Consider the following 244239-nt stretch of genomic DNA (forward strand, 5'->3'; position numbering starts at 1 on the left):
TAAGAACACTCGTTAACAAGACCCTTAAAATAATAAGAAATTAAAGGTATAAAGATTTTTTTTTTTTTTTTTAATTCTCAAGGGGATAAAGAATTTAATCTATAGCGTAATTGTCATAGAAATTAGTTGAAAGTAACAAATTCATCATGAAGAGCGAAAATTTAAAATTGCACACACATATCCGTTATTCTTTTCCCTTAAAGTATAGAGGAATTAAAGGATAAAAAAAATTAAAAAAATTAAAAAAAAAAACCTAGGAATATTGTAGTTTAAATAATTTATTCCATATTATTGATGTTTATTAAGTTGTGTAATAAGTTGTTTGTTCGGTTATTAATGATATTTATAGTTTTTGTTTCTTTATTGCATTGGAGCTAGCATAAGATATTTATGATATTATATTAATGTTTAGTTGGCTTATGGAAATATCATAGATTTTTTATGATATTATGTTTATGCTATTAGAGTACGATATTGGTGGGTTAAATGAAATATTCTTCTAATAAAATTTTAATATGTTATTAACATTTTTTGCAATGAAATATGCATATTTTATTGTTCATGTGTATTTTGAAAAATTAAAATATTTTTATTAAAAAAAATACAGTTCTCAACTTAGGATTATGTATGAAAGTATGTTGAATACATCCAGGGGTTCGTTTGGAATCCGCTTATTTTGCTAAAATTGAAAACTTTTTGCTGAAAGTACTATAGATAAAGGTAAAAGTTAGCTGAAATAGTACAATGTTGAATGTTCAAATAGTGTGTAAAACACCTATGAATGTTTAGACCCCCAATTTACAAATTACCAACACAAGCTTATAATGAAACAATGTATGTGCGGAATATGAAAATAAGCTAAAACAGAATTGGTAAAACAATCTAAACCAAAATTAATCACAACCACAGTAGTAATTAAAAGGCAAAGATTAAGAGAAGAGAGATGCAAACACAAAGATAATACAGCGATGTGTTATCAAAGAGGAAACCAAAGTCCTTAGCAAAAAATCTCTCCGCCGCCCTCCAAACGGTCAATAATCCACTAGAGAATAAAGTTGGGATACATAAATAGCAGAAGACCTTCCAAGCCTAATCTACCCAGTGCACCTAAGCCCTCCAAGCTTCTTGCTCTAACTGGGTTACGCCGAACCTTGTCTTCTCTAGCTTACCGGATCTCGCAATAGCCCATTACATCAACCAAAATGAATTGGTCCCTTCCGAACTGCTTCCTAAGTACCAAAATACCTCCTCACAGATATGGGTATGGTAAGATAAGGATTTGGCTAACGTACCTCTCAATGATGTATCAATGAAAAGGGTGAGAGTAGAGGAATTTGGAGAATCAAATGGTGAAAATTGTGGATGAGTTAATCTTGTTTTTCTTTAGGGTTTCTCTCTCAAAATTCTCTCTGAAAGCTCTCTACATTTCGTGGGTATAAGAGTATTTATAGCAGGGTATGTATGGAATGTGAAGAATCAATTATAACTAAACAGGGTGTTCTGGCAACTCGAGCTCGCGACTAGAACGAGTCGTGAGTTTGAGTCGCGAGCTAACTGCATGGCTAGACTAGAGGTTTTGTCCTGTAGTGCAATAGCTGGCGTGACCCTTCAGCTCTCGTGCATACTTCACACGTGTACCACCTTTGGCGACTCGCCAGTCGTGAGATCCAGTCGCGAGGCCCTTCTTGAGTGCACACTCTTGAGCTTTTCTTCACACTATTTCACACACTACCCTTACATGATTCTCACCTAAATACAGGGTTTCTAAATGCTGAATTACAAGCAAATTTGGCATGGAATAAAGCCAACAAAATGATTGAATAAATTCAACCTTACAATCTCCCCCTTTGGCTATTCCATGACAAAACTCTAAAATAAACTCTAGACTTAACATGTGAGTTGGGAACAGTTGAACAAAACTCACTCACACCTAACTCTAGAATCTGTAAAGCTCTTGAACCATACGGACAAGTATTTCCTGAAAATAACAACACAATACAATCATTGTAAGCAGAAAACTTGAAATGCATATGGAGCAAGCACAATGTGATCAAGCAAAAAGGAATGAAGCAATAAAGTATGGCTTGACCAAAAACGAACAATCACTATAAATAGTGACCACAATGATCATTCACATAAGGAATGAACATCCGGACATACAAGCTAATAAGTTCAATGCAAAGTATCATTTGCATGTCTAACACTCAATCGATACAACAACACAAGGTAATTGCTTCAAGGATATAAAATCCAACAAAGGGCACAAGAGTGATGTACTTAAAGAAATGCATAACATTAACAACAAGTACTAAGCTACAAAAGCATGGGTACAAAACACAATACTTAAAAGACAACATAAACCCTGATATATGATAATATTAAGCAACATAGGCCTTTTCTATCCCTTGCTCTTCAACATCAATACTCCCCCTTTGATCAAGCTCTTCCTCCCCCTATCAACATCATCTCTTCCTTTTTGTCATGGAATAGCTAGTCCTTATTTTCTTCTAGCTTTCTTTGAATTTGATCCAATTGAGTTTGGAAAGAAGTGAACTTCATATCACAACGGATGTTGTGATGGTGCAGGAAAGAGGCAAGTCCGGACATCTTAGTGCTTATGTCATGGATGAATGCTATAATGTTGTCTAACTAATCATCATAGGAGGATGAGCTAGAGCGTGAATCACTATGAGTAGCTGGAGTCCCTGTTTTGATTCCCTTCCGACTATGACCAATGCTAGCGTTGAGTGTATGAATGTTGATTGGACTTAGCTTTGGATAAGGAGACTCATCTTCCGATGGATGAATGCCTTTGAGTTTCAATATCCTTGAAATGAGGCAGCAAAAAAGGAATGCAAGTCCTTGAGTCAGTTCTTGCAACAGTCTTGCACAAAATATGAAAGATATAAGAGCAAATATCGATCTCATGAACAAAGCTCTCTCGAGATTCATGTACCCGGTGCTGGATAAAGGATATAGATTGTGGAACGTGATTATTGTAAGCACTCTTAGTTCCAGAAATAGTGAGGAAACACTGATTGAGTTCTCATTTGTTGAGAATTCCAAGTTTCTTCCAAGAGCATCCCGAAGTAAATCCTCATCCGGATTCAAATCATCATAAACCGGTGGATTAGTAAACATCAGCCAGTTGATGTATAGGATTTCTGCCAAATAGATGGGAGTTACTGAAAAAAAAATCTTTCCTCTAGCTCAGCATTTGAGCTCCTCTCCCTAAACAATGGCATTAGCATAGAACTCTTTCACCAAATTCTCGTATGCATCATCAAGGTTGGAGAGAAGGAAGTTCCAATCCTTGGTGGTAAACCATTTAGGGATGTTGGTGTCCAAGAGAGACAGCTAGTCAACAACCCTTTCAACTAGCAATGAAGGTTCTCTAAAGTATTTCTCATAGGTCTAAAAAGCAGCATAAGATCTGAACTTGTTAGGGTCATACACTCCCGTTGGTGATCAGGTCCTCTTTGACTTAGAAGAAAGATCATCAACATCAATCACTGGTTCTTTCCCTTTACTGCTGCCTCCTTTCACAGCTGCCTCCTTTCACAGCTGATCTTTTGAACGGAGACATTTTCAAACTACATCATGTTACACCAAAGAGCAACAGAAATCACACAAGACAATGAACTCTATTAGCACTCAGTTAGTCCCAAAACAGGAATATTGAAGAAAACCCTAAAATCATGAGATTAATGTCTCAAACATGTCACTAAATGTGTGTGTTCCACAAATAACACAATGTGCGACCAAAAGCAAAGTGTAAGAACACATAACCAACAAAACCCATACCACAATCTCACCAAAGCATCAAATACCCATATTCAAGCATCATATTCACATATATCATCAAAAACACTCAATTCAAGAAATCTTAGGCAAGACATGTGAAATACATTGTGAAAGAACCAAAACCCATACCTTTTCTTGAAGATTGGTGAAGAAGTGAGGAAGAATATGGAGAGATTTTGTGTGAACACGGTGATTGTGAAAGAGGGAAAGATGGACAAGAAGATGAATAGTCACAAGATGCGAAGGAAAAATGAAAAAAATTTTAAACCAGTTCTGAAAAAGACCCTCATTGTGCAAAACACGCAATTTTCGCGACTGAAATGAGTCACAAACAAGTCGCCAGACCGAGTCGCCAAAAACCCCTGAGACAAAAATTGAAAAATTTGTCTAATTGTTTTTCGCTACTAGAAGGTCCACCCATGAGAAAGTTGCGAAGGGAGTCGCGAAACTATCTGAGTAACCTCGCGACTGGAGCTTCCACTCGCGAACAAGTCGCCAAACTAAGTCGCAAGAAATCTAAAACCCAAATTTTTTGAAAAAATTCTAAGTCTTTTTTTTTTTAGACTGAGACTTTGACTTGCCAGTGAGTCGCGAAACCCTTCTGTGTAAGCTCGTGACTGGGGCATGCAACTGGCTTGACCCGTTAGGCAAGTCACCAGAACAGGGTTGCACAATTTTTTGAAATTTTTGAAAATTTTCAAAATAAAAACACTTTCCAAAAATAGCTAAAACACTAAAAAATCTTTTTGTGCTTGATCAACATATAATTGAGCATGTGCAACATATTTAATCAAGTACAATCACACAAATGAATAAGGCATTGAACATAGACATGTGTGATGTGTGTGGGTACCAATGATGAGATAGTCCTTTGATCTGAGAATGTGCAAGCAAGGAGGTGCCATCCTTTGACAATACCGGAATCTAACAATTATTTGATCATTTATATATTGTTCTTTAGTGTCTTGGAGTGTTGTTTTGTACACAAACTGGTTCACAAGGCTCATTTAGTGGAGAGAACCACAGTGGCGGGCCATCACAAGGACTGAAGGGGGCCTTGGCCCCCCCAAATTTTTGAAAAAAATGAATGAATATTTTTGTTTGAATTATCCTAAATAATTTGAAAATTTTTAAAAGAACCTTCTCATTTTGGCCTCCATACCCAATAATGTACATATATATTTAAGAAAGTCTAAAAATAAACATAACTCTCATTTAAATAGAAAAATAATGCTAGAGATACAAATTATTTTACAAAAAATATTACAAATGGCTGATGTGATGAGTAGTAATTGGTAAATGAAAAAGTGATATTAATGCTACTACAGTTTTGTGTTTACAACATAAAAGTAAAAGTTCAGTGTGACTAAACTAGACAAGAAAGAGTGAAAGACAAGTTTGAAGCTTTCATAGGCCCCTCACTCATGTATAATGCTCTTGTACGTGTTACTTTACTTTTCATTTGCTTTCTTTTAATTTCTTTACTTTACTTTTTATTTGCTTTCTTTTTTATATTCCTTATAATACATTATTTGTTATTATAATAATCAATATATTATATACCGTATGGCATTATAATTTATAAATGTACTGGATTAGTTTGATTAAAATATAAAGTATACACTACTATATTAACATGTATTTAGCACTTCAAAAAAAAATTAACATGTATTTAATTGTTGTTTATAGCACATATTGAGTTATGAAGTATTGTACATTACTATTTTAGATTTCATACACATACAAAATTTTTTATAGATAGCCCCCCAAATATAAATTCCTGGCTCTGCCACTGGAGAACCAGCCCGAACTCCCACAAACTTAAACAGCCTTAGCCCAAGTATGAAGATAGCACAGAAAAGTTCCCTACACTTAGCTATATGCTTTTTTGCATTGCTTTGTTCGTCCCTATGTGTTTCCTTTGTTATCCCAAAACAAAAAAAGCCTATGTAGGTTTTTCTTTATCATCTGTTTGGAAAGGTAGTTTACTATTAAAAATAGATAATAATAATAAAAACCTGCAATGGGGAGCCGTTTAATTTAATAAAAAAAAAATTATCAATGATTTTGTTGGTCAAGCTTGGCAAGGACCAATTACAGGCCGTATATAATGTATATATTTCCATTAAGAGTTGTCGACTTATTTGGTACATTGTGCTTATCTTGATTAGGTGGCAAATTAGTCTTTTTATTTGTGAGATTCTTTTTCTCATGTGACGTTGCTTGGAAAGGACCAATTACATGGTATACAATGCCAAAAAGGATGTATATAGTTTACTGGTTTGGTGGGTCGTGCTTTTCATGGTTAGGTAACATATTAATTAAGTTTATTCTTATTGATTAACAGAGCTTTTACTTGTTCCCATAGGACGTTGCGTGAGGAAGAGAAACATTAATTGTACATAATGCCAAAAGGATATATATCCAAACAGACCCATAGTTTACTGGTTTGGTGGGTTGTGCTTTTCATGGTTAGGTAACAAATTAATTAAGCTCTTCTTGTTGATTAATTTACTTGTTCCCCTATGACATTGCATGGGAAAGACAAAACTAGAATGTATAAAAAAAGGTCGTAGAGTCCAGCTGTTGGTAAAGTTTCTCTTTAACAATAGCCACCTGCTTTCTTTTTTTATTTGAGAAACAAGCCACCTGCAATCAAGGTTATAACTTTTGGTGTAGTAGGTAAGCACTTGATCCTATCAGACTGGATCCTTGGTTTATGCCAACAATCAAGGTTAACAACTTTCTATCCTTATCCTTTACATTTGACTTTTTTAATGCTTGGTTTATATCGAGATCATCACAACTCAAATAAAGACACTATAAAAATGTTGTAAGATTTTTTTTTGGAATTGACTTTTTCCTATACTAAATTCTACTTGATGGTTTTCTAAAATATAAAAAGTAAGAAGTTCCACTTGATGGGTCCTATAAATAAGATGGTTGTCCCTAAGTATATATTTATTATCCTCTACTGATCTTTACTTTCTTTTTATTTTTATTTTTTAGGAACTGTAACATGTCTTAATTTAAGTATTGAATTTCTTATATTTTCTATCGAACAAAAAAAAAAAAAAAAAAAAAAAAAAAAAAAAAAGAAACCAAAGAAACGAAAACATGTTCACTGAGGAAGCTACAAGGACTATGGTGGAACTGAATTTTAGTGTCCATCTTGGCATAAATCCTATTCCTATTTATTTTTGTAAAAAATGAAGCTAGAAGGACTAGGATTTAAAATGTAATGTCACTTTTAGTTTTTATTTAAGTATATATTGAACCACATTATTGGGGCATGCGCCTATTACCGTATCACAACCTCATCGTCGTTAACTATTTTATAAGAAAAGTTAAATAAATATAGGACATATTATAATTTGTGGAATATAAATTGGAACATAAAAAAATGTATTGGAAGTTTGGAACACAAAAGATAGTACAAAGTATTTGTATTCATCAAGTGCTGGTAATTTAAAATGTTCCAACATGTTACCACTTGACCACTTAGCAGCTTAGAAAAGATTTTGTGAGTTTCAAGCAGCTCAACTGGTAAAATCTCTAATAATTACATGGATCTACAGCTAATTGACTTAAAAAATATTGACAAATAAATTAAATGAGAGTTGATCATATAAGATGGCTTTAAGAGAAGAGTTCTCAAAAGACCATAACAAAATGTTATAGCATTTTTATAGCAAGTGAAGTGTCAATCTACCATATATCAACATAAAATAAAATTATATTGATATACAATATTTAAAAATTACAATGAGATTTGGTTATATTACTAGGAGTCCGTTTGGTATGTTTATTTAAACAACAGTTTTTAATATTTTTAAAAACACGGTAAAAAAATGTGTTAAAATGTATATAATATTGTTTAAAAATTAAAAAATATATATTTAAAAACGCGTAATAAACAGCTTAGATTTCTTCTTGAACTACCGTTCTTGAGGTCTTGTTTCACTCGTTGGTTATTTATTTATTTATTTATTTTTTTTATGAACACTCATTGGTTAGTTAGGTGAGTAGGTGGGAACCAAAAAAAGAAAAGAAAAAAAAGGCATCGGGCTGTCAATCGATTAAAGCCAACGTGCAACTCGTTGCGTTGGAATTTGGAAACAGCTAGGCACGGCAAATTTCCTCTACATAAATATAATGACCTTCAATTATAAATATAATGACCACTGTAAAATATAAATTCTAATTAAAATTGATATGGATATTACAATCACATTGGAATATTTTATGTCCCACATATTCTTAAGATTTTGTTAACAGATATTCTTAGCACATTTTTTAGTAAACTATTTTAGTAAAATTTTTAATTACCAAAAAAGAAAAAAAAATCAAGTGCAATACTTTTTTTTTTTTTTTGAGAAACTTAATAACCAATAATAATAACATTTAAGATGACGTACCATGTTACCGATACCCTATATCATATCCTTAGTAAAGACAGAAATTAATTATCTTAATAAATAAATATTAAATATTTTAATTATTCACTGAGACTGCTAGTTCGTTATAAAAGCCGAATAATAGGAGTGAAGCAGCACAAGCACACCTGCTATTGCGTAATCTATTTTTCACTTTGCTCCTTATTTTTGTCATTCGCTTTCTGTTTCTTTATTGTATTCTCAACTTATAACTTTCAATCTCCATTAACTATGGATCGTGTACTACCGTCACTCGTTACTGATCTCTTGAAGCACTTGGGTTCATTCGCAGCCCAGGAGCTACAGTTGCTTGTTGGAGTTGATGATGAACTCCAAAATCTTCAATACAATTTGAAAATGGTCCAGGCGATGCTCAACAAGTTCGAGGAAAGACGACTGAGGGCTGACGCTGTGAAGCTTTGGTATGATAAGCTCGAAGATGCATACTACATGATGGATGACGTGTTGGACACCTGGAAAACTGCAAAGATCAAATTACAAATTCAGAAAGAAGAAGAAGAAGAAGAAAAAGCTGCTCATAGTAACGCTCCTACCCCCCTTGAGAAAAAAATGAAGAAGGTATGGTCCTTCTTCCCCTCTCCATCATGTTGCTTTCGTCAAGTTGACAATGTTTCTGTTCGTCATGAGGTTGGTCACAAGATAAAAAAACTGAATGAAACATTAGCTAATATTCTCAAAGGCAAACAGGAGTTTGGGATTGACTTGAATAGTCAACCTGAAAGAGTTGAAAGACTAGAAATTACGTCCATTGTGGATGTTTCTAAAATAGTTGGCCGTAACGAGTACAAGGATGATCCACTGAACAACCTATTAGGCGTGGGTAGTCAACAAGAAAGCAATCCTCTTGTCATCTCCTTGGTGGGTATAGGCGGTATAGGAAAATCAACTCTTGCCAAACTCGCCTATAATCATCCAAAAGTAATAGCTCATTTTGATAAAATAATGTGGGTTAGTGTTTCTGACCCTTTCAATGAGTGCAACGTTGCCAAAGCACTCATCCAAGAGCTTGACCCTAAACATGAATCCCTCAAAAATACCACTACTATATTGCAACCTCTATTGCGTATAGTTTGTGATTTGATTAAGGACAAAAAGTTCTTTCTTGTCTTTGATGATGTGTGGGCTAAAGACATCCCCAAAGAGTCTGAAAAGTGGGAGCCTTTCAAAAATGCTCTCACACATGGTGTCCAAGGTAGTAGAATTCTAGTCACCACACGTAATGAGGAAGTTGCGCACATGATGGGGAGCACCAAAACCCACATAATCAACTTAGGGAATTTAACTATTGATGATTGTTGGTTGATTATTAGGAAAATAGCATTTTTTGATGAAAATATAGATCAACATAAGGATCTTGAACCCCTAGGTAGACAACTAGCAGGTAAATGCCAAGGCTTGCCGCTTGCTGCAAAGCTTATAGGGGGTTACATGTGCAACAAGAGAAGAAAAGAACAGTGGGCAGAAGTTTTGGAAAGTAGTTTGTGGGATTTAGAAAATGTTCAAGAAGGTCTTTTGGTACCATTGTTGTTGAGTTATCATGAATTGTCCTCAGCAGAAAAACAATGCTTCTTATTTTGTGTTGTCTTCCCAAAAGATCATGTCATTGATAGATTTGAGTTAGTCATTCATTGGATAGCACAAGGATATATTGACTCAAAACGAAATATGGAGATGGAAGATATAGCGGAAAAGTACTTTAAAAAATTAGCCATGCGCTCTTTTTTCCAAGATTTTGAGGAGGATAAAATTGATGGTAGAATTAAAAGTTGTAAAATGCATGATATTGTGCATGACTTTGCACAAAAAATGACAGAAGATGTATGCTTCACAATTAAAGGTGATGAAGAGGTTGAGGAAGACTTTAAGAGGGCTCGCCAGTTGTCATTAATGGTTGAAGAAACATTTCTTGAGTTTGTTTATGAAGCAAAAAATCTACGCTTTCTCTATTTATATTTTATGTCTTCTCAAATTGTCCAATCCAAGTTATTCAACCATTTGACATGCCTACGTACATTACATTTGAAAGGTCGGTACATTTTGGAACTTTCAAATGAGGTGGAAAAATTGATACATTTAAGATACCTCAAGTTATCTGACTTAACGATAGAAAAATTGCCTGAAAGTATATGTAATTTATGTAATTTACAAAGTTTGGATGTTAGTGAGTGTTGGGGTCTTAAGAAATTACCCCAAGGGATAGGTAAACTAATTAATTTAAGACACCTCCTGCTGGAGTATGAATGGTATGATGAAATTAGAATAAAATCATTTCCAAAGGGAATTGGGAGATTAACTTATCTTAAAACATTACAATACTTTCCTGTAGGTAAGGGTGAAGAAATATGTAAACTGGGAGAATTAGAACATTTGAACCACATTCAAGGGAAACTTAAAATAGTAGGATTGAGTAATGTGGTAGATTTTGGTGCGATTGAGAATACATTGAAGAAGAAGAAGGAACTCCGTTACTTGGGTATATTTTTTAACACATTAGAGGAAATGAAAGATGAAATTGAGAAGGAAGAGGAAGAGGAGACAGAGGAAGAAAGAAGAAGAAGAAAAATGGAGAAAGATGTAGCCATTCTAAATGCCTTAGAGCCACCTCCCCGCTTGGAATCTTTAGAAATTGATTTTTATAAGGGCACCACAATGTATCCTAATTGGATGATGTCCAAATTGACCTATTTGAAAAGGCTTATTATCAGAGAGTGCCCAAACCTAGAGCAGTTGCCTCCTTTGGGGAAGCTGTCGTTGCTCGAAGAAATGGTAATAGGGAATGCTCCAATGATTCGAAAGGTGGGAGATGAATTTTTGGGAATAGACATAGAAGAAGAAGAATTATCAGAATCATCCAAAAACAATAACAACAAAGAGGAAGACATCATCATATTATTCCCGAACCTTAAATCTCTCAGATTTGACTTTTTCGATGAGTGGGAAGAATGGAGTGGGATGGGAGGAACAATAGAAGAAGAAGAAGAAAAAGATAATAGTGATAATGCTTTTGTTACTAATAATACTCCAAAAATTAAAATAATGCCACTTCTTCATTCCTTGGAAATTGGGATGTGCGGCAATCTAAAGTCTCTGCCAGACTACTTGCGTAATACTCCATTGAAGGAATTAGAGATCTGGGGATGTCCAATTCTCGAGCAGCGTTGCGAAAGATGGATAAGAGATTACTGGCCCAACATTTCTCACATTCCAAACATCAAAATTGATTATGAATATGTGCAAAAAGACGGTCAACTTCCAGAGAGCATTGATTTAGAGGTAACTCTTCTTTTCTTGCAAAACTATCCTATCAAATATATAAATACACGTGGATTTGTGAAAATAGACGCAATTAACTTAACTTCTATATTTATCCCATCAAAAACAATTAATTATAATACCAACCACGTCCCTTGATAAATTTTCCCAATATCACAAACACACTACCGCCACCAAATCATTCTATTTGTTTGGGTTCTGATCCTTGTTCTATTATATTTTATTTTTCTTGTTCATTTTTTTGTTTAATATTATTATATGGGTCATTGTGGGTTTTGTTCATTTTGGGTTATTTAAACTACTGAGAAGTAGATGGTTTCTACTTCTCAGTAGTGTTTGATGAAAAAGAAGATGTGATTTTGCCTGTATCTGATGAGAAGTATGCAGAAGAGTTGCAGTTCCAAGAGGTTCTTATGGGCTCTGTGATCACTTCCAAATTGGCCAACAATGAAGCCTTAACCTTATTGCCATTACTGTCATCGCCAAAGCCAACAATACAAGCAATTCTTCCAACCCTGGAACCAGAGCCAGCAAAAGAAGCTGGAGAATCATCATATAGCTTCTGTGAGATTTGTGTGGAAAGGAAAGATAGCTACCAGATGTTCAAAACTGAGAGTTGTGTTCACTCATTTTGCTCTGATTGCATTGGCAAACATGTTGCCGCAAAGATCCAAGAAAGCATAACCGTTGTTACTTGCCCTGGATTGGACTGCAAGGGTGTCATAGAACTCGATGCTTGCAGGGCAGTGCTTCCGAAAGACGAGTTGGACAGGTGGGACGAGGCTCTATGCTTCCGAAACACTGATGATGTGGTTGAGGTGGACAAGATTGAGGACAGTAATCACGAGGAAGACGATGGGGCTGGGTTTGAGGCGGATGAACAAGTGGAAGTAAACATTGATGAAGGGAATTTTTAAATCTGGACAGTACAGGGCAGTTGACATGCACAGAAGAAGACAGATACATTATGATGAGACTGGGTAGCAAGAGCATTGTGTTGAAGAAGACAATGAATGAGGAGGTCAGATTCCCTTTTAAATTGCTCAAATCATTACCTTTAAATCTATGTTTACATTGCTACTTTATGCCTCTTATTTCTAGTTACCTTTAATATTTCTATCTTTGATTAATTGCTTGAATTCCATTGTGTTTAGATTAGTGATTATACTAGATAAAACCATTTTAACTTTTTATTGATTGATTGATTTCAATAAATTTTTGTTTTTAGCTACAAGTAGAGTTTTTTTCGAATGATGATGGCGAGAGCAAAGAGAGATATAAAGGCTCTGTTTATGAAACTCTCTCCAAGTTTTTTCCTAATATAAGATGTTCTTCTTGTAATATTTTTTTGTTCTTGATTTCAATTCCATGTTTTTATTGGCTTGCTTGTTATTTGAGCTATTTATTATCTGTTATATTTTCTTTGATTTATTACTAATTCATGTGATTAATCTTAACCATCTTGATAAAAATATGTTTTTGCATTTGCCATTTTGGTGAAAAAAAAAAAAAATTTAAACCCTAAATACATTCCTACTATTCCATGTCAATGTCTTTATTGTCTCCCTTATTCAGGTGATGCAGGTTGAACCTGTTCCACTTTTCTCCTTGCTATTCTTTACTTTTATCTCAAACAAACTTAAGCGTCTTTAAATGATCCATCATTATTCAAATGCTGGCTGGGGCACATCCATCAAGTAATTATGCTGCCCAGGTCAATTCTGTTCTCATTGACTTTATTCATTTTGAAGTGTTTCCCTGCATTAATTCTTCTTGATCAAATCTGCCAATTTTAAAGAGAATCAATCTTTCTTGAATTAGCTTCACCAAATTCTTGTAGGTTAGAAAATTTAATGAAAGATTCATAGCAATGTACGTTTCCCTTGTTAGCTGAGATGTGGAGTGTTGCTTGATTGTGGAGTCATCATTTTATCTTGAAGGAGCTAGTGGACTGTTTGAATTTATTGTGAAAAGACAAAGAAAACGGGCACATGGTTATAGTAATTGTTGAAGTTACGAAACTTCTTCTTGAAATAATGCAGACAAAAGACTAGCTGGACATGAGTATGTGGATATCTTAGGGGTTTTAGGTATGGATGCTAGGATGTAAGTCTTGCTTTGGAGTTAACTGTGTTGTTTGCCATGCCTGGAAATTGTGAACATCTCAGTTTTGAAATATAGTAAAGAAAGAACTTGGAGAGGATTATTTGTGTAGCGACTAATTCTAACTTTAAGGGCTGCCTATTATTTCCTTCATTTTGCTTTTTGACATGGTGCTAGAGATGTTAATGTAATTTCAACTGCTTGAATTGCCTCTTTTCAGTTTAGCAAATGGTAAACGTAACTGTCAGTCTCTATACAAGATGCAGACTTAAGAACCATTGATTTGGTTATAGGTAAATCATGTGGCACTTTACATGTGTTTTTTTTTTTTTTTTTCAGTGAAACCTTTAAGTTCCCTGACACTTGTTTTAGTTGTGTAGCAGATTGAGTTATTTTTTGCTTTCTTGATTTGATAAATAACGATTTTGGTGCATTATGACAAACATGGTCAGAGCAGGGGTTACGCAATGATATAAAAGTTATTTTTGGGTGCTAAGATTTAAAAAAAAAAAAAAAAAAAAGATTTAATTGAAAATATCTACACCCATAATCCTGGGCTAAAAATAATATAACAGCACAACATTGAGTAGCAGATTGAGTTATTTTATTCTTTCTTGGTTTGATAAATAATGATTATGGTGCATTGGGGAGAACATGGTCAGAGCAGAGATTACGCTATGACATAAAAGTTGTTTTTGGGTGCTAAGATTTAAAAAAAGTTAATGGAGAATCCCCCCGCACATTATCCTGAGCTGAAAATAATATAAAAGCAAGGTGTTGAGAGTAGTTTCTAAAAAATTAGTATATCATTTATTGTAATATGATTTATTTAGCAAGTTCGTTTGGTTGGGTGCCTATCAGGAAAGGTGTTCAACATGAAGTAAAGGGGGAACCACCTGTAACTTGAGCAATTAATTTTGTATTGGTCTTTGTGGAGTTTCTTTATTTTGGATATTTTGAATAATGTGACATAAATCTTACGCTTTTCTTTTAGGCATGCATGTGGATTGATGATGATCAAGACAATGAATCCGGGCAAGAAATCAATGACAAAGATTTTGAGGTTGAGGTATACAAGATTGAGGCCAATAGTGATGAAGAAGATGGGACTAAGCATGAGGACTTATCAAAAAAGAAGATTGGACTAAGTATAATGTGGATGGAGAAGTGGAAGTAGACAAGATTTAGCGAGTTGACCAGTACAGAACGATTGACATACACAAAAGTAGACAGATACATATTATGAGCTTGGGTAGTAAGGGCAAGGTGTTGAAGAGGACAGAGGCTTTAAAAATGAAGGATGAGGTGAAATTCCTTGATTACTTGCATGATCATCATTTTCAATCTGTGATTATTGCTACTTTGTGCCACCTATTATTTCCGATTACCGTTAATATTTCTATCTTGGATCAATTTTCTGAATCCCATTGTGTTTAGATTAATGATTATAGTTGTTAAAACTATATTATAATTTTATTGATTGGTTTTATTGAATTATTGCATGTTTGTGTGTAAGTGATCATGAAGTTTAGTTACAAGTAGAGTTTTTATAAATGATGATAGTGAGAGATATAAAGCCTCTGTTATTGAAGTTTGGGGTGACTTTAACTAGCCCTTTTTTGAGGATTTATTTGACTCTCACCTTAGAACCAGAACGATCAATCCCTCCCTGCTGCCTTCCTTGCCACTCTTTGGGTTTGTGTTCTTTCCTTGAGAGAGATATGATCATTATAAAATAGAGATGAAAATGATTTCCAGTCATGATTTTTTTAACACCCTGTTTGATGCAGGAAATTAAGAGGTGTAGGCTTGCAGTTGCAGCGGTAGGAATACTGAAGACAATTGACAATGACATTCCAGTACTCCTCAAGGCATACACAACTCTAAAATCTGATGCTCATGCATATCTCCTGATACAGAACCATGATTTGATATTGAGCCTCTTATATTGGATGTCATCCTCTTCCTAGTGTGAGATATAAATTATCCTTTGGTTGCAACACTACTGTTCGAAGTCTCAAGAAATACAACATGCTACCCATGTTCAAACATAATGTATTAAGAATGGTACCTGTGTTGTCAAGTTAATGGGCTACTACAGTGGTAAGCTTCATTCATCTAAATTGTGATTTTAACTTAACAAAGAGTTAACACTTGAGAAATTATTGGATTGATCTGATCATGTACTTCCTGTTGAAAAGAAAGTTCCTGATGGTTGGATTGTAATCTTGTATTGATTGTGAATCTTAAGCAATTAATTATGAGTCAAAGCATTGGTTCTCTATGTTGTGGTCATGTGGAGTTAAGATTTGAGTTTTTTGATATCTCTAAGTTCAAGTGGATTGGGCTAAGTGATATTAATAAGTTTCTACACAATGATAATTTGTGTAGAAGATTACTCTTCTCTATAGGAAATATGGAGGACTACCCCCAAAGTTGTTTTGGCTGGACTTCTAAAATCATTGACAACGTCACTTTAATTGGAACTCTGGTGCTCTCTATGCTTCAAATGATTGTGAACTAAGTCACATCTAGTTCATCTTAAGATACTCTCAATGTAGTTGTTACTTATGATTCAGATCAAAGACAAGTCCTCTGGATTTTACAAATAGCAAAAGACTAGGAGATTAACACAAACCGCTTGCAATGGATGAGGAAGAAAGATCAAGATCAATCTCAAAGAGAAACCCATCTGGGGGGTCACAGTCACAGATTAACACTACTAGTCATGGTACATGATCTACTTTTCCCTAAACAACTTGTGTTTTGTTCATTCAATTGACAAATACATCCTTATTTTCTATTCATTTTGATATTTGTTAATGTAGATCATTTGGAATAATATTAGGTAAATGCATTCTGCATAAATTTGATTTCGCTTATTAATTTATGTTTTAATATTACATCAATTTGGGCCTTGTGGATTTTCTTGATTTTGTGTACTTAGGCCAATCTGACATAACTCATTATGTGCTATTCTTTAAGGATTTTGGGTATCAATAAGATGAGAACCAGAGTTTTTAATAACAACGGTGATAGAAGAGAAATTTAAAAGCCTCTATTCTTGTGGATGTTTAAGGTGGTTTGGCTCTCTCTTTTTTGCTTCATTTCTCCACCCTTGTCTCAGAATCAAAACAATTAAACCCCCCTGCCATATACATCTCCAAACTCTTCGGGTTTGTGTTTTTTCTTATTCCAAATCTTCTTATTTTAATTGATCTGTTTCTGCTTTCAAGTTCATGTTTTCATCATACCCTGCATATTACTTGATCAGTGGAGAACTTAAATGGTGGAAGACCTCTGGAATGGGTTAATTCATTGCACTGTTTCTGTTGCAGTTGAATAATATTTAAGTTGTTGGATCTCAAAGCCCATTCAAAATTTAAATTTATATATTCTAATTTCACTATATAGTTATTCTAAACTATATATAGTATTTCTGTTAGAATAATCACAATCAATCTTTTAATCTTATTAGTTGTCACTTCAATTTTTTAAAATGAAAATTATAATGTTCAAATGGAGTGAATGCTGATTCTTTTTTTAATTTCTCTTATTTTTGTGATATCGTTTTAATAGTATTGATGAAATTGCTTTGTTTGGTTGATGAATGGATTGTTTTTTCACATATGAATTAACTGAATGATTATCCCAAACCTGCTTGGTAAAATAATCCTGTCAAATGAACTTCATTATTTGTTTTGTTAAATGTGAACTGAAATTTTTTTTGAAATTGGAAATCTATTTCCTCTCACTTTCCCTTCTATTCAATAATGTTGATGCACGATGTATATATAAATTAATCTCAGAGACTGTTGCAAAGTATAATCTGTTAGTCAAGGAATCATGAATAAAGTTTATTGGAGGATTTTCATTATATGCATGTCCTGATTCTTTAATGACCCACCTAAGTTTACATTTTTACTAAAAAAAAAATCATATTTGCACATCACCTACCAACTAAAGCAATTGTATATTGTTGTCAGAAATCTCCTTATTTGACTTTTCATTTTTGAGCGTACGGTTAAGACTTGAAGGCTTCAGCATATAATATGAGTGACATATTAACTTTGGTGTAATTGAGAGCCCCACCCCCTAAAGAAATCTTTAGTGGTACAGAAAACCACAATAGAGAGATTCTGATAACTTTCAAAATTATATTAGTGACTTCCAAGCTCGCACCACAATTTCTCTGTGCCCAGCTGCAATGAAATTATGAGATTGTCTATAACACCTTGCAAATACTCACTACTCAAATTCTATAACACTTAAAGCCTTCTAGTATTTAAATTCTTTAACACTACATGGGAAAATTTGTAGGGAAGGTTTTGGTGTTTGGGAGTGGCATTTTCTGGGTGGTGATTTGACATTTACAAGCCAGCCTACTATAAAGCAGCAAGCAGATTGTTCGAAACTAGTCCAAAAGTATTGAGAAAAGATGTGTTGGCCAAGGATGAAGCAGAAAGTCAGAAACCTCGTTGACTATTAATGGTGCTATAAAGTTTTTCCTTTAATATTTAAATCTTTCATTTGTAACTTTTTTCACTAGTTCTTTTTGGTCTTGTTCTCTTTAATATTTTGAAAATTAAGGCTCCAAATTATTATTATTATTATTATTTATTATTTTTTTTCCTAATCATCTAGTTTGAAAGTTGTTGAGTTATATACTTGCTCGGAGGTGACCACTAGGAGAGAAGAAGAAATCACAAATACCTTGGATACTCTTCTATAGTAAGGTATATTCTGATATTTCATTTTAATCTTCTGTCTATTTTCCTTTCTATTTTCTCCATCCATGATATTTAATTTTCTTTTGGAATGAAATGGACATACCTGAAATAGAAGTGAATATATAGAAAAAATTGAGGCATTAAAGTCATATTCTGCTCTTCAATTGTAATTCACCTATAAGTATCTTTATATTCTTTTTCTTCTTGTGATGCTGTTATATTTTCTTTATAATCCAAGGTCAGTAACTTCTATTTCCAACCTTTATGGTCCTAGGAATGTTTTGGTCTCATTCCAGAACATCATGCAATAATGTTCCAATCTAATTCAGCCACATTTAATCTAAACATACAGAAGGCTGTGTGTACTAAAAGGCTGTTAACCCTTCCAAGATGCAGAAAGAAGTTTAACCTGGAATGCTGGTTCTTTAGCGGTCCATCTAGTTTGATAACTACAAAAGGCAACTAGGTAATTTTTCAGTGACAGCTTTATTTAGCCTTCCATCTAAAATTTGAATGCTTAACACCTTGGGTGTTTTTATTTTTTAAATAAATTATTTAGAAGAATTCGGGGAAGCCCTCATAGCTCAAATCTATTCTTGTTAATCATCTAGTCAAAATGTTATAGGATTAGGTACCTGCTATGTATCAAGTTTCTAAATCTATTTAATGCTTGTTCTTTGTCTTAGAGCAGAACGTATTTCTCGATATGGAAGAGTGCAAAGCATTGGAGGCAACTGCCATTAGGGATGAAGATATCATGAATACTTGGCTTCTTTAATTGGATTAGGTAACCATCACACAACATGTACATCCAGAACAACATTCTTGGAAGTGAACTGAATTTCTTATTGGTTTATTGTGACTTCATTGCTGTCTAATGTCAATCATGTCTCACTCAAAGAGTTCCCTCCATTGTTTATTTCCTTCAAGAAGTACTTTATCTCTCTTCCTCCATCCTCCTATGTCTTAGAAAAAGTTTGTTTTTCCATACTCTTCCTGCCTTTTCCTTCTCAATGTGGTGGTGGTATTGCTTCTAATTGATGCTTGTTACCATTAATAACCCCTATCCAGCACAAGAAACAATTCCCACTTTACAAGGGAGCTCTGAGGGCCAGCACTTGGATTTATGAGCAAGGATTCTGAACTGCCAAGGAAGTATGTGTTCCCTTTGTACATTTTAATGTTGCCCAAATTTGTCCTTCAGGTATCTATCTGATGCTTTATTAGGTTTCCATTTGGCATGCTGTTACTCAGTTTCTTCTATCTTCCTCTCCATTTATCTGTTGGTATGGATGTCACTCATGATTCAGATCACTTACAAGGCTCACTAAGCTAGTAGCAGAACCAGTGTTCAAAGTAATATGCATGAAGAATGGTGTTGAATGCAACAGTGAAGAGTATTATAGTGATGATGATTTGAAAGATGGCTTCCAATTTCATTCTTAATAGCCTTATGTTTACATTGAAGGTTTGCATTTTTTTTCTTTGGACTTGAAGTGTCTTGATCATGTATTTATGGTGACTGTTCATAAAGACCTTTGTTGTTTAGATATCACATCTTTCTTTTGCAGCCCAAGTGTCCATACTATTTCTGGAGTTTGTGCACCGTCTGCTATAACCTCTGGGTGCTAATACTGCATACTTAATGTAGCATAGGTAACTATATATTCTTCTTCTTTTCTCATGAGGTGCTTTTCTGTTAGCTTTTTAAGTCATCCTACCAAGCAGTCATCTATGTTTAAAATCATTTTGGATTGTGGGTAAAGTGTAGATTAATAGATTTCATAATCAACTTTAGCATCTTTCTTAACTGCACAATCCCTTCTGGAAAAGTGGCTATGCATAATCGGTTGATCTTTTATTTCACAGGACACCACAGTGATGTCCTGCCAAAGTCAACAATATCAGTTGGAGCATCTAATTCATTTTTTGGCCTATTGGGAACCATGCTTTCTGAGCTTCTGACTGGACAATCTATGCAAATAAGGTAACATATTCTTTTTGCCCTTATGTCTTGGGCTGGTAAAAGTCACAGTCTGAGACTCAAAGCTAAGGTTTTATCTAATTAGCCTAAACTTATATGCTCTTAGTTTGTGAGAATAGGTCTTGACTCCTGAATATTCAGTGTGCAGCACTTGTAAGTTGTAACTCTCAAGCTCATTATTGCCATAAATTTGTCCCTTGGATTTCTTCCTCGTGTGGTCAATTCTGCTCATATTGGAGGATTCCTGTCAGGATTTCTCCTTGGCTTCATTCTTTAAGTCTACAAATCTTCATGCATCATCATAAGAAATAAAGCAGAAATCCAGGCACAAGTGCTATCTATACCTATTATAGGATTACAACTTTAGACCTTCAGTGTCTTAATTCAAGGGTAATTAACTTGAACTTTCTCTGAATTCTCAACTTCTAGTTTAAGTATGTACTATGGAAAAATGATCCAAAATTGGCTAACCTTTTTCTTTTCTTTTATTTTATCTACCCCCAAAAATTGGCAGATATGCATAAGAATGCATTGAGCTTATTAACAGTCAGAAGCCGTATAGCCATGCAGTCTGCCTTTCTAGAGCATCAAGCACCTGAATGATTGTGTCAGTCTATTTGCCTACCTTCAAGCTTTGCAAGTATAACAAAATGACTTTTTTTGGATGCACATACCACTGTTTTCAAGTGTAAGGCAAGCAAGGACTTGCTTACTGTGATGAAGGATCTTGGTAGTATACACCTCCCATCGCCAACTTTTAAAGCTGGCCAGCTTGCAGATTGTGCAGCCACTTCTTTCACACTCGTGGCCTGGATACCTTACCATCAGTATTGCACAACTGCATTGTACAAACACTAGGGGTTGTACATTTTTATTTACATTATTATGCCATTCTCATAATACTTTTAAAGTATTTTTCATGTGTATTATTATAAATCAATCCAACAATCCCTCATATTTAATTCTCCCAAATGGGGAATTTGGAGAGGTAGGGGAGGGGATGGGAGCCATTTGTATTGAAAAAATTTTAATTGTCAATCTCGCTCTTATGATATTAGTTTATATTTATTTCTTTGAATTTCATTTTTCTCATCCATCCTCTCCCTACTTAATTTTTAAAACATTTAAATAAAGGGAAGAGGAAGAGGTGCTTTTTTCCCTTACCTGTACTTAATTTTTAAAGCTTCCAAATCCATTCCCCTTCCCTCTTCTCTCCTTTCTCTTCTTACCCTCTTCTCCCTTCTCCCTACAAGCTTCCAAACACATTGTAAATGGCTAAAGCAAATAAAATTCAAATGTTGCTGGTCCTACTTCAGTGTTGTTGTGTGGACGGTGGGCCTTCTATTTCCATTAGTTCATGAAAAAATGGTGCCCTTGAACTTTAATTTGTGTAATGTTATATTTATGATGAATTAAAGGAAATTACATATGTAGGATTATTTATTTATTTATTTTATGAGTGTATATGTAGGTTTGTGAGTTGGTTAAATAGTGGAACTCATCACTTTTTGGATCTTGATTCATTACTTGCAGGCCAATTACTTATGATCAATTATACAATTTTTTAAAGAGCGTTCCATTCTTCTTAGTTTGATACTTTTATTTGCAATGTTTAATTTCCACAAGAAGAATTTTAACTAAGGTCATTGCCCATCTGTATGGGCAAAACATCAACTCTTTTTTGGCTGAATAAATACTTTATTGATCTACACCCAAGGCACAATATATATATATATATATATATTTTTTTTTTTTTTTTTGTGGAGAATGCACAAGGCACAAGTTTAATCTTGAATTTTCTTTATATATATATATTTTTTGGGAAACGATAACTAAATGAGTTATTATAACATAATTTTAGAATTCTTTTCTAACTAAATGAATGATTATTATAATATAACATGCATAATTTTGTATATTTGTCCTTATATATAATATCTGTAATTAAGATTATCAATAAAAACCTTTCTAATTTTATTTATTTATTTTATATAACCCCTTATTTATTAGCGAATGAGATGATTCGAACTCAAGCAATTAAATCTTTTATAATACTTGCATATTATTGTTACTTGCATATGTGTAAGTTGCAACTAAAAAAATACAATAAACAAAAATGTGGGGTGCAAGAGAGATTCTATGGCACAAAGTGAAGCACAAGTGGGTTAAGAGTACGTTTGGATTGGGCTGAAAACCCAGCGTGTTTGCGTTTTTTTTTTTTTTGCACCCGTTTGTGAGACTTACGGCTACTGTTCATGAACAGTAGCCACAAAGTTGGACTTTTCTCACTCTTTGCAGCTAATCAGGGCACATCGTGTACTGTTCACGGACCTACAAATTTCACTTTTCAGTAATTTTTTAATAAAAATGAGTTCCACGGTAATATTCACACATTTAAAAATTATTTTATTACAGTGTTTTTCAGTTTTCAGTTGTATCCAAACGAACCTTAAGTGTCAAAAATGAAACCACTTGTATGTAAGTTAAATTTGAGACAAACCATAGATGGGTAAAATGTAATTTCCACCAAAAAAAGAAATGAGTTGGTTCAAAGGACTAAAAAACCAATCTATTAGTTCTACTAAGGTGAGTTTGGTTCAGCTTTTTCAACCAGTACTTTTGGAAAAAAGTGGAAGTTTTAAAAAGAACAGTATGAAATTGACTTTTTTTTTTTTTTTATAAAATAGTGTATTTGGTAAAAACTATCAAAAAAATGTTTTTTGAAAAAACTGAGTGTTTGGCTAATACTTATAAAAATGGCGATTTGAGTTGTATATATATATATATATATATGAAAAAAGAATTTATTGTTTTAATTATCTCTCTTAATGCAAGTTATGGACAAGATATTTTCACAAAAATTTCACAATAAATTTTATATGACAAATTGTTAATGGTAGGAAAAAAAAAAAAATGTCACTAGTAGGTGCAGATGAAAACTAATAACAATTTACTATGTAAACTTTATAACAAAATTGTTATAAAAATATTTTGTCAATAGCATTATTTTTTTAAAAGAAAAACAGCACTAATTAAAAAAATTTAGGGATAAAATAAAATGTGACAATATTTTCATAAGACTCATTATTTTTAGTTGTGATAAATTCTAGTCTAATATTTTATTAATTTACTTAATTTTATTCTGACGTATAGAAGATTTAACACTTCAACTGTTATGTAAATTTATTGTGGTTTAAATTGTAATTTTCATTTTGTAAATTTTCGGACACATATCCCACTCAAAATACTTTTTTATATTTTTTTTCCTTTCACTTTTTTTCCATCAAATATTTTTCTTTTCCTTCGCACGCCAACTTGTCTCTTCTTCGGCTATTCTATTCTTCTTCACCCACCCAAAAGACAGTTCTTCCTCGCCCAAAAGACAAGAAGAAATATATATATATATATATTAAAAAAAAAAAATTTGAGAGAAGAAGAAGCCCGCAGCAGCAGTGGAGAAGGAGAAGCACTTAAAACTCCTTCTCAATCTCAAGTATTTGCTCATATCCGAGTCCTCAAAGTCTGCACCCATCTCCATCATCACCCAGAAACGTGACTCCCTCCAAATCCCATTCCGCTCCGTTGATTTCATCCGCAAATACCCTTCTGTTTTTGATGAGTTCCTTCCTGGCGGAGTCGGAGTTTTGCCCCACGTCCGCCTCACTGGTGAGGCATTAAACCTCGACGCCGAACAATGCTTGGTTTATCAGAGCGATACTTATAAGAAGCAGACTGCTGATCGCCTTTTGAAGCTCTTGATGATATCAAAAACCAACAAAATCCCACTTAGCATCATTGATTGCTTGAAATGGGATTTGGGTCTTCCTCATAATTATTAAAAAAAACCATAGTTACGGAGTTGCCTGACTATTTTCGAGTCGTAGGTGGCGGAAACAGAGATGAAGATGGTGTTTTGGAGTTGGTTTGTTGGAGTGATGAGCTTGCAGTTTCGGTTATGGAAAAGAAGGGTTCTATTGCATTCCCTATGAAATTCACGAGAGGTTTTGAGATGGATAAGAAGTCGAAGAAGTGGGAAGACGAGTGTCAGAAGTTGCCTTTCATTTCTCCATATGAAGATGCTTCTCATCTTCTGCCAAATAGTGATGAATCGGATAAGTGGACGGTTGCTGTTTTGCATGAGTTGCTTCATATTCTTGTGCCAAAGAAGACAGAGAGGGATAATTTGCTGTTGCTTGGAGAGTATCTGGGGCTTCGGTCGAGGTTTAAGAGAGCATTGCTTCAGCATCCAGGTATATTTTATATGTCCACTAAGATTGGAACCTACACTGTGGTTTTGAAGGAGGGTTACAAGAGGGGTTTGCTAGTTGAGGATCATCCATGGATGCAAATGATGAATCGGTATATTCACCTCATGAACATGGTGAAGGAAGATGGTAAACCGGTTAGTGTGCTAGGTGGAAGTAATGAAAAGAAAGAGCAGACAGTTGTTGATGAAAAAGAGAAAGGAGAGGAAGATGAAAGTGGGGAAGAATATGAAGGGGCGTTGTCTGATTCATATGATGCTGAGGTTGAGAATGCTAGTGACGATGAGTATGATGATGACAAAGATGAAAACAAGAGTCAGAGAGATGTTCGAAAAAATGTTGCAGGGAATGGAGGAAGAAAAGCTAGGAAAATGAATTTGGATGTGAAGGGGATTTCTAGAAAATCGGAGTACGATGATGATGAAGATGGAAACAAGAGTCAGAGAGGCATTCCAGTACTCCTTGAGGCATACACAGCTCTAAAATCTGATGGACCGATGGTCATGTATGTCTCCTGATACAAAACCATGATTTGATATTGAGACTCTTATATTGGATATCATCCTCTTCCTAATGTACGTTATAAATTATCCTTTGGTTGCAACACTACTGTCCAGAGGCTCAAAAAATAATTCATGCAACCCATGTTCAATCGTAATGTATTAATAATGGTACCTATGTTGTCAAGTTAATAGGCTGCTACAGTGGTAAGCTTCATTCATCTAAAAAGCTATTTTAACATAACAAAGAGTAAACACTTGAAAAATTATTGGATTGATCTGAACATGTATTTTACATTGAAAAGAAAGTTCCTGATGGTTGAGTTGTAATCTTGTATTGATTGTGTATCTTAAGCAATTAATTATGACTCAGAGAATTGTATACTCTCAAAATCTGCAGAGTATAAAGGGTAATGAGAACCGATCCATGGCCAACATATATTGTTAGTTATTTTTTATGGGCACAGTGATCCTAGAGGTTGCAGTAGAGTTCAGGTTTAATACTACAAAATAATTTTACCAGTAAATCTTAACAAAATGGTCTTGTGCTATTTGTTTTTTTTTTTCTTGTGTACCTACATTTTGTTTATTATTGCAAGCTGAACTCAAAACTATATTCCTTATGGGTAAGCATATCTTGCTTAAGAGGGAGTGGTCATATGGCACATATGAGACTGACTAAAGCACACAGGATCACATCCTATAGTAAATATGTTTTCATTGACATTAATAAGTTTTAAGATTTAGCCTATGTAGTTGTCTTCACCTTGTGAACAGCTCCAATTTATTTCTTTGATAATTATTTGTTTGTGCATCTCAAGAGTTTATTCATTCAGAGTAGCAGGAGCTCAAGGACTTCAGTGGTTTGTAAGGGAATGTAATTTGATTTTACATTATTTTTGGTTTTCTATGTTATGGTCTCATGGAGTTAAAATTTGAGATTTTTGAGATCCCTAATTTAAAGTGAACTGGGCTATGTGATATTTATAAGTTTCTACACAATGATAATTTGTGGATTTGAAATTTGTGTGAAAGATTACTCTTCTATATAGGAAATTTGGAGGACTACCCCCAGAGTTTTTTTGGCCGGACTTCCTAAAATCATTGACAATTGTCACATTAATTGGAACTCCGGTACTCTCTATGCTTCAAATGATTGTCAACTAGGTCACATCTAGCTCATCTCAAGATAATCTTAATCTGTTTGGCACTTATGATTCAGATCAAAGACAGGTCCTCTTGATTTTAGAAATAGCATAAGCCTAGCAGATTAGCACAAAAAACTTGCAATGGATGATGAAGAAAGATCAAGATCAATCTCAAAGAGAAAACCCCATCTAGGTGGTCACAGATTAACACTACTAGTCATGGTACTTGATATAATTTTCCCTTTACTTGTGTTTTGTTTGTTCAATTGACAAATGAATCCTTATTTTTGCTCCTTATTGTAAATAAATTTCTGTTTATCTATTCGTTTTTTTAATGTAGATCAATTTGGAATAAGATTAGGTAATTGATTCCAGTTGTTGATTGATGGTGTTTGGTTTGGATTTGTATTGCTATTCCTAAGCATTCCTTCTTTTGTTGGCTATCGTTCATGGATAGAATTCTCCCTCATGACAGGGTTGCTAAATGGGGATACAATTGTTATCTCATTTGTGTGTACTGCAAGAGAAAGCTGGTGTCAATTATGGGCTGCATAAGATGGGTATCTATCTCAAATATAACCATTAGTTTATTAAAAATTGATTGTTCATACAATGTCCTATAATCTGATGTGGAGAAACATGTTGGACTGTGTAAAACGCCCAAAACTCATGTTGGAGATATAAAGTTTCCTAGAACATAGTGATAAAAATTAATGTTGTTTGTAGTTTCCATGCATTTTAAACTTCTTTTTTTGGTCATTTTCTTGAATGTTATTGTGTCAGGCTGTCATTTATGTCTAAAGAGATATTCATGTATTTGGAGAAGTCTAAAATCGATATAGGAGGAAAATTTACAGTTCCTTCCCCTGTCCCTTGTCCTACAAATTGATGGGCAAAGGATAAGCCTTTGTTTGCTTGTTTGTGGATCCCAATTACATGATCTGTGTTGTTCTGAGCAATGCATTTGAAAAGTGTATTCAACCTTCCTTGCACACAGGGCTATTCATGGTGTAGTAGCAGGGTATATGGATTCACAGTTGAGCCTATTAATGGGAGACATGCTTATATACTATTCCATGTAAGTTTCTTCTTGGTTGGAAATTTTTTATCTTCCTCATTCATGTCTAGCTGTCTCTATGAGCTTTATGTATGTGTTTGTGGGTTTGCACATGTATATACCCTTTGTGTGAGATTATGCTTCTTGCTAGTTGCTACATTATACATGTCCATAATGGCCAATTGAACAAATGTCCATTCATTCTACCTTTATATATCTAGCCTGCTTTACACATAGCTTGTTGCACCTATTGATCTGGAAACCTGATCAATGAACCTGTAAGCAAGTTTATATTCAAAATTTTATTAGATGATAGATGAGTTCATTCAACTGGGGCAGGAACATATTGGTTTTATGATTGGCAACTAGCCATTAATATAATATGGACTTGTTGCTCATTTTGTGTGTGCAGTGTGCAATTGAGAAATAGTGAGAAACAAAGCAAGGTCATGATAAGTGACATGATGTGGGCAAAACGAAAGTCTTCAACCAATCAGTCGAGTTTCTTGAAGACTTGGACCATATAGATGTCCTTGATCAGGGATAGAAAGAAGGGATGTACCACAAATTTTATCAATAAATAGGCAGAACCATTTGGAAGCAACATGACCTAAGCATATATGAGTTCCTGAAGATGTCACAAGGAAATAGTGAGGAAGAGCCACCAACTATTAGATTGGAACAACCATATCAGAAGAAAAAATGGCTGAATAAAGTGCCTAGCAGCACTATCTAGTTAGAGTAGCTGTTAATTTGATGTTTTCTGTGTTATTGTATCCCTTTGTTTTTTCCTGTATGTTGATAGTTGACACTAATTATGTCAAGTATGTCCTCTGAAATCTTGCTATTTGCTCTAGCACTGCTGATTCGTAACATTTTTGTGTGAAATTGTCCTATATAGATGGGGCCTACTTGAGCTTCTTGACACAATACTTTTGAAAAGAACCACAGTATATTATTTTGAATATATAAAGAAATCTCAGTTAGCATGCTTATCTTTTGAAAAAGGTCTTGGGCATCTGTATATACCTGTGCTTTCTCTATTAAGCCTTTTCTTTTAATTATTGACTGTTTTCTCGTTATCAAATATACGTGCCACTTCCACGAGAAAGCCACATTCCTTTGCTTTGAAGGCTACAAAAGCAATTCCATCTGTTAAGACTCCGATAAATAATGATACAAGTCAACCTCCTATCTTTAGAGTTTAGAGTCATTCCCAATATGTATATTGTCACAAAGCAGATATTTTACCCCCAAATTTTATGCCTTTTTTCTTTCAGAATGAAACAGGGAGACTTTCAGAATATGGATCACATGCTTATGTTGTGATGAAACCTCTTCCAATGTCACTCACAGCTTTAGCCTTTAGGTGATACTCTAGTCTTGTATCAATGATCTTTTGTCATTTAACCCTTAAATTTTCAATAGATTGCTAACAAACAATGAGATTCTATAGCTGATTATGTGGCGCATTCTAAATGGACTGTTCCTTCTTTCCTTTCTGGGATATATTCAAAACAGGTGGCTTTTAACAAGTAGGAATGTTGTTTTAGCAAGGAGTTTTGTGACTCGGTAAAATCATCTCCACAAACCTTTTTCCACTATTCCTTGTAATGACGTTTAATCCAACCTCCAAAATCGATGGAGCTTGTTGCTTTTATTGTAAATGAGGATGCCGGTCCATCTAGATCTTGGCCTCCAAGGTGTACTCCCATTACCAAATTTTAGTTTATTTAGTCAATTTAATATTGGCTCATTTTAGTTTTTTTTTTTCTTTTAAAAAGATAAAACTTTTTCTCCCTCATATACTCTTGGGTTGGACTATGCATCAATAAAAGGTACAAAAGTTTTAGTTTGTTTACACACATGTCAACTCTAATCAAGCTCTTCAGGATTTATAGCCACCCCAACATTTTGACTTTTTGAGACCAAAGCTTTTGTTGTTGATGATGATTAGTGTTCTAGGGATACAATAAATGTGAGCTCCATTTTCTTACCTGATAGTAATTAAATTTATGGTAAGACTTATTATTCTTGTGGAATAACCTAAATGCATGCTCCCTTCTCTTATCTGATAGTGATTAAATTTATGGTGGGGCCTACTATTCACGAGTGATGGGAAGTTTCAAGAGTACTAAATATGATAAATTGTAAATTACACCCTTAAAATTTGAGAGTGTTTGAATTTTACAACATAAAATTTCAAAATTTAGGGGGATAAAATTCAAACACTTCTATACTTTAGGGGGTAAAATTCAAATTCTGAAATGTCAGGCTGTAAAATCCAAACTCCCCCAAATTTCAGGGGATAAAATCCAAATTCTGAAACTTCAATATGTAAAATCTAAACACCTCCAAACTTTTGGAGATATAATTTGCAATTTACCCTACTAAATAATTACACAAATTTGACTTTTACTTGTATGGAAAGTACTATCACTGGAGTTTTTGTTTTTGCTTCTAGAAGATTGTTCATTTCGAACATAAGAGCATTCACATCCAGCTTCTACAAAAAATTCCATTTTACCATCTCAAAACCTACTTTATCATTTATACCATATCATTTTACAGCACAACCAACATCCCAACTTTTATTTTCCTATTCAACTTATTAAAATAATATATACTACCCAATAAAATAATATAATCCAATCTCTCTTACTCCCTTCTCCACCATTAGTTTGTTTGTGTTTTCCTCCCTATCTCCCTTTCAACCATCCATCACTACCACCTTTGCCACAAGAAACTCACCACTACCACTGCTAAAAAACCCATCACCACCACCTCTGCCACAAGAAACCCACAAAAACACAAAAAATCAAAGAAATCAAATAATCCACCACCACCACAGCAACGCAAAAAACATCCACAGCAACACAAATAATCCACCACCACCACAACAACAATACAAAAAATCAAATAAACCACCACGGCCACAACACACACAAAAAAAAATAAAAATAAAAATAAAAGAAAAATCCACCACCACCACCACGGCAACAACACACCCACCACCACCATGGATAGAAACTCACAAAAATCAAAGAAAAATTCAAATCAAAACCCACTGGAAATCAAACCCATTACCACCGTGAGGCACACGATGCTAGTCTTACCACGCCATGCCATGCCCATGCTAATCTCCACGCCATGCCACACCGATCTCCACATCGTGCCACACCAACCTCTAATGCTGTGCCATGCCAACCTCCAACCCAGCTCCGATGGCATGCTTAAAAGAAGAAGACAGAGGGAGTGAGGATGAAGATAAAGATAGAATCAGAGGAAAAAAAGAGAGAGAGAAAACTGAGTGGCTAAGAGAGAGAACTAATAAGAACTAATAATATAATATTTATCCAAGATGCTACAGTATCATCATAAAAGTAAGACGATACTGTAGCAGTATTGTAAAAATTTTTACAATTAAAAGATAGGGTAACAGAGGATTTTGGGACTTTGATGCTAAATATTACCAACATATAGCATTTACAACACCCAATGTGAATGCTCTAAAGAGGATCATGTTGGGAATGGGAAGCCAGATTGGGCTGTTACTTAGTATAGATGAATTGGGTAAGCATCGTAGGTCATTTTTGTAAAGTTGTAATTTACATCTATATGTTTTGTTGGCTTTAATTTCGTACCAAATTTGATTGCAATTCTATTCAATTTTTTGTACCTTGTATTTATTGTAGGATTTAATTGTAAGGGTTGTGTGATAGAGAGAGAGTGTGTGAAGACTCAAGCAATTGAAGACAGAAGAGTTTTCGCGTGTAGCTCGTGACTAAGCATCCTGCGAAATGATGCATGTGCCCTGCACATGATTGGAATGCGAAGAGTCAGGACAGATGGAGACAGCTGTGTTTCGCGAGTAGCTCGTAGGTAAGGCCTTCCCGCGAGACACTCGCGAAACATTCTGTTTTGCCAGACTGTGCTATCTGATACACACTTTCTGTATCCATACTATATATACCCACATTCCCTACAAAAGTTGAGGAGTGCTTCAGAGTGAAAACCCTAGCTACAAACCTTGAAATTTAGAGATTGTTATACCCATATTTCTCTACACAATTGCTTGTGAATTTTCCTCAACTCCTACCTCTCTATTTCCATACCATTGAGAGGTTGATAGCTCAAACACTTATCACACCCTTTCAGAGTGTTTAGTGAGGTTTTGGTGTTACTGGGAAGCATTGGAAGAAGCCAAGGATGGCAGATGCAACATGGAGCTTGTTACGGAATTCGGAGAGCTAAACAAGACATGGTTTTGAGAAGCCTTGTTGGAGTAGGAGCTTGGAGGGCTTAGGTACATCGGGTAGATTAGGCTTGGAGGGTCTCTTGCTATCCCATGTATCCTAACTAACCGTCTAGTCGATCAATTACCGCTTGGAGGGCGGTGAAGAGGTTTTTCGCCGAGTTCTTCGGTTTCCTATTCGATAACACATCAGCGTGTTATCTTGTGTATACATTCTTCTTCCCTACTCTTTTACCTTTCTTTTTACTGCTGTGTTATAATGTTTATGGGTTAGAGTAGCTTGTTTGTTTATCCGCTTGCATTTACTCTATTCTGCACTTAGTATTAAGTTAGAGTAAAATCAATCAAGCCGTAACTTTAATTTGGGGGTCTAAATAGCTCTTATATTTTCACACATTTTCGAGCATTCAATTGGTATCAGAGTAGGTACACTCGATGTGGTTTAATTACCTGAGTGTGATCCTTGACCCTTTGTGATGGACCGGTCACAATCTTTCAATGCCCCACCATTCTTTGATGGGGGCAATTATGCCTTTTGGAAGGTCCGAATGAGGGCTTTCTTATGTGCTGTAGATGAGTCCATATGGGATTCCGTTGAGAATGGATATATTAAACCCACAATAGCCAAGTCCGAATGGGACAAGGCAGCTCTTGCATTAGCTAATATGAATAGTAAGGCCATTAATGCTATATTCTATGGTGTGTCCCCTGATGAGTTTCACAAAATATCGCATGTGGAGACAGCCAAAGAAGCTTGGACGATTCTTAAGACTACCTATGAGGGTACCAAGAAAGTCAAGGACACAAAACTCCAAATGCTTACCACCAGATTTGAAGAGCTTAAGATGGGAGATGATGAGACTTTCGATTCTTTCTATGGAAAGCTCAATGAAATTTTAATTGCTAAGCTCAATCTCGGAGAGAAGATTGAAGATTCTAAGGTGGTGAGAAAGATTTTGAGGTCTTTACCAGAGAGTTTTCGAGCAAAAGTCACAGCTATAGAAGAGAGTAAAGACTTGGATGAGATCAAAATCCAAGAGATAATTGGATCTCGCCAAACATATGAGCTGGGACTACCTTCTCATAAATCGAGCAAATCTCTTCGCTCTTAAAACCATCACCAAGAGAATGGACTCCTCCTCCGAAAAGTATGATGTGGAGAAGGAAGTAGCATTCCTTGCAAAGAACTTCCAAAAATTTCTGAAGATGAAAAATAGTAGGAAGCCTTTCAGCAAAGGAAAGTTTTCATCCTCCAAGGGTAATAGGAAGGAGTTTAAGAAGAAAGATGGGAAGGAGTTTCAATCCCCTCAAGGAATTGTGTGTTATGAATGCAATGGCCATGGGCATCTCAAGAAGGAGTGTCCTAATTACCTGAGAGGGAAGGGTAAAGTGTTTGCCACTACCCTTAGTGATTTTGACAGCTTAAACTCAGATACTAAAGGAGAATGTGACAGTGAAGGAAATTATAGGGCTTTTATGGCTATTGCCTTAGTTGAGTCAAAAGATGATTTGACCAATTTGGTTGATGAACTTGGTAATATTTCTGAGGATGAGGAAATTGAAGAATCCGAAGATGAAGATGTATGCCAAAATGAAGGGGAGAACAACCTTCAAGAAGCCTATGATTCTCTGCTGGAAGATTGTGGCAAATACGCCAAAGTTGCTAAACTTGCTGTGAAAAAGATGAGAAAGGTTGAAGAAGAACATAAGGGTATACTTGTGCAACTTAAGGAAGTTATTACCCAAAAATCAAAGGGGGCCTCAAGTAAAGCATTTGTGTCATCATTGTGGTGCACAAGGACACACAAGGCCGAATTGTTTCAAGCTTCATGCACTCAAAAAGGCTGATTCGATGCATGGTCAAGAAACTTGAAGGAGAAGACCAAGGGAGCACAAGCTAAGGGAAAAGTGAAGGACATCTCATTGGCGATGTGATGGAAATGCTGAAAAACATATCCTTATGCCTTGCTAGCTTCACTCCGAGGTTTGAAAGTTATGTTGGTTGTACCTTGCCATCTAAGGCTCTAACCTAAAACACTCGTAAAGTGTGGGTGCAGAAGGGTACTTATGCATGATCTCTTCCTATGTCCATGCATTAATACTTCCAATGTTTAGGATCATAGGTTCATGTATCATGTCATGCATTGCTTCCGATTTATAGCATGTTTCTTTTACAAGTTTTGTTTTATACTTGTCTTTGTTGATCTTACTTTACTTGTTCTATTTTTGAGTGTGTTCAAAAAATTCAAAAACCCATAAAAATTGAAAAGTCTTCAAAAAGTTTGATCACTTGTGCTGTTTATATCATATGTGAGTTTGGCCTAGTACCTTCGTACTAATGATGTAGTGCATTTATGAGCTTAGCTTGTTATGTATGCACATATATCTTTGTGGGAAAAATCTTAAAAACTATGGGTGATTGTTGTAAATAGATCTTCAAGCTTATCATGTATGATTGGTCAATAGTCTTGATGGTCTTGATACTTGCATAGACTTGTACCCATATATCTTCCCACCTTTATTTTTATGTTTTTGCAATAGAGCTCACCAAATGTAAATCTCAAAATGAAAAGAGATAATGAGCTGCAAAAGCCTGTCGCACATACTAGTATTTGACTAGGAAAAAGGGAAAGCGGCTCTTGTATTGAAATGTATGGTACTCAAAAAGCTAAAGTCTAACTCTCAATGTTGAAATATCAAAAATTTCAAGCACTGATCTCAAAAAGAGATGTATTATCCAAAAAAGGATCAAATGTTTTGATTTATACAGAAGCCAAATGAAAAGCTTCTAAGTTTTGTAATCATTCTCTTATAAGAGGTCATATATGTTCATTTTTATAATTGAGATAGATCTCTTGACTTAGTACCAGTTGTGTATCACTTGATTGAATTGATCATTGAAACTTCACCCTGGTCTAAGGACTATTCCACATTTGGTACTCACCCACAACACACAAGACTTTGATTCAATTAATGCTTATCTCATATGTGTGATTGTATATGTTCAAATGTGATGTGTATGCTTAATCACATGTCGATCAAACCCAAAAAGATTTTTGAGTGTTTTATATGTTTTTGAAAGTGATTTTATACTTTCGTGCTTTTAGTTTTTGTTCAAAATGCATTTTTGTGTTTTTCTTCAAAAATTAGTTCAAAGGCTGTTTCGCAAGAAGCTCACGACTTATAGCTTCCCGCGAAATGTGCTTAAGGGAAATTAAAAAGTCACATTTTCATACAGAGAGTCTCACTTCTGCCTCGCGAGTATTTCACGACTAAACTCTTCTTACGAAATGTTTTTAGGCAAAAACTGGAAATTTTTCAATTTCATACCGAGGCTATCACGACTGTGTCGCGAATAAAAGCTTCTCGCGAAAGCTTCAGTGTGTCTCGCAACTGCCTAACCTACAAAAAACGCATGCTTTTAGTTTTTATGTAGCAGACGTGATAGTTTTTCAAACACTTTGTTTTTCCCTCACACTGCCTTTCTTGAACCCCTCTAAACCCAAAATCAAATTTCACTCAAACCCTATCATTTTCAAGCAAAAATCTCTGCAAAATCACTTCAAGGTATGTTTTCCTAAACATTGTTTTCATTTTTGTCTTAGATTATGCAGATTTTAGCTTAGGGTTTTGAAAATTGGGGATTTTCAAAAACTGGGTTGGGGTTCTTATTTTTGTGCAAATTTATTCAAAATTTTGATTGGGCTGAGTCCCATTTGCTGTGTTTGTATCTGTGTTGGCCCCATGAGGCATTCTAAACATGTATTAAGGCAGATTTCATCAGGTTCATGCATTTTTTATAGGTGTTGTGTACTGTTGCATGTTAGGTGTTTGATAGAATGTCCTAGTGACATTCTTATGTTGAATTGGACTCAAGTGAGTCCCTTTGCTTAGGTTTACTCTTGTTTGCCCATGTTTAACATGTTTTGGTCAATGAATGTCTGTTCTACACACTTTGCCCAAGTTTGTGCCTCAATGCCATGCCATGCACACATTAGGCATCCTCTAGGCACACCTCATGCACCTCCTGCTACACTCACTTGTATCAGCACATGCATAGCACATGCACACACATGCACAGTCACTTAAATTCATGCATTGTGTTTATGTTTACATGTTTTAACACTTATAGCATGTTTTTTTTAAGTTTGTTTGCTCTATTTTGAGTTGGTTATACTTGTTTCACGCTGTTTTACTTTTAGTTTGGAACTAACTTGAATCTAATCAAGTTTTGTGTTCTGTTTCTGTGTTTTTGCACTTGTTCCTTTTTGTTGTAAATCTATTTCTATAGATGTCTCGCTGTTCCTCTCGAGGTAAAGAACCTGTTATTGACCTTACATCATCACCAGTTTCAAAAAGGACACGGCATTCATCTGAAGTCTCCAACAGCGAGAGATTCAAGACTCCACTGGACTCTTAGAGTTTCTCTAGCACTTTTCAGGACGCTCCCACTGTGGTGGAGCAGATTGTCTGTTTTGACAACTTGGGATCCACATTCATCCTTAGGATTTTTGCTGACAAAGATAGGGCGAGTCTATTCGAAAACTTCGAGGATCCGATTGATGAATTGGTTTTGGAGTTTTACTTAAATGCTAGATTCACTGGAGTAGAACTAAGGTGTTGGGTTCGAGGAAAGAAGTTCATCATTACTCCGGGCTACCTTGCAAAGATCCTTCGCATCACTCGACCCAAAAATGTGGACAGTTCTCCATATGATGACTGACTTCCCCAAGTGTTAGATATTCTTAAAATTCTTGGAGATGAACATGAGATCTCAACCAAAGGCACATCCATTGGAACAGTGAAGTTCAAACCTGATCTAAAAACTCTCACGTTCATCATGTTCTCTAATCTATATCCACTCTTCAACACGAGATTCATTAGTCTTGGAAGAGCACAATTCTTGTGTGATCTCATCATTGGAACTCCAATTGACATTTGTGCTCATATCTTCCAAACTATTGGAAAAACAGCAGCACGAACAGCAACATGAATGTGCCTTCCCTTCGGTAGTCTTCTCATGAAAATCATGATACATAAAGGTGTTCGTCCACCAAAATATGGAAAGTTCATAGTTTGTCATCACCCAATCTCCATAACCTCTCTTCAAAAGAGCAAAAGTCATTCTTCTGCTGAGCAAAAAAAGAAAAATTTGTCCACAACACGAAAGAGTGAATCTGGTCAACATGTCAATCACTCAGGTCATGACTCAGCTGCTCACTCTACCCCTAGACATACCGAGACTACATCTCCTCACATTCCTGAGCCTCAGATAGCTAGCACTCAGCCAGCATAATCTAGTTCTCACACCGACCGGTTCACTATTCTAGTTGAAAATTTACATGAGCGTGTTTTCGGACTTGCAAATGCCATCTACTCCACAAACAACCAGGTTCAAATGCGTCTCACTGCCATTGAGACACAGCTAGATGAGATTCAACGCAAGTTAGAGGAGAGCCTTTAGCTATTCGTGCCAAAAAGGGGGAGCAATCTCTATGTATAGACTATATAGATTGGACGATAGCGTACAGTAAGGGAGAGAGCATCACTAGAAGGAAAGTGTGTATAGAGAAAGGGTGAGTTTTGTGAGCTCAAGAGGATAGGAAAAAGCTGACACAAACCAATTTTTTTTTGGTCATATACTCTTGGATAGTTGTTTTTACTGCTTTTATTTAAAGCTTTAGTACTCTACTTTTAATTTCAGTTTATATTTAGTAGTTGTGTTTATCTCAATGCTTTGTAGCATTTTTTTTTTTTTTTGTGCTTTTAAGATATTGCTAATATGTCTTAAGTACCTCACACTTGTACCCTAGTAGGATCTTGTATCCTAAATGCATATACTTCGTGTATTTTGCATTGGTTGTGTGTTGGACATGCAATTGATAATTGTGGTTGGTCTTCATTGCATTGCATGTCCGAATGAGCATTTACTAGTTAAATATTCATTGTAGTCATTCCTTAATGATTGTTCTTGTATGATCAAGATATGCTTACATGTTTTATAGTGTTTAGAAACTTGATTGCATTTTACTTGCTCATGTACATACCATGTATTCAACTTGTCATAAGCTTAATGAAAGTTTTGTATATGTGCAAGTGTTTCAGGTTACAGGTATATACGTGCAAGTGCTTCACAGCTTTTAGATTAGGTGTAAGCGAGTTTTGCCACTGTTCCCAAACTCATGTTTAAGTCTAGAGTCTATTTTAGGAGTTTTGTCACGGAATAGCCAAGGGGAGATTGTAAAGTTGTAATTTATAACTAAATGTTTTGTTGGCTTTAATTCCGTGCCAAATTTGATTGTTATTTTATTCAATCTTTTGTACTCTATATTTATTGTGGGATTTAATTGTAAGGGTTGTGTGATGGAAAGAGAGAGTGTGAAGACTCAAGTAACTAAAGACAAAAGAGTTTTCGCAGTAGCTCGCGACTAAGCATCCCACGAAATGATGCATGTGCCTTGCACATGACTGGAATGTGAAGAGTTAGGACAGATGGAGACAACTGTGTTTCGCGAGTAGCTCACAGGTAATGCCTTCCCGCGAGACACTCATGAAACACTCTGTTTTACTAGATTGTGCTATCTGATACACACTTTTTGTACCCACACTATATATACCCATATCACCCACAAAAGTTGAGGAGTGCTTCAGAGAGAAAACCCTAACTACAAACCTTGAAAGTTAGAGATTGTTATACCCACATTTCTTCACACAATAGCTTATGAATTTTCCTCAACTCCTACCTCTCCATTTCCATACCATTGAGAGGTTGATGGCCCAAACACTTATCACACCCTTTCAGAGTGTTCGGTGAGGTTTTGGTGCTGCTGGGAAGCATTGGAAGAAGTCAAGGATGGCAGATGCAACATGGAGCTTGTTGTAGGATCTGGAGAGCTAAACAAGACACGGTTTTGAGAAGCCTTATTGGAGTAGGAGCTTGGAGGGCTTAGGTACATCGGGTAGATTTGGCTTGGAGGGTCTCTTGCTAACCCATGTATCTCAACTGATTGTCTAGTGGATCGATTACTACTTGGAGGGCAACAGAGAGGTTTTTTGCCGAGTTCTTTGGTTTTCTCTTCGATAACACATTGGCGTGTTATCTTGTGTTTGCATTCTTCTTCCCTACTCTTTTACCTTTCGTTTTACTGTTGTGTTACAATGTTTATGGGTTAGAGTAGCTTATTTGTTTATTCGCTTGCATTTACTCTATTCCGCACTTAGTATTAAGTTAAAGTAAAATCAATCGAGCCGTAACTTTAATTTGGGGGTCTAAATAGCTCTTGTGTTTTCATACATTTTTTAGCATTCAATTTTCATTTAAGCTTGGGAATAATGGAGAGGAGACTGATCTGTCATGGGTTCAGTCACCTACCAAAGAATCTCCTACTGATACTAAAGAAAAGGTAGCAACACTTGTTTCTATTGCTGCATCATCTAGTGAGGGTTCAAATATGAACTCCTAAATTGAATTGGTTGGTCATGCTGTGTCGGGCGCATGGCTCAAATAGATGTAGCTTGATCATCTTGTGGCTCAGCTGAATTGAAATCATTTTCACTAAGCCCAAGGTAATTAACAATAAAAAGGTTTTGGTAAATAACCTTATTAAGAAATGGGGAGAACCATTTGGAAGCAACAAGAGCTAAGGGACCCCAAAGATAATAGAAGGAGAAGAGAGAGAAAGAACCACAAACTCCGATAGTAAATGCCAGCATGGGAACAACCATATTAGAAGCAACAATTGGAAAGTAAAATGAGTAGCAGGGATAGTCCATGAAATTTCTAGTTTAGATTCCTATATTAACTATGCAGTGAAATTATCAATTTATTTCAATTAAGTGATCCACAAAATAATTATACTTTACCACAGAATATATATACCAAATCATAAAACAAGGCAATGGAAATACAACAATTAAAATACATTGGAAATACAATTAGAACAATTAAAAGACACCGAAAATGCATTGATACTCAATGACATTAGCCTCGCCTTATAAAGTAATCTACAACTGCAAGTGATCCTTACACTAAAATGACGATGATTTATGGTGTTTTCGATGCTAAAAAAAAAAAAAAAAACCTAGTCCCATATTTTATTTGTTGCCATTTTCAACTACTTTCATGGAAGCCATGAAACGAGTGGAAACTGCTCGCCCATGCATTATGGACGAACCCAAGATATGTTATGCATTTATGGCAAGCATTTATGCTAAAGAGTTACAGACACAGTAACGGAAAAGAAGACGTTACACAAATCAAAGTGTAAAGGGGTGGGTTGTGCTAGTGGTGTTGGGCTGCCTCCTACTGCACTAAGCCCAAGTTTTCTGGATAAGAGAGTCGGGACCGGCTTAGCTTCAACTTAAGTTGGTCCGGCTTGTGCGCAAACTAGGCCAAATCTGCCAGGGATGTGTTCACGGCAGACGAAACTGTTTCAAACAAATCGTGATAGGCAGACATAATAATAACAATACTATTTGTTTTCTTTTTTTACAGAAGAGAAAAAGGCATAACTAAGGACATCAAATATTTATAAGCATGGGTTAGTCAGAATATTAGAGGAAATCAACTGGAAATTCAATCCGTAGGAGCAGAACCACAAAGGGGAGAACGTTCCTCCTCAAAGCAGTCAATCTCTCAGGAAAGAGTCCTGCCGTAGAGGTTAACCGCCCTGAGGGAAACGGGTCTAAGTGGTTTTTCGCGTAGGTATTCTCGAGATTTCTTATAGAGGGCGGATTTCATGAGGGAGAGAAGGGACTAATCTACCGGTGCATGCCCACCTTTCTAATTCGCGCTATTTCTGACTTTCTTCTCACTTCGTTTTTCTTTTGCTATTTCTTTTAAGTTTTCTATTTTTTCAATCAAAGTTTCGTTGTTCCTTCGCCCTGTTCACGGCAAGACCCTCCTTTTATAGTGCTTGCCATGACCCGATTTTACTGTTTTAACCCTTAACTCACTTTGTCTGGTTTGGGTGTATTGGCCGACCATCACTGTTTCGTTTGTGTGTCGTCCTCCCATCGCCAGACAAGGAAGTGTATTTTGTTTGCTAGTCTATCGTGGCACCTTTTCTTGCTACAGTCTGGGTTATTTCTCTCTCCCTATCCCTTATGGCATGCACCTAATGGTTCCAACTCAGCTTGCCTCTTTTGGGTAGTAAGCCATCCCAGCAGGACACCTCCCCGAAAAAGCCTGAGCTGGAACCATAAAAATAGATTTTTCCCCTCTCCCCACCACCAAACCATGCCCTCTGATCCTCTGACCCCTCGACCTCACCATGCTCTGTATTGGCTGGGTACAGGTTGGTGGTGCCTAGGCCTTGCGCGTGCCTTCATTCCATATGTGTCCAAAACTTGCCTGCTGCCCATTCGTCTGCCATGGTCTGGAGGCTTGCTGTCTGTGTTTTTTGACCTCTTATATGGGCTGCTCTTTGTTTTCTCGCTCTTTTTAGGAGCTGGGCTTTATTTGATGATGGGTCTTACATTTCTTTGGCCCATTCCTTGATTTCCTTTATTTCTTGCAATGTCGTTCTGTTATTCCTACTGTAATAACTTAATTCTACTGGGCCTCTTTTAGGCCAGCCGTTTATTCCTCCTCTCAGTGGCTTGGCATGGCCATTGGTTTGCCTTTATTTGTGGGCTCCTATGTCCCTTTTGGCTTTCCTTTGGGCATCCTTGGCCCGTTTGCTTTCTCTGGGCTTTCTCGGCCCTTTTGCTAATTCTACATTCTCATGGGGGTTTTACTAACTTCATTGGGCTTCCCTGGCCCAATAACCTTATTCTCATTCTTAGGGTTTATGGGCTTGCTATAAACCCCTTACTTTCTTAGTTTGCATTACTTTGGGCCTGCGGCGGCCCTTTCTTGCTTTTCTACTTCATACACTGCCCATGGAATGCTATTTCTCTCTTTCCGGGCTTCTTTGAGCCCACTTGCCTCTTCAAGACCCATTTGTTTATTTCTTGGGCCAGTGATCCATTATTCCTGCCTCTTGGGCTTAATGGTTTTGTTGTCTGCTTTGTCAATTCTTTGTTGCCCTTGTCATTGGGCTTTCTTTCTTTCCACTTGGATTCTCACAAATGGTCCTCAACATAAAGCATCAGTTTGTAATGTATTAACCGTTACAAATGAGAATGAATGCAAAGAGTCATTGTTCATTAAAGACAAGAAGGCTATAAAGCCAAAGAAGGATAGAGCCAAAGGATACACAATTCTAATCCCAAAAATACTTCCATCTGACTTTATCATTAGAGGGTTTTTTGGCACACACCACATCGGTGTATTTTTTTTTCTTTGTTTCATATCTTATTGTATCTTATTGTAAGTTTGTTTCTAGACGAAAATATTGTCATCGTCCATCCATGTAGACGAAGAACTCAACTGACGATTTTTGGCATCAACAGTTGTCACTTCAATTTTTTGAAATGAAAATTATAACATACAAGTAGAGTGAACGTTGATTCTTTTTTAATTTCTCTTATTTTTGTGATACCGTTTTACTAGTATTGATGAAATTGCTTAGTTTGATTATTGATAAATGGAGTGTTTTTTCACATATGAATGAACTCAATCAATGATTATATCCCAAATCTGTTCAGTAAAATAATCCTACCAATTGAACTTCATTATTTGTATTCTTGAATTGAATGTGAATGGCAAACAGTTTTGAAATTGGAACTATTTCCTCTCACTGCTTCGGCTTATGCCTAGGCTAAGAGAAAAATGTAGAGTAAATAGCCTGCTGCAAACTACATTTTAATAAGGTAATAAAATGGGGCCCGAGAATGGCCCAACCTACCTTGAATGGGGAATGAAACTGAAAGGTAACCCCTAGAAGGGGCATCTTGCAAGAAGAGTAATTGTGGGCCTAATACAACCCAAAATAGCACAGAAAAGGAGAAAAGCCCAAAATAGATCTGCTGCATAACAACTTGGGCAAATCTGATGCAGAACAACTTGGGAAAACCGAAAATAATTAGTAGAGCCTTAGACCATTCCATTTTTCTATAACCCAATAGAGAAAAATGGATCCGTAAAGGCCTAAACCCTTTTGTAAAAAGGAATAGCAAACTTGTCATCCTCATTAGAGAGAACAAGCACGAAAGATAGAATAGACAAAGAAGGCAAAGAACGAGAGGAGCATGACAAAAGGAAAAGCAAGGAGGTGCCATTGTTATTTGCCATCCTTTGACAATACCGGAATCTAACAATTATTTGATCATTTATATATTGTTCTTTAGTGTCTTGGAGTGTTGTTTTGTACCCAAACTGGTTCACGAGGCTCATTATTAGAGAGAACCAGGCCGATCGAACTCCCACAAACTTTAACAGCCTTAGCCCAAGTATGAAGATAGCACAAAAAAGGCCCTGCACTTATTGTTGAATATTAGCATTGATACACCATGTTGAATATGCTAGTATGGATGCGGATGTGAAAACATAAAGTATAGAACACAATAACACACGAGGGTTACGTTTAGCCTAACGGCCTATATCCACAGAGGAAACCCTAAAGGACTACATCAATAATATATTATAGTGTAGTATAAATCTTGTATTACAATGAATCATAACATGTGTAAATATAATAAACTAAACCCTAGACTAATAGACTTCTAGTACAAGTAGGAGACTTGGCTTGCACACAAAGTAGAATTGGGCTTGGGCCTATGCTAATGGGCTAATATATCTCTAACACCCTCTCTCAAACTCAAGATAGAAGCTTGATGAAATTTTGAGATTTGATAAGGTTGAGAAGATCCCTTGAATGAAGATTGGCTCTGTAATGGTAGTTTAAGGAAGGCAATGGTCTTGTAGTGTTGATGTGACTTCTAATAGTGGCATGACTATACCAGAGAGTTTTGACGGCAACAGTAAGAAGCCAAAGAAGATGAACACAGTGAAAAAAAACACTAAAGAAGACAAAGATTGCTCTTAAATATACCACAATGACAGAAAACCATGGCCACAAGAAGGTGGCTCTGATACCATGTTAAATATTAGCATTAATACACCATGTTGAATTTGCTAGTATGGATGCGGAAGCGAAAGCAATAAAGTATAGAACACAATAACACACGAGGTTTACATGGTTCAGCCTAACCGCTTACATCCATGGAGGAAACCCTAAAGGGCTACATCAATAATATATTATAGTATAGTACAAATCCTGTGTTACAATGAATCATAACATGTGTATATATAATAGACTAAACCCTAGACTAATAGACTTCTAGTACAAATAAGAGACTTGACTTGTACACAAAGTAGAATTAGGTTTGAGTCTATGCTAATGGGCTAATATATCACTAACACTTACATAATATAATTATATATATTTCCATTAAGAGTTGTTGACTTATTTGGTACATTGTGCTTATCTTGATTAGGTGGCAAATAAGTCTTTTTATTTGTAAGATTCTTTTTCTCATGTGACGTTGCTTGGGAAAGACCAATTACATGGTATATAATGCCAAAAAGGATGTATATAGTTTTCTGGTTTGGTGGGTCGTGCTTTTCATGGTTAGGTAACATATTAATTAAGCTTATTCTTACTGATTAACAAAGCTTTTACTTGTTCCCATATGACGTTGCATGAGGAAGAGAAACATTAATTGTACATAATGCCAAAAGGATGTATATAGTTTACTGGTTTGGTGGGTTGTGCTTTTCATGGTTAGGTAACAAATTAATTAAGCTCTTCTTGTTGATTAATTTACTTGTTCCCATATGACTTTGCATGGGAAAGACAAACTAGATTTTATAAAAAAATGTACGTAGTAGAGTCCACTTGTTGGTATATTTTTCTCTTTTAACAATAGCCACTTGCATTTCGTTGTTAATAAACAAGTTGCTTATCACCTAACCAAGAAAAGCACAACTTACCTAAAGGAGTGGATTATTTAGAGGTAGGGCACTCAAATTAGTCAATGCATAATAATATAAATAACAAGTAGATTTTGCATATCTATCCCTAACACTGTGTTTGGTTGGGTGGAATTTAGGAAGGATGGAAAATATAGGAAGGAAAATAAGGGTATAACAATGTTTTCCACTGTTTGGGAATAGAAAGAAAACAGGAAGGGCAAAAAACCCGGGAGAAAATTTCCTCTCCTGGGCCCACAAATTTTTTCCTCCCAAATCGGGAGGAAAACTCATGAGAGAAAAGTGCCTCATAGCGTTATCACCATAATGCCCTCCCACCTACCCTCATTCATAACCTTTTCACCTACCCCACCTGATGACTTTTGCCCACAAATCCTTATCACTTTTTCTCATGTTCTCATCTTACCTTCTCATGGCACATCGTCCAGTGGTCCAGTCCAGGTTCTCCTCTCTTTTCTTTTTTCTTTTTTTTTTCAACGTGATCTATTGTTTCCTGTCCTCATTGTACTCCTCATTTTCTTGTTGACTTTTTGTAGCATATGTATTCCAACTCTAGACCTTTGTGCACATTAAAATTAATGAATCATTATAATGCAATAAATGAACAATAAATTAAGAAGGTTGCCATCGTATAATCTTTTGCCCACAAAAGTTTGTTAACTTCCTCTTTGCTGACCACGTTTTTGTGGGCTGAATGTAGTGTAAATTTGCTAACCACCTTTTTGCTGGTTACAAAATCCTTTGCTCAATTAAATTTATATGTACACTATTGTAATTTTTACTTTATAATAATAAAAATAATAATATAAATTTATATATATGATATGGTAAATTTTATATTATTTAATGAGTACAAATAAATCTATTTCTTACATATTATGTAACAAGGGTATAATAGTCAATTTATATACATTACTTTTTCCATCCTTCCCTTTTTCTCTCCAACCAAATAAAAGAGTTTTCCACCCTCCCACTTTTCCACCCCTCCAACCAAACACACAAGAGGAAAAACTAAATATTCTCCATCCTCCCACTTTTCCATCCTCTCACAATTTTCCATCCTCCCACTTTTCCACACCTCCAACCAAACGAACCCTAAAAGAATAAAAATCACTCATATAATTAGTTCAATAGGGGCAAGAGCATATTGGTTTTATTATTTGCAACTAGCCAGTAATTAATATATAATATGGATTTGATTTCTCATGTTGTGTGTGCAGCCAGTGGCCACCAACTACGCATCAACAGCTCTAACCTAATGCAAAAGGAAAGCAAAGGCTAGTAAACGGCTCAGTCATCAATGTAAACGCACATATGTATGGATTTGTCAATATAAAACTTGTAACAAGGAATAAAAAAACAACATAAATAAAATAAACCGTGGATGTACACACTTCGGCCGAACCACGTTAAAAATCTTGCCCTCTTCTTCTTTGCGTTCGTATTTTTAGTTTTTTACATGGTTCAAACTTCAAAGCAAATCAATCTACATTGATCCCCTGCTTATCCCTTTCAAGCTCTTCTAAAACAGTGCAGACGAGAAAGCTACAAAAAGTTTCACAATTTTTGCCATAATTCATCATGTGATGAGGTCTGAGTGATGGAGATGTGGACCACATGAATCTACTAATTTGTCTGCCACACTCATAATTCGTCATGTGACGAGTTGTGACAAAAATTGTGAAATTTTTTGTTAACACTAACATTTCTCATTATATACATAGGGAGATCACACATCTTTTTATTGTCTTCTTCCCTTGTTTGTTCCCACATTCACATAATTTATTCGGTGGCAAATGTTTTCCAAAAAGTTGTCCCTGCATAATACTTTCAAGTGGTCCTTACTCCTTAAAGTCTTCTAGTGCAGGGTGTCTTGATGTTTTGTTTGCTCCTGATGTTGTAAATATTATCAGGGAGGAATAGCTCCTCGATTGAGGGATTGCTTCCTTTTCTGTTTTGTTTGTACTTCTACTTGTGGTTTTAATAAAATTTTATCTCTATCAAAAAAAAGAAAAAGAAAAAAAGAAGAAGAAGATAGGGACCTGTCAGCTAAATTGTTTCATGAGAAATTGATACCCTTCAATTTTTAATTTGTCATTCATGAGAAATCACACTCACCTAATCTAACTAGTTAATTATGTTGAGTGGCCGTGTTGAATTCTTTGTAGCAGATAACAGCAGAGCCCGACAATTGATGCTTATTTGATGCCATTAAGATTCAGGGGCTACTCATCCCTTAAAAGGCTTCCAATTGAAAGAAGACTCTTATTATCTTGTTTTAAATGATGTAAACTATGGATTTGTGTGTGGGTCATTGGTTCCAAAGAAAATCATGTCTAATTTTAGGAATGACAATTTTGCTTTGATTTGCCGGACTTACACCACCTTATAGAAATGGTGAAGTCGGGATGAGGTGAGATTTTTGCCTTGCAACCTAGGGTGGGGCAAAGATGGATTTAGGCTTGTCCTGCCCTGCATATCTTTACATCAATGTCCATTTTTATTTCTAGTTCAAAAATACCCTTTGAATACCTACTAGTTTATATTATTAAGTATCAAAATGCTTGAATATCAAGACTCTTTTTGTTGTACATGATGCCAGCATAGGGTGTAAGGTTGAATTTATTCAACCATCTAATTGGCTTTATTCCGTGCCAAATTTGCTTGTAATTCAGCATTTAGTAACCCTGTATTTAGGTGGGTTTGATGTAAGGATAGTGAGTGAGATAGAGTGAAGATTGCTCAAGAGTGTACAAGAAAACAGAGACTCGCGGCTGGGACTCGCGGGTGACTCGCGGCTGCAAGCCGCCAGACGCAGCACACGTGCCAAGCATGTTGGAAGATGAACAGTCATGCTAGCTGGAGCACTACAGGACAAAACAGGACAACTGGCCATACGGTTATCTCGCGACTGGATCTCGCGACTTAGTCAAGCCGCGAGGTCAAGCCGCGAGCCACCCCTATTTTGTAAAACCTGACGTTTCACATTCCTCTCCCACTTCAGTATAAATACCCCTTTTACCCACGATTGTAAGAGAGCTTCCAGAGAGAATTTTGAGAGAGAAACCCTAAAGGAAAACCAGATTGATTCACCCACAATCTATACATTAGAGTCTCTTCAAATTCCTCAACTCTCTTCCTCTCCATTGTCAAATCCTTGAGAGGCATTATACCAAACCTGGTTCTCACCATCATCATCAATGTGAGACAGCTGTTTGGATTTCTGGGAAGCAGTTAGGAAGGAACCAATCTTCATTGGTTGATGCTACGGTCTAGTAGCGGAATCCGGGAAGCTAGAAAAGAAAAAGGTTCGGCGCAACCTCGTTGGAGCAAGAAGCTTGGAGGGCTTAGGTGCACTGGGTAGATTAGGCTTGGAGGGTCTATTGCTGTCCTTGTATCCCAACTGTATTTTCTAGTGGATTGTTTACCGCTTGGAGGGCGGCGGAGAGGTTTTACGCCGAGGGCTTCGGTTTCCTCTTCGATAACACATCGCGTGTTGTCTTTGTGTTTGCATCTTCTTTCCTCTCTATCTTTGCCTTTTTATTATTTGCTGTGGATTATATTTTGTTTTGGCTTAGATAGTTTTACCAATTCCATATTATAGCATATGTTAAGTTTCCGCACACTAGTTGTTTGACATATTGCTTGAATTGGTTAAGTTGTAATTTGGGGGTCTAAACGTTCAAAGGTGTTTTGTACACGTTTTTTTGAACTTTCAATTGGTATCAGAGCGGGTACACTTGTTGTGGTTTTATTACCTAAGTGTAATCCTAGACCCCTGTGTTGTGGTTGTTGTTTTGGAATATACCATGCTGAATTGTAGCTTAAGTGTTTGTGAAAATGACTCTATGCATATGTCTGAAAGGTGTGTTACTGATGATCTTGTAGAGTTGTTAAAAACTAAGAAACATGCTAGAGTATTTGTTCACATGCTGGAATATCTTGAAAATCAGAATCAAGTCTTACACAGTAGCATATCTAAATCTAAATCATTGATTAAGAAATATAAAAGAAAGAATAGAATGTTGTGTGAGATGATTGAGAATCTGAAAATGAAAAATCAATATGAAAGAAGCATGAAAACTGATGATGAGTTTGTGTTTGAAGGTCAAGAATGTCTGTCACATGTGAACCTATTTGTGCATACCTCATTGAAGGTGTTTAATGCGTGTTTGTGGTATCTTGACAGTGGGTGTTCTCGCCATATGACAGGGGATAAGTCACTGTTTAAGACACTCAAAGAAAAGGTTGGTGACTATGTGACCTTTGGTGATGGAAGTCATGCTCAAGGCCTAGGCAAAGGAACCATTGAGATACCTGGTTTGCCGCTGTTGAAAGATGTGCTGTACATAAAAGGGCTGAAGGCGAATTTGCTGAGCATCACTCAAATTTGTGATGATGATTTCTTGGTACAATTCTCTAAGAAGGGATGTTTGATCATCAACGAAGAGGGGATTCAAGTTTTGGAAGGAAATCGGACTACAGATAACTGTTATGGAATAGTTCCCACGGCACCCATATCGTGTAGAAGTGCTCGTGTGGATATGTTGGAGCTGTGGCATCACAGATTTGGGCATGCCAACTTCAAACAAGTAGCAAAAGTCTCCAAACTTGAAGTAGTCGAGGGACTTCCTAAATTTGGAAAAGTGAAGAAGACCGTTTGTGGTGCGTGTCAAATGGGGAAGCAAACTAAGGCAAGTCATCACAAGGTGAATGTGATAGCCACCTCTCGGTGCTTGGAGTTACTTCATGTTGATCTAATGGGGCCTACCAGAACTGAAAGCCTAGGGGGGAAGAGATACATTATGGTCATTGTGGACGACTACTCAAGATACACTTGGGTTGAATTCCTTAGAGAAAAATCAGAAGCTTGTGAGAGGTTGGAGATTCTGTGCAAGAAACTACAAAACGAAAAAGGGATTCCGATAGCCAAAGTTAGAAGTGATCGTGGGAGGGAATTTGAGAATGCAAGATTCGAGTCCTTCTGTGAGAAGAATGGAATTAAAAGAGAATTTTCAGCTCCCAAAACTCCACAACAAAATGGAGTGGTAGAGAGAAAAAATCGTGTGATTCAGGAGATGGCAAGAGTCATGTTTCTTAACAAGCAAATACCTCAAAAATTTTGGGGAGAAGCTGTCAACACCTCGTGTCACATTGGCAATAGGATTTTCTTTCGAGTTGGTACAAAGAAGATTGCCTATGAGATATGGAATGGGAAGAAGCCTAAAGTGAAGTATTTCCGAGTGTTTGGAAGTAAATGCTATATCTTAAATGATCGGGAGAATCTTGGGAAGTTTGATGCGAGAAGTGATGAGGGTATTTTTCTTGGCTACTCTACTACAAGTCGAGCGTATAGAGTGTTTAACAAAAGAACAAAGACTGTGATGGAGTCCATAAATGTCAAGATTGATGATGCCTTACCTAAGGTGGAAATGATTGATGATGTAGAAGGGCCGAGCACCAAAGAGCCCGATGTTGAGGTAGAAGCTTTGGATATAGAAGGTGAAGAACCTATACCAGAAGTAGAATCGACTCCCATCAACCCAAGAATGGAAACGAGATCGATGTCTAGAACATCAAGTCCTCTTACTCCTCTGGAAGTTCATCCTCCTGTCTCTCGTAGTGATGAAGTTTCCACTTCAAAAAGGCCATCTTCAAGAGTTATCAAGAATCATCCGGAAAGTAATATCATAGGATCTCTTGATGACGGTCTTCGCCTCAGGAAAGGAAACATTCTGCTAGCCAATCATGTAACATATCACTGTTATCTTGCACAGTTTGAACCAAAAAGGGTTGAAGAGGCTCTTCAAGATGAGAATTGGGTTGAGTCAATGCATGAAGAGCTGAATCAGTTTATGAGGAATGATGTGTGCGAACTTGCTCCACGGCCTGAGAACGTTCATGTTATAGGCACAAAATGGATTTTTAAAAACAAAACTGATGAAGATGGAGAGATAATTCGAAACAAATCTCGGTTAGTAGCTCAAGGATACACTCAAGTAGAAGGAGTGGATTTTGATGAATCTTTTGCTCCGGTGGCAAGACTCGAATCCATTCGAATCCTCATGTCCATTGCGTGCACTTTGAATTTCAAACTTTATCAAATGGATGTAAAGTGCGCATTTCTGAATGGATATCTAAATGAAGAAGTATTTGTTGAGCAACCAAAAGGATTTGAGGATCCTCATTTTCCAGATCATGTATTAAGATTGAAGAAAGCCCTTTATGGCTTAAAACAAGCGCCTAGAGCCTGGTACGATCGTCTTACACATTATCTTCTAGATAGAGGTTTCAAGAGAGGGTATGCCGATCGAACTCTGTTTGTCAAAAATGATGAAGATTATCTCCTTGTGGCACAAGTCTATGTTGATGACATAGTGTTTGGGGCAACCATCGAAGATCGTGCTACTGAATTTTCTGAGGAGATGAAGAAGGAGTTTGAGATGAGTATGGTGGGGGAGCTCACATTTTTCTTGGGTCTTCAAGTCAAACAACAGAAGGAGGGTATATTTGTATCTCAAGAGAAGTATGCCAGAAACATTGTCAAGAAGTTTGGACTAGACTCCAAAAAACATGCCTCCACTCCCATGAGCTCATCCACTAAACTGAATGTCGATTCGTCTGGAGTCGAAGTAAGTCCTACATTGTATAGGAGCATCATAGGGAGTTTGCTCTATCTTACAGCCAGTAGACCGGACATTGCTTTCAGTGTTGGCGTTTGTGCCAGGTACCAAGCTAATCCGAAGGAATCTCATCTCACTGCTGCTAAACGAATCATTCGATATGTGAATGGCACTGCAAACTATGGTCTGTGGTATTCAAAAGACTCAAATGCTTGTCTTGCTGGGTATTCAGATGCTAACTGGGCTGGTAGTGTAGACGATCGGAAAAGTACTTCAGGCGGCTGTTTCTACCTTGGTAACAATCTTGTCTCGTGGATGAGCAAGAAGCAGAATTCAGTGTCTCTATCTACTGCAGAAGCAGAATACATCGCTGTTGGAAGTTGCTGCACTCAGCTTCTTTGGATGAAGAAATTACTTCATGACTATGGAATTCCTCAAGAAACGATGTGTGTCTACTGTGACAACACCAGTGCCATCAAGCTTTCCAAGAATCCTGTCCAACATTCAAAATCCAAACACATAGAGATACGATACCATTTCATTCGGGATTCGGTAGAGGAAAGAGTTGTGTGTCTTGAGTTCATACACACCGACAATCAAAAGGCGGACATCTTCACCAAGCCTCTCGATGGTCCACAGTTTGAATCACTCCGTAAGACCATTGGTGTTGGTACAATTCCTTGACTCTCTTGTGTGTTATGTGCTTCACATATTTATAATATGATAAGTCTGTTTGTGTTGAGGCACACACTTCTTTGATTAGCTCTTTGTGCTACATGTTTATTGTTTGTTTGTCCATTTGTGAATACTGTTGCTTCTTTCTATGTTTGTTCAATCATTTTCTTATTTTGTGTCAAAAATCCAAAAATCACATAAAAAATTAGAAAATCAAAAAGCTTGATTGACATTGTTGAGTTTTGTCTCAAAACTTGTTTTGCCTTGTACCTTTGTGCTAATGGCTTTGTGCATTTTCGAGCATTGCTTGTTTCTTTGCACTCATATCTATGTGGGAGAAATCTTGAAATCTTTGTGATTGTTGTAAATAGATCTTCAAACTTGTCATGAATGATTAGTGAATGGTTTTGTCGATCTTGAGACATGCATAGACTTGTGTCTATATATCTTCCCACTCTTTATTTTTGTTTTGCTAAAAAGAGCTCACCAAATGTAAATCTCCAAATGAAAAGAGATATTGAGCTGCAAAAGCCTGTCGCACATTCTAGTATTTGACTAGGAAAAAGGGTAAACGACCTTATATTAAAGTGAATGTTTATTCAAAAAGCCAAAGGCTTGTTCTTTAAAGTGAATTGTCATATATCACTCTCACAATGAGAAATGATTGCCTCAAAAGATCAAAAAGATCAAATGTTATGATTGAAAGTGGAGTCAAATGTTAAGCTCCAAGTTATGTTATCAAGTTGTGTGGGAGGTCATATATACATATTTCTATAATTGAGATGGGTCACATGATCTAGTGCTAATTGTGTATGCCTTGGTTGAATTGATCATTGAAGCTTCACATTAGACGAAGGACTATCTGATTGTTGATATCCACACACAACACACAAGTTTATGTTCAATAAATGCCATGTTCATTTGTGTGATTGTACTTGATGAAATGTGTTTTCACATGCTCAATCTTTGTTAATTCAAGCACAAAAAGATTTTTGAAGTGTTTTAGGTGTTTTTGGAAAGTATTTTGTTTAAAAAATCTGAAAATTTCAAAAATCCAGTTTTGCCCTGTTTTGGCAGCTCAGTCGCGGGTATGTCAAGTCGCGTGCCTCAGTCGCGTCTTCGCGGGTCATTTTTGGCGACTTGTTCGCGAGTGGAAGGTCCAGTCGCGCGGTTTACTCAGAGATTTTCGTGGCTCAGCTCGCGACTCACTCGCAGGTAGACCTTCCAGTCACGAAAAACACTTAGAAAAATTTTTCAAATTTTTGTCCTTGAGTGTTTTGGCGGCTTGATCTAGCGAATTTTTGGCGACTCGTTTCAGTCGCGAAAATCGCGTGTTTTGGAAATACAGGGGCAGGTTTTTAAACTTTTTGTTTTTCCCTCGATCTTTTTGTGACTGTTCATTGTCTTTCTCATCTGCTCTTACCCATTCACACCGTGCCTCCATTTTCGATCTCCATTGTTTGCCACTTTTCAGCTCAAATTCATCGAGTAACAGGTATGGTTTTCTGCTTTGAACTCTATTCTACTTGGTGTTATGGTTTTCCCTCTGGATTATTCGCATTTGATTGTGATTTTGAAATGGGTTTTTAGCTCAGCTACTACTCTTTGTCCATGCTTAGCTTATGGAAACTTTTGTTTCTGTTTTGAGCTATTTTAAATTGCTGATTTTGTTCTTCATCATGTGCTTAGCTAGGGTTAGCTATTTTTGTCTGATCTGCTGTTGTTGTGGTGTTTCGAAATGATCCTGTGTGGTATCCTGCTGATGTGTTGTTGAATGTGGGTTCTTTTTCAGCTGATTGTGTGGTTTATTTTGTCTACCTCTACTGTGTAGTTCAATTTGGGCCATTTGTGTCCCTCATTGCTATTTTCGGGCCATTTTCATCCAGCTATTAGGGTTTCTTCATTGTCCCTAAATTTCCACTAACCCACTGCTAATAAAGTCTGTTGGATTGTGTTCTGTCATTTCTCTTGTTCATAATACAGACTAGTCATGTCACCATTCAAGAAAGCTGCTGTGAAAGGAGGTAGTTCCAAAGGGAAGGAACCAGTAATTGATGTTGATGATTACCCTCCTCAAACAAAAGGGACTCGCTCTTCATCAAAGAGTTTCGATCCCAACAAGTTCAGATCATATGCAGCCTATCAGTCTTATGAGAATTTCTTTCTACATGCCAAACCATTACTAGAAAGAGCTTTGGATCAGTCCTCACTTCATGACACTGACATTCCGAAATGGTTTGCTCACAAGGATTGGAATTACCTTCTCTCTGATCCGAATGACGCGTATGAGGAGTTGGTAAAAGAATTTTATGCTAACGCAATTGTGGAAGGAGATGAACTTAAGTGCTGGGTTTGGAAAAAGAGCTTTTCTGTCTCTCCTACATATCTGGCAGAAATTCTTCACATCAACAGACCAATTTTCCGACATTCACCGGTTTATGATGATCTCTGTCCTGATGAGGAGCTTCTCAAAGAAAGTCTCGGTCAAGACTTGGAGTTCTCACCCAATGGAAAATCCATCAGTGTTTCCTCTCTTTCTCCAAAACTGAGAGTGCTTACAATTGTGATGTTTCACAATTTGTACCCTTTATCAAGCACTGGGTATATGAACCTCGGACGTGCTTTGTTTCTTCATGATCTAATCTCTGATGTGGAAATAGACATCTGTGCTCATATCTTTCATGTTTTGCGCAAAACGGTTCTTCGAACTGAGTCTCGAATATGCGTTCCTTTCTGCAGTCTCATTTCACGGATCTTGAAGCTCAAGGGTATTTATCCAACGGCAGATGAATCTCCTATCTCAAAACCAAGTCCAATCAACATGCGTACATTCAATGCAAGCATTGGACATAGTCGGAAGAGAGCCAAACCAGAAACTTCTACATCTCACAGTGGCTCTCATTTCAGCACTCTCTCCCTAGATGAGAAACTTGATCGCATTGTATCCTCTGTCCACGAGTTGAATACAAAGATGTCTGGACTCACAGCTTCTCTACACCATCAAAGCACTCGATAGGATATGAAGTTTACTTCTCTTCAAACTCAATTGGATCAAATTCAGAGAAAGCTGGAAGAGGATGAATAGCCTATTCCATGACAAAAAGGGGGAGTGATAGGCATGATCAGAGGGGGAGAATATTACCTAAGGGGGAGTGTCTTTACATTCTTCTTCAGTTTAAGTTTTCACTTTAAGTTGATATATTGTGTTTTGTAAACTGTTATTCAGGATGTTTTGTATTTGTACCCATGTGCTTTTGTAAGCTTTTAGGGTTAATGTGTTATGCATGTGTTATGCATAGTTTGTAGGCTTTATGGTATGTACCTTGCTTAATGCAGCCTTTATGCTATGTTGAAATCAGTACTTTAATCTAAATGTTCTGCATTTTGGTTTATGTACTGTCACTCTTGTGCCCTTGTAGGATTGTTCCTAGATGCATATACCTTGTGTGTTATGCATTGGTTGAGTGTTGAGCATACAAGTGACTTGCCTTGTGCTTGTTAACTTGTATGTCCGTGTGTTCATTCCAAGTGTGAATGAGCACTGTGATCACTACCTTGTGGTGTTCACTTGGTTGATCAAGTCATGGTTTGTTTCTTAACTCCATCTTTGCTTGATCACATATTGCCTGTTTCATATGCATTTATAATTTTCTGCTTACAATGATCATGGTGTATTGTTGTGTTTCAGGAGTATTATGTTCATATGATTCAAGTGCTTCACAGCTTCTAGAGTTAGGTGTGAGTGAGTTTTGTTCAACTGTTCCCAACTCACATGTTAAGTCTAGAGTCTGTTTTAGGGTTTTGTCACGGAATAGCCAAAGGGGGAGATTGTAAGGTTGAATTTATTCAACCATCTAATTGGCTTTATTCCGTGCCAAATTTGCTTGTAATTCAGCATTTAGTAACCCTGTATTTAGGTGGGTTTGATGTAAGGGCAGTGAGTGAGATAGAGTGAAGATTGCTCAAGAGTGTGCAAGAAAACAGAGACTCGCGACTGGGACTCGCGGGTGACTCGCGGCTGCAAGCTGCCAGACGCAGCACACGTGCCAAGCATGTTGGAAGATGAACAGTCATGCTAGCTGGAGCACTACAGGACAAAACAGGACAACTGGCCATATGGTTATCTCGCGACTGGATCTCGCGACTTAGTCAAGCCGCGAGGTCAAGCCGCGAGCCACCCCTATTTTGTAAAACCTGACGTTTCACATTCCTCTCCCACTCCAGTATAAATACCCCTTTTACCCACGATTGTAAGAGAGCTTCCAGAGAGAATTTTGAGAGAGAAACCCTAAAGGAAAACCATATTGATTCACCCACAATCTATACATTAGAGTCTCTTCAAATTCCTCAACTCTCTTCCTCTCCATTGTCAAATCCTTGAGAGGCATTATACCAAACCTGGTTCTCACCATCATCATCACTGTGAGACAGCTGTTTGGATTTCTGGGAAGCAGTTAGGAAGGAACCAATCTTCATTGGTTGATGCTACGGTCTAGTAGCGGAATCCGGGAAGCTAGAAAAGAAAAAGGTTCGGCGCAACCTCGTTGGAGCAAGAAGCTTGGAGGGCTTAGGTGCACTGGGTAGATTAGGTTTGGAGGGTCTATTGCTGTCCTTGTATCCCAACTGTATTTTCTAGTGGATTGTTTACCGCTTGGAGGGCGGCGGAGAGGTTTTACGCCGAGGGCTTCGGTTTCCTCTTCGATAACACATCGCGTGTTGTCTTTGTGTTTGCATCTTCTTTCCTCTCTATCTTTGCCTTTTTATTATCTGCTGTGGATTATATTTTGTTTTGGCTTAGATAGTTTTACCAATTCCATATTATAGCATATGTTAAGTTTCCGCACACTAGTTGTTTGACATATTGCTTGAATTGGTTAAGTTGTAATTTGGGGGTCTAAACGTTCAAAGGTGTTTTGTACACGTTTTTTTGAACTTTCATAGGGCATCACCAAGAACAGCATGTATGTAACATGTACAAACTAATGTTGTACGAATAATAATTGCTTCCACTGTTTAGAAAGGAAAACAAGAATATAAGAAATCAGACTCAAGGTAATGGGTGCAATACTGAGTATTTCTTCTTTATGATCATTTGAATTGGCAATAAAGATTATGATGCTCCATTTGTATGTTGTAGAACACCCATGTGGCCATACGTGAACCTTGCTTATTTCAAAAGAGCAAATAACGTGTGCAACAAATTTAACCCATTATAGTATTGTTTATGCTTTGAGGAACTTTCTGACCAAACATTGACCCAAAAAAGATAATTTTTTTTTTTTTTTTTTTTTTTATATATATCTCAATTCTTAAGTGGGGAAGGAATATTCAAACTCTAAAACTCTCAATTGATATTCTAAAAAGCATAAATTGACATAAATTTTTTTGACAAATGAATTAAATTTAGAGTTGATCATATAAGACCGCTTTAAAGCATTAGCATCCGGGAATGCAAAAAAAAAAAAAACCGATTTTGCATCATCAAATACTACTTTATCTATTTTATAAACTCATTTTACAACTCACCCTACATCCCAGTTTTTATTTTTACATACAACCCAATAAAATAATAGAAACTACCTAATAAAATGATATAAAGTACTATTCTCTCTTTTTTTCCTCCCACTGACTTTTTCTCTTCACACACAATCACAAGATTAAACTAATATATATATATATATATATATATATACAACCTATGAATTGTAAGGTTGCATATATGAAACCTTACTATTTATAGGTTGCAAATTTTTTTAAGTTTACAAACTTAGATGGAGTGAGTTTTGGGTGGTTTGGGTTGTAAAATAGCAATTAGGGGATGTTTACACCCCCCAATGCTAGTGCTCTAAGAGAAGAGTTCTTAAACAACAATAACAAAATGTTACAAGTTACAACTTTTTCATAGCAAATTTAGTGTCAATCTACCATAGATCAACATAAAATAAAATAAGATTATATTGGGATACACCACAATTCAAAACAAAGGTATTTTAAAAATATAATGAGATTTTGTTGTTTTACTAGATTTCCCCTTGCACTACTGTCCTATGGTACATTTGAAGATTTCCCCCTGCACTACCGTCCTATGGTACATTTGAAGACTTGTTTCACTCATTTGTTAGTTACTTAGTTAGGTGAGTAGCGAGGAACCAAAAATAAATATATAAAAATGGAAACGTGCAACTTGTTGGCTTGGAATTTGGAAACAACCAGCCACGACAAATTTCCTCTAGATAAGCTGCCTTCAATTATTTTAGAGAAGTGCTACGTCTATAACATTTTCACAACAAATCATAGGTGGTAAGTTGCTATTAATTCTAATTTGAATCTACAACTTAAAATACTTTTTTACCCAACCATAATTTCTCATCCACTCTATGGATATTATTATTACCAGTAACACAGACAACGGGAAGGATCTTTCGTTTTAATTTAAAAAATAATAATAATAATAATAAATAATAATCAGCCAGGGACCAACTCTGCCCTTGTAATTTGTTCAGTTTAAAATTTAATTGTGAATAAAATTTTACTTAAGCATTCAATATAAATAAATAAATAAAGAGTAAGTAGCATTAAGATACTCTAAGGTCTGGGCTAATGCCAACTGGGTTCAAGATTTTTTAAAATTTACCAATTTAGTCCCTAAAACCAACTTAATCCCTCAAAATTGTTAGGCCAGTTAGTCATTCTTTTCAACTGCTGCAAGGACTAAGTTAGTTTTAGGGACAAAATTAGTCAATTTTGAAAATTTTTGAATCTGATTGACATTAGCATAAAACTCTGGATATATGAATGAAATTTACCCAAAAATAAAATATAGTACTTTTTGCTGAGAAAAGATTTTCCAAATCCTAACCATCATTGGTACTTTTGTTTTTGGCTCTACTTTTTGCATGACTTAATTATTATGAGGCCCTCTATAGATTACCCATAGACTTTAGTAGCACAACCAATCTGTATTTTCTATAATGTATGTATGTATTTTTTTTTTTTATAGAAGATTCTAGTCTGTATGTGGCTCCTCCTTTCATTGATGAATCACATCTTCCTATGGTTTTAAAAACTTTGAAAAAAAAAAATGTTTGGTATTCAATTTTTACCAATTGAACTAATGGTTTTTACAGTTAAATCATTGGGTTTTATGGTTTTATCAGATCAATTGCAAGTTCGGTTCCTATTTCCTCTTTTGCAGTTTGCTTTTGATTTTGGTCATGCCCATCATTATAAAATCTATAATTGTTTGTAATTATAGGTGATGAATTTCAGTAATTAATTAAATTATAATCTTTTTTTGGGACCACAATATGACTTCCTACAACCACTCTAAAAATAGGTATGTGGGGCACAATGTCAAATGTCATAAAAGATTTGAGTATGTCATCCTCATCACCAATTGGTTTTGAGGTGAAATGACACAACTCACAGTCTGACAAATAATATCAGAGCCAAGGTTATGGGTTCGAGTTGTGGGAGTGGTATTGTGAGGTAGGGATTGTTGAAGGGACCATAATTTAACTCCCTACAACTACTCTAAAAATAGGCTCGTACGATGTTGAATAATATAAAAGATTTGAGTGTGTCTTCCTCATTACCAATTGGTTTTGAGGTGGAATGGCACAGCTCACAGTCCGACAATCTTAATAAAGAAGTTCTTGTTTACAAGATTTGTGATTTCTTGTCTTTAGAGAATTTTTTTACTAAAAAAAATCAAACCCACAAGATCTTAAACACCAAGACTGCTTTAGTTTAGTTCCCCTATATTTGATACTTTTTCTTTGCAATGTTTAACTTCCATAAGAAGAATTTTAACTTAAGGTCACAGCCCGTCTGTATGGGCAATGCATCAATCTTTCAAAAAGGTAAGCTGTCATGTGTAGGCTCTTTTATAAACTAACACTAAAACTAGAAGCATAAATATTCTATAAAAATGTACAAATTTTAAGAGCAATGGCAAACTTTCAACTCTTAATAGCATCCAACAAATTAGCCTTGAGCCTCTCTCTGTGTGCACGCATGGCTGTGCTTTTCTTTGTATAGACAAAGCATTAAGCTTAATTTATTATTTACTTAGGCATTCAAAATATCCAACAGTTTTTGCACCAAATCCTTATTAAATTTAAAATGTCATAGTAAAATCATGTTAAAGTACGATTATAAACTTTTAATTTAAGTTGTGATTATGTGAAAGAGCAAGCTATGTTTGTGGTAGAGTTGATTTTTATTTTTTATTTTATATAAATTTGGAAGGGAAGGGGATGAGTGTGGGTCTAAGGTAGGGTAGCGAATACAATACCATTGGAGTAGAGTATAGAGTTTAGAGTTGGTATATAATATATCTTACAGAATACCGTTGTTCCCACTTGTGTAAACGTTCATTACATAAAACCATTGACTACATAAAATGTTGTGACTTGTTACCCTCATGACTTTGTCTTGAAATGGTCAAAATAGATTTTTTTTTTTTAAATATAAAAAAATATGATATAGAGAATTATCAAAAAGTAACCAATAGAATATGTTTATTCTCAATTTTCTATGTAAATGTTCCTTACATAAAGACCAATGAATATATACAATGTTGCGATCATGTTACCCTCATGATTTTGCCTTGAAATGGTAAATAAAATGAATGATATGATAGCAAGAATTATTAAAGAGTAGCCAATAGAATATATTAATCCTCAATGTTCTATGTAAAAATGTTCCTTAATTTTTTATTGAGCAAGACTTAAATACAGTACTTAGGTGTTGTTTTTTAGGCTCCCTTCTTAAGATTCTGCCATGTGGATTTTTTCTCAAGGGATAGAAGTATATTTCTTAGTTAAATAGTTACATGACTGAATCTTAAAAGGGGAACCTAAGAAACAACACCTAAAATATTGTATCTAAGTTTTGTCCATTTTTATTTATTTGAACTTAACATATAGCTTGCTGTGCTTTTATTGGTTCAGAAACATGATGAATGAGGTTTGTAAGTGGGGCTACAAGGAATAAGTTTATAATCAAAAGTTCATTAAATGAGTTATTTAAACTGAGGCAGGAGCATATTGGTTTTATTAATGGCAACTAGCCAGTAATTAATATATAATATGGATTTGTTTTCTCATTTTGTGTGTGCAGCCGGTGATATATTGAGAAACAAGAATCCTCCATCATCTACGCATCAACAGCTCCACCCAATGCAAAACGAAAACAATGGCTATGGATTTGTTTTCTCATTTTGTGTGTGCAGCCGGTGATATATTGAGAAACAAGAATCCTCCATCATCTACGCATCAACAGCTCCACCCAATGCAAAACGAAAACAATGGCTAGTAAACGGCTCGGTCGTCAATGTATGTAGGGAATGGATTTGTCAATATAAAACTTGTATCAAAGGCAGAAAAACAACATAAAATAAACCGTGGATGCACGCATTTCAGCCGAACCACGTTAAAAATCTTGTCTTCTTCTGCTTCTTTGCGTTCATATTTTTACATGCTTACAATGCAAATCGATCTCCATTGGCCCCTTTGACCATCCCTTTCAAGCTCTTTCAAAACAGTGCAGAGCTTGGCTCTGTTTTCTATGTAAACGTTCTTTGCATAAGACCAATGACTATACAAAATGCTGTGACATGTTACCCTTGCCTTAAAATGGCAAATAAAAATTAGTATATGATATTGCAAATTATAAAAGAGTTGCCAATAGAATAAGTTTTTTTTTTATTATTTATTTTTATGGAACCAATAGAATAAATTAATAATCCTCAATGTTCTATGTAAAAACGTTGCTTACAAAAGACCAGTGACTATATATATATATAAGGACAAACCTTAGGTACAGTACTTTAGGTGCAGTTCCTTATGTTCTTCTCTTAAGATTCAGCCATGTGATTACTTAATTAAAAAATACATTGGATCCCATGAGAAAAAATTCACATGACAAAATCTTAAAAGAGGAACCTAAGGAACAACACCTAAGTACTGTATTTAAGTCTTACCCTATATATAAAATGTTGTGACATGTTATCACGTGACTTTGCCTTGGAATGGTCAATAGAATAGTATATAATAAAGATAAAGTTTAGTCTCAAACGTCCATTTAGTTTTTTTTGATAAAATATCTTGTTGTCAAATAAGAAATTTGAGGTTTAATATCTGCTTATAAAAATATATATATTCAGGACTTTAAATTCATTTGCTCCAATGCTTCTGACTCGGCCAAGAAATTGGGATTTTTTTTTTCAAAATGACATCAATTTTCGAACAATTTCGTTAATTAGCACTGTTTTTAAACTATTTAGGACTGTTTTCATTAGTTAGCACCATTTTCAAACTAAGTTCATGGACCTTCACGAATTTGCACTACAAGAAAAGAATCTACTAGCTAGGGTAAAATGCCCTCACAAAATTCAAATATCGTTGCAAAAGGTTATTAGCGAGGGCATATGGCCCTCTAAGGCCGTCGTATTTGCTCTTATTGCTAAAAGAGATTTTGCGACCATATCTTCACAAATAGATAATTTACGAGGGCAATCCATCATCGTTACTAAACAAATCCACCTTCACAAATATATTACCAAACGGGGAGAAAAGTCGACAACTTATTTTTAACGAGGAGAAGCAGTTGTCATTAACAACTATTTGTGATGACCTTTATACCCTCGCAATTAGTTATTTGCGAATTCCAAATTGACGACATACTTTTTAGCGACAAATAATGGCATCGCTAAAATTTATTTGTGAGGGCTTTTAACCCCTCTTAACTTATTTTTAGCAAGGGGAAGCAGTCGTCATTAATAACTATTTGTGAGGATCTTTATACCCTCGCAATTAGTTATTTGCAAATTTCAAATTAACGACGAGACAAATAATATCATCGCTAAAATTTATTTGTGAGGGATTTTAACCTCGCAACTAGTTAGGAATAATAGTGACGACATTAAGCTGTCACATAATATGTTTTTGCAAGGGGTTAAGAGGCGTCACTATTCTATAAATTGCGAAGGACTGTTGTCAATATAAAGTTATTTATGACCAAATTTTTATGTCATCAGTGATAATATTGTATATAATTTTTGAAATATTTTATTATTTATTTATTTTTAATTTATTTTATATCATTTTTGTTTAACTATCATATTTGCTAAAAATTGATCCATACGATAAAAATTCATCTAAGTTCAAACTTTAAAATATAGAATATACAAAGAAATCCTGAAATTAAACCTTGTTTTAAACTTAAATAACTAGAATTATGACAAGATCTATATTAGTCTTCCTCTAAGTCACCCTCCAAGCTGTTTTCGACCTCCTTGTTATTGTTTGAGTTGTCCTCTTCATCTCTGCTAGTACCATCCTTAAAATAAATAAATAAATAAATAAGCATTAAACATGAGTTAAAATGAAACAATTAAAGTGAATTTGTATTTGTATCAATGCTTCAATAAATAAGTACACATATTACTATATCAAATCTAATCATATAATAATATATCATAAACAACAGTAATAACTTTTTTTTTTTTAAATTTAACAACGATAATAACTTAATTTGATTACTTAAACCAGGGGCGGAGGGAGGGGGGGTCGAGAGGGGGCACTTGCCCCCCCAAGCCTTCTCAAAATTTCTCAAGCTTTAGTGATGTAAAATGCAGTAAAAGTCCCCACTTGACAGTTGACACAAAAGACAATCTATTTTTTCTTGTTATTTATATATATTAGCTTGTCAACAATTGTCAGACAATTTTACATTCACATGGCAACACTTTTTTTACATAATGGGTCCCATTTAATAGTACTCTTTTTTTGCACACTACTTTGCCAACTACGACTGAAAAAAAAAAAAAATACTGAATTGGACTTTGAAAGAAAAAATCTATGTTTATGTGTAATGTGCCTACTTTAGCGCCTCACCATTTGGTTTCCAGTTTACAATTTTTTCTCTAGTTATCAACCTTTTCAATATCAAACTTGAGTTTTTGTTATAAACTCAAATTTTAACGACAAAAAAAGGTAAAAATGTCTATATGAAATTTTAGAAGCATTCATGGCATTGAGTTGCATATAGCCGAATAGAACTTCATAAGCATATTGTTATATTCTTAATATTTTTACATTGTTTTATTTTTCCAATTTATTTTAAAGATCCAAATTACATATTTAAATTGTGTGTATTTAGTATCGATTAATTTATCTTAGATTAATTCTACCTTCAATCTTGTCTTTTAATCTTGCCCCCCCTAACTTGAAATTCTAGCTCCGCCACTGACTTAAACCACTATCAAAATTAAATATAAATTAAAATAATATAACAATTTCGAATTTATGTGCAACAGCCAATAAGGCCCTCTACACAATCCAAAGCTTGAAGTCAGGAAAAATATATCTTGGCCCTTGAAGTTAACAAAAGTGAAACTTCAAGTCCAAACCTAGCCACTAGTTACAACAGGTTCACCCAATGCAAACCTTGGCCAATACGATTAATTATTGTTACCAGTAATTTCGTCCTAAAACTAAAAGATAGGATAGGCCAAACCATCAAACAAGGATGCTTCTATGATGATCTTGCAAGAGAAAAAAAACACCAAGGCACTTCATAAACATCAAGGAGAGACCCTTAACAGTGCATGAAGACAAGGCTTCAGAGCTGTGGTTTTACTAGTAGAAACAAAACAAGAAGCAATCAATATCAGAAGTGAGAATGCTAACATGAGTAACGAGAAATCCTGTGAAAAACACGATTGCCTGCCAGTGGAAGGCTTTCTGCGTTCAGTCAATCTACGCAGAGTGAATCGGTCCCTAAGGAACCCCCGAAAGGGCTACAATCAATGTAAACATATATCGTCCAGGCAAAACATGAGCTTCAATGATACCATACATCACAAAGTTTTGTTTGGTTCTTATAAATCTTAACTGTTTTGTACCCAGAAAACAAAAACAATTATTAGTACTGCACACATAATTTTTCCTAAACAGTAACCCATATACTTACAATAAGACTCAACCCCTAAATAAAAAAGACAATACGGTTTGCATGTTCCCAGAAATGTGACTATGGTTTTGTACCCAAAAAAACAAGAAGTACTTAAAGCAATAAAGCCAATAAACATGTATGGACTAGTTTAGCAATAATAATAACTTAGTTTGATTACTTAAACCATTATCAAAATTAAATATAAATTAAAATAATATAACAATTGTGAAAATTGTAAACCACAAAACACATACGATATACAAAATTAAATACAAAACTTATACACGGCTGTCAAAACAGTAGATAGTATCATAGTCCTATTATCATTTATCAAAACTAAATATAAAATAATATAATATTATAATAGATGCAAGTTGTAAACCACAACAAACCAATGGAAAGTTGTAGAAGATCCAAGAGGCAAAAGCATAAGTTTGAGATTGTACCGTGGTAGCTGGATCTATGTTAGATTGTCGTGGTATGCCCATCGACTGCAACTTTTGTGCACACTTCTCCTCAAGCTTCTCCACAAGTTTTGCAAGTTTGGAATCCATTTCTTCTCTAAGACATGCCTCAAAATCTTCTTTTTCTTTTGTAAAATCTTCTCTACAGCATTTGCTACAACCTTTACCAAATGAAGTTAAGCCATACACATCCTTAGCCTTAATACCTATTCCCTTGCCAAGAATACGACCATGACTTGGTTCACCAATCACTTCACGAAAGATTTGATAATCATTTGTCTTAGTACCTTCAGAAACAGCTTTGGCCTTCATGGCATCCATTTTTTCCTACACACAAATAAAAACCACGTGGAAAATCAAAAAAAAAAAAAAAACTAAAGTTGATAACAAAAATTAAAAATTTGGTATAAGTTGCATACATATAATGTCTTAGCCTTATCAGTTGCCCATTCTTTGCCATCCTTCTTTGTGTGAAATTTCTTAAAGCAATCAATGGGCCTAGGCTCAGAGCCTGTCTTAAGATACTGCAATATTTATAAATAAAAAAATAAAAAAAACATTGGTAAAGTTATTAAACTATGTAAATACACAATAAAATTTAAAACTATTTGATGATAATATAATATACTATTTCATATCTCTACTTGGCCATTGGTACAAAACCTGTAGTGGAGAAAATTTCAGACTTATTTCTATTTCCTTTATTTATCAAACTTATGTCCTGCACACATAATTCACACACTAGAACATTAGTTTCTATGAAAATATTAACAAATAATGGTTAGAGAGAGAGTGAGAGAATTTATGACATGTATTTCATTTATACTCACCCCTCAATCTCCCTCCATCCATTTATCCACCATCTCTTTCCAAAAAGGTGTAGGAATGAAGGAATGACCATTCTTGTATCGATCTTCTTTCTTTTTGTACTTCTAAAAAATAGGATTTCTAATGCAAAACATCGAATCAAAATAGCGGTATTTATTCTACAAATGCCTTCTTCACTTCCTCATCTGGCTGCTTATGCTTAATGCGTTGAGCTATGTATCGAGCATATAAAGTCTCTAGCTCAGAATTTGGGTATTTTGTAAAAGTGTTCCAAGCTCCATCAAGTTTTTGGGAAAAAAGAATGGTAATCTCTCGAGTGGCTTTTGGTGTAATAATTCAATGATCTCTACTAATTTTATGCAGTGAAATTCAAGGACTTAACCTCACTGGGTGGATTGGAGGCTAGCTTAATAACCTGCATCATTTGAAACACCTATAATTGAAACTGCCTTGTTATATTTAGCTCTTATTGAAATAGTACCTGTACTATTTATTTAATTCCTTTTTTTGGTGTCTTCTTTATGGATGACAGCTACAATAACATTCAGGGTGAAATTCCATATAGCTTACCCCCCAATGCCACAAATATGTAAGATTCCTGTTTTGTAAATTGTGATTCTTATATGCTTAATTTTTTTTTCAAGTTTTTGGTGATTCTTCTACTTTTTCTTGAATGCAAAAATATGGCATTCAACTATTGAGCCAAAATATTCCGCACTCCTAACCGACCTTGAAATATCTCCGACATCTGTGAGTTACTTCTCCCCCCCCCCCCCCCCAGTGCCTATTTATTGAATTGCTTTTTTCTTTTCTTTTTTTTGATTATTTAGTCAGAAACTCTTGATTTTTTTTCTTGTAGAAATCTCAACCACAATTTGTTGTCGGGACCATGAAACACAAGGAACGAAGAACAGACACGTCCTTCTTAGCCGCCCAATGACGCAGAAAAGAACCAGAAGGCTTGCAAAGTAGCAATTCATGAACAAGGGGCAACCCAGAAAGAAGAACTATGAAGGGAAGTAACAGGGAAAACCGTCAACATGGCAGGAATGGATTCGGTTCACCTAGGAAAAATGACAAAAAGAAGAACAGCTGAGTCTGAAAAGGTAACGTTTAAAAAATCTTGAAGGAAGAGAAATTGGAAGTCAGCTCTCTAAAGGACACCCCAAAATAGAAAGTCAGCAAGAGGCTTTTAGGGAAACAGCACTAAAAGAAGTAAACTATGAGAAACGAGGAAAGGACCAGTTATCAAAGCAACTGGAACAACAGGGGCTCTGGTACTCAGGGGAGCAAAGGAGGGAGTGAGTGGTACCCTGAAACCCTAAAATGACACTATAAAAGGGCAAAGTAGCCAACATTCAAGGACATTCAACAAGAGCGAATTAGAACAGAATCATTGAGAAAGCTCTATCAAAAAAACTCAAAGAAAGTAGTAAAAGAAAGAGGAATATCACCCGGTATCCCAAAACAACCACTATAGAGTATACTTGGATTCAAAGGGATTCAAACTTTACAAATATTAGAGGCTTAGATAAGCCATCTAAGTCTATAATTTTTGAGCTTATTTGGACCTTGTGATACGCCTCAATGAGTACATTGTAATTTACAACTAATAAAAGTAATGAAACATTTCACAATGATTTAAGGATCCCGAACAATTATTTCGTCTCTCTCTTTATTACATTGTTCCTTTACTGTTCTTGTTGTTCAATACATATATATTCTGCCTGCTAGTATGTACATATTGTAGGATTCTTACTCTGTGCACCACTTGGATCGTAAACAGCCCATTTAGCTATGGTGAACCAAGCCCAATTCCTTTAAATAAACAACTCCAGGCCCAGGGTCCTTGCTTCAATTTGGGCCTGGACATTGTCAAGAAAGGACCCTCACATAGTCTTTCCTTCCATACAAAGGAAACCCAAATTAAATTTTCATTTTCAACTAGGAAACCTAATTAACTTTCCAAGTCACAATTGGAATTTGAGGCAATTTCTAACAAAAAAAAATCTATAATTGTTTGTTATTACTTATTACAAGTGATGAATTTCGGTAATCAATTTAATTGGAATCTTAATAAGAAATTCTTATTTACAAGATTTGTGATTTATTGTCTTCAAATAATTTTTATATAATATACATATAAAAAAAAAAAAAAAAAAACTCAAACCCACAAGATTATAAACACCAAGACTACTTCAGTTTAGTTCCTCTATATTTGATAGCTAAAATTATGAATATGTACAATCCTTTTATGAAGGACATTTTATATTACCCTTTACTCATAATAAGTAATAGCAGTGTATCGTATATGTTAAAGTGATTTCAAAAGTACGTAAATTGCTTGGGTTAGAGGAAAAATTATGTAGAAGCAGATGACTTATAAGATAACATTTCCGAAATGTTAATAATTATTAATCTTCTCCAGGTAACTGTATGTAAAGCTTGCTTAATATCTACTAGCCTTATCACACGCGCTTTGGCGCGCGATAAGAATTTTTTTTTTTTTTTTTAGTGGTCGGAGCAAAAAAAAAGAAATTTGTGTTTTTTTATTTTAATGCCCTTCAACTTTGTACAATTGTGTCTGTTTCTATAGCCTAAAAGCACGGTCCCGTCGCCCATGCACGTTTTTGTAGGGAAACACTTTTTTTGGAAGAGAAGGCACATTAGCCATGGCCAATGACTTCTTTACTTGCAAAGGTGCATAATTCATAGGCATTTTGCCTAGTACTGCATTGATATAAAAAATAATAATGATATTGCTCGTTTTATATTTAACAAATTAACAACATCAAATGCTATGCTTCCATTTTTATATAATAAATATATAAATTGTGCATGATCATAATAAATAATGGATTAATGGTTTCATTATTGGTCCATCACTATCAGTTGGTGGCTGCAATACAACAACAGGCAACATCCCCACCGAGGACCCTACTCACTAGTAGGTAGAAATCACACACATCTAACTAGTCAATCAGTAACTCTACTTTTGTGCAGATCAATTAATATTATATATATATATAAGTGAGACCCCCCCCCCCCCTCCCCCTCATCTTTTGATTGTCCTCTTCCCTAGTTTGTTCTTACATGATCATTTATTTGGTATCAAAGATTTTCAACAAAGTTGTTTGTTGTCGCTACAAAATTTCATAATTTTCCTTCAATCATGCTTAGTCGAATTGTAACGACTCTAACTAGTCAATTAGTAACTTTGTGCAGATCAATTGTTATCATATGTATAGGAGACCCCGGGACCCCCATCTTTTGATTGTCTTCTTCCCTTGTTTGTTCTCACATGATCATTTATTTTTTATAAGAATGTGATCATTTATTTTCAAACAAGTTGTTTGTTGTCCCTACACAATTTTCCTTCAATCATGCTTAGTGGAATTATAAGGACCCTTACATAATTTTCCTTCAATCATGCTTAGTAGAATTATAACAACCCCACCCAATTGTGTAAATACTTTATTTTCAAACAAGTTGTGTTATGTATAGGAAACCCTAAGACCCCCATCTTTTGATTGTCTTCCTCCTTTGTTTGTTCTCACATGATCATTATTTTCAAACAAGTTGTTTGTTGTCCCTACACAATTTTCCTTCAATTCATGCTTAGTGGAATTTACACAATTTTCCTTCAATCATGCTTAGTGAAATTATAACAACCCCACACAATTGTGTAAATATTGATATTGTCTACTTTGGTGAAATGTTTTCAATTTTTGCAATTGTGGACTTCTGTCACATACTTTTGAAGGTGGTGTACCTTGGTGAAATGTTTTCAATTTTTGCAATTGTGGACTTCTGTCACATACTTTTGAAGTTTGGTCACACCACCTGTCTTTTTTTAAATTTTTTTTAGGGAATTTTTTTTTTTTAAATTATTCATTCTTGTGGAAAGTAGAAGATAAATTTTTAATTTTAATTTTTTTTATATATCTTAATTCTTAAGTGGGGAAGGAATATTCAAACTCTAAGACTCTCAATTGATATATTAAAAAGCATGAATTGACTTAAAAATTATTGACAAATAAATTAATTTAGAGTTGATCATAAAAGACCACTTTAAGAGAAGAGTTCTCATACTGTCATAACAAAATTTTATAGCATTTTTATAGCATGTGAAGTGTCAATCTACCATAGATGAATATAAAATAAAATAAGATTATATTGAGATACACCACAACTCAATTAAGATTATATTGAATAAGAAATATGTGTTTGTTTTTGTTTAAGAAATACAGTAAATAAATTCAATTAAGAATTCAACTTCCATTAAAAAATAGATAAAGTTTAGCTATAAAATTGATTTTAGTCTAAGATCACAACTTTATTCAATATTTTTTTATTGGAGGTAAATTTTGACAAATCCACTATTGGATTACATTTTATTCTTATATCCTCCATGCTTGCAAAATTTCTAGAAAATTAAAGTACAATAGCCATATCATCAGTGAATTGTTTAAATTACAAGTTTTTGTAATTTAAAATTATGCATGAAATATAAGCTTATAGATCACATAGTAAATAATATTTGATTGACACGAAATTTGACATGTGTAAAGGACATACATAAATATGTAGTGAAGAACATGCAATTTAACAGTTTGATTTTTAAAATATGTAGTGACGTTTATTTTATTGAGTAAAATGGTACTATAACTAATTTTGAAACTAAATTTTGTCCTTAATAAATGCATAGTGTGGAGTCTTTTGTATTTTCCTAGTAATAAAATATATTAAAGCCGTTCCATGTGCCTTGTTCCCATGTAAACGTTAATAATATCCATGATATTTAAAAATGCTCTAAGCCTCTAAGACATTACCACGTGTCATAATTTTAATTAATCACGTTGATGCATTGACGTCGCCAGTTGGTTATAAAAAGCTGAGTAGGAGATATGAAGAAACACAACCGCATTTGCTAATTGAGCTCTTTCAGTTGTAGCAAATATAAATCACTTTCTGTTTCTTCATCTTGTGTAGTCCATTAATCCAACTTAAGTACTTTCAGTCTCCAACTATGAATGAGTTAATTACTGATCTACTTCCCGATATCTTGAAGAAGTTGGCTTCAGTGGCTGTAGAAGAGATAAAGTTGCTAGTTGGCGTTGATGAAGAAGTCGAAAATCTTCAAAAGAAACTCGCAAAGGTCCAGGCAATGCTCAACAAGGCTGAGGAAAGACAACAGACGGACGAAATTGTGAAGATTTGGTATGATGAGCTGAAAGACGCGTCCTACATGGTGGATGACGTGGTGGACAGCTGGAATACTGCAAAGATCAAATTAAAAATTCAGGAAAAAGAAGAAAATGCGGAAGCTGATTCTACTCCCCTAATGGAGAAGGTATGCTCATTCTTCCCCTGTCTATCATGTTTCCATCACGTTGATAATCTTCCACTGCGTCATGATGTTGGTAACAAGATAAAAGAACTGAATCAGACATTAGATGAGATTCTCAATGATAGACAGACACTAGGGATTGACTTTAATACTCATACTGAAGTACTTGAGCAATCAACAACTACCTCACTAGATGTTGATGTGTCCAGTATAATTGGTCGTGATGACTATAGTAATAAACTACTGGAAAGCCTTTTACCAGGGGGTGTGGGTAGTCAAGAAGAAGAAAGAAATCTCCGTGTCATCTCCTTAGTTGGCATGGGAGGTATTGGGAAATCAACTCTTGCCCAACTAGCCTACAATCATGAGAATGTGAAATCCCATTTTCCGATAAGAATGTGGGTTTGTGTTTCTAAGCCTTTCAATAAGTGCAAGGTTGCCAAAGCAATCATTCAAGAGGTTGATTCTAAACATGAATCCCTCAATAAAGTTACTGAATTTCAAACTCTACTTAATGAAATTCGCAGACTCATAAATGAAAAGAAGTTCTTTCTTGTCTTAGATGATGTCTGGGAGTCCAAAAAGTGGGAGCCTTTCAAAAATGCACTGAATTGTGGTGCTCAGGGTAGTAGAATTCTAGTCACAACACGTAACGAAGAAGTTGCGCGTATGATGTTTGATGGTGCCAAACCGGACATAATCAATTTGGGAAAATTGTCTGATGATAACTGTTGGTTGGTGATTAGTAAAATAGCTTTTTATGATGTGGATAAATTGCCACATGAGGATCTAAAAATATTGGGCAAAAAACTAGCAAGTAAGTGTAAAGGCTTGCCACTTGCTGCAAAGACTCTAGGGAGTCACATGCGTGGCAATTTAAGTATAAAAAAATGGGAGGAGGTTTTGCATAGTAAGTGGTGGGAATTAGAAGATATTGAAGAAGGTACTTTGGCACCGTTGTTGTTGAGTTATCATGAATTGCCCCCAGTGGAGAAACAATGTTTTTTATATTGTGCTGTTTTTCCGAAAGATTATTCCTTCAATAGATTTGAGTTAGTCATTCATTGGATGGCACAAGGATATATTAACTCAAAAGATGATAGGGAAATAGAAGCCAAAGGAGAAAAATACTTTGACAATTTAGCCATGCTCTCTTTTTTCCAAGATTTTGTGAAAGATGAGAGTGATGGTAGAATTGTAAGTTGTAAAATGCATGATATTGTGCATGCCTTTGCCCAATCAATGACAAAAGATGTATGCTTCACAATTGAAGGTGATGAAGAGGTTAAGATAGACTTTAAAAGGGCTCGACTGTTGTCATTAATGGTTAAAGAAACATTTCCTAAGTCTGTCTATGAAGCGAAAAATTTACGCTTTCTCAATTTAGATTTTATGTCTTCTCAGATTTTCCAACTCAAGTTATTCGACAATTTGACATGTCTACGTACACTACATTTGGAAGGTCAATCCATTCTCGGGCTTCCAAATGAGGTGGAAAAATTGAAACATTTAAGATTACTAAAGTTATCTTGTGAAAAGATAGAAGAATTGCCTGAAAGTATATGCAATTTATGTAATTTACAAAGTTTGGATGTTAGTCGCTGTAGGAGACTTGGGAAATTACCACAGGGGATAGGTAAACTAATTAATTTAAGACACCTCCTTCTTGGTGAATATCATAGTCATATAAGAATAAAATCGTTTCCAAAGGGAATTGGGAGATTAACTTGTCTTAAAACATTAGGATACTTTCCTGTAGGTAAGGGTGAAGAAATATGTAAACTGGGAGAATTAGAACATTTGAACCACATTCAAGGGAAACTTCAAATATGCAGGTTGAGTAATGTGGTAGATTTTGGTGCGATCGAGAATACATTGAAGAAGAAGAACCACCTCCGTGATTTGTGGCTACGTTTTAACACATTAGAGGAAGAGACAGAGGAAGAGGAAGAGACAGAGGAAGAAGGAAGAAGAAAAATGGAGAAAGATGTAGCCATTCTAAATGCCTTAGAGCCACCTCCCTACTTGAAAGCTTTAGAAATTTGTTTTTATAAGGGCACCACAATGTATCCTAATTGGATGATGTCCAAATTGACCTATTTGAAAAGCCTTATTCTCGACCATTGCCCAAACCTAGAGCAGTTGCCTCCTTTGGGGAAGCTGCTATTGCTCGAAAAATTTGAAATATGGAACGCTCCAATGATTCGAAAGGGAGATGAATTTTTGGGAATAGACATAAAAGAAGAAGAATTATCAGAATCATCCAAAAACAATAACAACAAAGACATCATCATATTCCCAAACCTTAAATCTCTCTTTTTCTATAGATTGGATGAGTGGGAAGAATGGAGTGGGATGGGAGGAACAATAGAAGAAGAAGAAGAAGAAAAAGATAATAGTGCTAATGCTTTTGTTACTAATAATACTCCAAAAATAATGCCACGTCTTCATTCCTTGCAAATTTGGGACTGCGGCAATCTAAGGTCTCTGCCAGACTACCTGCGTAATACTCCATTACTACAGGAATTGTATATCTCTGGATGTCCAATTCTCGCGCAGCGTTGCGAAAGAGGGATAGGAGATTACTGGCCCAACATTTCTCACATTCCAAACATCCAAATTGATGGTGATTACGTGCAAAGAGACGGTCAACTTCCAGACAGCATTGATTGATTCAGAGGTAACTCTTCTTTTCTTGCAAAACTATCCTATCATTCTATATGTTTGGGTTGTGATCCTTGTTTCTCTAATCTCTCAGTGGTATGGTATGGGTTCTATTATATTTTATTTTTCTTGTTTAATATTATTATAATATGGGTCATTGTGGGTTTTGTTCATTTTGGGTTATTTTAACTAATCTGACATAGCTGCTATGCTTTTCATTGGGACACGATTGAGGACAGTAATGATTCTGACTCCGACGACGATTCCGACTAGGAAGCCCCCAAAGCCGCAAACGCCGAAGACTCATCCATTCGCACCTTCACCACAGCTCGCCTCGACGCCGCCAACGCGGGTGGAGGCTCCGGTTCGGCTCGGCTCGGCTCGCAACACGAAGATCAAGACGGAGAATCTGAGCTCCTCCTCCACGGTTAAGATCGAGGATTCGGATGGCACGAAGGACGGTGGGGCCCAGGGGACCGGTCCGGCGGATCCCACAGCTCCGGCCGGGAGCTCGGTGCCTGCAATCGTTGTTAAAGAAGACGCCACGAAGATCTTCACTGAGAACATTCAGATCAGTTGAGCTTATAGCGCCAGAGAAGAAAGTTTGAAGAGAGAGGTAAGTCTCTCTCTCTCTCTGTCTGTGTCAAATTTTGAATCTTTGTATGGGTTCTATTATATTTTATTTTTCTTGTTCATTTTTTTGTTTAATATTATTATATGGGTCATTGTGGGTTTTGTTCATTTTGGGTTATTTAAACTAATCTGACATGGCTGGTATGCTTTTCTTTTGGACATGCATGTAGATGCATGATGATGCTGTTGAGGTGGACAAGATTGAGGACAGTAATCATGAGGAAGATGATGAGGCTTGGTTTGAGGCGGAAGAACAATTGGAAGTAAACATTGATGAAGGGGATTTTAAATCTGGGCAGTTGACACGCACAGAAGAAGACAGATACATTATGATGAGACTGGGTAGTAAGAGCGTGGTGTTGAAGAAGACAATGAAGAGGAGGTCAGAATCCCTTTTAAATTGCTCAATCATTACCTTTAAATCTATGTTTATATTGCTACTTTATGCCTCTTACTTCTAGTTACCTTTAATATTTCTATCTTGGATTAATTGCTCGAATTCCATTGTGTGTTTAGATTAGTGATTATACTAGATAAAACTATGTTAACTTTTTATTGATTGATTTCAATAAATTTTTGTGTGTGCATGTGTGGGATCATTAATTTTTAGCTACAAGTAGAGTTTTTTCAAATGATGATGGCGAGAGCAGAGAGAGATATAAAGCCTCTGTTTATGAAAATCTCTCCAAGTTTTTTCCTAATATAAGATGTTCTTCTTGTGATATCTTTTTGTTCTTGATTTCAATTCCGTGTTTTTATTGGCTTTCTTGTTATTTGAGCTATATATTATTTGTTATTTTTTCTTTGATTTATTACTAATTCATGTGATTAATCTTAACCATCTTGATAAAAATATGTTTTTGCATTTGCCATTTTGGTGAAATAAAAAAATTAAACCCTAAATACATTCCTACTATTCCATGTCAATGTCAATATTGTCTCCCTTATTCAGGTGATTCAGGTTGAACCCGTACCACTTTTCTCCTTGCTATTCTTTACTTTTATCTCAAACAAACTTAAGCGTCTTTAAATGATCATCATTGTTCAATCCAGGATGCTGGCTGGGGTACACCCATTAAGTAATTATGCTGCCCAGGTCAATTATGTTCTCACTGACTTTATTCTTTTTGAAGTGTTTCTCTGTGCATTAATTCTTCTTGGTCAAATCTGCCAATTTTAAAGAGAATCAATCTTTCTTGAATTAGCTTCATCAAATTTTTGTAGGTTAGAAAATTTCATGAAAGATTCATAGCAATGTACATTTCCCTTGTTAGCTGAGATGTGGAGTGTTGCTTGATTGTGGAGTCACCATTTTATCTTGAAGGAGCTCGTGGACTGTTTGAATTTATTGTGAAAAGACAAAGAAAATGGGCACATGGCTATAGTAATTGTTGAAGTTACGAAACTTCTTCTTGAAATAATGCAGTCAAAAGACTAGCTGGACATCAGTATGTGGATATCTCAGGGGTTTTAGGTATGGATGCTAGGATGTAAGTCTTGCTTTGGAGTTAACTGTGTTGTTTGCCATGCCTGGAAATTGTGAACATCTCAGTTTTGAAATATAGTAAAGAAAGAACTTGGAGAGGATTATTTGTGGAGCGACTAATTCTAACTTTAAGGGCTGCCTATTATTTCCTTCATTTTGCTTTCTGACATGGTGCTAGAGATGTTAATGTAATTTCAACTGCTTGAGCTGCCCCTTTTCAGTTTAGCAAATGGTAAACGTAGCACTAGAACATGAAAGTTCCTTCATTTAGGAACTGTCAGTCTCTATACAATTTACATTTTTTTTTTCTCCAATGAAACCTTTAAGGTCCCTAACACTTGTTTTAGTTGTGTAGCAGATTGAGTTATTTTTTGCTTTCTTGATTTGATAAATAACGATTTTGGTGCATTATGACAAACATGGTCAGAGCAGGGGTTACGCAATGATATAAAAGTTATTTTTGGGTGCTAAGATTTAAAAAAAAAAAAAAAAAGCTAAAAATAATATAACAGCACAACATTGTGTAGCAGATTGAGTTATTTTATTATTTCTTGATTTGATAAATAATGATTTTGGTGCATTGGGGAGAACATGGTCAGAGCAGAGATTACGCTATGATATAAAAGTTGTTTTTGGGTGTTAAGATTTAAAAAAAGAAAAAGAAAAAAAGTTAATGGAAAATCCCCACACATTATCGTGAGCTGAAAATAATATAAAAGCAAGGTGTTGAGAGTAGTTTGTAAAAAATTAGTATATCATTTATTGTAATATGATTTATTTAGCAAGTTGGTTTGGTGGGGTGCCTATCGGGAAAGGTGTTCAACATGAAGTAAAGGGGGAACCACCTGTAACCTGAGCAATTAATTTTGTATTGGTCTTTGTGGAGTTTCTTTATTTTGGATATTTTGAATAATGTGACATATAAATCTTATGCTTTTCTTTTAGGCATGCACGTGGATTGATGATGATCAAGACAATGAATCTGGGCAAGAAATCAATGACAAAGATTTTGAGGTTGAGGTATACAAGATTGAGGCTAGTAGTGATGAAGAAGATGGGACTAAGCATGAGGACTTATCAAAAAAGAAGATTGGACTAAGTATAAGGCGGATGTAGAAGTGGAAGTAGACAAGATTTAGCGAGTTGACCAGTACAGAACGATTGACATACACAAAAGTAGACAGATACATATTATGAGCTTGGGTAGTAAGGGCAAGGTGTTGAAGAGGACAGAGGCTTTAAAGATGAAGGATGAGGTGAAATTCCTTGATTACTTGCATGATCATCATTTTCAATCTGTGATTATTGCTACTTTGTGCCACCTATTATTTCCGGTTACCTTTAATATTTCTATCTTGGATCAATTTTCTGAATCCCATTGTGTTTAGATTAATGATTATAGTTGTTAAAACTATATTATAATTTTATTGATTGGTTTTATTGAATTATTGCACGTTTGTGTGTAAGTGATCATGAAGTTTAGTTACAAGTAGAGTTTTTATAAATGATGATAGTGAGAGATATAAAGCCTCTGTTTTTGAAGTTTGGGGTGACTTTAACTATCCCTTTTTTGAGGATTTATTTGACTCTCACCTTAGAACCAGAACGATCAATCCCTCCCTGCTGCCTTCCTTGCCACTCTTTGGGTTTGTGTTCTTTCCTTGATAGAGATATGATCATTATAAAATAGAGATGAAAATGATTTCCAGTCATGATTTTTTTAACGCCCTGTTTGATGCAGGAAATTAGGAGGTGTAGGCTTGCAGTTGCAACGGTAGGAATACTGAAGACAACTGACAATGACATTCCAATACTCCTCAAGGCATACACAACTCTAAAATCTGATGCTCATGCATATCTCCTGATACAAAACCATGATTTGATATTGAGCCTCTTATATTGGATGTCGTCCTCTTCCTAGTGTGAGATATAAATTATCCTTTGGTTGCAACACTACTATTCGAAGTCTCAAGAAATACAACATGCAACCCATGTTCAATCATAATGTATTAAGAATGGTACCTGTGTTGTCAAGTTAATGGGCTACTACAGTGGTAAGCTTCATTCATCTAAATTGCTATTTTAACTTAACAAAGAGTTAACACTTGAGAAATTATTGGATTGATCTGAACATGTACTTCCTGTTGAAAAGAAAGTTCCTGATGGTTGGATTGTAATCTTGTATTGATTGTGAATCTTAAGCAATTAATTATGAGTCAGAGCATTGGTTCTCTATGTTGTGGTCATGTGGAGTTAAGATTTGAGTTTTTTGATATCTCTAAGTTCAAGTGGACTGGGCTAAGTGATATTAATAAGTTTCTACACAATGATAATTTGTGTAGAAGATTACTCTTCTCTGTAGGAAATATGGAGGACTACCCCCAAAGTTGTTTTGGCTGGACTTCTAAAATCATTGACAATGTCACTTCAATTGGAACTCTGGTGCTCTCTATGCTTCAAATGATTGTGAACTAAGTCATATCTAGTTCATCTTAAGATACTCTCAATCTAGTTGTCACTTATGATTCAGATCAAAGACAAGTCCTCTGGATTTTACAAATAGCAAAAGATTAACACAAACCGCTTGCAATGGATGAGGAAGAAAGATCAAGATCAATCTCAAAGAGAAACCCATCTGGGGGATCACAGTCACAGATTAACACTACCAGTCATGGTACATGATCTACTTTTCCCTAAACAACTTGTGTTTTGTTCATTCAATTGACAAATGCATCCTTATTTTCTATTCATTTTGATATTTGTTAATGTAGATCATTCGGAATAATATTAGGTAAATGCATTCTGCATAAATTTGACTTCGCTTATTAATTTATGTTTTAACATTACATCAATATGGGCCTTGTGGATTTTCTTGATTTTTTGTATTTAGGCCAATCTGACATAACTCATTATTTGCTATTCTTTAAGGATTTTGGGTATCAATAAGATGAGAACCAGAGTTTTTAATAACAATGTTGATAGAAGAGAAATTTAAAAGCCTCTATTCTTGTGGATGTTTAAGGTGGTTTGGCTCTCTCTTTTTTGCTTCATTTCTCCACCCTTGTCTCAGAATCAAAACAATTAAACCCCCCTGCCATATACATCTCCAAACTCTTCAGGTATGTGTTTTTTCTTATTCCAAATCTTCTTATTTTTATTGATCTGTTTCTGCTTTCAAGTTCATGTTTTCATCATACCCTGCATTTTACTTGATCAGTGGAGAACTTAAATGGTGGAAGCCCTCTGGAATGGGTTAATTCATTGCACTGTTTCTGTTGCAGTTGAATAATATTTAAGTTGTTGGATCTCAAAGCCCATTCAAATTTTAAATTTATATATTCTAATTTCACTGTATAGTTATTGTTAACTATATATAGTATTTCTGTTAGAATAATCACAATCAATCTTTTAATCTTATTAGTTGTCACTTCAATTTTTTAAAATGAAAATTATAATGTTCAAATGGAGTGAACGCTGATTCTTTTTTAATTTCTCTTATTTTTGTGATATCGTTTTAATAGTATTGATGAAATTGCTTTGTTTGGTTGTTGATGAATGGGTTGTTTTTTCACATATGAATTAACTGAATGATTATCCCAAACCTGCTTGGTAAAATAATCCTGTCAAATGAACTTCATTATTTGTATTGTTAAATGTGAACTGAAATTTTTTTTGAAATTGGAAATCTATTTCCTCTCACTTTCCCTTCTATTCAATAATGTTGATGCATGATGTATATATAAACTAATCTCAGAGACTGTTGCAAAGTATAATCTGTTAGTCAAGGAATCATGAATAAAGTTTATTGGAGGATTTTCATTATATGCATGTCCTGATTCTTTAATGACCCACCTAAGTTTACATTTTTACTAAAAAAAAAATCATATTTGCACATCACCTACCAACTAAAGCAATTGTATATTGTTGTCAGAAATCTCCTTATTTGACTTTTCATTTTTGAGCATACGGTTAAGACTTGATGGCTTCAGCATATAATATGAGTGACATATTAACTTTGGTGTAATTGAGAGCCCCACCCCCTAAAGAAATCTTTAGTGGTACAGAAAACCACAATAGAGAGATTCTGATAACTTTCAAAATTATATTAGTGACTTCCAAGCTCGCACCACAATTTCTTTGTGCCCAGGTGCAATGAAATTGTGAGATTGTCTATAACACCTTGCTAGTACTCACTACTCAAAATCTATAACACTTAAAGCCTTCTAGTATTTAAATTCTTTAACACTACATGGGAAAATTTGTAGGGAAGGTTTTGGTGTTTGGGAGTGGCATTTTCTAGGTGGTGATTTGACCTTTACAAGCCAGCCTACTATAAAGCAGCAAGCAGATTGTTCGAAACTAGTCCAAAAGTATTGAGAAAAGATGTGTTGGCCAAGGATGAAGCAGAAAGTCAGAAACCTCATTGGCTATTAATGGTGCTATAAAGTTTTTCCTTTAATATTTAAATCTTTCATTTGTAACTTTTTTCACTAGTTCTTTTTGGTCTTGTTCTCTTTAATATTTTGAAAATTAAGGCTCCAATTTTTTTTTTTTTAATCATCTAGTTTGAAAGTTATTGTGTTATATACTTGCTCGTAGGTGACCACTAGGAGAGAAGAAGAAATCACAAATACCTTGGATACTCTTCTATAGTAAGGTATATTCTAATATTTCATTTTAATCTTCTGTCTATTTTCCTTTCTATTTTCTCCATCCATAATATTTAATTTTCTTTTGGAATGAAATGGACATACCTGAAATAGAAGTGAATATATAGAAAAAATTGAGGCATTAAAGTCATATTCTGCTCTTCAATTGTAATTCACCTATAAGTATCTTTATATTCTTTTTCTTCTTGTGATGCTGTTTTATTTGCTTTATAATCCAAGGTCAGTAACTTCTATTTCCAACCTTTATGGGCCTAGAAATGTTTTGGTCTCATTCCAGAACATCATGCAATAATGTTCCAATCTAATTCAGCCACATTTAATCTAAACATACAGAAGGTTGTGTGTACTAAAAGCCTGTTAACCCTTCCAAGATGCAGAAAGAAGTTTAACCTGGAATGCTGGTTCTTTAGCAGTCCATCTAGTTTGATAACTACAAAAGGCAACTAGTTAATTTTTCAGTAACACCTTTATTTAGCCTTCCATCTAAAATTTGAATTCTTAACACCTTGGGTGTTTTTATTATTATTTTTTTTTAAAATAAATTATTTAGAAGACCTTGGGTGTTTTTATTATTATTTTTTTTAAAATAAATTATTTAGAAGAATTCGGGGAAGCCCTCATAGCTCAAATCTATACTTGTTAATCATCTAGTCAAAATGTTATAGGATTAGGTAGTTGCTATGTATCTAATTTCTAAATCTATCTAATGCTTGTTCTTTGTCTTAGAGCATAACGTATTTCTCGATATGGAAGAGTGCAAAGCATGGGAGGCAGCTGCCATTAGGGAAAAAGCTTGTTTTTCCATACTTTTCCTGCCTTTTCCTTCTCAATGTGGTGGTGGTATTACTTCTAATTGATACTTGTTACCATTAATAACCCCTATCCAGCACAAGAAACAATTCCCACTTTACAAGGGAGCTCTGAGGGCTAGCACTTGGACATATGAGCAAGGATTCTGAACTGCCAAGGAAGTATGTGTTCCCTTTGTACATTTTAATGTTGCCCATATTTGTCCTTTAGTTATCTATCTGATGCTTTATTAGGTTTCCATTTGGCATGCTGTTATTCAGTTTCTTCTATCTTCCTCTCCATTTATCTGTTAGTATGGATGTCACTCATGATTCAGATCACTTACAAGGCTCACTAAGCTAGTAGCAGAACCAGTGTTCGAAGTAATATGCATGAAGAATGGTGTTGAATGCAACAGTGAAGAGTATTATAGTGATGATGATCTGAAAGATGGCTTCCAATTTTATTCTTAATAGCCTTATGTTTACATTGAAGGTTTGCATTTTTTTTTTCTTTGGACTTGAAGTGAAGAGTATTTATGGTGACTGTTCATAAAGACCTTTGTTGTTTAGATATCACATCTTTCTTTTGCAGCCCAAGTGTCCATACTATTTCTGGAGTTTGTGCACCGTCTGCTATAACCTCTGGGTGCTAATACTGCGTACTTAATGTAGCATAGGTAACTATATATTCTTCTTCTTTTCTCATGAGGTGCTTTTCTGTTAGCTTTTTAAGTCATCCTACCAAGCGGTCATCTATGTTTAAAATCATTTTGGATTGTGGGTAAAGTGTAGATTAATAGATTTCATGATCAACTTTAGCATCTTTCTTAACTGCTCAATCCCTTCTGGAAAAGTGGCTATGCATAATCGGTTGATCTTTTATATCACAGGACACCACAGTGATGTCCTGCCAAAGTCAACAATATCAGTTGGAGCATCTAATTCATTTTTTGGCCTATTGGGAACCATGCTTTCTGAGCTTCTAACTGGACAATCTATGCAAATAAGGTAACATATTCTTTTTGCCCTTATGTCTTGGGCTGGTAAAAGTCACAAATTTGTCCTGGCAAATAGGTTTTGACTCCTGAATATTCAGTGTGCAGCACTTATAAGTTGTAACTCTGAAGCTCATTATTGCCATAAATTTGTCCCTTGGATTTCTTCCTCGTGTGGTCGATTCTGCTCATATTGGAGGATTCCTGTCAGGATTTCTCCTTGGCTTCGTTCTTTAGGTCTGCAAATCTTCATGCTTCATCATAAGAAATAAAGCAGAAATCCTGGCACAAGTGCTATCGATACCTGTTATAGGATTACAGCTTTAGACCTTTAGTGTCTTAATTCGAGGGTAATTAACTTGAACTTTCTCTGAATTCTCAACTTCTAGTTTAAGTATGTACTGTGGAAAAATGATCCAGCCTTGGCTAACCTTTTTCTTTTCTTTTATTTTATCTACCCCCAAAAATTGGCAGATATGCATAAGGATGTATTGAGCTTATTAACGGTCAGAAGCCGTATAGCCATGCAATCTGCCTTTCTGGAGCATCAAGCACCTGAATGATTGTGTCAGTCTATTTGCCTACCTTCAAGCTTTGCAAGTATAACAAAATGACTTTTTTATGGATGCACATACCACTGTTTTCAAGTGTAAGGCAAGCAGGGACTTGCGTACTGTGATAAAGGATCTTGGTAGTATACACCTCCCATTGCCAACTTTTAAAGCTGGCCAGCTTGCAGATTGTGCAGCCACTTCTTTCATACTCATGGCCTGGATACCTTACCATCAGTATTGCACAACTGCATTGTACAAACACTAGGGGTTGTACATTTTTATTTACATTATTATGCCATTCTCATAATACTTTTAAAGTATTTTTCATGTGTATTATTATAAATCAATCCAACAATCCCTCATATTTAATTCTCCCAAATGGGGAATTTGAAGAGGTAGGGGAGGGGATGGAAGCCATTTGTATTGAAAAATTTTTAATTGTCAATCTCACTCTTATGATATTAGTTTATATTTATTTCTTTGAATTTCATTTTCCTCATCCATCCTCTCCCTACTTAATTTTTAAAACATTTAAATAAAGGGAAGAGGAAGAGGTGCTTTTTTCCCTTCCCTATACTTAATTTTTAAGGCTTCCAAATCTGTTCCCCTTCCCTCCTCTCCTTTCTCTCCTTGCTCTCCACTCCCTTCTCCCGTCAAGCTTCCAAACACATTGTAAATGGCTATTGCAAATACAATTCAAATGTTGCTGGTCCTACTTCAGTGTTGTTGTGTGGACGGTGGACCTTCTGTTTCCATTAGTTCATGAAAAAATGGTGCCCTTGAACTTTAGTTTGTGTAATGTTATATTTATGATGAATTAAAGGAAATTGCATATGTAGGATTTTATATTTATTTATTTTATGAGTATATATGTAGGTTTGTGAGTTGGTTAAATGGTGGAACTCATCACTTTTTGGATCTTGATTCATTACTTGCAGGCCAATTACTTATGATCAATTATACAATTTTTTAAATTCCGTTCTTCTTAGTTTGATACTTTTTATTTGCAATGTTTAATTTCCACAAAGAAGAATTTTAACTAAGGTCATTGCCCGTCTGTATGGGCAAAACATCAACTCTTTTTTGGCTGAATAAATACTTTATTGATCAACCCCCAAGGCACATTTTTTTTTTTGGTGGAGAATGTACAAGGCACAAATTTAATCCTGAATTTTCTTTATATATATATTTTTTTTTGAGAAACTATAACTAAATGAGTTATTATTACATAATTTTAGAATTCTTTTCTAACTAAATGAATGATTATTATAATACAACATGCATAATTTTGTATATTTGTCCTTATATATAATATCTGTAATTAAGATTATCAATAAAAACCTTTCTAATTTTTTTATTTATTTTTTATAACCCCTTATTTATTAGCGAATGAGATGATTTGAACTCAAGCAATTAAGTCTTTTATAATACTTGCATATTATTGTTACTTGCATATGTGTAAGTTGCAACTAAAAAAAAAACAATAAACAAAAATGTGGGGTGCAAGAGAGATTCTATAGCACGAAGTGAAGCACAAGTGGGTTAAGTGTCAAAAATGATACCACGAGTAGGTAAGTTAAATTTGAGACCAACCATAGGTGGGTAAAATGTAATTTCCACCAAAAAAAGAAATGAGTGGGTTCAAAGGACTAAAAAACCACAGTCTATTAGTTCTATAAAGGTAAGTTTGGTTTAACTTCTTGAACCAGTACTTTTGGAAAAAGTGGAAGTTTAATTTTAAAAAGAGCAATATGAAATTGATTTTTTTTTTTTTTTTTTAAGCAGTGTATTTGGTAAAAACTATAAAAAAAAAAATGTTTTTTTTGAAAAAACTGAGTATTTGGCTAATACTTATAAAAGTGGCGGTTTGAGTTGTATATATATATATATATATATATATATATGTATATATATATATGAAAAGAGAATTTATTGTTTTAATTACCTCTCTTAATGCAAGTTATGGACACAATATTTTCACAAAAATTTCACAATAAATTCTATGTGACAAGTTGTTAATGGTAGGAAAAAAAAAAATGTCACTAGTAAGTGCAGATGAAAACTAATAACAATTTACTATGTAAACTTTATAACAAAATTGTTATAAAAATATTTTGTCAATAGCACTTTTTTTTTAAAAAGAAAAATAGCACTAATTAAAAAAGTTTAGGGATAAAATAAAATGTGACAATATTTTCATAAGACTCTTTGTTTTTAGTTGTGATCAATTCTAGTCTAATATTTTATTAATTTATTTAATTTTATTTTGATATATAGAAGATTTGACACTTCAATTGTTGTGAAAATTTGCTCCGTTTTAAATTGTAATTTTTATTTTTTAAATTTTCGGACACGTATCCCACTCAAAATACTTTTTTATATTTTTTTTCCTTTCACTTTTTTTCCATCAAATATTTTTCTTTTCCTCCGCACGCCACTTGTCTCTTCTTCGGCTATTCTATTCTTCTTCACCCACCCAAAAGACAGTTCTTCCTCGGGTTTTTTTAGAAAATAACTATAAAATCCAAACAATATCATTAGTTAGGAAACGTTTCAAACTAATTTGGTTTCTAACAATTCAAGTTCAGAGGACTCGATTTTTGTGTTATAAAATCGAGTATGTTGTACTCGAGTTTCCTATTTTGCCAGTAGCCAGACTGTCCACGTAGGCCAGAAATCGAGTTCATTAGACTCGTTTTGTAAGCATAGAAACCGAGTTCATTGGACTTAGTTTCTAGGCCAAGAAATCGAGTTCAATGAACTCGATTTTTATACATATAAATCGAGTTCAATGAACTCGGTTTGCAAGACCAGAAACTGAGTTCATTGGACTCGGTTTTGATTTAAAGGAAACCGAGTCCATTCTACTCGGTTTCCTTTCAGGCACGTGTCCATCATCGCAGCACTCAAAAAAATAGTTCAAGCACACCAAAAAACCAAGTTCAAAACACAAAAACAGTTCAGCACACAAAAAAACTTTCAAAACAGACAATTCTCACTCTCATTCCCTCTCACTCTCAATCTCTCTCTCGTCTCTCTCTCACGAGAAATCTCTCTCTCACTCTCACACTCTCACACTCTCATTCCCTCTCGCCTCTCGCTCCGTCGCCGTCACTGCCTCTCGCTCCCATCGTCGTCGCTGCCTCTCACTCCCGTCGCTCCGTCTCCGCCTCGCTCAGTCTTTCTCCCTCAATGGTTGGCTCTAACTACCTCACAAAAGTAAGGACTCTCTCTTTTTTCTGGGTTTATTGGTAATGGAGGCATGCATTGTACTTGATATTTGGGGGGTGCAGAGTTTGCTGCCATATCTGCTGTGAGGCAAATGATTTATTCAATTCAAGGAAAATGTAGGATTTTGATTATGGTCATCTAGCTGGCCTTTAATAAAATGTGCTCAATGGATTTTGATTTTGTAGAGCTTTTTTAATAAAATGTGTTCTTGCTAGCTGGCCTATAAAGCAAAATTTATTGTGAAGACTATGATGGTGTTTGCATGTAGAAAGTTAATTTTATGTTTATCTCAGCGTGTAACTTTTTAAGGAAAAAAAGTGTGATCTGAGCATGTAAAACTGTAGCATTTTTGAATTTGAATGCAAATACTGCATATGGGGCTAGTATTTGGACTGAATTATTGAAATAGGAAATCTGGGGAATTGAAATGAAGGGTGTTCTGATAATAAAAGATTCAAAGTCATAAAAGGGGAATGTAGAAGTTAGAAAGAGTTTACCATAATTAATAGAAATGTTAAGATATGCTACTACTTTCAGATCCAGAAAACCACTGTTTATTTCTTTTTATAAAAGAAGTGCTAAATATGAAGTATATTCTAGTACCAAAATGCAATTTAATAAGATTTTAAAGACATGTTCATGTCAGGAACAAGCTTGCATATAATTATCACCATAGTCTGTCCAAAATGTTAATAGCAACCACGAGGTATTAACTGTATACAAATTGGGATCATAGAGAAAGTTGATGTGTTCATCATTTTTTAAGGTGTAATTATCGATTAATTCAATTTTGTGGAATTGCATTTATGTAAGGGCTGTACCTGCTTTTGTAATTTTTTGATAAGTGACAAAAAATTCAAAATTTCATCACCTTTGTGCATTTATGTAAGGGCCATACATGCATGGGCCCTCACCTCAGTGCTGCTTCTGCTCTGCTCTTAGGTTTCCATTCAGAACTGTTCAAATGATAATAGTAATATAGAATTTTATGCTTGAGAAAGAACTTTTAGACATGATTATTAGGATTCTACAAAATTTCTAATGCATTTCATATGCAATTTAGTTTGTTCTTTTACATTTTGTAGTTGCAAATTTTCAAAACTATTTATGTCATATTATATATTTATTTAATCATTTTTTTTCAGAATTCATTATAAAGCTTGTTTAGTGATTTTGCAATGGTAGTTGTTCTTTTAGTTTCTTGAACTCCGTGCTAGGTTGGTATTAGAATTTTAGAACTGCACAATTATTACTTATCAAAAAAAGAAAAAGAACTGCACAATTATTGGAAATTTGGGGCTGTTACATGCACTGTGATAATCTCTTGAGACTCTATCTCCAATTTTCATTTCTTGATTTAAGCAACCACTTCAAGACATTTGCCACTGGGTCTATTAACAACTGGGATGCATAAGTATTTTTTGGATTGAAGTGTGCCTGTGTGTAGTAATTTATAGTAATTTTGGTGATTTGAAACCAAAATTGAAACTTCTCCGTCCATCTTCCATTGAATATGTGATGGGAGAAAAGCATCATAGTTTTAACTGTTATGATTTTAATGATTTGTGATTGTTGTTGTTGAACTAGAATTAATAGTAATTAACAGCAATTTGTTGTTGAAGAAATTAGGCTATACATTGAGATCATTGCCAATTTATCTTCAACATGTGCTTATATTACTCTTGACTCCCTAAACTTCGTGCAGTATGGCTGCTGTTCCTGCTTAGATCCCTGATGAGTGCGGTCCTGGTCCCATTGAGGATTCGGTGTTAATGTTTCTAAAAGATCATTGATCGTGTGCTGTTTGGGAAGGCAAGGTAAAATTAAACCGACCACCTATTGAATATTCTCTTCTTATCCTTTTACATTATGTTGATTTTTTTTTCTTTCCATTTCTAAAATTCTAATTTTGTCAATGGTATTACTAGCTTTGAATGCATAGTCATGCCCATTAGTTAGGTTAAGTTAGATTGGCAGACTGTTGCACACCCTTATATAAAGGTTACACCCTTATGGCATATTGCATCTCACCACCATGGTTCTATCATGTGCCGGATCTGGGGGCACTGAAATGCCGTGGTCGTAATGACGAGTTGCAAAAACGACGCCCGATAGTAGTGGATGATCGCGTCCTTGACTTTGTCAAGAGAGTTGGATTGGAGGGGCTGTGTAAGACCCCATGACCCCATGTAGAGAGATTGATAATAACTTGATAATGGCATTCGTTGAGCGATGGCGGCCTGAAAGCCACACCTTCCACCTGCCACATGGTGAGACAACGATCACATTACAAGATGTGGAGGTTCTTTTGGGGATTCCAATCGATGGTGAGGCAATTGTTGGAAAAATTGACTTGACATGGGCTGCTGAATGTCAGAGTCTGCTTGGAATTGCTACTAATGCTGTGGTGCTTAAAGGACAAAGGGTCCTAATTAACAAGCTACTAGAAAAAATTGACCAAGGGTTGCCCGATGGTGCAGCAGAGGTGGTTGTGCATCAATATGCACGGTGTTATATTCTAGCACTACTGGCAGACACAATTTTCGCTGACAAGTCTGGCGATAGGGTGCATACAATGTGGTTGCAGATGTTGAGGAACCTTCTCAATCCACCTTAATACAATTGGGGGAGCGCTTGCCTTGCATAGTTGTACAGAGAGTTATGCAGGGCAACCGACAGAGGTGCCAGTCAGACTGGTAGGGCTTTGCTACTGGTTCAATATTGGGCATGGTTCAGATTCCCTTTTTTGTGCCCAAGGAAAGACCTCCCACCAGATGATGCATATGGCCTACCATTTGCACCTTCTCCACTGTCCATTAAGTAAGTCTCTTCCTTGACCGATTGTCTCTATTGGAAATAGATTTATAATTTTAAAACACATGACACATTGTTAGACATAGAGAATAAATTTTAACCTTGATATTTCTCAAATTTTGAAAATTAATAGGATTTTTTATTATTTTTATATATCGTTTTACAACCATTGAGATCATATGTTATGATTGATGTAATACAAGTATTATTAATTTCTAGCTCCACCACTAATCATATGTTTAGATAATCATTTATTGGTATAAACTTAGTCGTATGTAATGTTAAATTTACGATTGCCCATCATTTATTGTTGTTGATTATCGTTAGCTTTTAGATTCTATGCATCCCAAGTAGGTACCCAAATTGTGTTTCTTCTATTGTTTATGACTATTGTATTTATAACTGTAAAATAGCTCATAGTAAAAAATAATGGAATATTGCATAATGTGCTGCCTTTTATTTGGCTACTTCAGGTGGTGTGGCAACCATATGAAGCTGAATTAGCTCACCTGCCTGCGTTCTGTGTCGCAGGAAGGGACGTATGGACAGCGAGGGTGCCGCTTGTATGTTTATGGCTAGTAGAGAAACATACACCGGACCATGTTCTTCGTCAGTTTGGGATGGTACAAGAAATCCCCTCATATGTTGATACTGACGACGCCCTTCATGACATAGACCTGAGAGGGAAGATTGCGGTGAACTAGAGGGACAAACATTATAGCCATATCCAAGTGTAGAATAGTCGAGCACAATCTCTATGTCATGGAGTACGACTAGAGGGTGCTATGTCGCCTACTCATCCATACTTCGATTGGTACGATAGGGTGACTTGGAGGTTCGTCGACCACATTTCCACGTCACTTCTTATTATGGTAATTGCTTCGACCTTTCTTTTCAAATTTTGTTGCGTATCACCATTTTAGTGTTAGATGTACTAATTGTATTTATTTACTTGCAGGTTGTCAGTCACAAGCAGTTGTTGATGCGTCATGCAGTAGGTAGTCCTGAGTACAAACAGATTACAGCTGTACTTAAGGTAGTGGAACGCCTTCGCCGTATAATTGCCCAACTTCCCTTGGAAGAGACCGATGGGGCAAATCAAGAAGCGCCAGAAGATACTAGACAATCAAGCATGAGCTCAACTCGTGCCAGCCATAGCCATGGTCAGCGTGCTGCACCCCATCAAGTTGTCAGTAGGCCGGGTCCCCCTCCACCCCCACATGCACTAGAGTTCCCTCCACCCCCACATGCATCTCCTGTCCCAGAGATCCCTCCACGTACTGCTCATGCAGTTCCTGACCTAGAGATCCCTCTACCTATTGCTCATGCATCTTTTCACCCCGAGATCCCTTCACACACCCCACATACATTTTTTGACCACGCTCATCTTTCATTTACCTCACCATCCTTTGATCTCGGCTATGATTTCAGTCAGACCCCTCCTGTCATGCACACTCAATCCCCCTCATACAGCATTGGTCATATAGACCATGTACCACCCCATAGTCAGTCCATGTCATTCATGCCCACTTCTGGACTGCATACAGATCCCATGACTACGGGCCGCACTCACATTTCATCTGCTACACCATCCTCCCCCGCAATTGTAGGATCTTCAGTTGTTGGGAGTCAAGCAAAAACAGCAAGATGTGCATGTTGAGAATGAGCAGGTAGTTGGGTTACAGTCACCCCCACAAGGTCGACCTAAACGCACAACAAAAGCACCTCCTTGTGGGACAGGTGGTCACAAAGCAGGACACAAGGCTGGCCCCACGGTATGACAAGTCATTTAATGGCATGGAGCATATTGAGTAACTGCTGTTATGGTTGGTATTAGAATTCATGTAATCCATTGTTTGGTTGTAACTCCATCTTTGCAGCAACGCGAGGAGCCTCACCAAGGAGATGCAGTACCCCCTCCCCCACATACCAGACACTATACGAGACAGCATAAGCGTAAAATGCATTAGGATCAGCACCCCATCTAAATGTAGGTACTAGTAATGTTTTGTCGTTATTGCTTCATATCTGTTGATAATTTATGAGGTAGCTTTATAGGAATACATAAATAAATATTTATCTTTGTGACTTGTGATATTCACATTACCTGGACTTATTTGATTTATCTGTTGACTTAACTTTATTATTATTATTATTATTATTATTATTCTTATTCTTATTCTTATTCTTATTCTTTTTTTTTTTTTTTTTTTTTATAGATTTACCATTAACCTGTTGGTTAATATGATTATTATTTTTGTTAGCATGCTGCGTTCCCTGATCTTGATCCATCCACTTCATTCTTTGCTGTTTATGATGACCATGGAGGTAAGAATTGGCAAGTTCAAGTACTTGAATCTATGATAGATGGCTGATTCTACTAATGTAATAGGGACTTGTATGTTTGGCATCATAGTCAATTTATCTTTGTGTTACTTTCCAGTTATTAGTTATGCTGTTATTAGGAATAGTATAATTTGATTAATTAATCCAGAAGTGGTTGATTACATTACAATTTGAAGGGGATTTCATCAGATCTGATCTGCCTTTCTTCAGTTTCCTTTTTGGAATTCTAAATTGTATTTTTTAATTGGAGGATTGACTAAACTTTTGTTGTATGCATTAATCATGCAGATTGGTTGCTATGATGCAAATTTATGTATTTATAAAATTATAATATAATTTCAAACATAATATATTTGGTTTTTTGGTGCTATTCTCAACTGGTTGCTACTGGTTTCATTATGTGTGGTTAGTTATGGTTTGTTGTTTCTAGTTTCAATCTCAAATCTTAGAACTGTGAAAATTTGAGCTCTGTTTTTTCTCTTTTTATTAACTTTAATTTAGCTTCAAATATATGTGCATGCTTTTGCTTTTCCAGTGAAGGGCAAGAAATTGTTTATTTAGCAGTTCATTTGTATGTAGGATTTCTTGCAGTATCCATCTTTAGGCTTTGTCCATTATAAGTATATTTTCTGAAGCTGTTTGAGAGCTCATATCTGGGTCAGCAAAGCTAAGGAACTAACACTGCTAGTTTGTCTGTATGTAATTTATATAATCATTTTGAGTCTATAGGTGAAAATGAAAAGATGTGTGGTGCTTAGAATAGAGTCTCATCCCAGTGTCCAGAGCAGCAGGGCTTGATTCTACCAAATGGCATGGATTTTAGGTCTTCTCAAGGTTCAACACGTAATAAATATAATTCTTATATCTAGAAGAATTATATGGAAATAATTATATTAATTTATTACATGGAAATAATTTTCCTAAAATCCTAGATTTAAATTTCTATTCACAAGTTACCTTTGCTAGTGTTATGTTAATGCAAATTCTTTATGTTATCTTGTAGGTACTAGTAATGACACCCCAAATATTTTTGGACGTCTTAAGAAAGGTATTCTTGAGTCCAGAAGCAGTATGCTTAATGATAATTGATGAATGTCATCGTGCTACTAGTAACAATCCATATACAAAAATAATAAAGGTGAATATCTATTATTTTCCATTTTCGTTGTTGTACACCATCTTAAGCTGATTTTTCATTCTTATTTTTGTTGTGTACTGCTATGTCATTGGCTAAGATAGGTTGGTCCAGTTTTTTAATTTTTTTATTTGCCATTATTTGTGTACTCTGTACTTTACATGTCTTAGAAACTTGTAGATTTTATGACCAAGCACAGTTTCCCAGTTTTAGTGATTTAGTCTTTAAAGCTTTAAATTGGCTACCAGTAGACAAGTATTGATAAGAGAGGATCGTGCATTTCTTTAATAGTACCTATCTATCTCTCTTGGGTCAAGGAGGAAGGGTAAGGTTTGAGGCTGTAGTTTGGATTAGAAGCTTAAATTAGATTGAATGCTGGTTGAAGGAGGGGTTTATTTTTTATGATCTTGCTCGGATTGGGATTTAGTCTATGGTTGTCATCCTGGAACCAATGGTTAGAAGGGCCTACTATGTATCAAATCTGTTATCCACTACAGGGATGGGCTATGCCCTTGCGTATTATGGAATGTGCAAGGTACTCAATTTAGTTTACTAAACACATTTATAGTGTATGATACTATGATTGTATCCTATATGTTCAAGGTCATCTTGAATTTGGATGTTCTTTGCTGTATCGAAGGTAGGGAGTGTTCTTAAGACAGTATTGTCAGCTGTTGTGTTCATCTCATTTATGTGTTATCCTTGGGGTTAATACATATATGTGAGCTTTTACCTTAAAAGAAAAAGAGTAAGTTATTTATTTATTTTTTTTTACCATCTTTTCTCTGATGTGGGTTTTCTGGGGGGATATGAGGAGGAACTCAGCGTAATTTTGAAAATGTGGAAGTTTTGGAAATGCAATTAAAATTTTATTTTCTTTGTTTACTTTGCGGATGGTTATTTGTCCTAGGTATAGTGACAATGATACGATTTCAGAGTTTGCTAATTTGGTTTATTTAAATGAAGGCAAGATTACAGTTCAAATGAAGCAAGTATGACGGTTTATTTAATTTTTTTCCTAATGATGAATCATTTAGAGTCTTTTTCTCATGTAGAGTCTTTAATTCAGGTTTGGAATTGGTTCCAAAATAGGCAATATGCTATAAGGGAAAACTAAGTAAAGCTCCTGGGAAGTTAAATGTGTCTCCTATGCCTTGGGATGATTCAACTCCAGTGAGAAATGTGCCTCAGTCAATTTCTGCCCCTATACCTGCTCCTTCAGGTAGGATGCATCCCGCTCTATGTTCAAAATTTAAAAGTTTGTCCAGAATTTTGGGCTTGGCTTGCATGCTTTTTGTGATACTTGTTTGACATTGAGCTTGGTAGCAGTTTGAAGTTGCTCCCTACTCATATTTTTTTTCTACAACTACCATATGTGACTGTATTGTTTAAAATGCTTTACATGTTTAAATGCTAGTTTGGTGATTCTGGTGTGCCAGTAGTCACTGTATAGCTCAATCTAAGAAATATTGGCTTCCATGTTCTTTATGTGTTTTAACGTCTGTGCTTATTTCCTATTGTCATCAATCGCAAGGTGTACCAATATATATCTGTGTGTGTGTGTGTGACTGGTAAGCATTGCCCCTCCTATCCTAATTTTGATTCTGCAAGTTCTTTAGAAAACTACATATATATATATATATATATATAAAGTTCTTTAGAAAAGTAGTGCTTCCATTCTTCATAAGGGAAATCACATGCTGTCATTGATATCAGCTTCATGAAGCAGAGATCACTAGTTCAAATATCCCCTTTTCTGTTGTCTTACCACTTGGCCACACCCCTTTTCTTGCCCTTGGGTCAAATACTCACTTATAAAAAAATTTCATTGATCTCAGCCCATTGAATTGGATTTAAATTTGGGTGAAGTTTTGAGGTTTAACCTTGGCCCTAGTATAACTAGTTTAGAACCTTTCCTGAATTAAATCAAGTTCCATTTATCACGCTGCTCTTGATATACTGCAATTCTTACTCTTCTGTAATCTCTCTGGTAATTAGAGACTGGCAACATTTAGTTTGCTGGATGGTTCAACTTTCCAAGGCTAGGTCCTTATTAAGACTTATCTATAATCTAGCTTTTTCTGCTGCTTTCTATGCTATTTGGAGCAAGGGATTTGATACTGTACCGTACCAGCTGGTTTGGCTGGTATTTTCCATTCCAGCGAGTAAACAGGTACCGAATCACCTCTAAAATGTACCACTCTAAATACCGCTTGATACTGGACTGTATTGGACTCACTGGAGGATACCACCATCATCACCGGAAGCAGTCACGTTGCCAGTGGCCTGTCACTCTTCTTTTTCTCTTGCTCTTTCTCTCTTCTCAATCTGTCCATCACACTGTAGTCCAAGAGCCAAAGTGACCCACTTTTTCTCATTTTTCCCCCTCACACTTCCTCATTTTTTTTTTTTTTTTTTTTTTTTTTTTTTTCTTGACATGTTGAAATTTTTGAGCCAAAAATAAATAGCTTTGAAATTTTTAAACTCCAATGCAAGCTGAAAGACATCTATTTTCCATACATTCAGGTTCGTTTGCCTTGAATAAAATGCTTAATGGTTATTGCTAACTTTTAGTTTCATTGGTGAACAGAAGTAGAGATATTTGTTACACTTTGCAATGCAAAAACCTTAGGAATACCCATAGCCTTGAGGTGATCCCAAGTAATTTTCATAAGGATGTTGTGCTTGTTTCTGCCATGCTGAGATGTGCTTCATTGTGACAGCTTTGACAATGCTGATTTCCATGTGATCTTTTTTGCTTATTTCTTTGAGTTGCACCTAATTTGAATAATGGCTGGGTTGGAGTCACATGTTGCTGTTTTGATAGTACTCTGCATCAAGGCACTGATGCTAATTATTTCTTTTCTTTAGGGTCTTCAACGAATTTTACATTTGAGGCAATACAATGGGCGTGTTTCTTTTGTGCCTGCACCTGGCTTTGAAACCTATGGAGAGCCAACTAGTTACCCCAACAAATCTACTGGCAAGCCTAATGGCTGTAGTACAAGTGAAGAGGAGTCTATTAAGGTTCAGCATCATGGTTACCAGGGACCTAATATTGACTTGGAGAATGCATATGGTGCTAAAGAAGGCCCACTATGTAGTTATAATGAATGACAAGGTCCTTTCTCTTATCGAAGAGGCAGAGGCACATTACCAGGAGCTTGAGAAAGACCGTCTGGTACGTCTGATGCCTTCCCAAAGTGGAAGGACATCAAATGTACCAGACGGTATTTCTAAAGCTCTTGGTAATGTGCCTCTGACTCTTCGATAAGAGAAAGGACCTTGTCATTCATTATAACTTCATAGTGGGCCTTCTTTAGCACAAGTATAAGTTAAAATATAAACAGTTGCAGAGACAACATTATATGAATGTGATTAAGTTTTTAACCACAATGAGCACAAGTGTGCACCGAATGTGAGGTTAAGGGAGGAGGACGAGGAACTCTTTGAAATGAATTATGTTGAGGCTAGTTCGGAGGGATATTGAGGGTAGTGATCTTGATACTAGGAGGAGAATTGTGTGTGAGCTTCTTAAAGGCATTGTGACCAATTATAAGCAACAGGTCACCAAGATAGTTTCTGCACAGATTCAGCATTTGTTAACTTCGTTTGCTGCAAACCCAGTTACAAATTGGAAGGATAAGGACTGTGCCATATACTTAGTTGTCTCCCTTGCTACTAAGAAGGCTGGGGGTAGTTTGGTCTCGACACATCTTGTTGATGTTTAGAGATTTTTTGCTTCAGTTATTGTGCCGGAGTTGAAGGGTCAGGATGTGAATGGGTTTCCGATGCTTAAGGCAGGTGCACTGAAATTCTTTACAATGTTCAGGAATCAAATATCAAAGGATGTTATAGTTCAGATTTTCCAAGATTTGGTTTGGTTCCTTGTTGCGGAATCAAATTTAGTTCATTCTTATGCTGCAAGTTGTATTGAGAAACTGTTGCTAGTCAAGGATGAGGGGGGAAGATCTAGGTATACTGCAAATGACGTTGCTCCATTTTTTGTTGAGCTGATGACCAACCTATTTAATGCCTTCAAATTTCCAGAGTCCGAGGAGAATCAATATATAATGAAGTGTATCATGCGGGTTCTTGGGGTAGCAGAAATACACCTATTGTGATGCGTGTTATTCTTGCATCAATCTGTGGGACTGTGATGGAGCTTGGAAAACACCTATTGTGACTTCTGGGCTAGTGATGCAACTCTTGGCTGGGTCCAAGTTCATTGAAGTGGACAACAGTTTCTGCGAGGAAGAGTCAGGGTTTTGAATAAGGTGGTTTAAGTATGGAAGAGTCAGGGTTCTTTTGAGTCCCTTTGTACTAGTCTATTTATGCAATAGCTGGACTTGCCTGTATTAATATTTAGTATTTATTTCTGGACAGATACCTCTGAATCTGCTGAAAGACTGCAACGTTCTGCAGAATATCTCCTTGCATGGCAATCCTATTTCAACGGATCAATTTCAGCAGGTATGTCATAGTCCCCGCATGTAGTGTTATTAATTTATTTATTTTATATTTCAGCAAAAACCCAATATGTATTTTCAACCCAACTGAACCCTAAATGCTTTTAGATGGAAGGATTTCAAGATTTTGAAGCAAGAAGAAAGAAGAAGTTTGACAAGCAAATTGATTCAAATGTGATGATTGGGTCAAAAGGCCTCGATGAGGGTGTTGATCTATGAATGTCTTACATCAGTGCTCCCTAAAAGAGTAAGTTGTTACACCACAATCTCAATGAATTACTTTAGTGTCTTGCACCAGGAGAGTCAATTTAGATACATGCCTATACGGACAAGATTAGTTCTGAATGCTACCAATCTGATTATTTTTATTGCTTAGCCTAAATTCCTGAAGTATCTAATGATTTAATAGGTTTAAGAAGCATCCAGCAGAGGGGAGAAAAAACAGGCTTTTAGAAGAAATTTTGTTGAGGAATCTTGAATATATCAGGCTTTTATATTCTCGATTTAGTGGCTTGTAAAATCACCAAGAACTTTATATTTTGGTCTCTCCATTTTATTTGCAATAAAGCTACAAGCATAACATTTTCACAGCAAAGCCTAGGTGGCAAGCTGTTTTACCTTTAACAACTTGCCACCCAGGCTTTGTTGTGAAAATGTTGGCACTACTCTTTTATTTATTTTCACACACTTTATTGAGTATATATCGTTAGTTATGATTCATCTGGGTTTGTTACCATGAGGCTTTCCAGTAAGGGCTAAAAGCAATAGCCTTAGTGAATATCATGTGCTTGGACAGGAATCAATTTTGTCAATAAGAGATACTTGGCAGTTTTCACTCAAATTATAAATTTTTTTTTTAAGCCGTGTTATATTTGGTATATGGTCTCATAGTAAAGGATAAGGAATGTAATCTTTGGTGAGGATGCTTGAATTTAACAAACAATGAGATACCTTTGGTCCATCTTATACCATGCATGTGATGCATCTAAAATGTGGCCGATGGAGTGCAAAAAATACCTCTAACAAAACAAATTGGCACTATGGAGTCGATGTACAATTGTACATAAGCACATTGCACATTCTTCACTCCAAAAGTTTCCAAACCTGAAACAGTTCTGTTTGTAGGACCTACTTGATGATGGTTTTATGTCTTGCATATTTACCACAGTTGCAACTGTGTGTGGTAATTAAGTTATACAATATCTATCTTGCTTTCTTTGATTGTTTTTTGCTTTTTATGAATGCTCTTAACTCTTGATTCCCTTTTAACAGACTAGAGGGCAGGGTTTGATCAGCTGGGGCCATTTGAACGCGAAGGGCAGCCATAAATTCAAAAACAGCTTTCATTGTAGCTTGGGATAGACAAATTTGGTATATACTTTTTTTAGGTCACATGTGAAATAATGTCTCCAAACTCAGTTTTATCATATTTGTAAATGAAGGCTTGGCTTTGTATATGCCTGTCATTTTGCAGGCTTGTATATGTAACAGGAACTTAGTATTTAAAGATCCTCCTTAGGCTGTTGTGGTTCCTGGAACTATTTAGATTACATTTATACATGGAATGAAATATGTTTGACACAGATAATATTTAGTTCTTGAATCTAAAAAAACCAAACTGAATGCATGTTGAATTCTATGATTGTATAATGACAGACAGTAACCTTAACAACAACCTATACCTTTTCTTTTTCTTTTTCTTTTTTTGTCCAAAGATAATCTAACCATATTACAAACAGAAAAATTTTCTGGTATTTCAAAATTAAAAAGAAACAAGCTAATAACATGTGGACAAGGTCAAGACTATTAGTTGAACTCATTTTTGGCTTTTAAAATTTATTCCATTTTCCAATTTGGTGCGTGAATTTTCAAAGGTAACACTCCAATCCTTTGTAAAATGATCTGATTAGGTCCTTGGGGTTTATGCCATTTCCAATTTAGTCCCGAGTTTCAAAATTTTGTAAAATATTGTCCCAAATATCTCTCTCTCTCTCTCTCTCTCTCTATATATATATATATATATATACACTATAATATAACAGGTTGCTCTCTATATTTTGTCACACTTTATAATATTTTCTTTATATGAAATAAGTTTGAAACGTTGCCTTGTTCTATGATATAGTTTGAATTTTATAGTTATTTTTTTAAAAAAAAACCCTGTCAATGCCTTCAGGAAAGCACCTAACATCATTACCAAAAAAAAAAAAAAAAAAAAAAAAAGGTCAATGCCTCTCAATTTTTGATAAAAGTTGCTCTTGTAGTTGTAAGTAACAATTAGGCCTTGGTATTGCTGTTGAGATATTTACGTGTGATAATTTTAGTTTCTACCAACGTTTATTCTTTAATGTTTTGCAATTTGCAGTCACCATGAATAAATTAGTGGATGCAGTGCAATTTTGGCTCACAGCTAATAATGAAAAATTTTGCTTCATTAATTTCTTTTAGATTATTTATATGCAAATTTTCCACCGACCTTTTTAGAGCTGCATCCAAGTCATGCTCTTCCTTATAATTGAAAGCCTCATCGAATCCAAACTTGCTCTTTAGTATATCAACCTTGTTCAGATAAAAGCAGGACAAGTGTTGTAATTTCATGATTAAAAGGTGTGTGCATGTTTCTATATCCCCTGCTTTAAAACAGAGATTAAGCATGCATAGCAGCTTAAAATTTTGGTCCAAATAATAAAATCATACAACAGGGTGAGGACTAGGAGAATTTGAATAAGATTTCAGAATATTATGCAAATTTCTGTTAAAATACTTTAAATGTCTAACTAGAGACAAATAAATAACAACTCATTGAAGGAGGAAAACAAAAAAGATCAAACCTGCAAAATTAGTTCGAATTAAGAACAAAATATATACTATTGTTTCAAATTCATTCAAAATGGACGTTAGTAAAAGGTGATGATATAATCAGAAGATCAACTTATGTGTACTTTATTGTTGTGACAAATATCTAATTGAATTATTGAATAAAAATGATATTCTTGGTAGCACCTGTCAGAACAATGCATACCTAGTACTTTTCTTCTTCAAATATTTTAAAGAAGATTCCAATTAAGGTTGATGTACCTTTTATTTGCTTCCAGCACTTCCAACAACATAACAACGCATCAATTTGGCCAATTGCCCAACTAGTTGGCCAACTGCACCAAATGCTGATGAGACAAAAACATATTCTCCTTTCTTTGGTGAGCAAAGTTCATAAAAACCAGCATAAGCAGTCATACCAGGCATACCTATGTTATGCAAGAGAAAGACAGTGAGTCAGTGAGCTATGCGCATGAGCTTACTGAATGGGGAGCAAAGGAATAAAAAAGGCGATCTGGGATTTTGGCCTTAATGCCTCGCATGTAAGGATCACAAGATAAGTAAAGGTTCTTCACCAACACTTCTTTTGAACCCTCTGGCACCTTCAAGCTTAAGCTACTTGTATTAAAGTACATGTCCATTTCTTTGGGATTGCCATCTATCTAGTCTCTAGCTAGAATGGAAATAATTAACAACTAATTGAACATTCATAATATCACAATCTAGAAACAGGTACATTGGATATAGAATACTTCGATTACAAGTTCATTCAGTGATAAACAAAATAAAGGTCAATACCGATACAACCCAATAGTAAGTTCAAATACACAATAAAGAGAACCCAATTTACATCTACAATGCCATTCCAAAATCAAGTATCTGCATGCCTGACAAAAATTCAAATATTGTCGTTAAATACCAAAAGCCAAAACATATGTACTAATCTACGCAACTTGGCTAATTGATACAATCATGGCATTTTATATAAAAGCATCACTTACCTAGTTTGGATCATTACTGCTTGTCGAATCCCCACGGGAAAGTGGACATCTTCTACGGTTATGCCCATGTTGATGACATAGTTCACAGCTTTGCTTTTGTTGAATCTCCCTCAAGTCAGAATCTGGCCTCCGGCTTTCTGGTTCTCACCGGACCCCATCCATCTCATTCCGTATCCTAGACGCCACACGTCGACCTTTGCCCCGCAATAGGTTTGGGTCAGGCACCCACTTTGGACCGTCCACATCCCTCCACAATGACTCTGACTTTGGCACCACAAATGCAAATGAGTAGGTGCGAATGGCATTGTTCAAACTATAACATGGGTCAATATATGTAGTCGCATCTTGCCCCAAGTGCTGAAGAGCTTTAATTGCATGTGAACAAGGGATCTTTCGATTTTGCCACTTTCGACAATGACATGTTTTGTCCATTAGGTTTACTTCATGACTATGGTGTCCCCCTTTAGAGCTATGGATGTTGTATGCAGTAATTACTTGATATATACCATTCACATAATTAAACACATTTATATGGTGGCCAAGAGATTTTTGTAGGTTTTGTCCATAGATTTTTAAGGCATATTTACTCCATACCTTGCCTTGTGAGAAATCATGAGTAATTTCTTTGTGTCCATCATGGAAATATGCAACAAGTTTGCAATTAGTGAATTCAACCATTGCAGCAATGGGTAGGCCACGGGCACCTTTCAGTACTCCATTGAAGCATTCCGAGACATTGGTTGTCATAGCCCCATAACGGTATCCACCATCATGTAGCTGGGTCCACATGTCTAGATCCTCTTTCATTAGATATGTGTATGGCATGATGGATGAGTCGGGTTCACTTTCCTGCCACTCGGTTCTCCATTTCCTAAGGGACTCAATCTCGGCTTCCTTGATAGGTTGCATGCACAACTCAAACTTAGTTTCCTGAGTAGCATACCCCGCTTTCAAGGCCAATGACTTTAAAGTGGCATCTTGAAAATACGTGTTAAAGTTGCTAGCAACATGTCGAAGGCAATATCTGTGAACTACTTGTAGTCGTCCATCATCATCTCTAGGCCAGTTTGCAATTGTGTTTTGAATACCCTTATGTCGGTCAGAAATTATGCAAATGTCCTTATCTGCTATCACATCTTCCAGTGAGATCCTGAGGCGTTCTAAAAACCACCTCCAACTAGGCCCTGACTCTTTGTCCACAACGGCAAAGGAAAGAGAGGCAAAACCTTGTTGTTGGCATCGGTGGCCATTGCAATCAACAACACCCCTCGATATTTACCATACAAATGAGTCCCATCAATACTGATCACTGGCTTACAATATCTGAATCCTTCAATGCATGGAGCAAAAGCCCAAAATACATAGCGTAATATTGTATCACCGAACTCGTCCCTGGGTATGGTGTGCCACCAATACTGGGTGCCAGTTTCTTGATCCAAGTATGCCAATAATAACTTTCTCAACTTTTGGTAAGACTCTTCCCAATCCCCGAATATCCTTGCAATAGCTCGTTGTTTCGCATCCCATATCTTATAGTAAGAAAGCTTATGCCCATAATACTTCCCTTTAATGAAATCTCTGAGATGATAAATTGTTGCCGTGTGTTTTTCTTGCAACAATGGAACAAATTCTGCTGCAAGAAAATTACAATCCGTCATTCTACCATCAAGGGTCATGGCAAGGGGTATACAATTGTGAGGACCCCTATAAGATGTGACCATCCATAGTCCATGTTCAGGCTTCTCGACTGCCCCAACGTACCACATGCATGACTCATTGACGCATTTCACAGACAATCTACTTCTAGTCGACCTACTAGTCACAATGTTTCTGTTATGCTTTGTGGCGTAAATTATTAGTGCACGTTTCATTGCCTCTTTATTCGCAAAAATCAACCCTTTCGTAAAATTCATGTCCGCATTCCAAGAAGAACCAAATGCTTGCTAAGCAACTTCAGGATCAACCATATTTTCCCAAGTATTTTCATAAAATGATGAGACAGGAGGTTCATAAACGGGGGTCACATTTGTAACATGCTGAACTCTAACAGTAGCATCCGCATCATCTTCATCACATTCAGCCATATCATTAACATGAGGAATGAGATTAATTTCATGGTCATAAACACCCCTGTCAAAGTCGTCTCTCTCAATTCTCTCTTCGTACTCATCTCTATCGTCAAGATCTTCCCCAATACAGTCTTCATCTTCATCTTCAACTACTGGAACTATAGAGAATTCGCCTCGATGTGTACAAAAATTTATCTTCATATCTATTTCCAGGTTCACTCTCAATTGTTGTTGGCGTCTCTTGAAAAGAGGGTGTATAGTCTCACAATGTGATGCATCGATCATCTAGGACTGCAAACTGTAGAGATGTAGTTGTTTGTACAATTTCCTTTACGCCGACTTCTGCACGCAGCTGCAAACTGACGTACAACTCAAAATCTGCTACCTTTTCCCATTTTTCCATCTTACTAAACATGAATTTCACATGTTTGTCCTCTGTTATCACCATATATCTGTAATTAATGCATTGATTGAGAACTTCATGTGGAGAACGGAAAGTAATATGTATGTCATGCAAAGCAGGGTTCACTTGCAACTCTTCCATAATTTTTACTTTCAAATCATCCAAAGTCTTTAGCTTACAACATATCATCATATAGTAGCATTGGATACCCGGACCTTGAAACATCAATCCGTCATAAGGGTTGGCATTGGTAAGGGGTCCACTGTAGTATATATATATATGGATCATTGTCAACCTATAGATCATCAAGTGCAATAGTGTTAGTGTCAAATTTATACCGCTCAATCAACATCAATCACAAAACTTTGCGTATGAAATGCCAACAATACTAATCTCAACCAAATTTGCATACACTCACCTTAGGTCACATACAAAAATAGTCATTACCAATTTCATATTCTTTTAAAATTCCAAATCATTCTAGGGGCATGACTTTTCAAATAAGTTCTCATGAACAAAAATATTATATACCAACCTTGAAATCTCTGTTACAAATCTTAAATAAATATATCTTGAAATAATTTATGGTAACAAGACTACAAATATCTTAGGTATCAAACTCATAATCCATTTCATATCCATGATAAAGACCTAAATTACTAAATATTCCTAACAATTGATCACAATATTTAGCACTAAATGTTCCCATCATATCCACAAGGGCCTCACAATATCCATTATATATATTTTTTCTTAAGTAGATTCATGATCTTATATAAATGTGTCCAAATATTTAGACATTAGTTTGGCGGTAAGTAATCAAGTTCATCATTCAATTGAGCACTAATGTCAAAACTCAAATAGCTTCACTTGTCATGATTAAATGCAAGCTATCAAAATAAAAGGACTGAACAAAACCAATTTCAAGATATGACTAGTTTTTTGGACATAACATGAGTCATACTATGAACGTGATTACACTTTTTATAATAAATCATAATATTAATTTCAAAAAAAAAAAACTAGCAAATAATCACAATATACTAACAAATAAACTAATCACAATATACTAACAAATAAATTAATCACTAACAAATACATTAATCACAATACACTAACAAATAAACTAATCACAATATCTAACAAATAAATTAGTCACGATACTAACAAATAAATTAATCACTACAACAAATATACTAACAAATAAACTAATCACCCTCTCAAAAAAAATAAAACTAATCACAATATACTACCAAATAAATTAATCACTACAACAAATAGATTAATCACAATATTTACACTAAAAAAAAAAAAAAAAAAAAACATAACTTTTCCTAATATTTTGTCAATTTTTCTTAAATAAAAAAACTAGCAAATAATCATAATTGTATAACTAAGATGTTGTGAGCTTGTGTGAGATGAGTGTGAGTGAGCTTACTGAGAAACTGGAGTGAAGAACTGAGAGGTGTATGAGTCTGAGAGTGTAGTGAGACGGACAAAAAGGGAAAATAGGTCCCAGCTGGGACCCACGGCAACATGTGGAGTGCAGGGGACTATTTATAGAAATCGAGTCCAGTAGGCTCAATTTCTAGCTCAGACTACACGTGAACGTCAGAGGAGATGGGACATAGAAATCGAGTTCAATGAACTCGGTTTCTATACATGGAAACCGAGTTCATTGAACTCGATTTCTATGTATAGAAACCGAGTTCAATAAACTCGGTTTTCTACTTTGTCCAGATCAAATTTCTGGGTAAATCGAGTTCATTGGACTCGAATTATTAGATATGAAATAAGTTTGAAACGTTGCCTAACTTATAATATAGAATAGTTTTATAGTTATTTTTTAAATAAGTCCTTCCTCGCCCAAAAGACAAGAAGAAATATATATATTAAAAAAAAAATTGACAGAAGAAGAAGCCCGCAACAACAGTGGAGAAGGAGAAGCACTCAAAACCCCTTCTCAATCTCAAGAATTTGCTCATATCCGTGCCCTCAAAGTCTGCACCCATCTCCATCATCACCCAGAAACGTGACTCCCTCCAAATCCCATTCCGCTCCATTGATTTCATCCGCAAATACCCTTTTGTTTTCGATGAGTTCCTTCCCGGTGGAATCAGAGTTTTGGCCCACGTCCGCCTCACTGGTGAGGCATTAAACCTCGACTCCGAACAACGCTTGGTTTATCAGAGTGATACTTATAAGAAGCAGACTACGGATCGCCTTTTGAAGCTCTTGATGATATCAAAAACGAATAAAATCCCACTTAGCATCATTGATTGCTTGAAATGGGATTTGGGTCTTCCTCATAATTATGAAAAAAACCATAGTTCTGGAGTTCCCTGACTATTTTCGAGTCGTAGGTGGCGGAAAAAGAGATGAAGATGGTGTTTTGGAGTTGGTTTGTTGGAGTGATGAGCTTGCAGTTTCGGTTATGGAAAAGAAGGGTTCTATTGCATTCCCTATGCAATTCTCGAGAGGTTTTGAGATGGATAAGAAGTCGAAGAAGTGGGAAGATGAGTGGCAGAAGTTGCCTTACATTTCTCCATATGTAGATGCTTCTCATCTTCTGCCAAATAGTGATGAATCGAGTAAGTGGACGGTTGCAGTTTTGCATGAGTTGCTTTATATTCTTGTGCCAAAGAAGACTCAGGGATAATTTGCTGTAGCTTGGAGAGTATTTGGGGCATCAGTTGAGGTTTAAGAGCGCATTGCTTCAGCATCCGGGTATATTTTATACGTCCACTAAGATTGGAACCTACACTGTGGTTTTGAAGGAGGGTTACAAGAGGGGTTTGCTAGTTGAGGATCATCCATGGATGCAAATGAGGAATTGGTATATTCACCTCATGAACATGGAAAAGGAAGATGGTAAACCGGTTAGTGTGCTGGGTGGAAGTAATGAAAAGAAAAGGCAGATAGTTATTGATGAAAAAGAGAAAGGAGAGGAAGATGAAAGTGGGGAAGAATATGAAGGGGCGTTGTCTGATTCATATGATGCTGAGGTTGAGGATGCTAGTAACGATGAGTATGATGAGGACGAAGATGAAAACAAGAGTAAGAGAGGTGTTCGAAAAAATGTTGTAGGGAATAGAGGAAGAAAAGCTAGGAAAATGAATTTGGATGTGAAGGGGCTTTCTAGAAAATCTGAGTATGATGATGATGAAGATGGAAACAAGAGTCAGAGCAGCATTCCAATACTCCTTGAGGCATACACAACTCTAAAATCTGATGGACCGATGGTCATGTATATTGAGACTCTTATATTGGATATCATCCTCTTCCTAATGTAAGTTATAAATTATCCTTTGGTTGCAACACTACTGTCTGGAGGCTCAAGAAATAATTCATGCAACCCATGTTCAATCGTAATGAATTAAGAATGGTACCTGTTTTGTCAAGTTAATGGGCTGCTACAGTGGTAAGCTTCATTCATCTAAAAAGCTATTTTAACAGAACAAAGAGTTAACACTTGAAAAATTATTGGATTGATCTGAACATGTATTTTATGTTGAAAAGAAAGTTCCTGATGGTTGAGTTGTAATCTTGTATTGATTGTGTACCTTAAGCAATTAATTATGAGTTAGAGAATTGTATACTCTCAAAATCTGCAGAGTATAAATGTTAATGAGAACTGATCCATGGCCAACATATATTGTTAGATATTTTTTATGGGCACAGTGATTCTAGAAGTTACAGTAGAGTTCAGGTTTAATACTACAAAATAATTATACTAGTAAATCTTAACAAAATGGTCTTGTGCTATTTGTTTTTTTTCTCATGTACCTACATTTTGTTTATTATTGCAAGCTGAACTCAAAACTATATTCCTTATGGGTAAGCATATCTTGCTTAAGAGGGAGTGGTCATATGGCACATATAAGACTATCTAAAGCACACTGGATCACATCCTATAATAAATTTGTTTTCATTGCCATTAATAAGTTTTAAGATTTAGCCTATGTAGTTGTCTTCACCTTGCGAACAGCTCCAATTTATTTCTTTGATAATTATTTGTTTGTGCGTCTCAAGAGTTTATTCATTCAGAGTAGCAGGAGCTCAAGGATTTCAGTGGTTTGTACGGGAATGCAATTTAGTTTAGCATTATTTTTGGTTTTCTATGTTATGGTCACACGGAATAAAAATTTGAGATTTTTGAGATCCTTAATTTAAAGTGGACTGGGCTATGTGATATTAATAAGTTTCTACACAATGATAATTTGTGGATTTGAAATTTGTGTGAAAGATTACTCTTCTCTGTAGGAAATTTGGAGGACTACCCCCAGAGTTTTTTTGGCTGGACTTCCTAAAATTATTGACAATTGTCACATTAATTGGAACTCCGGTACTCTCTATGCTTCAAATGATTGTCAACTAGGTCACATCTCGCTCATCTCAAGATAATCTTAATCTGTTTGGCACTTATGATTCAGATCAAAGACAGGTCCTCTGGATTTTACAAATAGCATAAGCCTAGCAGATTAACACAAAAAACTTGCAATGGATGATGAAGAAAGATCAAGATCAATCTCAAAGAGAAAACCCCATCTAGGTGGTCACAGATTAACACTACTAGTCATGGTACTTGATATAATTTTCCCTTAACTTGTGTTTTGTTTGTTCAATTGACAAATGAGTCCTTATTTTCGCTCCTTATTGTAAATAAATTGCTGTTTTTCTATTCATTTTGTTAATGTAGATCAATTTGGAATAAGATTAGGTAAAAGATTCCAGTTGTTGATTGATGGTGTTTGGTTCGGATTTGTATTGCTATTCCTAAGCATTCCTTCATTTGTTGGCTAACGTTCATGGATAGAATTCTCCCTCATGACAGGGTTGCTAAATGGGGATACAATTGTGATCTTGTTTGTATGTTGTTTGTAGTTTCCATGCATTTTAAACTTACTTTTTTTTTGGGTCATTTTCTTGAATGTTATCGTGTCAGGCTGTCATTTATGTCTAAAGAGATATTCATGTATTTGGAGAAGTCTAAAATCGATATAAGAGGAAAATTTATAGTTCCTTCCTCTGTCCCTTGTCCTACAAATTGATGGGCAAAGGATAAGCCTTTGTTTGCTTGTTTTGCAGATCCCAATTACATGATCTGTGTTGTTTTGAGCAATGCATCTGAAAAGTGTATTCAACCTTCCTTGCACACAGGGCTATTCATGGTTCAGTGGCAAGGTATATGGATTCACAGTTGAGCCTATCAATGGGAGACATGCTTATATTCCATTCCATGTAAGTTTCTTCTTGGTTGGAAATTTTTTGTCTTCCTCACTCATGTCTAGCTGTCTCTGTGAGCTATATGTATGTGTTTGTGGGTTTGCAAATGTATATACCCTTTGTGTACCCTTTGTGTGAGATTATGCTTCTTGCTACATTATACATGTCCATAATGACCAATTGAACAAATGTCCATTCATTCAACCTTTAAATATCTAGCCTGCTTTACACAGCTTGTTGCACCTATTGATCTGAAAACATGATCAATGAACCTGTAAGCAAGTTTATATTCAAAATTTCATTATATGATAGATGAGTTCATTCAACTAGGGCAGGAGCATATTGGTTTTATGATTGGCAACTAGCCATTAATATAATATGGACTTGTTTGCTCATTTTGTGTGTGCAGTGTGCAATTGAGAAATAGTGAGAAACAAAGCAAGGTCATGATAAGTGACATGATGTGGGCAAAACTACAGTCGTCAACCAATCAGTTGAGTTTCTTGAAGACTTGGACCATACAGATGTCCTTGATCGGGGATAGAAAAGAAGGGATGTACCACAAATTTTATTAATAAATAGGTAGAACCATTTGGAAGCAACAAGACCTAAGCATATATGAGTTCCTAAAGATGTCACGAGGAAATAGTGAGGAAGAGCCACCAACTCTTAGATTGGAACAACCATATTAGAAGAAAAAATGGCTGAATAAAGTGACTAGCAGCACTGTCCAATTAGAGTAGCTGTTAATTTGATGTTTTTTGTGTTATTGTATCCCTTTTTTTTTTATTTTTTTGTATGTTGATAGTTGACACTAATTATGTAAAGTATGTCCTCTTAAATCTTGCGGTTTGCTCTAGCATTGCTGATTCGTAACATTTTTGTGTGAAATTGTCTGATGTAGATGGGGCCCACTTGTGCTTCTTGACACGATACTTTTGAAAAGAACCACAGTATATTACTTTGAATATATAAATAATCTAAGTCTGCATGCTTATCTTTTGAAAAAGGCCTTGAGCATCCGTATATACCTTGGAAAATTTTGTCATTTTCTAGTGCCTCCTCTATAAAACCTTTTCTTTTAATTATTGACTGTTTCCCGTTGTCAAATATGCCTCTTCCAAGAGAAAGCCCCACTGAAGGCTACAAAAGCAATTCCATCTGTTAAGACTCTGATAAATAATGATACAAGTCAACCTCCTTATCCCTAGAGCCATTCCCAATATGTATATTGTCACAAAGGAGATATTTACCCCAAAATTTCAGAATATGGATCACTTGCTTAAGTTGTGATGAAACCTCTTCCAATGTCACTCATAGCTTTAGCCTTTAGGTGATACTCTAGTCTACTATCAATGGTCTTTTGTCATTTAACCCTTAAATTTTCAACAGATTGCTGACAAACAATGAGATTCTCTAGTTGATTATGTGGCGCTTTCTGAATGGGCTGTTCCTTCTTTCCTTTCTGGGATTTATTCAAAACAGGTGGCTTTTAACAAGTAGGAATGTTGTTTTAGCAAGGAGTTTTGTGACTTGGTAAAATCGTCTCCACAATCCTTTTTCCACTATTCCTTCTTGTTGTAATGACGTTTAAATCAATCTCCGAAATCGATGGAGCTTGCTGCTTTGATTGTGAATGAGGATGCCGGTCCATCTAGATCTTGGCCTCCAAGGTGTCCCATTACCAAATTTTAGTTTATTTAGTCAATTTAATATTGGCTCATTTTAGTTTTTTTCTTTTGAAAAGAAAAAAACTTTTTTCTCCCTCATATACTCTTGGGTTGGACTATGCATCAGTAAAAGATGCAAAAATTTTAGTTTGTTTACACACATGTCAACTCTAATCAATCTCTTCAGGATTTATAGCCACCTTAACATTTTGACTCTTTGAGACCAAAGCTTTTGTTTTTGATGATGATAAGTGTTCTAGGAGTACAATAATAAATGTAAGCTCCATTTTCTTACCTGATAGTAATTAAATTTATGGTAGGACTTATTATTCTTGTGGAATACTATAAATGCATGCTCACTTCTTTTATCTGATAGTGATTAAATTTATGGTGGGGCCTACTATTCACGAGTGATGGGAAGTTCCAAGAGTACTAAATAGGGTAAATTGCAAATTATAGCTCTAAAGTTTGAGAGTGTTTGGATTTTACACCATAAAATTTCAGAATTTAGGGAGATAAAATTCAAACACCTCAATAATTTAGGGGGGTAAAATTCAAATTCTGAAATGTCAGGCTGTAAAATCCAAACACTTTCAAATTTCTGGGGGTAAAATCTAAATTCTGAAATTTCAATGTGTAAAATCTAAACACCTCCAAACTTTAGGGGATATAATTTGCAATTTACCCTACTAAATAATTACACGAATTTGACTTTCACTTGTATGGAAAGTACTATTACTAGAGTATTTGTTTTTGTTTTTTAGAAGATTTTTTATTCTGAACATAAAGAGGATCACGTTGGGAATGGGAAGCCAAATTGGGCTGTTACTTAGTATAGATGAATTGGGTAAGCACCGTACGTAGGTCATCTTCATTTGAGCTTGGGAACAACGGAGAGGAGCCTGATCTGTTATGGGTTCAGTCACTTGACAAAGAATCTCCTATTGATACTAAAGAAAAGGTAGCAACACCTATTTCTATTGCTGCATCATCCAGTGAGGGTTTAAATATGAACTCCCAAATTGAATTGGTTGGTCATGCTGTGTCGGGAGCATGGCTCGAATAAATGCAGCTTGATAGTCTTGTGGCTCAGCTGAATTGAAATCATTTTCACTGAGCCCAAGGTAATTAACAACAAAAAGGTTTTGGTAATAACCTTATTAAGAAATGGGGAGAACCATTTGGAAGCAATAAGAGTTAAGGAACCCTAGAGATAACAGGAGGAGAAGAGAGAGAAAGAACCATAAACTCCGATAGTAAATGCTAGCATGGGAACAACCATATTAGAAGCAACAATTGGAAAGTAAAATGAATAGCAGGGATTGTCCATGAAATTTCTAGTTTAGATTCCTATATTAACTATGCAGTGAAATTATCAATTTATTTCAATTAAGTGATCCACAAAATAATTATACTTTACCACACTTTAGAATATATATACCAAATCATAAAACAAGGCAATAGAAATACACCAATTAAAATACATTGGAAATATTGTCAGAACAATTAAAAGACACTGGGAATGCATTGATACTCAATGGCATTAGCCTCACCTTATAAAGTATTCCACAACTACAAGTGGTCCTTACACCAAAATGATGATGATTCAAGGTGTTTTCGATGCTTAAAAAAAAAAAAAAAACCTAGTCCAATATTTTATTTTGTTGCCATTTTCAACTACTTTCATGGAAGCCATGAAATGAGTGGAAACTGCTCGCTCATGCATTATGGACAAACCCAAGATATGTTACGTATTTATGGTGAGCATTTATGGTAAAGAGTAACAGACGCAGTAACAAAAAAGAAGACGTCACACAAATTAAAGCATCAGTTTGTAATGTATTAATCGTTACAAATGAGAATGAATGCAAAGATTCGTTGCTCATTAAGGACAAGAAGGCTATAAAGCCAAAGAAGAATAACCAAAGGGTACACAATTCTAATCCCAAAAATACTCCCAAAGTTGAATTCCATTGTGATATTGCAATTGAATTCCATCTGACTTTATCATTAGAGGGTTTTTTGGCACACACCACACCGGTGTATTTTTTTTTTTTTTCTTTATGTCACATCTTATTGCAAGTTTGTCTCTAGACAAATCAATTGTCATCATCCATCCATGTAGACGAAGAACTCAACTGACGATTTTTTGCATCAACAGTTGTCACTTCAATTTTTTAAAATTAAAATTATAACATACAAGTAGAGTAAAAGTTGATTCTTTTTTAATTTCTCTTATTTTTGTGATACGTTTTACTAGTATTGATGAAATTTCTCAATTTGATTATTGATAAATGGAGTGTTTTTCACATATGAATGAACTCAATCAATGATTATATCCCAAATCTGTTCAATAAAATAATCCTACCAATTGAACTTCATTATTTGTATTCTTGAATTGAATGTGAATGGAAAACAATTTTGAAATTGGAACTATTTCCTCTCACTGCTTCAGCTTATGCGTAGGCTAAGGGTCCGTTTGGTTGAAAGAGTGGAAAAGTGGGAGGATGGAAAATTATGGGAGGATGGAAAAGTGAGAGGATAGAAAATATTTAGTTTTCCCTCGTGTGTGTTTGGTTGGAGGGATGGAAAAGTGGAAGGATGAAAAACTCTTTTGTTTGGTTGAAAAAAAAAGTGGGAGGATAGAAAAAGTAGTTTATATAAATTGACTATTATACCCTTGTTACATAATATGTAAGAAATAGATTTATTTGTACTCATTAAATTATATAAAATTTACCAACAATTATATTTTTCAATAAGAAATGTTACATCCACAACATTTTTCGCAATACTTTCACAACAAAATTTATGTGAAAAGTTGTTACTAGTTATAATTTGAACCCACCACTGAAATTATTTTTTTACTCACCAATATGAACTAATAACAATCTGTTACTTAAAATTTATTGTCAAAATATTATAGTAATATTTCTCAATTAGGATTTTTTATTCTTTATATTATTTCTCTTTTCAATCTTTTCATTTCATCCATACGTTTTTGTTTTTGTTTTTGTTTTTTTTCTTCTTCTTCTATGTTGTATCCTCCACACACGTTGTTATCTCTATCCCCAACCCTTCTTTTTCTTTTTCTCCACACACGTTCTAGCAAATCATCTAGCACTCTCATTCTCTCTTTCTTTTCTCCAGCTCGCTTTCTCTGTGTTTTTTTTTTTTTTCCTCCATACACGTTGTCTTTATCTCTTTATCTCCCCCTTCTTTTCTTTCTTTATCTCCCTCATTCAAGAAGTGCTTTCTCTCTTTTTTTTCTCCAGCTCTCGGTCTCTGTTTTTTTTTTTTTTTTTTTTACTTGATTCCAGAACAGCCGTTGTGTTTGTGAGGAGGGTAGGTGGGAGAGGGCATTTGTGTAATTCCACGGTAAGAGCAGTTCTCTCTCCACAGTTTTCCTCCCGATTTGGGAGGAAAAAAATTGGTGGGCTCGGGAGGAAAATTTTCTCCTGGTTTTCCATCCTCTCTTTTTTCCTTTGCTTCTCAAATAGTGGAAAACACTGTTTTCCACACCATTTTCCACCCATTGTTTTCTATCCTCCCTATAATCCCTCCAACCAAACATAGTGTAAGAGAAAAATGTAGAGTAAATGGCCTGCTGCAAACTACATTTGAATAAGGTAATAAAAAGGGGTCCAAGAATGGCCCAGCCTACCTTAAATGGGGAATGAAACTGAAAGGTAACCCCCAGAAGGGGCATCTTTCAAAAAGAGTAATTGTGGGCCTAATATAACCCAAAATAGCACAGATAAGGGGAAAAGCCCAAAACAGATCTGCTGCAGAACAACCTGGGCAAATCTGATGCGGAATAGCTTGGGCAAATCGAAAAAAATTAATAGAGCCTTAGACCCTTCCATTCTTTTATAACCCAACAGAGAAAAATGGGCCCGTAAAGGCCTAACCCCTTTTGTAAAAAGGGATAAGAGCAAACTTGTCATCCTTATTAGAGAGAACACGCACAAAAGACAGAATAGACAAAGAAGGCAGAGAATGTGAGGAGCATGACCAAAGGAAAAGCCAAGATCTGAGAATGTGCAAGCAAGGAGGTGCCATTATTATTCACCGTCCTTTGACAATACCGGAATCTAACGATTATTTGATCATTTATATATTGTTCATTTGTTCTTTAGTGTCTTGGAGTATTGTTTTGTGCACAAACTGGTTCACAAGGCTCATTAAGTGAAGAGAACCAAGCCGAACTCCCACAAACTTAAACAGCCTTAGCCCAAGTGGTCCTTACTCCTTAAGGTCTTCTAGTGCAGGGTGTCTTGATGTTTTGTTTGCTACTGATGTTGTAACTATTATCAAGGAGGAATAGCTCCTTGATTGAGGGATTGCTTCCTTTTCTGTTTTGTTTGTCCTTCTGTTTGTGGTTTTAATAAAATTTTATCTCTATCAAAAAAAAAAAAAAAAAGATAGGGACCTGTCAGCTAAATTGTTTAGTAAGAAATTGATACCCTTCAAGTTTTAATTTGTCATTCATGAGAAATCACACTCACCTAATCTAACTAGTTAATTATGTTGAGTGGCCGTGTTGAATTCTTTGTAGCAGATAACAGCGGAGCCCAACAATTGATGCTTATTTGATTCCATTAAGATTCAGGGGCTGCTCATCCCTAAAAAGGCTTCCAAATGAAAGAAGACTCTTATTATCTTGTTTTAAACAATGTCACCTGTGGATTTTTGTGTGGGTCATTGGTTCCAAAGAAAATCATGTCTAATTTTAGGGATCACAATTTTGCTTTGATTTGCTGGACCTACACTACCTTATAGGAATGGTGAAGTCGAGATGGGTGAGATTTTTGCCTTGCAACCTAAGGTGGGGCAAAGATGGATTTAGGCTTGTCCTACCCTGCATATATTTACAACAATGTCCATTTTTATTTCAAACAAGTCGACTATATCCAAATGCCAGCTAACGTTTTTGAAATAAATATTATATACGGACCAAGTCTACTTGTCGACTTTTATTTCAAACAAGTCGACTTTTCCTTGCATATATATACACACGTAGCTAGGGAATGGACTTTTCAAACAAATCATTTATTTTTTTAGTTTTATTTTATTTTGATAAGACCGTGATCATTTATTTGCAAACAAGTCAGTTTGTTGTCCCTACACAATTTTCCTTCAATCATGCTTAATGGAATTATAACAACTCCACCCAATTGTGTAAATATTTTATTTTCAAACAAGTTGTGTTATGTATAGGAAGCTCTAAGACCCCATCTTTTGATTGTCTTCCTCCTTTGTTTGTTCTCATATGATCATTTATTTTCAAACAAGTTGTTTGTTCACCCTACACAATTTTCCTTCAATCATGCTTAGTCAAATTTACACAAATTTCCTTCAATCAGGCTTAGTGGAATTTATCCGTCCTACCTCTGATATTTTATCTTTCCAAATTCCAACTAATAATATTGCGGAAGCATGGAGTGACGGGATGCCTTTGAAGCCAAGATTTTCAAGGTAGTTGAAAATGAAAATCATGCATAACCATTCAATTAGTGACACGTGGAACGTTATCATTGACTGATGTCAATGATGATCAGTTCTATTTTATTGGGCAATTTTATGCAGAAAGCAATTAATTAATTAGCATGTTCTTACACTAGTTTACACTGCTTTAATTAACTAAAAAGTTCCTAATTAATTATAGTAATTTAGTAAGTGTCATGAGTTTTAGAGGTTTTTCTTTTAGTTTTTTTTTTTTCTTTTTAATATTTTTAATAGTTTAGAGGTATCTTTCTCCAAAAAAAAAAAAGAAATAGTAGCAATTATCTTAATAAATAAATATTAAATGTTTTCATTATTCACTGAGACTGCTAGTTCGTTATAAAAGTCGAATAGTAGGAGTAGGGGTGTGCAGAAAACCCACCGACCCGCCAAACCCGACCCGTCGGGTTGGGTCGGTTTTTAAGGCTTGGTGGGTTGGGTTGGGTTACAAAATTTTTTTTAATGGCGGGTCGGGTTGGGTTTGGGTCATAAAATTACAAACCCGCCAAACCCGACCCGACCCACCGACCCACCCATATTTAATATATATTTAAAATATATTTTATATTTAATAATTTTTTTTAAATCAATTGTAGGGCACTTATATATATATATATATATATATATATATATATATATATATATTATATTTAATAATTAAAAAAAAAAGTTGTAGAGCAGCATTTCCTCAATTCCTCCTACTAATACTAATTTAATATATATAAAAAATATATTATATAAATAATAAATTTTTTCAAATAGTCAGTTCTTCCTATCTTATATAAAAGTCAATTAGTTCACACAAATCCTAATAAATTACTATTGTTGTTTTGTTATTAGTATTGTTTGCCTTTAAAGAGTTACATTGATACTAATATTAAGGTTTTTTTTAATATATTAATATTTTTTTTTTCTACTCAATTTAATAATAATACTAAAAAAATTTGTCAAACCCATGGGTTCAACCCGACCCAACCCGACCCATGTGGGTTGGGTTGAACTTATATGATGGATTGGGTCGGGTTGAATTTTTTTTGACCCACCACGGTGGGTTGGGTCAAAAAATCCCCTCAACCCGACCCAACCCGACCCATGCACACCCCTAAGTAGGAGAGAAGAAGCACAAGCACACCTGCTATTGCGTAATCTATTTCTCACTTTGCTCCTTATTTTTGTCATTCGCATTCTGTTTCTTTATTGTATTCTCAACTTATAACTTTCAGTCTCCATTAACTATATATGGCTGATGCACTACTGTTACTAGCTACTGATCTCTTGAAGCAATTGGGTTCAATCGCTGTTCAGCAGGCTCAACAAGAGATAAACTTGATTGTTGGCATTGATGAAGAAATCGAAAAGCTTTCTAACAGTTTCAAAATCGTCCAGGCAATGCTCAATGATGCTGAGGAGAGACAGTGGACGGAAGCAGCTGTGAAGCTTTGGTTAGATCAGCTCAGAGACATGTACTACATGATGGATGACGTGTTGGACAAGTGGAACACTGCAAGGATCAAATCAGAAATTAAAACAGAAGAAGAAAGAGCTGTTCCTAATAACAATCCTGCTGCCCTGAAGAAGAAGGTACCATGTTCATTCTTCCCCTCTCTATCATGCTGTTTTCGTCAAGTAGATAACCTTTCTCTGGGTCATGAGATTGGTCACAAGATAGAAAACCTTTCTCTGCGTCATGAGATTGGTCACAAGATAGAAAACCTGAAACAAACATTAGATAAGATTCTCAAAGATAAAGTGACCTATGGGTTTGACTTGACTAGGCATTCACATGTAGAAGTTGAGCGACCAACAACCACGTCCTTTGTGGATGTGTCCGATATAATTGGTCGTGATGACTATAGGGATGAACTGTTGAGCAACCTGTTAGGCGTGGGTAGTCAGGAAGAAAGAAATCCTCGTGTGATCTCCTTAGTGGGCATGGGAGGTATTGGTAAAACAACTCTTTCCCAACTAGCCTACAATCATCTTGAAGTGAAAGCCAAATTTCAAAAAAGAATGTGGGTTTGTGTTTCTGATCCTTTCGATCAGTGCACGGTGGCCAAAGCTATCATTCAAGAGGCTAGCCTTGGACATGAATCCCTCAATAATATTACTGAATTTGAAACTCTTTTGGGTCAAATTCATGCTTTAATTGATGGAAAAAAATTTCTTCTTGTATTAGATGATGTGTGGACTGAAGACTCAACAAAGTGGGAATCATTCAAAAATACTCTCAAATGTGGTGCTCAAGCTAGTAGAATTTTAGTTACCACTCGTAATAAAAAAGTTGCAATGATAATGGAGAGTGCCCATATTATTAATTTGAGGGTATTGTCTAACGAGGATTGTTGGTTGTTGTTTAGTAAAATAGCATTTTTTTATAAGAATGTAGAACAACGTATCGAATTGGAAGACCTTGGCAAACAAATAGCAAATAGGTGTAAAGGCTTGCCACTTGCTGCAAAGACTCTAGGGAGTCTTATGCGTTTCAAAAGCAGTAGAGAACAGTGGGAGGGAATTTTGCATAGTAATTTGTGGAAAATAGAATATGTTAAAAAAGGTCTTTTTGCACCATTATTATTGAGTTTCTATGATTTGCCCTTGCCAATGAAACTTTGTTTTTTATATTGTGGTGTCTTTCCAAAAGATTATGTCTTTAACAAAGATCAATTGGTCTTCCTATGGATGGCACAAGGATATATAGAGACAAGGGAAAGTAAAGAAATGGAAATTACGGGAGAAGAATACTTCGAAAATTTGGTCATACACTCTTTCTTCGAAGATGTTAAGATTGATAATGGGGTAATAATAAGGTGCAAAATGCATGATATAGTGTATGACTTCGCCCAATCAATTAGGATAAATGAATATTTCGAAATCAATGGTGATAAGAATTTGGAGATAGATTGTAAAAGTCTTTGCCATTTAAGTTTAGAAATTTCAAAAGAAATGCAAATTCTTGAACTCGTTTACCGTGCAATAAATCTACGCACTCTCTTTCTTCATTTTTGTGGAAGGTGATGGAACACAAATTCGTCAGTAAGAGTGGGCAGATGGAATCCCCTGTGGAATGTGAAGGTGTGCTCGATGAGGGCCATCGGTGTGGTGCCTGCCACAAAGTCTCCGATGCCAAAGTTAGGATAATAATCAAACACTGTAAAGAAACAGAATGTACTTTCAGAGTATTTTTGCATATATATCACCTTCCGTTGATTGTATGAAAGCTTTATACCTGAGGCCTTAGAGGCTAGCCGTTGGGGCTGTTAATGCTCTCTGAAGTAACGCCCCTGGTCCAGTAATGAGACTTTTAAGAGGCTCCCAACGGTCTGCTTGGTCGATTTAGTAACTGCTCAGGTCATTGATTGACTGCATTGAATGACTCCCTGCCTTCGTCAGTGATGATGGCTTTCTTCGTTGTTTCTGATGACCTCGTCATGGATGATTCCTTCGTCATTAATATTATCTTCGTCAGTGGGATGTAGAATCGTCATTCCTGTCAGTTGCCCCCCAGGTTCTGGGGTCGTCGGTGACACGTCATGACGATCACAGAAGATGAAAAGTTTCTCTTGTGACTCTTGGGGTTCTGTTCCGCTTTTAATGCTTAGTGGCGGCACTACACGCGATCATGGCCACGTGGCGTGTGATGATCTGTGGAATTAATGGCATGACCCTTGGGTTTCCCGCTGGTTTTTCAATCGTTTTTGGCCCACATTTAAAACTTCTCTTCTTTAATTTTTCTTCCACTTCTCAGAGAGCAAAGGCAGACAAATTCTTCAGTGATACTCTGAGCATTTTCTTGGGACTTCCTTTCTTCTCCAAATTACCTTGCGTTGTGCTTCTGCTGTTCCGCCATTAGAGGTACGTTTCTCTTTCCTTTTTCTTTCTTCTTTTTTCTTTTACTGTAGTATAATTTCTGATTTGCTATTCCCTTTTATTTTTCTTCTGTTGTTGGTCCTTGTTTTTCTTTTGGGGTTTTAGTTTTGTACCGTATTTTTCTTCCCTTCGATTTCTGCATTTTCCATGGTTGATAGCTTGGAGGTTAGGATAGCTTGCCCGTTGATCTCCTTCCTTTTTGCGCATCTAGGGGGGTCTTTGGGTACTTACCCGTTTTTAGAAAATTTTGTGTATGAGGGCAATAGTCTGAGCGTGGTTTTGGGCGAATTGTTGCCCTTGCTCCGTCAATCGCTCAATTGGTTCGAGGGTTTAGGAGGGAGAGGATTAATGTCTGAGGTTAGGTCTAGTGACCTTGAGACTGGGCTATCATCCAGTGGTGACCCGGCTGAAGGAGATACAGCCGTCTCTGGCCCTCGAGAGGTTAGGGCTTTTTATGCCCTCAATGAGATTTGTGGTCTGGATGCCGAGACCGTAAATAGATTCAAGGATAGGTTTCAGTTTCCGTCTAGGGTTCGTGTTCGTCTACCTAGGGAAGAAGATAGGGCCTGCCACTTTTTTTCCAGGCGAAATATGCTTTTACGAGTCAACTTTCACCTGCAGGCTTAGGCTCCCCGTCCACCCGTTCCTGATGGAACTTTTAGATCACTTTGGTATAGCTCCCGGGCAGCTCATGCCTAACTCGTGGAGGATCGTCATCAACTGTATGAAAATATGGTTGGCCTCCAACGGGGATATGATCAGGATAGGCGAGCTCACCTACTTGTATCGTTTGAAAGAGTCTAAGGAATGGGGGTATTATGAATTAATCCCTTGGGAGAGAAAGACTAGGATCGTCAAGGGATTGCCCTCGTCATTCACGTATTGGAAGTTGCGCTTTTTCTTTGTGTCTGGGGACGACTTCGAGACTCAATCCAGCAGTGATTAGGGTGATATCCCGAGGTTGCTCCGTCAGTGGGGAACCCCGACCTTAGGTGCGTCAGTATTTCTCCCCGTCGTTTTAATTTTGCCAACTTTGAGGCTCTGGCCTTGCTAACTTCTTTGTTTCTTTGTTTGGTATAGTTAAGAGACGGCCTGGACTGAAGAGCCGGTATAAGGAACGTATCGAGACTGCGATCGGGTACGCTGAGACGATTGAGAGCTGGGAAGAACTGGTTGACCCCCGGTCTCTTGCATTTTACAATCTCGGTCCTGACCCGTCTCCTTTCGTTCTTCGTCAACTTGGCATTGAAGGCAAAAGGAGTAAGTTTTAACTTCGTCAATGCTGATTCTTCTTATGTACACTTAAGCAATCTTTGACAGGCATTTTCTTCTTACAGAGATGACGACAAAATTCAACAAGGATATGTACGCAAAGATGAGATCGAAGAAGGACGAACCACTGTCCAATCTGGGGAAGAAGGCTGTGCGGGTTACCGAGAAGGGTCCTGCCTCCATGCCCCTTAGTATCGTTCCTTCCATAGCTTCTGAAATGACGAGGACTGCCTCCCCGACCGCTTCAATAGAGGAGATTCCTACTCCCGGCTCCAAAAGGCCGCGTGTGGCTAGCAAAGGGAAGGAGAAGACTGATACTCGTTCATCCACAATATGGGATGACGAGACATTGGCCGTAGAAAGAGCTCACGAGGTCGTCACTCCAGCGGACTTGAAGGCTCTTTCTGACATGTCCTTAAACGATGTGGCTTCTCGTCATGTTCACAAACTCGTCCAGGTATGGAGTTCTTCCTTCTACATTTCATCATTTTTTTTTTCTTTTTACAGACGACTTCATAATTCCCTCCAGGTGTTGGGAGAGAGCCTTCATATTACCGCTGAATACCTCACTCAAGGGGCCAAGGTGGCGTCTCTGACAACCCGGATGGAGGCCTTGGAGAAAGAGAACTCTGATCTGAGGACGAACCTGATCACCTCCATAGACGAGGCAACGACTTTGAAGGAGAAGGTCAAAGTGCTGGAGGACGACCTCAGAGTTGAGCGCGGGTTGACTCACGAGAAGGACGAGCAGCTTCTTGCAGCCAAGGAGAAACTTGTGACCATCGCTGCTCGATCCGTGGAGGCTTTCCAGACCACTGACGAGTACAATACTGTGCTCTTCAGTTGGTATTTCAAAGGTTTCGAGCTTCTCCGGAGGTATATGATCAAGCATCCTTCTGGAGTCAACCTGGAGAGTCTGGACTTGGAAGAGGTTGACAAGGAAATGGCTCTGGATGAGGCGGCTTCATCTTCTGCCCCTGGTGATGACGCGCTTGAGCCTGTTACTGACGTACCGGCCAGTGAAGGCACAGCTGATGCCTGATTTGAATACTTAGAAATTTTTTGTTTTATGGTGGGTGCCCGTCTTGTTTTGGGCCTTTTCTTTTTGTAAATCTAATTTCAAAATAGCTAATTTTATTTTGAAAACAATGATAGTGGCCCAGTGGTTATGGGCTGGAATGAAGCGTACTTACTTTTCCTCTAGATGTTTTGGCTGATTTACATCCGTCTACAGTTTTGTGCTTTGTTAATTAGTTGTTGCATCCTGTTTTGATTTGATGTACTGCACTCTTTTCTCCGTCAGCTAGACTCCTGCCACTTGCGACTGCCAGGGGGTGCTGCCTGAGTGGCTTATGTCCGTCCAGGTGGACTTTTGTCACTTATTTTTTTATTTTTTATTTTTTTATATCGCCAGTAACTTACATCCATCAAGGCGGAATCTTGTTACTTAGTCTTTTAACCATCCTACGATGGTCGTCAGTAACTTACATCCGTCAAGGCGGAATCTTGTTACTTAGTCTTTTAACCATCCTACGATGGTCGTCAGTAACTTACATCCGTCAAGGCGGAATCTTGTTACTTAGTCTTTTAACCATCCTACGATGGTCGTCAGTAACTTACATCCGTCAAGGCGGAATCTTGTTACTTAGTCTTTTAACCATCCTACGATGGTCGTCAGTAACTTACATCCGTCAAAGCGGAATCTTGTTACTTAGTGATTTATAGGCCTCATGGTTGACCAGTACTGCCTGTGCAAAAACATCAGAGGAATAATACTTTTATTAACTTCGAGAACGAATGCATTCGTGTATTACATTTACTCATGGTATTTCTTTAAATGCTCAATGTTCCAAGGACGAGGGAGCTTTTGTCCGTCCATAGTTTCAAGATGGTAACTTCCTTGTCTAGAGTAGTGAATGACGCGGTAAGGCCCTTCCCACGTTGGGCCCAGCTTCCCTTGAGTAGGGTCTTTAGTTGCTATAGTGACTTTGCGAAGGACGAGGTCCCCTATGTCCAGACGCCTGAGTTTAACCCTCTTGTTGTAGTACTCGGCCATCTTTTTTTGATACTTTGTCATTCTACCGGACGCATTGTCTCTTACTTCATCTAGGCAATCCAGGTTGAACCGCAGTTCCTCGTCATTGAGTCCATCTCTGAAAGTTCCTCGTCTGATGCTTGTTACTCCAACTTCTACTGGGATTACAGCCTCTGTGCCATAGGTAAGTCTGAAGGGTGTCTCTCCTGTTGGGGTTCTGGCTGTAGTCCTGTATGCCCACAGGACACTAGGTAGTTCTTCTGGCCAGGCACCTTTTGCTTCGTCCAGCTTGGTTTTGATTATCTTGAGCAGCGTCCTGTTCGTTACTTCCGTCTGTCCGTTTGCCTGGGGATGTCCCGGGGATGAGAACTGATTCTTGATCCCGAGGTCCGAGCAGAAGTCTCTGAAGCCTTGGCTGTCGAACTGCCTCCCATTATCAGATATGATCGTCAAGGGAATCCCGAACCTGCAGACTATGTTCTTCCACACGAAGCTCCGGATCCGAGCCTCAGTGATGGTTGCTAGGGCCTGCTTCAACCCATTTTGTGAAATAGTCAATAGCAACTAGAAGGAATTTTACCTGACCTTTACCTTGGGGCAGAGGACCGACGATATCGATTCCCCATTGTGCGAATGGCCATGGGGAGGCTATGCTCGTCATTTTCTCCGCTGGAAGCCGTTGCACATTCCCGTACCGCTGGCATCTGTCGCACCTTCTGACGATATCAGCAGCATCCCCCTGCATGGTTGGCCAAAAATATCCTGCTCTTATCACCTTGTTGACTAGGGATCTGGAGCCGGCATGGTCGCCACAGATTCCTCCATGTACTTCTTCCAGGATGTATTTGGCCTCATCCTCGTCGACGCACTTTAGATAAGGCATAGAGAAGCCTCTCTTGTACAAGACGTCATTCAGGATCGTGAACCTGGCTGCTCTCTTCTTGACCTTTCTGGCTTCGTCAGTATTCTGAGGTAGGTGCCCGTCCTGGAGGAAGGATATTATGGGCGTCATCCAGGTGTCTGTGCTCTGGATGGAGAACACCGCCACCTCTTCAATACTCGGGTGTTTCTGGATCTCTATTGCCATGTCTGTGCTTGTCCTCCCTTCTTCTGATGACGCTAGTTTTGATACTTCGTCGGCCCCAATATTCTGGCTTCTTGGTATCTGGACGAACTCCACTGTGTCGAACTCCTGAGTTAGTTGCCTTGTCAGTTTGAGGTATTTCTGCATCCTTTCTTCCTTTGCCTCGTACTCTCCACTGATCTGTCCGATTACCAGCTTTGAATCACTCTGGATCAGCAAGTTTTTGGCACCAAGAGCTTTCCCAAGCCTCAAGCCCGTCAATATTCCTTCATACTCGGCTTCGTTATTGGTGGCTGGGAACTTTAGTTGAACCCCATATTTCATCACTTCTCCGTCGGGGGTGGTTATGACGACCCCTACTCCCCCCCTCTTTTGGGCTGACGAACCATCTGTCTGTATTGTCCATTTATCAACTTCGTCTGTAATTCCATCTTCGTCTGGAAGAGTGAATTCAGCGATGAAGTCAGCCAGAGCTTGTGCCTTGATAGCTGTTCTTGGATGGTACTCGATGTCAAATTGGCTGAGTTCGATTGCCCATTGGACCATTCTCCCTGCTGCTTCTGGTTTGTTCATTGATTTCTTAATTGGTTGATCCGTCATCACAAGGATAGGACTTGACTGGAAATACGGCCTGAGTTTGCACGAGGCTACTATAAGTGCAAACGCAATCTTTTTGATCTTTGGGTACCTGAACTCAGCTCCTTGAAAGGCTTGGCTGACATAGTACACAGGGAGTTACTTCTTGCCTTCTTCTCTAATCAAGGCTGACACCGCCAGGTACAAGTATAGGTTCTCCCCTCCTTTGGACGGGCTCAGGAGTGGTGGACTGCTCAGGTATTGCTTCAGCTCTTGGAACGCTGCTTCGCATTCGTCGGTCCAAGCAAAAGTCTGCTTCAGGGTTTTGAAGAAGGGCAGGCATTTGTCTGTGGCCCTAGAGACGAACCTATTTAGAGCTGCTATCCTTCCTGTAAGTTTTTGTACATCCTTGACGGTCTTGGGTGAGGCCATGTCAATGATAGCTCGTACTTTCTCTGGAATTGCTTCTATTCCTCTCTAGGACACCATGAATCCCAAGAACTTTCCCGAGGCTACCCCAAAAACACATTTGCTTGGATTCAACTTCATCTGGTGTTTTTTCAGGGTTGCAAAAGTCTCCTCCAGGTCATCCAGATGAGCGAGCTCTTCCTTACTCTTGACGAGCATATCGTCCACGTATACTTCCATGTTCCTGCCAATCTTTTGGCTGAACATTTTGTTTACCATTCTCTGGTACGTAGCTCCAGCATTTTTCAACCCAAAAGGCATCACCTTGTAACAATAGAGTCCTTGGCTTGTGATGAAGGCGGTCTTCTCCTGGTCTTCTTCAGCCATCTTTATCTGGTTGTACCCTGAGAAGGCGTCCATGAACATCAGTAGCTTGTGTCCGGCAGTGGAGTCCACGAGCTGGTCTATCCTTGGTAGAGGGAAGTTGTCCTTTGGGCATGCTTTGTTCAGGTCGGTGAATTCTACACACATTCTCCACTTTCCGTTCGCTTTCTTTACCAGGACGACGTTGGTGAGCCATTCTGGATAATATACTTCCCGGATGAATCCAGCCATCAAGAGTTTGGTCACTTCCTCTGCTACTACCTGATCTCATTCTGGAGCGAAGGTTCTTCGTCGTTGCTGAACGGCCTTCCTGCTGGGGTCCGCATTCAGCCTATGCTGGATTATTTCTGGAGATATGCCTGGCATGTCCTCGTGGCTCCATGCAAAGACATCTAGATTCCCTTTAAGGAACTTTATGAGTCTCGTTCTCATCTCGGGGCTTAGCGTCATCCCTATCCTGGTCGTCTTGTCCGCATTCCCTTCTATTAACTCCAATGCTTCCAGGGTCTCCATCCTGTCTTCCTCTTTTTCTTCAATCGTCCACGTATGGTTTTCCTTTCTTGCCAGTACGGCCTGATAGCACTCCCTTGCCAGGACTTGATCACCCTTCACTTCACCCATGCTGTTGTCTGTTGGGAATTTCACCTTCAAACAATAGGTTGACGTTGCCGCCTTCCATTTGTTTAGGGTGGGCCTCCCAATAATGACATTGTAGGACGAGGGGCAATCTACCACCAGGAAGTCTACTTGTTTGGTCAACTGCAATGGGTAGGTCCCTACCGTCACCGTCAGAGTCATTATACCCCTGGGGTAGACCCTGTCTCCACTGAAGCTGACAAGCGGAGAGTTAAAAGGGCGAAGCCTTTTTGGATCTAATCTCAACAGCTGGAAGGCTGGGAGGTAGATGATATCCGCTGAGCTCCCGTTATCAACAAGGATCCTTCTGGTATTGAGCCTTTCTATATTCAGCACTATGACCAGGGGATCGTTGTGAGGCTGCTTTACTCCCCTGGCGTCTCCTTCATTAAAGGACATGTCTTGGTATGTTCGTCGGTGCTTGGACGAAGGCATGGTGTGGACGCTGTTCACCTGTCTATGGCATGCTTTTTTGAGTGATCTAAATGATCCTCCTGAGAATGGTCCTCCTGTGATCGTGTTTATCTCCCCGATCACTTTGCGTGGAGGCTGGGACGGATGGTCGTCATCCCGAGTGAAGGATTCATGTTGGGTCCTGTTGTCGTCTCTGAACTTGCTATATTCTCCTTTCTTTACATATTTCTGTAACTTTCCTTTCCGTATTAATTCCTCTATTTGTTCCTTTAGGTCTCTGCAATCTTCTGTGTTATGGCCGTGGTCTCTATGGAACCGGCAATACTTGTTCTTGTCACGTACGTTGGGGGACGAGTGTAATGGCCTGGGCCATTTGAGATAATGCTTGTCCTTGATCTGCGTGAAAATCTTGTCAACAGGCATAACCAAAGGAGTAAATTTTACCTGACGAGGATTTTTGTCGTCTTTCCTTCTATTCCCGTCATTGTTCCGACGTTTTGGTCTGTCTCTCTTTTGCCCTCTGCGGTCGTCTTCCCTTTTGGACTTGTCTCCTAGCCTCTCAGTATCTTTTATGGCAGCTAGAGTATCTTCCGCGTTCATGTACTTCTGTGCCTTCAGGAGCATCTCAGCCATCGTCTTTGGTGGGTTTTTTTGCAAGAGAGGCCACGAGGTCTCTGGATCTCAACCCTGCTTTGAAGGTCGTCAGCTGCACCTTGTCATCAGCTTCGTCTACTTCCAGAGTTTCCCGGGTGAATCGCTTGACATATGACCTCAGAGTCTCCTTCTCTCCCTGTCTTATGGTGAGTAAGTAATCTACTGGTCTCCTTGGGCGTTGTCCCCCTATGAAGTGGCGCAAGAAAGCACTACTCAGCTGATCGAAATTGTCTATGGACGAGTTTGGCAACTTAGTAAACCACTCTCTTGCAGCTCCTTTGAGAGTCGTAGGGAAGGAACGACACAATATCTCGTCAGGTGGTTGCTGAAGACCCAGAGTCGTCTTAAAGGTATTAAGATGATCCTGAGGGTCCTTGAGTCCGTCGAATGGCTCTAATTGAGGCAAGCGAAACTTTGACGGCACGGGGCAATCAAGTACCGCTGCAATGAAAGGCGAATCCGTAGCCCTTATCATTTTGTCTACGCTCCGGTCTGTCTTTTCTTTGATAGCGCTCCGTAGTTCGTCCATCTCTTTCCTCATTTCCCGGAGAAGATCTGAGTTCTGTTCGTCCGGAGTAGTTGGTCTCCGGGGGGTTTCCCTCCGGTGACTATCCCCTTCTTCCTCCGTGTTACCCTTGGACCGGTTTTCTTCCTGTTGAGCTTGTTGAACCTGCTGGAGCCGCAGCTTCATTTCCTGGTTCTGTCTGGTGAGTTCCTCAATGGTGGCTGCAAGGGCTTGAACTTGCTGGGCCAAGGTTGCTGAATCTGGGTTGGATTCCATCTGGATATGGAGAATTGATGGAAACTACGTTTTCGAGTATGAATCTGAAAACTCGTTCCCACAGACGGCGCCAAACTGATGGAACACAAATTCGTCAGTAAGAGTGGGCAGATGGAATCCCCTGTGGAATGTGAAGGTGTGCTCGATGAGGGCCACCGGTGTGGTGCCTGCCACAAAGTCTCCGATGCCAAAGTTAGGATAATAATCAAACACTGTAAAGAAACAGAATGTACTTTCAGAGTATTTTTGCATATATATCACCTTCCGTTGATTGTATGAAAGCTTTATACCTGAGGCCTTAGAGGCTAGCCGTTGGGGCTGTTAATGCTCTCTGAAGTAACGCCCCTGGTCTAGTAATGAGACTTTTAAGAGGCTCCCAACGGTCTGCTTGGTCGATTTAGTAACTGCTCAGGTCATTGATTGACTGCATTGAATGACTCCCTGCCTTCGTCAGTGATGATGGCTTTCTTCGTTGTTTCTGATGACCTCGTCATGGATGATTCCTTCGTCATTAATATTATCTTCGTCAATGGGATGTAGAATCGTCATTCCTGTCAGAAGGTACTATGAGTTTAACATGCACCTATCCGACTTATGCATCATTTTAGATGTTTACAAACATTAATTTTGGATTGCCCATGTACGAAACTTCCAGATGCGGTGGAAAATTTGATACATTTAAGGTGTCTCCATATGTATGAGAATGTTGAAATAGAAGAATTGCCTGAAACCTTATGTAATCTTTGTAATTTGCAAACTTTGAATATTGATAATGGTAAATATTTCAAGAAATTACCACGGGGTATGGGTAAACTAATTAATTTAAGACAGCTTAGATTTAATACAAATGATAGCTGGTTCAAACTAAAATTTCCAAATGGGATTGGGAAATTGACTTGTCTTAGGACATTAAGTGATTTCAACAGAGGTGGTAAGGATGATAAAGAAGGATGTAAACTTGGAGAATTAAAAAATTTGAACCAACTTGGAGGGAGCTTTAAAATGCATGGGTTGGGAAATGTGGTAGATGTAGGGGAGACCCAGAATGCACAGTTGAAGAAGAAGATACATCTCCACGATTTGGAACTAGATTTTATCGATGAAGGTCAATTCGAAGAGAAAGGGGAAGAGAGTAGAAGAAGAATGAAGAGTGATTTAGCAGTTTTGAATGCCTTAGAACCACCTCCACACTTGAAAAAATTATCAATTAAGTGGGTCATGGGCACCGCAGTGTATACTAATTGGATGACGTCCTTGACCAATTTGAAAAGTCTTGATATCAATTGGTGCATTCAGCTAGAGTGTTTGCCACCTTTGGGGAAGTTGCCGTTACTCAAAGAATTAAATATACGGCGTGTAGAAAATGTGAAAAAGTTGGGAGATGAATTTTTAGGAATAGAATCCGAAAACAAAAGCAAGAAAGACGACTGCCACATCATAAATATATTCCCAAACCTGAGAGTTCTCGAAATTATTTATTTGCCGAGCTGGGAAGAATGGATTGGGATGGGTGGAAAGAGGTTAGAAGTGGAAGAAGAAAAAGATAGTGGTTTGGTTTCAGATCCAATGATAAAAATAATGCCACGGCTTGAAAGCCTGACAATTCAGGGCTGCCACAAATTAAAGTGTCTGCCAGACTACTTGCGTACTACTCCATTACAGAAATTATTCATTCATTACTGTCCAATTCTCAAGCAACGTTGCGAAAGAGAGATAGGAGATTACTGGCCCATTATTTCTCACATCCCAACAATCGACATACGGTAAAGTAACGATCAACCCCAGTTTGATTCAAACAATCTGTCAGAGGTAACTCTCCTTCTTTTCTTCCCTCGTCTTCTTCTTTTAGTTTTAATTTTGCAACTCTCATCCATTTAAAGTTGATATATTTTATCAGATTACTCAAATTCACAAACCCACTGCCACCAAATCATTCAATCTCGTATGCCCATTAATTATTTCCAAATCTAACGTACTTATTTTTTCTTTCTGGGCATTCGTAATGTTCTTTATATCTATAATTCCCATAAGCTGAAAATTCGTTTTGCTTAAATTTGATAAATTTTTTTTTTATGGTTTTGGTCCTTGTTGGCCCAATCTTTTATTAGTATGGGTTTTGATTAAAATTTATTTTTCTTGTTCATTTTTGGTTTAATATCATAATATATGGGTCTTGCAAGTTTTGTTGATTTTTCGAATTTAGATTAATCTGACACAACTCATGTGCTTTTCTTTTGGGCATTAGCCATTAGTATGAGGATGATGGGGCTGGTATGAGGCGGATGAACAAGTGGAAGTAGACATTGATGAGGGGGATTCGTGAAGTGGACAGATACATATTATGAGATTGGGTAGTAAGAGCAGGCAAGGTGAGATTCCCTTTTTACCAGCATGAACATTATGAACATTACATTTAAATCTGTGTCCACATTGCTACATTGTGCCTCTTATTCCTGCTTACCGCTAATATTCCTATGTTGGATTGACTGTTTCAATCCCATTGTGTGTTCAGGTTAACAATTATAGTTATCAAAACTACTTTAGCTGTTTATTGATTGGTTTCATTGAATTTTTGTGTGTTTGTGCGTCAGGGGTCATGAATTTTAGCTACAAGTAGAGTTTTTTTTTGAATGATGGTACTGATAGAGAAGAGGAATATAAAATTGAAGCTTGGGGTGGCCTTAAATCTCCCTTTTGCAACATTATATTTACTCTAACGTTAGAGCCAAAAGGGTCAATTCCTCCCTAGCCTCACAGTGCAGGTTTGTGTGCTTTATTGTTTTTGTATCTACTCTTCTTATTGTAATATTTTACTGGTCCTGATTTCAATTCCATGTTTTGATCATATTACTTGATCGTGGCAATGAAATCAATTTAAATGGTGGAAAAGCTTGATGCAAAGATGATCTTCACATCATAGCGACTACATCCAGTACCTGCAACGCTGTTCATGTTGAGCTGAAAATTATGTAAGTGTTGTTGGATCTTAAATCCCATTCTAACATGGTGAATCTTTTAATCGTACCTGTTACCAAATCAATTTTTTAAAATGAAATATATACATACATGTGGGTTGAGTCCTGATTTTTTATTTTTTAATTCATATCTTATAATTGTCATATCACTTTTTTTGGTGTTGGAGAAATTGCTCAATTTGTTTGTTGATAAAGCAGGTTTTTTTCTTTTCTTTTCTTTTCTTTTTTTCACTTTTGAATGAACAAAATACCTTTTTTTTTTAATTTTTTAATTTATTTTGCTTTCCAAACTTGCACCATCCAAAATTTCAATTTATTTTGTTTTTTTTTGTTGTTGTTGTTGTCGTTGTTGTTTTTTTTTTTTTTTTTTAAATTAATGTAGAATGATATGCAATTTACAAAATACTATACAATCTCCAGAAATCTGACCTGGTTATGAATTATGACATCCAAAAAGAGACTAAAAATTTGATTTTACAGATCAACTTTCGGATTTGTGCTTTAATGATGATATTGTTTGACACAAATTTGAAATTTGATGTCGAAAGAATACATGATCCAAATGGTGTTGACTAAAGAGGCCTTTGTGCTCACATGAGGAGGATATGGAACTTTTATGCTTGAAATACATTTTCTCTGACACCAAAGGTAGTGAATTACATCCATAAACAAGCTGATATCATTCTTGGCGCATCATGAGGGGTCCATAGTAATTTTTTATGACATTCAAGATTGGGGCATTAATCAGATCAACTTGTCTATTCATTCGTAAATCCAGATCTAATTGTACACTATTGTGTCTTCTTTTGCCCATATCTGGAATTGAAAATTATTACCATCTCATGTTCACTCAGGTCTGTGTAATTAAAGGAGGCAGAACCCAGGAAATGGCTTCTATGATTTTTGAGGTAATTTAGTTTAATTTGGCATTGACACTGATCTGTACTGCAGTAAATGCAAACATTCTTTTATAACCCAAATTTGGAGAGTAATGGGATATGTGGATATTTATGCAAAAATCATTATTATAAAATTGAGATGGAATGATTGCCAATCATGTTATGCGATTTTTTATAAAGCCCTGTTTCATGCAGGAAATTAGGAGGGGTGGGCTTACGGTTGAGGTAGAAATACCAAAGACAATTGATAATGGCATTCTAGTACTCCTCAAGGCATGCTCAACTTTTGAGCTTTGATGGTCTTATATACCCATCTACCAGTGCAAAACCTTGATTAGGTTATTAATTATCCTTTTGGTTTTGACATAACTTTCAGGTGGTTCAATGAACTATTCATGCAGCCAATGTTCAATCATAAAGATTTAGAGTGGTTTCAGTGACATCAAGTTAATGGGCCACTACAGTGGTAAGCTACATCCATATGAATAGCTATCTTAACAGAACACTTGAGAAATTTTTGTATTGATCTGAACCTGTACTTAATTGTTGAAAAGAAAGTTCTTCAAAATTGGGCTATAATCTTGTATTGATTTTGTATCCTAAGCAATTAATTACTAGTTAGAGCATTTTATACTCTCTAAATAGAGAACAAATTTAGAAAAAAAGACAATTGGGCTTCATTTTTTTTTTTTTTTTTTTGTTACAAAATCTGCAGAGGAAAAGGGGTAATGAGAAACAATTCAGGGCCAACAAACATCGTAGATGTCTTTTAGGTTACAGTGATCCTAGAAGTTGTAAAAGAGTGTTGTTTTGATTATTATTGCATGCTGAACTCAAAACTATATTCCTTATGGGAAACCATAACTTGCATAAGAGGAAGTGGTCATGTGGCAACCTAATGAGAACTATAGGAGGTGTTAGTGGCACGTTGGAGACTGTCTAAAGCATCTAGGATCATTTCCTATGCTAAATATGTCTACTTTGCCATAAAAAAATTTAAGATTTAGCTTACTTGTTTGTCTCAACCTTACAAACAGCTCCAATCTATTTCTTTAATAATTATTCATTTGTGCATCTCATAAGTTTACTCATTAGGAGTAGCAGAAGGGCAGGAAGGACTTCAGTGGTTTGTAAGGTGAACCAATTTGATTTAGCATTATTGTTGGTTTTTTTTTTTTTTTTGGTTGTGGTCCCGAGGAGTTAAAATTTTATTTTTTTTGAGATCCCTAGTTTTGAGTGGACTGTGCTATGTGATATTTTGGAGTTTGAAATTTGTTAAAAGATTACTCTTCTCTGTAGGAATTTTGCAGGACGACCCTCAAAGTTGTTGCGGCTGGACTTCCTAAAATCATTGACCATTTCACAATAATTGGGACTCTGGTACTGTCTATGCTTCAAATGATTTGTCAACTACAGTTCACATCTAGCTTATCTCAAGATAATCTCAATTGAGTTGTCACTTGTGATTCAGATCAAAGACCAGTCCTACGGTCTTTACAAATAGCATAAGACTAACAAATGAACACAAACCACTTACAATGGATGAGAAAGGAAGATCAAGATCAATCTCAAAGAGAAAACCCCATCTAGGTGGTCACAGATTTTGCTGTAGAAAGAAATAAGCATGAACCTGAAACTACAAGTCATAAAGGAAAGTGGGGATAGCAAGGCTGACCAGTTATCAGACAATGACCCTCAAAATATGGTACACACTATACTTTCTCCTTAACTCCTGTTTTGTTTGTTCAATTGACAAAAGAAAACTTATTTTTGCTTATCCTATGCGTGAATGTCTTTGATAGCTCTGTTTTGTGATATTGATTAGTGCTATAATGCTGGGTTACTTTTATGGTCCTCATCGTGCTTAGGAAGTAATAAGTTGATTATTTTCTATTGATTTTGAAGTTTGTTAATGTAGATCAACTTGGAATAAGATTAGGGAAAAGCATTCAATTGTTGATTGGAGGGCTTTGGTTTGGTTTTTGTTTCGGCTGCTATTTGCAAGCAATGCCTTCATTTCTTGTCTAACTGTCACGGATAAACTTCCCAATCCTGACATGGCTGGTAAATGAGGATACAATTCTGATCTCATTTGTGTGTTCTGTACGAGATATCTAGAGTCCAGGCAAGCAGTTGAATGACTGGAATTCTCTCTTATGCTGAAATATTCATTCCTTGAAAGTCATTACTATTGTTTGCAAGCTAGCTTGGGCTGCCTTCATTTTTCAGATATGACTTCAAGGAAATGCTAGAGTTTGCAAGGTGTGCAAAATGGTAATTTTTGGTTGATGGGGTATATCAGTTACTGTTTTAGAGTAAAAGTGTTATTGTTTGTGTGTTTTGCAGCGGTTTGCTGTTTGTGTTGTGTTCTTGTTTAGAGTAGCCATGTTGGTTGTTTCTATGTTCTGTAGTAATTTGTTGTTTGTGTTGTGTCAAGGTTGAACTATTTTGTGATATCTTTGCTTGATTTGTCTTGAATTTATCTCATTCTTAAAAAAAAAAAAAATTGTTTGTTCTACCAGTCGCCCAAAAAAATTTATTCTGACTATTCTTTGGATTGCTTAGATGATATGTCTCATCCATCCCTTCTTTAATGGTTATAATTTTAAATTCCTTTTTGCATGTTATATCTCCTTGAAATAAAGATTTGACTTTTAAGATTGATATCTATTTTGGAGCATTTTGATTGTTGTCCATTGCAATTTAAGTATTTTATAAATATGCCATCATTAATCTTCTTTCTTTGAAGTTCTAAATTTCTAATTGATGCTTGTAACCTTGAATAATCCCTATGTGGAAGATGTTGGGCTTCTTATCCCTTACCTTGCAAATCTGCCTCCAAGAAATAATGTGTGTGCAAAGCCCCACTCAAACTTTATGCAAGATTGATAGAAAGAGCCCATAGAAACTGGTAATGGCAAACAGAATGGCGAGGCCAATGAAGTTAAAGATCAGATCATCGGGGCTTCTTTATTTCTCCCAGCTAGAAGAAACAATCCCCACATTACAAGGAATTTTGGAAAGAACTTGGGGATATGAACAAAGATTCTAAACTGCCAATGAAGTTAGTCTTTCCTTTTTGCATATTGATATAGCCATTGACTAAATCTTATCTAATTGTCCTTCAAGAATCAATTTGTTGCTTTATTTTGTTCTATATTTGGCACGTAATTGTTTAAAATTTCTTCTGTCTTTCACGGCATTTATATCTTAATTGTGGTTGTCATTCTCAACCCAAATCACAGATGAGGATCATTAAGTTAGTCGCACAAAGTTATAAGCATGGAAAATGGTGTTGTGCACTATGGTGGTGAGTTTTATAGTGATGATGACTTGCAAAGTTGGGCTTTAGTTTCATCATTTGTAGCCTTAATGTTTGCATTTCCTCCTCATCATCAGGCAAACATTAAAGGTTTTCCGTTTTCTGATTTGAACATCTATTTGTGGTGACTATGTGCACAAAACATATGTTCTTAGCTATCCAATCTTTCTTTTGCAGTTCATTGCCCATTGTGTTTTTTGAGATTGACCTCAGGCAACCACTTATTTGCAAAGTACCTGAAATTGAACCACATGAAACTTTGGGGTTTTGGTACTGCATATCTCATCAAACACAGGTAGCTATTGTTATTTTCTGTTAGCCTTTTCATATTATCTATAGTAGAACGATATAAATATGGCAGCACAGGCTAGTTCATACAAAATGGCTTTGAAGATATTCCCTCTCAATGACTACACTTCCCAATACAATAGTATTTCTTTACAACAACTCGAGTGCTTATTAATCAAACCCAAAAAACAACACAGAGTTTCATCTTTGTATCCTCACCTGATTAATATGTCAAGCATTGGTCATAAGTATGTTTTCCTATTTTTTATGCTTTGTCCTGGATCATTGACCTTGTTTGTAAAAATTAATGCAGTTAAAACCTATTGGAGAAGCACAGTTTTATATTGGTGAAAATTGTTAAGCAAGGATGCACCTCAGATAGCCATGTCTTACATTCTGGTGCAAGATATATTTGATAAGCTCCATTGGTTGCAAAGCTTCATATGTTAGAATAACAAAGCTCCCTACCTATCTGCCCTACATCATTTACCCCATCTACAAATTTTTATGCCAAGTTCATAGATGCAACTATGCTGAGCGATGAGGATCCACTCAGCATTGTGAATGTAGCTTGTTATCGATGTCAAGATGAAATAAGGTCAATGAGTTATACACATGAATTGGAAACTAGGCAATTGATGTTATGCATATCTGTAATTACAACTTTCCCTATCTTTTTTGTATGAATGTTAATGGCTGGTTATTAGGTTTATCATTCACTATAGAGGCAGGTGGTGGTTTTCTAAAGTAACAGAAAAAATTGTTTGTACAAGTGCATGATTTTGTTAAATTTCATTTTTTTGATCATTAATGACCTAAGATAATATTGCAGGTGAGACAAGTGCTAGTGAGTTAATAATGTATATGAATGCTTTGGTTCATCATTCCTGGGTGATTCTCCAAACAATTTGGGAGGCACTTAGCTATCTGATGACACAGGGCATTCAGTCAGCCATTATTCTTACCAGTACTTGAGCTGTTGGCACCTTATTAGAGTCGGGTCAGTGTAAGGCAGAGGCAAGCAGGGACTCGTGTGCTGTGACAAAGGATCTTGGCAGTTTACACCTCCCCTTCAAAGTTCTCACATATTTTTCTGGTTCATCACCGAGCTTTGAAACTAGTCAGTTTGCCAATTATGCAGCCACATCTTTTATACTCATGGCCCGAAGTAGTAAAGCATCACATCAAAATATATGAAGGAAAATCTAATTAGGGATTGGACTTTGTATTTACATTTTTTATGCCATTCTCATACTATTTTTAAAATATTTTTCATGGTTATCATTTTCATAACTAAGATACATTATATTTATACAAAATTTATCGCAACATGAAGAGTGATATTGATCTACAGCTTCATTTAAGCACACCCTGAACGTGTGTTGATAATCTCTTTCAGATTTCTACAGCCCTATAGTTGTTTCATTTTGTCACACCCTGAACATGAGTTAATTGTCTCTTTTAGATTTCTTTATCCTATAGCTTCCATGCTTTGGAAACCATGAGATACTAAAGTATTTCTAGCTAATTACTGAATAGGGAACAATACACATTTTATCACAGGCTGAATTAATTCAGTAATCTTCTATTCGAAAGTAAGAATTGATATCAGAACAGAACCATTAGTAGAGAAAGTTAATTACAAGTGAAACCAACAGTATACAAAAAGTGATGTATGTTTAGAACATTATGAAATGAAGTCCAACAAGATGCACGGCTAAAATTAACACTGAACTGTCTATTTGCACATGGGAGCAAGAAGTTCGAAGCACAAGCTGAAATTATTGAAGAGAACTGACTCGTGGGTAGTGACATTTATAGTCAACCACAGTCCAAAATATAGCAACGCAGGATTTGTTTGCTGGATTAAATAAGAAGGCATCGTATTTGTATGGAAATTGTATTTGTATCTCAAAGAAAAAGGATTAAAAAAATATAAAAAAATAAAAACTAATTTTTCTGGTTGATAAATTTACTTCAAAGGAAGTTTTACTTATAGTGGTTGGTGTACATCTCATAACAAGAAGACAAGCACATGGTTGTCTTACATGTTCCTGTGCCATGTACACACCTGAAGATGAATAGAACATTAATCAGTAGTCTTCAATTTCTTGAAGCAATGATCATGCAAAAAGAATGGAATTACATTTTGTGACTTGTGATATTACAATTGCACTAGCAACAACATTTTGGGCTCTGGACAAACCTGGACCCATGTATCATAATATATGTCACGAGTCACAACCAGGGCCGACCCAAGCGTTTTGGAGGCCTAAGGCGAAATCTTCAAATAGGGTCTTTATGTTATCACTTAAATAATATTTAACTAGTATTTTATATAATACTTTTTTTAAAATCCATTCTTTTTACTTTTTAATATGATTTTTTTTTTTTGAGAAAATGCTAAAATTATAACAAATTTTACTACAAACTGGTGTTATAATGAATGTGATCAATGACATGAGGCTTACAAAAATACTAGAAATATTCTAAATTTTACAACATGAGAATTACAAAGATATATCACCAATCACAAATATTCATTCAAAAATGCATTCAATAGTTTGTTGAAATCCACTTATCATATTCATTGCCACATCAAATTATAAAAGTTATGGAGACCACCACGCACCCTTGGTGCAGTGATCACAATACAAGTATGAGTTCTTATGGGGTGTGGCACAATGGCCGAGATTTAAGTCTCTAGAAGAGAGTTTCGCACACATATACACTTAGATTAGGCTAGAGTAGAATTTTTATCTTGTATAAAAATAATTAAATCAATAAAAGTTATGTAGTAAAATTTATATTATTTTTAACATTTTCCTATTTGAATTACTTGTGATTATGAACACATCTATTTGTAAGACCTATTTATTTAAATTTGTCCTATATCTAGCTCTAGCATTACTTAATTCTTTGAACCTTCTTAATAGTAAAAAAAGATGTAAACTAAAATGTTTAAATATCTCCCAAAAATATTTATATATAAAAATTTCCCCCCAAATTTGGGGCCTTCTCTAGTAAGGGGGCCCTAGGCAATGGCCTAATTGGCCTAAGCCTAGGGCCAGCCTTGGTCATGACCCATTGGCTCCACTTGAAGCCCAGGGGTTCAAATGAACCCCTAAACTGGCAATAAAAAATATTAAATATTTTTTTTGACCCCTTAAAATAAATATTAAAGAACTTTATCATAATTGTTTTTAAAGCCCATCTGAAATAAGCTTAAATATGATCCTTTCAATAATATTTAGGACTTTTAAAACGAAAAAAAAATAATAATAATAACAAAAACCAAATAAGAAACCAATTTGATCTAAAATCTAGAAAAATAAAAAATAAAAAACCTAACAAAAAAAGTAGGAATTTGTTAATTTTAAAATTTAGAAAAATGGTAGATCTTAAAAAATTTGAAATAAATCAATCAAATGAGAGATAAGTGAATGAATGATTGATTGGCTATGCATATTAAAGAAATGTAGCTTGTAGGATTGATAATGAAGATATAATGCAATGATTTCAAAATAAGAAATCTCATAGAAAGTAATGGTAAAACTTTATATATTGGGTTTCTGTTTCTTTTTTTTTTTTTTTTTTTTTTTTTTTGTGATGTAAATATATTCAAGTTATATTTTGTTTTATTTTGTTTATTTGTTTTTGTTTTTGTTTTTGTGGAGAGAGTTTCAATTTATGGCATCTACTTTTGATGATAGATTTTTATCATCAGACCAAAATACCAATCAGTTTTGGTATAGGTAGGAATTGAACCCCAAATCTCTTATTCAAACTATACCGTCTACTCCTGATGATAGCTTTTTATATTTTGTTTTAGATTTTATATAATATATGTTTTTATTGACCCCCCTAGAAAATAATCCTAGAGCTGCCACTGCGACCCAAACCATAAGATACATATTTTGAGCATTCTGAAATTTAATCTTTTCCTACTTTAAATAGTTATACATGAGTTTCTCAAGAAAAAAAAATTATACATACCAAGAGTTTTGTAGTTTAATTGATTGACACTTCTTGATGTTTCCAAGCGACAAGGTTCAAATCCCTCACCCAAATATTTAATTATATAAAAAGTCATTACACAAGTTAATGACTAATTTAATCTTTTCCTACTTTAAATAGTTATACATGAGTTTCTCAAGAAAAAAAAATTATACATACCAAGAGTTTTGTAGTTTAATTGATTGACACTTCTTGATGTTTCCAAGCGACAAGGTTCAAATCCCTCACCCAAATATTTAATTATATAAAAAGTCATTACACAAGTTAATGACTAATTTAAAACTATAAATAATATAGTTTCCCGGCATTGATGATTAAAATACTTTTGATTCTATTTGAAGAATTTATCTTGGCAATTACATGTTATCAACTTCAAACAGGAAAAACATAGACGCAATTTTGTTTGGGCTGGGCTCATTTTAGAGTTACATCTTTTACTTAGCTCTCACTCAAAATTGTCACATGAACGGACAAGCTACGCAAATTTCATTTCTTGGAGAAAAAAAAAATTTAATCCAATTGCATGGTTACGCTTTATGTTTGGCCGCACTCATGAAATGGTTAAAAGCGTAAGTATAGTTTCATTTTTAAGCTTGCACCAACATAGAGCGTACTAGACTCCAACAATATTAAATAAATTTTCCTGACACACTATGTTTTCTATTTCCTTTTTTTTTGTTTTAGAACACATAAGACTTGTTGGGGGGAGGGAGTTGATAACAATTGCTGTCCGAATTGGACCCACATTTGATTTCCATAGTACTTGGATTATTGTGGTGGTCCATATGGAAATAAATTACAAAAAAAAAAAAGAATGGATATAATGTAAGAAAATCTTTTAGTAGGTAGAATGATAAGGTATTCAACTATCATTAATAAATGAAAATTTCTTGGTACATTGTGACACTCGCACAAGGCTTGTGTCCATTGCATCCATGCACTAGAAATGTTGGTATCTTATGTACCGAAAATATGGAGCACACCTCTGAAATGTGCGAGTCCCACAGTCTTGTGAGGGGTGCACTCCATACATCAGGTGCATAGGATAATTTTCTAATTCAATGGTACTCTACAAATTAAATTCATGTAGGATCTACTATTCATTTAAGGGCAAGGAGTACCGCATACCTGACTCCACCAATATTGAATAAATTTTTATGACACATGTTTTTTATTTCCCCTTTTTTTTAAGAACACATATAAGAGTTGTTGGGGGGAGGGAGTTGATAACAGTTGCCATCCGAATTGGAGCCACATTTAATTTCCCTAATACTTGGATTATTGTGGTGGTCCATACGGAAATAAATTACAAAGAAGGTTATCCCGTAAACACAACCATTACACGTGAATAGTAGGATATTGTTCATGCATAACTACTTGACATCCATGACGTGCTACATTCATCATGTTGAATGGAGCATCATCCATCAGTTTTTGTTGCATCCATGAACTGAGCATAGAGTTTTATAAACAAGGTCAATGATTCAGGACGAATAAAAAAGGGAGCTTTGTTATTGAGCTTTGCCTGTGGAGCTTCATCAATTAGCTATCTTGTGCCAAATTGTAAGACAAGGCTTTTTGGGGAGCAGCCTTGCTTAACAATTTTTACCAGTATAAAGTGTACTTCTCCAATAGGTTTAGACTGCAAAATTTTAAAAACAAGATTAGGATTCTAAACAAAAGAAGTGGAGAAAAAACAATATTTATGAGCAATTTGATTATGTTAATTGTTGCAACTCCAATGGAAACTTTTAGTTTGAAACCAAAATGATTCTATCAATTGACAATGCATGCAAACTACACTTCTATTGTTATTACTGCTGCTGCAATACATACAAAAAAATTGGGCAAATCAAAAACAAAAAACAAAAAAAAATGTGGCCCCTACTCCTTTTGGACAAATGTGAAATAATTTAAAAATAGACCGGTGATGTGACCGGACTGCAAATAGTATGTAACAAAAGTCCACAACTTGACAAAAGGTCTTCCCCACAGGATGTTACCTGTTGTTGTATTGTAATTTGTAATTCATTGATGGTGATGGACCAATAATGAACCCAATAGTATCCTTATCGCCTCGAGCTCAACTATAGTAATGGATAACCTTACTATTGGGTGAATAGGAGTACCACATACTTGACTCCACCAACAATGAACCCAATAGTACTCTTATCGCCTCGATCGAGCTCAGCTATAGTAATGGATAACCTTACTATAGCTGAGCTCGAGGCGATAAGAATACTATTGGGTTCATTATTGGGCCATCACCATCAGTAAGTTACTATAGTAATGTCAGTAATTAGGCAATAAGGGTTGCCCATTACTAAAAGCAAAACATCCAGCAGGACCAGCACTATAACTAAGCTCTAAGCGATAAGAATATTGGTCCATCAGCATCAGTGAGTGGCTGCAATACAACAACAGGTAACATCCCGTTGGGAAGACCTTTTATCACATACTTTTGCAGTCTGGTCACATTACAGGTCTATTTTTAAATTATTTCACATTTGTCCAAAGGAGTAGGAGCCACATTTTTTTTTTTGTATTGCAGAGATAATCAGTCAGCAGCAATAATATCAAATTCATCCGGGTCCTGAGTATCTTGAAAGTGAGTTTTCTTGGACACTGTTACACTCATTTTCACCCTTTGATAGCTATCAAGCATAACTTTTGCCTTTTTTTTTTTTTTTTTTTTAATCTGTACTTTTGCCTTTTGACTCTACTTTTCTCACTCAATTATTTAGAGCTAAGAGCTCCTCTATAGAGAGGTAGCACGGCCAATTTGTATTTTCTTGTAATAAGTAGTTTCAACCTCTATTGTTTTTGGTCATGCCAATCCATTATAAAATCTGTAGTTGTTTGTTATCATATATAGGTGATGAATTTTGGTAGTAAATTTATTTAGAATCTTAATAAGATGTACTTATTTTTAAGATTTGTGATTTCTGGTGTAGTTCCCCCACATATATTTGTATATTTGTATATTACATTACTGCCCTTTGCTCATATTATTACGGTGTACAGTATATGTGAAGTAGCCTCAAAAGTATGCAAATTGCTTGGGTTAGTGGCAAATTTAGACAGGGACCTGTCAGCTTTGTTCATGAGAAATTGATGTCCTTCAATTTTAATTTGTCATTCATGAGAAGCCACACTCATCTAACTAGTTAATCATGATTTTCATTTTTTAAATACCACGAAACAACCTGAACACTTGTTTTTTAAATACCATTTTACACATGAACAAGAAACTAAGCAATTGCCTTTATGTGTTTGTGGCAAAATTGATTTGTATAAGCATGATGCTTTTGTTAAATTTCACTTTTCTCATCATTAATATCCTAAGATAGTATTGCAGTTGGAATAAGTGTTGGTATTAATAATCTTCAATAAGTGTTGGAATATTTTCATAAAATATGCTGACGGATGCCCTTAGGGGCATTGGTTAACAATCTATATAAAGAAATGTATTATGGGAAAGGAAAAAAAAATAATTAATGTTTTGACAGTTTTTTTTTATTTCCCATAAAAATTGAGTCAAAACTTTCCTAAAATGAATTGTTATCCATTACCCTGAGGGTACTCATTAGCATTACCCAATTATTATATATGTACTTTCAAATGGTCTTTTAAAGGAAAGAATATAATCGTTTACAATTAATAGCCACATTAACTGACCTTATTAGCTGTTGAAAAACGCATAATGCATAGTTTATGCCAAATAGTAATTGTCACCAATATTAGCTACATAATTATTAGGCCAGTATGTACGGCCAAAAACGATAGTGATAGTAAGAGGAAAAAGGGCCGGTTTTATCTTTTCACCATTGCATGCATCAACAAATATTTGCATTATATTATCCTCTTCTTTTATGAAAATAATATATATTCTTACTATATTATATTTTAAGTAAAGAAAGTATTATAGACAGTTTCTTATCCTACAAGTTTATATAGGACATAATTTTCAAATTAATTTCTATAATTCAGTATATTTGGTATTTTTATGTAATTTTTGTTATTTTAGGTTGAGGGCATTTATCTCCTTATTTTTAGGTACTTTTAATATGATTTTTAGGTCAAATTTGGTTCTTGTTATAGATAGGTATTAATTAGGAGTTATTTTAGAATATATTTTCTTATTTGTCAAGTTTTAAAGCACCCCTTAAATAGGGCCCTAAGTATTTTTAAAAATTATTCAATTAATAAAATTTAGACTTTTTGTCTCTCTATTTCCTAGTGGATCCCAGACCCTTTCTCCTTCTGGATTCAAGGGCCCTTATGGATTAAAAGAACTTTCGTTGATTTGAGGTTATTTTTAGAAGAAAACATTTTTTTTTTCTTTTGTTTTCTAGAAATATATGTGTTTTGTTTCTTGACGCTTCCATATCCTGTATCACAAGTGGTGTAGGCTTGTAAGGATAATCGGCAATTTTGCTGGACTATTGTATGTTGGGGGCAAGCACGCATAATTGCTAGTCTACTATACCAGAATTTTTGTTGACGGCATGCATCATCTCAAGAGAGCGACCTAGTCCATGCCTCAACTTCCCATCTAAAAACTCATGGAATTAACAATACTAATTTGTATATAATGTTACGAGATATGTTGAAGTACCAACAAGGTAATCTCTCAACTCTGTTCTCTAATTTTAAGGTGAACTCTAATTTCGGTGAAATATTATTATTTAAATGACAATTTAAGGATCATATAAATTTAATTTACTCATTAGTCATTGTTCTTAGGCAATAAGGATTGTCCATTACTAAAAGCAAAACATCCCGCAGAGCCGCACTATAAGAACATTGGCCTATCACCATCAGTGAGTGGCTACAATACGATAACAAGTAACATCCCCAACATGGACCCTACTCACTAGCAAGTAGAAATCACACACATCTATCTGTGCAGATGATCAGTGATATATATAGGGAGATCCCAGGTCTTTTATTCGATGGCAAAGATTTTCCAAAAAAGTTGCCCCTATATAATACCTATTAGATAGGGACCAGTCATCTTAATTGATTTGTAAGAAATTGATGCCCTTCAAGTCATAATTTGTCATTCATGAGAAATCACACTCATCTAATCTAACTAGTTAATCATATTGAGTGGCCGAGTTGAATTATTCTTTGGAAGGAATATTCAAACTCTAAAACTCTCACTTGATATACTAAAAAGCATAAATTGACTTAAAAATTATTGACAAATAAATTAAATTTAGAGTTGATCATATAAGACTGCTTTAAGAGAAGAGTTCTTAAATGACCATAACAAAATGTCACCGGCATTTTTATAGCAAGTGAAGTGTCAATCTACCATATATCAACATAAAATAAAATAAGATTATATTGAGATACACCATAACTCAAAACAAAAATGTTTTAAAAATATAATGAGATTTTGTTGTATTACTAGTTTTCCTCGTGAACTCCCGTTCTATGGTACATTTGAAGACTTGTTTCACTCATTGGTTAGTTAAGTAAGTGGCAAGGAACCAAAAATAAAATAAAATAAAATATGGCGTAGAGCTTTCAATCAATTAAAGCCAACGTGTGCATTTCAATTAGCTCAATTGGTAAAGTCTCTAATAATTAAATAAGAAACCTGGAGTTCAATTCCCCTTTATACCAAAAACCGATTGGTGTTTTGGTTTGATGATAAAAAGCTATCATCAGAAGCGGACGCTATAGGTTAAAACTCTCTAAAAAATAATAATAATAATAATAAAGCTAGCGTGCAACTTGTTGGCTTGAAATTTGAACTCCAGTCCTTACTCCTCACCTCACAATCTTATATTTCCAAAGTGACCATCACGCTAATGATATACGATTGATGAACCTTGCCATTATTGATACCAAAAGGAACCTTCGGCCTAAAGAAAAGTTTGGCTAAAAGCCTAAAATATAAATTTGGTCTCTCAATTTTACCAAAAAATCGTGTTTCTTTGCTACGAGGAAAAAGACTTTAAAGAGATTAGAAAAAAAAAATTTAATAAAGTTTAGAGACTTTAGCCGGTACTTTTGCTTTTTGACGCTAGGTTTTTTACTCAATTATTTTGAGCCCCTCTACAGCCTTTATTAGCACTAGCACAGCCACTACTTTTAATAAAGGAATCCAAAGCTGTCCTTATAATGGAACTCATCAAAAAAAATTGTTGGATAAACACCAATTTTCAGCCAACTACTTTTACTAACGGAATCCAAAGCTGTCCTAATAAATTAATAATGGAACCCATCAATATTATAAAAAATTTGGTGGTCATAGTAGTACTCTTAAAAGAATATTAAAGGGGCAAAGTGCATGACTCAATTAATACGAGGCCCTCAGTAGCACAGCAATCTGTATTTTCTAGTATATATGTATGTGGTTTCTCCTTTCATCAAATAATTACATCAACTTCCTTTGGTTTTAAGAACTAAAATGGCTAAAACAATCTAAAAAGGTTTGATATTTAGTTTTTATCGGTTGAACTGACGATTTCTCTGGTTAAACCATTGGGTCTTATGGTTTTTGTTGGACCAATTGAAAGTCCGGTTCCTGTTTCCTCTTTGGCAGTCTGCTACTGATTTTGGTCATGCTCTTCATTATAAATTATCTAATTGTTTGTTATTATAGGTGATGAATTTTGGTAATTAATTTAATTAGAATCCTAATAAGATTCTAATTAGATTGTACACACCAAGACTACTTCAGTTTAGTTCCCTTATATTTGATAGCTAAAATTATGAATATGCACGATCCTTTTATGAAGGACATGATTTGTATATTTTATATACCCTTTGCTCATAATAAGTAATAACGGTGTATCGTATATGTTAAAGTGGTTTCAAAAGTATGTAAATTGCTTGGATTAGAGGGAAAATTATGTATAAGCAGATGACTTATAAGATAATATTTCCCGAGGATTATCAAAATAATATTTCCCGAGTGTTAATAATCTTCTCCCAGTAACTCTAAGCTTGCTTAATATATATAGTATCATAATATCAATAAGTTCACTTTGAGAAGTAGTTATTAATTCAAGTCTCATGTTTGTCAGTCTTTTGTCCGAACCTGTAACCAAATCATCATATAGCTTAAACTAAATGACTAGTGCAACTAAAATTGAAGTGTTGTTTGTTGGTCCAGCTTCATTCCCTGTTCCTGTGTGGACGGAGGACCTGCTGCTTTCATGACAATTAATGCCCTTCAACTTTGTACAATTGTGTCTATTTCTGTAGCCTAGAAGCATGGTCCCATCATCCACGCACATTTTGGTAGGGAAACACTTTTCTGGAGGAGAAGGCACATATTAGCCATGGCCCATGGCTTCTTTTCCTGCAGAGGTGCATAATTCATAAATAGGCATTTGTCCAGTACCGCATTGATTTTAAAAATAATAATGATATTGCCCAGTATAAATATAACAAATTAGCAACGTTAAATACTATACTTCTAATTTTATGTAATAAATATATAAATTGTGCAAGATCATACTATCAAACTAGGGTTGTCAATTCGGGTTAGCGTGTCGGGTTCGTGTCGTGTCAAGGTAGGGGTATTCGACTAAATGGCTCAACCCTAATCCAACCCATTTAATAATCGTGTCATGATCCTTCAACCCTAACCCGACCTGTTAATAAAGTGGGTTGACCTGACCCAATCCATTTGACACGTTTAATAAACAAGTCGTGTTGGGTTGACACGAATGTAATACAACTTATTTCAACCTACATAATATTAAATATAACATCCATCTATAAATAATTTTTTTTAGATCCCAAAAAGTAGTGCATACACTTCAAGTCTTCAACCCACATTCAAAATAATATAGTTCAACAAAAATATAACATTCATCTAGAAATAAGTTTTTTACACTCCAAAAGAAGTGCATACACTTCAACCCAAATTCAAAATAACAAAATTTAACAAAAATAAAATAACATAGCTCAACAAAAATATAATATCCTTGGAACTCGCCAAATGCTAAGTATCAATATTGAAAGAATTTGAGCAAACAGTAGACTAATCCTAACTATGACCATAATTACCATCCATAGATTCTTTGTTAATGTCCAAATTCATAACATCTTACACAAGCTCATCCAATTTCATTTGTGGAAGTTTTATGCCAAAAAAAAAAAAAGTATTAGTAGTTCTAGGGTCTGCAAAGTTTCAATTTCCAATTATATCCCTTGTAAATTTTTATAATTACTCACTTTTCTTTTTAAATTTAAAATATATGTTGGATATAAAAGGTATTTGACAAATCTAAAATAAAATAAATATTTATTTGTTATACGAGTTAAACGGGTTGTGTTAAATGGGTCATTTTGGGTTGACACAAATAAATTGGCGTGTCAAACGTGTCTATTGTGGGTTACGCGGGTTGACCCGCTTATGACACTTTTCATATCGTGTCGCTTTCGGGTCAACCCGTTTATGACCCAAACCCATTAAGGCCTAACCCTAACCCGAAAAAACCCGTGTTGGGTTCATGTCGTGTTCGCGGATTGGGTCGAACATTGACACCCCTATATCAAACATTAAACATAATTGGAACAACTAAGCTATTTGGTTTAATGTTCGAACATGTTACCATGCAAACACTTTTCCTAGAATAAGGTTAAAGAAAGAAAAATAATTGACTGTGTTCGAACAAGTCTCAGTCAATCCACTGACGCTCGGTTGCAACTCTTTAAGGGAATAAATTTGCACCATTACCAATTTACCATCAACCATAACTTTTGGTGTAGTGGATAAGTGCTTGCCTTATCAATTGGTATTAGAGCTAAGTTGGGCTAAGTCTCAATCAGTGGCAACTCTAGATGTAAGTTAGATGGTCACAGGATCACCCTAACTAGCAAAAAAAATGTACATATACACTTGCAAAAAAAATATTATATGTTAAACCAACCTATTGTGACTATCCTAACAAAAATTTTGAACACTTTAACTTGAGAATAACAAAAATTTGGGTCCAACAAAAACAAGAGTAATGCTACTACATTCACAACATTTTCACAATAATTTCACAAGTTGGTATTGATTCTAATTAAGCCAAGTATTAATATTATTTTTTTATCCACTAATAACAATTTTTTGCGTAAGATTTATTGTAACAACCCCAGCTCAATTATGCGGTATTGTCCGCTTTGGCTTCATTAGGCCTCATGGCTTTGCTTCTCCCCTTTAGCACAAAGGAAGGGAAAACACCTTGTTACAATGAAGAGTGGCATCCCTCCTTACGGACCAAGTTTAGGACATTCACTTAAGCGATATGGAACTCAGCTTTTGTTAGGCCTCCAGACAATATCTACACAATTAGGTTGTAGTCATTACAAATGGTATCAAAGCTATGCTCTAACCAGAAGTGTGGGTCTCATACGCAAGGACTTGTATGCCCAGAAGAGCATTAGCATTGAAGAATGCTAATGCCATATGTAAGGTGTATTAAACATTTTAAGCTTCAAAACCCACTGCATCAGAGAATGCTAAAGGCAAGTATTGCAAATTTTTTTGCAATACTGCTACAGTGCAATTCTATCTTTAGAATTGCACTGTAGCAATATTGTAAAAATAATAATAATATTTTAAGTCCCTGAAATTTCTCTCTCTTCCCTCATATTTCTGTTATCTTCTTTCTCTTCCTTTTCTCTTTCTCATCTGCTCTCTCCTCTCTTCAGACCCAAAAATCCTCCTCCTCCCAACATCAACATCACACATCACAGTGGAGGAAACATTGGTCTGGGTTTTGATCTAGCGGCGGCAGTGGCGGCGATGTCTGGGTTTTGATCGGGGTTGATATGGGTTTTTTTTTTTCCCCTTATTGTGATTGGGGTTGATTGGCGATGTCTGGGTTTTTGTTCCAGTGGGATTTGGGTGGTTCATCTAGGTTGATCAACGATGGAGGAAACATTGATCTAGTGGCGGTGGCGTCTGGGTTTTGATCGAGGTTGATCTGGTTTTTTTTTTTTTTTTTTGCTGTGACCGGTTTTTTTTTTGTCTGGGTTTTGATCGGCGGTGTCTGGGTTGCTGTGACCGGTGTCTGGTTTTTTGCTATGATCGGGGTTGATCTAGGTTGTGACTGAAGTGGGTTGTTGGTCGTCGAAGATCGCCAGTGTTTGGGTCCGATGAGGTCATGGCGAGATCGGCGTGGGTCACGGTGATGGGTTTGGTGGAGATCGCGTGGGTCACCTCATGGTTGGCTGGTTCTTCTGGGTTTCCGATGGTTTATATATATATATATATATATATATATAATATGGGCTTTGTTCCGGTGGGATTTTGGTGAGCAGTGGGCAGTGGTGGCTTGAGTTTTTCTGGGTTGATCATCGGCATTTTCTGGGTATTTTTGACAACTGGGTTTTTTTGGGTTGATGGATTGTGTGTGTGTGTGTGGATCTGTTTAAGGTTTGATGGTTTGTGTTTGTGTGTGTGTGTGGCTGTGTGTGTGTGTGGTGATGGGTTTGGAAAGCCCAGGAAAACCAAAATTACGTTTAGAAAAAAATAATAAAGAAAGATTAAAAAATAATATTTTAATAAAAATAGAGTTTTGGGATGTGGGAGGTATTGTAAAATGGTATGGTATAAGTAATAAAGTGACTTTTTGAGATGGTAAAATAGAATAGGATAACATTCTTTGATGCTGATACTCTAAGGGGGGCGAATTGTGAATGACCAAAGGGAGAGGCAATCTTGCTAAGTCCCACATCCCTTAGAAAAGCACATCGGGATGTGCTAGGGAGCAATTTCCCTTTTAATTTGTAAAGGTCTTTTCTCTACTCTATGGTGTAGCTTGAAATTTTGAAACTTTGATTTTCATTTTCTAGTGGTTTTTTTTTAGCATTTCTCTCTCAATTTCAAATTTCTATCAAGCTGAGCAATTGAATAATTGAATATCCAGTAAGTGAATATCAAATTTTCAAATATCCTAACCGTTGAAGCAATTGAATATCCAGTAAAAAAATAATTTCAATGCAGATTTAAAATATCAATAAGAGCAAGCCCTTATTGAAGATTCACTTATATTTCACCTGTACTGATAAGGAAAGATTTACAAATTTTAGAATTTGAAAGGGATTACGAATTGGAAGAACATGAAGGACTACGAATAGGAAATTCATTTGGTCACATTTGCATTCTTGGTGAATCACTTTTTTACAACTGTTTTTGTCTTTTTGTATCGGCAGAATCATGTTTGTCAAATTTACCTTAGTGAAATGTTTTCTTTTTGTCAGCTGTGGACTACTGTCACATACTTTTGAAGTTTGGTCATTGGTTAGTTAGGTGAGTCCGTGAGTGGCGAGGAACCAAAGATAAAAATAAAATAAAAAAATGGCATAGAGCTTTCAATCAATTAAAGCCAACGTGCAACTCGATGGCTTGGAATTTGGAAGCAGCCAGCCACGACAAATTTCCACTACATAATGGTCTTCAATTATTGTGAATAAAATTTTTACCTTAGCGTTCAAAAAAAACATAAAATATGATACTTTTTAGTGAGAAAAGATTTTCCAAAACCAAACCATCATGAGTTCTTTCGTTTTTTACTCTACTTTTTGCATGACTGATTATTACGAGGCCCTCTTTAGATTACTCATAGACTTTAGTAGCACAGCCAATCTGCATTTTCCAGTATGTATGTCAGTATGTGGTTTCTCCTTACTTTTTTTTTCTTTTTTTTTTGGTTAACAGACGTTATATTCAACAAAAGAAGAAATTTACATACTGGCCACAGAGGTCAAAGTATTGGCTACCTGCCTATAATAGTACTGACCATTTCTATCAAATACAAGATATCTATCTAATTCATCCGAGGGGGCAACATCAAAGACAACAAAATCCTCCCTCATATAACATCCATTTTTAGCCAAAAAATCAGCAGTGGTTTCTCCTTTCATCAATAAGTTAGATGGTTTTAAAAACTTAAATGATTAAAATATTGAAAAAAAGTTTGATATTTATTTTTGAAAAATGCTAACGAGTGCTCTTAGAGCACTGATTAATAATCTATTTAACGAAAGTTTTTATTGGAAATGAAAAAAAAGTAATTAATATTTTGACAGCTTTTTTCATTTTCCATAAAAATTATATAAAAAATTTCCTAAAATGGATTATTTAGCATAACCCTTTATTTTTTACTGTTAAAACACTGGGTTTTATGGTTTTTATAGAACTAGTTGAAGGTCGAGTTCCTGTTTCCTCTTTGATAGTCTGCTTCTGATTTTGGTCATGCCTTTCATTAAAAAATCTATAATTGTTTGTTATTACAGGTGATGAATTTGAGTAATTAATTTTATTGGAATCTTAATAAGAAGTTCTTATTTACAAGATTTGTGATTTATTCTCTGTAAATAATTTTTATATAATATATATTAAAAAAAAAAAAAAAAAAACTCAAACCCACGAGATTATAAACACCAAGACTACTACAGTTTAATTCCCCTAAATTTGATAGCTAAAATTGTGAATATGCACAATCCTTTTATGAAGGATATGGTTTGTATATTTTATATTACCCTTTGCTCATAATAAGTAATATATAACGGTGTATCGTATATGTTAAAGTGATTTCAAAAGTACGTAAATTACTTGGGTTAGAAGAAAAATTCTGTATAAACAGATGACTTATAAGATAATATTTCCGATGTGTTAATAATTATTAATCTTCTCCAGCTAACTGTACGTAAAGCTTGCTTAATATATATCATAATATCAATAAGTTCACTTTGAGAAGCAGTTGTTAATTCAAGTCTCATGTTTGTCAGTCTTTTGTCCGGACCTCTAACAAATCATCATAGCTTAAATTAAATGACTAGTGCAACTAAAATTGAAGTGCTGTTTGTTGGTCCGGCTTCATTCCCTGTTCTTGTGTGGACCTGCTGCTTTCTCTATGTTCATGAAAATTAATGCCCTTCAACTTTGTACAATTGTATATGTTTCTGTTGCCTAGAAGCATGTTGCACGTTTTTGTGGGGAAACACTTTTTTAGAAGAGAAGGCACATTAGCCATGGCCCATGACATCTTTTTTTGCAGCGGAGCCAGGAATCTTGAGTTGGAGGGGCCGAATTATATATTCTGTCAAGATAAAATCAAATAAAAAATAGATACTCTCCTAAAAAATCCGCATAATATATGTGTATGTGTGTAAATATAAAATATATAAATTATTTGCAAAACTTCATCCCTGTTTGACAAATCAATATCATAATGTTATAATTGAAGTATTATATGAGCTTTTTTATTTCTTGATAAAATCTTGAGAATAAGAAATTTCAACTAAATTGTATTTATTATCAATGTTGAATGATTTGAACGTATCAATTGGAATTGAAATTGAGCTAAAAATTAGGGGTTCCACACTTCCATTATTTACTCACAAAACTTACTACCTAACTATTTCATTCTATTGCAATTGTATATCAACTCTAAACTCTCTTTTTTAGGAAAAATTACTAAATTATTTGATCAATGCTTTCTTTTGGGGGGCAACTCCTATGTTTTTTCATATAACCTTTAAATATTTATAAAATATACATAAGTTGTAAAAAAAAATTAAAAATTTTGGAGGGGCCAAGGCCCCCCCAAGGGTACATGTGGCTCCGCCACTGCCTGCAAAGGTGCATAATTCATAAATAGGTATTTGTCCAGTGCTGCATTGATATAAAAAAATAATAATGATATTGCTCATTATAAATATAACAAATTAGCAAAATCAAATGCTACACTTCCATTTTTATATAATAAATATATAGATTGTGCATGATCATACTATCAAACCTCGAACATAATTGGAACAATTAAGCTATTTGGTTTAATGTTCGAACATGTTACCATGCAATAAAAATTGATTGTGTTCGAACAAGTCTTAGTCAATCATTGATGCTAGATTGCCATTGTTTAAGGGAATAAATTTGCATCCTTACCATCAACCATAACTTTTGGTATAATTGATAAGTGATTGGTCCTATCAATTGGTATTAGAGCCAGGTCACAAGTTTGACTCCCTTGTTATGCATGTGTAGTGATGGGGGTAGGATTGTTGGGCGGAGACCTAATGGATCAAGTCCAACATCTTGCAAAGGCAAAGGCTAGGTTGGGACAAGTCCCAGTCAATCCGTTGACGCTGGGCTGCCACCCCTTAAGGGAATAAAATTGCACCCTTACCATTAGCTATAGCTTTTGGTGTAGTAGGTAAGCACTTGATCCTATCAGACTGGATCCTTGGGATTATGCCAACAATCAAGGTTAACGACTTTCTATCCTTATCCTTTACATTTGATTTTTTTTAATGCTTGATTTATATCGAGACCATCACAACTCAAATAAAGACATTATGAAAATGTTGTAAGATTTTTTTTTTTTTTTTTTGGAATTGACTTTTTCCTATACTAAATTCTACTTGATGGTTTTCTAAAATATAAAAAGTAAGAAGTTCCACTTGATGGGTCCTATAAATAAGATGGTTGTCCCTAAGTGCATATTTATTATCCTCTACTGATCTTTACTTTCTTTTTATTTTTATCTTTTAAGAACTGTAACATGTCTTAATTTAAGTATTGAATTTCTTATATTTTCTATCCAAAAAAAAAAAAAAAAAAGAGGAAAGAAACGAAAGAAACGAAAACATGTTCACTGAGGAAGCTACAAGGACTATGGTGGAACTGAATTTTAGTGTCCATCTTGGCATAAATCGTATTCCTATTTATTTTTGTAAAAAATGAAGCTAGAAGGACTAGGATTCAAAATGTAATTCCACTTTTATTTTTTATTTAAGTATATATTGAACCACATTATTGGGGGCATGCGCCTATTACCATATTGCAACCTGTTGCTTAGCTATTTTATAAGAAAAGTCAAACAAAAATAAGAAATATTATAATTTGTGGAATATAAAAAAAAAAATGTATTGGAAGTTTGGAATACAAAAGATAGTACAAAATATTTGTATTCATTAAGTGCCAGTAATTTAAAATGTTCCAACATGTTACCACTTGACCGCTTAATTGCTTAGAAAAGATTTTGTGGGTCCCAACTTTCTAAGCAGCTCAACTAATAAAATCTTTAATAATTGTATGGATATAAGACTAATTAATTTAAAAATGATTGACAAATAAATTAAACTAGAGATGATCATATAAGACTGGCTTTAAGAGAAGAGTTCCATAACAAAATGTTATAGCATTTTTATAACAAGTGTCAATCTACCATAGATCAACATAAAATAAAATAAAATTATATTGATATACACTACAATTCAAATAAAAAATATTTTAAAATTATAATGAGATTTAGTTGTATTACTAGATTTCTTCTTGACCTTCTTCTCAAAAAAAAAAAAAAGATTTCTTCTTGACCTACCGTTCTTGAAGAGTTGTTTCACTCGTTGGTTTTTTTTTTTTTTTTTTTTTTTTTTTTTTTAATTATGAACACTCATTGGTTAATTAGGTGAGTGGGGAGGAACCAAAAAAAATAAAATAAAAAAATGGCATAGAGCTTTCAATCAATCAAAGCCAACGTGCAACTCGTTGGGTTGGAATTTGGAAACAGCCAGGCATGACAAATTTCCTCTACAAAAATATAATGACCTTCAATAATTTTAAGGCCCACTCTATGGCATTATTATTACCATACCACAGACAATATCAAGGACCTGTCGCGCGTTTTACTTTTTTTTTTTTAAATAAAGTAGTGGCTGGCAGGTGCTTTCAATTAATATCAGCCAACGTTATGTGGACCAACTCTGCCCTTGTAATTTGTAGGGTTTTAAATTTTATTGTGAATCAAATTTTTACCTTAGTGTTAAAAAAAACTAAAGGGTAAATTTCTTTTTTAAATCTTGAGGTTTAGATTAATGCTAATTAAGTTCAAGATTTTTCAAAATTTATTAATTTAGTTCTTAAAGCTAATTTATTCCCTTAAAATTGTTAGGCCAATTAGTTATTTTTCTCAACTATTTTAGGAACTAAGTTAACTTTAAGAACTCCTTCTCAAAAAAAAGAAGAAGTTAACTTTAAGAACTAAATTAATTATACAAAATGCTGTGACCTGTTATCCTCGTGACTTTGCCTTAAAATGGCAAATAAAAAATAGTATATGATATCGTGAATTATAAAAGAGTAGCCAATAGAATAAGTTTTTTTTTTTTTTTTTTTTAATGGAACCAATAGAATAAGTTAATAATCCTCAATGTTCTATGTAAAAACATTCCTTACAAAAGACCCGTGACTATATATATAAAATGCTGTGACCTGTTATCATGTGACTTTGCCTTGGAGTGGTCAATAGAATAGTATATGATAACCATAAAGATTAGTCTCAAAGATGGTTTCCATTTAGTTTTATTGATAAAATATGTTATTGTTGAATAAGAAATTTAGGGTTCAATCTTCATATATACAAAAAAAAAAAAAAAAACCAAAAATCTAGATAACAGGCGCCCTCAAGTCATTCGTTTGTTAATGGACTATTTTAATCTTCTTATACTACTTTTATGAAAAATATAAAAACTTGTAAACAAAAACAGTTTCTTGTTTCTCTTTTTATATATATAAAAAGTTTCTAATACTATTGTATCTTTAAAAACATGAACACTATAGGTTTGAAATACTATTTTATCTAGTATTAAAAAAAAAAAAAATAGTTCAAAATTATAATTAGCTTTTCCCTCCTAGACTCCTAAGTACTTTGTACCATAGGCAAATCCATTTAGAGCTGAACTTCCCCCCCCCCCCCCCCCAAAAAAAAAACTATATATATAATTTTTTTTTTTTTGACACCCTTAAAATATATAAAAAGTTGAACACCATGACCTTAAATTTTTTTTAAGCCTAGCTAAAATAAGTTTGAATATAATCCTCTTAACAATATTCTAACATTTTTAAACACAAATAAAAAAACCTCAATAACAAACCAATTTGATATAAAATCTTAGAAAACAAATTAATAAGATCAACAACAAAAGTAGAAATTTGCTAATCTTAAAACTTAAAAAATCCCATTTAGATCTTAAATTTTTTAAAATAAATCAATCAAATAGGAGATCAATGGATAATTATTGCTACACTGTGTACATTGAAAGAAATATAACTTGTAAAACTGATAATGAAGATATCATGCAATGATTTCAAAACATGAAACATCGTATAAAGTAATTATAAAAGTTTATATATTATCGTTGTTGTTGTTGTTGCTGTTTTTTTTTTGTTTGTTTGTTTGTGGTATCGATATCTTCAACTTCTCTTTTATTTTAAATTTTTTATAATTTATATTTCTTATTATCCCCCTAAAAAATAAACCTAGAACCGTAACTGCTTTGTGCATGGAAAGGTACCCATTCAACTAGAAAGCCCTTAGCACCAATGTTTTATAGCTCTAAACATAACCTACTGTTCCTTGGAACAGTTAAAAAATAGTATATGATTTCGAGAATTATTAAAGAGTACTGGCGAATAGAATATTTTAGTTATTCACTTATTCCTTAATCTTAATGATCCGCATGATTCACCCATGAATAAAAGTAATTAAATATAAGACCCTAGACATCCTTGGGTTTATGCCAACAATCAAGGTTAACAACTTTCTATCTTTATCCTTTACATTTGTTTTTTTTTTTTTTCCTTTTCTAATTCTTGATTGATTATTTCCACTTTGTATTAGTCTTTACAAACATAATAAATAATTAAAAAAACTCGTCTGGTAGAGGATTTCTTTTAGGACTAGTTGAGTTATGTTTCTTATTTTAAGGTGTTTAAACACTGAATTTAGAAAACTCCTCATACCAGTTCACAATTTTCAAATAATAGTATTCAATGAAACTTTTATAAGTATGTTAAAAATTGTAGGTCCCACCTGATTATACATGAGGGAACTTTCTCTCTCTTCAAATAAAATAATAATGATACATTTCCTGTACTTTTCAGCTTAAAAAAAAAAAAAATACAGATACATACCAAAGTAACCAAACACACATTACATATTTTAAAATGTCAAAGATGCCGCAACTTGGTCTTTTAAGTAATTTAAAATGTTCCAACATGTACGTACCACTTAGCCACTTCCTTATAAAAAGCTGAATATGAGAAATGAAGAAGCACAAACTCAACCGCACTATTGCTAATTTCCTACTTTCTGTTCATTTCTTGCTGTGTTATCAATCCAAACTTAACTTTCAGTCTCCATTAACTATGGCAGCTGATGCACTACTTACTGATCTCTTTAAGCAGTTGGCTTCAACCATTTTTCAGCTGGCTAAAGAAGAGATCAAGTTGCTTGGTGGCGTTGATGATGAAGTCCAAAAGCTTCAAGACAAGCTCGGATTCATCAAGGCAATAATGGACGATGCCGAGGAAAGACATGCAGTGAAGCAGCGTACTGAGAAGCTTTGGTTAGGGAAGCTCCAAGACAAATACTACGAGATGGACGACGTTTTGGACACCTGGAGCACTGCAAGGATCAAAGCAAAGATAGAGAAAGAAGAAGGAAAACCAGAGATAGAGGAAGAAGGAGGAAAACCAGCTGATATTACCACTCCAGCTGTTGTGAAGAAGAAGGTAAGCTCCTTCTTCCCATCTCCATCATGTTGTTTTAACCTTCCACTGCGTCATGATCTTGGTCACAAGATTAAAACACTGAATGAAAAATTAGATGGGATTTTCAATGACAGAGAGAAGTATGGGATTAACTTTAACAGGCAACCTGAAGTAGTTGAGCGACCGATAACTACATCCTTTGTGGATGAGTCTAATATAATTGGTCGTGATAACTATAGGGAGGAGCTGTTGAGCAACCTCTTGGGCGTGGGTAGTCCAAAGGAAAGAAAACCCCGTGTCATATCTTTGGTGGGCATGGGAGGTCTTGGAAAAACCACTCTTGCCCAAATAGCCTACAATCATAGTGAGGTGAAGGCCCATTTTGATCAAAGGATGTGGGTTTGTGTTTCTGATCCTTTTGATCAATGCAAGGTTGCCAAAGCAATCATTCAGGAGCTTGTCCCTACACATGAATCCCTTAATAATACTACTTCTACATTGCAAGCTCTATTGCGTATAGTTTGTGATTTGATTAGGGACAAGAAGTACTTTCTTGTTTTTGATGATGTGTGGGCTAAAGACTCCATAAAAGAGTCTGAAAAGTGGGAGCCTTTCAAAAATGCTCTCACATGTGGTGCCGGTAGTAAAATTTTAGTCACCACACGTAATGAGGAAGTAGCGCACATGATGGGGAGCGCCAAAACCGACATTATCAATTTAGGGAATTTGTCAGTCGAGCATTGCTGGTTGATTATCAATAAAATGGCATTTTCTGATGACTATGGAGAGCAAAGTAGGGATTTAGAAGAGTTGGGTAAACAACTAGCAAATAAGTGTAAAGGTTTGCCACTTGCTGCAAAGATTCTAGGGAGTTACCTACGTGGCAAGATGAGTAAAAAAGAGTGGGAAAAGGTTTTGCACGATGATTTATGGAAATTAGAAGATCTTGAAAATGGTCTTTTGGGGCCATTTTTTTTGAGTTATTATGAATTGTCCTCATCAGAGAAACAATGTTTCTTATTTTGTGCTGTCTTTCCAAAAGATTATCAATTCAATAAATTTGAGTTAATCATCAATTGGATGGCACAAGGATATATCAACTCAAAAGGAAATATGGAGATGGAAGTCAGAGCAGAGCACTACTTTGAAAATTTAGCCATGCGCTCTTTTTTTCAAGACTTTAAGAAAGATGATAATGATGGTGAAATTGTAAGTTGCAAAATGCACGATATAGTGCATGACTTTGCGGAATCAATGGCTAAAGATGTGTGCTTCAAAATCAATTATAGGGGTGACAAGGTTGAGAAAGACTTTAAGAGGGCTCGCCATTTGTCTTTAATATTCAGAGGAACATTTCCTGAGTTTGTCTATGAAGCGAAAAATCTACGCTTTCTAAATTTGGATTTTATTTCTTCTCGGATTGTCCAACCCAAGTTATTCGACCATTTGACATGTCTACGTACATTACATTTGGAAGGTGAGTCCATTTTGGAACTTCCAAATGAGGTGGAAAAATTGATGCATTTAAGATTACTCAAGTTATCTTGTGAAGAGATAGAAGAATTGCCAGAAAGTATATGTAATTTATGTAATTTACAAAGTTTGGATGTTAGTAATTGTTTGGAACTAGAGAAATTACCCAAGGGGATAGGTAAACTAATTAATTTAAGACACCTCCTCCTCCCGGATGAACGTTGTGAATCTTTTGATGATGGCATTATTGGGCATAAAATAATGTCGTTTCCGAAGGGATTTGGGAGATTAACTTGTCTTAAAGCATTAGGATACTTTCCTGTAGGTAAGGGCGAAGAAATATGTAAACTGGGAGAATTAGAACATTTGAACCACATTCAAGGGAAACTTCAAATATACGGGTTGAGTGATGTGGTAGATTCTGGTGCGATCAAGAATACATTGAAGAACAAGAACCACCTCCGTGTTTTGTATCTAAATTTTTACACATTAGATAAAATGGAAGGGGAAGAGGAAGAGACAGAGGAAGAAAGAAGAAGAAAAATGGAGAAAGATGTAGCCATTCTAAATGCCTTAGAGCCACCTCCCCGCTTGGAATCTTTAAAAATTTATTTTTATAAGGGCACCACAATGTATCCTAATTGGATGATGTCCAAATTGACCTATTTGAAAAGCCTTATGATCAAATTTTGCCCAAACCTAGAGCAGTTGCCTCCTTTGGGGAAGCTGCCGTTGCTCGAAGAATTATGGATAGAGTTCGCTCGAATGATTCGAAAGGTGGGAGATGAATTTTTGGGAATAGACATAGAAGAAGAAGAATTATCAGAATCATCCAAAGACATCATCATATTCCCAAACCTTAAATCTCTCGAATTTATTGGATTGCATAAGTGGGAAGAATGGAGTGGGATGGGAGGAACAATAGAAGAAGAAGAAGAAGAAGATAATAGTGCTAATGCTTTTGTTACTAATAATACTCCAAAAATTAAAATAATGCCACTTCTTCATTCCTTGGGAATTCGGAATTGCGGCAAGCTAAAGTCTCTGCCAGACTACCTGCGTAATACTCCATTACTACAGGAATTGTATATCTCTGGATGTCCAATTCTCAAGCAGCGTTGCGAAAGAGGGAGAGGAGATTACTGGCCCAACATTTCTCACATTCCAAACATCAAAATTCATTATAATATGTTTGGGTTGCAAAGAGACGGTCAACTTCCAGAGAGCATTGATTCAGAGGTAACTCTTCTTTTCTTGCAAAACTATCCTATCATTCTATATGTTTGGGTTGTGATCCTTGTTGCTCTAATCTCTCAGTGGTATGGTATGGGTTCTATTATACTTTATTTTTCTTGTTTAATATTATTATTATATGGGTCATTGTGGGTTTTGTTCATTTTGGGTTATTTTAACTAATCTGACATACCTGCTGTGCTTTTCATTGGGACACGATTGAGGACAGTAATGATTCTGACTCCGACGACGATTCCGACGAGGAAGCCCCCGAAGCCGCAAACGTCGAAGACTCATCCATTCGCACCTTCACCACAGCTTGCCTCGACGCCGCCAACGCGGGTGGAGGCTCCGGTTCGGCTCGGCTCGGCTCGCAACACGAAGATCAAGACGGAGAATCTGAGCTCCTCCTCCACGGTTAAGATCGAGGATTCGGATGGCACGAAGGACGGTGGGGCCCAAGGGACCGGCCCGGCGGATCCCACAGCTCCGGCCGGGAGCTCGGTGCCTGCAATCGTTGTTAAAGAAGACGCCACGAAGATCTTCACTGAGAACATTTAGACCAGTTGAGCTTATAGCGCCAGAGAAGAAAGTTTGAAGAGAGAGGTAAGTCTCTCTCTCTCTCTCTCTGTCTGTGTTAAATTTTGAATCTTTGTATGGGTTCTATTATATTTTATTTTTCTTGTTCATTTTTTTGTTTAATATTATTATATGGGTTATTGTGGGTTTTGTTCATTTTTTTTTTTTTTACTTTGGTAACTCAAAGTGGTTTGGCCTTTATCACGCCTATAGGGGTACTTCTTACAACCAGATTTTATATGGGACCACATGGTAGAGGTTCCATTTCTTTTTGGGTGACAACTATAACTCTTTTTACAATAGTTACACTGGGACTTAGGGTAAAGGGGGTCACATCCCTCTATTCTAGAGAAATGGTCTCATATCTTAGAAGGCTATTTACCACCATTAATAGTAGCTTGTTGAGTTTTTGTTTGTGTTTGAGGGGGTGCAGCACCTAATGGTGGAATAGGAGATTGTGTATTCGGTTGATTAGCCTCAGCACATGAACTAGGAGTAGGCTCAGTAGAGGGGGTGGAAGAAGAAGTACAAGCAACCATGATCTAATTACATCAATATAAATAACAATCACATATACATAGTAATTAAGGAATTAACAACAAATAAATCATGCTAGCAACCTTTAACTTAAACACACATTCATACTCATACACTAATTTCAATAAAATATTAGTAAACAAAAACTATACAAGCAGCTTTCTCAGTGCTAAAATCACAACAAGATAATCAACTAAAATCACAACATATTAACATGATATAATAAACTAAATCACAACAGTATAATCAATCAATAGGATGATCAACAAATAAATTTACAATCTTTGAACCCTAGAAACAAAATCAAACAAAAAACAACATGAGTGAACCTTGAAAAGAAATATTATATATGTATATAAATAAAATTAGAACAGTATGATTAATCAATAGGATGATCAAAAAATAAATTTACAGTCTTTGAACCCTAGAAACAAAACCATACAGCAAACAACATGAGTGAACCTTTAAAAAAAAAAAAACACTAAAACTAAAAGTAAAATCAAACACAAACATGTAAGTTTGACACAACATGGTGAACTAAAAACAAAATAAAAAATAATCCTTAAAAGAAAATAAAACAAAAAAGAAAAAAAATTGTGAACTCAAAACAAAATATAAATAGTATGAGAAAATACCCAGGAACTATTCAAGCCTTCGAGATTTATTCCTTTACTAGGCTGAAGCTGAATCTTTTAAATTATTCCTGAAATTACAAGAAAATAACCACAAAAAAGGTAAAAAAATAGAATCAACAAGAAACATTTAGTGACCATAAAATAAAACTAAAACAAAATAGGGGTTAGGGTTACCAAAGATAGAACTACATAGTGGCAAAGCCGCCACGGTGGAGAACGGAGATGAAAAGGAGATTGACTGTCTTAGGTATTAGGAATTTCGTGAGAACTTGAAAGGGAAGCCTTTCTTTGTGAGAGAGTGAGACTGAGAATCAGAGATGAGTCTTGACAGTGAGACTGAGAGCTTGTGTTCTTAAATAGGGGAAGGTTAGGTCGGAGCTTAAGACTGAGAATTTAAGAGGGAAAAACTACTATTTGTTCAGTGGGATTAAGGTATGGAAAAAAAATTATGTGCCTGAATGCAAAAGAGAAGAGAAAAATTATGTGCCTGAAAATCTGAGATTGAGAGAGAAACATTACTAATTTTTCGGCGAGATTAGGGTTTGGAAGAAACATTATGTGGCTGACTGAGAGCAAAAAAAGAAGAGAAAAATGGTTAGGTGAGAGTGAGAGCCTGAGATTGAGAGGGAAAAACTATTCTTTGTTTGGCGGGATTAGGGTTTAGAAGAAAAATGGAGGTAGTTGTCTAGCACTCTAGCTGATGAATGATGACTGAGTTGTGAGTTTTGTTTGAGAGGCAAGAGTGTGGGACTTGAGAAATGCAGAAATCTAAGGAGTAAAGTGGAGAAATGAGAGTTGGAGTAGGAGAGGAGAAGAAAAGACGTGTGTGGCTGAGATCAAAACAGGAAAAAAAAAAAAAAATATATATATATATATATATATATCTTGTATAGTGACTAGCTTCATCAATCACTCAAACAGTAACAGGTATTTTTTTAATTTTTTTTTTTTTCAAAAAATTGACGTTAATACAATAACCCATACGGCCACAATTTTTTTTTTTTTTTTTTCAAAAAACTGACAATAACACATTAACCTATACGGCCACATCATTTTTTTTATTAATATTTTTTTAAAAAAATTGACGATAACACCTTAACCCATACTACCACAGCTTTTTTTTTTTTAATATATTTTTTTCAAAAAATGAAAGTGGGAGACAAGACCACTCAAAGTCTGATACTGATCCTCGTTCCTGGCGTTCCCTCTTTTTTTTTATTTTTTTATTTTTTTTATTTATTTAATTCTGACACTAAAACGACGCCGTTTTGAACCTGATAGTAAAATTTTAAAATGGTTCCAAAACGGTGTCGTTTTGAATCAGATTTATAAAATAAAATAAATAAATGAAACAGGGTCGTTCTAACTAACTTCCTTCTTCTTCCTTTGGTTCTCTCAGTTTCACACCAAACTGGTACTCTCTCTCTCTCCCTCTCAATTTCTTTTATTTTAAAACTGATGAATGATTATATATATTATATATATGTATAAGTTAAATATATATATATATATATATATATATCGGTTCGGTTCGGTTTCTCTTTGGTTTGCAGATCTTGCTATCAACCACCGCACTAGCTGACTTCGGTAACGGAAAAAGCCTACCAATCATAGCGCCAGGAACCTTCAGTGTAGCTTTCGGCGGTCAGATCGGCACGGTTTCAGGCAGTTTTGTCGACGTTGGTGAATTGTTGAACAGGCCTAGTGACTGTCAAGCTGTGGCCTCACTCCACTGCCAACCTCATGCCTAATGTAGGCAGAATGTGGCGCACACAGCCTTTTGCACATGCTAATGCGTCAGTTGTTGGAAACTCTTACAAATCAATAAAAAAAATTTCCATAAAGCACACTTCACCTTCGTACACAAAACTGAGATTTACAACTAAAGTCATGAACTAGGTTGGTTTTAAACTCTATAAGTCAGATCAAATTTTCACTTTCTTTTCTGTGGTGTAATGTTTACAGTTTAGAAATCAGGCAAATAATTTGATCAGACAACTATATATAGACCCCATTTTTTTTAATAACTCAATAGCAAGTTCCTCCCGCGCCAGTTTCAATTTTATGAAAAGTTATATATACATATATCCATAAAGTATATAAAAAAATGAATGATCATAAAAATCATATAAGCTAGAGGTTATTGAAAGCTCGATATTACAAATGCTAGAGCTTGTTTAGACCCCCAATTTTAATTACGGCTTAATTAATTTTATGTTCAATGCACTTAATGCAAAATATACGTGATTAACAAATTAATATATGAAGCATTCAACAATTGCATAGATGAATAAATAAGTGCAATGCTAAAATGGAAAGGGCACTGGGTAAAGGATAGCAAACCCAAGATAACACGACGATGTGTTATCGAAGACGAAATCAAAGAATTTAGCAAAAAACCTCTCCATAGCCCTCCAGGCCGAAATGATCCACTAGTGAATAAGTTAGAGTACAAGGATACCAAAAAGACCATCCAAGCCTAATCTACTTAAAGTAATTGAGCCTTTCAAGCTCCAACTACTTTTGGAGTCTTGTCTTGACTAGCTTCCCGGATCTTGCAATATCACCTAATTGCATCCACCAAGCCTCTCTGGCTTATTTTGGCAAATACCTAAGTTTCCCAAGCTCCAAAACACTCTCTACACTCTAAATAGGTGTGAATTGTGTTTGGGTACAAACCTCTTCTCAAGGTATAACAATGAGAGAGGGGAGGAGAAGAGATAACAAGGATTTCTTTCTTGAGGATGTGTAGCTCTCTCTAACAAGGTGGGTGTGTTGTAGAAACCTCTCTCTAGGGTTTTCTTCTGAATAGTCTCTTTACAATTTTGTGGGTAATGAGAGTATATATAGTATGTATTAGGTTCTAAAAATTTAGGATTAAATGTTTAGAATATCAACTTGTATTTGTTTGCAAACCGAGTCCAAAACTAGTCTACTAGGTTTAGGCATTGCTTAAAGTGTGTACTTCAAGTTTAAGAATCAAGTTGTATGCAGGAAAAAGAAGTGACATACTGCCAAGCTTGACCAATCGAAAGAAAGGCTCGATCAATTGAACTTTCGCAGAAAAGGAATTCTGCAGAAGATTTAAAACAAAGCCTAAGCCCATGAAACATTTAGGATTAAGTCTAATTCTTTCTCATATATAAGGAAAACCCTATCTACATTTCAGAGACCTTTGGAAGCCTTGTGTGTTACTCTATTGTGAGATTTGAGAGGTGCTTACCTACTAACACTAAAAGACCCTACCAAAGCTAGATCTGCAATCAAGATTTGGTAGATACACAGTTGCTGCATAAAGATCAATCCAAGGTGATCATAAACCATTGAGTGGAGTCTTAAAGTCACAAGTGGGTGTGCTTGTGTTGCAGCAAAGGCCAAGGAGAAAAGTAGTCCATGCATTCGGAGTTAGCATGTAGTCGTGATAGTAAGTTTTTACATATTGTATCTGTAAGGTTGAATTTATTCAATCATGTGTTGGCTTTATTCCGTGCCAAATTTGCTTGTAATTTAGCAATTAGATACCCTGTATTTAGGTGAGATTTATGTAAGGGTAGTGTGTGAGAATGTGTAAATAAAACTCAAGATGTGTGCAATTCAAAAGAGTCTCGCGACTGGCAAGTCGCCAGAATGGCACACGTGTGAAGCATGCAGGAAAGTTGAAGGGTCACAACAGCTGGAGCAATATAGGACAAAACTTCCAGTCTGGCCAGGTAGTTAGCTCACGTCTCAGACTCGCGACTTGTTCCAGTCGCGAGGTTGAGTTGCTAGAATGCCCTGTTTGATGAAAACTGACTTTTCGCATACCTCATACACTCTACTATAAATACCCTTATATTTACAAAATGTTGAGAGCTTCCAGAGAGAATTTTAAGAGAGAAACCCTAGAGAAAAACAAGATTGAATCATCCACAATCTTCATCACTTAATTCTCCAAATTCCTCTACTTTCACCCTCTCTATTGACATATCCTTAAGAGGTAGATTTGCCAAATCCTTATCTCACCATACCCATATCAGTGCGGAGGTGTTTTGGTGCTTGGGAAGCAGTTCAGAGAGGACCAATTTATTTGGTTGATGCAATAGGCTTATTGCGGGATTTGGTAAGTTAGAGAAGACAAGGTTCAGCGTAACTCTGTTGGAGCAAGAAGCTTGCAGGGCTTAAGTGCACTAGGTAGATTAGGCTTAGAGGGTCTTCTGCCATTCATGTATCCCAACTTCATTCTCTAGTGGATTATTGACCGTTTGGAGGGCGACGGAGAGGTTTTTCGCTGAGTACTTCGATTTCCTCTTCAATAACACATCGTCGTGTTATCTTTGTGTTTGCATCTCTCTTTCCTTTCTCTTTACCTTTTAATTGCTGCTGTGTTTGTAATTAATTATGGTTTAGAGTGTGTTACCAATTTGGATATAGCTTACATTTCATATTCCGCACATATATTGTTTGATTATAAGCTTGTGTTGGTAATTTTGTATTTGGGAGTCTAAACGTTCATTGGTGTTTTATACGCTATTTGAACTTTCAGTATCAATAGGATGTTATTGGTCTAAGTCTTATTGTAAAATTTCAATTTTCTCTAATGGATTTGCTTTACCTCGAGAATAGTTAGGTTAAATCCTCCCCATGTTTTTTTTTTACCTTGAAACGAGTTATTTCATTGGTTTTTCTAGGTCATCTTATCGTGATCTTATTTACTTTTCCGCATCTTTGCTTGGTATGATTGTTTTGTTTTAACCTATATCTGAATAATAAACCTACGTATTCACTTGGTTAAACAACTAGGTTAATCTATTTGTTAAGTGGTCTAAACACATAACTAACATTATAAATGAAGGGTATAAGAGTCACACTTAAAATCATCCAGACAGAGAGTTTCGTAGGCCATCCTCGACTTGGCCAAGTCATGAAATGACTTGCGAAATACAGCCTGACAAAAGACTTTTCAACATCTAGCATGTGCTTCTCATGTGACCTTTCATGGGTTGTCCACTCGCGAGCAAGTCGCAAGATCAACTGTCTTGAGCAATCCTCACCCACTTAATACTAAATCTATTACAATTAAATCCCACAAAATATAAGGAAACAAATTAATGAAATTACAACACTTTTGTCATTGAATAAAACCAACATAAACGTTATGTAAAAAACCATAACTTAACAGTTGTGACCATGAACATAATTGCAAGTTTATGATATGTGCTATTCCAAATCTGATGTACTTCACAATTATTTGGCTACCAAGAAAATATGGGTGCAAGTACAAAAGAACATTCTTTTATTGGTAATCACACATGCCATTTGAGCTGAGATCATTGACAATGCAATGCAAGGACAATAGGACATCAATATTCTAAAATTATGACAAAGGCAACTTTTGAAAATTCTTCAAGCTGATGAAACACAAATGAGTAGTGCCCTAGCATCTAAAGTATTTATCTTGAAGCTTGTACATATACCAACAGACCTAGGTACCTGCATGCACATGCACACACTTCCACAACAACCCCCCCCCCCCCCCCCCCCCAAACGCAGGAAAGGAAAGAACCTTCCTATCCAAATAGGAAACAAAATACACAAATGGTGAGATTCCTTGAACACAAAATGAACAACCAGACATTGTTTGAAGCTGATGAAACACAAAAGAGTAGTGCCCTAGCATCTAAAGTATTTATCTTGAAGCTTGTACATATACCAACAGACCTAGGTACCTGCATGCACATGCACACACTTCCACAACAACCCCCCCCCCCCCCCCCCCCCAAACGCAGGAAAGGAAAGAACCTTCCTATCCAAATAGGAAACAAAATACACAAATGGTGAGATTCCTTGAACACAAAATGAACAACCAGACATTGTTTGCACATTGAACAATTAATCCATATACAAGGACAAATTACAGCATTTACTAAGTAGCAGTTTTTGACACGCCAGCTTCTTCACATTATCTATTTCAACCTTCAACAGTATGGTATGAATGATTAGCGGAGATCAAGTTGACTTCAATTTATCAAATTAATCTAGGCCCTCTAAGCATCAGAGACTTTGCTGAAGCATCAATGGAGACTCTTTGAAAATAGCATCTTCTCATAGTTTCAAATATGGCAATTGTATAGCATTACAATGGTGATTAACAGGGAAAAGCTTTGGCATGTCATTTAAGTCCTGGAGCAAGCAAATAAAGTTCTTGGGTTTTTTTTTAATTGTTAAAATCTTTTAATCAAAATATATACAAATTAAGCTTATTATTTCCTTTCCATGCATGGACAAATTTCATGTGGTTATATGGCCGGTGTCTAATTGTTAGTTTCATCCTTTATGTACCAGACATAAACAGTAAATTGATACGCAAAAAGGTATCAAGGTCTGTAGCTCAATTAAAAATACCACATAATGACTTTCTAATTCAAGTTGTAGGGATTAAATTTTGATTATTAAGGCCATTTGATAGTTCTCACTCTTATTACAGAATTTTAATAAATTAATCTATCTAATGAGTCAAGCCATCAATGTTTACGCCATTGTGAATTTGAGATCCAATTAATTTATCTATTTTATTATTCAAGCCATCATTATTTATGTCGAATTTGATTTGGTGGGTAGCAGAATTTGAGGATTGATAAAAAATAAAGATATCCATGAATGGTACCAAAAAGTGCAATGGGACCCATGAATAGTAGTAAAAATAAACTGAATAATAAAATAAATTGGCAAAAATATTTTTTACCAAACGCACACTAAAGTTTTTTTTTTTGAGTTGTGTACGAGTTTTTTTTGCGGGTGGGGTGATTTAAAGCTTGTTGTTTGTACAGGTTTGTGTAGAGGTTTCAGGGTTATTTTTTTTTTTTTTTTTAAATTCCCCTTCATAATGTACTGGATCCTTATTGAAATGAAATACTCGTTTATCTTTTTTTTTTGTTAATAAAAAAACAATTTGCCGCTTTTACAAGAATTAAGTATCTCTTTTGAAATAATTTATTTAGCTTTTTCCGTGCTAAAGAAAAAAAAAAAAAAAAAAGATTTTAAAAAATTGTACATAAAAACTAAAGCTAAGCTTATAAACCCTTTTTTTTTTTTTTCTTTTTTTGAGAAACTAAGCTTATAAGATCTAGTCAAACATACACTAAGGGTTTGGTCCAGACTTTCTTTTTTTCATATATTGTTTAGAACTCTTATATATTTTCAGTAAAAATGATAATTTTTCTGAATCTTGCCCCCATCTTGTTAAAATTTCCCAAATATTAACAAGGATAGAGAACAACCTAATGTTCGTGTGAGGACCATTTTTTTATTTTATTTTTTTGCATATGGAGTGTGACGAGGGGTTTGGGTTAGGCCCGATTACTCTAGATCCTATGCACTTGGGTCATCAATTTGGCCCAAAATTCTATATAGCCAATTCTCCAATAACCAGCCCCATTTTATGGTTGGCTATCGATATTTCAGTCCAAGCAACAAGAATCCACAAAGCTTGAGCCTAGTGCAACTAAAATGAAGTGTTGTTAGCTTAAGTTGTGAAATTTTTTATTGTCAAATAAGATATTTAGAATTTGATTCAAACTTACATAAAAAACTAATTAGTGTTTTGGTCTAATGATAAAGAACAATTATCAGGAGCGGACGTTATAACTTGCAATTCTCTTAACATAAAAATAATAATAATAAAAAAATTCAAGTGTTGTTGGTCTTGCTTCCCCACACTACAGGTTGTATTTTGAATTGTTTGATCACGTGGTTATAGAAGTTCATGTTCAACCGTGATAAAAAGAAATCCATTAAAAAACATCTGATTATAAAACAAGGGATAAAAATGGCAGGTGTTTTTTAAGAAACATACATAGTAGTGTACTTGCCTCTCATCATTGTCCATATAGTCTCCTAGTGTACCTGTTGGAGGTATTATTCAATACTTGCAGGCCCATCACCTATGATCAATTAATTATACTATTTTTTAAAACAAAGTTTCAATCTTACTAGTTTGATATATATATATATATATTTATTTATTTGGAGAGATTTAATTTATGACGTCCACTTTTGATAATATTTTTTATTTGCAATTAATGTTTGATTTCCAAGAGAAGAATTTTAATAATAAGATCACAGCCCATCTGTATTGGCAATGCATCGATCAAGCTTTCAAAAAAGTAAGCTATGATCATATAGTCTCTATTTGAAACTAACACTAAAACTAGAAAGCATAAATATATTCTATTATAAAACAGGAGGCAATGCTTATAATAACCCTTGCGTAAATGTTCATTATATAAGAGCATGGCTTGAGCACATGGTAATTAAGGTCGTACTCGTCCCTTGGATTTCACTTATTCTTTTCTTCTTTGTCTTCTTTCTGTGGTTGTACTTTTCTTTGTATAGACAAAGCATCAAACTTTTTTAAAGTACAAAAAATAATTCTATAGCCTCTTTTCCAAGTTAACACTAAAACTAGAAACGTATATATTCTATCAAGACAAGAAGCAAGGCTGCTTATAATCTTTCTTGTGTAAATGTTCCTCTCTTAAGTCTTAACAACACCCACCAGAAGTTCCATTGATTTGTTTCTTCTTATTTCTTTGCATTCTCTCTCATTGTTTGTGCTTTACTTCATTCAGTGTCAAAGATATCGTTTGACACTTTATGCCAATATGCCAAGTTGTCCCTACAATTAATCAATGTTGAGTGCCCGAGTGATATTCGTTGGGCTTTCGAATTCATTATAAAGGCTGGATATGAATGAATATTGACAACACCTCTAATTAATTTACCTTCACCTCTTTCAGCGCACTTGCAAATCACTTTCTGTTGTATTCTATTGTCAACCCAACTTAACTTTCAGTCTCCATTAACTATGGCTGATGCACTACAGTCACTACTTATTGATCTCTATAAGCAGTTGGGTTCAATCGCTATTCAGCTGGCTAAACAAGAGATCAAGTTGCTTGTTGGCGTTGATGAAGAAGTCCAAAAGCTTCAAGACAAGCTCGGATTCATCAGGGCAATGATGGACGATGCCGAGGAAAGACATGCAGTGAAGCAGCGTACTGAGAAGCTTTGGTTAGAGCAGCTCCAAGACAAATACTACGAGATGGACGACGTTTTGGACACCTGGAGCACTGCAAGGATCAAAGCAGAGATAGAGAAAGAAGAAGGAAAACCAGCTTATATTACCGCTCTAGCTGTTGTGAAGAAGGTATGCTCCTTCTTCCCATCTCCATCATGTTGTTTTAACCTTCCACTGCGTCATGATCTTGGTCACAAGATTAAAAAACTGAATGAAAAATTAGATGAGATTTTCAATGACACAGAGAAGTATGGGATTGACTTTAACAGGCAACCTGAAGTAGTTGAGCGACCGATAACTACATCCTTTGTGGATGAGTCCAATATAATTGGTCGTGATAACAATAGGGAGGAGCTGTTGAGGAACCTCTTAGGCGTGGGTAGTCCAAAGGAAAGAAAACCCCGTGTCATATCTTTGGTGGGCATGGGAGGTCTTGGAAAAACCACCCTTGCCCAAATAGCCTACAATCGTAGTGAGGTGAAGGCCCATTTTGATAAAAGAATGTGGGTTTGTGTTTCTGATCCTTTTGATCAGTGCAAGGTTGCCAAAGCAATCATTGAATCTCTTGAGGGTCAATCTCCCAATGCTACTGAATTACAAAGTTTGTTAGATAAACTTTGTAGTTTGATTGGGGAAAATAGGTTCTTTCTTGTCCTAGATGATGTGTGGACTGAAGACTCCACAAAATGGGAGCCTTTCAAAAATGCACTCAAATGTGGTGCCGAAGGTAGTAGAATTCTAGTGACCACACGTAAAACTGGGGTTGCAAACATGATGGAGAGTTCCCTCATAATCAATTTGGGGGTATTGTCCTCCAATGATTGTTGGTTAATTATTAAGAAAATAGCATTTTCTGATGATTATGGAGAGCAATGTAGGGATTTAGAAGACTTGGGCAAACAATTAGCAAATAAGTGTAAAGGTTTGCCACTTGCTGCAAAGATTTTAGGGGGTTACATACGTGGCAAGATAAGTAAAAAAGAGTTGGAGACGGTTTTGCACAATGATTTATGGGAATTAGAAGATATTGAAAATGGACTTTTGGGGCCATTTTTTTTGAGTTATTATGAATTGTCCTCATCAGAGAAACAATGTTTCTTATTTTGTGCTATCTTTCCAAAAGATTATCAATTCAATAAATTTGAGTTAATCATCAACTGGATGGCACAAGGATATATCAACTCAAAAGGAAATATGGAGATGGAAGTCAGAGCAGAGCACTACTTTGAAAATTTAGCCATGCGCTCTTTTTTTCAAGACTTTGAGAAAGATGAGAATGATGGTAAAATTGTAAGTTGCAAAATGCATGATATTGTGCATGACTTTGCGGAATCAATGGCAAAAGATGTGTGCTTCACAATCAATTATAGTGGTAACAAGGTTGAGAAAGACTTTAAGAGGGCTCGCCATTTGTCATTAATAGTTGAAGAAACATTTCCTGAGTTTGTCTATGAAGCGAAAAATCTACGCTTTTTAAATTTGGATTTAATTTCTTCTCCGATTGTCCAACCCAAGTTATTCGACCATTTGACATGTCTACGTACATTACATTTGAAGGGTGATTCCATTTTGGAACTTCCAAATGAGATGGAAAAATTGATACATTTGAGATTACTCAAGTTATCTTGTTCAGAGATAAAAGAATTGCCTGAAAGTATATGTAATTTATGTAATTTACAAACTTTGGATGTTAGTGAGTGTGAGGAACTTGAGAAATTACCCCAGGGGATAGGTAAACTAATTAATTTAAGACACCTCCTATTTGATGATGAATTTGAAGATCTTTTAATAAAATCGTTTCCGAAGGGAATTGGGAGATTAACTTGTCTTAAAACATTAAGATACTTTCCTGTAGGTAAAGGCAAAAAAATATGTAAACTGGGAGAATTAGAACATTTGAACCATATTCAAGGGAAACTTCAAATATACGGGTTGAGTAATGTGGTAGATTTTGGTGCGATCGAGAATACATTGAAGAAGAAGAACCACCTCCGTGATTTGGAGCTATATTACGAGAAAGAGACAAAGAAAGAAAGAAGAAAAATGGAGAAAGAGGTAGCCATTCTAAATGCCTTAGAGCCACCTCCCTACTTGAAAGCTTTAGTAATTGGTTATTATAAGGGCACCACAATGTATCCTAATTGGATGATGTCCAAATTGACCTATTTGAAAACACTTACTCTCGATTGTTGCCCAAACCTAGAGCAGTTGCCTCCTTTGGGGAAGCTGCCGTTGCTCGAAGAATTATGTATATGGTACGCTGAAATGATTGGAAAGGTGGGAGATGAATTTTTGGGAATAGACATAGAAGAAGAAGAATTATCAGAATCATCCAAAGACATCATCATATTCCCAAACCTTAAATCTCTCATATTTGAAGGTTTATGGGAGTGGGAAGAATGGAGTGGGATGGGAGGAACAATAGAAGAAGAAGAAGAAAAAGATAATAGTGCTAATGCTTTTGTTACTATTAATAATACTCCAAAAATTAAAATAATGCCACGTCTTCATTCCTTGCATTTTTTTTTCTGCGGCAAGCTAAAGTCTCTGCCAGACTACCTGCGTAATACTCCATTGAAGGAATTAAACATCAGGGATTGTCCAATTCTCGAGCAGCGTTGCAAAAGAGGGATAGGAGATTACTGGCCCAACATTTCTCACATTCCAAACATCCGAATTGATTATAAATATGTGCAAAAAGACGGTCAACCTCCAGACAGCATTTATTGATTCAGAGGTAACTCTTATTTTCTTGCAAAACTATCCTATCAAATATGTATTATGGATTTGTGCAAATAGACGCAGCTAATTAACTTGGGTTTTTGTTCATTTTGGGTTATTTAAACTAATCTGACATAGCTGCTATGCTTTTCTTTTGGACAAGATTGAGGGCAGTAATGATGAGGAAGATGAACAAGTGGAAGCAAGCATTGATTCCGACGACGACCTCGAGAGCATCTCCGCCCGTGGTGGCGGCGCCGACTCTGACTCCGACGACGATTCCGACGAGGAAGCCCCCGAAGCCGCAAACGCCGAAGACTCATCCATTCGCACCTTCACCACAGCTCGCCTCGACGCCGCCAACGCGGGTGGAGGCTCCGGTTCGGCTCGGCTCGGCTCGCAACACGAAGATCAAGACGGAGAATCTGAGCTCCTCCTCCACGGTTAAGATCGAGGATTCGGATGGCACGAAGGACGGTGGGGCCCAGGGGACCGGTCCGGCGGGTCCCACAGCTCCGGCCGGGAGCTCGGTGCCTGCAATCGTTGTTAAAGAAGACGCCACGAAGATCTTCACTGAGAACACTCAGACCAGTTGAGCTTATAGCGCCAGAGAAGAAAGTTTGAAGAGAGAGGTAAGTCTCTCTCTCTCTCTCTCTCTCTCTGTGTGTCAAATTTTGAATCTTTGTATGGGTTCTATTATATTTTATTTTTCTTGTTCATTTTTTTGTTTAATATTATTATATGGGTCATTGTGGGTTTCGTTCATTTTGGGTTATTTAAACTAATCTGACATGGCTGGTATGCTTTTCTTTTGGACATGCATGTAGATGCATGATGATGCTGTTGAGGTGGACAAGATTGAGGACAGTAATCATGAGGAAGATGATGAGGCTTGGTTTGAGGCGGAAGAACAATTGGAAGTAAACATTGATGAAGGGGATTTTTAAATCTGGGCAGTTGACACGCTCAGAAGAAGACAGATACATTATGATGAGACTGGGTAGTAAGAGCGTGGTGTTGAAGAACACAATGAAGGCGGAGGTCAGAATCCCTTTTAAATTGCTCAATCATTACCTTTAAATCTATGTTTATATTGCTACTTTATGCCTCTTACTTCTAGTTACCTTTAATATTTCTATCTTGGATTAATTGCTCGAATTCCATTGTGTGTTTAGATTAGTGATTATACTAGATAAAACTATATTAACTTTTTATTGATTGATTTCAATAAATTTTTGTGTGTGCATGTGTGGAATCATTAATTTTTAGCTACAATTAGAGTTTTTTCAAATGATGATGGCAAGAGCAGAGAGAGATATAAAGCCTCTGTTTATGAAAATCTCTCCAAGTTTTTTCCTAATATAAGATGTTCTTCTTGTGATGTCTTTTTGTTCTTGATTTCAATTCCGTGTTTTTATTGGCTTGCTTGTTATTTGAGCTATATATTATTTGTTATTTTTTCTTTGATTTATTACTAATTCATGTGATTAATCTTAACCATCTTGATAAAAATATGTTTTTGCATTTGCCATTTTGGTGAAATAAAAAAAATTAAACCCTAAATACATTCCTACTATTCCATGTCAATGTCAATATTGTCTCCCTTATTCAGGTGATTCAGGTTGAACCCGTTCCACTTTTCTCCTTGCTATTCTTTACTTTTATCTCAAACAAACTTAAGCGTCTTTAAATGATCATCATTGTTCAATCCAGGATGCTGGCTGGGGCACACCCATTAAGTAATTATGCTGCCCAGGTCAATTATGTTCTCATTGACTTTATTCTTTTTGAAGTGTTTCCCTGCATTAATTCTTCTTGGTCAAATCTGCCAATTTTAAAGAGAATCAATCTTTCTTGAATTAGCTTCATCAAATTCTTTTGTAGGTTAGAAAATTTCATGAAAGATTCATAGCAATGGACGTTTCCCTTGTTAGCTGAGATGTGGAGTGTTGCTTGATTGTGGAGTCACCATTTTATCTTGAAGGAGCTCGTGGACTGTTTGAATTTATTGTGAAAAGACAAAGAAAATGGGCACATGGCTATAGTAATTGTTGAAGTTACGAAACTTCTTGAAATAATGTAGTCAAAAGACTAGCTGGACATCAGTATGTGGATATCTCAGGGGTTTTAGGTATGGATGCTAGGATGTGAGTCTTGCTTTGGAGTTAACTGTGTTGTTTGCCATGCCTGGAAATTGTGAACATCTCAGTTTTTAAATATAGTAAAGAAAGAACTTGGAGAGGATTATTTGTGGAGCGACTAATTCTAACTTTAAGGGCTGCCTATTATTTCCTTCATTTTGCTTTTTGACATGGTGCTAGAGATGTTAATGTAATTTCAACTGCTTGAGCTGCCCCTTTTCAGTTTAGCAAATGGTAAACGTAGCACTAGAACATGAAAGTTCCTTCATTTAGGAACTGTAAGTCTCTATACAATTTACATTTTTTTTTTCTCCAATGAAACCTTTAAGGTCCCTAACACTTGTTTTAGTTGTGTAGCAGATTGAGTTATTTTTTGCTTTCTTGATTTGATAAATAACGATTTTGGTGCATGGTTACGCAATGATATAAAAGTTATTTTTGGGTGCTAAGATTAAAAAAAAAAAAAGCTAAAAATAATATAACAGCACAACATTGTGTAGCAGATTGAGTTATTTTATTCTTTCTTGATTTGATAAATAATGATTTTGGTGCATTGGGGAGAACATGGTCAGAGCAGAGATTACGCTATGCTATAAAAGTTGTTTTTGGGTGCTAAGATTTAAAAAAAGAAAAAGAAAAAAAGTTAATGGAAAATCCCCACACATTATTGTGAGATGAAAATAATATAAAAGCAAGGTGTTGAGAGTAGTTTGTAAAAAATTAGTATATCATTTATTGTAATATGATTTATTTAGCAAGTTGGTTTGGTGGGGTGCCTATCAGGAAAGGTGTTCAACATGAAGTAAAGGGGGAACCACCTGTAACCTGAGCAATTAATTTTGTATTGGTCTTTGTGGAGTTTATTTATTTTGGATATTTTGAATAATGTGACATATAAATCTTATGCTTTTCTTTTAGGCATGCATGTGGATTGATGATGATCAAGACAATGAATCCGGGCAAGAAATCAATGACAAAGATTTTGAGGTTGAGGTATACAAGATTGAGGCTAGTAGCGATGAAGAAGATGGGACTAAGCATGAGGACTTATCAAAAAAGAAGATTGGACTAAGTATAAGGCGGATGTAGAAGTGGAAGTAGACAAGATTTAGCGAGTTGACCTATACAGAACGATTGACATACACAAAAGTAGACAGATACATATTATGAGCTTGGGTAGTAAGGGCAAGGTGTTGAAGAGGACAGAGGCTTTAAAGATGAAGGATGAGGTGAAATTCCTTGATTACTTGCATGATCATCATTTTCAATCTATGATTATTGCTACTTTGTGCCACCTATTATTTCCGGTTACCTTTAATATTTCTATCTTGGATCAATTTTCTGAATCCCATTGTGTTTAGATTAATGATTATAGTTGTTAAAACTATATTATAATTTTATTAATTGGTTTTATTGAATTATTGCACGTTTGTGTGTAAGTGATCATGAAGTTTAGTTACAAGTAGAGTTTTTATAAATGATGATAGTGAGAGATATAAAGCCTCTGTTATTGAAGTTTGGGGTGACTTTAACTATCCCTTTTTTGAGGATTTATTTGACTCTCACCTTAGAACCAGAACGATCAATCCCTCCCTGCTGCCTTCCTTGCCACTCTTTGGGTTTGTGTTCTTTCCTTGATAGAGATATGATCATTATAAAATAGAGATGAAAATGATTTCCAGTCATGATTTTTTTAACGCCCTGTTTGATGCAGGAAATTAGGAAGTGTAGGCTTGCAGTTGCAACGGTAGGAATACTGAAGACAATTGACAATGACATTCCAGTACTCCTCAAGGCATACACAACTCTAAAACCTGATGCTCATGCATATCTCCTGATACAAAACCATGATTTGATATTGAGCCTCTTATATTGGATGTCATCCTCTTCCTAGTGTGAGTTTATATCTTTGGTTGCAACACTACCATTCGAAGTCTCAAGAAATACAACATGCAACCCATGTTCAATCATAATGTATTAAGAATGGTACCTGTGTTGTCAAGTTAATGGGCTACTACAGTGGTAAGCTTCATTCATCTAAATTGCTATTTTAACTTAACAAAGAGTTAACACTTGAGAAATTATTGGATTGATCTGAACATGTACTTCCTGTTGAAAAGAAAGTTCCTGATGGTTGGATTGTAATCTTGTATTGATTGTGAATCTTAAGCAATTAATTATGAGTCAGAGCATTGGTTCTCTATGTTGTGGTCACGTGGAGTTAAGATTTGAGTTTTTTGATATCTCTAAGTTCAAGTGGACTGGGCTAAGTGATATTAATAAGTTTCTACACAATGATAATTTGTGTAGAAGATTACTCTTCTCTGTAGGAAATATGGAGGACTACCCCCAAAGTTGTTTTCGCTGGACTTCTAAAATCATTGACAATGTCACTTTAATTGGAACTCTGGTGCTCTCTATGCTTCAAATGATTGTGAACTAAGTCATATCTAGTTCATCTTAAGATACTCTCAATCTAGTTGTCACTTATGATTCAGATCAAAGACAAGTCCTCTGGATTTTACAAATAGCAAAAGATTAACACAAACCGCTTGCAATGGATGAGGAAGAAAGATCAAGATCAATCTCAAAGAGCAACCCATCTGGGGGGTCACAGTCACAGATTAACACTACTAGTAATGGTACATGATCTACTTTTCCCTAAACAACTTGTGTTTTGTTCATTCAATTGACAAATGCATCCTTATTTTCTATTCATTTTGATATTTGTTAATGTAGATCATTTGGAATAATATTAGGTAAATGCATTCTGCATAAATTTGACTTCGCTTATTAATTTATGTTTTAATATTACATCAATATGGGCCTTGTGGATTTTCTTGATTTTTTGTATTTAGGCCAATCTGACATAACTCATTATGTGCTATTCTTTAAGGATTTTGGGTAGCAATAAGATGAGAACCAGAGTTTTTAATAACAACGGTGATAGAAGAGAAATTTAAAAGCCTCTATTCTTGTGGATGTTTAAGGTGGTTTGGCTCTCTCTTTTTTGCTTCATTTCTCCACCCTTGTCTCAGAATCAAAACAATTAAACCCCTCTGCCATATGCATCTCCAAACTCTCCAGGTATGTGTTTTTTCTTATTCCAAATCTTATTTTAATTGATCTGTTTCTGCTTTCAAGTTCATGTTTTCATCATACCCTGCATATTACTTGATCAGTGGAGAACTTAAATGGTGGAAGACCTCTGGAATGGGTTAATTCATTGCACTGTTTCTGTTGCAGTTGAATAATATTTAAGTTGTTGGATCTCAAAGCCCATTCAAATTTTAAATTTATATATTCTAATTTCACTGTATAGTTATTGTTAACTATATATAGTATTTCTGTTAGAATAATCACAATCAATCTTTTAATCTTATTAGTTGTCACTTCAATTTTTTAAAATGAAAATTATAATGTTCAAATGGAGTGAACGCTGATTCTTTTTTAATTTCTCTTATTTTTGTGATATCGTTTTAATAGTATTGATGAAATTGCTTTGTTTGGTTGTTGATGAATGGGTTGTTTTTTCACATATGAATTAACTGAATGATTATCCCAAACCTGCTTGGTAAAATAATCCTGTCAAATGAACTTCATTATTTGTATTGTTAAATGTGAACTGAAATTTTTTTTGAAATTGGAAATCTATTTCCTCTCACTTTCCCTTCTATTCAATAATGTTGATGCATGATGTATATATAAACTAATCTCAGAGACTGTTGCAAAGTATAATCTGTTAGTCAAGGAATCATGAATAAAGTTTATTGGAGGATTTTCATTATATGCATGTCCTGATTCTTTAATGACCCACCTAAGTTTACATTTTTACTAAAAAAAAAATCATATTTGCACATCACCTACCAACTAAAGCAATTGTATATTGTTGTCAGAAATCTCCTTATTTGACTTTTCATTTTTGAGCATACGGTTAAGACTTGATGGCTTCAGCATATAATATGAGTGACATATTAACTTTGGTGTAATTGAGAGCCCCACCCCCTAAAGAAATCTTTAGTGGTACAGAAAACCACAATAGAGAGATTCTGATAACTTTCAAAATTATATTAGTGACTTCCAAGCTCGCACCACAATTTCTTTGTGCCCAGGTGCAATGAAATTGTGAGATTGTCTATAACACCTTGCTAGTACTCACTACTCAAAATCTATAACACTTAAAGCCTTCTAGTATTTAAATTCTTTAACACTACATGGGAAAATTTGTAGGGAAGGTTTTGGTGTTTGGGAGTGGCATTTTCTAGGTGGTGATTTGACCTTTACAAGCCAGCCTACTATAAAGCAGCAAGCAGATTGTTCGAAACTAGTCCAAAAGTATTGAGAAAAGATGTGTTGGCCAAGGATGAAGCAGAAAGTCAGAAACCTCATTGGCTATTAATGGTGCTATAAAGTTTTTCCTTTAATATTTAAATCTTTCATTTGTAACTTTTTTCACTAGTTCTTTTTGGTCTTGTTCTCTTTAATATTTTGAAAATTAAGGCTCCAATTTTTTTTTTTTTAATCATCTAGTTTGAAAGTTATTGTGTTATATACTTGCTCGTAGGTGACCACTAGGAGAGAAGAAGAAATCACAAATACCTTGGATACTCTTCTATAGTAAGGTATATTCTAATATTTCATTTTAATCTTCTGTCTATTTTCCTTTCTATTTTCTCCATCCATAATATTTAATTTTCTTTTGGAATGAAATGGACATACCTGAAATAGAAGTGAATATATAGAAAAAATTGAGGCATTAAAGTCATATTCTGCTCTTCAATTGTAATTCACCTATAAGTATCTTTATATTCTTTTTCTTCTTGTGATGCTGTTTTATTTGCTTTATAATCCAAGGTCAGTAACTTCTATTTCCAACCTTTATGGGCCTAGAAATGTTTTGGTCTCATTCCAGAACATCATGCAATAATGTTCCAATCTAATTCAGCCACATTTAATCTAAACATACAGAAGGTTGTGTGTACTAAAAGCCTGTTAACCCTTCCAAGATGCAGAAAGAAGTTTAACCTGGAATGCTGGTTCTTTAGCAGTCCATCTAGTTTGATAACTACAAAAGGCAACTAGTTAATTTTTCAGTAACACCTTTATTTAGCCTTCCATCTAAAATTTGAATTCTTAACACCTTGGGTGTTTTTATTATTATTTTTTTTTAAAATAAATTATTTAGAAGACCTTGGGTGTTTTTATTATTATTTTTTTTAAAATAAATTATTTAGAAGAATTCGGGGAAGCCCTCATAGCTCAAATCTATACTTGTTAATCATCTAGTCAAAATGTTATAGGATTAGGTAGTTGCTATGTATCTAATTTCTAAATCTATCTAATGCTTGTTCTTTGTCTTAGAGCATAACGTATTTCTCGATATGGAAGAGTGCAAAGCATGGGAGGCAGCCGCCATTAGGGAAAAAGTTTGTTTTTCCATACTTTTCCTGCCTTTTCCTTCTCAATGTGGTGGTGGTATTACTTCTAATTGATGCTTGTTACCATTAATAACCCCTATCCAGCACAAGAAACAATTCCCACTTTACAAGGGAGCTCTGAGGGCCAGCACTTGGACATATGAGCAAGGATTCTGAACTGCCAAGGAAGTATGTGTTCCCTTTGTACATTTTAATGTTGCCCAAATTTGTCCTTCAGGTATCTATCTGATGCTTTATTAGGTTTCCATTTGGCATGCTGTTATTCAGTTTCTTCTATCTTCCTCTCCATTTATCTGTTGGTATGGATGTCACTCATGATTCAGATCACTTACAAGGCTCACTAAGCTAGTAGCAGAACCAGTGTTCGAAGTAATATGCATGAAGAATGGTGTTGAATGCAACAGTGAAGAGTATTATAGTGATGATGATCTGAAAGATGGCTTCCAATTTCATTCTTAATAGCCTTATGTTTACATTGAAGGTTTGCATTTTTTTTCTTTGGACTTGGAAGTGTCTTGATCATGTATTTATGGTGACTGTTCATAAAGACCTTTGTTGTTTAGATATCACATCTTTCTTTTGCAGCCCAAGTGTCCATACTATTTCTGGAGTTTGTGCACCGTCTGCTATAACCTCTGGGTGCTAATAATGCGTACTTAATGTAGCATAGGTAACTATATATTCTTCTTCTTTTCTCATATGGTGCTTTTCTGTTAGCTTTTTAAGTCATCCTACCAAGCGGTCATCTATGTTTAAAATCATTTTGGATTGTGGGTAAAGTGTAGATTAGTAGATTTCAAAATCAACTTTAGCATCTTTCTTAACTGCACAATCCCTTCTGGAAAAGTGGCTATGCATAATCGGTTGATCTTTTATATCACAGGACACCATAGTGATGTCCTGCCATAGGATCTAATTCATTTTTTGGCCTATTGGGAACCATGCTTTCTGAGCTTCTAACTGGACAATCTATGCAAATAAGGTAACATATTCTTTTTGCCCTTATGTCTTGGGCTGGTAAAAGTCACAAATTTGTCCTGGCAAATAGGTTTTGACTCCTGAATATTCAGTGTGCAGCACTTGTAAGTTGTAACTCTGAAGCTCTTATTGCCATAAATTTGTCCCTTGGATTTCTTCCTCGTGTGGTTGATTCTGCTCATATTGGAGGATTCCTGTCAGGATTTCTCCTTGGCTTCGTTCTTTAGGTCTGCAAATCTTCATGCATCATCATAAGAAATAAAGCAGAAATCCAGGCACAAGTGCTATCGATACCTGTTATAGGATTACAGCTTTAGACCTTTAGTGTCTTAATTCGAGGGTAATTAACTTGAACTTTCTCTGAATTCTCAACTTCTAGTTTAAGTATGTACTGTGGAAAAATGATCCAGCCTTGGCTAACCTTTTTCTTTTCTTTTATTTTATCTACCCCCAAAAATTGGCAGATATGCATAAGGATGTATTGAGCTTATTAACGATCAGAAGCCGCATAGCCATGCAATCTGCCTTTCTAGATCATCAAGCACCTGAATGATTGTGTCAGTCTATTTGCCTACCTTCAAGCTTTGCAAGTATAACAAAATGACTTTTTTATGGATGCACATACCGCTGTTTTCAAGTGTAAGGCAAGTAGGGACTTGCGTACTTTGATAAAGGATCTTGGTAGATTGTGCAGCCACTACTTTCATACTCATGGCCTGGATACCTTACCGTTAGTATTGCACAACTGCATTGTACAAACACTAGGGGTTGTACATTTTTATATACATTATTATGCCATTCTCATAATACTTTTAAAGTATTTTTCATGTATATTATTATAAATCAATCCAACAATCCCTCATATTTAATTCTCCCAAATGGGGAATTTGAAGAGGTAGGGGAGGGGATGGGAGCCATTTGTATTGAAAAAATTTTAATTGTCAATCTTGCTCTTATGATATCAGTTTATATTTATTTCTTTGAATTTCATTTTCCTCATCCATCCTCTCCCTACTTAATTTTTAAAACATTTAAATAAAGGGAAGAGGAAGAGGTGCTTTTTTCCCTTCCCTATACTTAATTTTTAAAGCTTCCAAATCTGTTTCCCTTCCCTCCTCTCCTTTCTCTCCTTACCCTCCACTCGCTTCTCCCGTCAAGCTTCCAAACACATTGTAAATGGCTAATGCAAATACAATTCAAATGTTGCTGGTCCTACTTCAGTGTTGTTGTGTGGACGGTGGACCTTCTGTTTCCATTAGTTCATGAAAAAATGGTGCCCTTGAACTTTTAATTTGTGTAATGTTATATTTATGATGAATTAAAGGAAATTACATATGTAGGATTTTATATTTATTTATTTTATGAGTATATATGTAGGTTTGTGAGTTGGTTAAATAGTGGAACTCATCACTTTTTGGATCTTGATTCATTACTTGCAGGCCAATTACTTATGATCAATTATACAATTTTTTAAAGAGCGTTCCGTTCTTCTTAGTTTGATACTTTTTATTTGCAATGTTTAATTTCCACAAGAAGAATTTTAACTAAGGTCATTGCCCATCTGTATGGGCAAAACATCAACTCTTTTTTGGCTGAATAAATACTTTATTGATCAATCCCCTTCAGTACTTTTTTAACTAGAATTTTATTTTATTTTATTTTTAATGAGAAACTGTCACATCACCCGTTAACTAAATAAAATATGAAGATTAAAACTCACTAATACTTGCCATTGTTATTTATTTATTTATTTATTTAAAAAAATGAGATGTTCAGTTAAAAAAAAATACTGAAGATAAGCCAGACTCCTCTAATTCAGACTCCTCTAATTTAATCGTTTGATTCATTACCATTTTTAGCCTTCAAGTGATTTTACCTTTGGTTTTTTCACTCCGTGAATAAATGCTGGTCTATGTATGGGTTTATTTATGGTTTACTTCCTTTACTATTTATCCATGAATATTATTGTACTTGAACATGGACTAAGTAACTTCCCAATTAAATAATTTGTTAAACTTATTAAAATTAGTAGTAAGTCGTACTAAGGGTCTAAACAACATTGTTTAAACTTTGACTTTGCCATCAACTACTTTTTGGATTGAGACTACTGTGGTTGCATCAACAACTTTCTTAAAGACACAACTTTGTCTCAATTTGTAGAAGTTACAGGTTTAGAGTGGTAGACAATTGCTTTTACATAGACCCACTACTCACATTGTTTTTATTTGCATAACTTACAACCTGTTACTCCAACAAATAGTGTAAAAATTTATGGCTAATGTTGTGTTCCTAGACTTATTCTTGCACCAATTACAATGATAAGTGTATCAATTATTAAAACAAGTCATGTTAGATATATTATGGTCAAGAGACTCAAACAAATTGTAGGTTGATCATATATTTACGTGTGCGAAGTTAGCTTAAGGTTCTCTAGTGTATAAACGTTACATTGGATTCATTGTAAGATCAAATATTTAATATTAGAGATGAATCTATTAAGTCCTTCCTGTTATAGTGTAGGCATAACCATGTTAAAATTTTCGGACTTCTACACCTTTTTTTTTTTTTTGGTAGAAATTTTCGGACTTCTACACTTTTTATATATATTTGAAAGGTAGATATAGAGTGAGTGATGGGGTTAATTTGCACCAAATACATTAAAAATTAAAAAGGATGCGATTTCGGTTGGGAGATCACTTTGTACCGCTCTTTTCTCGCTTTCAATTACTCAACAACTTTCAAATGAAATTATAGCCAACTAGATCCGACCTGTGTTGTCTGCAAATTAAATCTTCCATCAAACCCATAAGTTCGCATGACCATGGCTTGATCTCGCTCAACCAAGTTCTTCATTCTTGCAAGGTAAACAGAAGCTTTAACTTTCAACCCTTATTACCATAATATACGAAATATAATTTTATAATCCAAATTAAATAAAAAAATAAAAATAAAAAGTTGTCACATAATTAGCCAATACTAAAACTCCTAACTTTCATTCTTGCAAGGGCTCGATTTATTGCTAAAAAATTGTATTGGCTGGAAATATGGTTTTTTTTTTTTTTTTTTTCTAAAGATGGAAAAATATACACCCACCGTAACTACTGTAATTGATACAATCATAATACTGATAATAGTCTCAACCAAAACTAAAACAAACAGTTTTTTTTTTTTTTACAAGGTAAAAAATCTACTTTAATCTAATTTAAGTGTGCATTTGGACGCGCTTCCCAAATGCACGTTTTGTGTTTTCTTTTTTTTTTTTTTTTTGGTACGCGTTTGAGAGACCAACACGGCTACTGTTCATGAATAGTAGCCGCAAAGTTTGACTTTTTTTACCTTTTCAGCACAAATTTTACTGTTTACAGACTCACAAATTTCACTTTTCAACAACTTTTTCATTAAAAATGGGTCTTACGGTACTATTTACACATTTAAAAATTATTTTACTACAGTCTTTTTCAGTTTTCAGTTTCAATTTTCAGCTGTATCCAAACGAACCTTAAATATATATGGGTGTAAAATTCCCTCTTAGAGAAATTTGAACCCTGATCCTTGCCCCACCACCCCACAAAAACTTTGCATTTGTAATTGTGCAATGACTATCACGCTAAGGGTGCACGATGAACATGGTTTTAAAAATCAGATCGGGCAAAACTGGATTTGCCTCTAATTCCCAATTTAACACAAATTTTGACCTGTTATTGGGTTTTTTTAAGACCGGACTAGTGGCCATTCCCCGTTCAATCGGCCAGCCCGGTCCGATTTTTAAAACTATAATGGCGGACGAAACAATTGTTAATGGCCTATAAAATGTCCCATTGATTGCTAAGAATCTGAAAAGGATGACAATGTGCTGTAATTGAATTGTTGATGTAACCATAATAGTCTCAACTGAAAGACTAGTTTGATGACCTAGACAAAGTTGAAGGAGGAATTTATTGCCAAAAACAAAAAAGAAAAAGAAAAAAATCGTAAGATTATTCACCTACCACTGTTATTGAAGCAACCACAACAGCCTCAACCGAAAGAGTAGTTGATGGCCTAGACATAGTTGAAGGAGGTCTCAGCGATTCCTATAATCTGTAGGTCTCCTGGTGTATGTCAGGTAGCTCATTTCTCTCCAATATTACAAAGAAAAAAAAAATCAGTCAAATCAAGATTATAAACACCAAGAATTCGGTTTAGTTGCCCAATATTTGATACCAAAACTTATGAATATGCATAATCTTTTTTGAAAAACACTGTTTGTATATTTGAAATTACCCTTTGCTCATATTATAGCGGTGTACAGTATATGTCAAGTGGTTTCAAAAGTATGTAAATTGCTTGGGTTAGTGGCAAAATTGTGGATAATATTGCTCAAGTGTTAATAATAGAAGCATAATATACTATCAAGAATATAAACAATGCTTATAATCTTTCATAACAAACCTTAAACCTCCTCCGGTTCTTTTTCTTTTTCTTTTTTTCTTTTTTTTTTTGCTGTCTCTCTCAACGATAATTATCTCACGGAGATGGAGGGGACCCACTATATTGTTGAGCAGTAGCCTTGTCTTACAAATTGACAATAGCTCCATAGGCAAAGCTCCATATACGCCAGAATAACGAAGTGTTGGTATTAATGATCTTTTGGCCTTAAAGACTAATTTGGTTAGTTTTAAAAAGTTTCAGACTTGATTGAAATTAGCACAAATATGTGAATGGAATTTACCCAAAAATAAAATACGGTAGTAAAATATTTTCCAAATCCTAACCATCATTGGTACATATATTTGTTTTTTTACTCTACTTTTTGCATGACTCAATTAATATGAGGCCCTCTATAGATTACTCATAGACTTTAGTAGCACAGCAATCTGTATTTTCTAGTATATATGTATGTGGTTTCTCCTTTCACCAAAGAATCACAACATCTTCCTATGGTTTTAAAAACTGAAATAATTAAAATATTCTAAAAATGTTTGGTACTCACTATTCAGTTTTTATTGGTTGAATTGGTTGTTTTAACGGTTAAACCATTGGGTTTTATGGTTTTTATCGGACTAGTTGAAGGACTGGTTCCTGTTTCCTCTTTGGCAGTTTGCTACTGATGATTTTGGTCATGCCCTTCATTATAAAATCTATAATTGTTTGTTATTATAGGTGGTGAATTTTGGTAATTAATTTAATTAGAATTTTAATAAGAAGTTCTTATAATAGTTACAAGATTTATGATTTCTTGTCTTTAGATAATTTTTTATTTAAAAAAATAAAAAAAAATAAAATAAACTCAAACCCACAAGACCAAGACAACTTCGGTTTGGTTCCCCTATATTTGATAGCTAAAATTATGAATGTGCACAATCCTTGTATATTTTATATTACCCTTTACTCATAATAACAGTGTACCGTATATGTTAAGCAATATTAAAAGTACGTAAATTACTTGGGTTAGTGAAAAAATTGTGTATAAGCAGATGAGTTATAAGATAATATTTCAGAAGTGTTATACAATCTTCTACCAGAAACTATAAGCTTGCTTAATATCAAAATAACATCAATAAGTTCACTTTGAGAAGCAGTTGTTTCAATATTTAATTTAACCATAGCTTAAATTAAATGACTAGTGCAACTAATTAAAATTGAAGTGTTGCTTTTGTTGGTCCTGCTTCCTCCTCTGCTGCTTTCTCTATTTTCATGAAAATGAGTGCCCTTCAACTTTGTGCAATTGTGTCCGTTTCCATAGCCTAGAAGCATGGTCCCATGTACTTATCAAAGCTGTCCTAATAATGCAACTTTTTATTTTTTTATTTTTTTTAAATTTTATATAAGATAAAATTTCTTCTCTAGTCTAACCTAAATGTATATGTATGTGAAGTTCCTCCTTAGAGACTTGAATCCTGGCATTTACCCCCCACACCCTACAATCATTTATATTTGTGGAGTGACCATCGCATCAAGGATGTGCAATGATTAATAATGCAACTTATTAATTGTTGTTGTTTTTTTTTTTTTAAGGATATATATATATATGGTTAGACGAAATGTCAAATAAAAGACTTCAAAATTTTCTAACTTTATTTTTTATGTAATTTTTATATTTACTAGAGAATATATTTTTTGTAGTTATGATAAGAAATATGGTTTCCCTTGTCAGAGTTTGACTAGTGTAAAGCTAGAAGTATAAGAAATACTGTGGACCTGAATTGTAGCTTCCATTTTGGAAACAATCCTTTTTTTTTTTTTTTTTTTTTTGTAAAAAAATGAAGCTAAAAGGACTAGGATTTAAAAATTAATTTCACTTTTAATTTTTAATTAATTATATATTGAACCACATTATTGGGGCACGCACCTATTACTGTCTCATGGACAAACATGCTGCAACTTGATCGCACAATTTTTTGTGTTTGATTTTATGTTTTACTAGTTATTTATTTGATTTGATTTTAAATTATAATATTTTTATAAAAAATCAAATAAATATATGACATATTATAATTCGTGAAATATAAATTAGATTATGAAAAATATTACTAAGTATTTGTTTAGGTTAACTACCAGTAATTTGAAATGTTCCAACATGTTACCACTTGACTTGGAAAGGTTTTTTAAAAGGAAACGAAAAAAAAAGAGGATCTATTCATGTTGCCGCTACCTTATAAGAAGCTGAAATGAGAAATCGCGAAGCACAAACTCAAGCGCACTATTCCTAATTTCTACTTTCGGAATCACTTTCTGTTCATTTCTTGTATTGTCAATCCATCTTAACATTCAGTCTCTGGGCTGGAGATTTGGGTGCCAAAGTTTGGTTTAGATATTTGAAATGTTAATTTTATTCACTAAAAAGATAATAAATTATTTAATATTAATAATTACTTGAAATTAGAAAGAAGAAAATGACAAGTTGAAATCAATTTGGGTAGGTGAACAGTGAAATATTTGTATCTATTGAATAATAATGTTTGTCCATGATTTGTATTTAATTATTTTATACAAAAAAATAAAAAAATCATAAGGAGAAAAATGATTTAAAAAAAGAAAAGAAAAAGAGTATGGTATGGCTGATGAGGCGACTCAATAAGAGTATAGCAACATTAAAAGCTATGTCTCAACTTTTAAATATATATAAATTAGTTGCTAACTGGTGCAATGAATGGAAATAACTACCGAATGAGCTTCAAGAAAAAAAAAAAAAAAGACATTATTTTTTAGTTTGACTAGTAAGCAAAAATATATGAAATTTATAAAATAAAATAAAAAACAATGTTGTAAAAAATGGCACAAAGTTTTATTAGTTAGGCAAAAGAAAAAAATGTTGTTTTATTAATTAGTAGTTTTTTGTGAAAACAATATATGTCAACACTATTAATTAATAATTGAGTGAAAACAATATAGGTATACATAAGATAGTTTGTAATATATATGTCGAAAGATGCCTATTAAAAGGTTATAACTCTTCAAATTTGATATACCAAAAGGTACCTATTGAAAAGTTATAACCTTTCATATTGAATATACCAAAAAATACCTATTGATCGAAAAAGTGTTTATCTAGTGAAAATGTGCTTATTAGTCGAAAATGTGTCTATTTAATGAAAATACACCTATTGAATGAAAATGTACTTATTGAATGAAAAGTTGTCTATTGACCGAAAATGAAAAATGAAAATGCATAATTTTTCGATGTTTTTAAATATATACGTGACATTAATTTATATAATTACATGACACAATGAAAAGTGGTCCACAAAAAGTCAAACATTTTGTTTTTATGTTACATAAATGAATGTAAAAAAAAAAAAAAAAAAAAAAAAAAGGGACATTAGAGCATAATTAAGTGAATAATCGTGGCAGCTCTGCCTAGATTCAATAGTTCCAACACTAGTATTTGTCTATTTGACTAGTTAGGCAATAAGGTTATCCATTACTATAACTGAGCTAGTATTTGCTTTTTGACGCTAGTTTTTTCACTCAATTATTTTGAGCCCCTCTACAGCCTTTATTAGCACTAGCACAGCCACTACTTTTAATAAAGGAATCCAAAGCTGTCCTTATAATGGAACTCATAAAAAAAAACTGTTGATAAACGCCAATTTTCAGCCAACTACTTTTACTAACGGAATCCAAAGCTGTCCTAATAAATTAATAATGGAACCCATCAATATTATAAAAAATTTGGTGGTCATAGTAGTACTCTTAAAAGAATATTAAAGGGGCAAAGTGCATGACTCAATTAATACGAGGCCCTCAGTAGCACAGCAATCTGTATTTTCTAGTATATATGTATGTGGTTTCTTCTTTCATCAAATAATTACATCAACTTCCTTTGGTTTTAAGAACTAAAATGGCTAAAACAATCTAAAAAGGTTTGGTATTTAGTTTTTATCGGTTGAACTGACGATTTCTATGGTTAAACCATTGGGTTTTATGGTTTTTGTTGGACCAATTGAAATTCCGGTTCCTATTTCCTCTTTGGCAGTCTGCTACTGATTTTGGTCATGCCCTTCATTATAAATTATATAATTGTTTGTTATTATAGGTGATGAATTTTGGTAATTAATTTAATTAGAATCCTAATAAGAAGCTCTTATTTACAAGATTTGTGATTTCTTGTCTTTAGATAATTTTTTTATTATAAAAAAAAAAAAAATTTAACCCACAAGATTGTAAACACCAAGACTACTTCAGTTTAGTTCCCTTATATTTGATAGCTAAAGTTATGAATATGCACGATCCTTTTATGAAGGACATGATTTGTATATTTTATATTCCCTTTGCTCATAATAAGTAATAATGGTGTATCGTATATGTTAAAGTGGTTTCAAAAGTATGTAATTGCTTGGATTAGAGGGAAAATTATGTATAAGCAGATGACTTATAAGATAATATTTCCCGAGGATTATCAAAATAATATTTCCCGAGTGTTAATAATCTTCTCCCAGTAACTCTAAGCTTGCTTAATATATATAGTATCATAATATCAATAAGTTCACTTTGAGAAGTAGTTGTTAATTCAAGTCTCATGTTTCAGTCTTTTGTCCGAACCTGTAACCAAATCATCATATAGCTTAAATTAAATGACTAGTGCAACTAAAATTGAAGTGTTGTTTGTTGGTCCTGCTTCATTCCCTGTTCCTGTGTGGACGGAGGACCTGCTGCTTTCATGAAAATTAAAGCCCTTCAACTTTGTACAATTGTGTCTATTTCTGTAGCCTAGAAACATGGTCCCATCATCCACGCACATTTTTGTAGGGAAACACTTTTCTGGAGGAGAAGGCACATATTAGCCATGGCCCATGGCTTCTTTTCCTACAGAGGTGCATAATTCATAAATAGGCATTTGTCCAGTACCGCATTGATTTTAAAAATAATAATGATATTGCCCAGTATAAATATAACAAATTAGCAACGTTAAATGCTATGCATCTAATTTTATGTAATAAATATATAAATTGTGCAAGATCATACTATCAAACATTAAACATAATTGGAAAAACTAAGCTATTTGGTTTAATGTTCGAACATGTTACCATGCGACCACTTTTCCTAGAATAAGATTAAAGAAAGAAAAATAATTGACTGTGTTCGAACAAGTCTCAGTCAATCCACTGACGCTCGGTTGCAACTCTTTAAGGGAATAAATTTGCACCATTACCAATTTACCATCAACCATAACTTTTGGTGTAGTGGATAAGTGCTTGCCTTATCAATTGGTATTAGAGCTAAGTTGGGCTAAGTCTCAATCAGTGGCAACTCTAGATGTAAGTTAGATGGTCACAGGATCACCCTGACTAACATAAAAAATGTACATATACACTTGCAAAAAAATATATTATACGTTAAACTAACCTATTGTGACTATCCTAATAAAAATTTTGAACACTTTAACTTGAGAATAACAAAAATTTGGGTCCAACAAAAACAAGAGTAATGCTACTACATTCACAACATTTTTACAATAATTTCAAAAGTTGGTATTGATTCTAATTAAGCCAAGTATTAATATTATTTTTTTATCCACTAATAACAATTTTTTGCATAAAATTTATTGTAACAACCCTAGCTCAACTATGCGGTATTGTCCGCTTTGGCTTCATTAGGCCTCGTGGCTTTGCTTCTCCCCTTTAGCACAAAGGAAGGGAAAACACCTTGTTGCAATGAAGAGTGGCATCCCTCCTTACGGACCAAGTTTGGGACATTCACTTAAGCGATATGGAACTCAGCTTTTGTTAGGCCTCCAGACAATATCTACACAATTAGGGTGTAGTTATTACAAATGGTATCAAAGCTATGCTCTAACCAGAAGTGTGGGTCTTACATGCAAGGACTTGTATGCTCATAAGGGGGGCGGATTGTGAATGACTAAAGGGAGTGGCAATCTTGCTAAGTCCCACATCCCTTAGAAAAGCACATCGGGATGTGCTAAGGAGTGATTTCCCTTTTAATTTGTAAAGGTCTTTTCTCTACTCTATGGTGCAGCTTGAAATTTTGAAACTTTGATTTTCATTTTCTAGTGGTTTTTTTTTAGCATTTCTCTCTCAATTTCAAATTTCTATCAAGCTAAGCAATTGAATAATTGAATATCCAGTAAGTGAATATCAAATTTTCAATTATCCTAACCGTTGAAGCAATTGAATATCCAGTAAAAAAATAATTTCAATGCAGATTTAAAATATCAATAAGAGCAAGACCTTACTGAAGATTCACTTATATTTCACCTGTACTGATAAGGAAAGATTTACAAATTTTAGAATTTGAAAGGGATTACGAATTGGAAGAACATAAAGGACTACGAGTAGGAAATTCATTTGATCACATTTGCATTCTTGGTGAATCACTTGTTTACAACTGTTTTTGTCTTTTTGTGTCGGCAGAATCGTGTTTGTCAAATTTACCTGGAGATTCTGGCCTTTTACCCTTAATTTTTAAAAAAATTAGCAATATGTTCCTGTTTGCAAACTATATAGGAGCGTGCCCCTGTTTCGATACTCAATTATCCTAAAATCGAGTTCAATTAAATACTCGATTTGTAGAAAATCGAGTTATGCCCGATCAAACTTAAAAAAAATATTAAAAAAAAATTGCAAGGAACTCAAGTTTCAGGAAATCGAGTTCCATGTGAAAAAAAATTTTATAAGTGTAATCGCCCCATATTCAGTGAGCCCTATAGTGGCGTTTTTAAGCCCTATAGTGACGTTTTAAAGCCCTATAGTAGCGTTTTCCTGCAAATTTTTTTTCTAAGTGCAATCGCCCTGTTCTGGGAGCTCTATAGTGGCGTTTTTAAGGCCTATAGTGACGTTTAAGGGCCCTATAGCAGCGTTTTCCTGCAAAAATTTTTTCTAACTCCCCATAACAGGTTCATGGGGCCCTATAGTGGCGTTTTTAAGCCTTATAGTAACATTTTGGAACTCGACTTCCCTAAAATCGAGTTTCATGCTTTTTTTTTTTTTTTTTAGTTTTATTCGGCATAACTCGATTTTCTATGAATCGAGTATTTCATTGAAACTCGATTTTAAGTTAATCGAGTATCGAAATAGGGGCATATCCCTATATAGTTTCGAAATAGGGGTATATTACTAAATTTTTTAAAAATTAAGGGCAAAAGGCTAGAATCTCCAAATTTACCTTGGTGAAATGTTTTCACTTTTTGTTAGCTGTGGACTACTGTCACATACTTTTCAAGTTTGGTCATTGGTTAATTAGGTGAGTCTGTGAGTGGCGGGGAACCAAAGATAAAAATAAAAATAAATAATGGCATAGAGCTTTCAATCAATTAAAGCCAACGTGCAACCCGATGGCTTGGAATTTGGAAGCAGCCAGCCACGACAAATTTCCACTACATAATGGTCTTCAATTATTGTGAATAAAATTTTTACCTTAGCGTTCAAAAAAAACATAAAATATGATACTTTTTACTGAGAAAAGATTTTCCACATCCAAACCATCATGAGTACTTTTGTTTTTGTACTCTACTTTTTGCATGACTGATTATTACGAGGCCCTCTTTAGATTACTCATAGACTTTAGTAGCACAGTCAATCTGCATTTTCTAGTATGTATGTGGTTTCTCCTTCTTTTTTTTTTTTTTTTTTTTTTTTGGTTAACAGACGTTATATTCAACAAAAGAATAAATTTACATACTGGACACAGAGGCCAAAGTATTGGCTACCTGCTTATAACAGTACAGACCATTTCTATCAAATACAAGATATCTATATCATTTTCATTTTCATTTTCAAAAAAAAATACAAGATATCTATATAATTCATTCGAGGGGGCAACATCAAAGACAACAAAATCCTCTCTCATACAACATCCATTTTTAGCCAAAAAATCAACAGTGGTTTCTCCTTTCATCAATAAGTTAGATGGTTTTAAAAACTTAAATGATTAAAATATTGAAAAAAAGTTTGACATTTATTTTTGAAAAATGCTAACGAGTGCTCTTAGGGCACTGGTTAATAATTCATTTAAATAAAGTTTTTATCGGAAATGAAAAAAAAAAAGTAATTAATATTTTGATAGCTTTTTTCATTTCCCATAAAAGTGGTATAAAAAATTTCCTAAAATTGATTATTTAGCATGACCCTTTATTTTTTACGGTTAAAACACTGGGTTTTATGGTTTTTATAGAACTAGTTGAAGGTCCAGTTCCTGTTTCCTCTTTGACAGTCTGCTACTGATTTTGGTCATGCCTTTCATTAAAAAATCTATAATTGTTTGTTATTACAGGTGATGAATTTGAGTAATTAATTTTATTGGAATCTTAATAAGAAGTTCTTATTTACAAGATTTGTGATTTATTCTGTGTAAATAATTTTTATATAATATATATTAAAAAAAACAAAAACTCAAACCCACGAGATTATAAACACCAAGACTACTACAGTTTAATTCCCCTAAATTTGATAGCTAAATTTGTGAATATGCACAATCCTTTTATGAAGGATATGGTTTGTATATTTTATATTACCCTTTGCTCATAATAAGTAATATATAACGGTGTATCGTATATGTTAAAGTGATTTCAAAAGTACGTAAATTACTTGGGTCAGAAGAAAAATTCTGTATAAACAGATGACTTATAAGATAATATTTCTGATGTGTTAATAATTATTAATCTTCTCCAGCTAACTGTACGTAAAGCTTGCTTAATATATATCATAATATCAATAAGTTCACTTTGAGAAGCAGTTGTTAATTCAAGTCTCATGTTTGTCAGTCTTTTGTCCGGACCTGTAACCAAATCATCATATAGCTTAAATTAAATGACTAGTGCAACTAAAATTGAAGTGTTGTTTGTTGGTCCGGCTTCATTCCCTGTTCTTGTGTGGACCTGCTGCTTCCTCTATGTTCATGAAAATTAATGCCCTTCAACTTTGTACAATTGTGTCTGTTTCTGTTGCCTTGAAACATGTAGCACGTTTTTGTAGGGAAACACTTTTCTAGAAGAGAAGGCACATTAGCCATGGCCCATGACATCTTTTCTTGCAAAGGTGCATAATTCATATATAGGCATTTGTCCACTGCTGCATTGATAGAAAAAATAATAATGATATTGCTCATTATAAACATAACAAATTAGCAAAATCAAATGCTACACTTCCATTTGTATATAATAAATATATAGATTGTGCATGATCCTACTATCAAACCTTGAACATAATTGGAACAATTAAGCTATTTAGTTTAATGTTTGAACATGTTACCATGCAATCACTTTTCCTAGAATAAGATTAAACAAAGAAAAAAAATTGACCATGATCGAACAAGTCTTAGTCAATCATTGATGCTAGATTGCCATTTTTTAAGGGAATAAATTTGCACCCTTACCATCAACCATAACTTTTGGTGTAATTGATAGGTGATTGGTCCTATCAATTGGTATTAGAGCCAGGTCACGAGTTTGACTCCGTTGTTGTGCATGTGCAGTGTTGGGGGTAGGATTGTTGGGCGGAGACCTAATGGATCAAGTCCAACATCCTGCAAAGGTAAAGGCTAGGTCGGGACAGGTCTTAGTCAATTCGTTGACGCTGGGCTGCCACCCCTTAAGGGAATAAAATTAAACCCTTACCATTAGCTATAGTTTTTAGTGTAGTAGGTAAGCGATTGATCCTATCAGACTGGATCCTTGGGTTTATGCCAACAATCAAGGTTAACGACTTTCTATCCTTATCCTTTACATTTGATTTTTTTAATGCTTGATTTATATCAAGACCATCACAATGCAAATAAAGACATTATGAAAATGTTGTAAGATATATATATATATATATATTTTTTTTTTGGGAATTGACTTTTTCCTATACTAAATTCTACTTGATGGTTTTCTAAAATATAAAAAGTAAGAAGCTCCACTTGATGGCTCCTATAAATAAGATGGTTGTCCCTAAGTATATATTTATTATCCTCTACTGAACTTTACTTTCTTTTTATTTTTATTTTTTAAGAACTGTAACATGTCTTAATTTAAGTATTGAATTTCTTATATTTTCTATCGAAAAAAAAAAGGAGGAAAGAAACCAAAGAAACGAAAACATGTTCACTGAGGAAGCTACAAGGACTATTCTTGGCATAAATCCTATTCCTATTTATTTTTGTAAATATTGAAGCTAGAAGGACTAGGATTTAAAATGTAATTTCACTTTTAGTTTTTATTTAAGTATATATTGAACCACATTATTGGGGCATGCACCTATTACCATATTGCTACTTGTTCGTTAACTATTTTATAAGAAAAGTCAAAATAAATACAAAAAATATTATAATTTGTGGAATATAAATTGGAACATAAAAAAATGTATTGGAAGTTTGGAATACAAAAGATAGTACAAAATATTTGTGTTCGTTAAGTGCCAGTAATTTAAAATGTTCCAACATGTTACCACTTGACCACTTAATTGCTTAGAAAAGATTTTGTGGGTTCCAGCCTTCCAGGCAGCTCAATTAGTGAAATCTGTAATAATTGAATGGATATACGACTAATTAATTTAAAAATAATTGACAAATAAATTAAACTAGAGTTGATCATATAAGACAGCTTTAAGAGAAGAGTTCCATAACAAAATGTTATAGCATTTTTATAACAAGTGTCCATCTACCATAAATCAACATAAAATATAATAAAATTATATTAATATACATTACAACTCAAATAAAAAATATTTTAAAATTATAATGAGATTTGGTTGTATTACTAGATTTCTTCTTGACCTACCGCTCTTGAAGAATTGTTTCACTCGTTGGTTTTTATATTTTTATGAACACTCATTGGTTAATTAGGTGAGTGGGAAGGAACCAAAAAAAAATAAAATAAAAAAATGGCATAGAGCTTTCAATATCAAAGCCAACGTGCAACTCGTTGGGTTGGAATTTGGAAACAGCCAGGCACGACAAATTAACCCCTACATAATGACCTTCAATTATTTGAAGGCCCACTCTATGGACATTATTATTACCAGTACCACAGACAATATCAAGGGCCTGTCGCGCGTTTTACTTTTTTTAAAATAAAGTAATGGCTTGCAGGTGCTTTCAATTCATACCAGCCAACGTTATGTGGACAAACTCTGCCCTTGTAATTTGTAGGGTCTTAAATTTTATTGTAAATCAAATTTTTACCTTAGCGTTAAAAAAATAAAAATAAATAAAGGGTAAATTTCTTTATAAATCTTGAGGTTTAGATTAATGTCAATAAAATTTAAGATTTTTCAAAACTTATTTAAGAACTGTAACATGTCTTAATTTAAGTATTGAATTTCTTATATTTTCTATCGAAAAAAAAAAGAGAGGTCAGAAACCAAAGAAACGAAAACATGTTCACTGAGGAAGCTACAAGGACTATTCTTGGCATAAATCCTATTCCTATTTATTTTTGTAAAAAATTGAAGCTAGAAGGACTAGGATTTAAAATGTAATTTCACTTTTAGTTTTTATTTAAGTATATATTGAACCACAGTATTGGGGCATGCGCCTATTACCAAATTGTAATCCGATCGTTAACTATTTTATAAGAAAAGTTAAATAAATACAAGACATATTATAATTTGTGGAATATAAATTGAAACATAAAAAAATGTATTGGAAGTTTGGAACACAAAAAATAATACAAAATATTTGTATTCGTTAAATGCCAGTAATTTAAAATGTTCCAACAGGTTACCACTTGACCACTTAGTAGTTTGGAAAAGATTTTGTGAGTTTCAAGCAGCTCAATTGGTATTTCTAATAATTGCATAGATCTACGACTAGTTTACTTAAAAATTATTGACAACTAAATTAAACTAGAGTTGATCATTAAGACGGCTTTAAGAGAAAAGTTCTCAAACAACCATAACACAATGTTATAGCATTTTTATAGCATAGATCAACATAAAATAAAATAAAATTATATTGATATACACTACAACTCAAATCAAAAATATTTTAAAATTATAATGAGATTTGATTGTATTACTAGATTTCTTCTTGAACTACCGTTCTTGAAGACTTGTTTCACTCGTTGGTTTTTTTTTTTTTTTAAATTTGTTTTTATGAACAATCATAGGTTACCTAGGTGAGTGGGGAGGAACCAAAAAAATAATATTAAATAATGGCATAGAACTTTCAATCAATTAAAGCCAACGTGCAACTCGTTGGGTTGGAAATTAGAAACAGCCAGGCACGATAAATTTCCTCTACATAAATGACCTTCAATTATTTTAAGGCCCACTCTATGGACGTTATTATTACCAGTACCACAGACAACAGCAAGGACCTGTCACGTGTTTTACTTTTTTAAAAATAAAGTAGTGGCTGGCAAGTGCTTTCAATTAATATCAGCCCACGTTATGTGGACCAACTCTGCCCTTGTAATTTGTAGGGTTTTAAATTTTATTGTGAATCAAATTTTTACCTTAGTGTTAAAAAAAAAAATAAAGGTTAAATTTCTTTTACAAATCTTGAGGATTAGGTTGATGTCAATCAAGTTCAAGTTTTTTCAATACTTAATAATTTAGTTCTTAAAGTTAATTTATTTCCTTAAAATCGTTAGGTCAGTTAGTTATTTTTCTTAACTATTTTAGAAACTAAGTTAACTTTAAGAACTAAATTGATTTTATAAAATGCTATGACATGTTAACTTTAATAATAAAACAATTTGATATAAAATCTTAGAAAACAAATTAATAAGATCAATAACAAAAGTAGAAATTTGCTAATCTTAAAACTTAAAAAATTCCATTTAGATCTTAAAAAATTTAAAACAAATAAATCAAATGAGAGATCAGTGAATAATTATTGCTAGGCTGTGTATATTGAAAGGGTTATAACTTGTAGGACTGATAATGAAGATATCATACAATAATTTCAAAATATGAAATATCGTATAAAGTAATTATAAAACTTTATATATTATGGTTGTTGTTGTTTTTTTTTTTTTTTTTGGTGTGGTATCGATATATTCAACTTCTCTTTTATTTTAAATTATGTATAACTTATAATTTTTTATTGACCCTCCTAAAAAAAATCCTAAAATCACAATTACTTTATGCATGGAAAGGTACCTATTCAACTAGAAAGCCCTTAGCACCAATGTTTTATGGCTCTAAATATTACCAACTATTCCTTGGAACGGTTAAAAATCAGTAGATGATTTTGAGAATTATTAAAGAGGAAATAGAATATTTTAGCTATTCACTTATTCCTTAATCTTAATGATCCACATGATTCATACATGAATAAAAGTAATTAAATATAAGACCCTAGACATCCTTGGGTTTATGCCAATAATCAAGATCAACAACTTTCTACCTTTGTCCTTTACATTTTTTTTTTCTTTTCTAATTCTTGATTGATTATTTCCACTTGTATTAGTCTTTACAGATGCAATAAAATATTATTTTCATAACAAATTGAGTTATTAGACTAACTACCACATGTCAACATAAAATGATAATAAAAATGTCAACATAAATGGAGAGTTGGAGAGTTCTTTTAGAAGCGAAGGTGACGATGGGACCGCAACAAAGCTTGAAGAGAAAATCAAATTAGACACCGCCACTGCTGGTAAATAATTTTCTATACCATTAACATATTAGGAATTCATAACCCTATATTATATTTTGATCAGGAATCCATAACCCTATATTATATTAAATTTGATTAGGAATCCATAACCCTATATTATATTATAAATAATATTTTTTTTTTAGGGATTATTTGTTACCATGAAACTCATGGCTAAAAATTTGAATTTTTTCATTCCTCTTTTCCGAAAATTTTTTACTCGCTTTACAATTCTGAATTTTTATTACTCTCTTTATAATTCTTCAGTTTTTTTGGATTTAATTTTGTGAATTTTTATCTGGGTTCATGTGGCTACCGCTTAAAAACTTGATTTTAGTGTATAGTTTGGGGATTTAAATTCAAAATTCATAAGGATTTTTAATTTCTAATTCTTTCAGATTGTGTATTTGAAATTCTTTTATGATTCATATATTAGATATTGGGATTGGTATTGATGGTGGGATAGGTTTATATTGTCGAAAACAACATTTAGATAGTTTTGGTAATAGTTGATAGTATTTAGAGCATTCTCAAACCATTTTATCAAAAAACTACAGTAGCAGTAAATCAAACATATGGTACTTTATAGTAGGAATAAAAGTTAAGAATATTGAACTTTTTTGCTAGGAAGTTTATGACTGCCATAGTATCCTTTATATTGGAATCTCCCCATTCTTGAAATCCATCTCTTGTCCCACTGATATTTCCATTCTGTTATGACATTTGTTCTTAGTAATTTGTGCATCATGTATCTTAAAGAGCTTAATTGGGATCATAAATAAAACTGTCTTTTTAATATATATGGCAGGAAGTTAGAATATGGGAAAACTCATACTGCACTAGATAACATAAGTGCTCCATGAGCATTAGCTGCTCCTGGATGATAAAATGTTTGAGGTGATATTTGGCGAATTTGGAATTGGAAATGAGATCACGCTAGGCCCTACAAACACATTTTAATTGTAGAAGACACTTGACAGGAAGTTTAGATAGTATGCTTCCCACTGTGACATTTCAGCTAAAGCTGTGAATAGTCAATTCTTTGATTATCAAGCATCTATTTAAGTTATTAATAATGTAGAAAAATCTAAATCATCCATTTACCAATAAATGATTATGATTATGAGAACTTTATGACAAAGTTATCCTAGAAACTCTAGATTAGTTTGCTAATTGATGCAATGAGAGAAGATTAGGACTTTGGCAAAGTTACAAGACCTGTTGGATGTAGCTTCAATCTTTGCCATTGTTAAAATTCCTCTAAATAAGAAATACACCAGATAAGATTATGTGGGTAACAAATGCTCATTGCCCAAGAAAATAATATAGAACATTATCCCATTGCTTTCAACATTTTTCTCCTTCTTCCAATTCTAGAAAAAATACTTTGCATATTTTACCAAACAAGTCCACACGTTACACCAGAATGGCACACTAAATGCATTGAATGTACTAACATTGAATTTGAAAGACAATTATTTAGTTATACATTATATCAAACATGTCAGAGTGCTTGCAAATATTTTCATCACAAAAAGAATGATGACTTTGAAAGACAATTATTTAGCTAAACATTATATCAAACATGATGTGTTGTGACGTGCTAAAAAGTACTTCTCTTTGTATTGGACACTAAATGTGCAGCCATAACTTTTAATTTTTGCTTGAAAGGTGATCCACAATATTTTACCTATGAATAAGCTCAATCTTTACTGTAGGAAAATAATTTCATCATTCTCAAGTGAAATATGTGGGGATAGTGTAGAATCAGTGACACATGAAATATGGGAGTGCTCAAAAGCACTGGAAGTCTAGAGATCAACCATGATGTTTCCATAGGTATAGTGTTATTAGCAAAATGGGCATGTCATGGAGGTGGTGTTCATGCTGAATATAGCCTGGCTGTTATGGTACAATTGGAACCAAAGGTGGGTGAGTGAAGCTAGACAGCAATGAATTTGGTGCAGATAGCTTCTAATCTTGATATGGAAATTTATGGAAGCTTAGAAAAATAATCAGACAAGAGTGGTTGTTGAAGAGTGTAGATAGAGACCTCCTGTAGGTATCAGGTATGTATTGCAAGCTAATCAAGATCTAACATTTTAGATGGTTTTTTAGGATCATCAAGATCTATTATTACTTAAATTTTATAAATTTTTTCTGCTATTAGATAATGCAATGGGTCTGAATGATTGATAGGATGCTTTTAAACCCATATATAATGGCTGCATGATAATGATTTTTAGTTATTAGAGTTATGAAATTACTAGAAGTTAATTTGTAATATCGACATGTTTAATGTTGGTGATGCTCTTTTATTTGTCAGAATTGAATTGATATTACTATTTCATGACTAATACTACATTCTTACATGAAAGCATCTATTAGTGGAGAAGGTTTTGAATTGACTACGTAATTCAATTGAATGTACGTTGTATATTATGTTTGATAACATATATTTGCTAAATGAGCTTCTATTTGTTTCAAAGGAAAATTATTTATTTTCAACAAAAACAATTGTTTAACAACTTGCTCTGTTGGGTTAAATTGTTGTAGTTGGCTGCATATACTTTCATTCATAAGAGATGCTTAATTCAAGGGTTTTTCACCCCTGAGGGGCTAAGCAATTTACTTAGCACCCTGTTACTATGACTGACAAAAGAACCATAGTGACTAACCATCTTTGATCTTGTTGTTTGTAGCATCACAAATTCACAATGTTAATATTTCATGAAGGTCATTAAAATGGATATTAGCTGGTGTCATCTCATCATATACATATAATAAATGCAAAAAAGCTGGATTTGTTGGGTTTTCTTTGGTTTTCAATGCAACTAAGCAATGTAGCAGGTAGTTATGGATAAAGAGGTTGAACATGACCTAGGTGCTCTAGGAGGGTACCTATTTTATTTTTCCTTTTTGTATTCCTAAAAGGATTTAAATTCTAAACATCTATAGTTTTTGGTGGCATGATTTGTTTCCAATCTAAATTCCAGACCAAAAGGATTCTAATTTTGTTGGCAAAGTTCGGCCTCCTTTGCCTTCCTTTTTGCAAAAAATTTTTGTTGAGAACAATATACTCCTATGAAGCTGAAGTTAAAGCCTCAGTTGTTTCCAATTGATGATGGTACTCACAAAATGGTGAGAGATTAAAAAAAAAAAAAAAAAAACCTCTCCTTTTTGATAAGTGAGATTTAAAGTTAAAAAAAAAAAAAAAAAACAAAAAAACTTAAAGAGTAGCATATTCCTCACACAGGCTCTTTTTTTGTGCGTATATTGTTACTCTTTAATTGACTTGGTTGTTTGTAGTTCTTTTGGGCACTTATATATATATATATATATATATATATAGATAGATAGATATATATTACTTTGAATGATGCTTTGATGAACATTTTCTTTCACTCTTTTTATTTTCTTTTTGGTTTGGGAAGCGTTGTAGACTTTGCATTTTCTTTTTCTTTTTTCAGCTAAATTGAAATAATTGCCTATTTGTAGTCAAAATTTCTTTTACTGAGGTGTTGGTCTTTCTTTCCTCAAGCAAATGAGTTAGGCTGCTTATATTTTGTACAAATGTAACTTTTGCTTGAAACCACCGATTGACAATTTTCATTCTTAAAAATTTTAACATGCAAAGGATGGGATATAGATGGAGGATGCTTGGGTCAAGACCATAAGGTGGAATACTCTCATGGAATTGAGTAATTATGATAACTCTTGCAGTTGCTATTGGCTTGCAAGAAGGAATGGGAGGACCTGCATTTTTTTTTTTTTAATAGCAGTGGTTTATCCTAATAGTTTAGTTTGATTTGCATTTTGCTTGCACCCCATTAAGTTGAAATGTTCCCTCAAATATCACTATCTTAGCTTTAAGATAAAGATAGACCTAGCATTATTAGTTACTATTACTATATAGTTTTTTTTCAATGGCCTATTGTAGTAATTGTGGAAATTGTTAACAAATGAATAAAAGCATTAAGAGTGTGCGACAATTTGATATACAAAATCTAATGTTTAGTAAGCATTTGGTTCCAAGAACACTAAAGCCAAGAGTGTGAAGTAGTTGCATGTTTTTTGGGGCTGTTTGCTTTTCTGGCTTAATGTCAATTGGGCAAGAGGTTTTTTTGGGATGCTACACTACTAAGTACGCATCTAAACAGTTGTTTGGTATAGTAGCAATATGAAGTTGAGACAACTAATAATGAAATTGAAAATTGGGAAATGGTTTGTTGCGCGCTCTAGGTGGAAGTTGAATCTAAATTGGCTCTTCAATGAAAAGTTCATGTAGAATAATTGTTTAAATTATTCTTTATTTTATTATTATTATTACTATTATTATTATTATTTGTTGAAAAAATTGATGCAAACTTTGACTGGTGTAAAATGTCATTTTGGTCAATTTTGTAAAAAGTTAATTGGCCATTGAAACAAAAGTGTGTAAATATTAACCGTAAATTAAGAAAAACTCCAATCCTCTAATACAACCTTAACTAACAAATAAATGCTATAAATTTGTAAAGTTATTATAAAAATGTGATAAAAGTTATGCTTTTATTTAACAAAATTAATGCATTTCTAACCCTCTAAGAACAACTTTTCACAGTTAGATTTTACACATACTCTTTTGTGATCCTAACACATTATGCCCTTAAAGAAGAAAAAAAAGTTTAAGATATTATTAAGAAAAAAAAAATGTTTAAGATGTTATAAAACTATAGATTTACTATTCAAAATGATGTTATACTCCTTTTCTTTATAGTTTCAATAAAATGTTAATCTATTTTGTCCGTTACACGATAATTGCTTTTTATCATTAGACTTAAACTCTTATTTTAAAAGAATAAAAGAAAGATTAAATTTAATAGAACAAAAAGACAGATTAAATTTATTTTCAATAGTTTTCCCGTGCATCGCACGGGTTAGCAACTAGTAAGTAATATATAACGGTGTATCGTATACGTTAAAGTGATTTCAAAAGTACGTAAATTGCTTGGATTAGAAGGAAAATTATGTATAAGCAGATGACTTATAAGATAATATTTTCCAAGTGTTAATAATCTTCTTCCGGTAACTGTAAGCTTGTTTAATATATATATCAATATCAATAAGTTCACTTTGAGAAGCAGTTGTTTCAACATTTTAAGTTTTCATGTTTGTCCGGACCTGTAACCAACCTATAACCAAATCATCATAGCTTAAATTAAATGACTAGTGCAACTAAAATTGAAGTGTTGTTTGTTGGTTCTGCTTCATTCCCTGTTCCTGTGGGGACGGTGGACCTACTGCTTTCTCTATGTTCATGAAAATTAATGCCCTTCAACTTTGTACAATTGTGTCTGTTTCTTTAGCCTAGAAGCATGGTCCCATCACCCACGCACGTTTTTGTAGGGAAACACTTTTCTGGAAGAGAAGGCACATATTACTTATTAGCCATGGCCCATGGCTTCTTTTCCAGCAGAGGTGCATCATTCATAAATAGGCATTTGTCCAATACTGCATTGGTATAAAAAATAATAATGATATTGCTCAATATAAATATAACAAATTAACAATATTAAATGCTACGCTTCTATTTTTATATAATAAATATATAAGTTGTGTATGATCATACAATCAAACCTTGAACATAATTGGAATAATTAAGCTATATTTTGGTTTAATGTTTGAACATGCTACCATGCGACCACTTTTCCTAGAATAAGATTAAACAAAGAAAAAATAATAATTGTGTTCGAAAAAGTTTCAATCAATCTGTTGACACTAGATTGCCATTCTTTAAGGGAATAAATTTGCACCCTTACCATCAATCAGAAGTTTTGGTGTAATGGATAAGTGATTGGTCCTAGCAATTGGTAGAGCTAGCCAGCCAGGTCACGAGTTTGACTCCCTTGTTGTGCATGTGCAGGTGTTGGGGGTAGGATTGTTGGGCAGAGACCTAATGGATCAAGTCCAACATCTTGCAAATGCAGAGGCTAGGTTGGGCCAAGTTTTAGTCGATTCGTTGATGCTGAGCTACCACCTCTTAAGGGAATAAAATTGCACCCTTACCATTAGTTATAGCTTTTGGTGTAGTGGGTAAGCGCTTGATCTTATCAACTGGATCCTTGGGTTTATGCCAACAATCAAGGTTAACAACTTTCTATCCTTATACCTTACATTTGATTTTTTTAATGCTTGGTTTATATTGAGACCATCACAACTCAAATAAAGATATTACGAAAATGTTGTAAGATTTTTTTTTTTTTTTTTGAATTGACTTTTTCCTATACTAAATTCTACTTGATGGTTTTCTAAAATATAAAAAGTAAGAAGTTCCACTTGATGGGTCCTATAAATAAGATGGTTATCCCTAAGTATATATTTATTATCCTCTACTGATCTTTACGAATTATTTTTATTTTTTAAGAACTGTAACATGTCTTAATTTAAGTATTGAATTTCTTATATTTTCTACAAAAAAAAAATAAATAAATAAGGAAAGAAACGAAAACAATTCACTGAGGAAGCTACAAGGACTTCGGTGGAACTGAATTATAGTGTCCATCTTGGCATAAATCCTATTCCTATTTATTTTTGTAAAAAAATGAAGCTAGAAGGACTAGGATTTAAAATGTAATTTCACTTTTAGTTTTTATTTAAGTATATATTGAATCACATTATTGGGACATGCGCCTATTACCATATTGCAACCGATCATTAACTATTTTATAAGAAAAGTTAAATAAATACAAGAAATATTATAATTTGTGGAATATAAATTGAAATATATAAAAATGTATTGGAAGTTTGGAACACAAAAGATAGTACAAAATATTTGTATTCGTTAAGTGCCAATAATTTAAAATGTTCCAACACGTTACCACTTGACCATTTAGGGTGTGTTTGGATAGAACTTATTTTGCTGAAACTGAAAACTGAAAACACTGTAGCAAAATAATTTTTAAATGTGTGAATAGTGCTGTGGGACCCATTTTTAATGAAAAAATTGATAAAAAATGAAATTTGTGGGTCCGTGAACAGTGCACATGTGCACTGTTCACTGCAGAAAGTCAACATTTGCGGTTACTGTTCATTGAACAGTAACCGCAATACTCCAAAAACGCGTGAAAACCAAAAAAAAAAAAAAAGAACAAAAACGCAGAGTAGAAAACGTGGACGTGAATAAGGGAGACAAACGGTACTGTAGTAGTACTGTTTATGGGACCCACAGCTACTTTATTCATTAAAAAATATATTAAAAATGGGTCCCACGGTACTATTTACATATTTAAAAATTATTTTGCTACAGTGTTTTCAATTTTCAGTTTTCAGTTTCAGCAAAATAAGTTCTATTCAAACAGACCCTTAGTAACTTGGAAAAGATTTTGTGAGTTCCAAGCAGCTTAATTGGTATTTCTAATAATTGCATAGATCTACTACTAGTTTACTTAAAAATTATTGACAACTAAATTAAACTAGAGTTGATCATTTAAGACTGACTTTAAGAGAAAAGTTCTCAAACAACCATAACAAAATGTTATAGTATTTTTATAGCAAGTGAAATGACAATCTACCACAGATCAACTTAAAATAAAATAAAATTATATTGATATACACTGCAACTCAAATCAATAATATTTTAAAATTATAATGAGATTTGATTGTATTACTAGATTTCTTCTTGAACTACCGTTCTTGAAGACTTGTTTCACTCGTTGGTTTTTTTTTTTTAATTTGTTTTTATGAACACTCATAGGTTACCTAGGTGAGTGGGGAGGAACCAAAAAAATAAAATTAAATAATGGCATAGAACTTTCAATCAATTAAAGCCAACGTGCAACTCGTTGGGTTGGAAATTGGAAACAGCCAGGCACGATAAATTTCCTCTACATAAATGACCTTCAATTATTTTAAGGCCCACTCTATGGACGTTATTATTACCAGTACCACAGACAACAGTAAGGACCTGTCACGCGTTTTACTTTTTTAAAAATAAAGTAGTGGCTGGCAAGTGCTTTCAATTAATATCAGCCCACGTTATGTGGACCAACTCTGCCCTTGTAATTTGTAGGGTTTTAAATTTTATTGTGAATCAAATTTTTACCTTAGTGTTAAAAAAAAAATAAAGGGTAAATTTCTTTTACAAATCTTGAGGATTAGGCTGATGTCAATCAAGTTCAAGTTTTTTCAATATTTAATAATTTAGTTCTTAAAGTTAATTTATTTCCTTAAAATTGTAAGGTCAGTTAGTTATTTTTTTAAAATATTTTAGAAACTAAGTTAACTTTAAAAACTAAATTGATTATACAAAATGCTGTGACATGTAAACCTTAATAATAAAGCAATTTGATATAAAATATTAGAAAACAAATTAATAAGATCAATAACAAAAGTAGAAATTTGCTAATCTTAAAACTTAAAAAATCCCATTTAGATCTTAAAAAATTTAAAACAAATAAATCAAATGAGAGATCAATGAATAATTATTGCTAGGCTGTGTATATTGAAAGTGATATAACTTGTAGGATTGATAATGAAGATATTATGCAATAATTTTAAAATATGAAATATCGTATAAAGTAATTATAAAACTTTATATATTATGGTTGTTGTTGTTGTTGTTTTTTTTTTTTTTTTTGGGTGTGGTATCGATATATTCAACTTCTCTTTTATTTTAAATTATGTATAACTTATATTTTTTTTATTGACCCTCTTAAAAAAAATCTTAAAACCGCAATTACTTTATGCATGAAAAGGTACCCATTCAACTAGAAAGCCCTTAGTATTTTATGGCTCTAAACATTACCTACTATTCCTTGGAACGGTTAAAAATCAGTAGATGATTTTGAGAATTATTAAAGAGGACTAGCCAATAGAACATTTTAGCTATTCACTTATTCCTTAATCTTAATGATCCACATGATTCATACATGAATAAAAGTAATTAAATATAAGACAATAGACATCCTTGGGTTTATGCCAATAATCAAGACTAACAACTTTCTATCTTTGTCCTTTACATTTTTTTTTTCTTTTCTAATTCCTGATTGATTATTTCCACTTGTATTAGTCTTTACAGACACAATAAAATATTGTTTTCATAACAAATTGAGTTATTAGACTAACTACCACATGTCAACATAAAATAATAATAAAAATGTTCCAACATGTATGTATTGGAACATTACCGTTGTGTATTGGGGCACGCGCGTATTTACTATCACATGGACAAAGTCAAAGATGCTGCAACTTGGTCTTTTAAGTAATTTAAAATGTTCCAACATGTACGTACCACTTAGCCACTTCCTTATAAAAAGCTGAATATGAGAAATGAAGAAGCACAAACTCAACCGCACTATTGCTAATTTCCTACTTTCTGTTCATTTCTTGCTGTGTTATCAATCCAAACTTAACTTTCAGTCTCCAACTATGTCTGTTGATGCACTACTTACTGATCTCTTTAAGCAGTTGGCTTCAATCGCTGTTCAGCTGGCTAAACAAGAGATCAAGTTGCTTGTTGGCGTTGATGAAGAAGTCCAAAAGCTTCAAGACAAGCTCGGATTCATCAAGGCAATGCTGGATGATGCCGATAAAAGACATGCAGTGAAGCTGGATACTGAGAAGCTTTGGTTAGAGCAGCTCCAAGACAAATACTACGAGATGGATGACGTTTTGGACACCTGGAGCACTGCAAGGATCAAAGCAGAGATAGCGAAAGCAGATATAGCGAAAGAAGAAGGAAAACCAGCTGATATTACCACTCCAGCTGTTGTGAAGAAGAAGGTATGCTTCGTCTTCCCATCTCCATCATGTTGTTTTAGCCTTCCACTGCGTCATGATCTTGGTCACAAGATTAAAAAACTGAATGAAAAATTAGATAAGATTTTGAATAACAGAGAGAAGTATGGGATTGACTTTAACAGGCAACCTGAAGTAGTTGTGCGACCAATAACTACGTCCTTTGTGGATGAGTCCGATATAATTGGTCGTGATACATATAGGGATGACCTACTGAGCGTCCTCTTGGGCAAGGGTAGTCCAAAGGAAAGAAAACCCCATGTCATATCTTTGGTGGGCATGGGAGGTCTTGGAAAAACCACTCTTGCCCAAATAGCCTACAATCATAGTGAGGTGAAGGAACATTTTGTTAAAAGAATGTGGGTTTGTGTTTCTGATCCTTTCGATCAGTGCAAGGTTGCCAAAGCAATCATTGAATCTCTTGAGGGTCAATCTCCCAACGATACTGAATTACAAAGTTTGTTAGATAGACTTTGTAGTTTGATTGGGGGAAAGAGGTTCTTTCTTGTCCTAGATGATGTGTGGACTGAAGACTCCACAAAATGGGAGCCCTTTAGAAATGCACTTAAATGTGGTGCCGAAGGTAGTAGAATTCTAGTGACTACACGTAAAACTAGGGTTGCAAACATGATGGAGAGTTCTCCCATAATCAATTTGGGGGTATTGTCCTCCGATGTCTGTTGGTTGATTATCAAGAAAATAGCATTTTCTGATGATTATGGAGAGCAATATAGGGATTTAGAAGAGTTGGGCAAACAACTAGCAGATAAGTGTAAAGGTTTGCCACTTGCTGCAAAGACTCTAGGGGGTCACATGCGTGGCAAAATAAGTAAAGAAGAGTGGGAGAAGGTTTTGCACAATGGTTTATGGGAACTAGAAGATATTGAAAAAGGTCTTTTGGGACCATTTTTGTTGAGTTATTATGAATTGTCTTCATCAGAGAAACAATGTTTCTTATTTTGTGCTATCTATCCGAAAGATTATCAATTCAATAAATTTGAGTTAATCATCAATTGGATGGCACAAGGATATATCAACTCAAAAGGAAATATGGAGATGGAAGTCAGAGCAAAGCACTACTTTGAAAATTTAGCCATGCGCTCTTTTTTTCAAGACTTTGAGAAATATGAGAATGATAGTAAATTTGTATGGTGCAAAATGCACGATATTGTGCATGACTTTGCGGAATCAATGGCAAAAGATGTGTGCTTCACAATCAATTATAGTGGTGACAAGATTAAGAAAGACTTTAAGAGGGCTCGTCATTTGTCATTAATAGTTAAAGAAACATTTCCTGAGTCTGTCTATGAAGTGAAAAATCTACGCTTTCTCGAATTAGATTTTATGTCTTTTCAGATTGTCCAACCCAAGTTATTTGATAATTTGACATGTCTACGTACATTACATTTGGAAGGTGAGTCCATTTTGGAACTTCCAAATGAGGTGGAAAAATTGATGCATTTAAGATTACTCAAGTTATCTTGTTTTAAGATAAAAGAATTGTCTGAAAGTATATGTAATTTATGTAATTTACAAAGTTTGGATGTTAGTGGCTGTAGGAGACTTGAGAAATTACCCCAGGGGATAGGTAAACTAATTAATTTAAGACACCTCCTCCTCCTCGTCTTTGATCTACGTTTTGATACACGTATTAATTATAAAATAAAATCGTTTCCGAAGGGATTTGGGAGATTAACTTGTCTTAAAACATTAGGATACTTTCCTATAGGTAAGGGAGAAGAAATATGTAAACTCGAAGAATTAGAACATTTGAACCAAATTCAAGGGAAACTTGATATATATGGGTTGAATAATGTGGTAGATTTTGGTGCGATCGAGAATACATTGGAGAAGAAGAACCACCTCCGTGATTTGTTTCTATCATTTGTGACATTAGAGGAATTGAGAGGGGAGAAAGAGGAGGAAGAGGAAGAGACAGAGGAAGAAAGAAGAAGAAGAAAAATGGAGAAAGATGTAGCCATTCTAAATGCCTTAGAGCCACCTCCCCGCTTGGAATCTTTACAAATTTATGTTTATAAGGGCACCACAATTTATCCTAATTGGATGATGTCCAAATTGACCTATTTGAAAAGGCTTGATATCTGGATTTGCCGAAACCTAGAGCAGTTGCCTCCTTTGGGGAAGCTGCCGTTGCTCGAAGAAATGGTAATAAGGAGCGCTCCAATGATTCGAAAGGTGGGGGATGAATTTTTGGGAATAGACATAGAAGAAGAAGAATTATCAGAATCATCCAAAGACATCATCATATTCCCAAACCTTAAATCTCTCGAATTTAGATATTTGAAAGAGTGGGAAGAATGGAGTGGGATGGGAGGAACAATAGAAGAAGAAGAAGAAGAAAAAGATAATAGTGCTAATGCTTTTGTTACTAATAATACTCCAAAAATTCAAATAATGCCACGTCTTCATTCCTTGCGAATTTGGAACTGCGGCAAGCTAAAGTCTCTGCCAGACTACCTGCGTAATACTCCATTACTGCAGGAATTGAAAATCAGTCGATGTCCAATTCTGGAGCAGCGTTGCGAAAGAGGGATAGGAGATTACTGGCCCAACATTTCTCACATCCCAAAACATCATTGATTCAGAGGTAACTCTTATTTTCTTTCAAATATATAAATACATATATGGATTTGTGCAAATAGACGCAATTAGCTTAACTATTATATTTATCCCATCAAAAACAATTAATTAATAATACCAACCACGTCCCTTGATAAATTTTCCCAATATCACAAACACACTACCGCCACCAAATCATTCTATTTGTTTGGGTTGTGATCCTTGTTGCTCTAATCTCTCAGTGGTATGGGTTCTACTATATTTCATTTTTTTTGTTTAATATTATTATATGGGTCATTGTGGGTTTTGTTCATCTTGGGTTATTTAAACTAATCTGACATAGCTGGTATGCTTTTCTTTTGGACATGCATGTAGATGCATGATGATAGTGACCAGATGCATGTAGATGCAGAAGAAGCTGGAGAATCATCATATAGCTTCTGTGAGATTTGTCTGGAAAGGAAAGATAGTGACCAGATGTTCAAAGCTGAGAGTTGTGTTCGCTCATTTTGCTCTGATTGCATTGGCAAACATGTTGCCACAAAGATCCAAGAAAGCATAACCGTTGTTACTTGCCCTGGATTGGACTGCAAGGCTGTCATAGAACTCGATGCTTGCAGGGAAGTGCTTCCGAAAGACATGTTGGACAGGTGGGACAAGGCTCTATGCTTCCGAAACACTGATGAGGTGGTTGAGGTGGACAAGATTGAGGGCAGTAATCATGAGAAAGACAATGGGGCTGGGTTTGAGGCGGATGAACAAGTGGAAGTAAACATTGATGAAGGGGATTTTTAAATCTGGACAGTGCAGGGCAGTTGACATGCACAGAAGAAGACAGATACATTATGATGAGACTGGGTAGTAAGAGGGTGGTGTTGAAGAAGACAATGAATAAGGAGGTCAGATTCCCTTTTAAATTTCTCAAACATTACCTTTAAATCTATGTTTATATTGCTACTTTATGCCTCTTATTTCTAGTTACCTTTAATATTTCTATCTTCGATTAATTGCTTGAATTCCATTGTGTTTTTAGATCAGTGATTTTAATAGATAAAACTATATCAACTTTTTATTGATTGATTTCAATAAATTTTTGTGTGTGCATGTGTGGGATCATTAATTTTTAGCTACAAGTAGAGTTTTTTCGAATGATGATGGCGAGAGCAAGGAGAGATATAAAGCCTTTGTTTATGAAACTCTCTCCAAGTTTTTTCCTAATATAAGATGTTCTTCTTCTTGATTTCAATTCCATGTTTTTATTGGCTTGCTTGTTATTTGAGCTATATATTATTTGTTATTTTTTCTTTGATTTATTATTAATTCATGTGATTAATCTTAACCATCTTGATAAAAATATGTTTTTGCATTTGCCATTTTGGTGAAATAAAAAAAATTAAACCCTAAATACATTCCTACTATTCCATGTCAATGTCAATATTGTCTCCCTTATTCAGGTGATTCAGTTTGAACTCTTTCACTTTTCTCCTTGCTATTCTTTACTTTTATCTCAAACAAACTTAAGCGTCTTTAAATGATCATCATTGTTCAATCTAGGATGCTGGCTGGGGCACATCCATCAAGTAATTATGCTGCCCAGGTCAATTCTGTTCTCATTGACTTTATTCTTTTTGAAGTGTTTCCCTGCATTAATTCTTCTTGATCAAATCTGCCAATTTTAAAGAGAATCAACCTTTCTTGAATTAGCTTCACCAAATACTTGTAAGTTAGAAAATCTTATGAAAGATTCATAGCAATGTACGTTTCCCTTGTTAGCTGAGATGTGGAGTGTTGCTTGATTGTGGAGTCACCATTTTATCTTGAAGGAGCTAGTGGACTGTTTGAATTTATTGTGAAAAGACAAAGAAAATGGGCACATGGTTATAGTAATTGTTGAAGTTACAAAACTTCTTCTTGAAATAATGCATTCAAAAGACTAGCAGGACATGAGTATATGGATATCTTAGGGGATTTAGGTAGGGATGCCAGGATGTAAGTCTTGCTTTGGTGTTAACTGTGTTGTTTGCCATGCCTGGAAATTTGAACATCTCAGTTTTGAAACATAGCATGGAAAGAACTTGGAGAGGATTTTTTGTGTAGCGACTAATTCTAACTTTAAGGAATGCCTATTATTTCCTTCATTTTGCTTTCTGACATGGTGCTAGAGACGTTAATGTAATTTCAACTGCTTGAGTTGCCCCTTTTCAGTTTAGTAAATGGTAAAATTTAATTCAGACATATGGAATATGATTCCCGGCTGTTTGATGTGGATTGTTTGGACGGAAAGAAATCGGCTCTCTTTTGAGGACACTGAGAAATCTTTGGTTCAATTACAAGCTCTGTGCCAGAAGACTTTATTTGATTGGTCTAGGTGTTGGGGCTTCTCGGAATGCTCCACTATCTTAGAGTTTATTTCTTCCCTTAGTATTGCGTCTTAAGTTTTTCCTTTTAGTTGTTTGCTGTTTATTTTGTTTATTGCTTTTCCTTGTGTTCACCATCATGAACACCTTGTATTGGCTTTTGTCTATTTTTTAGTTTGTTTTAATAATATTATTATTACCTATCAAAAAAAAAAAAAAAAAAACGTAGCACTAGAACATGACAGTTCCTTCATTTAGGAATTGTCAGCCTTTATACAAGATGCAAACTTAAGAACCATTGATTTGGTTATAGGTAAATCATGTGGCAGTTTACATTTTTTTTTCCAGTGAAACCTTTAAGGTCCCTAACACTTTTTATAGTTGTGTAGCAGGTTGAGTTATTTTTTGCTTTCTTGATTTGATAAATAACAATTTGGTGCATTGTGAAGAAAATGATCAGAGCAGGGGTTACGCAATGATATAAAAGTTGTTTTTGGGTGTTAAGATTTAAAAATTAAAGAAAAAAAAACATTAAATGTAAAACCTCTACACCCATTATCCTGAGCTAAAAATAATATAAAAGCAAGGTATTGAGAGTGTTTGTAGAAAAATAGTATTTGATTAAATGTAATATGGTTTATTTAGCAAGTTGGTCTGGTGGAGTGCCTATCAGGAAAGATGTTCAACATGAAGTAAAGGGGGAACCACCTGTAACCTGAGAAGGATTTTGAAGATGAAAACTTGGTCAAACGCGGTGAGGTTTATCCATCAAGTTGGCCTTCTGGTGTGCCTACTAAGGAAATTGTGGGTTGCAACAGCATAAAGAAAAAGATACAAGAATTGTTGTTTGTGTAGATTCTTTTTTTTTTCTTTTTTCCCCATATAAAAGTTCATTCAAGGGAAATGGTTTCAGAAAGACATTGTACGTGAGGTCAAAGAAAAACATGATTATTGTACTGTAATTGAATATGGTTTAGGATCAGTTAATATTGTATGGGTCTTTATGGAGTTTCTTTATTTTGGCTATTTAGAATAATGTAACATAAATCTTATACTTTTCTTTTAGGCATGCATTTGGATTGATGATGATCAAGATAATGAATCCGGGCAAGAAATCAATGACAAAGATTATGTGGTTAAGGTATACAAGATTGAGGACATTAGTGATGAAGAAGATGGGACAAAGCATAAGGACTTGTCAAAAAAGAAGATTGGACTAAGTATAAGGCGGATGAAGAAGTGTAATAGACAATGAAGGCGGATGAAGAAGTGTAATAGACAATGATAAGAGTTTTTTGCGGAGCTTAACAGAAAAGGGTGATTGACGTACACAAAGGAAGACAGAGACTTTAAAGACGAATGATGAGGTGAAATTCCTTGATTACTTGCATGATCATCATTTCCAATCTGTGTTTATTGCTACTTTGTCCCTATTATTTTTGGTTACTTTTAATATTTATATCCTAGATCAATTTTTTAAATCTAATTGTGTTTAGATTAATGATTATAGTTGTTAAAACTATATTAACATTTTATTGATTGGTTTTATTGAATTTTTGCGTGTTCGTGTGTCAGGGATCATGAAGTTTAGTTACAAGTAGAGTTTTTATAAATGATGATAGCAAGGGATATGAAGCCTCTGATATTGAAGTTTGGGTTGACTTTAACTCTCCCTTTTTTAAGATTTATTTGACTCTCCCCTTAGAACCAGAAGGATCAATCCCTCCCTGCTGCCTTCCTTGCCACTCTTTGGGTTCTTTCCTTGAGATAGATATGATCATTATAAAGTAGAGATGAAAATGATTTCAAGTCATAGTACGTGTTTTTTTTTAATGCCCTGTTTGATGCAGGAAATTAGGAGGTGTGGCTTACAGTTGCAGCCTTAGGAATACTGAAGACAATTGACAATGACATTCCAGTACTCCTTGAGGCATACACAACTCTAAAATCTGATGGTCATGTATATCTCCTGATAGAAAACCATGATTACACTACTGTCCAGAGGCTCAAGAAATAATTCATGCATCCCATGTTCAATTGTAATGTATTAAGAATGATACCTGTGTTGTCAAGTTAATGGGCTGCTACAGTGGTAAGCTTCATTCATCTAAAGAGCTATTTTAACATAACAAAGAGTTAACACTTGAGAAATTATTGGATTGATCTGAACATGTACTTCCTGTTGCAAAGAAAGCTATTTTAAGATTTATTTTTATTTTTTTCATATAAAAGTTCATTCAAGGGAAATGGTTTCGGAAAAACATTGTGCATGAGGTCAAAGAAAAACATGATTACTGTAGTGTAATTGAATATGGTTTAGGATCAGTTAATATTGTGTGGGTCTATGTGGAGTTTCTTTATTTTGGCCATTTAGAATAATGTGACATAAATCTTATGCTTTTCTTTTAGGCATGAATGTGGATTAATGATGATCAAGATAGTGAACAAGAAATCAATGACAAAGATTAGGTGGTTGAGGTATACAAGATTGAGGATAGCAGTGCTTAAGAAGATGAGAATAAGCATAAGGACTTATCAATTGGACTAAGTATATGGCGGATGAAGAAGTGGAAGTAGACAATGATGAAAGCGTGATTTGCAAAGCTGAACAGGGCGATTGACATACACAGAAGAAGACAGATACATATTATGGGACAAGGTAGTAAGAGGAGGGTGTTGAGGCAAACAGAGACTTTAAAAAGACGAAATGATGAGGTGAAATTCCTTGATTATTTTTCATGATCATCATTTTCAATCAGTATTTATTACTACTTTATGTCTATTATTTCTGGTTACGGTTAATATTTCTATCTTGGATCAATTTTTTGAATCCAATTGTGTTTCGATTAATGATTATAGTTGTTAATATTTAAACCTATATTAGCGTTTTATTGATTGGTTTTTTTGAATTTTTGTGTGTTTTTGTGTCAGGGATCATGAATTTTAGATACAAGTAGAGGTTTTTTGAATGATGATAGTGAGAGAGAAGAGGGATCTAAAGCCTCTGTTAACTCTCCATTTTGCAGCATCTCTTTGACTATTGCCTCAGAACCAGAAGGATCCCTCCCTCTCTTGCCACTCTTAGGGCTTGTGCTCTATCCTTGAGATGGAAATGATCATTATAAAATAGAAATGGAAAAGATTGCCAGTCATTGTATGCAGTTTTTAATAAAGCCTGTTTCATGCAAGAAATCAGGAGGTATGGGCTTACCGTTGTAGTGGTAGGATATCGAACACAATTGATGATGACATTCCAGTACTCCTCAAGGCGTACACAACTCTAAAATTTGATGGCCACATTTTTTATTTTTTGATGGGCTGCAACACTGGTAAGTTTCATTAATTTGAATAGCTATTTTAATTGAACAAAGAGTTGGTTTTCTATGTTGTGGTCATGTGGAGTTAAAATTTGAATTTTTGGAGATCCCTAATTTTGATCAGAATGGGTTATGTGTTATTTAGAATTTTCTACCCAATGACAATTTGAAGATTTGAAATTTGTTTAAAAAAGATAATTCTTTTCTGTAGGAAATTTGGAGGACTACCATTAAAGTTGTTGTGGGTTGATTTCCTAAAATCATTGACAATGCCACATCAATTGGAACTCCGGTACTCTCTATGCTTTAATTGATTTGTTAACTACTGGTCAAATCTACCTCATCTGAATATAATCTCAATCTGGTATTAGAAACAGCATAAGACTAGAAGATACAAACCATTTATGAGGAAGGAAGATCAAGATCAATCTCAAAGAAAACAACCCATTTGGCTGGTCATGGATTCAACTGTGGAAAGAAATAAGCATGAGCCTGAATCTTCCAGTCCAAAAGGAAAGTTATGAGAGATTGACTCTCAAAATATGGTACATGATATATTTTTCCCGTAACTCCTGTTTTGTTTGTTCAATTGACAAAAGCATTCTTATTTATTCTTATACTATGCATGAAAGTCTTTGGTAGCTTTGTTTTGTGACATGAATTGGTACTATCTATGCTGGGTTACTTTTATGCTCCTCATTGTGCTTAGGAAGTAATAAATTGCTGCATTTCTGTTTATTTTGATGTTTGTTAGTTTAGATAAACTTGGAATAAGATTAGGGAAAGGCATCCAGTTGTTAATTAGAGGGCTTTGGTTTGTTTTTCTGCTGCTATTTGTAAGCATGCCTTCATTTGTTGGCTAACTCTTATGGATAGACTTCCCACTCCTAACAGGGTTAGTAAATGGGGATAGGTCTGACCTAGTATGTGTGTTCTACAGGAGAAAGCAAGAGTCTAGAGATCACATATTCCTATGACTGTTCCTCTGATAAAAGGCTATAGCAATAGGTGTTAAGGTTTTGTTTAGTCTGCAAGCAACTGAATGATTGGAGTTCAGTGTTTTGCTGAGGTATTCATTCCTTGAAAGTAAATGTTTCAGAACTATTGTTTGCAAGTTAGCTTGGGCTGCCTTCATTAATCATATATGGGGTCAAGGCAATGCTAATGTTCACAAGGGAGTCATTTATGGCAAAGAGAAGGAATGCCTCTTCTCTTTTACTGTTCCTTTCCTAGATGGCTTCAAACATTCTTTTTTTTTTTTTTTTTTTTACTTGTCAAAAAAAAAAATGACGTTAGACGTCGTTAGTGTAGTTTACGGGGTAGAGTCATTTTCGCTACAGGGGTATATTAGTGTCTGTTTTAGAGTAGAAACTAGAAAGATGTGACGATTGTTTTTGTGTTTTGCAGTAGTTTGCTGTTTGTGTTATGTCAGGGTTGAACTATTTTGTGATATATTTGCTTCTTTTTTTTTTTTTTTTTTTTTTTTAAATTTATCTCAGTCGTAAAAATTAAAAAAAAAATATATATATATATATATATATATTCTAACTATTTTTTTTGATTGCTCAAATGATATGTCTCATCGATCACTTCTTTAATGGTTAGAATTTCAAATTCCTTTTTACATGTTATGACTCCTTGAAATAGAGACTAAAATCTTAAAATTGATTTCTTTTTGAGAACATTTTTGTTTTTGTCTATTGCAATATTATGCCATCTTTAAACTTCTTACTTCTAATTGATGCTTGTTTACTTGAATAATCCATGTATGGAAGACGTTGGGCTTCTGATCCCCTACTCCTTTGCGAATCTGCCTCCAAAAAATGCGTGTGCAAAACTCCACTCAAACTTCATGCAAGGTTGATAGAAGATGCCCATAGAAACTGACAATGGCAAACCGAATGGCGAGACAGCTATACCAGATGCTTGGATGTGGCAAATCAAAGATCAGCTCATCAAAGCTTATTTATTTCTCCCTGCCAAAAGAAACAATACCTACATATAAAGGAAGTTTGGCAAGAACTTGGGGATATAAGCAAAGATCCTAAATAGCCAATGAAGTAAGTCTTTCTTTTTTGCATATTAATATTGCCATTGACTAAATCTTCTCTTATGGTTTTCATTAATGACTCAGATCACAGATGAGGATCAATAAGTTAGTTGCACAAAGTTATAAGCATGGAAAATGGTGTTCTGCACTATGGTGTTGAGCTTTATAGCGACAATGACTTCAAAAATTGGGTTTTAGTTTCATCATTTGATGCCTTAATGTCTCCATTTCCTCCTCATCATTAGGCATTCATTGAAGGTTTGCCTTTTCCTGACTTGAACATCTATCAGATCTTTCTTTGGAAATTCATTGCCCATAGGGTTTGTTGAGATTGTACTTGTGCAGAGTCAACCACTTATTTGCAAAGTACCTGAAACTGAACCACATAAAACTTTGGGTTTTGGCACTTATGTGCTGAGATTGTTTCCTGTTATCCTTTTCTTATTATCTAAAGTAGAACAATATAAGTAGTGGCAACCCAGGCTAGTTCATACAACTACTCCCCACTACAGCAGTATTTCTTTACAACAACTCCAGCAATTATTAATCAAACTGTTGCCAAATCCTTCTAGAGTAGGAGCAGTCACATGGAAAGAACAAATGCTCCTTGCTTTCCGTACAATTATTGTAGAAATCCTCACCTAATTAATGTGTCAACCTTTGCTCATAAGTACCTTTTTCTATTTTCTATCCTTTGTCTGGAATCATTGATCTTGTTTTTAAAAACTAATGCAGTTTAAATCTATTGGAGAGGTACAGTTTTATATTGGTGAAAATTTTTGAGCAAGGATGCACCTCAGATAGCCATGTCTTACATTCTGGTGCAAGATATATTTGGTAAGCTCCATTGGCTGCAAAGCTTGATACATTAGAATAACAAAGCTCCCTTCCTCTCTGCCCTATATCATTTACCTTGTTAATAAATTTCTATACTAAATTCATAGATTGCAACTATGCTGAGCGATGAGGTACTGTTCAACATTGTGAATGTAGCATGTCATGGACGTGAAGAAGAAATAAGGTCAACCAGTGACGCATGAATTGGCAACTAGGCAGTTGGCATTATGCATATCTGTAAGTACCACTTTCCATATCTTTTTTGTTTGAATGTGAAGGACTGGTTTCAGGTTTATCACTATAGGGGCAGGTGGTGGTTTCTAAAGTAACAGAAAAATTTGTTTGTACAAGTGTATGATTTTGTTAAATTTCATTTTTCTGATAATTAATGACCTATGATAATATTGCAGGTGGGAGAAGTGCTAATGTGTTAATAATGTTCAATCATCTAGTGGTATATGAATGCTTTTGTTCATCATCCCTTGGTGATTCTCTAAACAATTTGGGAGGTTATCAGCTATATGATGACATGGGGCAATCAATCAGCCATTATTTTTACTGGTACTTGAGCTGTTGGCACCTTATTAATTAGTAATATAAATGCTGGGTTGCTTTTGTGCTCCTCATCGTGCTTAGGAAGTATTGAATTGATTCTTTTCTGTTGATTTTGAAGTTTGTTAATGTAGATCAACTTGGAATAAGATTAGGGAAAAGCATTCAGTTGTTGATTGGAGGGATTGGTTTTGTTTTTAGCTGCTATTTGCAAGCAATACCTTCATTTCTTGGCTAACTGTCATGATAAACTTCCCACTCTTGACATGGCTGGTAAATGAGGATACAATTTTGATCTCATTTGTGTGTTCTGTAGGAGATATCTAGAGTCCAGGCAAGTAGTTGAATGACTAGAATTCTGTCTTATGCTGAAATATTCATTCCTTGAAAGTCATAACTATAGTTTGCAAGTTAGCTTGGGCTGCCTTCATTTATCATATGTGGCTTCAAGGCAATGCTAGAGTTTGCAAGGTGTGCAATATAGTAATTTTTGGCTGATGGGGTATATTAGTTTCTGTTTTAGTGTATAAGTGTTATTGTTTGTGAGTTCTGCAGTGTTTTGCTGTTTGTGTTGTGTTCTTGTTTAGAGGAGCCACGTTGGTTGTCTCTATGTTCTGCAGAAATTTGTTGTTTTTGTTGTGTCAAGGTTGAACTGTTTTGTGATATCTTTGCTTGATTTGTCAGATCATTGTGGCTTCATTATTTCTCCCAGCCAGAAGAAACAATCCCCACATTACAAGGAATTTTGGAAAGAACTTGGGATATGAACAAAGATTCTAAACTGCCAATGAAGTTGGTCTTTCCTTTTTGCATATTAATATTGCCATTGACTAAATCTTCTCTAATTGTCCTTCAAGAATCGATCTGATGCTTTATTTCGTTTTATATTTGCTACATAATTGTTTAAACTTCTTCTATATTTCATGGCATTTGTATGTTAATTGTGGTTGTCATTCTCAACTCAAATCACAGATGAGGATCATTAAGCTAGTCGCACAAATTTATAAGCATGGGAAATGGTGTTGTGCACTATGGTGGTGAGTTTTATAGTGATGATGACTTGAAAAGTTGGGCTTTAGTTTCATCATTTGAAGCCTTAATGTCTCCGTTTCCTCCTCATCATTAGGCAAACATTGAAGGTTCTCCTTTTTCTGATTTGAACATCTATTTGTGGTGACTATGTGCACAAAATATATGTTCTTAGCTATCCAATCTTTCTTTTGCACTTCATTGCCCATAGTGTTTGCTGAAATTGTCCTCAGGCAACCACTCATTTTCAAGTACCTGAAATTGAACCATATGAAACTTTGGGGTGTTGGTACACATATCTCATCAAATACAGGTAGCTATTGTTCTTTTCTCATAGGCTTTTCATATTATCTATAGTAGAACAATATAAATATGGCTGCCCAGGCTAGCTCATACAAAATGGCTTTGAAGATCTTCCCTCTCAATAACTACACTCCCCACTACAACAATATTCTTTACAACAACTCCAGCACTTATTAATCAAACACAAAAAACACAGAGTTTCATTTTTGTATCCTCGTCTAATTAATATGTCAAGCTTTGCTCATAAGTATGTTTTTCTATTTTCTATCCTTTTTCTTGGATCATTGACCTTGTTTGTAAAAGTTAATGCAGTTAAAACCTATTGGAGAAGCACAGTTTTGTATTGGTGAAAATTGCTAAAGCAAGGATGCACCTCAGATAGCCATGTCTTACATTCTGGTGCAAGATATATTTGATAAGCTCCATCGGTTGCAAAGCTTCATATGTTGGAATAACAAAGCTCCCTTCCTCTCTGCCCTATGTCATTTACCTTGTCTATAAATTTTTATACCAAGTTCATAGATGCAACTATGTTGAGCGATGAGGCTCCATTCAGCATTGTGAATGTAGCTTGTCATGGATGTCAAGATGAAATGAGGTCAACGAATGATACACATGAATGGGAAACTAGGCAATTGGTGTTATGCATATCTGTAAGTACCATTTTCCATATCTTTTTTGTTTGAATGTGAATGACTGGTTTTCAGGTTTATCACTATAGGGGCAGGTGGTGGTTTCTTAAGTCACAGAAAAATTTGTTTGTACAAGCGCATGATTTTCGTAAATTTCATTTTTCTGATAATTATTGACCTAAGATAATATTGCAGGTGAGAGAAAGTGTGTTAATAATGTTCAATCAGCCAGTGTGGTATTTGAATGCTTTGGTTCATCATTCCTGGGTGATTCTCCAAACAATTTGGGAGGCACTTAGTTATCTGATGACACTGGGCATTCAATCAGTCATTATTCTTACCAGTACTTGAGCTGTTGGCACCTTATTAGAGTCCGGTCAGTGTAAGGCAAGCGGGGACTTGTGCGCTGTGACAAAAGGATCTTGGCAGTTTACACATCCCCTTCAGAGTTCTCGCATTCTTTCCTGGCTCATCATCGAGCTTGAAACTGGTCAGCTTGTCGATTGTGCAGCCACATCTTTTATACTCATGGCCTGAAGTAGTAAAGCAGCACATCAAAATATATAAAGGAAAATCTAATTAGGGACTGTACATTGTATTTTTACCTTTTTTATGCGATTCTCATACTATTTTCAAAGTATTTTTCATGGGTATCATTTTCATAACTAAGATACATTATATTTATGCAAAATATATCACAACACGAAGAGTGATATTGATCTACAGCTTCATTTAAGCACACCCTGAACATGTGTTGATAATCTCTTTCAGATTCCTACAGCCGTATAGTTGTTTCATTTCGTCACACCCTGAACATGAGTTAATTGTCTCTTTTAGATTTCTATAGCCAATTGCTTCCCTGCTTTAAAAACCTTGAGATCCAAAAGATTTTCTAGCTGATTACTGAACAGGGAACAATACACATTTTATCACAGGCTGAATTAATTCAAGAATCTTCTATTCAAAAGTAAGAACTGATATCAGAACAGAACCATTAGCAGAGAAAGTTAATTCCAAGTGAAACTAACAGTATACAAAAATTCATGTATCTTTAGGAGGAACTTTGTGAAATGAAGTCCAACAAGATGCATGGCTAAAATTAACACTGAACTGTCTATTTTCACATGGGAACAAGAGCTTCAAAGTAGAAGCTTCAAAGTAGAAGCTGAAATTATTGAAGAGAATTGAGTAGTGAGTAGTGACATTTGTAGTCAACCTGAGTCTAGAATATAGCCACGCAGGATTTGTTTGCTGGATTAAGTAAGAAGGCATCGTATTTGTACATAAACCGTATTTGTATCTGGAAAAAAAAAAAAAAAACCAATTTTTCTAGCCTCTAGATCGTTAAATTTACTTCAAAAACAGAAGCCCATGGTTGTCTTCCATGTTCCTGTGCAGTGTCGGTGTACACGCCTGAAGATGAATCAAACATTAATAAGTAGTCTTCAATTTCTTGAAGCAATGATCATTGAAAAGGATAGAATTACATTTTGTGACTTGTGAGACTGACCACAAGCTCCTTTATGGAGGCTTAAACCCACACCTCACAAGCACTTAGAGTTGTAGAGTGACCATCGCACCAAGTGGATAAATAATTAATTGGATATGTTAGCTCATAGGATTGATAATGATGATATAATACAATAATTTCAAAATAAGAAATCTCGTAGAAAACAATTGTAAAACTTTATATATTAGAGTTTTTTCTGTATTTTTTATTTTGTGATGTAGATATGTTCAAGTTATATTTTGTTTTAGATTTTATATAATATATGTTTTTTTTTTTTACCCCCTATAAAATAATCATAGAGCTGCTACTGTGACCAAAATCATAAAATACATATGTTGAGCATTCTAAAATTGATCGTTTCCTACATTAAATAGTTATACATGAATTTCTTATAATATATATATATATATATATATATATATATAAAATAAAATAATTATACATACCAAGAACTTTGTAATTTAATTGATTGACATTTCCTGATATTTCCAAAACATCAAGGTTCAAATTTCCTCTTCTCCATTGTAACAACCAAATTAACCCAAAAAAAAAAAATCACAAGTCTATGTTCAAATCCCCCACCCAAATATTTCATTATAAAAAAAGTCATTACGCAAGTTAATGAATAATTTAAAACTATAAATAATATATTTTCCCAGCATTGATTAAAATCCTTTTGATTCTATCCCAAGAATTTATTTTGACAATTACTTGTTATCAATTTAAAACAGACAAACATAGACCTAATTTTTTTTTTTGTGCTGGGCTCATTTTAGAATTACATCTTTTACTCAACTCTAACGCAAAAATTGTCACATGAACGAACAAGCTACGCAAATTTCATTTCTTGGAGAGAACCAAAAAAAAAAAAAAAAAAAAACATTTTAATCCAATTGTGTGGTTACCCTCTATGTTTGGCTGCACTCATGAAATGGTTCAAAGCATAAGTATAGTTTCTTATCTTTTTTAAGATAAAAGGAAAGACCTCATGCAAGGTGCATGAGATTTTATCATATAACGCTCTAACTTTGCATTTAGTCTTGATAATTAACTTCTTGCTACTATTCTTCAAAATGTTTCAAACTTCATTAAAAGCAGAAGCCTATTAAGGTGAAAAATAGAGCAAATTACAGCCCATGCTAACTCTATTAATAATATAATAACAATTCTTATAAAAAAAATTAATAACAATTGATTGTCCCAACGTTTAGATTAGAGTAAACATTAAGGGTATGTTTGGTAACTGTTTTTTCTCCTCATTTTTGTTTCTAAAAACAATTTTCTATTTTCGAAACTAAAAAACTTGTTTAGCAACTCAAAATAAATAAAAAACAAAAACTGTTCTCAAAACTCAATTCGTGAAGAAAATTGAAAACATGCAAAATGCTTTTTTCAGTTTCTAATTTTCAAAAGTCAATGAAAACACACATTTAATTTAATGAATCTGTCTCATTTAATGAACTAGCATTAGATTTCAAAATCCTAGAAACAACATATTTTAGTGTAGGGATAAAGGCCCAAATTATATATTGGGCCTTGGGCCTTGGCTAAGAACGTGGAATGATTTGAGGACGAATAAGTAGTAGTGGGTGAGATAAGCTCAGAGTTCCATGAGTAGATCACAAATGAGAAGGTAGGCTGAGGAGGAATATCTCCTCGGATAAGCCAAGCACATGTCAAATGTATATCATAATGTTCATGGTGACCTTCCAGGAAGTTTCAGTGATAAGGATGTTCATCATGAACGTACAAGAGGGATGGGAGTTCTGAAATATCTAAGGGAAAACTGCTATCACCGCATTAAATGCTCTGTAGCTAACTCTCTGGTCGCATTTATAAAGAAGTGATCTCTAAACAGTGTATTTTCAGCCTTATAGCTACTCCCAAAGACTTCAAGAAGGGGTGGATGGGATAAGGATCCATTAGAGCAATCTACTGTCCACATGTAGGGGAAGGATGAGAAGGGAAGATGATATAAATTAGAGGGAGAACCCTGAGAGAGAGGGATCGGAAAATTGTAAGAAAAAGCACTGTAGCAGCTTGAACCCTATCTGTTACCATTTTCAATCAATATATACTAGAATATATCTCCTCGGATTTGACCGAGGACAAATTTACTTAGATAAATCCAATCCATTTCTGTCTGATTGTCGTTTAAAACCCATTCTAATTGTTAAGTTATTCATTAGAGTCTAGTTCTTTAACCCACTCTCTACAAATTCATTATATTGGGCTTATTAGGCTTGAATCCAATCATACCTTGGGCCTAGGATCCAAAATGCACACTTACATTTAGTATTTTTTTATTTTTTTCTTCAAAAAACTATCTTTTTAATTTCAACTAACCAAACATGTGATTTCAAAAACACAAGAAAATTATTTTTTCTTTATATTCCCAAAAACAAGTTTTTGAAAATAGAAAACAAAAACTATTTCCAAACATAACCTAAGCAGTTAATTGTTCCCACGTTTTGCTCCTTACAAAATTACAATTTGCAGCATCAATGTAGTAAACGATTTAATCAATAAATTTTGAAGATTAAAAGATTTCAGAATTTTTAGTCTCTTTAGTCACTTTTCATATTCTTTTTGACAATTATACAACTTATTGGACTCTTCCACTACTAATTTATTTATTTATTTATTGATACAAGATAAAATTTCTACTCTAGCCTAATCTAAGTGTATATATGTGTAAAGCTCCCTCCTAGAGACTTAAACCCCGGCCTTTGCCCCTCACACCCCATAAGTACTTATACTTGTGGAGTGACCACCGCACCAAAGGTACGCGGTAATTTATTTATTTATTTATTTTTCTTAAATCAAAGAGTTTTCTCCCATTATTTGCATGCTATAAAAACCTATTATACCTGACAAAGAAAAGTGAACCTCCTTCTTATCCAAACTTAGAAGGTAGATCTACATTTCATTCTTTCTTGGGTAAACGCAAGGTGTTCAAAATTATGAGAATCTCTTCTAACTGAGTGGGCTTTTGCTCTCAAATTTTAGCTCTAAGGGTAAAACGTGGTTCGTTGATTTTTGAGCTGAAGAGAGAGTTTTATATAAAGTTTGGGGTGTTGCTAATGACTATGTTTTTGGTAGTAGAAGAGGCTTTTATCCCCCATGACACTAATTTGGTGTCTAGGCTTCGGTTGCCTTTGTTTATGGAAGAGTTTAGCATGCTTTTAACATGATTTGGAAAATACTTGACTAAAATCTCATTGGCTCCCCCTTTTCAGTCTTCAGACCATTGGGAGGCTCACCTAGATGAGAGCTAGTAGTTGAAGTTGGTCAATGAGAGCCAACCATTTTTAAAGGGAAAAAAGGGTTCGGACAGAAAATTTAGGCCATAGTCAACCAGAGCATAAAAGCTGTTTTGGGGGGGAAATTTCGGGTACAAGACCTCCTCCATGAACCTGAGGTGTTACCAATGTCTCTTGCTTACTTGATAGCACGCATGTGTTGGACTCATGTAAAAGGTCTGAAATGAACTGATCCATACCCTCAAAACCACACTTCCTCAATTTCTCCAATGACATTAGCCTCACCTTATAAAGTAATCTACAAGTACAAGTACAAGTGGTGCTTTAGATGCTTAAAAAAAACCTAGTCCCATATTTATTTTGTTGCCATTCTCAATTACTTTCATGGAAGCCATGAAATGAGTGGAAACTGCTCGCTCATGCATTATATGTGATGTGCAATGTCAACCCAAAACCGCTTAGCTTTTGCTTGGTTATTTGATCAAGTTGCATGGCCATTTCAACTATAAGATGATTATTCCAATCTCTAACTTTACCTTTCCTAAAAAACGCATCGTTTTTAGCTGTTAACTCTTTGGCTCTAAATTGTGTGATTCCTGTTAGGACATATGTGGATCATGTTAAGAACATATGCCATTTAGAATTAGCTAATCTTTTGATAAAACGCACTTTACTTGTAATTAGGTAGATCTGGGATGTGTTTAATACTTCAAGAATAAGAGTTTAAGTTCAAGTATTGAAACCATGCCAATCTGTTCAAGAATCAAGTGAAGAAGTGTTGTCTTTTCAAAACTCGACAGATAGCTCGACAGTTGTATCTATCAAGATTTCAAATGTGAAGCTCGATAGATAAGCTCGACATCTGTATCTATCGAGAATTACAAAAGTCAATTTTTCAGTCCTGATTTCACACATATCCATGTGTATGTGTTTAGATTTTCTTTTCTCACAACCCTAAACATATATAAGGATTATTTTAAGGGCTGTTACACTTGATGCAAGTAAATGCAAAGGTTGTTGCACTTGTTGTTGCAAGCATATTGTGACCGGAGACATATGCCCTAGTTCATCTTTTTCTTGAAGAAGATGCTGCATTTGTACACTGTACAGTTTTGTAACCAATGAGTTTCTTGATCTTCATCGTGTGGATGAATTGAAACTTTGCAGTTAACATCCTTCTCAAGTTGGTGTGTTAGTCACTTACTTGGATCCGTGCATTGATTGATTAGTCGTGTACTAGGAGTGTGTATTGAAAAGGAGAGATTGTCACTATAGAACAAGTCCAATTGGGTATTGGGGTAAGGGTTCAACTATAGGTTGGTATAAGGTACTGGGATTCCTTTACTTGTAACCGGTTGTTTTGATAATAGTGGATTCTCGGGAGTGGTGACTTTAAATTCACCCGGTGGGGTTTTTGTTTTAGAGGTTTTTTCCATTCATAAATAAATCATCGTGTCAAATTTAATTTCTGCTGCATTTAGTTATTTGGTGATTTGTTTGTGCTACCATGTGTTATTGCATGTTAATTGAATTAATTAATTAACTTAGCTAATTAATTGATTAATTTATCACAAGGGATCAATACATTCTTAGCCTATCAATCCCACTTTTATTGACATCCAAGCTCTTCATGTTCTCAAAACTACATAGATTTATAATAGTTTTTTACCACACCTTTATCTTCCTCCTCAAAGGAGAAGGGGTAACCCATGAATTGGGCCATTTTCTTCACCCAATATATACTCTCATTCTTCAAATCTTTGCACTTTAAAAATAGTATCCTCTTTGGTAATTCTAAACTTGCTCTCCAATACCCTAATAAATGATCCCAATATGGTCCATAAGGAGATAATCCTTCACAAAAGAACTCAAATGCATCCTCCAAATGAAGATCTTCCATGGCCGAGGCTTCCGCGGTGGTAGCACTCAACTTATGAGCAAAGTGCCATTGAGACACAAATACATCCCTGGATCCCTGCATATGTAAACAATTTTACAACAAGAATTTATAATGGATTTTGGTAAGGAAGTGTAGGGAATGTGCGTAGCCAAAAGTGGTACATCTAGATCCAACATTTGCACGTTTGAGCCAACTCTGAACTTCAAGAAAGGTACCAAATCATGTGCCATTCTGGTGAGTAATGGGTTTGTAGACACATCGCAACTTTATCGTGTCATAATGGCAAAACTCAAAGCCTTAAGCCAAGTTGTGCCAGACTTCAGAGTACTACTTATCACTTGGTTGGGTTAAGGCTTGAAGTGATCTTGAGCCATCAACAATATTCCTTCTACGGAATATGGACCGCACCAAAAACCTTCATATTGGTAGAGATCCAACATCCAATTACCCTTTCTTCTTGGGATGACTGACATGTTCTTTGTATTTTTTATGGATGTTAGGATCTATTATAAACTCATGGGTAGAATCCACCCTTGAAAACTAGCTTGTATGTTATAATCCTATTGTCTCACATTAGTTAACTGTAAGCTTAATCATGTGTTTATAAGCTCTTGGGCATCGTCTCCTTGCAAGCCAGTTTTCAAGGGTGAGTTCTACCCATGAGTTTATAACATTTGGTTTCAGAGCCAATTATCACCCTGATTAATTGGGTGTAGCCCATTGAGTATGGGATCAAATAAGTTGTGGCTTTATGGTCGGATCCCGGAAGAAATGACCTAGAGGCTAGATTAAAATTACTAATAGTTGAGTGGAGCCACCAAAAAGAGAAAGGGCTACCAGCGGGTCAGTGTCGCTAGAGTGAGCTGTCGTGGACGTCAGCTGTGAAGCATGGTGGTATGTTATGATCCTAGTGTCCCACATTGGTTAAGTGTAAGCTTAACTATGTGTTTATAAGCTCTTGAGCACCATTCCCTTGCAAGCCGGTTTTCAAGAATGAGTACTACCCATGGGTTTGTAACAGGATCAGACCTACACTCTTCTTTCTCGTTACTTTTCTGACTATGGTTCATTTTGAAAGAAGAAGATTCCATTGGTACTGTAGGGTCTCAATTTGTAACGATTCCAAGATAAAATTGGACTCGTAAGTAAAGAGGCCCCCCACAATATCATTTGTAGAGAGTGGGCTTGAAAGGTATGACCTGGGGCACAGGTGAGTGGTTTAGTCGTAGTTCCTACGGGAAATACTACATGGGCGGGCTTGGCTTCACTAGCCAAACCCTCCGTTCGCCAGAGTTCTCCCCCCTTCCAGCTTTGTTTTCTTCTCCTTTTATACTGGTGTTCCATTTCCCTTTTTGCGTCCACGTGTTAATTTTACTTTTTTGGGAACAGTCCTGTCCAGTCGACCCATACCTAGAGTGGTTGGGAGTTGCTGGAAAAGCGCATGGGCAAAGGTTTGAGTATGGGCTTGTCAGACGCCGAACTTCGTGTTACTGTGTTGGCGGCTTTTTCCCTTGCCCTGCCCTTACCCTCAGTTCTTTCCTTTCTTTGGGCATTTAGTGAAGTGCCGAGCAGGAGGTCGTCCTCGGTAATGGCTCTCCTCGGCTTGGGCTGTGGACCCTAAGATAAACTGGGCCTGGGCCAGGGCCACAATTTCTTTGGCCCCACAATAGCCCCTCAAAAGCCTGCTGCCCGACTTTTAGTTGGGGAGGAGGGTTTTGATAATGTTGGGCTTATATCATAGCTTGTTCTGATTCTACACTCCATTAATATTTGCATTTTTCCACTTGCACGGGGGACGTGCCAAATCAAGAGGCATTCCTTTATCCACCCGCGCGGAGTCCTTTGACACCCCTACACTCGAGGTGCGCCTTCACGAGGATCTTCAGATCCTACGGTCACAAATGGCGTTGGAACTTGAGCCAACTATTCCTTGTCTGTAGCATTCCTTGGAACTCTGCGTAAATTAAATATCTCCTCCTTTCCCTTTAAATAAGTAGGATAGGAGGTTATTCCTCTTACATTCAAACCCTTCGGTTTTCTTCACAACTGTAATCCTTCAACTATAATCACAGTCTCTATATTTAGTGCTTCCCACCTTTAGTGTAATATGCTTAAGGCACGTATAGGGGCGAAGGAACTACACCCGCCACAGAGGCGCCGGTCCCTCCGAGGTTCAAGGTGATGTGGTCTGGACAAGGTGGACACAGACTCAAGATGATCTTCCATTTTGGTAAGATGGGGATGATATCTCCACATCTTTTAGCCAAAATCCGAAGTAGGTATTGGTCGCGTCAGATTCTTGACGCATCAGAAGTAAGGTTTTCCGCCATCAGCGCCGTCTGCTCTATCGCAGGCGTGGTTATATGGAGGCTCCTCCACTTCCGGCTCTCTGCACCTTTTCTTCAAACGGTGCTAGCCTGGGGTCAGGTTCCCTGCACCTTTTCTTCAACGGTGTAGGCCCCAAGTGGGGTTCTTTGGCTGCCTGAGTTATGGGCATGTAAAAGTGTTAAGGAATAGTTTCCTTAGACAACATCTTGGAACAGCAGCCAACCTCTCCTCTGCACTTCTTCTTTGGCTTTCTCTTCATCCTCTTGTATCTTTTCTTTTTGCTTACGTAGTTAGCTTTAGTATAAGTTTATTCCAGCTTTTCATTGTAAACTGTACTATTTCTTTGTCTTAATAAAAGATGAGTTTATTTCTTTCTGAATACTTTTCCTTTCGGCAGCCATTACTTTGTGAACGGGTGTGCTATGTATGTATTTTCCTTTAGTGATATTTAGAGCAGGAAATTTTGAAACAAAACCTTACCAATCTGAATTTATCTGCATTATCAAGTATTATCAAGTATAATAACGATAATTCCCACTAAGTCAAACTCAGAAACTAACCGAGATGACGGTTCAATGCCCCATAACGCAGGCGCGGCGATCGTCCGAGAACGATAAATACTAAATATACCATCCGAGGGGGCTGCCGAGCAGTGAGGGGCTTTGGCCGTGTTTCAATAACACCTGGCCCTATAACAGTTACACTAACTCCCTTGGTATCTAGGATCTGAGGGCAAGCTGCGGATCTCGGTCAATCTAGGAATTTAACCCAACTATCAATGGATAGCCCTCATCTGGGGTAGACTCTTAGGGCCACATATCGTCCAGGCTATGTCTAGACCCTGCAATTTTCCTCTTAAGTAGTTGGTTTCCCCAGAGGCCTGAGTCCGAGGACCATACAAGGCCTTGGTTCTGTCCAAAACTTGTAGTTTTTGTCCTTCGAAGTAGTTGGTTTCCCCATAGGCTTGAGTCCGAGGACCATACAAGGCCTTGGTTCTGTCCAAAACTTGTAGTTTTTCGTCCAAGTAGTTGGTTTCCCCAGAGGCTTGAGTCCGAGGACCATACAAGGCCTTGGTTCTGTCCAAAACTTGTAGTAAGTAGTTGGTTTCCAAGGCTTGAGTCCGAGGACCATACAAGGCCTTGGTTCTGTCCAGTTTTTGCTTCGAAGTAGTTGGTTTCCCCAGAGGCTTGAGTCCGAGGACCATACAAGGCCTTGGTTCTGTCCAAAACTTGTAGTTTTTCGTCCAAGTAGTTGGTTTCCCCAGAGGCTTGAGTCCGAGGACCATACAAGGCTTGGTTCTGTCCAAAACTTGTAGTTTTTACTTCTAAGTAGTTGGTTTCCCCAGAGGCTTGAGTCCGAGGACCATACAAGGCCTTGGCTCTGTCTAAAGCTAGTAGTTTTTCGTCCAAGTAGTTGGTTTCCCCAGAGGCTTGAGTCCGAGGACCATACAAGGCTTGGTTCTGTCCAAAACTTGTAGTTGCTTCGAAGTAGTTGGTTTCCCCAGAGGCTTGAGTCCGAGGACCATACAAGGCCTTGGTTCTGTCCAAAACTTGTAGTTTTGCTTCTAAGTAGTTGGTTTCCCCAGAGGCTTAAGTCCGAGGACCATACAAGGCCTTGGTTCTGTCCAAAACTTGTAGTTTTTGCTTCTAAGTAGTTGGTTTCCCCAGAGGCTTGAGTCCGAGGACCACACAAGGCCTTGGTTCTGTCCAAAACTTGTAGTTTTTGTTTCTAAGTAGTTGGTTTCCCCGGAGGCTTGAGTCCGAGGACCATACAAGGCCTTGGTTCTGTCCAAAACTTGTAGTTTTTTGTCCAAGTAGTTGGTTTCCCCAGAGGCTTGAGTCCGAGGACCATACAAGGCCTTGGTTCTGTCCAAAACTTGTAGTTTTGATTCTAAGTAGTTGGTTTCCCCAGAGGCTTTAGTCCGAGGACCATACAAGGCCTTGGTTCTGTCCAAAACTTGTAGTTTTTGCTTCTAAGTAGTTGGTTTCGGGGTCCTGTCTTTAGGGAACTTAGCTCCTCGACCAAGCCCCTAGAACCATCTGCGCGGCTGACGACATGAAGCGTAGCCCCTATTCAAGAATCATAGCCCCTAATGGAACTTTACGCTAGAACACCATAACCGGCTGGTAGAAATGCCAAGGGAACCTTCTCCAACTATCGCCTATGCCAGGATACAAACCTTCCCACAGACGGCGCCAATTGTAGGGTCTCAATTTGTAACGATTCCAAGATAAAATTGGACTCGTAAGTAAAGAGGCCCCCCACAATATCATTTGTAGAGAGTGGGCTTGAAAGGTATGACCTGGGGCACAGGTGAGTGGTTTAGTCGTAGTTCCTACGGGAAATACTACATGGGCGGGCTTGGCTTCACTAGCCAAACCCTCTGTTCGCCAGAGTTCTCCCCCCTTCCAGCTTTGTTTTCTTCTCCTTTTATACTGGTGTTCCATTTCCCTTTTTGCGTCCACGTGTTAATTTTACTTTTTTGAGAACAGTCCTGTCCAATTGACCCATACCTAGAGTGGTTGGGAGTTGCTGGAAAAGCGCATGGGCAAGGGTTTGAGTATGGGCTTGTCAGACGCCGAACTTCGTGTTACTGTGTTGGCGGCTTTTTCCCTTGCCCTGCCCCTACCCTCAGTTCGTTCCTTTCTTTGGGCATTTAGTGAAGTGCCGAGCAGGAGGTCGTCCTCGGCAATGGCTCTCCTCAGCTTGGGCCGTGGACCCTAAGATAAACTGGGCCTGGGCCAGGGCCACAATTTCTTTGGCCCCACAGGTACAATGCAAAACTAGTTTGGAATTAACTGGAAATGTGTATAGCTGAACGGGAAAGAAGGTCATTATATAAATAGTAAGTTGATTTCATTTCATTTTGCATTTTAGCCTCCCATTTAGGCCTGCCAATGAACACTATGAAACAAGTACATCTGGTCCCTCCGCCACAAAATTGTGAGCAAATAATCTAGTCCCAAGATTTTTCTTTTGTCCCTTGGCTTGCCTTTTCCCTCGCTATCTTAATAATGTCTCCGGTGGAGTTTCAATCATACGATAAATATATCATGTGGAATCTGAAAAATCATGGAAACGGATGATCACTAAAGAGCAAATGCTTGGCTGTGGAATGAATAAAGTTGTAGCACACAGTCTGATGCTAATAGAACTCACGGGCCAAAAAGATGATTCAAGAACCAATTGGTCTTTAATTTGTTCGTACCGAGCCAAAGCCAATCATTTCTTCTTTATTCATTTCATGTACGTAACATGAGTATAAATGGTATGATATATATTAGTAGGTGTTAATCCCTTTGTAATGTCGCTTACAACGTAACCTATTTTAATTTATATTGAGACTCCCATTAATCAGTTAATTTATATAGCCAAGTTTGTATCACAATTTTAATTAGCTTTAGAGCATTCCCATCAGCTCATGTAAACTCTTCTAAAATAGAAAAATGTGCAAGTTTTACACATTTTGAGCAAAATAACACCCACATCGGTGGGTGTAAAGTTGTGTATAATTTACACCCGGCTGTGTAAATGAATAGTAACCGTGTATATATACACGGTTACTGTTTACCGTGTAAACCATTTTTTTATTTTATTTTCTCTCTCCTTTATTAAACTACTACTCTTCCCCAACCATTACAACAACCAGTGCGCCAGAATCAACTGAAAATGAACCAAACACATCTACTGAAAATTAACCAAAATCAACCTAGTATCAACTGAAAATTAACCCAAAATCAACAGAAAATTAACCCAAACACATCTACACAGACAAATCTACACAGAGATACACTTGCTAATAAAAAAAAAAAAACACAGAGAGATCGGAGCTTATCGGAACAATTAGTGCTTGACTGGAATGATCAGAGCTCGTGGGTATGGGTCTCGCCTGATCGGTGCTTGTGGATCGGAGCTGTTGAGATCGGTGCTTGCCTGATCGGAGCTGTGGATCGGTGCTTGACTGGAACGATCGGAGCTCGTGGGTCTTGCTTGATCGAAGCTCGTGGGTATGGGTCTTGCCTGATCGGTGCTTGTGGATCGGAGTTGTGGAGATCGGTGCTTGCCTGATCGGAGCTGTGGATCGGTGCTTGTGACCGAGATGGTGTGGATTAGACTGAGAGGGAGAGTTGATTCAGAAACTAATTGAATATAACAGGACAAGTTGTTGTTGATGGGTATAGAGATGGAGATCGGTGGATTGGAGAGGCGTTGTGGTGCTTGTGATGGCTGTGGTGTTGATGGAGTTCTCTGGTTCGTCTGGGTTTTGATCGTGAGAGAAAGAAGAAGAAAGAAGAGGAAGAAAAGAAAGAGGAAACGGCAGACAATGAAAAAGAAAGAAAGAAGGAAGAAAATAAGGGATTGGAAAAAGAACGCGTAGGTTAAATAATATTAAAAAAAGAATATAAAAATATTATTTATATAAAATATCTTGTATAATAGATGATCTGATGTGGGTATTTTGTAAAGATAGATGTGTAAAATAGAAAAAATAACTTTTTTAGTGTAAAATAGATGATGAATTTACATGAGTTGGTGTGGATGCTCTAAGTGTGCGTTAGTGATGAGAATGTTGTCATGTGGTGTGGGTGTGTTCCAAAAACTTTGTCCAACCCTTTTTCCTTTTTATCGTTCGTAGAGCATTTCTAATTTTATGTATCATATTGTAGCCGTCATTGGTCCCGATGTTGACCAAGTCATATCAATCTTCAAAAAAAAAAAAAAAAAAAAAAAAAAACAAACAAACAAACAAAAGAACAAAATAATGACATTAAGGGTATGCATGCTCTTGCAATTTTAAGTATCAACAATTTTCTCCAAAAAAAAAAAAGTTTCAACAATTAAAACTCACGAGAAAATGCATTAATACTTAATACAACACACTAACAACACAGGGATCAATCTCACTTTATTAAGCTTTCTTCAAAAAAGCAAAAAAAAAAAAAAAATCTCACTTTATTACACAACCTACTAGTGGTCCTTATACCAAAATGACCATAACAGGCAATGGTGCCACATTTTATTCAATTCTTATACTCAAATATTTTTTTTAGAAGCCATGAAAGGAGTGTAGATGATGGAGGACGTAAAGGTGAAATGAGGCTAGATCACATTCTAGTTTAACAAAACCCTTAAATCCATATGGGGCCTTGAATCCACAAGAAACAATAAAAACTCAATATTATTGATCGTAAATTGGTCTATATTCATAATTCATCTTGCAAGCTTATTTAAAGGCTCCAGAAAACTTATTTTACAAACCAAATATTCCTAATTGATACCCTATCATGTTAGAACTCTAATTTGACTAGAAAACCTTTAAAAATACCTATGTAAAGTTGTGATTTCCAAATAGCCCTTGTTGTCTTTAATTCCGTGCCAAATTTGATTGTATTTTCTTCAATCATTTCCTTGTATTTATGTGGGTTTATTTGTAAGGGATGAGTGTGGGAAATTGGTGAAGAATCAAGCTTCAAAGTTGGATCAGTGCAGTTCGTGACTAACTCGCGAGAAGAGTAACCCGCAATAGGATACGTGTGAAGCACATGATTGGAAGTTGAAGAGTCATGCCAAGCTATCAAATTCGCAAGTAATTTGCGAGAAAGGCCATCTCACGAGGTATCCGCAAAACTCTCTGTTTGGCAAAAAGAAAAAGTGTTTTACCAAATTCTTTACTCACACTATCAATACCCTCATTACCCATGAAATGTAAGAAGTGCGTTTCAGAGAGAAAACCCTAGCAAAAACACTTGAGAGTTAGAGATTGTTATACTCACAATCAGGCTGAATTGCGGGATCCAGAAAGTTAATAAAGACAAGACTTTGAGAAGTCCATTGGTAGTAGGAGCTTAGAGGGCTCAAGTATATGGGGTAAACTAGGCCTGGAGAGTCTTTTGTTATTCAAGTACTCCAACTTTATTCACTAGTGGATCGATTTCAACTTGGAGGGTCGCGGAGAGGTTTTTTGCCGAGTTCTTCGGTTTCCTCTTTAATAACACGTCTTGGTGTTATCTTATATTTGCATCTTTCTTCTTTACTCTTTAAACTTTTCATTTATTGTTCATTGTGGTTGGATATGGCTTAGAGTAGTGTTACCGGTATATTGCGCATATTTACTCTTGTTTCGCACTTTTTTAAGTTAGAGTAAAAGCAATCTAGCCGTAATTTTAAAATTGGGGTATGAAAAAGTTTTAGTGTTTTCACACTAATTTGAGCTTTCAATTGGTATTAGAGCGGGTACACTTTTTGGATTTCATTATTCTTGTGTGATCCTAGAACCTGTTTGAGATGGATAGATCTCAATTCCTCAATGCACCTCTCTACTTTGATGGGAGTAACTGTGTGTTTTGGAAAGTACATATGTGTGCTTTTTCTATGTGCTATTGATGAGACCATTTGGAATTCCGTTAAGAAAGGTTAGGTGAGACCCATAACACCCAAAGCTAAATAGGATAAGGCTACACTTGCTTTGGCAAACGCCAATAGCAAAGCTATTAATGCTATTTTGTGTGATGTTTCTACTGATGAATTCCACAGGATATCTTATGTGAAGACTTCCAAAGAGGCGTGGACCATTTTTGAGACCATCTATGAAGGAATCAAGAAAGTCAAGGACACCAAGCTTCAAATGCTCACTACTCGATTTGAGAAAGTGAAGATGAGTGACGATGAGTCATTTGATTCATTTTATGGGAGACTCAATGAGATTGTTATTGCCAAGCTCAATCTCGGAGAGAAGATTGAAGACGCTTAAGTGGTGAGGAAGGTCTTGAATTTTCCGTCAAATTTTCATTTCTTCCAAAATTTAACACAGAGAGTTTCACAACTCCCTCATGAGTGCATCGTGAGAAACAGCTTCCAGTGAAACTTGCCCTGTGCATTTGAGGCATTTCGCGAGTACCTCGCAAGAACTTCGCGAGTAGCTATTTCGCGAAATGAGTAGATTTTGAGTTTTTAAAGGGGTACATAGTGGCAGTTTTTCAAAAGTTTATTTTTGCCTCCTTCGTACCTCTCTCAACCCAAAACACCATTTTCATGCAAATCTCAACCAAAACTCCTTGGATTTCATCTCTAAGTCTTCTCTAAGGTATGTTTTAATGACTTTTATCTTTTAATTCCTTAGATTAAGTCTTAGATTCTTAAAATTCTAGGGTTGGGGTTATTTTGAATGGGGTTGGGAAAATTCAATTTGTGTTGAATCTTTTTAACTTTTTCTTGCTTGGGCTGTGTCCCATTGTGTTTGTTTGTGTTTATGTTGGCCCCTAGTGGCATTTTAACATGTATTTAGGCAAGTTTTTCTTGTGTTCATGCATTGTTTCACATATAAGTGCATGTGTGCACTCTAAATGTTTGATAAAATGCCTATATGGTATTTTTTTTCATTCTTTTGGACTCCAATGAGTACCAATTTTTGGGGCTTACTATGATTATGCATGTTTATCATGTTTTGATAATTTTTTGTGTGTTTTACACACTTTGCCCCATGAGTGTTTGTTCATGCATTACTCATGCACACTAGATGCACCCTTGATGCACCCTTGATGCACACACTCTAACACTTAACATATTTTGCATTCACTCATGCTAGTTAAGTCTTTGAGACCTTTTAGCACCTATAACATGTTTTTATGTATATGTTTTGCTTGTCTATTTCCATTTTAGGACATTTTTTTGTTGTTCTTGTTTATGGACTAACTTGTATTTAATCAAGTTTGTTACCATATTTGTGTATGGTTTGTGTGTTTGTTCATTTTTGTAGATGTCTTGTAAGTCATTTGCAAAGAAATCAGCAAAGCGTTCTCATCACTCTCCCAATTCATTCAAAAACGATGATGCTAACAATGCCTACATTGATCACTACAAGAATGCTTCGATCATCATGGAAAGGGGTGTGTACACTAAATCCTTGGAGAACACATTCATTCTGGAAGTGAACAAGGAGAGGACATGGACCAAATTGCTAAATCCCTCAGGTGATGTGTATGAGTGCATCATTAAGAAATTCTTTGCAAATGCATTTGTGGAAGACGACCACATCTGCTGCTGGGTTAGGGGGAAAGAGTTTACTGTCTCTAGAGAGTCAATCCAAGAGTTGTTAGAGATCCGACCAATGACTTTGGATACCTTGCAACACTATGATGAGAGGAAAGACAAGCTTGAGCCTCTTGTGCAAGTTCTTAGAGGTCAGCTCAAAAAGACGGCTTTGCACTTGATTAATTTCTCTCCTGAGATGAGGGCTTTGGCCTATATCATTATCTTCAACCTCTATCTAATGAAGAATTTGATAACCTTGTCGAGGCATTTTCCTCCATGATCAATTCACTCACAAAGAGAATGATATTTGTGGTCACATCTACCACCTGTCAAGTGCATTCAGAAGAGAAAGTCAAGGATGACTCTACCATTTCCAAGCCTTACCACGTCTCTAATATCAAAGGCAAGGGTGAAGATTCCAAGTGGACTCTTAGTCATGCAAAGGGAAGAGTCAATTAGTGAACACAATATGAACTGAAGTAAAGCTCATGTTCCTAGTCTAGAAGCTGGTGCAACATAAATTCCAAGAGATGAAGTTACAGATAAAGGTGGCAACACCGAAGATGAGATTGATCGATTCACTCATGGACTAGAGGATACTCCACAGCCTTCTTCTCAAGCACAAGCTAGAGCACCCGACTACCTTGATTTGATACTTGGAAGGATAGAACAGATGCATGCCATGTTGATTGCACACATTGACTACTCCACGAGGCAGTTTACATACCTTCAAGGTCAAATCGCTGCCCTATTTTCTCAGATTCAAGATTTTGAAAAATCAGACTCAAAATCTGATGCTTTCTAGGACCTTTGGCCATTCTGGTAAAAAAGGGGGAGTAGATTAGCTTGAGGGGGAGTACAGCTTAAGGGGGAGTAGTAAAACCATTGGTTTATTTTTTTGGTGGATTATGCTTTTATAGTTTTTGTTTTATTTACAGTGTTTTCTTTAAAGTTTCCAGTACTTTAATTTAAAACGTAGTTTTTCTTTAGTACTTTATGTTCCTTGGTTTTTATAGCCGTTTCTTGATGCTTTTAGTTATCTATTACTTCTCGCTTTAGTTTCCTTAATGCATCATGTGGTTTGTTGGACATGCAATTAATTTTTTGCATTGTTCTTAATTGTATTGCATGTCTGGATGATCATTTACTCATTAAATGTTCATTGTAGTCATTTCTTAATGATTGTTTCTATATGATCAAGTTATGTTATATGTTCTCATATCTTGTGTTTATCTTGATCGCATTTTACTTGTTCTCTATACATGCCTAGTGTTCTACTTGTCTCATGCTTAATGAAGTTTATTTGTTATATGCTAGTGTTTCGAGATACAAGTGCGTATGGTTCAAATGCTTCACAGCTTTTAGATTTAGGTGTGAGTGGATTTTGCCTATGTTCCCAAACTCACGTTAAAGTCTAGATTATGGACTTTGTCACGGAATAGCCAAAGGGGAAGATTGTAAAGTTGTGATTTCCAACTAGCCTTTGTTGGCTTTAAGTCCGTGCCAAATTTAATTGTATTTTCTTCAATCATTTCCTTGTATTTATGTGGGTTTATTACTAAGGGATGAGTGTGTGAGATTAGTAAAGAATCAAGCTTCAAAGTTGGATTAGTGTAGTTCACAACTAGCTTGCTAGAAGAGTAACCCGCAAAAGGCCTCATGTGAAGCACATGATTGGAAGCTGAAGAGTCATGCCAGATTGTCAAATTTGCGAGTACTTCGCGAGAAAGGCTATCTCGCGAGATATCCACGAAACTCTCTATTTGGCAAAAAGAAAAAGTGTTTTACCAAATTCTTTATCTACACTATAAATACCCTCATTACCCACGAAATGTAAGAAGTGCTCTTTAGAGAGAAAACCATAGCAAAAACACTTGAGAGCTAGAGATTGTTATACCCACAATCATCTACAAATTTCCTCTTGGTTTTCCTCTACTCCTACCTTTTCATCTCTACATCCTAGAGAGATTCTTAGCTCAAACACTTACCACACCCAATCTGAATGTTGAGTCAAGTTTTGGTGTTGTTGGGAAGCATTGGAGAGAGCCATTAAGTGGCGGATGCAATCGGCCTGAATTGCAGGATCTTGAAAGCTAGTGAAGACAAGACTCCGAGAAGTCCATTGGTAGTAGGAGCTTGGAGGGCTCAAGTACATGGGACAGACTAGGCTTGGAGGGTCTTTTGTTATTCGTGTGCTCCAACTTTATTCACTAGTGGATCGATTTCGACTTGGAGGGTTGCGGAGAGGTTTTTCCCCTAGTTCTTCGGTTTCCTCTTCGATAACACGTCTTGGTGTTATCTTATGTTTGCATTCCTCTTCCATACTCTTTAAGCTTTTCATTTATTGTTCATTGTGGTTGGATATGGCTTAGAGTAGTGTTAATGGTATATTGCACATATTTATTCTTGTTCCGCACTTTGCTAGGTTAGAGTAAAAGCAATCTAGCCGTAATTTTAAAATTGGGGTATGAACAAGGTTTAGTGTTTTCACACTAATTTGAGCTTGCAACCTAAAATCAAGGAAATAAAATCCTGTCACCTAAAATTACGAAAATTTAAAAAAAATATCAAAAATCAACATATATATTTTGTCCTACATCAGTAAATCATCTCTCATGCATTAGATGAGACATGCAATACTAAGCCAAAACCGTTTAGCTTGTGCTCAGTAATTTTATTAAGCAGTATTGCCATTTTAGGTGTAGGATGGTTCTTCCAATCTCCAATTTTACTTTTCCTAAAAAATGTGTTGTTTTTGAATGGCGACCCTCTAAAATGCGTGATTCCACTTTTATTCACATTTAAACCAAACAAGGGCCATGAAGACACAAATACATCATTTGGATCCCTGCATATATATCTCTGTGTGTGTAAATAATTTTACAATCAAAATTTATAATGGATTTTGGTAATAAAGTGTGGGGAATGTGTGTAGCCACATGTGGAACATCGAGATTCAACGTTAGTGAGTTTTAGCTAAGTAGGATCTCCAAGTAGG

The 244239-nt window shown here is 35.2% G+C and overlaps 6 protein-coding genes, 2 long non-coding RNA genes and 2 pseudogenes across 29 annotated transcripts; 9 read left to right on the forward strand and 1 right to left on the reverse strand.

The window, feature by feature from the left end:
- The first annotated feature begins 8353 nt into the window (after nucleotides 1–8353).
- On the forward strand, nucleotides 8354–83631 carry LOC115991875 (putative disease resistance protein RGA3). Of its 6 annotated transcripts, none has more exons than XM_031115833.1 (16): nucleotides 8354–11534; nucleotides 11915–12555; nucleotides 14632–14942; nucleotides 15428–15740; nucleotides 16217–16368; nucleotides 16623–16813; nucleotides 17958–18128; nucleotides 18282–18373; nucleotides 18720–18833; nucleotides 19059–19154; nucleotides 19439–19571; nucleotides 81933–82090; nucleotides 82190–82274; nucleotides 82488–82605; nucleotides 82694–82942; nucleotides 83067–83631. In XM_031115833.1, exons 1-2 carry the CDS (start codon nucleotides 8472–8474, stop codon nucleotides 12449–12451), a joined length of 3600 nt encoding a protein of 1199 aa, XP_030971693.1. In that variant the 5' UTR covers nucleotides 8354–8471; the 3' UTR covers nucleotides 12452–12555; nucleotides 14632–14942; nucleotides 15428–15740; nucleotides 16217–16368; nucleotides 16623–16813; nucleotides 17958–18128; nucleotides 18282–18373; nucleotides 18720–18833; nucleotides 19059–19154; nucleotides 19439–19571; nucleotides 81933–82090; nucleotides 82190–82274; nucleotides 82488–82605; nucleotides 82694–82942; nucleotides 83067–83631. The 6 variants fall into 6 exon arrangements, 4 of the variants coding, with proteins under 4 accessions (XP_030971693.1, XP_030971695.1, XP_030971694.1 ...); XM_031115835.1 differs by having other exon boundaries at nucleotides 82804–82942; XR_004092352.1 differs by lacking the exons at nucleotides 8354–11534; nucleotides 11915–12555; nucleotides 81933–82090; ... (2 more) ...; nucleotides 82694–82942; nucleotides 83067–83631 and adding exons at nucleotides 13208–13248; nucleotides 19678–19835; nucleotides 19939–20023; ... (1 more) ...; nucleotides 20493–20741; nucleotides 20866–21809.
- LOC115991415 lies at nucleotides 22468–25235 on the forward strand (annotated as a pseudogene). The gene is made up of 2 exons (XR_004092187.1): nucleotides 22468–22522; nucleotides 23781–25235. The product of XR_004092187.1 is annotated as a protein WHAT'S THIS FACTOR 9, mitochondrial-like (transcript).
- Nucleotides 71033–73931, forward strand: LOC115991416 (putative disease resistance protein RGA3). Its single transcript, XM_031115110.1, has 3 exons — nucleotides 71033–72989; nucleotides 73113–73419; nucleotides 73877–73931. Exons 1-3 carry the CDS (start codon nucleotides 71033–71035, stop codon nucleotides 73929–73931), a joined length of 2319 nt encoding a protein of 772 aa, XP_030970970.1.
- Nucleotides 72951–75111, forward strand: LOC115991417. The gene is made up of 2 exons (XM_031115111.1): nucleotides 72951–74033; nucleotides 74821–75111. The coding sequence occupies exons 1-2, from the start codon at nucleotides 73977–73979 to the stop codon at nucleotides 75109–75111; spliced, it is 348 nt and encodes a 115-aa protein (XP_030970971.1). The 5' UTR covers nucleotides 72951–73976.
- A 17472-nt stretch (nucleotides 83632–101103) lies between the features above and the next one.
- LOC115991418 lies at nucleotides 101104–102872 on the reverse strand. The gene is made up of 2 exons (XM_031115112.1): nucleotides 102186–102872; nucleotides 101104–102048 (listed from the first exon to the last, which is right to left on the reverse strand). Exons 1-2 carry the CDS (start codon nucleotides 102870–102872, stop codon nucleotides 101104–101106), a joined length of 1632 nt encoding a protein of 543 aa, XP_030970972.1.
- Nucleotides 102873–105093: 2221 nt separating this feature from the next.
- LOC115991420 lies at nucleotides 105094–106724 on the forward strand (annotated as a pseudogene).
- An 879-nt stretch (nucleotides 106725–107603) lies between these two features.
- LOC115991883 lies at nucleotides 107604–108438 on the forward strand. Its single transcript, XR_004092359.1, has 3 exons — nucleotides 107604–107776; nucleotides 107865–108012; nucleotides 108131–108438. It is a non-coding gene; the product is annotated as an uncharacterized LOC115991883 (long non-coding RNA).
- An 8633-nt stretch (nucleotides 108439–117071) lies between these two features.
- LOC115991421 (putative disease resistance protein RGA3) lies at nucleotides 117072–129022 on the forward strand. The gene is made up of 2 exons (XM_031115113.1): nucleotides 117072–118843; nucleotides 128505–129022. The coding sequence occupies exons 1-2, from the start codon at nucleotides 117072–117074 to the stop codon at nucleotides 128566–128568; spliced, it is 1836 nt and encodes a 611-aa protein (XP_030970973.1). The 3' UTR covers nucleotides 128569–129022.
- A 155-nt stretch (nucleotides 129023–129177) lies between these two features.
- LOC115991886 lies at nucleotides 129178–130699 on the forward strand. The gene is made up of 3 exons (XR_004092361.1): nucleotides 129178–129752; nucleotides 130189–130312; nucleotides 130535–130699. It is a non-coding gene; the product is annotated as an uncharacterized LOC115991886 (long non-coding RNA).
- Nucleotides 130700–157482: 26783 nt separating this feature from the next.
- Nucleotides 157483–224940, forward strand: LOC115991876 (putative disease resistance protein RGA3). 16 transcript variants are annotated; one of them, XM_031115837.1, is made up of 19 exons: nucleotides 157483–160673; nucleotides 213508–214031; nucleotides 216556–216856; nucleotides 217065–217242; nucleotides 217340–217581; nucleotides 217899–218204; nucleotides 218421–218818; nucleotides 219018–219098; nucleotides 219178–219351; nucleotides 220582–220866; nucleotides 220941–221114; nucleotides 221592–221693; nucleotides 221801–221930; nucleotides 222104–222254; nucleotides 222930–223037; nucleotides 223218–223384; nucleotides 223508–223587; nucleotides 223881–224230; nucleotides 224405–224940. In XM_031115837.1, the coding sequence occupies exons 1-2, from the start codon at nucleotides 157515–157517 to the stop codon at nucleotides 213925–213927; spliced, it is 3579 nt and encodes a 1192-aa protein (XP_030971697.1). In that variant the 5' UTR covers nucleotides 157483–157514; the 3' UTR covers nucleotides 213928–214031; nucleotides 216556–216856; nucleotides 217065–217242; nucleotides 217340–217581; nucleotides 217899–218204; nucleotides 218421–218818; nucleotides 219018–219098; nucleotides 219178–219351; nucleotides 220582–220866; nucleotides 220941–221114; nucleotides 221592–221693; nucleotides 221801–221930; nucleotides 222104–222254; nucleotides 222930–223037; nucleotides 223218–223384; nucleotides 223508–223587; nucleotides 223881–224230; nucleotides 224405–224940. The 16 variants fall into 16 exon arrangements, 15 of the variants coding, with proteins under 15 accessions (XP_030971697.1, XP_030971704.1, XP_030971711.1 ...); XM_031115844.1 differs by lacking the exons at nucleotides 213508–214031; nucleotides 216556–216856; nucleotides 217065–217242; ... (13 more) ...; nucleotides 223881–224230; nucleotides 224405–224940 and adding exons at nucleotides 160897–161273; nucleotides 175022–175235; nucleotides 176079–176325; ... (9 more) ...; nucleotides 182844–183091; nucleotides 183216–183731; XM_031115851.1 differs by lacking the exons at nucleotides 213508–214031; nucleotides 216556–216856; nucleotides 217065–217242; ... (13 more) ...; nucleotides 223881–224230; nucleotides 224405–224940 and adding exons at nucleotides 160897–161273; nucleotides 175022–175235; nucleotides 177254–177564; ... (9 more) ...; nucleotides 182953–183091; nucleotides 183216–183731.
- The last annotated feature ends 19299 nt before the right edge of the window (nucleotides 224941–244239 follow it).

Source organism: Quercus lobata, chromosome 5 (genome assembly GCF_001633185.2).
Source record: "Quercus lobata isolate SW786 chromosome 5, ValleyOak3.0 Primary Assembly, whole genome shotgun sequence".
Classification (NCBI taxonomy): domain Eukaryota; kingdom Viridiplantae; phylum Streptophyta; class Magnoliopsida; order Fagales; family Fagaceae; genus Quercus; species Quercus lobata.

Coding starts and splice junctions, on each gene's coding strand:
- LOC115991875 (XM_031115833.1), top strand. CDS start 8,472: ATGGATCGTGTACTACCGTCACTCGTTACTGATCTCTTGAAGCACTTG. Junction 11,535..11,914: donor CAGAGAGCATTGATTTAGAG/GTAACTCTTCTT, acceptor TCTGATGAGAAG/TATGCAGAAGAGTTGCAGTT.
- LOC115991416 (XM_031115110.1), top strand. CDS start 71,033: ATGAATGAGTTAATTACTGATCTACTTCCCGATATCTTGAAGAAGTTG. Junction 72,990..73,112: donor GAAATTACCACAGGGGATAG/GTAAACTAATTA, acceptor ACTTTCCTGTAG/GTAAGGGTGAAGAAATATGT. Junction 73,420..73,876: donor TTTTATAAGGGCACCACAAT/GTATCCTAATTG, acceptor CCATTACTACAG/GAATTGTATATCTCTGGATG.
- LOC115991417 (XM_031115111.1), top strand. CDS start 73,977: ATGGTGATTACGTGCAAAGAGACGGTCAACTTCCAGACAGCATTGATT. Junction 74,034..74,820: donor CAGCATTGATTGATTCAGAG/GTAACTCTTCTT, acceptor ACATGCATGTAG/ATGCATGATGATGCTGTTGA.
- LOC115991418 (XM_031115112.1), bottom strand. CDS start 102,872: ATGAATTTTACGAAAGGGTTGATTTTTGCGAATAAAGAGGCAATGAAA. Junction 102,049..102,185: donor CCACCGATGCCAACAACAAG/GTTTTGCCTCTC, acceptor GACCGACATAAG/GGTATTCAAAACACAATTGC.
- LOC115991421 (XM_031115113.1), top strand. CDS start 117,072: ATGGCTGATGCACTACTGTTACTAGCTACTGATCTCTTGAAGCAATTG. Junction 118,844..128,504: donor TTTCTTCATTTTTGTGGAAG/GTGATGGAACAC, acceptor TCCTGTCAGAAG/GTACTATGAGTTTAACATGC.
- LOC115991876 (XM_031115837.1), top strand. CDS start 157,515: ATGAAGAAGCACAAACTCAACCGCACTATTGCTAATTTCCTACTTTCT. Junction 160,674..213,507: donor CAGAGAGCATTGATTCAGAG/GTAACTCTTCTT, acceptor ACATGCATGTAG/ATGCATGATGATAGTGACCA.